Source organism: Neoarius graeffei, chromosome 4, assembly GCF_027579695.1.
Source record: "Neoarius graeffei isolate fNeoGra1 chromosome 4, fNeoGra1.pri, whole genome shotgun sequence".
Lineage (NCBI taxonomy): Eukaryota > Metazoa > Chordata > Actinopteri > Siluriformes > Ariidae > Neoarius > Neoarius graeffei.
Window position 1 is genome coordinate 5,698,213 of NC_083572.1, and position 246,241 is coordinate 5,944,453.

A 246,241-nucleotide genomic window follows, 5' to 3' on the forward strand; every position below is an offset into this window, starting at 1 on the left:
AGATGGAGTGAGTTACACACCAATGGACCTCGTTTCCCAGCATTTCCTAGCGTTCCACGTTTTCCCTGCAGGAAAAAAACACTGAAACTTAAAATTAACGTGCAATCATACGCTTATTTAAAAAAAATGTTAATTAGTGTAAATATCTGCAGCATTCATACTGTAAAATGTTAACAGTAATGGCACACTACTGTACCAAACATACAACTAACTGGATTTTAACAGAATTACATACCCTACCAATCTTTCAATCCAATCTTAGTATTGTTTATTTTTTTAACTCTTTTACTTTCAAATATGCATTTTTAAATCAATCAATCAATCAATCAATCAATCAAAGTCAAAAATCCCAACCAAATAATTGATTAAAATGTGTTTACGAAAGGACTCATTTCAGTTCACATAGGAATGGCTAAGATATCAAAATGCGCAATATACACGAGCTAAAAAGAAATATTAAGCTATAAGACAAGCAAAATAACAAACGATGAGAATGTCCAGGACTGTGTCACAGTCCAGAATAACACATTTAAAATACAAGAAGATGTTTCACGGGGGCGGCACGGTGGTGTAGTGGTTAGCGCTGTCGCCTCACAGCAAGAAGGTCCTGGGTTCGAGCCCCGTGGCCGGCGAGGGCCTTTCTGTGCGGAGTTTGCATGTTCTCCCCGTGTCCACGTGGGTTTCCTCCGGGTGCTCCGGTTTCCCCCACAGTCCAAAGACATGCAGGTTAGGTTAACTGGTGACTCTAAATTGACCGTAGGTGTGAATGTGAGTGTGAATGGTTGTCTGTGTCTATGTGTCAGCCCTGTGATGACCTGGCGACTTGTCCAGGGTGTACCCCGCCTTTCGCCCGTAGTCAGCTGGGATAGGCTCCAGCTTGCCTGCGACCCTGTAGAAGGATAAAGCGGCTAGAGATGATGAGATGAGATGAGATGTTTCACGGGTTATCTATTTAAAATATCAAGCTAGCTAGCAAATGTTAGCTAATATCACCTAGTAACGCTGAAAACCCTTACCCCAGGTTTAACCTTGTTGCACTTATCCTGCTTTTTATATAAAAATCTTAAGATGATGTAAGAATTAATGAAAAAAATGTACAAAGAAATTCAGCCAGACGAGGTTCCTGTGCTGTTTCAGGTGGACATTGTTAGCGGCTAATTTTACAGTTAAACTCATAGCTATACGGTATAAGTTACTTTGATAGAGTATTCTGCTGTTTAAACTATTTTACTGGAATGAGCACAGTATTTAATTGTAGAAGTGACAGAAATGATCTCACCGCAGGTCCGGTGGGTCCAATCCGACCTCTTTCTCCAGGCAATCCAGGTGGGCCCTAAACAAATTAATTGCACACCATAATGATATCTTTCTGCAGAATATGTTTGTTTGGTTTTGTCCAAAAATCACAATCGTATTACGGAAAGTACCTGTGGACCGACAGGCCCCATTGAACCAGGAATTCCTGATGCACCCTGAAATCAAAACACAGCCATAAAACATATAGTATTTAATAAAACACCGTCCTGCTGTGCCATGATGTCGGCTTCACAGTTGGGAAGTGTGTGTCTAACCTTTGCACCAACAACACCTCGCTCTCCCTTCAGTCCCTGTATACCGGTATGTCCCTGAAATGATCAAAATTCTTGTTAGGACTTTGATCTTTAAAATCAGGAACCTGGTTTATATACTGTATGTACGCAGTTAAACCTACATCTGCTGTGTGTTTCTTCTTCACATTTCATGGAGTAAATGTTAAATTTAGTTTTAAATATTTAAAACATTTCAGCAATTAGCAATCAATCAAGCTCACCTTGCGACCTTTTATTCCTGGGTGACCTGGTAAGCCTGGGAATCCCCGAGCCCCCTTGATGAAGCAAAATTCAAAATCATTGTGTTAGGATCAGATCGCAGCACAGGTATGTAAATAACACACTATACTGTAGGAAATAAAGGAAGTTATACAGGTGATCCTGGGAATCCATCTTCTCCTTTCTTTCCTGGATCTCCTGGTTCACCCTGACACCAGAAGAAGAAGAAGCAGATAAACATGGATCGTTTTATTACTGTACTTTAGGTCATTTACTTCACAAGTTGTTAAGCTGTGTACAGTGTAGGACAGGGCAGTTTGGTGGACGTACATCTTGACCAGGTTTTCCAGGTGAACCATCTGGACCCCTTGGTCCATAAGCACCCTGTAAAAAAAAAAAAGAACAAAAAGATTGGCTCCTTACTACAGAAAAACCTCCTTTCTGGAAAACCTCTTCCTATATGGTATTTTGGAGTTTATGGACTTCGTGTACACCGTGTTACAGTATGTCTTCAGTGATTTCTACAAGCCTTCAGTCACAATTTCTCTTTTAAGCATGAGTTAGGGTTTCGGTAAGTTATACTCTAATTATAAACTATAAACCATCTTGGATGGTTTGTCTTTCAGGGATTATTACCCAGTGGACTCATTAAAGTATTTCATGAGATTAAACCAAGCACTACTGTGGCAGAGCAGATCAACGTTTGAACAAATCATCCAATCATGGTTGGCAAAAAGGAGCCAAAATTAGTTAAGTGAAGATAGAAAGAGTTTTTGCAGACGTTCAGGAATATTCAGGGTTCCCACACCTTCTTAAACATCAAATTTAAGGCCCGATTCCATCAAATTCAAGGACCAAACATGGGGTAGTTTGAGACATGGTACAAGTCAAAGTCATTCCCATGCCAGGACCTGGTCTTTCCAGGCAGTCTCCCATCCCAGTACTAACCGGGCTCATAGGCGCATTGAGCAGTGCCGATCTCTGCTTCTATAGCCCTCGGCCTCTTGCCTACACAGCTAGGTTTACAGTAGGGGGTGGGTCCTCTGGTAACCGCAAGATTTTGACTCACTACTTGCATCTGTATTGCAGCATGCCTTGCCAGATGGCAGTAAGTACCAGTTTTATGATGGTCTTTGGTATGACCCGACCGCAAGTAGAACTCGTGATCGAGAAGCGACACACTAATCACTAGGCCAGTTCACGGTAATTACTGTTACAACACTAAGAATTTTTATAATGACAACAAGCAGGCTTTACAAAAGCTCACAGTCAACAATTAAAAAAGAGAGAGGCTTGAATGTGTCCAGACTTCTCAGTTGTGCTGTTACAGTGATGGCAGACTGTGGTCTTTTGCCTTTTTGAACACAGCACAGCAAAACAAAGAGAAAGAGAAAGAGACTTCCGAGTTGAAGAGCTACGTAACTGCTCGTTTATTTCATCAGCACCAGCTTCACAATACAAAACACATTTTCATGACCATGGCCAAATGAATACACAAATAAACGCCACCTGCCTCCTGATCGAAGTTGAATGATGGAGGTTAAACAGCGGCAAGAAAGCTAACGTTAGGCAAAGTTTGTGGATGTAACTCCATATTGTAGAGCTTAACAAAGGTTTGCCAAAGTTAATCCCGAGCCCACGCGGTTAGATGATGAACGACAGTACTTGATGCAGTGTTGTCTGAGGGTCTTCGAGTTCTATTTTTGCACAAAATAATATAAATATAAATTCAAGGACTTTCAGTGAGCCATGTCTATTTATGTATATTCTATCCACGTTTACTGATTATGAGCAATCGCGTGCTCTGATTGGCTACTCGACTACTAGGATATCAGTTCATATACCATGAGTAGAGAAAAACAAAATGGTGGCAGCTTTGTTATCTAGTATTAAAAGAAACAGAAATAGCTAAAATAATATATTTTTCCCCGAATATCTCTTGTTCTACACTCCAGCCTAGTCGGTGGCAATAATGCACTTTTATGTTGGTTTGCCAACCACCAAAAATACATAAAGAAGAAGAAGAAGATGCACAAAATGGCGGCATGTGTTGCTGAACCAAGCGAGGGCTAAATAAAAACTCTACTCAAAAACAAAACCCCAAAAAATACAAAAAAGGCAACAAAATATGAAATAAAAGTATTTGATGGTAAGAATGTACTTTTTTATTTTTCAAGAATTATTATTAAGTTTTTATTTATTGAATTTGCAAAAAATAAAAATAAAAATGCTCTGTTTCTCAAAATCCAGTGAATGTGGATAGAATAAAACAGTTATTCCACTCAACCTCATCATATATGGTGGTGCTACGCACCTCGTCGGCTATCAGCTCATGTACGACTCGATTTCGTGGAATAACTGTTACATATTTTCAAAAACTATCAAGGCCTTGATTTTTTTTTTCTCAAATTCACAAACTTTCAAGGATGTCAAGGACGTGTGGGAACCATGAGGTTTCATTTCATTTACCAACTCTGGTCTTACTCGCAACCCAATACCATGTTATGATTATTATTGAAAAGGAAAAAAAAGACGATGATGAAAACAGAACACTTATAGGTAAAGACAAATTACCAAAGTACTCAATGTATTTATTCTCAACGTATCTTATTTATTCAGAGTCCGTGGTGCTGCGTAAAAGTGACAACATTAAGCTTTATTTATAGCTCTAGTTGTCTTATTAATACTCAACTAATCACGAATGGTTAAAGCATTACAAGGTAACTGTTGTTGCCAGTCAGTGTGGAAACTTACTACACTAGCTGAAACTTTACAAATATTAGTTGAATCAGTTTAAACTGTTCTGTAGGTGCAGTACGTATAAGCTAGCTTCATTTCTTACCATGGGTCCTGGATCACCTACATCTCCAGGGGTGCCCTGTGGTCCCATAGGGCCCTGTAGGACACAAAAAGCACAGAGGTCACATTTACATTGGCGATACAATATAAATATCATCTTCTTGTGAGGCTGCTTATGGGTGTTGGACTTACAGGTGGACCTGATGGTCCTGGGTGTCCTCTTGGTCCTGCTTCGCCCTGATTCAGATTAATTAGTGAGTTATCAATGATTAATAAACAAGACAGGGTCTAGTGTTAGTGTTATTGTTAGCGTAGGCTACATAACATTAAATCCTGTAATATTCAATACTCAATCTGTCCTTACAGGTGACCCAGAGACAATTCTTGACATCCCCATTTTGCCATCATGGAAGCCTGAAGCCATCTGAGATGCAAACTGACTCTGTAAAACAATGCATTGGAATGATGACCATGAACATGGAGAGATCTGCTTTGCTCTATTTAAATCTGAGAAGCAGGAACATTTTAAACACTGTATTTAGGACTTTGCGGCTCATAAACAGTGAGTATGCACAAATCTGGACTTGAGAAAGGCATGCATCATTTCCTGTTTATATAAAAAGTAAACTTGGATGGAAATGTGCGTGCTCTTACACATTCCCTCAACATACACTCCCATCCTGTCTGCTTCCCCGAGTAAAGCTAAATACTTCTCATTCTAACACATCCATTAAAATTTTTTTTTTTTTTTACGATCTCAAGCACCAATAGCCTCAAGTCTCACTTTGGAGAAACAATGGCAGAGAAAGCTAAAAGAGAAACATTTTAAGAATGTAATCCATCTCTTGAAGAATAACCAAATTTTCTGTGCACGGATTCTTTCACTATATAATCCACGCAAAATCTAAGGGTGCTTTCATGCTTTCGGATTATTTTTTTTTTGTAGATGTGACCTGATGAACAGACCATCGAGGACAGAGCTGGCGTGCTGCCGAAATGCGATGTGTTCTGGAAAATCTGACCAATAATAATAATAATAATAATAATACAAAATACACGGCAGATGTGATACACAAAGCTTTTTAAAGTAGTTATTTATATAATTATCAAATCATTTAGTTAGGACTGGCTCACACTCTTGAGTGCTTGAGGGATTTATGGGATTTCAGCTGCTATCCGCCCTCTTCCACATACTAGAGCTCGCAGATGCTTATGATTGGCTAGTGTTGCTGTGATTGACAAAAGAGGGAATGCCGGCCCTCCCGCCCTGAGAACACGCCCATTTTCCTCCCTGCATCTATCCACAAATAGCTGTAGCATCAGTTTAAAAACAAATGCGTGGTGTAAAACCAAACAGCAAACAAAACAGAAGTATGTTTTGGAGTTGAGTCGGACTCGCAAACAGACTACTAAACAAAGTCGACAACATCCGAATGATGGTCCAAACTTTAATATGTACTCTTGAAATATATCAAATATTTTCTACCGATAGAAAAAGTATTTCTGAATAACACCTAGAGATCCATGTGTTGTTTTGTTTTGCTAATTTGTCCACAACCAAATTTTAACCTGAAAGCCACAATTGGCTCTTTGCAGCTAGAAGTCACATGCTTGGATACTCCTTAGCAACACAAAAATGGAGAGCAAGCATTCAGATAAACAACTCCCTTGACAAGATCAAGCACAAAACTGGTTTCAGCAGTTTATAGCACTTAATCTGTTTCCTTTTCTAGAATAACTGTCAACATAGCTTTTTAAAATTACTTTCGGCTCATTTTAACAGGACAAAATTTTATCGCGAAGCATCGACTTTCAACGGACGGCGTTTGGATCTCCACAGCCAAACAACATGGCGACTTCACAAGGTATCTCATCTCATTATCTCTAGCCGCTTTATCCTTCTACAGGGTCGCAGGCAAGCTGGAGCCTATCCCAGCTGACTACGGGCGAAAGGCGGGGTACACCCTGGACAAGTCGCCAGGTCATCACAGGGCTGACACATAGACACAGACAACCATTCACACTCACATTCACACCTACGGTCAATTTAGAGTCACCAGTTAAACTAACCTGCATGTCTTTGGACTGTGGGGGAAACCGGAGCACCCGGAGGAAACCCACGCGGTTCACAAGGTATGTACACTAAAAAAAAAACCTTGTAGAAGGACTTATTTTAATTCTAACACCGCAAACAAAGTGGCTCCATAATAAAAGATTTCAAAGTAGTTGTTTTTGTTATCATCGCGGGAAATTGTTCATTTATACAGTGGTGCTTGAAAGTTTGTGAACCCTTTAGAATTTTCCATATTTCTGCATAAACATGACCTAAAACATCATCAGATTTTCACACAAGTCCTAAAAGTAGATAAAGAGAACCCAGTTAAACAAATGAGACAAAAATATTATACTTGGTCATTTATTTATTGAGGAAAATGATCCAATATTACATATCTGTGAGTGGCAAAAGTATGTGAACCTTTGCTTTCAGTATCTGGTGTGACCCCCTTGTGCAGCAATAACTGCAACTAAACGTTTCCGGTAACTGTTGATCAGTCCTGCACACCGGCTTGGAGGAATTTTAGCCCGTTTCTCCGTACAGAACAGCTTCAACTCTGGGATGTCAGTGGGTTTCCTCACATGAACTGCTTTCCACAACATTTCGATTGGATTAAGGTCAGGACTTTGACTTGGCCATTCCAAAACATTAACTTTATTCTTTTTTAACCATTCTTTGGTAGAACGACTTGTGTGCTTAGGGTCGTTGTCTTGCTGCATGACCCACCTTCTCTTGAGATTCAGTTCATGGACAGATGTCCTGACATTTTCCTTTAGAATTCACTGGTATAATTCATAATTCATTGTTCCATTAATGATGGCAAGCCGTCCTGGCCCAGATGCAGCAAAACAGGCCCAAACCATGATACTACCACCACCATGTTTCACAGATGGGATGAGATTCTTATGCTGGAATGCAGTATTTTCCTTTCTCCAAACATAACGCTTCTCATTTAAACCAAAACATTCTATTTTGGTCTCATCCATCCACAAAACATTTTTTCAATAGCCTTCTGGCTTGTCCATGTGATCTTTAGCAAACTGCAGACAAGCAGCAATGTTCTGTTTGGAAAGCAGTGGCTTTCTCCTTGCAACCCTGCCATGCACACCATTGTTGTTCAGTGTTCTCCTGATGGTGGACTCATGAACATTAACATTAGCCAATGTGAGAGAGGCCTTCAGTTGCTTAGAAGTTACCCTGGGGTCCTTTATGACCTCACCGACTATTACACGCCTTGCTCTTGGAGTGATCTTTGTTGGTCGACCACTTCTGGGGAGGGTAACAATGGTCTTGAATTTCCTCCATTTGTACACAATCTGTCTGACTGTGGATTGGTGGAGTCCAAACTCTTTAGAGATGGTTTTGTAACCTTTTCCAGCCTGATGAGCATCAACAACGCTTTTTCTGAGGTCCTCAGAAATCTCCTTTGTTCGTGCCATGATACACTTCCACAAACGTGTTGTGAAGATCAGACTTTGATAGATCCCTGTTCTTTAAATAAAACAGGGTGCCCACTCACACCTGATTGTCATCCCACTGATTGAAAACACCTGACTCTAATTTCACCTTCAAATTAACTGCTAATCCTAGAGGTTCACATACTTTTGCCACTCACAGATATGTAATATTGGATCATTTTCCTCAATAAATAAATGACCAAGTATAATATTTTTGTCTCATTTGTTTAACTGGGTTCTCTTTATCTACTTTTAGGACTTGGGTGAAAATCTGATGATGTTTTAGGTCATATTTATGCAGAAATATAGAAAATTCTAAAGGGTTCACAAACTTTCAAGCACCACTGTATCTGCGAGATGGAGCCAAATCTTACAAAAACAGCTATATACCTTGAAAACTTTTATTATGGAGCTGCTTTGAGGTGTTATAATGAAAATAAGAAACAGATTAAGTGCTATAAACTGCTGAAACCAGTTTTGTATTTGACCTTGTCGAGGGTGTTGTTTACCTGAACGCCTGCTCTCCAATTTGGTGCTGCTAAGCGGTATCCAAGCATGTGACCTCTAGCTGCAAAGAGCTGATTTTGTCGGTGTGTAAGCCATCTAGAGGTCTAACTCCTGACCAGCGGCGAACGCAGATTAAATAGAGTTTAAACACTCACCCCTGGTAATCCAGTCTGTTCTTGAGGACCAGGCTTTCCGGGAATACCTGGCACACCTGGTATCCCATCATACCCAGGTGGACCTGCCACGCCCTTAAAAAGAGAAAAGCTGTCATCACTGGAACAGTTTAAATAGAATATAATCTAGTTTGTTTTAGACAGACCTGTGACGCTTTCGTACATAATTTCATACATGTAAGATGAAAATAATGTTTTTGGAACATACTTTTCTTCCTTTAAAGCCACGATATCCGGCACGTCCCATTGGCCCAGGAGCGCCCTATTGAATACAACAAATTATGTGTAAATATGAGGTGATGTTATAAAACATATAGGTAGATCATTGTTCAAAAAAAGTGGAAATTGCTACCATTGGTCCCGATCGACCAGGCAATCCCACAACCTGAAAAAAAAACAACATGGAGACACTTCAGGTATACGGAGAATAAATACTGAATTATAATAATAATAATAATAATAATACACTGAATCCACATAATTCTTGTGAAAGAACTTTATACAAACTTACATGAGGAATATCTCCTGGTTCTCCTTTTTCACCCTTAAATTACAAGAGTTATATTTTCAGTGCAGCTCTCTTTTACTACCCATAAAACTATTTACTTTTATTTTGATATATTTATATATTTAAAAATAGAATGATTTGGAGTACACGTCCGTACCTTGAGTGCCATTACCTCTGAAAGTTAAAGAATAAAAGATGTTGAAGTATAGTTTAGTAAACATGCTATATACATGCTATTAAACATGCGACTAAACTTTTTACTGTATTACAAACTTGTATTATAATGATGGTAAAGTAATAAATCGATGATGGTGATATGTACGCACACAGTTAATGGTTGTGTAAAAAAAAGGGCCATAATATCACTGTATAGGTTATAATGGTATAGAAGTAAGTTATAAAAGTAAAATAACATATTGAAATGATATGATAGAGTTATAATGGTATACTTACAGATTATAATGATAGAATTATAATGATACAGTAATAGAAGTAATAATGGTGCACTAAAAGGTGAAAATTGTATAATAGCAGGTTATGATGGTATACTAATAGGATATAATAGTGCAGTAACAGGACATAATGATCTAGTCACAAGTTTAAAATGCTATAGTGATAGGTTATAATGGCATATTAAAAGTTTTTAATGATAAACTCACAGATTATAAGTTTTAATGGTTAAATGGGTCATAAATGTGTCGTGGCAAGGTAAAGTTATAACAATAGGGACGTAACACCACTTATAATACTGATCATAATAATATAATATAATAATGTAATGTTATAGCAGTAGTTTATAATGGTATATGTACAGCTTATAATGCTATAGTAAAAGTTCATAATGATAGCGGCACAGATTATAACTGTACAGTAATTGATTTTAGTATAAATACCAGCCTTGTAGTACTCGAGTTTTAAGGACCCTAATTTTAAGGACTCGTGACTCGACTTGGACTTGAGCACTGATGACTCGGACTCGTGCATTAACTGCATTCGGACTCGGAGACAAGGACTCGGATTTTTTCTTTATTTTTCGTAACATGCCATAATAATCTGGCATAAAATATTTATAGCTACATTAATTTTTATACTAATTTTGTGCAAGAGAATGCACATTCATCTGTTCATACGTCATGTTCAGGAACAAACTAACGTGAATGGCGCTAAAACGCCTGGAGAGAACGCCGCTAGGGTTGTCCACTTTACTTCAACAGACTTCTCGTGCAGCGGGAAAGAATGCCCTGCTATGTGTTCCATATGTAGAAGAACTATCGAGGAGACGACGGGGACAACCTCGAACTTCAATCGTCATTTGGCGAGACTCCACCCAGAAAAGGAAGTGACACGCTATGTTCATTGCTCTGTTGATAGTGGGCGGGGCTTGCTTGCTGAGCGATGAACTAGCTAGTGTTAACCCTCTCTCATGTTATTTACCCTGTTGATAGTGGGCGGGGCTTGCTGAGCGATGAACAAGCTGTTTATCTGTAGCCTGTTAACTAAAATGGGGCAGTCGAGCAGGAACGTTAGTCCGACACAGTAGCAGAGACACTTTCACATAAAGGCAGCGTCAAATGGTGCAGTTGGAGTCTTGTTCTCGGACTCGATTCAGACTTGAACACTGGGGACTTGAGACTAGACTCGGACTTGAGGTTTAGTGACTCGACTACAACACTGATAAATACCCAGGTGATGATAGAAAATCGAGCACACTGATTAGTCAAGAGATTCGGACTATTTCTCGATAATCACCTCGAGCGACTCGGCAAAATGGCAGCCGATCGCTTCGTCACTGTAAGTGAAGAAGAATTAGAGTAGAGTGGGGTAATACGCCCCCGTGGGGTAATACGCCCCCGGCCTGTTTTACCCAAAATAACCACCAGATGGTGCAAAGTTACATTTCTATTGTTGCTATGGACTGGCTTGACAACGGGGATATACAAATATCCACTGTGGATCGCATATCAGCAACGCAGCGGAGAGAAATCAAATTTCATGGTAAGTGATATAATTTTCAGATATCAGTAAAACTGTATTTAGATAGCTGCTATTTCGTCAGATATCACAGCTGTGTATGTGGTATGAGTAGACAAGTCAGTACGTTAAAAAAAATACATTAGGCATAAAAAGTTGAATCACATTTTGAACGTAAGACCCTTTTTTGTAAAAGTGTAGTCTGTGGGGTAAAACGCCCCCTTAATGGCGGGGTAAATGGCCCCCAGGGGGCATCGTTTCCTTTTATCATAATTACTGTATTTCATACATTTCTGAATAGCAGATACATAGTTTTTAATAACATCTCGCTTACCTGGTTGAGTAAAGCAAGTAATTTGAACTTAATATTAAAAATAAGTGAAATTTAAAAAAAAATTGAAATTAAAATGCAAAATATAATAAAATAATGCATCTATTCATTAATTCAGGGATATTTTCTTGTTTCTTTCACATTATAGGCTTAAGTAAACACTTTTGCTATCCAAACAGCTTTTTTTGAGTGAGGGGGCCTATTGCCCCACCTCAGAGGGCCTTTTACCCCACTGGGGGGGTAAAAGGCCCCCTTGGCACAATGTTTGTTTTTGTTAAAAAAAAAATTAAGTATTAACTTTAGGCAAACTTTAGGTGGCATTATTGTTCATGTCACTGTTGTCAAAAACTATGATTAAAACTAAACACATGGTTCATTTCAACTTGGAGAAAAACTAAATTTTCCTTAAGGGGGGCTTTTTCCCCCACTCTACTCTACAAATGATGAAAGAAAACGCTGCTCCTACAATAAAAGCATGAAAGACGCTCTGAAGTTTGATCTAAAACAATTCAAATGGAAGGTGGGGTTGTGATTTATTTTATCTGTTTTTAAACAAAGTATTTTATGTGATTTAACGTAGATAAGTGACACAAGTCTGCGCTGCACCATTATTACATTTACATGCTGCTTTTGAAGATTGAAATAAAATTTTTAATCAGATTTTTAAGAAAATAATCACCTGTGTATTATACTAAAATAATTATCAGACTCAGTCTCAGTAAATAATAACCTCGACTTCATCTCTGTTATTATTCACCGATATTCACTTTGCCTTCGGAGAATAATTCCTAAATAACGGTTACAGTCCTGGTAATAATCCTATCGTGACAGGTTATAAGATTAGATATGGTATAAGGATGGACTGATAGTGTTGTAATAAGTTATAATGGTATGGCAGGAGGTTCTAATGGACTATAGAATAGATTAAAAAGGAGTAGTGAATGATTATGATGGTATAATAATAGGTTAATAATGTTAAAGAATGGACTGTATGTGAACAGGTTATGGTGTGGGTTCAGGGTATAAAATAGACTTTGTGATTATACAGGACACAGTTATAGAAGCGAGTTATTTATAATCATGCTATCTGTTATTATCGCCCAAATGAGGATGGGTTCCCTTTCGAGTGCTCTTGAGGTTTCTTCCTCATGTCGTCTGAGGGAGTTTTTCCTCAACACTGTCACCACAGGCTTGATCATTGGGGATAAAATTAGCTCATTTGTTTAAAGTGTTTAATTTTCTGTAAAGCCGCTTTGCGTCTGTCGTTAAAAGCGCGATACAAATAAACCTGACTTGATAAACTACAGCTCCAAAATTGGGAATCACTTCAGAATCAAATTAACTATTAAAGTCTCGAATTAACCCTTACAGGTTGTTATTATTATTATTATCCATCCATCCATTATCCATAGCTGCTTGTCCTGTGCAGGGTCGCGGGCGAGCTGGAGCCCATCCCAGCTGACTATGGGCGAGAGGCGGGGTTCACCCTGGACAAGTCGCCAGATCATCGCAGGGCTGACACACAACCATTCACACTCACATTCACACCTACGGTCAATTTAGAGTCACCAGTTAACCTAACCTGCATGTTTTTGGACTGTGGAGGAAACCGGAGAACCCGGAGGAAACCCACACAGACACAGGGAGAACATGCAAACTCCACACAGAAAGGCCCTCGCCAGCCACTGGGCTCGAACCCAGAATCTTCTTGCTGTGAGGCGACAGTGCTAACCACTACACCACCATGCTGCCTTATTATTATTATCTCATCTCATTATCTCTAGCCGCTTTATGCTTCTACAGGGTCGCAGGCAAGCTGGAGCCTATCCCAGCTGACTACGGGCGAAAGGCGGGGTACACCCTGGACAAGTCGCCAGGTCATCACAGGGCTGACACATAGACACAGACAACCATTCACACTCACATTCACACCTACGGTCAATTTAGAGTCACCAGTTAACCTAACCTGCATGTTTTTGGACTGTGGAGGAAACCGGAGAACCCGGAGGAAACCCACGCGGACACGGGGAGAACATGCAAACTCCACACAGAAAGGCCCTCGCCGGCCACTGGGCTCGAACCCAGAATCTTCTTGCTGTGAGGCGACAGTGCTAACCACTACACCACCATGCCGCCTTATTATTATTATCATTATTAAAATATAAAAAAGCTTATAATTCGAGAATCTTGCCTTATAATCAGTTAAATAAGAAAAATGTCTTAGTCTTACTCTCTCTATATATATGTAAAATAAGTAATTATACAGCTATGTTCATTCAAATAAGTACATTAATTTATTTAAACGTGTTGTTTATTACTAAAATATTGACTGTGTCCCAAACAGGATTTTCAGACTCTATTTAGTGAGAGTCAATTATATTTAAAGAGCTTAAACACCCTTAGAGTTATCTTTCTTTGTGATATACAGTAGATGTAATCACTGCATGCATAAAAATAATTACAATAAAATTACGTGATCTGATCTAAAACCATCATGATCTTTGACCATGCTCTCGGTGCTTCCTTATTGTGAAGTGTTGAATTCAATGAAATGTTTTTATTTTGAGTAAATATTTGCACATTATTGTATTGCATCACTGGTTAATGGGCATTCTGGAAGACTTCTGAATGATTATTATGATTGAGTGACGCGTCAGACCGATCTGCCGTATCGATTGCGGTCGTATTGTAAGTGATAGAGCGTAAATATTCCACACATATCCCAGATTCCGGATACAATATACATCAGTAGAAGTTGTCATATCCTTTCAGCAGGCTGTGCTGAGATGAAAGTAAACTCAGTGTCGCCCTCTAGAGGACACCATGAGTATTGCTCACCAATCCATCCACGAGCGCTGGCGAATCTGTCACACACAGGGCAGCACTCTCCCTCTGGGATGGAGAAATGCTCACACCCTTTGAGCTCCTCACAGCGGATGTCCTCACAGACGATGTTGCCTTTGTCGCAGACACACAGCCGGCATGGCTCGGGTTTCCAAATGGCGTTGGGCTCATGAGTCACATCTCCCTCCTTACAGCCAGGCTGATTCTCTGGTAAAGCTGAGGGAGGAGAAGCAGTGCAATGCATTAAAAAAAAAGCACTTGCTCAAAGGGTTTCAGGAAACTTTTCAAATTTAAGGATGCATTCTTTATTGTCCTATGTTTGGGGCCTGAACCATAACTTGTAATTACATGAGAATAAGCTTTAGGATTAAGACTGAGTCAGCTGCCAGACTTTCCTTAGGTTCCTTCGGCACTTTAAATAATGTGAAGTTGGCACTTCATATGATGAGAACACGAAAAGACGTACAGTTAAATAAAGTAAAAAATTTATGCTCAAACAATTTCATTGAAATGAACAGTTAAGTGTTTTAATGATGTACAGTGGGGCAAAAAAGTATTTCGTCAGTCACCAATTGTGCAAGTTCTCCCACTTAAAAAGATGAGAGAGGCCTGTAATTTTCATCATAGGTACACTTCAACTATGAGAGACAGAATGAGAAAAAAAATCCAGAAAATCACATTGTCTGATTTTTAAAGAATTTATTTGCAAATTATGGTGGAAAATAAGTATTTGGTCAATAACAAAAGTTCATCTCAATACTTTGTTATATACCCTTTGTTGGCAATGACAGAGGTCAAACATTTTCTGTAAATCTTCACAAGGTTTTCACACACTGTTGCTGGTATTTTGGCCCATTCCTCCATGCAGATCTCCTCTAGAGCAGTGATGTTTTGGGGCTGTTGCTGGGCAACACGGACTTTCAACTCCCTCCAAAGATCTTCTATGGGGTTGAGATCTGGAGACTGGCTAGGCCACTCCAGGACCTTGAAATGCGTCTTACGAAGCCACTCCTTCGTTGCCCGGGTGGTGTGTTTGGGATCATTGTCATGCTGAAAGACCCAGCCATGTTTCATCTTCAATGCCCTTGCTGATGGAAGGAGGTTTTCACTCAAAAACTCACGATACACGGCCCCATTCATTCTTTCCTTTACACGGATCGGTCGTCCTGGTCCCTTTGCAGAAAAACAGCCCCAAAGCATGATGTTTCCACCCCCATGCTTCACAGTAGGTATGGTGTTCTTTGGATGCAACTCGGCATTCTTTCTCCTCCAAACACGACAAGTTGAGTTTTTACCAAAAAGTTCTATTTTGGTTTCATCTGACCATATGACATTCTCCCAATCCTCTTCTGGATCATCCAAATGCTCTCTAGCAAACTTCAGATGGGCCTGGACATGTACTGGCTTAAGCAGGGGGACACGTCTGGCACTGCAGGATTTGAGTCCCTGACGGCGTAGTGTGTTACTGATGGTAGCCTTTGTTACTTTGGTCCCAGCTCTCTGCAGGTCATTCACTAGGTCCCCCCGTGTGGTTCTGGGATTTTTGCTCACCGCTCTTGCGATCATTTTGACCCCACAGGGTGAGATCTTGCGTGGAGCCCCAGATCGAGGGAGATTATCAGTGGTCTTGTATGTCTTCCATTTTCTAATAATTGTTCCCACAGTTGATTTCTTCTCACCAAGCTGCTTACCTATTGCAGATTCAGTCTTCCCAGCCTGGTGCAGGTCTACAATTTTGTTTCTGGTGTCCTTTGACAGCTCTTTGGTCTTGGCCATAGTGGAGTTTGGAGTGTGACTGTTTGAGGTTGTGGACAGGTGTCTTTTATACTGATAACGAGTTCAAACGGGTGCCATTAATACAGGTAACGAGTGGAGGACAGAGGAGCCTCTTAAAGAAGAAGTTACAGGTCTGTGAGAGCCAGAAATCTTGCTTGTTTGTAGGTGACCAAATACTTATTTTACCGAGGAATTTACCAATTAATTCATTAAAAATCCTACAATGTGATTTCCTGGATTCTTTCCCCCCATTCTGTCTCTCATAGTTGAAGTGTACCTATGATGAAAATTACAGGCCTCTCTCATCTTTTTAAGTTGGAGAACTTGCACAATTGGTGGCTGACTAAATACTTTTTTGCCCCACTGTATCACCACACCACATTCACACCCAAATGGCTCCGAACACGTCTGATTCGTTTGCGCACACAAAATAAACATACACTCACTGGACACTTTATTAAGAACACCTATGCAGTTCTCTAATCAGCCGATCCCTTGACAGCAGCACGATGCATAAAAAAAAAAAAACACGCAGATCCAAATCAAGAGCTTCGGTTAATGTTCACAATGGTCAAAGATCAGAATAGGAAAAATTGTGATCTCACAGTGAAGTGTGACTTTCTTTCACTGTGGCATGGATGTTGGTTTGACCCAGATAAGTATTTTTAGTTTGAGTATTTCATAAACTGCTGATCTCCTGGGGTCTCTACACAGAATGGTGCGAAAAACAAGGGAACATCCACTGAGTGAGTGAGCGACAGTTCTGTGGGCGGAAACAAACGCCTCGTTGATGAGAGGGGCAGAGATCAGAAAATGGACAGATTTGAGGTAGTTCGAGATTTTTTTTGCCAGGAAGGATACAGTAACTCATATAATCACTCTTTACACCTGTGGTGAGCAGAAAAGCATCTCAGCATGCAAAAGCAGAACAGAAGAACACACTGGGTTCCAGTCCTGCAGCCAAGAACAGGGATCTTAGAATCGACAACAACAAAAAGTTCCTATTAAAGTGGCTGGTGAGTGTATGTGCATCATTTTCGTTAATGGGGTGCTGAGTGACGTCACATGTCAAGAAAATTTCCTCGCATGAGTCACAATGTGTCGCTCCTTTGTCGCTGAAATTTTGAACATGTTCAAAAAATTTGTGCGACAAAATTTCTGTCAAAATAGCCACAAATGCGTCGCTGGTGTCGCAAAGCCATCGCGAACCCTTCTCAAGTCAGTTTCCGTGAGACAGGAAGTGCGAGTGTATCTCACTGGGCTGCGACAGCCTGCGACTAGTTGGAGCCACAACAATTGCGATAAAATATGCGAATATCAATTCAGTGTGATTCCAAGTGAAAATTGACGCTAATTCGCATATTTTATCGCAATCGTTGTGGCTCCAACTAGTCGCAGGCTGTCGCAGCCCAGTGAGATACTACCCTTACATTTAGAAAATAATGCAAATTATAGATGAAAAATTTGATTTTTATTGCCTAATTTCTTAAGCCGATTTTATCGAATCATTTTTATCCATGAATAATGTCATCTTGGATTCAATTAACTAGAATTAATTAAGCCAAATAAAATTAATTAAATGTGTATAATTTATACTGTAACCATTTCAAAAATCAATAAAATGAATAAAATGTAAACCTGAAACCCTATAATTATCATATACAATTATTATTATTTATATGTACATATGTATAGCGATATGCTCTAATGATATGAAAATATACATTTTTTTCTTTTATTACGAGTCAAACAGCTCATTGATTATTTCATTTCCCATTTATAAATCATGGTTAATTATTAGTTATAATATTATAGTTGGGGCGGCACAGTGGTGTAGTGGTTAGCGCTGTTGCTTCACAGCAAGAAGGTCCGGGTTCGAGCCCCGTGGCCGGCGAGGGCCTTTCTGTGTGGAGTTTGCATGGTGTCCGCGTGGGTTTCCTCCGGGTGCTCCGGTTTCCCCCACAGTCCAAAGACATGCAGGTTAGGTTAACTGGTGACTCTAAATTGAGCGTAGGTGTGAATGTGAGCGACCTGTAGAACAGGATAAAGCGGCTAGAGATAATGAGATGAGATGAGATGAGATGAATATTATAGTTCATTATTAATGATGTCTGAATAATCTGTAACCACAAGGGGGCAATCCTGAGTCAAGGGTTCTGACCAGTCTGGCTCTGCTGGCTATTTTTACAGCTTGACCTCTACTTAGTACTTAGTGGTTAGATTCAGGACTACTGATTATGGTACAGAAAATGGGCTCTATAATTTCAGATATGATAAAATATTCTCGTTCTGTTTCTTCTGGGGTGGCTTTCATGTCTTCTCATATACTGCCAGTATGGAATGAGTTCAGAAGAAAGTAGACTGTTCTTCCTGGAGAGCTTATTGCAGGAATGTCTGCGTGCTAATAACGTTTACATCCCCTACAACACTTCATATAAATATATCTAAAAATATATTTATATGTACAGAGCGCTTTCTTAAGTCTACCTGTCTGTGTAGAAGTAATCCAGGTCATTTGATTTTTACGGCCGTCGTTGAAACCCGTGCCTGAATTATCTGCCCCACCCTGTGATTAAGTTGTGCAGCTGGTGAAGCAGCCACACTGGGACTTTGTGGCTGCGAAGCGGGACGAAGAACCACATCAAAGTTTCATCCAGATCAGAGGAGCATATGAAGCTCTCGTCTGGGACGTGATCTGGTGTCCAAGCAGGACGGAACAGGATCGTCTTCTTTCAGTGAACCTTCGTTTGAGAATATTTATTTGGATTTTCATGGATTCACGCATTTTTGACGATTATTTTTCTGTGTTAAAGAAATACTCTGGAGGTTTTTGACTTATCTGTAGCATATGTATAATTACTACAGAAAAGAATTTCAACATGCTTTCTTTCCTGCAAAAAGAGCCGCTGATTTGAAATTCACATATAATAAATGTGTAAGGGGCAGACGCTGGGGCAGGAAGGAAGATGTAAATTAGTCTCCAATGGACAAATCTTCACTGGTGGACAAAGTACCCAACTTCATTACTTAAGTCAAAGTGCAGATCCCACCGGTCAAATGTGACTCCGATACAAGTGAAAGTTCTCATTCTCATTATCTCTAGCCGCTTTATCCTGTTCTACAGGGTCGCAGGCAAGCTGGAGCCTATCCCAGCTGACTACGGGCGAAAGGCGGGGTACACCCTGGACAAGTCGCCAGGTCATCACAGGGCTGACACATAGACACAGACAACCATTCACACTCACATTCACACCTACGGTCAATTTAGAGTCACCAGTTAACCTAACCTGCATGTCTTTGGACTGTGGGGGAAACCGGAGCACCCGGAGGAAACCCACGCGGACACGGGGAGAACATGCAAACACCGCACAGAAAGGCCCTCGCCGGCCCCGGGGCTCGAACCCGGACCTTCTTGCTGTGAGGCGACAGCGCTAACCACTACACCACCATGCCGCCCACAAGTGAAAGTTGTCCGGTCAAATTTTTACTTAAGTTAAAGTACTGAAGTACTGGCTTTTAAAAATACTTACGTATTAAAAGTACATTTTCTGTCAACGCATTGTTGTATTATTGCCACAACGCCTACAAAACCTAATACCGTTACCAGAAATGTGAATTCACAAAATGAACGCATGCTGTGCCATCATGGTGGTTTAACGTTAAGCTAGCTAGTCAGTGAAACTCCACCTGACATGCTAGCAAACTCTTTTCAAACTCGAAATCATATTGGGTGAAGAAAGATTTCTTCATTCTGTTTATTTGGCAAGATTATGCGAAAACGTACAGTATTTCTGAAAGGACTTCAGATAAGTTAACGTTATTCATGTTAGCGTAACTCCGTTTTTACATGCTAACTAACACAGGCATAGAAATTCATATATTTTTTCACCAGCCAGCCGGACTAGTTCCCTTCCAAAGTAACTCGCCAAACAGAAAATCAACTTGCCAAAATTTGTTCATGTATGAATTTTACTTCTGTCAAAAATAACGCAAAAGAGAGTAGTTACCATTGTTCATGACTAATGTGCATTTATTTCAAGACCCGAGTATTTTGATACTGTTGTTAAATACATAAATGAGAACAACACAGAGCACCATAATATAATATCAACAAATAATAATATAATGGAAAACTTGCCAACTTGGTGTATGAGTATTGAAAACAAATATACTTACTATCATGACTATAGCACCCAAAATATGTCCAACATGCTTTCTGTATTTAACCATTTATGAGAGAGAAAGCATTCGGAGCTTCATATTGACTAGGAAGGGCGGCACGGTGGTGTAGTGGTTAGCGCTGTCGCCTCACAGCAAGAAGGTCCTGGGTTCGAGCCCCGGGGCCGGCGAGGGCCTTTCTGTGCGGAGTTTGCATGTTCTCCCCGTGTCCGCGTGGGTTTCCTCCGGGTGCTCCGGTTTCCCCCACAGTCCAAAGACATGCAGGTTAGGTTAACTGGTGACTCTAAATTGAGCGTAGGTGTGAATGTGAGTGTGAATGGTTGTCTGTGTCTATGTATCAGCCCTGTGATGACCTGGCGACTTGTCCAGGGTGTACCCCGCCTTTCGCCCGTAGTCAGCTGGGATAGGCTCCAGCTTGCCTGCGACCCTGTAGAAGGATAAAGCGGCTAGAGATAATGAGATGAGATGAGATATTGACTAGGAATCAACTTGAAAAAAATTATTCCATAAAAATCGTATCGCAGCCAAGGCCTACCCTGCTCCCACATTTGCTTACAAGTCCTTTGTCGTTTCTCCTCTTCAGACAGAGGTCGCTTTGTCCCCGTCTCTGGCGGTTTCTGTACACCTTTCAGAAAATTCCACATCGCAACGTAGCTTTGGCAGATGTAGATGTAAACAACAACAAAAACACGTGTTTAAATGGGCGATAATGTGGCCACATCTATTGAATTTGATCACGTGATTACCGCGATATTCAACGAGATGCGTTATATGCATGCGCAGTGGTGAAAAACCCGACAGCCTGACTCGTACACGATATGATTCGGAATTCTTCGGTATTTTCCGTCCTGCCGACAAACACATCGATTAACACAGACACAGCACGCGCTTAATATGTGGCGGCTTTAGTTGACGGTGTGTCTGAATCTTCGCTTCATATATATCTTTTATTTTCAACTAGCCAGCCGGGCTGACTAGTGACAGGAATTACCCGCCAAATGACAAATTAAGTCGCCTCAGGTGACCGGACCACCGAGAATTTCGAGCCCTGTAACAGTGTCCAAGTTAACTAGCTATGTTAGCCGTGGACAAGGCGATGGCAACTTGGCGGGCAAATCCATAGAAAGTCATTTGACTAACCAGACTGCATAGCTACGTTTGCACCGTTATCGCTAGCTCTAAAAGCACAGACAACTTCATTGCAAACTTTCTCTTGGAATAAAACATTTATATCCCTCAATATGCTTCTGCAAGTTGGATGGCGAGTTTTTGTAGGCTGTGATGTGGTTCGTTTTCGACAAACAAAGCAAACATTTAAAACGAAATGTATCTTTAATCCTTTTAGAAAACTGAAACATGCGTTCTAGGTAAAGCCATGAGCGCGTTCATTCCCCAGAAGAACCGCCTCCTTCCATTCTGCCATCAACTGATCGTGTTAAATAACGCTGTTGAGAAATATCTGAACTTGATTTTATCCAGTCTATGGACGTGACGTGACCCTAGTGATTACTGATCGGCTCTCAGTGTCACCTGCGAAAAACCATCATGTTTTAGAGAAGAAAAAAAAAAACATCCGCTTTCAAAGCTGCATCATAGTAACGAGTAACGAGGACCTTGATAGAAATGTAGTGGAGTGAAAAGTACGATATTTGTCTTTCAAATGTAGTGAAGTTAAAGTTATAAGTTTCCAAAAAAAAATACTCAAGTAAAGTACAGATACTCAAAAAGTGTACTTAAGTACCGTCCTCAAGTAAATGTACTTCGTTACTGTCCACCTCTGTCGATTTCATAAAATCGGTGAAATTTAGTTCCGTCTGAAATGTGGTGATTGTGATATATGTTTATTTCTGTAATATCTCACAAAATATCAGGCCATTTTGTGCTGTGGCTGGGAAGTTATTTAATTTGAGGGGATTAAAGCAAATAATGTGCATGAAATCCCTCGCTTTGCGCAGTCAAGCAGACAGAGGAAGTCCGTGTGTGTGTGCGCATGCGCAGGTTTCCCTTTGACTGTGCACTGACAGTTCCATCATTCTGTCGCTAAACAGATATTTATTAGTTTGGTCCTGTGTTTCCTTTCCTTCATATAGAACATAACGTCTTTTCTTCTCACTTTCTTTCCGTTACTGTAGTCGGTCTTTCACGTTTCATTCGCACACTCACATCCTCCATTTTTCTCTCCTGTTTCAAATTTGTATCCCACAATGCCTTGAGTGAACGGGGAAAGCCCACCACATGATGTCATGCATGATGTAGTATCTTGAATCGGGTCATGGTGAAGCAGGAAAAAATTGCAGAGAATTTACAGCCATGTGGCTCTAAATTCATTAATTGTTCTATTTTAAAAAATAATAAAATTGGACGTCTGTGATTCGAATTCAGTAGCTTTTGGTCCACTAAAGAAAAATAACTGGGTGTCGGGGAAAATTCTTCTTTTTATGACCGACACTTGAAAAATCTGAAAGGTCGTCTACCTTTAAGTGACGTCTTAGACGTTCTATTCAACAGCGTTTCGTTATCTTTATCTTTAAGAATTCTTGGAAAGTCACTTAAAGTTGTATTATAAGAATTCTTAAAGTTATAAAAGCAAATACACTGAAATTTAGCATTTTGTAAACTTTTAGGCTACTTTAAAAATATCTTAAAGCTGTTACTTCGTCTAGTGAAATTATCCAAGTATTCAATTTGACCCTACTGTCAATCAGATCTGCCAGGCAGGAAAGAATTTTTTTTTTTTAATAATAATAATAATAAATATCCCAGGCGGCACGGTGGTGTAGTGGTTAGCGCTGTCGCCTCACAGCAAGAAGGTCCGGGTTCGAGCCCCGTGGCCGGCAAGGGCCTTTCTGTGCGGAGTTTGCATGTTCTCCCCGTGTCCGCGTGGGTTTCCTCCGGGTGCTCCGGTTTCCCCCACAGTCCAAAGACATGCAGGTTAGGTTAACTGGTGACTCTAAATTGACCGTAGGTGTGAATGTGAGTGTGAATGGTTGTCTGTGTCTATGTGTCAGCCCTGTGATGACCTGGCGACTTGTCCAGGGTGTACCCCGCCTTTCGCCCATAGTCAGCTGGGATAGGCTCCAGCTTGCCTGCGACCCTGTAGAACAGGATAAAGCGGCTAGAGATAATGAGATGAGATGAGATGAGATAAATATCCCAGACAAAAAAAGCCCTACATGTCTCAGACACGATGGCTCCGGATTTGTCCGCTCATCTCTAAATCTTAAATCTTTAATAACTTTCTGTTGCTATACAGATGTGCTGTTATAGGTTGCTGGAGTACTCGAAGGATCCTTTAATAAAGTCTTAGATACAGTTTTAGATCATCTGTTAGAAAATAAGCCTAAAGCGGCTAAAACAGGTTCCGAAAATGACGCAAGAGTAAACTCCGTCAGTCTACACCGCCATTCCAAGGATGAGTCCCAAAATAAAGCCCCTGTACCTTTTCAGAACGACACGCCCCAACCAGAGCTCTTCACTTCTCTGTCCGCCCTCTGATCCTTTTCCATGGATCAATTCAGGTTGGTTTTTTTTTGTTGCACTGCAAATTTTTTCCATTCAGCATGCCATAAATGTGTTTATAGATTCTCGTTAACAGGGCTAACCCTAGGTACTTTAAAACACAACAATAACAGGACTTTTTTTTTCAATTTTGGACGTTCTGCTGTGACCAAAAACAAACCAAACAAACCCATATACATTTCATCATCATCATCATCATCATCATCATCAAGTTTTCCCACTTGTTCATCATTGCGAACTCGGGGCAGATTTGGGTTGAAAGAGTTCTTCGATCCAGCCATTCCATTTCCTGCATCAGTTTCCAGAGTTGCTTTCTATCTATTCCTAACCGTTTTTCATGCTTCTTCTACACATCTCAACCATACCGGCATTTCTCGACCATAAAAATATGTGTTTTTCGATAGGGAGGAAGGATGCTGTCAGGTAACGTGACATGAATGTATTTTGGTAGGGTGATGTAGTGGTTAGCACTGTCACCTCGCAGCAAGAAGGTTCTGGGTTCAAGCCCAGCGGCCGATGGGGTCGTTTCTGTGTGGAGTTTGCATGTTCTCCCCGTGTCTGTGTGGGTTTCCTCCAGGTGCTCTGGTTTCCCTCACAGTCCAAAGACATGCAGGTTAGGATAGCATGGGGCGGCCTGGGGCTGAAGTGCCCTTGAGCAGGGTACCTAACCCCTAACTGCTCCCTGGGCACTGTAGTGTGGCTGCCCACTGCTCTGGGTGTGTGTATATGTTCACTGCTTCAGATGCAGAGGATGAATTTCACTCTGCTTGAGTGTGCATGTGACAAATAAAGGCTTATTATTATTATTATTATTCAAGTGCTGGGGTTTAACAGAGTCTTCAAGAGGGTGGGTCTTTATCATTTTCAAGATTTGAGAGCTTGAAAGCTCAGTTTACTTCCTCTGTTTCATCTTGGCCACTGGTGTTTGGTTCACCCTTTTTCTTCTCCTTGGATTGTTCTGTAGGTGCGTCGGTATCACCCTTTCATGGCACTTTTTAAAAGGATTACAGGTACAAAGCGAGCTGGCGATTGAGACACAAACGCCAAGTGCGAAAGCAGACTCTCAAGCGATATCAAACCCCAAGTGCTTTTAGATTAAATTCCATACATTTCCAGACCTCTGTCACTGCACCATCTCATCTCATCTCATTATCTTTAGCCACTTTATCCTGTTCTACAGGGTCGCAGGCAAGCTGGAGCCTATCCCAGCTGACTACGGGCGAAAGGCGGGGTACACCCTGGACAAGTCGCCAGGTCATCACAGGGCTGACACATAGACACAGACAACCATTCACACTCACATTCACACCTACGGTCAATTTAGAGTCACCAGTTAACCTAACCTGCATGTCTTTGGACTGTGGGGGAAACCGGAGCACCCGGAGGAAACCCACGCGGACACGGGGAGAACATGCAAACTCTGCACAGAAAGGCCCTTGCCGGCCACGGGGCTCGAACCCGGACCTTCTTGCTGTGAGGCGACAGCGCTAACCACTACACCACCGTGCCGCCCCTCACTGCACCACACTCTTACAAAATAATTAACAGTGATTACACGAAATCGAGTCATACACAAGCTGATAGCCGGCTGTAAGCCGTGTACGACAAGATTGAGTGGAATAACTGTTTTATTCTATCCACAGTCACTGGATTTTGAGAAACGGAGCATTTTTATTGTTATTTTTTGCAAATTCAATAAGTAAATAAAAGCTATACAAAACGTCCAACGAAATCATTTCCACTTCAGCGGACTTCTTAAAAACCTCTCGATGGCGGCACAAATTGACTTCAGTGTTGTTTTTTTGTAGAAAGCGCCGTCTTGCTGTCGAGGTATAGAATAGAATAGGTTTAGACATGTATTTCATTCTTCCTCGGACATTTCAGTTCTGTAATTTTCAAACTTCTTTGAGCTTTGGAACCAGTCTAAAAAAATTCAATAAATTTTAAAGCTCAAAGATGAAGAATGTAAACAAACCGGCGAAATGACAAGAGCAATTTTTGAAAAATGAGATAATAATAATAATAATAATAATTCTTGAAAAATCATTTTTAAAAAGCTACGTTCTTACTGTCAAATACTTTAATTCCATATTTTGGGGGGGGGGGTTTACGAGTAGTTTTTATTTCATCCTCGGTTGGTTCAGCAACGCGCTCCGCCACTTTGTTTTCCTCTACTCACAATATATGAGCTGATATCCTAGTAGTAGAGTAGCCAATCAGAGCGCACGATTGCTTATATCCAGTGAATGTGGATAAAATAAAGTACATTATTGTACCATTAAGAGGTACAGCAGGTTGTCACTGCAGCAGTACCCTATAAAGTACTTGGGTACCCTTTATATACTGCTTGGGAACATATACAGTGGTATGCAAAAGTTTGGGCACCCCTAGTCAAAATTGCTGTTCCTGTGAACAGTTAAGCAAGTTGAAGATGAAATGATCTCCAAAAGGCATAAAGTTAAAGATGACTCATTCCCTTTATATTTTAAGCAAAAACAATTTATTTTCATCTTTTATATTTTCAAAATGACAAGAAAGGAAAAGGGCCCGAAGCAAAAGTTTGGGCACCCTGCATGGTTAGTACCTAGTAACACCCCCTTTGGCAAGTATCACAGCTTGTAAATACTTTTTGTAGCCAGCTAATAATCTTTCAGTTCTTACCTGGAGGATTTTCACACATTCGTCCTTGCAAAAGGCTTCCAGTTCTACAAGTTTCTTGGGCTGCTCTTGCATGCACTGCTCTTTTGAGATCTATTCACAGATTTTCAATGATGTTTAGGTCAGGGGACTGTGAGGGCCCGGGCAAAACCTTCAGCTTGGGCCTCTTGAGGTATTCCGTTGTAGATTTTGAGGTGTGTTTTGGATCATCGTCTTATTGTAGGACCCGTCCTCTTTTTAACTTCAACTTTTTTACAGACGGTGTGATGTTTGCTTCCAGAGTTTGCTGGTATTTATTTGAATCCATGCTTCCCTCGACCAATGAAATGTGCCCTGTGCCACTGGCTGCAACACAACCCCAAAGCATGATCCATCCACACCCATGCTTCAGAGTCGGAGAGGTGTTCTTTTCCTGGAATTTGGCACCCTTTTTTCTCCAAACATACCTTTGCACATTGTGGCCAAAAAGTTCTATTTTGATTTCATCAGTCCACAGGACTTGTTTCCAAAATGCATCAGGCTTATTTAGATGTTCATTTGCAAACTTCAGACGCTGAATTTTGTGGCTAGGACGCAGGAAAGGTTTCCTTCTGATGACTCTTCCATGAAGGTCATATTTGTTCAGGTGTCGCTGCATAGTAGAACAGTGCACCGCCACTCCAGGGTCTGCTAAATCTTTCTGAAGGTCTTTTGCAGTCAAACAGGGGTTTTTATTTGCCTTTCTAGCAATCCAACGAGCAGTTCTTTCAGAAAGTTTTCTTCATCTTCCAGACCTCACCTTGATCTCCACTGTTTCTGTTAACTGCCATTTCTTAATCTGAGGAAACAGCTACCTGAAAACACTTTGCTACGTTCTTGTAGCCTTCTCCTGCTTTGTGAGCATCAATTATTTTATTATTCAGAACAAGAGGGAGTTGCTTAGAGGAGCCCATGGCTGTTGATTTTAGGGACAAGTTTGAGGAGTCAGAGAATTTATACAGCTTTGAAATCTGCATCATCTGACCTTTCCTAATGAAGAATTTGAACAAGCCACAGCTCAATAAGCTAATTAAGGTCTGGAACCTTGGTAAAAGTTACCTGGGAACTCAAATGTATCGGGGTGCCCAAACTTTCGCATGGTGTTCCTTTTCTTTTTTTTCCACTCTCCAATTGTACAAAACAAAAATAATACACAAATCTTGCAGAAAACGCTGAAAAGAAATGTATCGTCTTTACCTTTATGCCTTTTGGTGATCAGTTCATCACTTAACTATTCACAGTAACAGACATTTTCAGTAAGGGTGCCCAAACTTTTGCATGCCACTGTATGTACCTTTTTGACCGTAAAAAGGTACAAACAGTTACCTTGAGGACCAATAATGAGCCCAATCATACAAGACAGACTTAAATGAAAATAAAATACAAATAATGGAGGCCCAAGTAATACCAGGTATCATCTCAGGATAATCGGTGGCTCTCAAACACCGAAGCCTGTGGAAACTATAAAGAAAAAAGAAAAAAAAACAAAAAACAGTGCCTTTGGAAAGTGTGTCCATGGATAGCACTCATACGGTAGCACTCTCACCACAAAACATCACCACGTGTATAATTCATGGTTTCTTTAAGCACACACACACGCAGTAGATGACAGCCTGTGTGTTCTCGGTGTCTCTTTTTAAACTACCTAATCTGGGTTTGTCTGTGATTTTATGGCTCGTTGCCACACAGATATAACTCTCATTCATCCTGGTGCGGAGACGAGCTCCGAGAGATGGAGATCAGAGATCAGAGAGAAAATAAGCAATGCTGGTCTCATCACAGACCCGACAGAGGATCTCACTTTCATCAAACGCATCACAAACGTGGTTTTTTTTCCCTCTGGTGCCGAATTCCAAAATCTTACTGAACCCTAATGACAGAGCGAGGTTTATTTATATTGTCTGTGTTACTTTTACCACTGCGACTGTGGTTGTGATGTTTCTGATTTGCAGCTGAACTCGAGGAGATTTAGTGCTGCTTATGTTAACGTCACATCAGCACAGACCTCCCATGACGTGAACACCACAATCCTGCGTACCATCTTCAGCTGGTGGCCAGGTACGAGCCTGGAAATCTGAAAAGCAGTACCATTCGAGGCACCTGCTATGCTCGTACGAGTAGCCTGAAACTGCATCTTTAAAAAAGTTAACTGCAAAGTACCAATTTAGTGGGAAAGCACAGATGTTATTTTGGGGAAAACCACAAAGCCCTCTATTATACGTTCAGCTTAACTTCTGCCTGCTGGCAAGTTTTATTTCTGCCTGAAAGAAATGACACACCCTCCGTCTGCATGCAGCATTTAACATAATTAGCTTCATGATTCTGAAGTATGCATGATAGACTTTAAAATTAAGACGGCCTCGCTTCATTTTATTTTGTTTTGTTTTTTATTTTATTTTATTCCAAGCTCTCACTAATCACCTCGTTTCCTTTACACGCCGTTTGTCAGGTTGATTCGCAGCATATTAAAGCACACAATTAACACTTTCATCGCTGCCTTCCAGAAAAAAATGTTTAATTGTGATCCAAAATGGATTGATTTAGCACGACCAGGTTGAGTAAAAATAGGAATAAAACACTTGGGAGCATGCTGTTACAGGAAAATAATCAAGCCAATTTCCTGTTACAGTCCAAAGTTGATTATTTTCCTCGAACAGCAGGTTCCAAAGGGTTTTGATTCCTCTAACAGAGCGGCAGCTACAATTATCGACACCTTAACGATCTTTTGGCCGTCGCAAAAGTAGAAAAGACTTTCAGTGTGTAAATTGTGCGTGAATAATTACTCAAACGTCCACTGGGGAAAAAAATGAGTTGATTCCTGATTATTTAGCGTATCAGATCACGTGACACCGTTCTACAATTATCGACAACTTTGTCCACAGTTATCGACACCATTCAACAATTATCGACACCTTTGTCCACAGTTATCGGCACCGTTCCACAATTATCGACACCCAGATGATTATTTTTTTATAAAAAATAATCGGTATGTGGTATTAAGTTAACAAAACATAGTTTTTATTTAAAATTTGTTTTACATAGATTTATATTTAGTACAAAATATATTTTATATAAATATATCGATGTCGGTGCTGAAATACATGAGGAAGTAATTCTAAAGCTCGTAAACAAATTAAATGATAATGTTTAACCTGCATCAGAAAATCTTTTTGTTCCACTTTCTACCCACTTTCTAAGTATTTTCGTAAATCAAATTTTGTTAATTATTCATTGCTTGTATTAATTTCTAGTTTTGTCATTTATCAATAAATCTCAACAGGCAATTGACCTTGTAACCACATGAAACTCCAGGTCAAAGGTCGCATGTCATTCTTCGAACCAAAATATAAAATCTCTACTGATATTGTAATATGTGGTAGATATTTACAACAAACTGCAAAAAAAAAAAATCTGAATGGAATAGAAAAATCTGAATATTTCAAGCGTGTATTTTTTTATATGCTCGGAATTTAATTCTGCTCTAATTCTATTTATTGCAGTTGGATTCCAAATACTCTATAAAACATTCCATTCTGTTATGAATCAGAAAAAAATATTATAAATCACAGCACTTTTATTTTTTTAAAGTACTTCATCTACTTCAACAATGTTACACAAAGATCGATCCATAACAGTTGTAAATGTCACTTAATCCCACAGGGTGTCGATAATGGTGAACACCGGTGAAAGTGATCACTATTATCAACACCTCATGCATGTGACTTCTCAAACACGTGTTTAGATACAAAATGGCGCCTGTCAAATGAAAAAGTAAGAAACAAAGTAGGTTTTGATGAGGAGATCATGAAATATCGGTGAATTTGATCAATAAAAACATGTCCATGATCTTTCCACCATGCTTACCTGCGATGATAGCGTCCGGGTTTTCCTGAAAAAAATTCCATCTCAGGTAACGAGCTGTGTCATGAGACGACAAGGTCAAAGGGCGAGGCGGGTCTTCGGGTTGATTAATTAACCGATAATAACTATTGGAACTGAAACTCGCTTTTGTAAGATTGTTTTTTATTAGTAAATCTGAAAAGGTGTCGATAATTATGGACTGTCGATAATTGAAGCCGCCGCTCTAGTACAGCAAACTGCTGAACACGACATGTCATACTTTTTATACGTTTATAGCTACGTGCAATGTTGACGGACATCCTAGAAAAGATGAACAAGCCAAAAAACAAACAGAAAACCGCATCAACGATTAAATCTACCCTTTAAAGTTATACAATTGCTTGAAGTAAAAGGGATTAATAAAAAATGTTGCGATGAAATCAATGTACATACAATTTAGGGAAGAAAAAACAAACCAACCATTTTTTTAACCAAAAATGTCAGTCATTTGTAACTGGTGCGGAGATAAGTGAAGTTAAATGGGTTAATAATACACAAGTATTATACAATAAAGTTCATTTAAATAAAGGCGCTAATCAGGAAATGGCTTAATATATCACTACACATATGTTCCTTTAAGCTTGGATTCACACACAACACTACTGTATATGACAGGGTGTGCCTCGCTTCTCCACTCCGCGAGAGAGCGTTAACCAAAATTGGCAGCTTCTGAAAACCTGGCATCAGTAAACACACAGGCCTGTTAGAAACATCTCATTCTCCCGAGCCTCAATCTCAAATAAGCATCAGGTCAGAAGACACCGAAACCACGATCGTCTGGGTCCAATTCGGGAAGCGTTTGACAGTTGCGAAAAAGTGCTCCTGAAAATAAACATTTGTCTTCGCAAAACCCACGGCCCAGGATTGGCAGCTCCACTTCATACAAAACCCTTCAGAAGAGTTTGTGAAGAATATATCACTTCCTGTTCTTAAGCTGTCCAGACTCGGCGAAGTCACTAAAGCGTTGTCATGTCGTAAAGAAAATAATGATGGGTTTAATATGAATAGCGTCTTCTCGAGGCCCAAAAGATGCTCCGTTTGTGATATTATCACCATTTTATTACTTCTCCGAGCAGCCTTATGACCTCCTCAGGATGAAGATGAAGCAGCTTTATAACTGTAATACCGTATAAGGCATGTCCACTTGTCTTGACCTGGAGGACATAGTCCCGGATGGGCACACCTCTGTTGGATGGGAAATGTGTGCAGTGTGCACATGAGGTAAAGCCAAACAAAATATTAACTTAGAAACCACAGACTTACTCAGAACTGCCGTGTTTCTCTAAACGACGTAGCAGAAATGTCGAAAAAATGTGCTGAAGTACAGTACCAAGTTGTCTGTAGCTGTGAATGTTCGAAGTATTTACAGAGTATTTACTTGCTCTGATGTTTGGGTTCCCGGAAACTATGATGGTGTGTGAATGGGTGTGGGTATGAACACTAAGACATTCAGGTACATTTCAGAAAGATGATCAAATGTGTAAACAACTGTAGAACATTTGTAGAAATAATGCATGCTTGTAAGGGCTGTACATGAGGAAATATTTAACAGTTATTCCATTCAATCGGGTCGTACATGAGCTGATAGTCGACGAGGCGCGTAGCACCGAGTCGAGTCATCTATAAGCCGTGTACGACGAGATTGAGTGGAATAACTGTTTTATTCTATCCACATTCACATGACTTCGACAAACGGAGCATTTTTATTTTTGCAAATTCGATAAACAAAAACTTTACACAAAACATCCGAGAAAATCATTTCCGCTTAGAATGTAAACAAACCGGCGAAATAACAAGAGCAATTTGTGAAAAATGCGATGATGATAATAATAATAAGAAGAAGAAGAATTCTTGGAAAAAAAAGATACGTTCTTAGCATAAAATACTTTCATTCCATATTTTGTTGCCTTTTTTGGGGGTTTTTGTTTTCGAGTAGTTTTTATTTCGTCCTCGGTTGGTTCGGCAACACATTCCGCCATTTTGTTTTTCTCTACTCACAGTATTGTACACCGAGTGCAGAATTATTAGGCAAGTGAGTATTTTGACCACAACATCCTTTTAATGCATGTTGTCCCCCTGCAAGCTGTTTAGGCTTGAAAGCCTACTACCAATTAAGTATATCAGGTGCTGCGCATCTGTGTAATGAGAGGGGGTGTGGTCTAATGACATCAACACCCTATATCAGGTGTGCATAATTATTAGGCAACCTCTTTTCCTCTGGCAAAATGGGTCAGAAGAGAGATCTGACAGACTTTGAAAAGTATAAAATTGTGAGATGTCTTGCAGACGGATGCAGCACTCTTGAAATTGCGAAGATGTTGAAACGTGATCACCGAACAATCAAGCGTTTCATTGCAAATAGTCAACAGGGTCGAAAGAAGCGTGTGGGGAAAAAAGAGGCGCAAAATAACTGCACATGATCTGCGGAAAATCAAGCGTGAAGCTAACAAGCAGCCATTAGCATCCAGTTCTGCCATATTCCAGAGTTGTAACATTCCTGGAGTGTCAAAGAGTACAAGGTGTGCAATACTGAGGGACATGGCCAAGGTAAGGAAGGCTGAAAAACGACCACCACTGAGTAAGGCACACAAGATAAAACGTCAAGACTGGGCCAAGAAATATCTTAAGACTGATTTTTCTAAGGTGCTGTGGTCTGATGAGATGAGAGTGACTCTTGATGGGCCTGTGGCTGGATCAGTAATGGGCACAGAGCTCCACTCCGACTCGGACGCCAGCAAGGTGGAGGTGGAGTACTGCTATGGGCTGGTATCATCAAAGACGAGCTTGTTGGACCTTTTCGAGTTGAGGATGGACTCAAACTCAACTCCCAGACCTACTGCCAGTTCCTGGAAGAAACCTTCAAGCAGTGGTATAGGAAAAAGTCAGCATCTTTCAAGAAGAACATGATTTTCATGCAGGATAACGCTCCATCTCATGCGTCCAAATACTCCACTGCGTGGCTAGCCAGTAAAGGTCTGAAAGGTGAAAAAAATAATGACATGGCCCCCTTGTTCACCTGACCTAAACCCCATAGAGAACCTGTGGTCCATTATAAAACGTGAGGTCTACAAAGAGGGAAAACAGTACACCTCTCTGAACAGCGTCTGGGAGGCCGTGGTTGCTGCTGCACACAATGTCGGTCGTGAACAGATAAAGAAATTGACAGAATCTATGGATGGAAGGCTTTTGAGTGTCCTCATGAAGAAGGGTGGCTATATTGGTCACTGATTTGTTTTTGTTTTGTGTTTGAATGTCAGATATGTTTATTTGCAAATCTGGAGTTGTCATATCAGTGTACCTGGTGAAAATAAATAAGTGAAATGGCTACATATTTGGTTTTTATTAAGTTGCCTAATAATTCTGCACAGTGAAAGTTACCTGAACACATACATATTCTCCTAAAATGGCCAAAACTAAAAACACCCCACTCTAACTTCCATACATATTCAGCTTTGATATTTATGAGTCTTTTTGTTTGATTGAGAACATAGTTGTTGTTCAATAATAAAACTAATCCTCAAAAATACAACTTGCCTAATAATTCTGCACTCCGTGTATATGAGCTGATAGCCTAGTAGTAGAGTAGCCAATCAGAGCGTGCGATTGCTCGTATCCGGTGAATGTGGATAGAATAAAGAGATATAAACCTCAGTTAAAGTTTAGAATTCTAGTACAGGATATGGAATTAGGTATAATAATAATAATAATAATAATAATAATAATAATAATAATAAATGTATCTATAAAGATACTTGGTGTTACAAACAAAAGTCTAACATCTTAAATAATATTTTACAATTTAATTCGTAAACATAAAATCGCACATATTTGATTCCTTTCTTCTTTTTTTTATTTTCTTGTATATCATGAATAAAAATCCACTATTTTAATATTTCCACTCACCTTTCTTGGCTTCCTTGGACGTCACCCACAGCACCTGCGTCAGGAAGAGCGCGAGCCACACGCACATCCTGAGACCGCGAGCCGTGGCCATTCTTTTCGCCCCCCACTGACTCGACACTCAGGGAAACTTCGCTCCGCTCCAGCCGAGGGTGGATTTAATCCCCTCTCGGGCTTCACCGGATTTCCTGGCTGCCCGCCGCTCAGCGGGAGGAGCCCCTTCCGGTCCCTTCAGCCTCCACACCAGGCACTGCCAAACAGCAGCACGCGCCTGCGACTCGCGGGAAGAGAAACGGAGACAGAGCTCATGAGAGAGAGAGAGAGAGAGAGAGAGAGAGAGAGAGAGAGTGGGCGCGTGCGTCTCTTCCTTCCCGCCTTTCCCACCTCAACAAGCTGAAGCTCAAACAGCAGCAGCAGTTTAACATAAAGCTCATTCACACAGCTGCAGACTTTTCACAATCTAGGGTTTTATTTCATCACCTTAAGCAAGCAACAGAGTCAAAGTCTTTACGTTAAAACTCTACAATTCCATTTTAAAATGTTTACCAAAACAGTTTTTCAGAATTATTGGCACCTTTCAAAACTAAGTGGCAAAATGTATAGGCTAATAAACATCACATGACTTAAAATGATTTAGAACAGTTTTATTAACTCCTTATTAACCTCGCTTGCTCGGTCTTTACGGGAAAATATCAGACCGAGGTCTTGACAGTACGGACCGAGCCGTAGGCTTGTTTACAACAAGAAAAATCAACAAACAAACGACCAAGTTTTGTTCCCCGAGGGAAGCTCGACCCAAAACGTCGATCAGAACTGGAATCGGGTGAGAGCTGCGAGAGGAGATACAATTCTAATAATGAGAAGTCCCAAAACTCGTTAAGTTGACCTAATTAGCAGTTCGTCAGCAAAAATTTGACGATACAATGACCAAGTGTTGTACGGAAGGACTAGTTCTTCCAAACGAAACAATCAGAACTGAAATCCATTGAGAACTGAGGGAGGAGATACGATTTAACTGAAAATAAACAAACAGGAAAATCAGCAAACAAACAACCAAGTTTTGTTCCCCGAGGGAAGATCGACACAAAACGTCAATCAGAACTGGAATCGGATGAGCAATGAGAGAGGAGATACAATTTTAATGAGAGGCCTGGAAAATTCATTAATTTGGCCTAATTAGTAACTCATCTCATCTCATCTCATTATCTGTAGCCGCTTTATCCTGTTCTACAGGGTCGCAGGCGAGCTGGATCCTATCCCAGCTGACTACGGGCGAAAGGCGGGGTTCACCCTGGACAAGTCGCCAGGTCATCACAGGGCTGACACATAGACACAGACAACCATTCACACTCACATTCACACCTACGCTCAATTTAGAGTCACCAGTTAACCTAACCTGCATGTCTTTGGACTGTGGGGGAAACCGGAGCACCCGGAGGAAACCCACGCGGACACGGGGAGAACATGCAAACTCCACACAGAAAGGCCCTCGCCGGCCCCGGGGCTCGAACCCGGACCTTCTTGCTGTGAGGCGACAGCGCTAACCACTACACCACCGTGCCGCCCTAATTAGTAACTCGTTAGCAAAAAAAATTTGACAAAGCAACGACCAAGTTTTGTGCAGAGTGATGAGTTCTTTCAAACGAAACAGTCGGAATGGAACTCCGTGGAGGATTGACAGAGGAGATATGATTTAACTGAATAGTGGATGACGGACAGATGACAGATGCTACACCATGGCAACAGCTCATCAGCCTTACCGTACGAGCTAAACACAACTATGCAAGGAATATTAAACTCTAGTTGAATACCCCTCTTCTTAGAATACTTTAATCCAAAACTTGTCTGCCTCTGCCAGGAGGTTATACTTGGCTCTATATGAATCTTTCTCGAAAGAGAATGACACAACCAAATGAGATATAAATGTTGGGGTTTTTTTGGGCGGGGAAATATGAACGCACCGTTTTGGTCTCCTGATTTAAACCGTGTTGAAAGCTTGTGGTCTGAATTACAGCCCACAAAAACAAACCTAACAATACAAAGCGGCCTGAAACGCTGCTGCGCAGAAGTCATCCAAAATTCTCTACAAGTGTCCCCAACTTTTTCTCAGACATTACATATGTGTTGTAATTCTTTCAAGGGATGGCGGCAATTTTGAGACCAGGTCTTTGAAACTAGGCATACGTTCAAAAAAGGCTGATACAAAATGACCTTGATTGTCTGTTTAAGGTCAATAATGGACCTCACGTTATATTGGTATGATTTGGATAACACAAAGTTAAGCTGTTTAGTAACCTGACTCAGATTTTCTAGAGGTTTAGAGATATGGAGGAAAATATGCTGTTTTGGTGTATTTGCCTTGATGCCTAGCGATCTCAGAAACAGCTGTGTGATAAAGGATGTAGATATATCACCTAGCCTCCCGAGATCATCCACAGGCGGACTGAGGGAAGAGGAGAAAAGCAGCTGCGATGTCCAGAGGCTCAGTGGGTTCGGGACTGACATCAGAGGAATCCCTGCTCAAATCATCCGTGAGTCGTTAGTTTTCTGACTAACTCACTGCGGGGTCTCGAACCGCCACTGCGTCCTTTACTATTTCAGCTCGGCTTGCGTTCAGGCATATTACAACATCCCAGTTATTTACTTGAAATTGTATCTACAGTTTGTCACTTTCGCAGATGTTTTCTGAATTTTGTCTTTTGGTTTTCCGACATCTTCAGAACAGAGGAGTTTATGTTGTAACATGACGAACTGCATTATTTTTCTTATTAACTTAAAGGTGCATTAGGATTTAAGAGGGGGGGTTTTCAGTATTAGGTCTCTAATGGTTAAGTACTCGGGTTTGACATTTGAATGATTTTTTTAACCCCCTAAGTCCTCCTGCATTCCCGCCCATGTTCACGAAGCTCCACGCACAGGCGCTCCAGTGGCCTGTAGAGTCAAGTGTATTAAAAAAATGATTGACAAGAGGCTGATCCAAATACCAACAAACATTCCTGAACATAATCCAGTTTTCCAAATGGATTTTCTCAGCCGTTTAATAGACTTCTGCTAGGGTCACGGACGGCCTAAATCTTTTTTTTTTTAAATTGTGTTGTTCTATAATTGCGGGTACAGTTCAAGTGTTGACTCTGTTAGTCATCGTCAACTCTGTTATCGTTAAACTGGGTAATCCATTAACAGAATTGACGACAACAGAGTTGACATTTTCCGCCATTTTGTGCCTTAACTCCACACGCTAACCTCAAACTACGACGGCATGTATAAAAACAGAATTTTATGGATTTTAATCATTAAAAAAAAAAGTGAGAGATTCGCTCCGATATCACAAGAACAGAGTTGACGAATAATAAACTGACTGTTGGTGCATCCTCAACATTTTGTTCAAATTACCGAGACAAGAAACATAACATACCTCACTGCCTTTCTGAAGTTTCCCGCCAGAGAAAGTGACATCACTCGGTGCAGGAGTCATGCATATTATTAACAGTCTTTATAGAGTTTATGTGGTTTTATAACAGAGTTAACAGAGTTGACAAGACCATTGGGACAGATTAAAAAATATATTTTTTTTAATTCCTGAAATTTCACATAATACATAATAGACTTTCTATTTAATTGACTTGATAACAGTGAATAGAATAAGCCCCCCAAAAACAGACTGTTGGACTGAATCACTTCATGTTTATTCGAGTTGAATGGATGAATCAGGAGTCAAAGACAGCCAATAATGTGGGGGGAGGGGTGGGAGTCATTTAACGTTTTATGGATAAATTGGATCTAAAATGTACATCAGGCATTACTATCGGTGAGAGTTTGTCATAATTTGCATTATTCTTCAAAACTGATTCAATAAAGATTTCTTTTGTGGAAAATAAGAAAAGGTTTATCTCGGAGATGTGAAATGTATCCCGAGTTCTATGGAATCAATTTTGTGCCAAAATGTTCATACAATACTTTTGAAATATCAAACAAAAACGACAAATCAAAATACAAAAAAACAAAAAAAAGTCAATTTTTTTAAACTGCCAAACAAATTATTCGTGTAATCGTGCAAAATATCAGTCTATTACTCTTCAGAAACCTTTTATTTTTGTTCCGCATCTTTCTCAGTTTTGTTTATTTTGGTTGCGATTCCAGCTTTCTCGTTTGCGCTCCCTGACTTTTTGCTTGCAGTTTTGGCACAAACTTCACGTGTGGGCGGGCTGTCCAGGAATGCATTCCCATTGGCTAACTTGTGTTTGACTGACAGCTACGCTCAGCGATTCCCCCGGAGGCTGTTGCGGCCATTTCCTACTCGGATTTTGGCGGACTGTTTGACGAGTGACCGATCCATTGACGGTAAACAAGGATGGAGTGGACTTCAGTGGCGACTATAATATTGAATTTACACTTTGTTGAATTAATTCAATATCATAGTCGCCACTGAAGTCCACTCGATCCTTGTTTACCGTCAATGGATCGGTCACTCGTCAAACAGTCCGCCAGAATCCGAGTAGGGAATGGCTGAGCGTAGCTGTCAGTCAAACACAAGTTTGCCAATGGGAATGCGTTCCTGGACAGCCCACCCACACATGAAGTTTGTGCCAAAACTGCAAGCAAAAAGTCAGGGAGCGCAAACGAGAAAGCTGGAATCGCAACCAAAATAAATTACGTCAAACAAAACTGAGAAAGACGCGGAACAAAAATAAAAGGTTTCTGAAGAGTAATACATAAAGCAAAAAATATATATTTTGCACGATTACACGAATAATTTGTTTGCCAGTCTAAAAAAAATTGACTTTTTTTTTGTTTTTTTGTATTTTGATTGGTCGTTTTTGTTTGATATTTCAAAAGTATTGTATGAACATTTTGGCACAAAATTGATTCCATAGAATTCTAGAATGACCCAGGTTATTTGAACAAGCAAGAATTGAAAAAAAAATTTTTTTTTAAATTGCTTATAGTACCTTTAAAGACAGAGAGATAAAAGAGAGTTTAGTGAAGGAATGACTGTTTACAGCTGCTATATCACACGTCAGAACAAGTTAGTGAGAACTAACTTGTTTTATGGACGCTCCATAAGATTAACTGTAACTATTAACGGAGAAAAGTACAACATATTTCATTGTTGATTATTTTCCGATAACGGTACTTCCCCAAGTGTTTATTTGCTTCCATATGCGAGTGTATGATTCAAGATTTTGGTTTCTTCTTCCTATGTAGCGGTGATGGCCTAGGAACCACGTTTGATGATCCATGTGGAGGAGTGGAGGATAGTAAACAGCTCACTCCATGCCATAATTCAGCTCAGGGGACTTTTCAAAGGAAACATTCAGCTGAGCTCAGGCTTTTATGGTGTGACCTGTAGTCATTTTCAGCATAGTTTCCATCCAACGCTTTTAAAAAGTAAAGCAGGCTATCCGGCGTTATTAGAACTCGTGGCTATTTTGGTTAGACCTGATCTCTTCGAAAAGGCACAATCTCTCTACGATCTTGCTTTCTAAATAGCGACCTTGGACAAAAACAGTCCAAACTTTCCATCCTCCCCGTTGTTGAACGTACTAAATTCGGTAATTTGTTCCGGGTGTGCACACACACCTATTTACTGTTGTTATCGTCACTAACACTAACACTCTGACCTCAGGGATGTTCCAGACGTGGGCCACAATGAAGCAGTGTAAACTGCGCTTGTTTTCCGTACAGACACGGCTTTGTGAGAGCGCACTTTCAGACTCACACACATATTGCAAAATGTTCCTCAAACAGGATTTGACTTTACTTTTCTCCACCCAATAGTGAAATTACAGGGAGAGCCACATGAGGTCATGTGTGAGCCAGTTATTCCATAAATAGTGGATCTTTGCCCTTGTAAGAATGGAGTGTTGTTGTAAAAGGCCAGCACTCAGTGGTGGGTATGCAGCGTAGTCATTCATCTACATTCACAAGATCTATAATTACTCTCTAGTGCTACGGTATATAGTCCGATATAAAATAATTATTTACCAAGGATGCCATGTTTTTTTCCCATACTGTATATATATAAAACAGCTCTGAACTCTGAACTTATACTGTTGTGTTCTATAGGTACATTTTGTGATAGTAGGATATGACGCATTTCCTTCGTGTCAGCACTCATTATTTTAACAGGCCAGAGATGTTCTACGGTATATAATATACTGGAGCCGAAGCAAAATCAGAAGAGCAGATGTTAGAGATGATATTCTGACAGGATAAGAGGCCTGTTTTATCGATATCATGTTCTGCATGCTGACATAAACGTGCTATTCAACCGTTTAAGCGATCACACACTCAGTGACGTGCTGCTTTCGGAAAATAATCATCCACGTGATTCATACAGTTGAAGAGTTTTTCTCAAAGTGACACTGAACTTCTTTTCAGTTTTCACAGTTGGACTGAGGGCGGCACGGTGGTGTAGTGGTTAGCGCTGTCGCCTCACAGCAAGAAGGTCCGGGTTCGAGCCCCGGGGCCAGCGAGGGCCTTTCTGTGCGGCGTTTGCATGTTCTCCCCGTGTCCGCGTGGGTTTCCTCCGGGTGCTCCGGTTTCCCCCACAGTCCAAAGACATGCAGGTTAGGTTAACTGGTGACTCTAAATTGAGCGTAGGTGTGAATGTGAGTGTGAATGGTTGTCTGTGTCTATGTGTCAGCCCTGTGATGACCTGGCGACTTGTCCAGGGTGTACCCCGCCTTTCGCCCGTAGTCAGCTGGGATAGGCTCCAGCTTGCCTGCGACCCTGTAGAAGGATAAAGCGGCTAGAGATAATGAGATGAGAATGAGACAGTTGGACTGTTTGTCGTATGCAACATAAGCACGCACCGGCAACTTTAATAGGAACTTCTTGTTGTTGTTGTTGATTCTAAGATTCTTGTTCTTGGCTGCAGGACTGGAACCCAGTGTGGATTTCTGTTTCCTGTTGCATGCTGAGATGCTTTTCTGCTCACCACGGTTGTAAAGAGTGATTATATGAGGTGCTATATCCTTCCTGACAAAAAAAACCAAAAAACCTCGAACCAATCTGTCCATTTTCCTCTGACCTCTCTTATCAACAAGGCGTTTGTTTCCACCCACAGAACTGTTGCTCACTCAACTCAGTGTTTTTTGTTTTTCGCACCATTCTGTGTAAACTCTAGACTCACACTTTGAGATCACAGTTTTTCCCATTCTGATGTTTGAACACTGTGAACGTTAACCGAAGCTCTTGATTTGTATCTGCGTGATCTGATGCTTTGTGCTGCTGTCGAGGGATCGGCTGATTAGAGAACTGCATAAAATAAAACAGCAGGTGGATGTATAGGTGTTCCTAATAAAGTAGCCTGTGAGTGTAAACGTAATAAACTTGCCGCATTAAGAAATTTAATGTAGGTGAAATGCTTTGATGCAACCTAAAGCTGGCCAAGCGAGACAGGGAAGAACACCACGCTTATCAGCTTTCTTTGGCCTATTCATTATTTATCACTTGTGCCGTGGCACGTTCTCTTTCTCTTTCTCCTCTCCTCTCATTCAGCCTTCTGGAAGCAAACATGCTGCACGTATTGATACCATCGACACCATCTAACACTGTCAAAGTTGCAGAGGGACTAATGTTGCTTTGACTCAACGTGTCGAGTCATGAGTTTCTGCAATGTTCGCAGCAGCCACTAAGAACTTTGTGAAGCAGGTGGGGGACACCGGGCGCCTGATTCCCGTCCCGAGCCTCAGCGAGGCCGACCGATATCAGCCTCTCAGCCTGGTGACCAGGAAAAGGAGGAGGCATTTCTGGAAGAAGAACAAATATGGCTCGACACCATTCTCACTCAAGGACATACTCGTGGGAGAAAAGGAGATCACTGCGGGTAAGAGTTCTGACGAACCGAAATGGTGTTCTGATTCTATCTGGTGTCTTTCTAGTCTTCTGAGGAGAGACAGTGTTGCACGTATCATGTGATAAAGTTGGGTTTTATGCTACAATCAATGCAAATACTGAAATCTGACACTATAATGACCAATAAGAGCAAGTATGTATTAACAACAACAACAAGTCACTTTCTGATTAGGCCTAAGCACAGGAGGTGCATGGCCTCCAATGTCCACCAGAGGGCGCTACACTGAGGCGCAAAGCCCTATTGTTTTGTTTTCCTAAGGATTATTCTCATCTCATCTCATCTCATTATCTGTAGCCGCTTTATCCTGTTCTACAGGGTCGCAGGCAAGCTGGAGCCTATCCCAGCTGACTACGGGCGAAAGGCAGGGTACACCCTGGACAAGTCGCCAGGTCATCACAGGGCTGACACATAGACACAGACAACCATTCACACTCACATTCACACCTACGGTCAATTTAGAGTCACCAGTTAACCTAACCTGCATGCCTTTGGACTGTGGGGGAAACCGGAGCACCTGGAGGAAACCCACGCGGACACGGGGAGAACATGCAAACTCCGTACAGAAAGGCCCTCGCCGGCCACGGGGCTCGAACCCGGACCTTCTTGCTGTGAGGCGACAGCACTAACCACTACACCACCGTGCCGCCCCTAAGGATTATTATTATTATTATTATTATTATTATTATTTAAGACTTGGCCATTTTTGAGATGGTTCCCATTGGTGAAAACTCATGAAATTTTGTACACACATCACTCCTGACCACCGCTACTCAGGGATAGAGGCTTGGCCCCGGGTGTGTCTGGGGAACTCCATAGCACCCCCATGTCATTGAGACTTTTGCCCGGTATATAGTTTGACCTATCCGTGTCAAATTTGGTAGGTGTGTGAGGTGCCCCAAGAGGAACAAAATTGTTACGTACATTGCAATAGACGGGCGACATGGTGGTGTAGTGATTAGTGCTGTTGCCTCACAGCAAGAAGGTCCGGGTTCGAGCCCCATGGCCGGCGAGGGCTTTTCTGTGCGGAGTTTGCATGTTCTCCACGTGGGTTTCCTCCGGGTGCTCTGGTTTCCCCCACAGTCCAAAGACATGCAGGTTAGGTTAACTGGTGACTCCAAGTTGTCTGTGTCAGCCCTGTGATGACCTGGTGATTTGTCCAGGGTGTAATGAGATAAGATGAGACATTGTATTAGACATACTCAACAGGAAGTGAGTTATTTTTGGGTTTTGTGCATTTTGACACATCTTACATTTTGATGTTCTTCTCCGAGGCAGTTTGTTGGATTCATGCCAAATTTGATATACTGGAGGTGCTCAGGTCCTTCATTACTGCTTACGGCTATATACTGATGGTGTACTGATGGTTTATTACGTTGTTTTCTTACTTATAGGCCACCTTAAAATACATTAGTACTTTAAAAACCAAAACAACAGCAAAACCAAAAACGCACACGCACACAAAACCTCAAAACACGACAACAAAAAAACAATAAAAAATCATTTTCTGATTTTACATTAACGTTGTGGGCGGCACGGTGGTGTAGTGGTTAGCGCCGTCGCCTCACAGCAAGAAGGTCCAGGTTTGAGCCCCGTGGCCGGCGAGGGCCTTTCTGTACGGAGTTTGCATGTTCTCCCCGTGTCCGCATGGGTTTCCTCCGGGTGCTCCGGTTTCCCCCACAGTCCAAAGACATGCAAGTTAGGTTAACTGGTGACTCTAAATTGACCGTAGGTGTGAATGTGAGTGTGAATGGTTGTGTGTCAGCCCTGTGATGACCTGGCGACTTGTCCAGGGTGTACCCCGCCTTTCGCCCGTAGTCAGCTGGGATAGGCTCCAGCTCGCCTGCGACCCTGTAGAAGGATAAAGCAGCTACAGATAATGAGATGAGATGAGACATTAATGTTGCATAGTTAGTTAATGTCACATTATTGGTGCAAACGCAACATACTTTTGGTTTTGCTGTGGTTCCAGACCTGCTGTTATGTTTTTCGTTTTGTTCATGCGTTTTTACATTCGCACATCATTACAACATAACATGAGACGCAAACAGATCTGAAGCGTGAAGCATTTGTCATAAGAGATGTGTAACCTGAGCGGTTTCTCGATATTAGGAGTGTCCTCTTACCAGCTTCTCAACTATGAAGACAAGTCAGACGTGTCTCTAAATGGGCGTCTGGGCAACCATCTGATTCACGAAGTGGGCGTCAACATCAGCGGTTCAGACTCCGTGGCGGTCAAAGCGTCCTTTGGGGTTGTGACTAAACATGAGGTGGAGGTTCCGACCTTACTACGGGAGCTGAACTCAAGGTAGTGGATGCGACAATGACTTCTGACTTTTTATTGTGGAATTATGAGAATGTTTTTTGGAGATACAGATGAGTTAATATATTAAATGCTAATACTGTGTATGCACAGCCAAAATTTATTGCATTACATCAATAATGTATTAAATGTGTTTTAAAGGAGGGGTGTGTATCTTTGGCACTCAACTCTCTGTCCATTGGCAAGTTGATTTTCTGTTATCTACTGTATTTCCTGATGTCTTCTGTCCAGGAAAGTCGATTTGGATCACTGTCTGATCCGTCAGTCTAAGGACAGCGGACGGACCGTATTGTGCGTCGTCATGGAGAGTATTCGCACCACGCGACAGTGTTCTCTCACCGTCCACGCTGGCATGCATGGGGCTACCATGCGGGTAAACACGTGCACACAATCAGAAACGTGTGTATGAACATATGGTGTCATGTAAAGCTACGCACACATCTCTCTCTCTTATAGTTTCAGATAGATGACATCCATAATCCCAGAGGCCGTGACAAAGCCATTGTAATTCCCGCCCACACCACCATAGCCTTCAGTATATTTGACCTTTATGTGCGTCTTGATGGACGTCTCGGTAAGTTCATGGATGTCTCGGAAGACTTTTTATCAGTTTATACTTACATGTGAAAGTTTGTACAGTTATCGCTTATTATATTATAGTTGCTATAAACAGTCTTTCCTTCACAACTATGAAGGAAAATGGGAGCAAAAATCTTGATATCGCATGCTCTCAGTGGAAGAACGTGGACTAAAAGGATGATAATTTTCAATATTTATCTCTTCCAACTGGGCGGCACGGTGGTGTAGTGGTTAGCGCTGTCGCCTCACAGCAAGAAGGTCCGGGTTCGAGCCCCGTGGCCGGCGAGGGCCTTTCTGTGCGGAGTTTGCATGTTCTCCCCGTGTCCGCGTGGGTTTCCTCCGGGTGCTCCGGTTTCCCCCACAGTCCAAAGACATGCAGGTTAGGTTAACTGGTGACTCTAAATTGAGCGTAGGTGTGAATGTGAGTGTGAATGGTTGTCTGTGTCTATGTGTCAGCCCTGTGATGACCTGGCGACTTGTCCAGGGTGTACCCCACCTTTCGCCCGTAGTCAGCTGGGATAGGCTCCAGCTTGCCTGCGACCCTGTAGAAGGATAAAGCGGCTAGAGATAATGAGATGAGATGAGATCTCTTCCAACTTGCCTTTCCTCTGTTTGAACAGATATCTGTGTAGCACCGGAGTCAGTTGGAGGCTTTGAGAGAGAACAGATGCGCGAGCAGCTCGGAGGATTCATCGGCAGGTTTTCAGTCGGCAGGCTGCGAAGGTTCTTCTCGGGAATCATTTATGGGAACCCCTTCAGAGCAGGTAATGTGATGTGTCCTTTTACAACGAATGACAGACGATATGATCCTGCTCACATCATATAGTACGCCGTGTTAAAGTATTCACAACCTGGAAATTAAATGGGATCATAATCCTTAATTGGGATTATAGCATACGTATGGAATGATTCTGGATAAAAATACTCTGTAATTCTGAAGTGGAAGGAAAAATCAATATTGTAAAAGTTGTGATTGTATAAGTATCCATCCGTCCTGCTACGATACCGAGTCATATGATCTCAATATTAATGCACCTGTTCCTGGAAGACCCCAGAGCATCATGCAAAGTTCTGAAGAAGTGTCTTAAACTTTGAACATCCTGCAAAACACCAATAAATCCGTTGTTAAAAAAGGGAAGGAATGTGGCCCAGTTACGACTTTGCCAACAGGAGTCCGTCCAGCAAAAATCAGTGACTGGGTAAAGAGGGGATTAGTCAGAAAAGCAACCAAGAGGTCAAGGGTAACCCTTAACATGATACTACCATCACCATACTTTACTATGGGGATGTTATTGTCAAGGTGGTGAGTAGTGTTGGGTTTCTACCAGGGCTTTGTGTCAAGGCCAAAATGCAAAACGTTACATTTTTTGTCTGATCAGACCAAAGAACTTTTTCCCACAACCTTTTTCCTGAGTGTCTTTTGGCAAATTCCAAACAGGATTTCATGTGGCTCGTCAAATAGCAACACTTTTCCATATTTCTATATCTTATATGGACACAAGTGTTTGATGCCTCGGTCACAACCAGCCGTACGTGCTCCTACGGCCGGTCTACGTGCAAAAAATGAAAGAAACGCAAGGAGGACGCGCATGTGACGTGCTGATTTTCGAGCCATAGACTGGCCGCAGAGGTTCTTTGTCATGTCAAACAAACTCTACGGGCGCTTACGGTTTTTTAAGGTTGCAAGACAAACTTACGGCCAACGTACGTCTTTCTCCACGAACAAAAAAAAACGCAGCGATTTGGGAAACGCCAAAAATTGCACGGCCAAAAAATTGTACGTCCGGTTGTGACCTAGGCTTTACTGGGAAAAGTGAAGTCAGCTTGGTGTACGGATTAGCCTGGGGAAGCTAGCAGGCCAAACACACACACACAGAATGCCAGTGACCCCGTATGACGGTGTATTGGTGCCATTGTAGGTAAGAGAAAGTACAGAGGGATAATATTCTTAGAGAAAAGCTCAATTTCCCAGCTTAAAGTCGTAAATTTACAAGAAAAAAACCTCTGAGACAACAAATCACGGTTTCCCAGCTGCAGTGCATTCTGAGAAATGTAGTCAGAAAGCTCTTTGTGTTTTTATTCTTTTATCTTATACAGACGCAAGTGTTTTACTGGGAAATGCATCACTCGCCACTTGTATTTTCTATTCGAGCTTCATTCGGGACATGGAGAACCAAAACCGTGACATAAATCTCTATATAATCGCTCGTGAGGAAATCGATGATAAGTTTTGTTTTGATAAATTTGGGTACTTTTTGTTTGTGAATGTGTCGATATAATAAAAAGAAAATCACATGATGGCTTGAAGAACGTCATGAAGTTTATCCTCTCATTGAAAAACTCACATTTTCCATATGAAATACATTGCGGATCTGAGTGATATACAGTTAGGTCCATAAATATTTGGACAGAGACAACGTTTTTCTAATTTTGGTTCTGTACATTACCACAATGAATTTTGAACAAAACAATTCAGATGCAGTTGAAGTTCAGACTTTCAGCTTTAATTCAGTGGGTTGAACAAAATGATTGCATAAAACTGTGAGGAACTAAAGCATTTTTAAACACAATCCCTTCATTTCAGGGGCTCAAAAGTAATTGGACAAATTAAATAATTGTAAATAAAATGTTCATTTCTAATACTTGGTTGAAAACCCTTTGTTGGCAATGACTGCCTGAAGTCTTGAACTCATGGACATCACCAGACGCTGTGTTTCCTCCTTTTTAATGCTCTGCCAGGCCTTTACTGCACCGGTTTTCAGTTGCTGTTTGTTTGTGGGCCTTTCTGTCTGAAGTTTAGTCTTTAACAAGTGAAATGCTGCTCAACTGGGTTGAGAGCAGGTGACTGACTTGGCCATTCAAGAATATTCCACTTCTTTGCTTAATAAACTCCTGGGTTGCTTTGGCTTTATGTTTTGGGTCATTGTCCATCTGTATTATGAAACGCCGACCAATCAGTTTGGCTGCATTTGGCTGGATTTGAGCACACAGTATGTCTCTGAATACCTCAGAATTCATCCGGCTGCTTCTGTCCTGTGTCACATCATCAATAAACACCAGTGACCCAGTGCCACTGGCAGCCATGCATGCCCAAGCCATCACACTGCCTCCACCATGTTTTAGAGATGATGTGATATGCTTTGGATCATGAGCTGTACCACGCCTTCACCATACTTTTTTCTTTCCATCATTCTGGTAGAGGTTGATCTTGGTTTCATCTGTCCAAAGAATGTTCTTCCAGAACTGTGCTGGCTTTTTAAGACGTTTTTTAGCAAAGTCCAATCTAGCCTTTTTTATTCTTGAGGTTTATGAGTGGCTTGCACCGTGCAGTGAACCCTCTGTATTTACTTTCATGCAGTCTTCTCTTTATGGTAGATTTGGATATTGATACGCCTACCTCCTGGAGAGTGTTGTTCACTTGGTTGGTTGTTGTGAAGGGGTTTCTCTTCACCATGGAAATTATTCTGCGATCATCCACCACTGTTGTCTTCTGTGGGCATCCAGGTCTTTTTGCATTGATGAGTTCACCAGTGCTTTCTTTCTTTCTTTCTCAGGATGTACCAAACTGTAGATTTTGCCACTCCTAATATTGTAGCAATTTCTCGGATGGGTTTTTTCTGTTTTCGCAGCTTAAGGATGGCTTATTTCACCTGCATGGAGAGCTCCTTTGACTGCATGTTTTCTTCACAGCAAAATCTTCCAAATGCAAGCACCACACCTCAAATCAACTCCAGGCCTTTTATCTGCTTAATTAAGAATGACATAACGAAGGAATTGCCCGCACCTGCCCATGAAATAGCCTTCGAGTCAATTGTCCAATTACTTTTGGTCCCTTTAAAAACAGGGTGGCACATGTTAAGGAGCTGAAACTCCTAAACCCTTCATCCAATTTTAATGTGGATATCCTCAAATGAAAGCTGAAAGTCTGGACTTTATGTCCATGTCCATTATATAACAAACACTTGAATATGTTTCAGTAAACAGGTAAAAAAACAAAATTTGTGTCAGTGTCCAAATATATATGGACCTAACTGTATTTAAATAATATTGGTTGGCGTTGAATGGTATATCAGATATATTCCATTCAGCTCGCATGATACTGAACGAGTCAAAGATGAGTCGCTGAATGGAATATATCTGATAGACCACAAAAAGGCAGCCAATATTATTATTATTATTATTATTATTATTATTATACATACACATTCCTTTCAGGTGTTCAACGCATTTTTTTCTTTCAGAATTCTCTCAAAATTTTCCATATTTTTTTAAATGAAGCAAACCTGGCGGCCATGTTTGTTTACAAATTGTCCCAGTCGTTCGCTAGCGTGGAAGTTTTACTTCTCTGATGTGTGACATGTTGTCTTGACAACCATGCAATATCGTAAACCATATTCAATGCTCATTCTCCATTGGGTAGAGAGACGTAATACACGTAGGATAAGCGATATGCTAACAATATTGCATGCTGTCAAGCCAAATGAGTGAAACCTGCTAAAAGGAAATACAACACGTGCTTTTATTCCATGGAAAAAGTGTCGTGTGTATAATAATTCCTAATATTTCACTCTGATATCACTCCCAGTGTTTTCCCACTGCATTGTCAAAATGGTGAGCCAGTTCAAAATTAAAATTCTTTTAATCAACTTGCATATTTTATTTCTGTGGATGTGTCCGTATCATACAGTGGGGAAAAAAAGTATTTAGTCAGCCACCAATTGTGCAAGTTCTCCCACTTAAAAAGATGAGAGGCGCCTGTAATTTTCATCATAGGTACACTTCAACTATGAGAGACAGAATGGGGGGAAAGAATCCAGGAAATCACATTGTAGGATTTTTAATGAATTAATTGGTAAATTCCTCAGTAAAATAAGTATTTGGTCACCTACAAACAAGCAAGATTTCTGGCTCTCACAGACCTGTAACAACTTCTTTAAGAGGCTCCTCTGTCCTCCACTCGTTATCTGTATTAATGGCACCTGTTTGAACTCGTTATCAGTATAAAAGACACCTGTCCACAACCTCAAACAGTCACACTCCAAACTCCACTATGGCCAAGACCAAAGAGCTGTCAAAGGACACCAGAAACAAAATTGTAGACCTGCACCAGGCTGGGAAGACTGAATCTGCAATAGGTAAGCAGCTTGGTGTGAAGAAATCAACTGTGGGAGCAATTATTAGAAAATGGAAGACATACAAGACCACTGATAATCTCCCTCGATCTGGGGCTCCACGCAAGATCTCACCCCGTGGGGTCAAAATGATCACAAGAACGGTGAGCAAAAATCCCAGAACCACACGGGGGGACCTAGTGAATGACCTGCAGAGAGCTGGGACCAAAGTAACAAAGGCTACCATCAGTAACACACTACGCCGCCAGGGACTCAAATCCTGCAGTGCCAGACGTCTCCCCCTGCTTAAGCCAGTACATGTCCAGGCCCGTCTGAAGTTTGCTAGAGAGCATTTGGATGATCCAGAAGAGGATTGGGAGAATGTCATATGGTCAGATGAAACCAAAATAGAACTTTTTGGTAAAAACTCAACTTGTCGTGTTTGGAGGAGAAAGAATGCTGAGTTGCATCCAAAGAACACCATACCTACTGTGAAGCATGGGGGTGGAAACATCATGCTTTGGGGCTGTTTTTCTGCAAAGGGACCAGGACGACTGATCCGTGTAAAGGAAAGAATGAATGGGGCCATGTATCGTGAGATTTTGAGTGAAAACCTCCTTCCATCAGCAAGGGCATTGAAGATGAAACATGGCTGGGTCTTTCAGCATGACAATGATCCCAAACACACCGCCCGGGCAATGAAGGAGTGGCTTCATAAGAAGCATTTCAAGGTCCTGGAGTGGCCTAGCCAGTCTCCAGATCTCAACCCCATAGAAGATCTTTGGAGGGAGTTGAAAGTCCGTGTTGCCCAGCGACAGCCCCAAAACATCACTGCTCTAGAGGAGATCTGCATGGAGGAATGGGCCAAAATACCAGCAACAGTGTGTGAAAACCTTGTGAAGACTTACAGAAAACGTTTGACCTCTGTCATTGCCAACAAAGGGTATATAACAAAGTATTGAGATGAACTTTTGTTATTGACCAAATACTTATTTTCCACCATAATTTGCAAATAAATTCTTTAAAAATCAGACAATGTGATTTTCTGGATTTTTTTTCTCATTCTGTCTCTCATAGTTGAAGTGTACCTATGATGAAAATTACAGGCCTCGCTCATCTTTTTAAGTGGGAGAACTTGCACAATTGGTGACTGACGAAATACTTTTTTGCCCCACTGTATAATATAAAGAACATTACACAGTGGTGAGAAGATATGAAGTTTATCTTCTCGTGTTCACCACTTGAAGATAAACTTCATATCTTCGCGCAGCCGTGTAATAGCCTATATATAATCTTTAAAATAATTGCTAATTAGCGTTGAGCAAAGTAGAACAAGTTTCACGATGGGTCATTTTCCTTCCCCGTCACAGACGACAGAACGTTCGAGGAGCTCACGCACTCAGACCTGTACATGGATGACGTGGCGGATTACTACGAGAAAGCGGCCAGCATGACCGACCTGTCCACATCGTACCTGCGTGAGGACAAGCACACTCGCGTCAACCTGCTCAACCATAACATCCCCAAAGGCCTGTGTGCTCTCTGCAGCAAGTCCCACCAGCGCAGAGAGACCGTCTACGGCTGCCTCGAGTGCTCCTCTGGTGGGCAGAAGTATGTGCGCCTACACGCCGTGCCGTGCTTCGACCTGTGGCACAAAAGTTTACGGTGAGGATTCCGCCTCCTGAAGAATTACAGACTGTTGATGATTATATTTAGAAGAGCTCTGGGATTAGGACCGCACCAGGCATTTTCCATGTGCGTCTTCAGTTCAATTCGATTTAACAAGTTTTCCAGATCCCTCGTGAACAAACCAGAGGTGACACAGGTGGCAAGAAGAAACTTCCTGGAGAGGAACGCGACTAAAATGGAATCCATTGTCTTCTGGGTGACACCAGATAGTGGGATTATAAATCATTACTAAATAATATACAGGTGTAGCACAGGAAAGACATGCGGTAGGCTACTAGTTACAGCTTGTACAGTAGACGTCAGCCTGTTCAACACGACCTCACATAACTGCCATTTATAATCTGCTAATCATCTTCCACGATGAAGTAAAATTATGGTCTATCAGCACTTGCTACTCAAACGACGATGCTCATCATATTGTTTACACACACACACGTCCAGATCTTTCTCAGATATTGTATGCAGGACAGTAGATCATCTTACACTCCCATGAGCACCAGCTGCTGATGTCTCCATCTCTCTCACACACGGGTGTGTGAATAATTAAGACATGGTGATAAATTAACCAGTGGATGGTGTGGGGGCAAGGCAGGATGTGGGCAGTCTTATTTCATTTCAGGTGAGAACCGGGTTGTTTTCGTTTCCATTCCAAATTCAAGGCAGGTTTAGCAGTGAAAACCTAACCAGAGGGAACGGTTACTAAAGTGAGCTTCAGAGACCAGGTACCGACATCAAGCAGAACTTTCCAGAACCAACATGGTGTCTGTGGGTCCGCAATTTGTCTAGAGCTGTTTTAATCAAATCGCTGGGGTGTAATATAGGAATGAACCACTTTAGTGACCACATCCTGATGAAGCTCGTTGATTATTTTCCTACAACAGCATAACACCAAGTATTTTATTTCTTACTTTTTACTCTCTCCCAGTGTGTGTGTGGGTTGAAGCCTGAAATTATTTTTACTGTACATTCAGGGGAGTTTGTCGTGTATTGTCAATTTTTTTAAAGATTAAATCATAAACATACAGTTGACTTGAGTTAAAAAAAAAAGCTTTACTTATTTATACCACACAAAAAGTCCTTATATGAAGTCTGTCCAAGAAAATGGCTGCTTCTACCATCACCCGCTTAACAGACTTGATGGCTCCACCTGGTGGTGAAATATTGTCAGTGCATATAATATACAGTGCAAAAGTTTGCACACCCAAAAGGTTTCTAGATAGAAAAAAAAAAGTTTGAAAAGAAAAGAATCAGTAACCCTTGAGCATACTGCTTTTTCAATAAACACAGGACACTTCAATCACCTGATGTATGCAGACGATTTGGTGATTCTGTGTCCATGCAGTGCTGGGTTTCAACAGCTGTTGAGAATGTGCTCTCAGTATGGCTATGACTTCGATATTAAATACAACCCCGATTCCAAAAAAGTTGGGACAAAGTACAAATTGTAAATAAAAACGGAATGCAATAATTTACAAATCTCAAAAACTGATATTATATTCACAATAGAACATAGACAACATATCAAATGTCGAAAGTGAGACATTTTGAAATTTCATGCCAAATATTGGCTCATTTGAAATTTCATGACAGCAACACATCTCAAAAAAGTTGGGACGGGGGCAATAAGAGGCTGGAAAAGTTAAAGGTACAAAAAAGGAACCGCTGGAGGACCAAATTGCAACTCATTAGGTCAATCGGCAATAGGTCATTAACATGACTGGGTATAAAAAGAGCATCTTGGAGTGGCAGCGGCTCTCAGAAGTAAAGATGGGAAGAGGATCACCAATCCCCCTAATTCTGCGCCGACAAATAGTGGAGCAATATCAGAAAGGAGTTCGACAGTGTAAAATTGCAAAGAGTTTGAACATATCATCTACAGTGCATAATATCATCAAAAGATTCAGAGAATCTGGAAGAATCTCTGTGCGTAAGGGTCAAGGCCGGAAAACCATACTGGGTGCCCGTGATCTTCGGGCCCTTAGACGGCACTGCATCACATACAGGCATGCTTCTGTATTGGAAATCACAAAATGGGCTCAGGAATATTTCCAGAGAACATTATCTGTGAACACAATTCACCGTGCCATCCGCCATTGCCAGTTAAAACTCTATAGTTCAAAGAAGAAGCCGTATCTAAACATGATCCAGAAGTGCAGACGTCTTCTCTGGGCCAAGGCTCATTTAAAATGGACTGTGGCAAAGTGGAAAACTGTTCTGTGGTCAGACGAATCAAAATTTGAAGTTCTTTATGGAAATCAGGGATGCCGTGTCATTCGGACTAAAGAGGAGAAGGACGACTCAAGTTGTTATCAGCGCTCAGTTCAGAAGCCTGCATCTCTGATGGTATGGGGTTGCATTAGTGCGTGTGGCATGGGCAGCTTACACATCTGGAAAGACACCATCAATGCTGAAAGGTATATCCAGGTTCTAGAGCAACATATGCTCCCATCCAGACGACGTCTCTTTCAGGGAAGACCTTGCATTTTCCAACATGACAATGCCAAACCACATACTGCATCAATTACAGCATCATGGCTGCGTAGAAGAAGGGTCCGGGTACTGAACTGGCCAGCCTGCAGTCCAGATCTTTCACCCATGGAAAACATTTGGCACATCATAAAACGGAAGATACGACAAAAAAAAGACCTAAGACAGTTGAGCAACTAGAATCCTACATTAGACAAGAATGGGTTAACATTCCTATCCCTAAACTTGAGCAACTTGTCTCCTCAGTCCCCAGACGTTTACAGACTGTTGTAAAGAGAAAAGGGGATGTCTCACAGTGGGAAACATGGCCTTGTCCCAACTTTTTTGAGACGTGTTGTTGTCATGAAATTTAAAATCACCTAATTTTTCTCTTTAAATGATACATTTTCTCAGTTTAAACATTTGATATGTCATCTATGTTCTATTCTGAATAAAATATGGAATTTTGAAACTTCCACATCATTGCATTCCGTTTTTATTTATAATTTGTACTTTGTCCCAACTTTTTTGGAATCGGGGTTGTACAATGCCAAGAAGAGTAATATAATGATTATTAGAAGTAAAGATGATAAGAAATTGCCCATTCCTAATTTCTTCTTGTCTGGTATAGCTCTCAGCATATGCAGTGAGGCCAAGTATCTGGGCCATTACATAACTGATGATTTGTCTGATGATTGTGATATCTATAGACAGTATCGAATGGTATATGCTCAAGCTAACATGCTTATAAGAAAATTTGGAATGTGTTCATCCTATGTTAAAGTAGCACTTTTTAAAGCATTTTGTATGCCGATGTACACTGCCCATCTGTGGAGGAGATATAAGAGTAGTAGCATCCATAAGCTCCATGTGGCATATAATGATGGAATGAGGCTGTTATTAAAAGTGCCCAGATGGAGTAGTGCTAGTTATCTTTTTGTGCAAGTTGATGTCCCCACATGTCCTGCTGTACTCAGGAATCTTATGTACAGATGTATGTGTAGGTTAACAGCGTCTAGCAATGGTATAATTGTAGCCTTAGTGAATCCTGCAATGAGTGCAGTTAGATTTACCTCCACATTGTGGAACCATTGGAGATGCAGTCTGTATTGTATGTGACGACCTGAGTTTTTCATGGATGTCTATGATTTTTTTTTTTTAGTTGTTTATTTTTTACTAAATCTATAATATGTCTGTTTTTTTATGTAGTTATGTATCTATGGACCACTCTTGTGTCTGAAATAAAAGGTTGATTGATTGACTTCTAGATCACGCACATGTACAAAAAGTGTCATATTTAATACAACGAATACAAATTTTATAAAACCTAATATAAAACTGCGGCTTTGAAGAAACATCATGTAGTCAATAATATTTTCATTAACCAATAAACGTTAAATGATCACTATGTTTATGAATACGCCGATTCATTACAGCAAGTGCAAGGATATAGAGGATGTGATTTCGTTCTGCAAATACATTCGTCCTGGATTGCTTTTTGCTTGGATCTCTGCCTCGCGTCTTCATAAGAAGTGAGGAAAAGAAACAGAGGCATTCCTAAGGCCTGAGGGTGTGCAAACTTTTGCACTACATTCAGTGCACAGGTTGTAATCAGGCAGAACAAAAAAGTTTTCACTCCAGTACTTTATTCTTTATAAAAATAATTACCAACTTTCTTCATGAACAAAAAAAAAAAAAAACACATACAGTAGGCATTGAAATCTCAGTTCAACTTATAAACCACACACACCCCTTAAATCTTACACATCACAAACAGATTAGATAACACTAATAGTCCAGCTTAAACAAATAAAGGAAGTGTCAGGTCATAAATAACGTTTGCATAAGAAAAGAAAGGAGCAAAAAGTAGAATTTTTCACTAAAATCTGAAATATCCGGATTAAAGCGAACAAAGAACGGAATGTTGCATGGTGAGAAGAGATGAAGGGGATGAAAAGGTCTCTTTCTACCTGCTGTATACTGATTCTGAATCAGCCGGGCATCGAACTACGACTATACTGAGTCATTCGCTCATTTTGAGTAAGCCTGGTCAGGAACACGGTGGATGCAGATCCGGAGTTTATCCCGGGAACACTAAGAGTGAGGCAGGAATACACCTGGGACGCCAGGACGACACATCACAAGACACCATGCACACGTGTACACACACACACAGAGGCAATTTAGCATCTCCACTCTACTTACTGGTGGGGTTATTGGGGGGGGGGGGAATGACCCAAACAAAACTGCTTTTCATAACGCAATAATAATTGGCAGGCCAGAGATAAATAATGCTACTTGTTGCTCCTTTTAAAGGGCTTTCCTTGACCATGCACTATTTGAGAGAACTAAAACAATAACCATAACTGTTTGGCATTCATTACACACTTCCAGTTTGGAAAAAGAAAACAAATACTTGCATTACAAATACAGCATATAATCCAAATCGAATATATATATATATTAAAAAAAAGGTATCTGCTTCATCATCGCACTCTTCATATTGTACATACCTCAGTAAGGTTTCATTTCAGACACACACACACACACACACACACACACACACACACACACACCCCTCCAGTATCACAAATAGTGTATTTAAGTAAATCTATTTGACTCCTGTAGATTTAGTAGAAAAAAAAAAATAATAATAATAATAATAATAAATTATTATTATTATTAGGACGAAAACCCATCATCAAGGCACTCTGGACTTAACCACGCGCGATAAATACTGCTGCTCTCACTGCAATCTGCAGCTCAGGTACCGTAAATTCGTACATACATTCAATTCCGTCATTGCCTGTGATTGCTATGAAAGAAAAAAAACATTTTTACATCCAATTGAATTAAGACTCACACGTGTGTGGGAATAAATACATCTTTGTTTTGTTCCTTGTTCAAATTTGGTAGTTAAAGAAAAAAAAAATACTACAATAGGTTCAGTCCGCTTAGGGATCGTTATTGTACACATTTATTTAAAAAAAAAAAACGGCTGTCCTGCACTTTTATACATTAGTGTACATTCAGATACTCCTTTAATCATGTCTCAAAGTCAAGAAAGGGAGCACAAGAGCCTCACACACACACACACACACACACACACACACACAAAGGGCGATTAGACAATTCTAGGAATGACAAATGCTTCATTAACAATTTTTTTTTAATCCATGTACTAATTATGTGGTTCACCATCTAACCCAAACCTTCATCCTCTAAGCCCACACACACACACACACACACCTGTGATTTAAACACCACCACCCACCCGTCTAAACAAACCGGTCAGGGGCGAGGGCAGAACAGAAGCAGACAAGCAGGCGTCTGGAGAGAAACATGGAGGATGAACGTTGTGTGGTCTGGTGCTTTGGTCAGTTTGGGTTTTTATTCGTTTATTTTCTTGCCCTCCTACTGCTGCAGCAACTTCTGATTCAGAATCTCCCAGATCATCAGTTTACGGAAATACGGCATGTGACACTGCACACAGACAGACAGAGAGAGAGAGACAGACAGACAGAGAGAGAAAAAAACAGGCCATGGATACCTGATACAGGTCTTCTGTGTCTTGTAGAAACCATGAAAAGGTTCAAATCCAGGTGACTTATTATTACCCTAAATTTCAGTGCATCCTTAATAAACAGAATATATTTCACTGATGTTCATTATACACACACACACGTTAGTCTGGCTAATGTGACTTCAAAGCTCTGCGAGCATTTGGTCTGGCAAAGATATTAAGCCCAACTGTTTCCCAAAGCACGTGGTTGACCCGCCTCCCTGAAATGCCTCAGTTTGCTACTGGTCGAAGCCAGAAAAGGCTGTGACGAAGCTTAAACCAATCACATCACTCTTTCCTCTGACATACGTGACGCGAAGGGGCTAACTGGTAGATTAAACTCTTACCGAAGCCAGTCGGGAGCAAGGCGAAAACGTCCTTCCTTTCAATAAATACCTCCAGGGCTGCTCTTTGCTCCGTTTTCAATGAGAACTTGCTCCATGTTCGTAATGTTTCTAGTGAATGAAGCGCTTCCGGCATAGATTCTGTAAACAATCTATGGCTTCCGGTCGCAGTTCTACTACGTCAGTGCCTTGAACACGCTTCTACCCAGGGCCGTTGGAGATGCTCAAAGTTGATTGGCTCCCGATTTTTCGGGAGCTTGGAAGAGCTGTAGATAGCTTGCCTTGCCAGACTAAGCTCGCAACAGGCCCTCGTGTTGCGTCACGCTTAGGATGGGCGGGCCCAGGCTACACACACGTTTAATTTGATGTCATAGTGGGGAAAACCGAGTCGAGATGAGAGCACTGGCTAAAACGTTACGAATGCGAGATGTGTGGAAGAAGGTAGGGCTTCTATGGAGCGAGTTGATATGGGATCGCTTCCCCCCAAAAAATAAATTAAAGCCCAGACACAAATCTCAACCACTCTGAATTCAGTCCTGAAAAATAATTTTTTTTAAACAAGCATTATTCAAGGTCATGCTTAAAAGTATAACAAATTATTCTATCTACATTCACTGGATATGAGCAATCGTGCGCTCTGATTGGCTACTCCACTACTAGGATATCAGCTCATATACCGTGAGTAGAGAAAAACAAAATGGCGGAACGTGTTGCTGAACCAACCGAGGACGAAATAAAAACTACTCAAAAACAAACTCCACCCCCCCCAAAAAAAAGGGAGCAACAAAATATGGAAAGTATTTGATGGTACAAACGTCCTTTTTCTCCCCCCCCCCAAGAATTATTATTAAAGCACAATTTTTTCACAAATTGCTCCTGTTTTTTTTTTTTTTTACATTCTTCATCTTTAAGCATTATTATAATTTTTTTTTTTAGACTGGTTCAAAAGCAGTTTGAAAATTACAGAACTGAAATGTCCAAGGAAGAATTAAATAAACGTCTAAAGCTATTCTATACCTCGGAACGATAGCAAGACGGCACTTTCTACAAAAAAAACAAAAACACTGAAGTCAATTCATGCAGCCATCGAGTCTGTCCAAGCAGAAATTATTTTGTCAGATGTTGTGTAAAGTTATTTATTTATTGAATTTGCAAAAAATAAAAATGCTCCGTTTTTCAAAATCCAGTGAACATTGATAGAATAAAACAGTTACTCCACTTAGACTACGTTCAGACTGCACCCTGAAACGACCCATATCCGATTTTTTTGCCCATATGCGACCTGTATCCGATTTGTTATTGACAATCTGAACGACACAGATCCGATTTTTTCGCATGCGACCCAGGCCGCTTGGATATGTGGTCCTAATTCCGATGCATATCCGTTATTTTCACATGCGACTGCAGTCTGACCGGACAGGTCGCATTCATGCGACCTACACGTCATCAACAAGAGACAAACGTCACTATTCTGCGTTGGCTAATCCCGCCTCTTTGGTGGAAAACAACAACATTTGTACAGTTTTCAGAATTTAAATAGACTTTTATAGAATTGATCAAGCTAATGGTGGATTTGGTAGGGACCTGGATGTTGATCTGTTAGCCTGATTAAATAAAACCATTTCTATAACTGATTTATAACTTAAACCATCCTGTATTACAAGATAAGATTGTTCTGGAAATTTCCAGTAATTTGACACCTTCGGTCTCATTAGTCTGCTGCCCACATTAATCAGATTATTGTGTGAGTTCCGCCGCCGCCACAAAAACCACATCGCCAGGTCTCGCCTCATCTCCATGCTTTACTTGCAAACTTGAAGAGTGCGCTTTTTTTTTTTTACGTATTACGTAGATGTGCTTATTACATGTCAATTTGCGCATGCGGGACACTTTTGGGTCGTTTTCCGTTCATATTGGAGATCGCATACAAGTCTCATATAATTGGTAATGTGAACGGCCTAACAAAAAAATCGGATTTCACAACAAATCGGATATGGGTCGTTTCAGGTTGCAGTCTGAACGTAGTGTAAATCTTGTCGTACACGGCTTATAGCCGGCTATAGCGAAGTCTAAAACTTTCAGCGTCAGTTAGCGATGGTAGCCGTTACTGTTCTGTATTTGCTTGTATCTGCAGTATGAGATATGAGGGCTGTGTGTTACCTGTCTAAAGGTAAACGGGCGTCCACGTGCGATGTAGTCGGCATACTTGCACAGAAATACACCACAGTCACTTCCATTCTTCTGCTGAGGAACCTCCTATAATTAATTTTTTTAAAAATTTAAAAATCAATCAATCATTCCATTCAGAAAAAAAAAACCTGGTGAGGTGTTTGTTTTTTTTAAAATCCTGCTTAAAGCTTACAGTGGCTCGCAAGCTGGTCACGGTCCACTTTAAGATTTCTAGATCTTTGCTTTTCTTGATCTCGTACTCCTCCTTCAAGTACATCCTACAAAACAAAACAAAAGGTCACGCAATCAACGATCCAAGATGTGCGATGTGTTTCCATAGCAATCGGGCCTGGCTACTCACAGTATCAGGTTACAGATGTCATCATGCCTCTGACCCATGGAGTCGTACGACCTCACAGACTTCGCTCTGAAGTCAACAACCTAGACAAGACCAAAAAAAAAAAAAAAAGGGGGGTGGTTGGGTTAACTCCAATCAGAATCCAATCAGCTTGTTCTGTAAAACTTAAACAGAGCAACTTTGGAACCAAGAACTGATAGAAAAACGACTGACAGCGAGAGACCAGTGGACCCCCAGGTGCAGGGGGATGAGGATGATTTCGTAGAGGAAGAGGTCGACAGCCTTGGTCCAGCGGCGCACTGCAGCGTGGCCACCGCCGTGCAGCTTAGGAAAGAAGAAGGTGCTGAAGCAGTACACCTTCCTCCTGCCTGCTTCCTGCTCCGCCCGTCCCATCACCAGGTTAAGGTAGAAATTAATCACCTGACAGAGAGAAAGGATTAACGTACTTCGATACAACTTTTACAGAATAAGACTCACTCATTCTTATTGTTATTCACATACTCATTCTAGCACGTTCTATACTACACTCCGGGACATGCGGTTATTGGAAATTAATCAGCTTCAGGCTGGTACAGGAACTCACACACTGACGAGCGTCCTATATCCGGATTTATTCCTTAAATACTTAGAGCACGATATGCATTTTATTAACGCTTGCACTCACATGACATCATGCTGCATTAATTTTACCTCGTCGTTGAGCCAGCTTCCCTCCTGCAGGGTTGCCAGGTCTCTCTGAGTGATGCGCAGTTTGAAAGCGCTGCTCAGGATGAGGTCAGGATCTCTCTGTGCGAGAGCAGCACTCACCTCCTGAAGCATCTCCTGCAATGCATCGCATCACACACGTGCAGTTTTTGTACGAATGAAAACCCAAATGGTGCAGATGAAGCATCGTGATGTGCAGGGATGAGAATGGGACATTTAAAAAAAAAAAAAACCTCTGAAATGTCTGCCAAGGGCAGACATAACGCACGCAAAGCGTGCATGGGGGGGTTTCAAGGGGGGTGTGCCTTTTATATATACGAGTGATTCCACGCTTATGGGTACTGAAATGGGGACATGAACTTATTCACCTAAAACCATTTCTTTTTTTACCATCAGGTCACAAAACATGTAATCTTTAATGAATGATATGTTAAAAGATAACTTTAATTTTCTGAGATGTAATAAAAATATATTTATATGACAAAGTCAAGCCTATGAGTTCCAAAATGATGTCTGTTCCATTACTTCTGTTACGATTGTCCATCTCGCGTCTGTTACAAATTAATTACAATCTAGCTCTATACCATGTTAATCTTATTGAAAGAATGTGTATGTTTATTCTACTACACATGTTTATTAATTATATTTGCTAAAACATCACCTTCCTATGTTTCAAAAAGTAATTCTACATTGTTAAAATTGAGAATCTATATGTCCACAACACTTGTTACGTTCTGACTTTGGCATATAAATATGTTTTTATTACATCTCAGAAAATTAAAGTTATCATTCATTAAAGATTACATGTTTTGTGACCTGATGGTAAAAAAAAAAAAAAATGGTTTTAGGTGAATTTTTAAAAATAAAGTTCATGTCCCCATTTCAGTACCCATAAGCGTGGAATCACTCATATATATATATGAATGAATGTTTTCAAATTCAATGATGGTTTAAACCGTTTATAAAAACTAAGATAACAAATATATATCGTGAGCGATAATGGAGGTAACCGTAACGATATATTAGATTCCTCCTGACTCTATCTTTGACAATTTAAGTAAAACATACCTTTGTGCTTTTTTGTTTTGATGTGCTCCTGGACGTTTCTAGCTCCTCCGTTTCCATAATTGATCACATCTCAGCACAGAATATACAGAACCTTTCCCGGCACGTCCACTTTTCGGATATGTTCCGTCAGGCACGTCGTCACAGTTTGTGTCCCTATCTGCGTGGTAACACTACTATCGAGCCATGCCCATCGGAAACAGTTCTTTATCCCGTTTGATTTATCGAAAAAAGTCCTGTCATATAATTCTCTTAAGCTTTCTTCTGATGTTATCATGGTAGCAGGAGGTCTTGCATATTAAGCAGGCAACATTCAACATCACTCATCACTTCCCTTTCAACTGTTGTGTGTACTAACTAGGTTTTATCTGGACTAGGGATGGCGAAAACTAAAAAAAAAAAAATCTTGACCAACCACCGAGCCTCATTAGCCGGTTAAAGTCGGTTAACCTATGAGTTTAAACAGGGATCCAAACAGTGCGCCTTTTTCACGGCTCGTGCAGATCCGATTTTTTTTTTTTTTTTTTTTTGGGGGGGGGGGGGGGGGGGGGCGTTGGAGTGTCTGAATAATTTCATCAGAGTAAATTCTGTATTAAAATTACTACATAAGCAAATGCCGTTACAGTCCATGAAAAAGCCGTGAAAAAGTCGGCATCTGCGCCTTTAGTTTGTGTGGAGAGAGATGATCTGCAATAACATGCATTGTTGGCTACAGACCGAAACATACTTTCAGAATGCACTGGCCAAGGCAGGACTAAACTCCATGTGCCTTCTAATAATAATTAAAAAAAAAAAAAAACACAGCTTACAAATTACTATTCTAAAAAGCCTGTGTCTACACTTTTTCTTCCGCCAAGTGGCAGTGGGACATGACTGAATGGGTGTTTCTGATTTGTCAGCTGTCGTCCTTACACCGCATGACATGGTCCAAGCGTTTACAACACAGAATTCCAGGTTCTCCGCTCCAAAATCGGCAGCTTCAAAACGATTGATTTTTTTTTTCACCGACAACCAAAAAAAAAATTAACCGGTTGACGTTGATTCGGTCAACCATCGGTCAAACGGTCATCGGTTAACATCCCTAATCTGGACAGGATGTTGTGTAATGTAATACAGATACCATATGGTCAATCTGAAGATCAAGATGGTGATTTTGAATTAAAGAACAGGCATGTACAATTGGCATTACATATTGGAAATTTTTTTAAAATCAAAAACCAAAGTTCATCTCGGCCTAAAAAATTTGGGCAGACGCTCCCGCGCGGCACACGCCAGCAATTCCCCCCCGTCCCCCTATGAAATGAGCAATAAGTAGGAGAGTTATACACGGCATCATACCTAAAATTTTATCAGAAATATAGATATGATACTATGATTCTCCCCAACATGCTACATTAGATAAGCTAACCCCATTTATAAAAGATACACACTTATATATGACGTGTATTTGATACATATGATGTATATTCATACATTGTTACTTTACGGAAATCTTCAATAAGTTTGGTCTTTTCATGCCAGCCTGTTGTAGACCTAAATAATATAATGCACATGAAATGACACTCCTCACCTCAACATGTCCTTTACAATCATTTAAGCCACCATGGGCAATGCTGAAACCACTGCTGCAAACAGTACATCGCGCGAAACTGTCATTATTGTTGACCCTCATTAGACAGGGAGATTATCATCAGGCAGGGAGATTATCATCAGACAGGGAGATTATCATCAGGCAGGGAGATTATCATCAGGCAGGGAGATTATCAGGCAGGGAGATTATTATTAGACAGGGAGATTCTTTTGTGTAATCTGAGCTGAAGTGGGTTTTGTATTTTGGTTTTTTTGGGCACGCTTGCTCTCTCTGCCATGCCGGTCCTGTAGGCTGCACTGACTCAACTGAAAACGTCGGTCCTCAAGAAAAGAGATAAAAGCCCGCCCACACTGAAAGCTGATTGGGTTACTCAGCAAAATAAGCCAATCAGGATGCTCTTTGTCTAGCATGCGCTCCATGAACAGGCACACGCGCAGTCTCTCTCTCGCGCTCCATCATATGCGCACATTCTAAGATGCGCAAGGTAGACAATGTTTCACGTGCACGCTCTTGCTCGCTTGCTCTAGATTCCGGGAGATATTCTCCAATTTGCGGGCATCAGGGAGCCGCTATCAATATGCGGGAGACTCCCGGAACTTCCGAGAGACTCGGGATGTCTGCGTTATAAGGTGACCACAGATCACTAACCATACACACACACCCCGAAATTCTCTCAACGGATTTACACGTTTCACAAAAATGACATTTTCAGCGGGAAAAACTCGGAATTCCGTGGATCCGTGGAAAATTCTCATCCCTGGATGTGTCGTGCTGTGATATAACAGTGATTAAGGACGCGCTGTACAGTAGAAGAGCACATCCCGAAGTGTGTTGTTCTGTGAGAGTTTACCTTGGTCAGTCTGGGAAACTCCTCCTCCAGGTGTTTCCCTGCGTCAGGTTCAGAGCGCGTCGTCTGCACAGCCGACTCGCGGTCCTTCAGGTTCAGCCGGGTTTCTACCTCGACGGACAAATCCACGTCTAACAGCTGGACAGACGCCAAAACAAACCAAAGTCCTACTCATTCATGGACACAGCTCGATAAATAGCAGGACTGAGACTGAGCAAAATACTGTGCGTACCCTGCCTTTTTTCAAAGGTTGGTCTGGTTTCTTCCTCCCGACATCGCTGACTTGTGCACTGCAAGTGACAAATAAGCCTAGTTAAATTTAAAAAAAAAATATTGAAAATAATGAAAAATTAAAGCTGTACTGCCTTTCAGATTTTTCAAGTGTAGGCTATAAAAAGAATTTTCCCCCCCGACACGTAATTATTTTTGTTTAGTGGACTGAAAGCTACTTAATTTGAAATCACAGGCTTCCAATTTTATTAGTTTTTTTTTTTTTAAATCGAACAATTAAAGAATTCATCTCTACATGGCCCTAAATCCTCGGCTATATTTTCCTGCTTCACCATGACCCAATTCAAGATACTATGTCATGTATCACATCACGTGGGGTGGGCTTTCCCCGTTCACGCAAGGCATTATGGGATACAAATTTGAAACAGGGGAGAAAAATGGAGGACGTGTGTGAATGAAATGTGAAAGAGCGACTACAGTAACGGAAAGAAAGTGAAAAGATGTTATGTTCTATACGAAGGAAAGGAAACGCAGGACCAAACTAATAAATATCGGTGCTCAGCGAGCACCTCGGTGTGATCAGCTGTTTGTTTAACAGCAGAATGATGGTAAACCTGCGCATGCACACACACATGCGGACTTCTACTGTCTGCTTGACTGCGCAAAGCGAGCGATTTCATGCACATTATTTGTTTTAATCCCCTCAAATTACAACCCCGATTCCAAAAAAGTTGGGACAAAGTACAAATTGTAAATAAAAACGGAATGCAATGATGTGGAAGTTTCAAAATTCCATATTTTATTCAGAATAGAACATAGATGACATATCAAATGTTTAAACTGAGAAAATGTATCATTTAAAGAGAAAAATGAGGAGATTTTAAATTTCATGACAACACCACATCTCAAAGTTGGGACAAGGCCATGTTTCCCACTGTGAGACATCCCCTTTTCTCTTTACAACAGTCTGTAAACGTCTGGGGACTGAGGAGACAAGTTGCTCAAGTTTAGGGATAGGAATGTTAACCCATTCTTGTCTAATGTAGGATTCTAGTTGCTCAACTGTCTTAGGTCTTTTTTGTCGTATCTTCCGTTTTATGACGCGCCAAATGTTTTCTATGGGTGAAAGATCTGGACTGCAGGCTGGCCAGTTCAGTACCCGGACCCTTCTTCTACGCAGCCATGATGCAGTAATTGATGCAGTATGTGGTTTGGCATTGTCATGTTGGAAAATGTAAGGTCTTCCCTGAAAGAGACGTCGTCTGGATGGGAGCACATGTTGCTCTAGAACCTGGATATACCTTTCAGCATTGATGGTGTCTTTCCAGATGTGTAAGCTGCCCATGCCACACGCACTAATGCAACCCCATACCATCAGAGATGCAGGCTTCTGAACTGAGCGCCGATAACAACTCGGGTCGTCCTTCTCCTCTTTAGTCCGAATGACACGGCGTCCCTGATTTCCATAAAGAACTTCAAATTTTGATTCGTCTGACCACAGAACAGTTTTCCACTTTGCCACAGTCCATTTTAAATGAGCCTTGGCCCAGAGAAGACGTCTGCGCTTCTGGATCATGTTTAGATACGGCTGCTTCTTTGAACTATAGAGTTTTAGCTGGCAACGGCGGATGGCACGGTGAATTGTGTTCACAGATAATGTTCTCTGGAAATATTCCTGAGCCCATTTTGTGATTTCCAATACAGAAGCATGCCTGTATGTGACGCAGTGCCGTCTAAGGGCCCGAAGATCACGGGCACCCAGTATGGTTTTCCGGCCTTGACCCTTACACACAGAGATTCTTCCAGATTCTCTGAATCTTTTGATGATATTATGCACTGTAGATGATGATATGTTCAAACTCTTTGCAATTTTACACTGTCGAACTCCTTTCTGATATTGCTCCACTATTTGTTGGCACAGAATTAGGGGGATTGGTGATCCTCTTCCCATCTTTACTTCTGAGAGCCGCTGCCACTCCAAGATGCTCTTTTTATACCCAGTCATGTTAATGACCTATTGCCAATTGACCTAATGAGTTGCAATTTGGTCCTCCAGCTGTTCCTTTTTTGTACCTTTAACTTTTCCAGCCTCTTATTGCCCCTGTCCCAACTTTTTTGAGATGTGTTGCTGTCACGAAATTTCAAAATGTCTCACTTTTGACATTTGATATGTTGTCTATGTTCTATTGTGAATACAATATCAGTTTTTGAGATTTGTAAATTATTGCATTCCATTTTTATTTACAATTTCTACTTTGTCCCAACTTTTTTGGAATCAGGGTTGCAAATAACTTCCCAGCCACAGAACAGAATGGCCTGATATTGTGCTAGATATTACAGAAATAAACATGCATCACAATCACTACATTTCAGACGGAACTAAATTTCACCGATTTTATGAAATTGAAAGGCCGTCTAGCTTTAAGGAGGGGGATGGGGGAAAAAAAAAGGGTTACCTGTCTTTTACATGGTTTATTAAAGAGGAATTCCTCCACACTGGTGTATGAGGGTTCACTATGAATACACAGGATGCAAATTAAATCAGCAGTAGCATTAACCCATACACATGAATGTGAAGAATCAAGAAAGGGTTAATTGAACTCACCTTTGATGGGTGTCGGTTTGCTGACCTCAGGAGTGGTACGGCCATGAGGAAAAGTTGTGCTAAAAACAGAAATTAGACCCGTTAGTGAAGTTTTTCCATTTTTCACCCCCCCGTAGACTTACAATACACCTTCTACAGGTGTGTATAAGATCATGTGGTGCAACCATCTGTGCTCAATGGTCACAGCGGATAAGAAGAAAAACAGCACAACTGATGTTCTTAAACGGAACTGCTTTGAGAAGCGAATCGAGATCATGATATTTAACAGGGGTTTTTGTTATGGTGCTAACGAATGAAATTCCAATGAAAATGGCTTCGTGTTTATTGAACAATAAACAATACAAAAACAATCATTTTGAAATGTTCGTACTTTGGTGGTTTTACTCGTCCAAACGGCAGCGGTTTATTCTTCGAGTACTTCTCAGACACCATCTCCACCAGCTTCCTGTAGTGCTCCCTGTCGCTTTCCTTCAGGGCCTGAAACACAGAAGGATGCAGAGGGGTTCCATATGAACATGTAGTTTAAGTAAGTAAGTAAGTAAGTAAGAGAAAAAGAAAGAAAGAAAAAAAGAGAGAAAGAAAGGAAGAAAAAGAAAGAAAAAGAAAGAAGAGAAAAAGAAAGAAAGAAAGAAAGAAAGAGAGAAAAAAGAGAAAGAGAAAAAAGAGAAAGAGAGAAAAAAGAGAAAGAGAGAAAAAAGAGAAAGAGAGAAAAAAGAGAAAGAAAGAAAGAAAGAAAGAAAGAAAGAAAGAAAGAAAGAAAGAAAAAGAGAAAGAGATAGAAAGAGAAAAAGAAAGAAAGAAAGAAAGAAAGAAAGAAATAGAAAGAGAAAAAGAAAGAAAGAAAGAAAGAGAAAGAGAAAAAAGAAAGAAAGAAAGAGAAAGAAAGAGAAAAGAAGAAAAAGAAAGAAAGAGAAAGAAAAGAAAGAGAAAAAGAAATAGAAAGAAAAAGAGAAAGAAAGGAAAGAAAGAAAGAGAGAAAGAAAAAGAGAAAGAAAGGAAAGAAAGAAAGAAAGAAAGAGAGAAAGAAAGAAAGAAAGAAAGAAAGAGAAAAAGAGAAAAAAGAGAAAAAGAGAAAAAAAGAGAAAAAAGAAAGAGAAAAAAGAAAGAAAGAAAGAAAAAGAGAAAAAAGAAAGAAAGAAAGAAAAAGAAAGAAAGAGAAAAAAAGAGAAAAAAGAAAGAGAGAAAAAAGAAAGAAAGAAAGAGAAAGAAAGAAAAAGAAAGAAAGAAAGAAAGAAAGAGAAGAAAGAAAGAAAAAGAAAGAAAGAAAGAGAAGAAAGAAAGAGAAAGAAAGAAAGAAAGAAAGAAAGAAAGAGAAAGAAAGAAAGAGAAAGAAAGAAAGAAAGAAAGAAAGAAAGAAAGAAAGAAAGAAAAAGAGAAAGAAAAGAAGAAAAAGAAAGATAGAAAGAAAAAGAGAGAAAGAAAAGAAGAAAAAGAAAGAGAAAGAAAGAAAAGAAAAAGAAAGAAAGAGAAAGAGAGAAAGAAAAGAAGAAAAAGAAAGAAAGAAAAGAAAGAAAGAAAAGAAGAAAAAGAGAAAGAAAGAAAGAAAAGAAGAAAAAGAAAGAAAGAGAAAGAAAGAAAGAAAAGAAGAAAAAGAAAGAAAGAGAAAGAAAGAAAGAAAAGAAGAAAAAGAGAAAGAAAGAAAGAAAGAAAAGAAGAAAAAGAGAAAGAAAGAAAGAGATAGAAAGAAATAGAAAGAAAGAGAGACAGAAAAGAAAGAAAGAAAGAAAGAAAGAAAGAAGAGACAGAAAGAAAAAGGAGAGAAAGAGAAAGAAAGAAATAGAAAGAAAAAGAGAGAAAGAAAGGAAGAAAAAGAAAAAGAAAGAAAAAGATAGAAAGAAAAAGAGAGAAAGAAAGGAAGAAAAAGAAAGAAAAAGAAAAAGAAAGAAAGAAGAGAAAGAAAAAGAAAGAAGAGAAAGAAAAGAAAGAAAGAAAGGAAGAAAAAGAAAGATAGAAAGAAAAAGAAAGACAGAAAGAAAAAGAGAGAAAGAAAGGAAGAAAAAGAAAGAAAAAGAGAGAAAGAAAGGAAGAAAAAGAAAGAAAAAGAGAAAGAAAGAAAAAGAAAGAAAGAAAGAAAGAAAGAAAGAAAGAAAGAAAGAAAGAAAGAAAGAAGCAACTCAGTCATGGCGGCACAGGGGTCAGTACTGTCGCCGGACAGGAAGAAGGTTCCAGGTTTGAACGTCCCCTTGTCTGTGGAGTTCCTCCACCGTTCAAAGACATGCGGTTCGGTTAACTGGCTACTCGAAATTGCTTATAGGTGGTGAACGTGTGAATGGGTGGGTGGGAACTGCTCTGTGTGCGTGACGCCCACCCCGGGTAGCTCGACTGAGCCAGCTAACAAAATCTGCAGCAAATAAACAAACAGTCAACTATAGCTGATGCACGAGAAGAAGCAGTGACTCCTTCAACTGTTTTTAAATACTAACTAACTAACTAACTAACTAACTAACTAACTAACTAACTAACGATCTGCAGATCTCATCAGTAGTTTTACTTCAATGTGTTCTACAATATTTAGCATTTAAGTGTTTGTGTGTTTAATAAAAGTGGAATGAAAACAGTGTTAACTCAAGTATATTACTGATTAACATCATTAAACACATTTCACATCTCTCAAACTATTCACTGAAGCTTCCCACTTGAACATGTTTTATTAATTTAAATTTGACATTATTTACAGATATATATGTGTATGTATGTGTGTGTTATTTACCAGCTGGGAGGTCTGTATTATGAAATACCGTGACCGAGGTCTTGAAAGTACTGAGCGAGGCCCTCTGGGCCGAGGTCACGGTATTTCACCATACGGACCGACCTTAAGCTGGTAAATAATATATTTATTTTTTTCTTTACCAAATTCTAACAGAAAACGAGAGCACCCGAAAGGGAAAACCGAGCCGAGCAGCCATTTTGAATCCTCATTCACGGCTGTAATGCAAATTGCTTCCTCCTCGGTATACAAGTGCACTTCCATGGCAGGAAAAAACTACATTTTGCCGCCTATGTCGTCCCCTATTTATACAAAATTGAGTCATTCAGAATTCAGCCATGTTTTTGCTCGGCGTTAGCAACAGTTAGAGGTTTTTAGCTCATCTCATCATCTCTAGCCGCTTTATCCTTCTACAGGGTCGCAGGCAAGCTGGAGCCTATCCCAGCTGACTACGGGCGAAAGGCGGGGTACACCCTGGACAAGTCGCCAGGTCATCACAGGGCTGACACACAGACACAGACAACCATTCACACTCACATTCACACCTACAGTCAATTTAGAGTCACCAGTTAACCTAACCTGCATGTCTTTGGACTGTGGGGGAAACCGGAGCACCCGGAGGAAACCCACACGGACACGGGGAGAACATGCAAACTCCAGGTTTTTAGCTTTCTCCTGAAATGTTTTCTTTTATTTCTTCTTCCTCAGGGTAGTAAAACTCGCTTTCGCTGTGAAGACTGTCGTTATCGCTGTCCATGCTGTAAAATTAATGCTATTCTCCTGAGAAATGCTGGCAAAAATTTATAAGATTTTTAATAATCTTGTAAATAAACCTTATAAAAAAAATTTTTAAAGAAAGATAAATGTTGACAAAAAATGCTACTATGTTTGTTGCTGTCGTGAACAAGTGAGTCACCAGAGGTCCACAACCAGGGTCCGTATCGTAGGATACGGACCCGCTCGCCAGCCAATCAGAGCGCAGGATTTGATGGAAACCACACCGCGAAAAAAATAATTAACAGTTATTTAGTCGTACATGAGTCAACTATTAACCGCGTTAAGACGAGATTGAGTGGAATAACTTTTTTCAATCCACATTCACTGGATTTTGAGAAAAAGAGGATTTTTTTTTTGCAAATTCGATAAATAAAAACTTTATACAAAACATCCAACAAAATTTCCGCTTAAAATGTAAACAAACTGGCAAAATGACAGGAGCAATTTGTGAAAAATGCTATAATAATTCTTGGGGGGTAAAAAAAAGATATGTTCTTTCCATCAAATACTTTCATTCCATTTTTGGGGTTATTTTGTTTCCGAGTAGTTTTTATTTCATCCTCGGTTGGTTCAGCAATACACGCCACCATTTTGTTTTCCTCTACTCATGGTATATGAGCTGATATCCTAGTAGTAGAGGAGCCAATCAGAGTGCGCGATTGCTCATATCCAAAGCAATTTATATAAATAAACGTATATTTTTTATTTGTTAAGGTTTGGATTAAACGCATTCCATTCAAGTGATCAGTTATAAGAACTCGAGATTAGATTAAATATAATAACTAAAAGTACCACCTGATTACACTTCATGGACCCCTTAGAGCCCTGGGTTCAAAAGTACGGTTTCTGTCCACCTGGTGTCCCCCTACCTCCTCCACGGCGAGGCAGGGTTTGTGTGCGCGGCCGGGGGGTTCCGTCTCAGGGAGGACAGGACGTGACGGCAGCAGGTGTAGTGACCTCCTGTGTGGACGCTCTCTCTGCCTGTCCTGGTTTCCCTTAAATAATACCGATCCACTTCTACGGAGAAGGAAAAGAAGAAGAAAAAACAATAAAAAACCCCTATAGATTCTTAATATGGAATTTCAGGATAAATTTAGAGCAATGTTCAGCTGATTCGAGCTCAGTATTGTATACAGAGACGCACGGACCATTTCGTATACGTGCTCTGAACACTCATGATTTTCGATATCAGTATTGTATTATATTGAGAAAGAAAAATAAATGAGATCTGTTCATCCCAGGGACTCGGTATACTCACTCAGGTTTCCTTATCAGAGGCTGGGCACCTACACAGAAGTTTGGCACGCTCCTCTCCTTACCACTCGGCCCCATTTCTCTCTGTTTATCTGAGATGATGGACACAAACATTACGCAACGTACTCCAAGATGTTCAGTGGAAAAAAAAATCCATCTTGAACGACTTGTATGTAAATCTTTACAAGAAATGTGATCTTTTTTGGTTAAACTTGCAGTTCTGACTGATAGCGGTGCAGTGGGATTTAGCTTTCGCTCCGTCTCTACGTAAAGATGCACCAGTGCTTTAGTACTTTAGTCTTCTCAAACAGATCAGCTTCCAAAGACTCAACATTAGGGCTGTAACGATACACCCAACTCACGATTCAATTCGTATCGCGACTTTTGACCCACAATTCGATACGCCCACGATTTTTTAAAAAAATTTTTTTAAAGTAGTAAATTTGACTTATTAACATTTACTTACTTACATTAACTATTTAATAACAAATAATTCAGACCACTGCAGAGAATGAGTAATATGTATGCAAAAATGAACAAATGTATATCCAAAGACTGTTTTATTTCTCAAAATAATACTGTTGAGCCGGAAGCTCTGCTTTTTTCGGTTCTGAAAAAGTAATTTTTCCAAATCGTGTAAATCCGTTAAGATTTTTTTTTTTTTTTTTTGGGGGGGGGGTGGGGGGGGGGGTGGCTCTCTCACTGTCTCACTCTCATAGGGCCGATGATTTTCTGTGATCGCGGAAAACAGATGGAAATTACGGAATTTTTATGGTGAAACATTGCTCGCGTGTCAAAATGTAACTGCCGCAGAAGGCTTCCGCCCAAGCAGACATGCCTTCAGTGTTGCCAGATATTGCTAACGTTTTCCACCCCAAAATATGTTCAAAACCAACCAAAAAGCACCTAAACCTGCCCAATCTGGCAACACTGCATGCCTTTCCGGTCAAGTGATTGTGATTGGCTTGTGGCACACCTAGCCAGCCAATGAGCTGCTTGTTTACAGATTCGCTCCCCGCGTCGCAACCAGAATGGCGACCGCGTAAAAGAAACGAATGCTCTGCCAGTGGCGAGTGTGGACGTTGCGTGACTCGCAGAAGATTGTCGCAGGTCGGCGAAAAAAACGACTTACTAATAGATATAAAAAAATAAAAGTAAGTTTAAAATGTAATTTAAATAAAAAGTAAAGTATTCATAAATTGAAGTTTGGAAGCGCCTCTGTTTTTGGGCTGAGGAGAAGTTTGAAAGGGTGTACCGCGATTCTGCCTTCTTGTATTGCGATACGGATCGTGGCTCTGCGTATCGCGATTTCGATACGCATATCGTTACAGCCCTACTCAACATTATTGCACTTAATCGTCTCTTAAATCACTAACTAGCCAACCTGAGTCACTGCTGTGAGTGGACTGTACTGCGTTTGCATCAACATCTCTACTACATCTATGCTGGAGTTCTCATTAATATAACAGTGAGTGAAAAAAGAAAAAGCTCTTGCTCTTTTTATGATGTTTATTTTATAGGAACGAACAGCAAAACCGGACTGTTAATCCGTTACATTCGAGTGTTTAATTTCTACACCGTTGTAACTGCGCTAGAAACATGATGGTGGTTTTCTTTAACAGCAATTAATCAGGAAAAGGTGAAAATCTTGTAAAGATCTGTCGAAAGTGGCGTCCATGGTGTATGTATGTTATGCTTACCCATTTTAACATCCCCACCAATCATCCACTTATTCAGGCCGTTGCTGTGAATTTCATCAATTCCCACTAGAGCAACATGTCCGATCTGGGTTGAAGAGAATTATTTAAAATAGACTTGGCACTTTGGGACACTTCAGATTTCACATGAAAGCCAAGGACAAATGACAGTCAGACAGAACGATCAGGCGACGACAAACCTGCTTCTCTCTACCCTCTCTCTCGTTTTCATAACGGCACGGCTTGCGTCGTCGCAAACGGAGCAGCCCTGCAATCCCAGCGAAAGTCTTCTTGACGACTCGGACGATCACATCTGCAAAGGAAATCGCACAATTAATAAAAAGGTCACAACGTGCGAAGGATGGGGTCGATTCTGAACATGTTATCTAGTTACCTCGTCTTGGTCTTTTGATTTCCACGTGCTCCGATACACCATCAGGACAGTGGACACTACATGAGACACAACAGAAACATTAACATCAGGTCACCGTAGCATCCAAGTCTGCATGAAATGTGAAACTTTGACGGACGTCATACGACTCCATATGCGTTTCAGACGCGCCACGCTGCCACACATGGAAGAGTGTATCAGGGCCGTCCATTTTTCCATTTTAACAATTTTTGAAGGTATGGTGTACATGTTTAAACTGATAACAACTAAATTATGTTATTAATCAGAGGTAGCAGCATTCCAGCATAGGGATGTTAACCGATGACTGTTTGACCGGTGGTTGACCGAATCAACGTCAACCGGTTAAATATTTTTTTGGTCGTCGGTTAAAAAAAAAAAAAAAAAATCAATCGTTTTGAAGCTGCCGATTTTGGAGCGGAGAACCTGGAATTCTGTGTTGTAAACGCTTGGGGCATGCCATGCGGTGTAAGGACGACAGCTGACAAATCAGAAACACCCATTCAGTCATGTCCCGCCCTCCCGCCCCAGTTGAAGACAGCTGCCACTCGGCGAAAGAAAAAAAAAAAGAAAAAAAAAAGTGCAGACACAGGCTTTTTAGCTTAAAAAAAAAAAAAAAAAGTTATTATTATTAGAAGGCACATGGAGTTTAGTCCTGCCTTGGCCAGTGCATTCTGAAAGTATGTTTCGGTCTGTAGCCAACAATGCATGCTATTGCAGATCATATCTCTCCACACAAACTAAAGGCGCAGATGCCGACTTTTTCACGGCTGAATCGTGCAGATCCGATTTATTTTTTTTTTAGGGGGGGCGTTGGAGTGTCTGAATAATTTCATCAGAGTAAATTCTGTATTAAAATTACTAAATAAGCAAATGCTCTTACAGTCCATGAAACAGGAAGTATGAGAAGAAAACAGTAAATCAGAAAGCTGCGCCCATTTGCGCAGCTTCCGCGAAAACGTGCGCAGCTTTCTGATTTACTGTTTTCTTCTCATACTTCATATGTTTCATGGACTGTAACGGCATTTGCTTATTTAGTAATTTTAATACAGAATTTACTCTGATGAAATTATTCAGACACTCCAACGCCCCCCCCCCCTTAAAAAAAAAAAAATCGGATCTGCACGATTCAGCCATGAAAAAGGCGGCATCCGCCAAAAGGCGCACCGTTTGCATCCGTTTAAACTCATAGGTTAACTGACTTTAACCGGCTAATGAGACTCGGTGGTCGGTCAAGATTTTTTTTAGTTTTCGCCATCCCTATTCCAGCATTGAAAAGCCACAAGTTATTGGGGAACACTCTGATAAAAATTCCACCATTTTCCAAATCCAAGCTTATATATATTTTTTTTTTTCCCTTCTTCCCCCAGACCCAGGCTTTCCAGCTTGGAAAAAGGGAATAGTGTAGAAAGAAACCAACAAATCACGTTTAGTGCTAATGAGCTGATACTGTAGATAGAGTAAGTCACACCCCCAGGGGCGGGACATGCATGCGCTAGAGAATTTAATTGGACTAACACATGACTAGTCCATGATGCATGGGTTTCACCAAAGCGTTTGAGTGTATCGGGCCCGATCCGCTTGCTCTGCCTGCCGATACGCTTAGTCGCTTTAGTTAAAATCCAATATGCTTAGATTTATACCAATACGTTAAAATTTCCTACCAACAAGTAACTAGATACATAGGAGAGCAAATAACAGATCCATTTACATACTGATTGATGTGTTAAACAAGCCATCTTTTTTCCAATGTTTGTGTTGATTCTGTCAAAGTAATATGTCCGCGTGGTATAATGTAAACAAACTGTAATCTGTTGGCTACGTCAAGATCATGTGTTCAAATCGTCCAATAAAAATATCGAAAGAAACTGTCAGACATCCTGGAAGTTTCCAATTCATTATAAGCGATCTCATTGGCTGCCGATGTTGTCCCCGACCAGACGGACAAAGCCAACTGATTTTAATAAGCGAGGAGAAGACTCGCTGGACAATTTGATCCACATCAGCATGGATGACAGCGAGACGGACTATGAGAGGGTTGGCCAACATTGGGCCAAGCAAAAGCCAAGGACAATTAATCTGCTTTAAAGGAGTAGAAAACTTAATTCATTAGTTTGGGTTTGCAGAAAGATTATATACTTATAAACACTCTCACGAAGTGAAGTTGTCCAAATGTGTCAAATATAGCATAATTTCAAATAATAATCATAAGCGTTTTTGGCAGTGTGACGTCACTGGGATCCATTTAACAAAAGAAGGCTCCGGATTATTCTTTTGTTAAAGGCTCTTATGCCTCTTTTCCACCAAATCAGTTCCAGGGCTGGTTCGGGGCCAGTGCTGGTGCACAACTCGTTCAACTTGCGAGCCAGCTGAGAGCCAGTTTGCTTTTCCATCACTCGCGGTGCTAAGGGAAGCCACGTCATTACGTCGCTGTATACGTCAGTACGTCACTGTATACGTCAGTTACGTCGCTACATTTGCATAAACCTTGGCGCGAATATCGAAGCAAAAACAACACGGAAGAAGCAGCAGCAACAACAACAACAATAATAATAATAAATGACTTCACGTTTGTACAGCTGCTGCTTCTCGTTGCTTAAAAATGGCGATCTTGTTATTGTTGTTGGTCTTAACAACTCCGCCCCCCCCGCTGACGTAAGCGGTTCTTTCCTCTGGCCCAGCAGAGAGTTGGTGCTAGCCTGGAACCGGTTTTTCTGGCCCCAGAGCCAGTTCTTTGTCAGTGGAAACAGAAAACCCGGTTCCAAACTAAGCACTGGCCCCGAACCAGCCCTGGAACTGCTTTGGTGGAAAAGGGGCAACAGTGACCTCACACTGCCAAATACGCTTATCATTATGCTACATTTGACACTTATTAACACAATCTCTTCATGAATGTTTTTATAAATACATAATCTTTCTGCAAACTTAAATGTATGAATTAAGTTTTCTTTTCCTTTAAATACATGTTTTAATCTTAATCTAGTCCATTTAATAAAGTGCCAAAATTTAAACATTATAATATGCAGTTGCCTTACTTTTCTTTTCAGTGCATCTTAGTTCTACATATATTACGGTAATTGCATCCAAAATATTCTAAATCATTACAGTTATAGTAATACAGCAACTTATTTTAAGGTGGCAGGTCTTAGGTTCAGATCCCTTTGTGATCAACAGGAGGTCATGATGATCGATTCTCTTCATTGGATTGCGTAAGATGGAGCAAAACCACTGTTCATATTTTCATGCACATTTTTGTTACAACACTACTTGATCATAGATAATTAAGTGCAAGGGATCCCCGTCGATTTTCAACCTATCATATACCTCAGTAATCTATAACAAAACAGTTTAACCTGCATGTTGAACTTTAAGGTGAAATTTCAAATGTGTATACATTAATACTATTTAGGTCAGAAATCATTGAAGCACTGGTAAAATCTATCCTACAAACCCGATTCCAAAAAAGTTGGGACAAAGTAGAAATTGTAAATAAAAACAGAATGCAATAATTTACAAATCTCAAAAACTGATATTGTATTCACAATAGAACACAGACAACATATCAAATGTCGAAAGTGAGACATTTTGAAATTTCATGCCAAATATTGGCTCATTTGAAATTTCATGACAGCAACACATCTCAAAAAAGTTGGGACAGGGGCAATAAGAGGCTGGAAAAGTTAAAGGTACAAAAAAGGAACAGCTGGAGGACCAAATTGCAACTCATTAGGTCAATTGGCAATAGGTCATTAACATGACTGGGTATAAAAAGAGCATCTTGGAGTGGCAGCGGCTCTCAGAAGTAAAGATGGGAAGAGGATCACCAATCCCCCTAATTCTGCGCCGACAAATAGTGCAGCAATATCAGAAAGGAGTTCGACAGTGTAAAATTGCAAAGAGTTTGAACATATCATCATCTACAGTGCATAATATCATCAAAAGATTCAGAGAATCTGGAAGAATCTCTGTGTGTAAGGGTCAAGGCTGGAAAACCATACTGGGTGCCTGTGATCTTTGGGCCCTTAGACGGCACTGCATCACATACAGGCATGCTTCTGTATTGGAAATCACAAAATGGACTCAGGAATATTTCCAGAGAACATTATCTGTGAACGCAATTCACCGTGCCATCCGCCGTTGCCAGCTAAAACTCTATAGTTCAAAGAAGAAGCCGTATCTAAACATGATCCAGAAGCGCAGACGTCTTCTCTGGGCCAAGGCTCATTTAAAATGGACTGTGGCAAAGTGGAAAACTGTTCTGTGGTCAGACGAATCAAAATTTGAAGTTCTTTATGGAAATCAGGGACACCGTGTCATTCGGACTAAAGAGGAGAAGGACGACCCGAGTTGTTATCAGCGCTCAGTTCAGAAGCCTGCATCTCTGATGGTATGGGGTTGCATTAGTGCGTGTGGCATGGGCAGCTTACACATCTGGAAAGACACCATCAATGCTGAAAGGTATATCCAGGTTCTAGAGCAACATATGCTCCCATCCAGACGACGTCTCTTTCAGGGAAGACCTTGCATTTTCCAACATGACAATGCCAAACCACATACTGCATCAATTACAGCATCATGGCTGCGTAGAAGAAGGGTCCGGGTACTGAACTGGCCAGCCTGCAGTCCAGATCTTTCACCCATGGAAAACATTTGGCGCATCATAAAACGGAAGATACGACAAAAAAAAAGACCTAAGACAGTTGAGCAACTAGAATCCTACATTAGACAAGAATGGGTTAACATTCCTATCCCTAAACTTGAGCAACTTGTCTCCTCAGTCCCCAGACGTTTACAGACTGTTGTAAAGAGAAAAGGGGATGTCTCACAGTGGGAAACATGGCCTTGTCCCAACTTTTTTGAGCTGTGTTGTTGTCGTGAAATTTAAAATCACCTAATTTTTCTCTTTAAATGATAAATGTTTAAACTGAGAAAATGTATGTCATCTATGTTCTATTCTGAATAAAATATGGAATTTTGAAACTTCCACATCATTGCATTCCGTTTTTATTTACAATTTGTACTTTGTCCCAACTTTTTTGGAATCGGGGTTGTATAATTAATCATGGATCTAAAACCTCTCAGAGACCCTGAAAATGCACCGGAGAGCATCTATTTTCAAAACGCCGTTGGCGCTCAATTGTCTGTTTTATCATGCCAGAATTTAGGGCTTTAATTTTTTTTCTGGGGAAAACACTGCATGATGAGTCATCAAAACAATTAGAACTGGGTGGTTATTTTTTAAATCCACAAAAAAAAAAGTATAAAATTACACTTCAGAATATACACAAAACTCATTTTTCCCTTGACATATTGAAGTATTGGTGTCCATGATAATTGGATAGGTGTTTATTTATTTATTTATTTAGACTACAAAATTTTGATTTCACTAGCACTTTAAAGAAAATCTCACAAACATATTTATATATTATTAAAACTGTGAGCTGGAAAAACTATATGAACATTGATTAAGTTGAATTAATTCATCCATGTGATGTTGTGTAGTTTTTATGCTAGTCTGTTTGCTAATCCTTGCTGCTAAATCGCTAGCTTTGCTTAGCTTCAATAGCGACCAACTTTTAAACGAGTATAAACGGCATAAATTATTTCTTACATACCTCTTAAGGCTGTTTATAAAGAATAAACCAAGCTAAGTGCTGCTAGTGCTAGCATATAGTTTAATAACTGACTAGCCTGTGTTTGCTAGCTAGCTTCAGTTTGACGGCTGGATTTCAAACGACTCGCAGCTAGATGTATAGTGCGCGTGCACGGTGGCTGAGTGACTGGACAAGCGCTGCTTGTGTAGCCTCCGTAGGGCACTTCCTTAGGGAACACACGGGCATTTGGGACACAACCATCCCTAGCAAGCTAACGCGCTGAAGGTAACCTGGTGTTAATTACACGCTTACAGAGAAGAAGAGGAGGAGCAGCAGTAGGATATAAGGAGTTACCTTTGATAGTTTCGTTTAGCAGGTCGGTAGTTTTCCTGTTGTTGTGGTTGTTTTTCAGAAGTGACCGCGTCTCGTGGTGGTGTTGGCGGCGGCTGGTGGTTACCGTCCGTAGGCCAGCTCGGCGAATTCCCTCCAGAAAACACAGAAAACGGAACAAACAACGACGATAGTCCATCAACTATCCATTCATACATTCCAAACCACCACGAAGACTCAGTCACTCGCCTGTTTGTTAATGCCAGGATCTTTAACCAATTACAAACTTCACCACAACATCAACTGCGACACGCCGCTCAATCCTGACAAGCTTTACTACGCTATTTAGGTCTGGGAACCGAATTCCAAAAGAGTCGACTTTTCGATTCTGAATCAAAGATTCAACTCTTTGAATGAACGATTCAAAGTCTTTTCGAGTACTTAATCATGATCTCTTATTATGTGTGTAAATAACTCTGCATTATTTCACAGTTTATCTTATATTCATGTCGCTTATTGTACTGTTCTTTGGAAATCGATTTGAGAATCAAATACATTCTGAATCTATTGTTAGAATCATTGTTTCGAACAATGTGCGGTGTTTTGTAATGTCTTAGCTCTGTTATTTTTTTATTTTTTTTATTTCTCGTTTTTTTCTTTTGTATGTATAAATAGTTACATACATTTTTTATACATGTTCGAAATAAAAAATAGAATCGACTCAATGAATCAGAGTCACATTTCTAGAATGATCAGTGTCGGGCTAGCCACCACGCGCCTCTGAGCCGCTTCTGGTTGCCAGGTGTGCGTTTTTCACATCCAACATTTATTTCATATTCAGAAACAAATCTCTTTTTTTAAACTTCCTTTTAAATCTAATCTAATGCTTTTAAATTTAAATTACATCATTAGTATATGACTATAACTGTGAATATGTGATCATTTAAAAGGAATGTCATTCAATGAATTTTAGCCACGCATTATATTACAAATACCTAAATCATCATCACCAAAACTCCCTAACAGCTTCCATTAATACATATGTAACTATAAATGAAAAATAGTTCTACAGATAATAATGTGACACAAGCATTCATACGATGACATAGCGGACACTGTTGAGAACGGGATCGAAAGGAGTGCCAATACTTCGACAGATCATTTTCATCTTTCTGGACTCCTTTTAGGTATTCTATGTATTTGTGTCTTTTAGTATTATCCCCATCTCCTTCTTGATGTGTATGCAAAGTGCCAAGAAACTATACTCAGCAAAAATAAAAACTTGACACTCATATTATTTTTCAAATAGTGTTTAGAAACTTTTCTTGAAAGAGTTCTTGTTGTGATTATGGTTAAATGCATTGTCAAGGGCATTACGTCACACATTCATTCTACTGGTCGGGCCTACGTAGCACGTGCGAGAGCACTGCACGCTAAAATCACGTTTCCACATGACACAAGTGACGTGACCTATTGATACACATGCAATTGATCTCACGGTAGCAGAGTAGAGTGTCATCTCAGAAAAACAAGGTTTTATGGTTAATTATTCGTTAATTTGTAATGCCACGACTGTCAAACATTCAGCGTGAACGTGCCATTGGCATGCTGAATACGGGAACATCCGTCACTGACGTTGCGAGGGTTATGGGATGCAGTCGACAGACCATCCATAATCTCCAGACACGTCTCCATCAAACTGGTGCCACAGCCAACCGCCCCCGTCCTGGTCGACCACGTGTGACATCACACGCAGAAGACCGACAGATTGTCTTACGTCATTTGCGTAATCGGTTTGTCACTGCCACATCCACTGGGAATGAATTGTTTGGAGGTCGAGTGACTGCCCAAACCATTCGAAATCGCCTGCGCTCTGCTCTGCATTAAGTTGTGACTCACAGTTTTTGATCATGGACATTGTCGTCACATTTCCGGTGGAACCGATTCCATGACAAACATGATCTGTATGCTATAGCATCTTTAATGACAAGATAATTGAATACAATCATTATTTCAAACCTATTTTCCAAAATGTTCAAATTATTGACTTTGAAACGAGTGTAAAGTTTTTATTTTTGTTGAGTTTACATTACAGACAAAAAGATCAAGCTATAAACCCTTGGTAAAAAAAAAGTGGATCTGGCAACACAGTACTTTCCTTCTGATCGTTCGGGAAAGGCGTTTATTACGTCATTGGTTAAAGAGAAGAGTTTATTACGTCACAACACCAAAAGTAGAACGTAAAACAACCGAACAAATTTCCGATTTGTTTAAAAAAAAACAATAAGATAAAAGTATTTCTAAAAAACTAAATAAATACACAGAACATCATGAGAAAATAAAATAATACAAATAAATAAACAAATCATGAGTCATCCATTGCATAAATGCTTTGATGTAGTGGAGGATATTTGGTAGAATAAAAAGTAAGCAGTATAACAAAATACAACTTGATAAACAATTTAAAAAAACTATCCCATTTCTTCAACAATTATTTTATATTCTGTTCTTAACTTATTTCCACATTGCTTGTAAAAAAAATACATGTTTGGCTTTAAGCACATAATCTAAAGTTATTTATTGATTGATTTATTATTGATTGATTTTTTTGTTTGTTTGTTTGTTTGCAGATCTGGACAGCCGTTCTGAGAGTTTACGTAACACAAATGCAGTTACACAGTTATACATTTCATTCATCCCGAACACAAATAAGCACCCCATAAACACTGATTGCAAACCTTTTAAAAAGATTTTATTATTGATTGACAAAAATGCACATATTTCAACCAGTAATGTAAAAATGTGTACATTTTCTTCTTCCCTGAACCTGATAGAGGTGAAGGATGCTGCGAGAAATAAATCAGAGGTAATCATTATAGATGTAAATGATCTCTAAATATGATAGTTTATAAATAAATCAAATAAATAACTGCTTTTAGACACCTTAGAATCCAAGAGGAAATCTCGTCTTTAGTCCATCAACAGTGACACTTTAGGTTTCAGGGAAAGTAGAACAAAAAAGTGGATATGAGCAGTAATGCTTCCTTTTGATTAGACAAAATAATTCTGAACAAAATAAATGATCTTTCTAAATGATCAGCATGTTAATAAATAACTTGCTAGCTAATATAAAAAGAAAGAAATGGCATTAATTTATTTGTCATGTGCAAAAGGGGTAGATGGCTATGGAAAAACCTAAAGTTGACATTTTATTGCTTTTCTTTTCGATGGTTAAAAAGAAATTACTTCAGAATCACACTGCATTCCAAGTAAGTTGAAATTCACTTAAAATGGAAGGACAATGGCGATGGAACGCAAAAAAAAAAAACACTTACGTGTTAAGTGGAGGCAGAGTTACCGGGCTGGTTAAGTGCTGAATGGATGGCTGATAAGCTCCTCCCCCTTGTGCAGACATCATAGACGACCAAGCTGAGAAGGAGCCAATAGGAGGGAGCGGCAAAGGCCTGTAGTGATGATGATGGTGGGCGGCACCTCCTTTGCCTTTCATGTAGTAGTTCTCCTGGATGTCATATTCAAGCTGTTAACATGTGATGCAGATTCTGAGTATTAAATAATGAGTCAGAGGTAAAGGGTCACCTGGCCTGCAGGAGGACTCCCGCTCATGCCAGCGATCGACGGAGGAAGTGCTTTGAGCATCATGTTGTGCATGATGATCTGGTGCATCTGAGCATTCTGCATGAGCATCAGCTCCACCATGTCTGAGGATCAACATCACATCAGGAGGCTTAGATATAGACCATGAAATCACAAGATCCCTTCTGGGACAGGGAAGGAAGATTTCTATCAAACTGTGAGCCAAAGAGCAGGTTTACTTAAAAAAATGTAAAACTGACTTTAATATCTAGAAAAATATGTTAACACTGAAATGAGACCAATTTTTAACATTTGACGCATTTACAAATGTAAGACAGTGCAAAGCTTTAATGTCACATCATATGCACTTACACTTTGAGGTGTGCTGTTTGGGGAAAATAATCAGTTTCAGGGTGGTGTGATGAAGCACAGTGACTGATACCACCCCAAACTGATTTTTTTACTATAACAGCAAGTCCTGAAGACTTATAGTCCAACCAGCAGTTAGAAAATTTTACTAATACATATTTTTTTATCAGTTTATACAGTGGTGCTTGGAAGTTTGTGAACCCTTTAGAATTTTCCATATTTCTGCACAAATATGACCTAAAACATCATCAGATTTTCACACAAGTCCTAAAAGCAGATAAAGAGAACCCATTTAAACAAATGAGACAAAAATATTATACTTGGTCATTTATTTATTGAGGAAAATGATCCAATATTACATATCTGTGAGTGGCAAAAGTATGTGAACCATTGCTTTCAGTATCTGGTGTGACCCCCTTGTGCAGCAATAACTGCAACTAAACATTTCCGGTAACTGTTGATCAGTCCTGCACACCGGCTTGGAGGAATTTTAGCCCGTTCCTCCGTACAGAACAGCTTCAACTCTGGGATGTTGGTGGGTTTCCTCACATGAACTGCTCGCTTCAGGTCCTTCCACAACATTTCGATTGGATTAAGGTCAGGACTTTGACTTGGCCATTCCAAAACATTAACTTTATTCTTCTTTAACCATTCTTTGGTAGAACAACTTGTGTGCTTAGGTTCGTTGTCTTGCTGTATGACCCACCTTCTCTTGAGATTCAGTTCATGGACAGATGTCCTGACATTTTCCTTTAGAATTCGCTGGTATAATTCAGAATTCATTGTTCCATTAATGATGGCAAGCCGTCCTGGCCCAGATGCAGCAAAACAGGCCCAAACCATGATACTACCACCACCATGTTTCACAGATGGGATAAGGTTCTTATGCTGAAATGCAGTGTTTTCCTTTCTCCAAACATAACGCTTCTCATCTAAACCAAAAAGTTCTATTTTGGTCTCATCCGTCCACAAAACATTTTTCCAATAGCCTTCTGGATTGTCCATGTGATCTTTAGCAAACTGCAGACGAGCAGCAATGTTCTTTTTGGAGAGCAGTGGCTTTCTCCTTGCAACCCTGCCATGCACACCATTATTGTTCAGCGTTCTCCTGATGGTGGACTCATGAACAGTAACATCAGCCAATGTGAGAGAGGCCTTCAGTTGCTTAGAAGTTACCCTGGGGTCCTTTGTGACCTCGCTGACTATTACACGCCTTGCTCTTGGAGTGATCTTTGTTGGTCAACCACCCCTGGGGAGGGTAACAATAGTCTTGAATTTCCTCCATTTGTACACAATCTGTCTGACTGTGGATTGGTGGAGTCCAAACTCTTTAGAGATGGTTTTGTAACCTTTTCCAGCCTGATGAGCATCAACAACGCTTTTTCTGAGGTCCTCAGAAATCTCCTTTGTTCGTGCCAAGATACACTTCTACAAACATGTGTTGTGAAGATCAGACTTTGATAGATCCCTGTTCTTTAAATAAAACAGGGTGCCCACTCACACCTGATTGTCATCCAATTGATTGAAAACACCTGACTCTAATTTCACCTTCAAATTAACTGCTAATCCTAGAGGTTCACATACTTTTGCCACTCACAGATATGTAATATTGGGTCATTTTCCTCAATAAATAAATGACCAAGTATAATATTTTTGTCTCATTTGTTTAACTGGGTTCTCTTTATCTACTTTTAGGACTTGTGTGAAAATCTGATGATGTTTTAGGTCATATTTATGCAGAAATATAGAAAATTCTAAAGGGTCCACAAACTTTCAAGCACCACTGTAAGGTTGTTGAATCAAACCCTTCAACTGACGTACCCTCTTTAATGCTGCCGGATCTGTGGGGTACAGGTTGGACTGGTGGAATCTGTGCTATAAGTGGCTGCTGCTGTGGGAGCTGCTGAATGATGGTGGCTGGTGGATGTGGAACCTACAGAGAAAGAAAAAAATATGTCTATTTGTGTTCAGAATCAGAAATTCTTGATGCAGATCAATTCAGTCCACTGTTAGTCTTCACGTTTGTACTTTCAGGAGTCATTCTCTCACAGGGTGTTGGATGATTCGAGGAGGCTGTGGTGCTGGAGGCAGAGCTGGAGGAGGAGCAGGAGGCGGAGACTGATAGATATAAACCGGAGGTGTGGGCGAGGCAGGAGATTCATAATAGTGCTGTCTGCAAGTTCCAGCCCATGTCTGTGGCCTTGCTAAGTCATCCAACATGTGCTGTTCCTGTCTCGAACAACAAAACAAATAGGAAATATGCTGACTCTGAAAAAAAGGTCACCATTTGGATTTAAATATATAAACAATTAAGAGCCTTTGACTGGATAATTAATGCAGTGATTAAATTTTTCCTGCTGCCAACAATTCTTTAACTCTCACTGATGCAGTGAGTAGATTCTCATTTCTTAAATAAACATGTCAGAAGACGTGTTGACATGTGGTCATGGAAAAGATGTCACTGTGTTTCAGAAGGTCAAATTATTGGCTTGGATCAAGCAAAGAAAACAACTCAGGAGAGTTGGGCTGAAATGACTGGAATTGGGTTAAAAACTGACCAAGGCATTATTAAAACCTGGAAGGATCGTGGTGAAGCATCAACTTCATGGAAGAAATGTGGTCAGGAAAAAATCTTGACTCTTCACGGAAACGCTTGGTGAAGTCAAATCGTTAAAAAATAAATAAATCGAAAGTAGAATTCACGCCTATGAAAGTGAAAGTAAGAACATTTCCATATGCACAATATGACAAGAACTTACGGGATGGGGCCTATACAGCTGTGTGTCCATAAGAAAACCACTTGTTAGTGGACTAATCATACCCAGGACTAGTCCTGGCTATGACTTTAAACTGCAACCGGTGGTGAGTCTCAGGTCCAGGAGGACTTGAGTATTGGGGAAAGTGGAGTTACCCCTTAATCACTATTGCTCCCAGGTCCACTCTGACCCGGAGTGGTAGCACCTGCCTGGGTTCCAGCTATGGGTTCAATAGTACATCACCAATAAGGTGCTGGCAGCAGGGTGCTTTTCAGTGCAATGTGGCAGATGAACCCAACAGGGTCAGTGGCACACCACCAGATGGCATGATGAAGAACCACTCAAACGGCCAGTGGACGGCATTACTCGGCAAGTCAGTTGTCACTGTGGGGCAACTTCCATACCCGTCAGGAGGTCTGTGGCACTTTTGTGCACCACTTGGTATCAGGTCTGGAGGTCCAGAGAAACAACATGATGGGGGCATGACATCGTTTGTCTTACCTTACTGTGCAAGGCACTTCATTAGGAGAGGAGAATATGTCTGGTGCGCTCTGGTAAGGGCCTCATAGCCCATCTGTGTTTCTGCGCATCCTAATGAAGCACTCATCTTCGCTAGCAATGGACAGCTGACGACGACAACTTGTTAGTGAGACTAATCAGGAGAAAAGGCTTCAGTTTGCTAGGGAGCATCAAGATTGGACTCTGGAGCAATGGAAAAAGGTCATCAGGTTTGATGAGCTCAGACTGACCCTCTTCCTGAGTGATGGGCGTGTCAGGGTAAGAAGGGAAGCTCATGAAGCGATGGACCCATCATGCATAGTGTCCACTGTACAAGCCTCTGGAGGCAGTGTTATGAGCTGGGGTTGATTCAGTTGGTCAGGTCGAGGCTCAGCAACGTTATGGGGCAATAAAATGAAGTCAGCTGACGACCTGAATGTACTGAATGACATTCAGTCATTCATATCATTTCATCATGGATTTTTTCTTCCCTGATGGCACAGAAATAAAATTAGGGCTAAATTTGTGAAAGAGTGGTTCAGGAAGCATGAGGAATCATTTTACACATGAATTAACCACCACAGAGTCCAGACCGGGCGGCACGGTGGTGTAGTGGTTAGCGCTGTCACCTCACAGCAAGAAGGTCCGGGTTCGAGCCCCGTGGCTGGCGAGGGCCTTTCTGTGCGGAGTTTGCATGTTCTCCCCGTGTCCGCGTGGGTTTCCTCTGGGTGCTCCGGTTTCCCCCACAGTCCAAAGACATGCAGGTTAGGTTAACTGGTGATTCTAAATTGACCGTAGGTGTGAATGTGAGTGTGAATGGTTGTCTGTGTCTATGTGTCGGCCCTGTGATGACCTGGCGACTTGTCCAGGGTGTACCCCGCCTTTCGCCCATAGTCAGCTGGGATAGGCTCCAGCTTGCCTGCGACCCTGTAGAAGGATAAAGCGGCTAGAGATAATGAGATGAGATGAGATGAGATGAGAGTCCAGACCTTAACCACATTGAGAATCTTTGGGATGCTGGTGAAGACTTTAGAGAGTGTTTCAACTCTCTAGTCATCGAGACAAGATCTCAGTGAAAAATTAATGCAACTCTGGATGGAAATAAATGTTGTGACGTTGAAACAATGACACAGCGAATATGTTCTGTTATCGAAACTAAAAGAGATCCAATGAAATATTAATGTGTGTGCAACTTTTTTTTTGGCCAGGTTTCTATATGTGAGGAATAAAACATTTGGATAGCATGCTGTCATATTGACAACGTAATAGCATGAGCGCACTGGGATAAAGCTGTGATTTAGAGCTGCGCTATGGGGAAGCTGTGGCCTAAAGGTTAGAGAAGCAGCTTTGGGACTAAAAGGTCTCTGGTTCGATTCCCTGGACTAGCAGGAATGCCTAACGTACCCTTGAGCCATGCACCTAACCCCGACTTGCTCCCTGGGCGCTGTTGTATAGCTGCCCCCTGCTCTGGGTATGTGTGTGTGCTCACGTGTGCATGTATTCACTGCTTCAGATGGGTTAAATGCAAATGAGGAATTTCGCTGTGCTTGAGTGTGCATGTGACAAAAATAAAGGCTTCTTTTTCTCTTGTCAGAGCTGCTGTTATAGAAAATGAATCAACACCTTCTGACCAATCAGAATTCAACAGCGCTGTAGTGTAAAGTTTATTATTCCATCCACATTCACTGGATATGAGCAATTGTGCGTTCTGTCTACTCTACTACTAGGATATCAGTCGTATACCAGCTCATATACCGTGAGTAGAGAAAAACAAAATGGCGGAGCATGTTGGTGAACCAACCGAGGAGGAAATAAAAACTCTACTCGAAAACAAAACCCTAAAAAATACAAAAAAAGCAACAAAATATGGAATGAAAGCATTTGATAGTAAGAATGTATCTTTTTTTATTTTTCAAGAATTATTATTATTATCATCGCATTTTTCACAAATTGCTCCTGTCATTTCACCGGTTTGTTTACATTCTAAGCGGAAATTATTTTGTTGGACATTTTGTATAAAGTTTTTATTTATTGAATTTGCAAAAAATAAAAATACAAATGCTCTGTTTCTCAAAATCCAGTGAATGTGGATAGAATAAAACAGTTATGCCACTGAATCTCGTCATACCGGTACATGGCTTATAGCCAACTCAACTCGGTGCTATGCGCCTCGTCAGCTACCAGCTCATGTACGACTCGATTTTGTGGAATAACTGTTAAATATTAATATACTATAGTGAGTCTGATATCGGCGGCACGGTGGTGTAGTGGTTAGCGCTGTCGCCTCACAGCAAGAAGGTCCGGGTTCGAGCCCCGTGGCCGGCGAGGGCCTTTCTGTGCGGAGTTTGCATGTTCTCCCCGTGTCCGCGTGGGTTTCCTCCGGGTGCTCCGGTTTTCCCCACAGTCCAAAGACATGCAGGTTAGGTTAACTGGTGACTCTAAATTGAGCGTAGGTGTGAATGTGAGTGTGAATGGTTGTCTGTGTCTATGTGTCAGCCCTGTGATGACCTGGCGACTTGTCCAGGGTGTACCCCGCCTTTCGCCCGTAGTCAGCTGGGATAGGCTCCAGCTCGCCTGCGACCCTGTAGAACAGGATAAAGCGGCTACAGATAATGAGATGAGATGAGATGAGATGAGAGAGTCTGATATAAAACATCACATGATGTAATTACCCTTAGTCTCCGGAGTAAGTCTCTCTTACGCCTTAGAGCACTGTGTAATGCTTCATTCTCTCCATCGTAACTTCCTGTGTCAAAAAAAGTGAGTTGAAGCTGTGAAAATTGGACTATTAACCTGTCCATAAAACAGCAAATTCCTTGTTTTGAAATCATTCCCTATGAAAACAGTAAGCTAGGATGCCAACATTGTGAATAAAAATTAATAATATTCACAAAAATGTTTTCTTTGTTTTTTTAACTGTGGGAAAGTAATGTTTTGGGAATGTGATACAGCACATCTGAGGCAGTAAGCTGGTTTCCATTGCAGTTTTGTGCAAAATAGAAGCAAGTTAAAAAGAAATATAGTAAAAAAGAAAAAAAATTTCAAATAGTCTGTGTTTCCACTGAGTAAGTATCGTTCTGTAGTCAAAGCTGAGTTTTCTCCTCTCACGATAGTCATTGCGACGGACAACACAAAACACACCAGCTGCGTCTGAAACCACTCAGTCATTCACTACTCCCTACTCACTCTCGAGGGAATTACTATATACAGTGGTGCTTGAAAATTTGTGAACCCTTTCGAATTTTCTATATTTCTGCATAAATATGACCGAAAATGTCATCAGATTTTCATACAAGTCCTAAAAGTAGATAAAGAGAACCCAGTTAAACAAATGAGACAAAAATATTATACTTGGTCATTTATTTATTGAGGAAAATGATCCAGTATTACATATCTGTGAGTGACAAAAGTATGTGAACCTTTGCTTTCAGTATCTGGTGTGACCCCCTTGTGCAGCAATAACTGCAACTAAACGTTTCCGGTGACTGTTGATCAGTCCTGCACACCGGCTTGGAGGAATTTTAGCCCGTTCCTCCGTACAGAACAGCTTCAACTCTGGGATGTTGGTGGGTTTCCTCACATGAACTGCTCACTTGAGGTCCTTCCACAACATTTCGATTGGATTAAGGTCAGGACTTTGACTTGGCCATTCCAAAACATTAACTTTATTCTTCTTTAACCATTCTTTGGTAGAACGACTTGTGTGCTTAGGTTCGTTGTCTTGCTGCATGACCCACCTTCTCTTGAGATTCAGTTCATGGACAGATGTCCTGACATTTTCCTTTAGAATTCACTGGTATAATTCAGAATTCATTGTTCCATCAATGATGGCAAGCCGTCCTGGCCTAGACACAGCAAAACAGGCCCAAACCATGATACTACCACCACCATGTTTCACAGATGGGATAAGGTTCTTATGCTGGAATGCAGTGTTTTCCTTTCTCCAAACATAACGCTTCTCATTTAAACCAAAAAGTTCTATTTTGGTCTCATCCATCCACAAAGCTTTTTTCCAATAGCCTTCTGGCTTGTCCACGTGATTTTTAGCAAACTGCAGACGAGCAGCAATGTTCTTTTTGGAGAGCAGTGGCTTTCTCCTTGCAACCCTGCCATGCACACCATTGTTGTTCAGTGTTCTCCTGATGGTGGATTCATGAACATTAACATTAGCCAATGTGAGAGAGGCCTTCAGTTGCTTAGAAGTTACCCTGGGGTCCTTTATGACCTCGCCGACTATTACACGCCTTGCTCTTGGAGTGATCTGTGTTGGTCGACCACTCCTGGGGAGGGTAACAATGCTCTTGAATTTCCTCCATTTGTACACAATCTGTCTGACTGTGGATTGGTGGAGTCCAAACTCTTTAGAGATGGTTTTGTAACCTTTTCCAGCCTGATGAGCATCAACAACGCTTTTTCTGAGGTCCTCAGAAATCTCCTTTGTTCATGCCATGATACACTTCCACAAACATGTGTTGTGAAGATCAGACTTTGATAGATCCCTGTTCTTTAAATAAAACAGGGTGCCCACTCACACCTGATTGTCATCCCATTGATTGAAAACACCTGACTCTAATTTCACCTTCAAATTAACTGCTAATCCTAGGGGTTCACATACTTTTGCCAATCACAGATATGTAATATTCGATCATTTTCCTCAATAAATAAATGACCAAGTATAATATTTTTGTTTCATTTGTTTAACTGGGTTCTCTTTATCTACTTTTAGGACTTGTGTGAAAATCTGATGATGTTTTAGGTCATATTTATGCAGAAATATAGAAAATTCGAAAGGGTTCACAAACTTTCAAGTACCACTTTAGAGGGCTATACAGTGAGCTCATTGGTAAAATGAAAAAACACTTTCGGACACTACTCTGCCGCGCCGTTATTATGTCATTACTGTCGCACAATTAAAAGGTGCCAGATCAGTCGGCTTTCAAAATAATAAATACATGCGTGTATTTTTGTGATAAATCCATAATATACTGAGCGTATTTCTGACATTAATCAATACAAACTACTTTGTGTTTGCTGCATCTTTCAGTTCTTTTAAATCAAGGCTGAATACTTTCTTTCTTCTTCGCCGCTGCCTTTTATTAAATCAAATTTGAGGCTTTTGGTTCATTCCTCGCTCTGCACTATAACTTTTATTCTTTTATTTTATCTGTCTTATTCTATTTTAGCTTATTTTCTATCCTCTTACTATCTTTAATTGTACTTGAATGTCCATTTATAATGTGTTTCTTCCTCCATCCATTCACCCCAACACACTACAATATTATTGCCATTTTCGCTCCATAACTTATAAATTTGCCTGGTGCCCATTGTCATAAGGAACAACAAACTACTGCTCTACGAAATCCAAAATACTTAACGGTACTTATGAAACAGCTTTTACAGCTTTTCTTTCAGTATGACCACAATGCATGATGGGATATACTGCTTGGTTTGTTGGTTGTACACTACTTTTCACAGTGCATTGTGGGAGACTATGAGTCCACTATACAGGGTGTAATAATAATAATCTCATCTCATTATCTCTAGCCGCTTTATCCTTCTACAGTGTCGCAGGCAAGCTGGAGCCTATCCCAGCTGACTACGGGCAAAAGGCGGGGTACACCCTGGACAAGTTGCCAGGTCATCACAGGGCTGACACATAGACACAGACAACCATTCACACTCACATTCACACCTACGCTCAATTTAGAGTCACCAGTTAACCTAACCTGCATGTCTTTGGACTGTGGGGGAAACCGGAGCACCCGGAGGAAACCCACGCGGACACGGGGAGAACATGCAAACTCCGCCGGCCTAACTAACCCTCGCCGGCCCCGGGGCTCGAACCCAGGACCTTCTTGCTGTGAGGTGACAGCGCTAACCACTACACCACCGTGCCGCCCCATAATAATAATGACAATAATAATAATAAGTTAAATTTATATAGCGCCTTTCTCAAAACCCAAGGTCGCTTTACAATTAAAGGGGAAAAAAAGTCCACCAGATAAAGGTCAGGATGTCATTCCAATGGCGTAGCAGCCACAGTCCCACCAAAAGGCGCACAAAAACAACAACACTATACTGTACATTCTCACTATACGTTCACAACAAAATGGCAAATTCACTATATAGTCCACTATATATGAGTAGTGAGTGATTTTGGACACAGGGACCATGTTTTTGAATGACGCTTTATGTTATGTCATGTGACCTAAATGCAAAAAATGTTATCGGATCATCTGAGAAACAAACTCATACAAGCGTATTCACTTTTTTGTGATATTTGAGTTTGTTTGTTTTTTAATTCATGTTTCAATTGCTCGGTTATTTTAGCCAGCAATGTCAAATTGCGCATTCCGCAAGGAAATGGAAACCTACCTACTAGCTCAAAATGTACAGTATGTTTACATAATAAAAATAAAAATAATAATAATAATAATAATAATAATAATAATAATAATAAATGATGATAAACAGGTATTTAACTGAAACATTTCACGTTGCAGCATTATAATTCTGTTTTTCCCAAATTTTTGAGGTAATATTACTTGCTGAAAGTGCAGAGTTTGCTCTTCCATCGTGACCCGCTCTCTCATTCTCCAGCCTCTAATGCAGGACAAAGAAAATAAAATGATTAGCATGTTTTAACTCCATTTTGTTTCATGTATTTCTTTCAACTTTGAGAGTACGGTGGTGTAGTGGTTAGTACGGTCGCCTCACAGCAAGAAGGTTCCGGGTTCGAACCCAGTGGCCGGCGAGGGCCTTTCTGTGTGGAGTTTGCATGTTGTCTGCGTGGGTTTCCTCCGGGTGTTCCGGTTTCCCCCACAGTCCAAAGACATGCAGTTAGGTTGACGTGGGGCGGCCTTGGGCTGAGGTGCCCTTGAGCAAGGTACCGAACCCCTGGGTGCTCTGGTGTGGCTGCCCACTGCTCTGAGTGTGTGTGCGTGTGTTTACTGCTTTAGATGGGTTAAATGCAGAGGATGAATTTCACTGTGCTTCAAGTGTGCATGTGACAAATAAAGGTTTCTTCTTCAAATTCAAAATAATGTACAAAAGTAAGAAATATGATAGAAAAATAAAATATTATGACAAAATATATTTTAAAAATATATATGTAAAACTCTTTGGGAAGCCATGGCTAAATGGTTAGAGGAAACAGCTTTAGGACCAAAAGGTCACTGGTTTGATTCCCTGGACCAGCAGGATTGGCTCAAATGCCCTTGAGCAAGGCACCAAACCACCGACTGCTCTGGCAAGAGTGGTGACGTACCTTGTGTCTGATTAGCCAAAGAAAAACCAATGATGCGATTATCAGTTCGGGCAAGAACTTGGCCATAATAATAATAATAATAAAAAAATATTCACAGCTATACATGACTAGGTTTATAATGGCTTAGGATGAATGGGGCCCCATTTGTGTCCTGCTGATATTATGTTTATCGAGCTCTATGTGAACTAAAGTTAAAAAGACAATTTAAACATAGATAAAATGTCTTTCACTATAACCATACCCAATAATATACACGTTTTATCTAAAACACTTAAAACAACATTGTTTGCCTGAACCAACTGCACTTTACCTTCAAATATCCATCCATCCATTTTCCGTAACCACTTATCCTGTGCAGGGTCGCGGGCAAGCTGGAGCCCATCCCAGCTGACTATGGGTGAGAGGCGAGGTACACCCTGGATAAGTCACCAGATCATCGCACGGCTGACACATAGACACAGACAACCATTCACACTCACATTCACACCTACGGTCAATTTAGAGTCACCAGTTAACCTAACCTGCATGTCTTTGGACTGTGGGGGAAACCGGAGCACCCGGAGGAAACCCACGCGGACACGGGGAGAACATGCAAGCTCCACACCGAAAGGACCCTGTTGGCCACTGGGCTCGAACCCAGAACCTTCTTGCTGTGAGGTAACAGTGCTAACCACTACACCACCATGCCACCCTACCTTCAAATATGGTTATTAAAATCTTCAAAAAAAATCTTATCCTTGCCTTAACATCTCATGTCACCACTTTGCTTGCCGACCTGCACTGGCTACCTATTGCAGCTCACATCAAATTTAAGACATTGGTTGCATACCAATGGTTGCATACGCTCCGCTACTACTGGTTACCTGGCCCTTCATTCTCTCCGCTCCTGCCCAGCCCACTCAAGACTGCATGCTGTCTGTCCTGGTCCCCCGTTGGTGGAATGACCTTCCCATTGAGGTCAGAACTTCCGACTCCCTGACCACCTTCAAGATTCACCTCTTCAGGCTGCACCTCTCCCCTTCTTCCCTGCCCACTGTGTAACTGCATTTCGGTCTTGACCAACCCCAGGCTGTGTTCTGTCTAGCCCGGGGTTAGCCGTTTTGAGTTCTCTATTTAGTTGCACTTTATATAGTTGGTTTGTTTCCTTGGCTGTTTGAGTATTGATACTTCAACAGAATATTTCACTCGGTATTGCTGCCACTTGTTCAGTTGGCACTAGAACTTTCTTGCCTAGAAGTTCAGCACTTCGTGTACCTGACTTTTACACTCGTTGTATGTCGCTCTGGATAAGAGTGTCTGCTAAATGCCGTATAATGTAATGTAATTTTGTAAGTTATGAAAAACGTACACTTCATTCACTCAACCTTGTTACCTGAACACATTCACCCCTAAAAAAATACTTGGACTATTCTGCAAGTCACATTTTCAACAGGAAGAACCCATCCATCCATCCATCCATCCATCCATTATCTGTAGCTGCTTATCCTGTCCTACAGGGTCGCAGGCAAGCTGGAGCCTATCCCAGCTGACTGTGCGAACAGGAAGAACCTTTTTGTTAATTTCCTGAAGATCATGAGAAGAAGAAAATGATGTTCCCTCATTCTTTCTTTATTTTCATGCGTAACATTGACTGACATGACAAGGTCACTTTAAAAGTACAACCTCTTACACAAATTATTGAAAGCATGAAGGTAAATTCTTCATGTGAAAATATAAGTGTTAAGTAACTGATTCGAATGGATGCTACCGTAATTAACCACATTTTGTGTTTTTGCTCATTTCTGTGCTACAAATCTCAAACCTGTTACCCATTTAATTTAACTCAGTAAAATCCTGCCAATTTCAATAAATGAACCATTTTTTCTTCAAAGAATAGAGAATAACATTTCAGTTACAGAGGTTAATGACACCCCAATTGTTGAATCATGTTTATACGTAATAATAAATTATTCTAAAATTCTTCCTACACCAAAAGATACCAGATACCATAATTTGTTTTAAAAAAAACCCCGCAATATTGATGAGCATAGTATTTATCGCCATTGTTAATAAGTGAATAATGAACAGCATTCGGAGATAGAAGCCAAACTATTAGTAAATTACATTACAGTACAGGTCATGTAGCTCATCCTTTTTTTGACAGGATGTTAAAACAAAAATTATACAGTGTCTATAGATTAATCTCATACCTTTTCTAACAGTTTTAGTTTCAGACGAGTCATTTGGTCAACGATCGGATCAGCCATTGCTGTGAAATTGCTCTTAAATAGCCCTATGTGCTTTTTCGTCTAACTTGCATGCTTCTGAATAAATCTAATGTTGGAGAAAAAGGTTTGAGTATAACGGAGTCATGTTTCTCCAAACGTCCCTGTTTGCTGTGGACGTTTCTCTTGGTTGCCAGGAACATTGCATGTGTTCCTCAGCCCAACCCTGCTGTTACCATGTTACGCGTCTGGCTTCATTGATTTGAGATTTTAAACAGAAGCTGATTCTTGTTATTGTTTGTTCGAGCTGCTCTGCATGTATAGATTCATATTTCAAGAACTTTAAATGCAAAATATTATTTTGTAGATAAATTCCCAAACCAAATTTAGAATTGGGTATCAACTCGCAGAAATTAATTTGCAGTCAAAACAAGTAGGTGGATTTGGGTCTGTCTCAGAAACTGGGTACTGTGGGGGTCCCCCACTAAATATACTCAGTCAATAAACTATACGGTTTTGAATGGTGATGTTGGTTTTAATTTGAAATAAAATGATGAAAGAAATAATACAGATAAAACTAAATCTTTGATGTGAATACTCTGTTCAGAATTTGGCAAAAAAATCTGCAAATTTGTGGAAAAATGGCGGCTTGATCTGGGACATGATAAATGGTCGACTACATCGCGTTCCCTTAAAAAGGTTGTAGTCCACTGAAAAGTCTACAGTTATCACTAATTGTATTTTAAGTTGTAACTTTATACACCTAAGGATGGGTGCGCTCACGGGGGCATCGTGGATCAGGTGGATAAGGCGCCATACCATAAATCCGGGGACCCGGGTTTGATTCCGACCCGAGGTCATTTCCCGATCCCTCCTCGTCTCTCTCCTGCTCATTTCCTGTCTCTACACTGTCCTATCCAATAAAGGTGGAAAAAGCCCAAAAAAAATCTTTAAAAAAAAAAAGGATTGGTGCGCTCACAGAATAATCATAACCGTAATAAAACATCATGCAAAATATTTGATCACCGTCGTAACTCCGTTTTCCGCAAACCCAAAACCAATACGATCGTGTGTTTTGATCTAAATGGAAAGCCTCAGGGTCAAGGTCACGACCTCACCAAAAGTAGTAACTTTTAAATAAAAATTTAGTTATAAATCTGCGATTTTGTTTTTTTAAACGAAAGCTGAAGGTTAGGTATAGAATATGTTTCTTACAGAATATGTTCCGATGGTAGCGGGTCTTGTATGAATTTCTGAGCTATAAAATGAGTCGTGGTCTATTTTTTACCGTAGCGTGTTATTTGTGTGCGGGGAAGGACACACGTTAACAATTTGCATGTGTAGAATGGAATTTTCCACTCCAGCAGTTAGAAGCTGATCGTGCTTCCATTTGTGGTCTCTCTGTTACGCGGGTGATCTGTTCGGACGTTATCACTGAAAAGGCGAGTTTTGACAGTTTTATTTTGTTTTAGTCTTGCAGCATAAGGCAATAGAATGTTTTTCTTTTTCATCTTACTTTCATATATTTTGCGATCATGGTCAATTTAGATCGAACTTTTGATAGAATCTACGGCCAGTCATTTTGCCCCGCCCCTGCCTCGCACTCCGCCCGGTGCAGTAGTGACGTCCCGTTGCTCGTGTGCCGCAGCAGAGACCCGCACGACCTTCAGCCGGTACAGTCGCTGTTCTTTTACCACCGCCGTTATTCTCATCTTTCCGGTGCGTTCTTGATTTTTCCATTGTGTCCTATTTCGCCATGTCAAATCCCCAAAATGTATCATATTATTCATATTTAAGTGAATAAATCAATTCAGTCATCATAACTTGGCATTTTTAACCCAAGCAATCAAAAAGAGGAAATTTCTTCAATATTTTCACTCATCTGTGAAGGAGGGGCTTTACTTCTTTATGATGGAGTTATTTTATCTCATCTCATTATCTCTAGCCGCTTTATCCTTCTACAGGGTCATAGGCAAGCTGGAGCCCATCCCAGCTGACCACGGGCGAAAGGCGGGGCACACCCCGGACAAGTCGCCAGGTCATCACAGGGCTGACACATAGACACAGACAACCATTCACACTCACATTCACACCTACGCTCAATTTAGAGTCACCAGTTAACCTAACCTGCATGTCTTTGGACTGTGGGGGAAACCGGAGCACCCGGAGGAAACCCACGCGGACACGGGGAGAACATGCAAACTCCACACAGAAAGGCCCTCGCCGGCCCCGGGGCTCGAACCCAGGACCTTCTTGCTGTGAGGCGACAGCGCTAACCACTACACCACCGTGCCGCCCCGGAGTTATTTTATATGTAAATCAATTTTACAAAAGCATTTGAATTGTAATCAAAAATATTTTCCACAGTGGAGGCCAGATAAAGCAAGATGCTATCTTTATTCTTATTAAACATGACAAAAGAAACATTGAGTGTTAGGTAAATGCAAAAAAAAAATAAAATTAGAAAATGTATTTTTTGACCATAATGTCCCAAATGAGAGACCAGTTTCTGAGACGGACCCATTTATGAACTCATTTCCATCTTTGGGGCGGCACGGTGGTGTAGTGGTTAGCGCCGTTGCCTCACAGCAAGAAGGTCCGGGTTTGAGCCCCGTGGCCAGCGAGGGCCTTTCTGTGTGGAGTTTGAATGTTCTCCCCATGTCTGTGTCCCCGACAGTCCAAAGACATGCAGGTTAGCTTAACTGGTGACTCTAAATTGACCGTAGGTGTGAATGTGAGTGTGAATGGTTGTCTGTGTCTATGTGTCAGCCCTGTGATGACCTGGCGACTTGTCCAGGGTGTACCCCGCCTTTCACCCGTAGTCAGCTGGGATAGGCTCCAGCTTGCCTGCGACCCTGTAGAACAAGATAAAGCGGCTAGAGATAATGAGATGAGAATTGCTTATCGCTGCTTTAATGCGTTTTGCAGATTTCCACAACCTTAAACGCAACTATAAACATACTAAACTGTGTCATTCTTTCATATCAAATTGCTGTGGAGTAAAAGGAATAAAACTCTCTGCTGTTATTGGAAAATAATCAACTTCGGGAAAGTAACATTAACTCCGATCGATCACACCATACCCACGCTGAATATTTTCCTGGAACAGTATTCACCCCAAATTGTTAATCATTCCATAATATTACGAAAACTAAAATATTGCATGAATATATATATATATATATATATATATATATATATATAATTTTTTAAATAACTTTTAATATGACAAAAAAAAGCATTTTATTCCGATTTTCCCAGACTTGCGAATAAATTATTCACTGACACAAAAGTGATAGTTTACACAATATGTTGATTTTCTAGATGAATATATGAAAAGTTAATTATATTTTTGAATACAAAAGAAAAAAAAATCCTGATTAATGTTTAAGTTTGAAAAGAGACCGTTAAAGCTCGCGCGCTGATACCCGCGCTTGTCAGGCTTGTGGGCGTGTCTTTTGTTGAGAACCAATAGAAGAAGAGAGTAGTTTTTATTTTTATTTTTTAAAGTGGGCGAATATGCTTTGTTTAATCGTATAATGACTAATAAAGTTATAAACACTTGTCTAAAATAATAAGTATTAATTATATTTACTCGTCTTTATCTATCGCTTCGTTGCCACCATCTTTGTGGATAAACCAAACAGAGGACGCGTTTGAACAGCACAGGTGCGCGTGCCTTATGGAAGGATCTGATTGGCTGTCATTTTCGCAGCTCTGCGTTTCATGGGTCGCTTGAGATCCAGAACCTCGTAAGGGCGGGGCTTAAAGGGCTTCGCGGCCATGTTGAAATTTGCACTGACAGTTATTCCGTTGTGATTTATCTTAACTTGTAAAGCAGAACTACGCTAACTGTTTTCCCCACACACTGTTAAACGCGGTTGTGTAAAGTGTTCCGGTTTCTATGAAAGCTTTACTTTTGAGAAGATGGACCAAGATGAACGGCGAAGAAAACTAGAAGCTGGAAGAGCGAAGGTTTGTAGTCTAAAAGTCTGGCTAAGCTAGCTTAGCCGTAGTTGCTAGCTGTTTATGTTTGTGAAGTGATTTTATTAATCTGCAAATTCCAACTTTAGGAAGCAAATGAAGTAAATTAATAGTCCAGGTGTGTAAATTGATTAAGATGAGTTCAATATGACCGAGCCACTGAGTGAAATATGCTAACTTTGCGAATGAAAATTACCTGAGAACTTCATGCTCGCTGGGAAGGTTGATTACAAAGACGTAACTGAATCGAGTGGATTAAAGGTGCAATAAGTGACTTTTTTTATTTGGTCTCTTCTTTGTCCAGATAACCTGAAAGGTATGTAAAATATGCATTTAAAAAGCAATGGGTTAAGTCGTGGCCTTAAAGTTTCTAAAGTGGCTGAGAGAACCGGTTCGGGAAACAGAAGTCCGGTCCGGAAAATATTTATTTGTTTTGGATGCACCGCTTCACAGTTGTTGGGGGTGTGTGTGTGTGTGTGCTGGTTTTATTTATTTATTTATTTATTTGGGTTTTGGCAATAGTTAACGTTACAATACTGTATAAAAGTCTTAGACACCTTTTTTAATTATTATTATTATTCCCTCATGCAAACTTTTTTTTTTTTTGTTAGTTAGTATCTCACTGGGCTGCGACAGCCTGCGACTACAACCCCAATTCCAAAAAAGTTGGGGCAAAGTGTTTAAACTGAGAAAATGTATCATTTAAAGAGAAAAATTATGCGTTTTTTTTTTTAAATTCCCACTGTGAGACATCCCCTTTTCTCTTTGCAACAGTCTGTAAACGTCTGGGGACTGAGGAGACAAGTTGCTCAAGTTTAGGGATAGGAATGTTAACCCATTCTTGTCTAATGTAGGATTCTAGTTGCTCAACTGTCTTAGGTCTTTTTTGTCGTATCTTCCGTTTTATGATGCGCCAAATGTTTTCTATGGGTGAAAGATCTGGACTGCAGGCTGGCCAGTTCAGTACCCGGACCCTTCTTCTACGCAGCCATGATGCTGTAATTGATGCAGTATGTGGTTTGGCATTGTCATGTTGGAAAATGCAAGGTCTTCCCTGAAAGAGACGTCGTCTGGATGGGAGCATATGTTGCTCTAGAACCTGGATATACCTTTCAGCATTGATGGTGTCTTTCCAGATGTGTAAGCTGCCCATGCCACACGCACTAATGCAACCCCATACCATCAGAGATGCAGGCTTCTGAACTGAGCGCTGATGACAACTCGGGTCGTCCTTCTCCTCTTTAGTCCGAATGACACGGCGTCCCTGATTTCCATAAAGAACTTCAAATTTTGATTCGTCTGACCACAGAACAGTTTTCCACTTTGCCACAGTCCATTTTAAATGAGCCTTGGCCCAGAGAAGACGTCTGCGCTTCTGGATCATGTTTAGATACGGCTTCTTCTTTGAACTATAGAGTTTTAGCTGGCAATGGCAGATGGCACGGTGAATTGTGTTCACAGACAATGTTCTCTGGAAATATTCCTGAGGCCATTTTGTGATTTCCAATACAGAAGCATGCCTGTATGTGATGCAGTGCCGTCTAAGGGCCTGAAGATCATGGGCACCCAGTATGGTTTTCTGGCCTTGACCCTTACGCACAGAGATTCTTCCAGATTCTCTGAATCTTTTGATGATATTATGCACTGTAGATGATGATATGTTCAAACTCTTTGCAATTTTACACTGTCGAACTCCTTTCTGATATCGGTCCACTATTTGTCGGCGCAGAATTAGGGGGATTGGTGATCCTCTTCCCAGCTTTACTTCTGAGAGCCGCTGCCACTCCAAGATGCTCTTTTTATACCCAGTCATGTTAATGACCTATTGCCAATTGACCTAATGAGTTGCAATTTGGTCCTCCAGCTGTTCCTTTTTTGTACCTTTTAACTTTTCCAGCCTCTTATTGCCCCTGTCCCAACTTTTTTGAGATGTGTTGCTGTCATGAAATTTCAAATGAGCCAATATTTGGCATGAAATTTCAAAATGTCTCACTTTCGACATTTGATATGTTGTCTATGTTCTATTGTGAATACAATATCAGTTTTTTTTTTTTTAGATTTGTAAATTATTGCATTCTGTTTTTATTTACAATTTGTACTTTGTCCCAACTTTTTTGAAATCGGGGTTGTAGTTGGAGACACAACTACTTCTTTTGGCTGCTCCCGTTTAGGGGTCGCCACAGCAGAACTTTTGTCTCCATTGCTCCCTGTCTTCCGCATCCTTCTCTACCACACCTGCCACTTTCATGTCCTCTCTCACCACATCCATGTATCTCCTCTTTGGCCTTCCTCGTTTTCGTTTGCCTGGCAGCTCCATCCTCAGCATTCTCCTTCCAACATGCTCTGCATCTCTTCTCAGGATGTGCCCAGACCATCTCAGTCTCATCTCTCTTAGCTTAATTCCCAAGCTCTCCACGTGTGCTGTCCCTCTGATGTGCTCGTTCCTTATCCTGTCCAACCTCCCATCACAAACCATAACATCCTCAACTCCACCACCTCCAACTTTGCCTCCTGTCTCTTCGTTAAGGGTACGGTCTCCAATCCGTACATCACAGCTGGTCTCACTACTGTCTTCTACATCTTACCTTTTCACTTTTGCTGGGACTTTCCGATCACAACTGACTCCTGAAATCCTTCTCCAACTGCTCCACCCTGCCTGCACTCTCTTTCTCACCTCACTATCACAGCCCCCATTTTCCTGCACAGTTGACCCCAGGTACTTGAATTCACCAACTTTCTTTACGTCTACTCCTTGCATCTTCACTACACTCTCATCCCCATTCTCACTGATGCACATGTATTCTGTTTTGCTACTGCTCACCTTCATTCCTCTTTGTTCCAATGCATACCTCCATCTCTCCAAACCCAACTCAACCTCCTTTCTACTTTCACCACATATCACAATATCATCCGCAAACATCATGTCCCATGGTGACTCTTGCCTCACTTCTTCCGTCAAGCTATCCATCACTATGGCAAACAAGAAAGGACTCAAAGCAGATCCTTGATGGAGTCCCACCTTCACCTTGAACCATTCAGTTGTTCCGACCGCACACCTCACTGCTGTTCCACTGTTCTCATACATGTCTTGCACCACTCTAATATACTTCCCATTCACTCCACTCTTTCTCATACAATACCGTAACTCATCTCTCGGCACTCTATCGTATGCCTTCTCCAGGTTTACACAGGTCACACAGTGTAGCTTTCTCTGGCCTTCTCTGTACTTCTCCATTAACATTCTGAAAGCAAAAATTGCATCCGATGTGTTCTTCCGTGGCATAAACCTGTACTGCTGTTCACAGATTGCTACCTCTCTTCACAATCTCGCCTCCAATACCCTTTCACATAGTTGGAGATGCAATTGTGATAAAATATGTGAATTAGCGACAATTTTCACTTGGAATCACACTGAATTGATATTCACACATTTTACTGCAATTGTTGTCTCCAACTAGTCACAGGCTGCCACAGCCCGGCTTTCCCTCGACAGGCAGGGAAGTAGAGGAAGCCTCACGGAAACTGACTTGAGAAGGGTTCGCGACGGCTTTGTGACGCCAGCGACGCGTTTGCGGCTATTTTGAGAGAAATTTTGTCGCACGAATTTTTTGAACATGTTCAAAATTTCAGCGATGAAGGAGTGGCACTTTGTGACTCATGCGAGGAAATTGAGAAGCCCCGCGAATGTTTCAAGACACTTTTGAAACTCTCTCGTGAATGACGTTCGCAAGCTGTCGCAGCCCAGTGAGATACTGGATTTATAGATTTCTATGACTTTATTGAGTCAGTACAAAAGACATTTTAGAGTTCCAAATGTTCGTTTTGTATAATATGCTGCTCAGCTACACGAGAGCACCTTTTTTTTTTTTTTTCCTCCCCAGATTTAAAAAAAAAAAAAAAGGAAAACCTAATGAAGGCTGCTGGATTTTGGTGCAAAATTAAGACGCAAGTGTGACAGTGTCCAGAAGAACTGTGTCTGGTTCTGGAAGATGCTCAGTAAAACCTACAGCTCACTTCCTTATCAAACTCCACTCATTGTACTTGCGACTTTTTTTTTTTTTAAAGCGAAGAGTCTTCTCACACCAAATATTGACTTTGTTATTGATTTATGGCGGCTTATTGTTTTATAGTTTTTTTTTTTTTAAATGTTAACTTCATTATTTTTAAGCCATTTTTGATCTACAGCATTTCTTTACATGTGCCTAAGACTTTTGCACACGACTGGAAATTCCCACAAAAACCACACAAACAGCTGCAGTCACAGCTTTACAGATGTGCTGCAAAAGAAAATAGGATGGGACGGCCAAGCCAAAAAAAAAACCACATGAAGACCCCACACGTATGACCAGGCTGACCTAATTACTGACACAATTACATATCGTTGGATGTAATGTTGTTAAATTGGTAGCACAGAGTCCAGTCCAGAGGAGTAGACGGCGTCCCAGACTGGTTGCCGTATCTTAAAGCTAGACGGCCTTTCGATTTCATAAAATAGGTGAAATTTAGTTCCGTCTGAAATGTGGTCATTGTGATGTGTTTTTCTGTCATCTCTCAAAATATCAGGCTGTTTTGTGCTGTGGCTGGGAAGTTATTTAATTTGAGGGGATTACAGCAGATAATGTGCATGAAATTGCTCGCTTCAAGCAGACAGAGGAAGTCCGTGTGTGCGCATGCGCAGGTTTATCTTTGAGCGTGCACTGACAGTTCCATCATTCTGTCGCTAAACGAACAGCTGATCACACCGAGGTGCTCGCTGAGCGCCCATATTTATTAGTTCGGTCCTGCGTTTCCTTTCCTTCGTATAGAACATAACGTCTTTTCTTCTCACTTTCTTTCTGTTACTGTAGTCGGTCTTTCACGTTTCATTCGCACACTCACATCCTCCATTTTTCTCTTGTATTGGGTCATGATGAAGCAGGGAATTTAGGGCCATGTGGAGATAAATTCCTTAATTGTTCTATTCTAAAAAAAAAAAAAAGTCTGTGATTTGAATTCAGTAGCTTTCAGTCCACTAAACAAAAATAATTGGGTGTCTGGGAAAATTCTTTTGATGACCTCCACTTGAAAAATCTGAAAGGCTGTCTAGCTTTAAAGGACCCATGGCATGGTGGTTTGTTGATGCTTTAAACAGGCTCGTGGAGGTTTCTGGATGTTATATCCGCAGCCTTTCTCGAAATGAACCCTCGGCACATAGATATAGCCTCCTGGGAGAAAGCCCCATTTCAGCGCTTTTCCCAGTGCGTCGTTTTGCTAATGAGAAGCAGGAGGCGGGGAAGGGTAGAGGGTGGGGGCGTTCTCCCTCGGACTCCTTTCATAAACTCAACGTGACACAGAGAACAGAGAGTGAGAGTGTTCGGAGTGGTAGTTTACGAACGTATAATACCCTAGGCTTGAACACGCACTCCATAACCAAAGAGGATAGAAGCAGCAACTACAGCAACATAGCGCTTATCCAACAGAAGACATGCATTGCGGAGCAATAGTCAAACATAAGCTCATAAGTTACAGTCAATTTCCAGACTAAACTCAGTTTAACAGAGCATGCTGCATGCTCTTTAGTTTTGTAGCGCAGAGTACCTGGCTAACTGCAGGAAGCGGTTAGCTGCACAGCTAATGTAGCCATTGCAAGGCTAACGTGGCACCGATTTTAAAACACGGCAAAACGACTTAACAGTTATACACTTACTTGTTCGGTGTTTGTTGCTGATGCGGCAGGGATGCTTGGTACGGACCCAGGCTTCAGTGACAGTTGATGTGCAAAACCTGCCCTGTACTGTCCCAAGTTGTGGAAACATTCCTCAGGAAAATGCTTCCGACAAACATACACCGTCTTGGGTAGACTCGACGGCGTATTATTGGAGTAAATAAAATTAAGCCACTGCGTCTTCAGGGGCTCTCCCGTCGGCAGTAAAAACAGACTCTTTTCTGTGTTGTCACATCCATGTACAGCGCAATTTCCATGTTTCGCTCGCTTAGGTGATGCCATGTTGTTGTGTCCTCTATGGTCTCCTCACTACAACTGGGCGGGCAATCCATACAGTGGGTGGGAATCCAGAGGGGGGGCGTGGGGATCATCTCCCTTGCTGACGTAGTAAAGGGAAGAGCTCATCAACGCGCCGTTTTGACGCGCCATTCTCAAATGTTGGGCATAGTTTGGTTTACACATTATGAAATTTCTAGCCACTGGGGTGACTTAAGAAGGTCAGAGGAACTCATTTTAACGTTATAAAACCTTAGAAAGTGAAAATTTCATGCCATGGGACCTTTAATTCCTTGACGTTGTTATGAAGGGTGAAAGTCAGTTTTTCCAGAGGGAGTATTCTCAGTATCTCCTTATACCATGTGTCCAGTGCAGGGACGTCCTTAGAAATCCAGAATTTGCGAATAGTATTTCTTGCTGTATATAAATGCGTTCCAATCAAGTTGTATCCGATTAAAGTACCAACCTTCACTCACTTCTCTCCAAAATTTGTCTTTGTGCATGCATGCCAACTTCTGAATTGCATCTAATACGTTCAGGAGCTTCGACTAAACCTGTCAGTCATTTTCATACACGCTATACGGATCACCTGGGATCCTGGGGTGGTGCTTTGTAAACATGGGCGGGAATACGGGAGTGAGCTCAAGGAAAAATATAAATCAATTGTTGAACCCATCGAAGAATTTTGAAAAAAGAAAATTCATCTTCACTAACGCACCCTTTAATGTTCACTGCACTAAGAAGTAAAACATTGACTTGAACCAGCGCTGGCACAGAGTGACACACCCCCATAGATTTGATCTCCATTTGTACTGATTTTTTTTTCCCCCTCTTAGGCTACGTTTACATTACGTCGAATCAGCGGATCATCAGATTAACGTTCTTAAAACGATTCGCGTTGACACTAAAACCGTTAGCCGTGCACACAGCAACACCAATACGCGGATACGCTCGGCTCCGCAGGCATCCTGCGCTCCAAATCACTCCGCCCTGAACAGCGAGTGCCCTCTGGAGGGTGCGCACTCCGGCCCTGCGCAGCTCACAGAGCGCGCGAGTGAAGTGAACAAGCCACGATTCGGGACTGAGCCGCTGTGTGTGTGATCCCAGCGCATATCACTTATTACTTGCAAGTGGAAGGATGGCAAGCCTAAAGACAATCATAACTACACAATGGGCAGTATTTGCATCAGTATTTGCAGTATTTTCATACTTTTATACTCTTTAATGAAAGGTGATACAAGGCGGAAGTCTGCGCCGTTTTTCAGCAGTCGCGTCACATGACCAACGCCAGCGAATCAGGAAGGTGGATGTCACAGTGACGTTGTCCAATGAGACGCCAGCTAGAGCTCAGCACAGCGTATTCGCGTATTCTGAATGTTTACACAGCACCGGAGCTGATACGATCTAGATTGAATACGTGGACGCTGGCGGATTCCCGTTTCCCCGCTTTTTCAGGGGGGTTAATGTAAACGGACAGTGCGTCCGCGAAGAAAACGAGACAGATACGGTCTAGTGTAAACGTAGCCTTAGTGACACATTCCTGAGTTGTTTCTGTTCAAGATATCGTCATCAGAAAGCTGACGGCTTCAGTACATGTTAATCGTGAAATGATTAACTTTTTTTTTTTCCCTGTCTTTGGGGGGGGGGGGAACTCTCGAGCATGACTGAGTGCAAAATAAGCTCATCATGTGTACATTTGCTGAAAACGGGATGCGTATAATCTCGGAGAAATACTTGTTCTTGTAAGCCGAGTCCTATATCCGGGTCAGTAGTTTAAGACATCGTGAAAGTGGTTCTCGGGTGTTTTATGTGCATGTGTCTCTTTGCTCTGTGTTTTTTATGGTAAATTTTCAAAGTTGTGGTTATCTGGAATCCTATGTTCTTGATGAATGGATGGATGTGTTGGTGCTCAGGGTCTCCGCGGATCCTTAAAAAGTCTTAAAAAGTCTTATTTTTAATATGTGTTTTTTAAGGTCTTAAAAAGCATTATATTTCGCTATTTTTTGAGCTATGGTATTAAATTTCACATGGGAGGTATTAAATTTCATCCGGGTAGCCTACGGTAAATGGAAAAAAAAACATATGTCTGGATTTTTTTCTCCGCGCTAACGTTATTTATTCAACCAGCGTCGTTTGTTATCAAGATGCTGAACAAGTAGCACAAGAGCCGTTGTGTGTCTAGCACTAGTTCTAATAGCGCAGGAACCACGCCACTGGGGGCAGTGTGTTCTTTTATCCATGTAGTAGACAGTGATGGGAATAACGGCGTTAGAAATAAACGGCGTTACTAACGGCGTTACTTTTTTTTAGTAACGAGTAATCTAACTAATTACTTTTTACATCGTTATAACGCCGTTCCCGTTATTTACAATAAAATACTATGCGTTACTTTATTAAAGCTGTTCTCATCTGGCACGCTGCTCGTTCAGCCTTTCTTTACTCTGCTTTCGTGTGGGGCGGGGAGACACGAGACAACGGCACAGTAAGCCAATCAGAGTAGATTTGGACAACATACGTAGGTAGGCCACGCCTACTGCACTACTGCGCGCTCTTTCAATCGGAAGAGCCAGCGATGGCGAGCGGTCAGCCCAGCACTGCGCTTTCACACTGGAAATACAGCCAGGACTTTTCATTACTTGAAATAAAAGGTAAGAGTGTTTACGTGCAATGCACATTATGTCGAGGAACAAAGCGTTTGTCCTCGTCAGTGGCCAGTAATTAGTAACAATTTTAATAACTACAGAAATATATTACATTTGATAGATGTCTTATCTCACACTGTCCCACAAAAATATTAATATAGTGTAGATAACATTACTAATTGGTTCTGTTAGGTGTCCATTTCAGTCATTAAACACACTTAACATTCACTTTTATTATGATTACACTAATTTAATTTGATTTTTTTTTTGAGGGGGAACAAAATGTAACGGAATAATTACTTTCTCTGGTAATTAGTTACTTTTATGACAAAGTAACTCCGTTACTAACTCAGTTACTTTTTGGGAAAAGTAACTAGTAACTATAACTAATTACTTTTTGAAAGTAACGTGCCCAACACTGGTAGTAGAACCATTGAGAGTAGAGCAGACGAGGAAGAAGTGGTTGAACATGAACGGAGATGGGGAAGTGTAAGTTTAGTAACAAGTGGCTTGAGGAGCCAAAATACAAAAGTTGGCTAACAACAGCAACTTCAGAATATGAAGCGAGATGTAAGGTATGTCGGAAAGACATCAAGTTAACAACAATGGGCTGTAAAGCCCTTGACGCTCACTCGAAAGGGGAAAAGCATATGCGCTATGCTGCTAGTCGGGCAACAACAGTCCCCAGAGGCAGTTCGATCAGTAGTCAAACTTCCTTGCTTCCTCACTGTTTGTTCATGGCAGTACCCTACTATTAAAATATTGAGAAAGCAGTTAATGTTCTGTTTTGTTAACTGAAGATCAATTTGTTTCCTCACTGTTTGTTTACAGCAGTACCCTACTATTAAAATATCGAGAAGGCAGCTAATGTTCTGTTTTGTAAACTGAAGATGCACATTTTTTATAAAAAAAAAAATGCTTTGAACTTAACCTAGAGTGTGCTTTTTTTTTTTTTACTGTACGTATTTGTTCCGCGGTAGTGGTCTTATTTTTTATACTCGGTGGTCTTAAAATGGTCTTTAAAAGTATTATTTTTGCTGGTCAGAAATGTGCAGAGACCCTGGGTGCTACATGACTAATACTGTAATATAGCATGGCTGTGTGTGTCAGGGTGTAAACCTGGTTAGGGATGTGCTTTAATCCGGAGTAAGCTGCTTAAGAAAGCTGTGGAGGGATCGGTTGTAGGGTTGTGTTGTAAACGGATGCTTTTACATTTCTTTGTGTGTGGTTTTTTTTTTAAATAAGGGACCGCTTCCAAAAAACAGGATTGGTGTTGAAGACTCTTGTTCCATGTAGTTTTTGGTGATGCAGCGGATATCCCCGAAACGTTTCAGCTTTTTCAGATAAGGCCGCAATCCGACGAACGCAAATTAACTTCAGAAGCTAATCCGGGATGCGAGACGCAAAGTGTGCGTTTGTTTCTTTGCACCAATTATATAGGTCTATGTAAACCTCACAAACTTGAGCATTGTGAGCCAAAATTTAAACCAAGAAGGCAGGACTGTGGTCTTTTTGTTCGTTAAAATTAGTGGAATTGATTTTATTGTTAATGTCTCACTTGGCTGTTTTCTTGCTGTTGCTGGTTGTACATCTGAAAAACAAAATTGGCCATCTTGACTTACCATAGGCGTTTTTCTGGATTTTGCTTCCATTCTCTGCCGTACTTGCAGCTTGCACACTTTAGACAGCAGCAGGCGAAACGCAACAGTACCGCCACTGCGAAGAGGAAGAACGCTACAAACGACCGTTCAGCACAAGAGGAGTCCCAACCCGATCACGCTCATGAACAGGACAGCAAAGAGGAGCTCGAGGTTTGATTTTGATTTTCTTTGAGTATTATTATTATTATTATTATGTCTGAACACGAAGTTACAGTGTGTGATCGATCCTGTAGGAGTCGCTACAGCCTCATGACGCTGGTGATCCTGAAGAGGTGAACCAAACAGATTCACAGGAACAGGGCTCACTTCCTGCGGACAGAAGGGCAGCGGATCAGCCTAATGAGCAAGAAGACCTTTTAGGAGAATTTGTAGTCACACACACGAGCAAAGAACAACTGAAGGTGAAAGTTTAACAAATTTTGGTTGGATATGGATGATATGATGTACGTGGGACAGCACTTAAAGGCAGAATCGCATGATTTGTTAAACTTCCAGCAAAAATTTAATTGGTGAGGAGGAAAAAAAAAAATAAAACACTGGGTCTTAAAGGTGTTTCATGACGATTTATCATATTAATGGATCATCTTATCATCTAGTCCTAACAAAAATGTCAAGTGTTTTATTAAATGCGTTATTTACCAGCTGGGAGGTCCGTATGGTGAAATACCGTGACCGAGGTCTTAAAAGTACTGAGCGAGCCCCTCTAGGCCAAGGTCAGTATTCAAGGCTGAGGTCACGGTATTTCACCATACGAACCGACCTTAAGCTGGTAAATAATATATTTATTTTTTTCTTTCCCAAATTCTAACAGAAAACGAGAGCACCCGAAAGGGGAAACCGAGCCAAGCCGCCATTTTGAATCCTCATTCACGGCTGTAATGCAAATTGCTTCCTCCTCGGTATACAAGTGCACTTCCATGGCAGGAAAAAAACTACATTTTGCCACCTATGTCGTCCCCTATTTATACAAAATTGAGTCATTCAGGATTCAGCCATGTTTTTGCTCGGCGTTAGCACGTTACAGGTTTTTAGCTTTCTCCTGAAATGTTTTATTTCTTCTTCCTCAGGGGAGTAAAACTCGCTTTCGCTGTGAACACTGTCGTTATCGCTGTCCATGCTGTAAAATTAATGCTATTCTCCTGAGAAATGCTGGCAAAAATTTGTAAGATTTTTGATAATCTTATAAAAAAAGATGAATGTTGACAAAAAGTGCTACTATGTTTGTTGTGAACGAGTGAGTCGCCAGAGGTCCGTATCGTAGGATACGGACCCGGGAGCCAGCCAATCATGCCCCTTTTCCACCAAAGCAGTTCCAGGGCTGGTTCGGGGCCAGTGCTTAGTTTGGAACCGGGTTTTCTGTTTCCACTGACAAAGAACTGGCTCTGGGGCCAGAAAAACCGGTTCCAGGCTAGCACCAACTCTCTGCTGGGCCAGAGGAAAGAACCGCTTACGTCAGCGGGGGGGCAGAGTTGTTAAGACCAACAACAATAAGACCGCGAAAGGTCGCCATTTTTAAGCGGCGAGAAGCAGCAGCTGTACAAGCGCGAAGTCGGCCATTATTATTATTATTATTATTGTTGTTGTTGTTGTTGCTGTTGTTGTTGCTGCTGCTTCCGTGTTGTTTTTGCTTCGTTATTTGTGCCAAGGTTTAAGCAAACGTAGTGACGTAACTGACGTATACAGCGACGTACTGTAATGACGTATACAGCAACGTAATGACATGGCACCACGAGCTATGGAAAAGCAAACTGGTTCTCAGCTGGCTCGCAAGTTGAACGAGTTGTGAACCAGCACCAGCACTGGCCCCGAACCAGCCCTGGGACTGATTTGGTGGAAAAGGGGTATCAGAGCGCAGGATTTGATGGAAACCGGACCGCGAAAAAAATAAGCTATTGAGAGAGCCTGCAAAACGTAACACGTTCACAAGAAGGCAAAAGCATTTCAGAGCAAATTTGCTTTCCTGTGTTATAATAAATATTTCTATTTAAAAAAAAAAAAAATTAGAATGTAGTTTAATGCCAGTTCAACATTTTGCTTAAGTGCATGTGATGGAAAGGTGACGATGAGATTTTAACACTGTTCCTCATTAATGCCTTGTAGCAGTTACAGGCAGCAGTGGAGAAGCGAAACGAGATCATTTCACAGCTCAGCGTCAACCTGCAGGCGGCGCTGATGAGCCGAGACCAGGTGCAGCTGGAAGCACAGCAGCTGACGGGTCAGATACAGGAGCTGCAGCAGCAACTCCAGCAGGTAAACCACCACAACCGTTCAGCACATCACTTTTGAGCTTTTCGCCTTTATTGGATGCTACAACCAAAATTATTTGGACACCTGATCATTAGACCCATATGTGGTGGTTGGACATTCCATTCCAGATTGTCTCATTTCGCTGCTGTTATAATAAGCTCCATGCTTCTGCGAAGTCTTTCCGCTAGATTTTGAGGTGTGGCTATGGGGATTCAGTTACAAGAGCTTTAGTGAGATCAGGAACTGAGAAGTACTGTAGCATCTGGGGTGCAGTTCAGCGTGGTTGAAGTCAGGGCTCTGTGCAAGGAAGTTAAGTTCTCCATGTCTTCATGAAGGTAGCTTTGTGCACAGGGGCGCTGTCATGCTGGAACTGGTTTCCAGTGAAGACATGACTCTCTAAAAATGCATAGTGGTCATAGTGGACAGGCTTGGGTGAAGGCGCTCGTCTATGTATATAGCTAGTTTGCTAATATACTGTCAAGTTTGTTGATTAAAGTGTAGGTGGTGTATCTCGGGGCTTGACGTTAATGGTAGTCCGATTGTCCGGGACAACCAAACATTAAGTCAAATCTGCCTGTCTGACAGGATGAGTTGAATGTTTGTTGAAAATAAATAATTTTATTATTCAAGAGTTACATCAATAGAGTTTCAACAAAACTAGTTCAGTCCCCTCAGTGATCCGGACGTGTTATTCTTTGCGAAATTCCAGGAAAGCTGAGTACAGCAGGTGCGCATGTGTAAAAATGACCACGTTGTAATAACTAATTATAGATTATTAGACTTCCTTGAAATTGGAGAAACGGCCATCAGATACCTCAATAAAATAAATATGTGCTGATTCTTCATTTCATTCGGACATTTATTGTATTTTTCTTTTGTATGGTTTGCACTAACCATCACATGTCGTAAAATATATTTTGCGGGAATTTTACGACAGTGCTGAACTCATTCATGGTTTTTCATTCACAATATGATTCCGTCACCCTTATGTCCAACTCGTTTTCTTTAAATTAATTTATACTTCACGTTTTACTGGATTAATCAAGATATACATGTTCTTTACCAGCTAGGAAGTCCGTATGGTGAAATACCGTGACCGAGGTCTTAAAAGTACTGATCGAGGTCAATATTCAAGGCCGAGGTCACGGTATTTCACCATACGGACCGACCTTAAGCTGGTAAATAATATATTAATTTTTTTCTTTACCAAATTCTAACAGAAAACGAGAGCGCCTGAAAGGGAAAACCGAGCCGAGCCACCATTTTGAATCCTCATTCACGGCTGTAATGCAAATTGCTTCCTCCTCGGTATACAAGTGCACTTCCATGGCAGGAAAAAACTACATTTTGCCGCCTATGTCGTCCCCTATTTATACAAAATTGAGTCATTCAGGATTCAGCCATGTTTTTGCTCGGCGTTAGCAACAGTTACAGGTTTTTAGCTTTCTCCTGAACTGTTTTATTTCTTCTTCCTCAGGGTAGTAAAACTCGCTTTTGCTGTGAACACTGTCGTTATCGCTATCCATGCTGTAAAATTAATGCTATTCTCCTGAGAAATGCGAAAATAAATGTTGACAAAAATTGCTATTGTGTTTGTTGTTGTGAATGAGCGAGTCGCCAGAGGTCTGTAACCGGGCCTGCTGGCCAGCTAATGAGAGCGCAGGATTTGGCCCGCAAAAAAAAAAATTATTTCTTCCTTCAGAAGCTTTGAATTTGAGTGAGTCTAACTCTTAAAACTGCAGATCAGGTTATGGGTTAGAATAACACGCGCCATAATGGGGCTTTGGATAGTTTTTGTTTGTTAGTTGAAGTTTGAGTTTTATTGAAAATTTATGAATCATAATAATAAAGCATAATTATTATACCTGCTTTTTGATAAACTTTGTAGCTCGCCCCCCCATTGAACTAGTAAATGCGTAGTAATAAAAAGATTATGGTCCGGACAAGTGAAATCTTGCTGCTTGTCCAACTGGAGAAGTGGGTTAAAACCAGGGCTTTGAACCAGGAGTTTTTTCCTATTGGTTCGTTCCGAACAGAAACGGAATTTTAACGTTTCCGGTTTTGGGTTCCACCATTAAATAGACGTTCCCGAACCGGTTAGAACAAAATTTCGCTCCCGGAACGGTTAATTACGTTCCCTGTCAGCTGTTTAACAAATGGCTATAAAATTATGTCTCTGTCTCATCCAGCTTAAGCCAAATGTAGGCTAATTCTATTACAACCTTCATTAAATAAGACAAGAAATAATTCAAAACAATTATTATTTCAAATGTTGGCGATTTGGATTCTCAGCATGTCTTCCCATCTACACAAACAGAAAAAGTGCCAAAAATGAAAGATAATTCGTTTAGTGTGTTACCAAAGGCTAGTCAGGCCCTATGCATTGATAGGCTAACAGAGGTTAACGTCATTTAATGTTCGCGAGCCTCTCATTAACGTGGACAAATATATTGATATCGTGTTTGAAATTGACGTTTTTGAATAACGATAGACTGCAATATTTACCTCTTATTTAAGATGTGGAGACGTGATAGTAGTCCACCCTCCCGCTCTCTCCATTCAGTCAGCGAACGTCACACAGGAAGTGAACCCCAGCGGGTCATAGAAACTTGCGCAGGAGAAGAATGACTTTTTTTTTTTTTTTTTTTATTTGTAGGCTACGGAAACTTTGAGGAACGAAATAAAAACCGGTATTAACCAGTTACCATTACTTTTAATAAGCGTTTCTGTTCTGGAACATAAATAATAAAGTTTCTGGTTTCGTTTCTGTTCCATGTGAAATAGAAAAAGTTCCCGGTTTTCGTTCCTTGAACCGGTTCAAAGCCCTGCTTAAAACGTTAATGTCAAGCCCTGTATCTCGAACGCTATTGGCTGTCTGGGATTTCAACATGCCGCTGCACAGACTTAGTGTTTTCAAAATGATGTGCATCAACACTCAAGCTGGAAATTTTAAAATGTATGGTTTTCTTCCCCCCCCAGGCTAAAGAGTACCTACGCAGTAAAAGTGTGGGATGGCTGGATCTATCTCAAACCCACAGGCAGCTACATGTAGAGCGCTCTCTGCAGGTGAGTCTCCATCTCTCATACAAGAGCTAATAAACCTTATATTGGTGCTGCATTGAGCTTTAATCTTGGTGTTAAAGCTGCACCTTTCTGATAGTTGAAAGTCTTTCCTCTCTCTAGATGAGAAATGATCAACAGGTCCTTTTGGCTCAGAAGGAAACGGAGATCACGGCTCTCCAACAGAAGCTCACGGTCATGGAGGATTCCCTCTTTCAGCTCCAGAGTGCTTTCACGTCAGATCACATGGAGAAGATCAGATCAAGCTTGTGCCCCAATGGTGGAATCCTGTCCGGGATTAATACGAGCCCAGAGAACAACTTTGATTCGAACAGCGATCTGATTCAGAAATTAAAATGCGAGCTGGACGAAGAACGACAGAACAGCAAGCGAGCGCAGGAATGTGCTGAGAACCTGCAGGAGACTGTTTTGAAATTCGAAAGCGAGAAGTTTGAGATGGAGGCCCTGCTACAGTCGGTTAAGGATGATCTTGAGCGTGCGGAGAAACAGGCGCGTGAGGCACAGCAGTACAAAGCCGAGAAAGAACGGCTCAACCAGGACGTGGTGCGTCTAGACGGGCTGGTGGAAGAACTTCAGAACAAGCTTCAGGAAGAACAACAAACGTCCAAGCACCTCCGTTCCAAATACGAAGCTGAAATCGCCAACTGTGAGCTGCGTCTACAGGACCTGGAGGAAGAGCGGGTGTTGAATTTAGCGCAGTTGGGTGAAGAGCATGAGACTGCACTCAAGCGTCTCCGAGAGGAGCATTCTGAGGAGATCAAACGTATTCAGGAACTGCTAGACCAAGCTCAAAAACATTACCCTCATGGTGAATCTGACGAGCTTGATACAAGCGACACCTTGATCCAAACCTTTGAAGAACACCGCAATGAGGAGCTGGTCACTGAAAGTTCTCCTGAAGCTGTTGTAAGTACGAATACCTCGGTCACCAGTAGAGACCTGATGGAGAAGTACTTGGCATCTGCTGTGCAGTGTGAAAGCTCATGGATGGAACGAAGTCTAGAGGAGCGCAGCATCATGGAGAACTCGACTGCTTCCAAGTTGGAGTTTGAAGACGAATCAAGATTTTTGGTTCACCTTGAATCTGGTGCTCAGAACACAAACCCAGAAGAGCAACCATCTGGACTAGATGGAATGTTCACCCAGGCACCATGGCAGAGCTTCAATTCAACCTTGAATGGGCTAAACGAAAATGTGGATCTGGGCAAGGAGCTTCTGATCCAGCAGTGCAGAGACCTCTCTGAGCAGTTGGAAGAGAAAGAGAGACAGCTGGATGTTCTTCAGGAAGAAGTTCAACGCTCTGCTGAAGAGTTAGAAGAGGCGCGGGAGCGCTGGAGTAAAGCGTCAGATGAGCTTGAAGAAGCAAAGTGGGAGCTGGAGACGGAAAGAGATAAAAGGCTTCACTGCGAGCAGCTCCTCAATGAGAAAATCCACGAGCAGGACAACCTGAAGAACAAACTCAGCTACTTGGAGAGCCAGAAAGAAAAAGAGCAGTTGAAGTCCAATATGGAACTTGACGCTAAGAACTCCTCCACAGAGGAGCTTCTGACGGAACTGAAGGAGGACAAGGTCAAGCTCATTCTCCAGCTCAAACACCAAGAACAGCTGGTCCGAGATGTTCAAGAGCAGAAGATGGCTGGGGACTCGGTGAGCTGTGAAGTCCAGGCTCTGTTTGGTCGGCAGCTCTCCTCTCTGCAGGCTCAGAGGGACCAGCTCATGGACCAGCTGGAGAACCAGAGAGAAAAGAACCAAACCACGTCCGTGCTGCTAGGGCAAAAGACCCTCGAACTGGACTCGGCTAACAGGGAGATCCAGCAGCTCCAAGCAGAAGTGGAGGAAAGGGTGGAGAACGTGCAGAGGCTGGAGAAGGTCAAAGTGGACCTGGAGTCCAATCTGATGTGTCTTAAAGAGAACCTGAGTAATATGGAGGAGGCGTTGCGTCGGGGTTCGGCAGAGAAAGCTGCTTTGGAGAAGCGACTGCAGGCGCTAGATGAACAGAACAAGAACATGGAAAAGGTTCTGGAAACAGAACTGGAGAACTTTGAGGTGTGGATCTGTTGGTTTTTTTTTCTGTTTAGTGAATTATCTTTAATGGAATTGTTCTGTAAACATGTACACAACTTTATTTTCTTTTGCTGTCTTTTTGTATTGTTTGCCTATTTGGTTTTATTGCTCCTATTTTTCCTCTCCTCTTTCTCTCCTTGTCTGTCTTGTCTACTTTCTTCTCTTCTTTTTCCCTTCTGTATCTTCTGTCTTGTTGTTTTTTCTATTTCCTGTTTTGTCAATCTTGTGTCTTCTTGTTTGTCCCTATCTTGTTCTTTCTTTTTTCCACTGTCTTTATTTCTCCATTTCTGCCATTCTTTCTCTGACGTTGCTGGTGTCGTTTTCTTTCCTTCTTTTTTTCATTAATTTTTTTTTTTCTTTCTCAAACTGATTTGGAAACGGCTTATTACTTTCTGTAGACGTTTAAAGTACCAAACCAAGTGTTTCAATTTAAAATGCATCAGCTCCAGCTACAAGCGAAAGCTGTGGACCTTGAGCAGATGAAAGAAGCCCGAGAGAAGGCAGAGGAGGAGCTCATGGAGAAGGAAAACGCTTTGCAGAAGGAGCTGAGAGAACATGAAGAGGAGAAGAAAAGACTTGAGGAGAAACATCAACAGGAGGTAAATTTAAAACCACTACAATGTCTGCAGTCTAAGCGATTTGAAATGTTTTTAATCCGTTTACCACCCTTTTGTTTGTTTGTTTAAAAAAAAAAAAAAAAACAGGTGCAGGAGTGGAGTTTGCGCTTGGAGAAGGAGCTCTCGGTGCTGCGTTCCAACCTGGGAGAGGAGCAGAAGAAACAAATCACCCTAATTAAGCAGGTATAGATAATTCGGTTATTAATATTTTTATAATTGCATATTTGTTGGGCTTTCCATTTCTCTCTGGCTGGAATCCGTGAATCTCTTTCCGTGTAGGTGCACGAGCGAGATCATCAGAGAGAGATGACCGAGCAGGCGGCACAGCGGACGGACGAACTCGACCGGCTGAAGGCTGAGCTCTCGGAGGTGCTGAGGGACAGCTTGGAGGCGGCACATCAAGCAGAGCTGCTGCAAACCCAGGTCGGTGCAAAACACGCACGTTCTTCTAATTTCATCACATATCAGATTTGTTAAAGCGGTTATTTAAACGCTTAACCTGTTTATGACGGGAACGCCCTGATTTGTGTTCATACTCAGACGCAGCACAGTCTGGAGATGGAGGCTCTCCGTCTGAGCCTGACCAACCTGCACACGGCGCAGCTGGAGCTCACCCAGTCCAACCTGCAGAAGGAGAAGGAGGCGGCACTGAGCGAGCTGCAGGCCAGCCTGAGGGAGAAGTGGGCTCAGGAGAGCGCCATGCTCCAGACACGACAGCAGTTCGAGCTCGAGAGGCTCCGAGAGCAAAGCAGGGAGCAGGAGAGACAAGCTGAGCTCCAGCTCCAGCTGGCCATCGGTAAGGCCAGAAAATTCCCAATACGGCTAATGTTTATATGGATTTGTTCTGGAATGTTTGTGTATTTTTAGGAGGTTTGAGTGTGAATTAGGGCTGATATACTGACATCAATATTATTATTACGATGAATTTTCACACTATACTTTTTTTTTAATTTATTTACAAAAATTTTATTTACTGTGAGTGAATGCTGCTGTTTTGCCAGCCAATTAGCAAACCTGTCTTTTTTTTTTTTTTTTTTTTTTTTTTAAATTTGTCTACCATAAAAATCTCACATCCTGACATTTGATATTTGTCCTCGTGTCCAACTGCAGTGTGATATATCCAAGCGTACAGCCTCTTGGAGAGCGCCTCTGCTTCTTAAAAGCAAATCTTGCCTCCAAAACACTTCATATTTAAAGAACTGAAGGCAAATTTTTTTTTTTTAATCAAAATTCTATTGATCTCATTTTTTTCAGGGTGTCCATGGAGTCTAAAATTACACATTTTCAATTTTAGGCCTAAAAAAGTCTAAAATACAGAGATATTTTGCACTGTTGGTCTAAAATCTCATTTGGGTACCGTATTTTCTGGACTATAAGCCGCTACTTTTTTCCTAGGTTTTGAACCATGCGGCTTATACAAAGGTGCGGCTATTCTGTGGATTTTTCTTCCACCACTAGGGGCGCTCTAACCGGAAGTAGAATCAAAAATAAGATAGAAGAAAAATCAATGCAAAGAAGAATTAGCAGATCTTTAGCAGATAGAACACGCACGACAAATTACTAACTGGTAATTATTTTCAAATCCAGCGAAGATGATTAAAGTGACTTGTGGTTTCAAACACAGGAGAAATGAAGGTAAATAAATACCGGTTATTTTCTCTTGGTTCTGTTCCGTTTTAATCAGCAAAGTTGCTGCCGTGTTAAAAGGCACTGTTTGGAAAGAATCTGTTCAGGTACATACATGTACATTTACAGTACAAAATCGTTCTGTACATGCAGTAAATATCTAATTTTTCAACATAGATATCTGCGGCTTATAGCCCGGTGCGGCTTGTATATCTTTTTTTAAATTTTTTTAAAAAAATAGAGCGGATGCGGCTTATATACAGGTGCGCTCTATAGTCCAGAAAATACGGTAATTTAAGACCTAGGTTACATGCAGAATTATTCTGCACGTAGAAAATCTTCCCCGAAGTTCCTTTCAGCACCTAGATGTCACCCGGGATTGGTTGGCATCTCGGTACTGAAAGGAACTTCCGGGAAGATTTTCTAGTTTCGGTTGTGTTGCCAGATTGGGCGGTTTTAAGTGCGTTTTGGTGGGTTTTGAACATATTTTGGGCTGGAAAACGTCTGCCGGCGGGAAGATTTCCTGGTTCTGGTTTACAGCGCTGACTCAGTTCGTGCAATCGCTGGTGTTGCGTAGGCTACCGTGTAAGCTCTGTCAATTTCAGCGACAAATTAAAAACGGAAGCGGACGAATTGGTTCCTAAAAGAACGAGTAAGGGGTCAGTCATCTGGCATTTTTTGGATATCGCGAGGAGGACGTGGAACAGCAAATGCCAGTTTGTAAAGTGTGCAAAAAAACCTGTCATCACGAAAGGCAGCAGCACGACAAACATGTTCCATCACCTGAAAACTCAGCCGGTACAGTATGAAGAGTCTCTTAAACTCCGAACTACTTGCCCACGAGCTAAAACCCCCCACGAGCTAAACAAATGACCATAGCGGCCTCGATCTCCAAAGCCCCCCCATATGAGAAAACAAGTCAGAGAGGGAGAGCTATAACGGATGCAATCACTAACTTCATTGCCGAAGACATGATCCCAGTTAGTACAGTGGAAAAACCAGGCTTCCAAAAATTACTAAACACACTCGATCCCAAATATGAGTTGCCTGGTCGCAGACATTTTACAGAGAAGGCAATACCGGAATTAAACACATCCGAGAGGCAGAGCCAGAAAACATTCAGTTCAAAAGTGTGCAAAGAGAAAAATTGTTTTGCAGATCTCTCTCTTCTCTCCCTCAGTCTCTCTCTATTGTGAATGTTCCAGTGGTTCTCAGTAGTCAGGTTAATAGCTTGGAGATCTATTTTTTTAAAATAATTTAATGAATGAGCACTTTTCTTATTTAGGCTAAATGTCTTTCTCAGTGTTGAGCTGCACTTTATTGATTTGAGCTCTGAGCAGCTCTGTATTGTGTTGCCCCTTTGTTGTAATTTTCAAGATTGTTTTTGCAGTTTGTGCCACATCTTTGTTGAATAAAAATAGTCTTATTTCAATTCAATTGTGATTAATCACCAACATGAAAATTTAAAATGTTGAAAACCACCTGTAAAGTTAACCAAGAATGTTATTTAATCTACAGGGATTGGAGTGAAAACAGTAAAGAGTAAAAGTTAGATTTCATGGGGTCCTTTAGAGGAGATTTAAATATATCGAGATATATATCGTATATCGTGAAATGGAGAAAATGTATCGGGATATTCATTTTTTCCCATATCGCACAGCCCTATTGTCATGGTTTGTAGCAAAATGGGCAAATGCAAGTTTAACGACTGCTGGCTTGAACGCAATGATTTCGTAGAGTGGTTAAAACGTGCACCAAACAATCCGTTTGAGGCGTACTGCACATTGTGCAAAAGAACACTCAAACTCAGCACCCTGGGTGTAAAGGCACGCGAAAGCGGAGAAGCACCAGGCTGCCCATAAAAGTCTGCAACATTCGCATGCCATCACTCAAATTTGTTCACCGTTGTCAGGTCCAAGCACATCTCGAGACGGTGTATCTGCTAACTCCGTGCAAACTGTAACGCTACAACACGCAAACCGTACGGAATCGAGTGCCTCATCCTCAAGTGATTTGTGGGATGTCTTTGGCTCCACTGCAGCTTAGTTCCTCATTAATGCAAGAGCGCACCCTAGGGATGTAATGAGTTCATTGGTGAATGATGATAAATTTTGTTATTTCGAAAGTAATTCAGGCTCTCCCAATTTTCTTTATTTTTTTGTGTGGCATAAAGGCCTCTGCATGCTCTTGCGACAAGGCTTTCGCAGATAGCTTTTCGCAGACAGTTGTAATTTATCGTTGAGCGGGGAGTAATAGGCGTGCGCGATGTTATTCACCGGCACAACGCAAGGGGGCGCGAAGTTGCTAAGAGTAGTTGGTGGGTGTGGTTAGTGGAGTGTTTATCCTCCGGTTACTTATAATGACTAGAACTGGAGTCGTATAGATGTACGTACTTCCTCAATCAACCGCTCTTTGTGCTGCTCCATCTTCGCTCGTGTTTTTAAAAATGGCGGTCGTGAAAACAAACCAAACCGGGAAAGTAGGGAAGCGGAAGTGCATGTACAGCGGATGTAGAGTGGACCAATCGGAGCCCTCTTGTCTGCGGCGCTGTCTGCGAGGCTTCTGCGGTGGTCACAATTTTTGGGAGGTGCGCGCAGAGCGTCTGCGAAGGTGGGGGGGCTACGCAGACACCGTCTGCGACGCTATCTGCGAGGACTGGGTTGTCAGCATAAATTGGCCTTAAGTCTTAAATTTAACCTGTTATGGTCTTAAAAAGGTCTTAAATTGAACTTGTTCAAGCCTGCAGAAACCCTGTTTTTTATTAAATATTGGAACGCATTTTTGATCGCTATTTTGTCACTGCTGTAGCAAGTTGAGTGTGTGAAATATGCTCTGTAATATATCAGCCCATATGTCAAAGCAACGGCCGTAAACGAGATTCGTTGAGACCTGTGCGAGACATCGTAGGACGGAAGTAAAACGTACAGCGGAAATAAGTGACCGACATCTGCCAAGATGTCAAGACGCGCACGCCCTCTTTCGAATGCTGACGTAATCGAGCCAGAAGTTTTGTTTGTTTTGATAGCAATCAGGAAAGTTTGCAAAAAGTAGGCAGTAATCGTCATTTAAACTCGTTTTTGTGCAATATTTCGTCGGAAAACAGTTTTCAAAATGGCGGCACTGACGCCTGGCTGACACTTCTTCACGTTTCGAAGTCTCGTGAAGATCGCACGGATAAGCGACGCCTGCTGTGGACCAAATGAACTAAATTCAACACGGCTAAAAACCGAACAGGCTGATAAGTATCATATTTAGTTGCCAATACGAGTCACGATGTAAGGTTACTAAAACAGACGTAATTGAATAACACGTTAATTAAGAAATAAAGCAAGTTTAAAAATGACTTCAGTTCCTCTTTAATAAAATCAAGGCTTTTGTGTAGTGATGCACTTTTATTGCGTTCTTTTGCTATCAAACACTACTCATACCTGCCGTGTTATTTCTTCTCAAAAGATGATCTAAATTGTGGGTGGGAAAAGCGTTTGTCAGAAGAACAGGCTTCGCTGGAGCAAAAGCAGACCAGTAGGATCGAGGTAAGATTCCTGTGGTGGGTTTCCTGTTAATTGTTTTTTGAGGTCCTACGCTACAAGTCTAACTTTTTTTTTTTTTTTTTTAAATTCATCAGGCTGCAAAGGGTCAGTGGTTACAAGACTTCCAAAAAGAGCAGTTGGAGCTGCAGGCAGCCTTGAACAAAGCTGAGGAAAGTTTGGCTGAGATGCAGAACAAGCTTGAGGCGCTTCAGCGAGCTAAAGATGAAGAAATCAAGCATCTGGAGTCGGAGCTGAGTCTGGCGTGGGCTGACCGAGATGCTGCAGCTCGTGAGTGGACTTCATTATCAAGCCAACTGTTTATTTTATTTATTTTTATATTAGTAGGTGTGCACTGTTGTGAGCATGATGTTGAGGCGTTTTTCTCCTTGTGATCTGAGGTGCTGTTGAAGAACTGGTCGCGAGTCACAAGGTGGTGCTACAGGAGCAGCAGGCTCGCACGCAAGAGCTGGAGGAGCAAGAGAAGCTGCTCAAGCAAGAGGTATAGCAAACTTGTGGGGTTTTTTTTGTGGGTTTTTTTTTTTTTTTTTTTAACATGGTGAAAAACATGCATTGGAATATTTAAAATCCACATTTTACTTTTCACCTTTGTCAGTGCATTGAAAATTGTGGGCGCAAGTTGAGGATGAAACACTTAAGGGTGCTGCAATGAAGCATAGTTATGGTTGCTACCCTAACGTTGATTTAGTTTCCTGTCCTGACGTGTTTTCCAATGATTACAGTTTTTATTTACAACACCGATTCCAAAAAAGTTGGGACAAAGTACAAATTGTAAATAAAAACGGAATGCAATGATGTGGAAGTTTCAAAATTCCATATTTTATTCAGAATAGAACATAGATGACACATCAAATGTTTAAACTGAGAAAATGTATCATTTACACTACGTTCACACTGCAGGCTGAAGTGACTCAAATCCGATCTTTTCGCCCATATGTGACCTGTGTCCGATCTCTTATTGACAATATGAACGACACAGATCCGATTTTTTCAAATCCGACCCAGGCCGTTTGGATATGTGGTCCTAATTCCGATTCCTATCCGATCTTTTCATATGCGACTTCAGTCTGAACCGCCAGGTCACATTCATCCGACTTGCACGTCATCAACAAGCCACAAACGTCACTATTCTGCGCTGAAGTAAGCGGCGGGTCTCTCAAAAAAAGTTACAACAACATGGCTTTGATGTTCCTTTGAACGGAGGTTGCAGTCACTACCCCGCAGAACGCCTGATCCAAAACCCTTGCCCTCTTCCTTCTCAACCTCCTCCTTAACATCAGGCTATTGTGCATGTTCTGGCTCCGTCGCAACAACTGCATCATCGCCAGGTACTCCATGCTGGCTACTGTCATACACAGGAAACTTTAGGTTACTTCCGTAAACACTGGCCATGCTCACTGCGTGTGATGTCGTCGTATCCTGCAATGCGCATGCGGAACACTTTTGTCGCTTTTCATTCATACTGAGGATCACATACAAGTCGCATATATTTGTTAATGTGAACGACCTCACAAAAAAATCGGAATTGAGCATTAAGCCTTGCAGTGTGAACGTAGTGTTAAAGAGAAAAATGAGGTGATTTTAAATTTCATGACAACACGTCCCAACTTTTTTGAGATAAGGCCATGTTTCCCCACTGTGAGACATCCCCTTTTCTCTTTACAACAGTCTGTAAACGTCTGGGGACTGAGGAGACAAGTTGCTCAAGTTTAGGGATAGGAATGTTAACCCATTCTTGTCTAATGTAGGATTCTAGTTGCTCAACTGTCTTAGGTCTTTTTTGTCGTATCTTCCGTTTTATGATGTGCCAAATGTTTTCTATGGGTGAAAGATCTGGACTGCAGGCTGGCCAGTTCAGTACCCGGACCCTTCTTCTACGCAGCCATGATGCTGTAATTGATGCAGTATGTGGTTTGGCATTGTCATGTTGGAAAATGCAAGGTCTTCCCTGAAAGAGACGTCGTCTGGATGGGAGCATATGTTGCTCTAGAACCTGGATATACCTTTCAGCATTGATGGTGTCTTTCCAGATGTGTAAGCTGCCCATGCCACATGCACTAATGCAACCCCATACCATCAGAGATGCAGGCTTCTGAACTGAGCGCCGATAACAACTCGGGTCGTCCTTCTCCTCTTTAGTCCGAATGACACGGCGTCCCTGATTTCCATAAAGAACTTCAAATTTTGATTCGTCTGACCACAGAACAGTTTTCCACTTTGCCACAGTCCATTTTAAATGAGCCTTGGCCCAGAGAGGACGTCTGCGCTTCTGGATCGTGTTTAGATACGGCTTCTTCTTTGAACTATAGTGTTTTAGCTGGCAATGGCAGATGGCACGGTGAATTGTGTTCACAGATAATGTTCTCTGGAAATATTCCTGAGCCCATTTTGTGATTTCCAATACAGAAGCATGCCTGTATGTGATGCAGTGCCGTCTAAGGGCCCAAAGATCACGGGCACCCAGTATGGTTTTCCGGCCTTGACCCTTACGCACAGAGATTCTTCCAGATTCTCTGAATCTTTTGATGATATTATGCACTGTAGATGATGATATGTTCAAACTCTCTACAATTTTACACTGTCGAACTCCTTTCTGATATTGCTCCACTATTTGTCGGCGCAGAATTAGGGGGATTGGTGATCCTCTTCCCATCTTTACTTCTGAGAGCCGCTGCCACTCCAAGATGCTCTTTTTATACCCAGTCATGTTAATGACCTATTGCCAATTGACCTAATGAGTTGCAATTTGGTCCTCCAGCTGTTCCTTTTTTGTACCTTTAACTTTTCCAGCCTCTTATTGCCCCTGTCCCAACTTTTTTGAGATGTCTTGCTGTCATGAAATTTCAAATGAGCCAATATTTGGCATGAAATTTCAAAATGTCTCACTTTCAACATTTGATATGTTGTCTATGTTCTATTGTGAATACAATATCAGTTATTGAGATTTGTAAATGATTGCATTCCGTTTTTATTTACAATTTGTACTTTTGTCCCAACTTTTTTTGGAATCGGGGTTGTATTAAAGAATAACACTTTGTGCTTTTTATGTTTGGATTTACGTTTAATGTTGCTGAATACCTGTGAGACAAGATAGTTCATGTTATCACTTGCATTACATCAGCTTTAAACAGCCATTCCTTTACCAGGCGTATGTTCTTGTTTCAGGTGGATCGTCTGCTCGCAGAACAAGAGGCAAAGAAGGCCAGCTCCGAGCAGGAGATCGCTAACCTCTGGTCTCAGCTAGAGAACATGAGGACCAACAGACAGGAACTGGGAGGTACCAGATCATGCTCCATGTTTTTGAATCGATCAGGTTTGGGAGATTTGTTTAAAAGAAAATGGATACCTAGAAATCCCTCCCCCCTCCATCCTACTCTGTCCTCCTTCTTTTCTTTCAGAGTTGAAGGAGCAGTTGCTGGCGCGCACGTCACGTGTTGATGACATCGAGCGGCTTAAGCAGGACTTCTCGCAGCAACGGCGGGAGCTCCAGGAGCAGAATGAGGCAGAGCTGGAGAACCTGCGCGTCTACTTCGAGCAGCGGCTCCAGGCCAGTGAGGAGAATCACCGCGAGGAAATCGCCCTACTGCAGCGGCGCCTCGCAGAGGGAGCCCCGGAGGACGCGGCCGTCAAGACCGGAGAGGCAAGGTAGGCCGAGTGCAAGAACGTTTTCAGGACAAAATGGCTGAAACTTTACTCTTTTTGTTAAAAATGTTTGTTTGTTTATGACCTGAAAATTTATATCCGGAAACTGATGGTCAAAACCCTCATAGCAGGACTGTAGGAAAAATGGATAAGAATACTGTAAATCGGAAATTAAATCAGTGCTACATTCAGTGCCTAGCAGTGTTGGGCAAGTTACTTCAAAACTGTTTTGCGTTATTTATTACTTGTTACTGTCATTTTAAAGTAATTAGTTACATTACAATATTACTGTATTTAAAATGTAAGGCATTACACTACTATTGCATTACTTTTAAGTTACTCTCACCAAAATAACTGGAAGTATGGATTTGGCAATCTAAATGTAGCTCAAGATGCTCAATTAGCTCATCACACATCCGGTGGAAGGTGATGTGGTATCTGACTGAGCTCGGCTTATGGTTAAATACACTAGAATATAATAGCCACAGTGATGGCTCATGGCACAATACAAGGAACAATCATCGCAAGAACAGACAAAAGGTGAAAGTCTGGCAAATTGTGATAGAAATACTGTAACTTTAGGCCTATTCATATTAAACGGGAACAGAGGGCAATATATAGAGTAAATATAACAATAAAACACACATTAACGAACCTTATTCAAGACTTACAAAAGTTTTTTGTTCTAAGGTTGGAAAGTTATAGTGTTTTGAAAGTAGCTCGAGCAAACTATTTCCGCAGTTTGAACAGCCCGCCATGATATTAATTTTATCCAATCAGAATGCACGTTCATTTTCTCTGCGTAACACTCATGACGTATGTATGTGCCCAGTTGTGTTGGCTCATTGAGGTTGGGAATAGCACGTGTGAAATACCTGTTTCTGCCTCTTGCGACGATTTCGCAAGTCCACGGGTGGCGCCTATCTCATTGCAGCAAATAAATTCTGCTGGACTCGTGAGCAACTCCACGTTACGTTTTCCGCACGAGCACCACGCCGTGTCACCTGCACGCAGACGCTCTGCCCCACGCTCAGCATCAGTATCGGTCTCATCCTCGCCGTCATCCGAGCTTTCTTCTCTTCTTTCTTCATCACCGGAGTCGAGAGTACCTCTCCTAGGTTCAAACTGGTACCCTTCTAAGCCATAGCCTGCTTGCAGTGTGTCTTGCGGGATCTCTTCGTATGATTCGACAGAGCTGTCGCTTTCACTTGATGCGCCCGACGCCATGATTACACGCTTCTCTCCTCTATTTCGGAGAGTTCCGCTAGTGCAGTGGGTAGCGCTGACGTCACGGTCTTTTAAAAATGGCAACTCTTGTGCGGTTTAGCGTATAAAATATTATATTTACAATTACCAAGATATTTCGTTGTTTTCTAGTATATAAATTTGATAGAATACTTAAGAATACGTTACTTTGTCACATCAACTGTATATATTGTATTTGGTACCCCTTTAACATTAATTGATTTGTATTGTAATGTCTAAAGATATGACAGGATACAAAATTAGCATTTCTATGCCTTTGTTTTCAAGTTTACAGCATTAAGCATGGTTTATGCTTCGTAAAAAAAAAAAAAAAAAAAAGATTAGCCCTAAGGGATATGACTCCATTTCAGGAATTTAACAAAAATGAACATATTATGGCAAATCATAGCCTACAATAAAACTGGCCTGAAAAAAACCCCACAAGCCTTTTAAATCACAGCTAGACAATGACTATTAGCTATATGAGGCTACCCAGTCACATTTCGAAAAACAGAATTAGAAATAACAAAATCAAAGTGGTTTTAATGATATTGAAGTGCTTAGGCATATTAGCCCTTGAAGGAAAGGCAGCTCAATCACTTTAGTCTGACTTCCGACCAGAAAAAAAAACTGTTATACAGGACAAAAATGTAAACAAACTGTCAGCATATCTTCAGCAACATACTCCGCCACAAGTCTCCTAACCTCCTGAGGCTGAAGGAGCATCTCAGGTGGTGTTTACATTAGACCGTATCAGCGGATCATCAGATTAACGTTTTTAAAACGATTCGCGTGCACACAGCAACGCCAATACACGGATACGCTAATCCAGGGGTGGGCAATTATTTTTTCCGTGGGGCCGCATGAGAAACAGAAAATTTAGTGGAGGGCCGGACCATAAGGCTGAACTAAATTCTGCATAATATCAATTGTATTTCTTTATATAAAGCAATAAATATCATTGTTTTTACAAGCTGCTAAGACTGGTAAGAGTATGGAAAAAACGAGGTCGCCTTACAAAAAGTCATTTATTCAATCAAATTTCCCAAAACAATGGTTAACAAAATGTGAGCGTTTGTACTTTTTTTTTTTTTTTGGTCACATTCACCCCAAAACACAATAAAGACATCACAATATTGTCTTTCTACTCCAAATATCCAGCAAGATACATCATATTATAATAATGATGCCCACATTTGTAGTTTAATCACCTCATTTGGTGTTTTTTATTTGCTCAGTGAGAGAAATCTAGTCTCTGTTGGTCTTTAACGAGTGCATCAGAGTCAGGTTGAATGTCTGAGGTGGAGATGCGAAGCACAGCTGACAGATGATCATCAGTCGATTCGGTGTAGGAATCAGATCTACAGATCGGCTCGGGCTCCGGCGCCTGCTGGTGACGTCACACTATGTGATTGGCTGGACCGTTTGAAGGATGACGTCCAAGTTTGTGGTTGGTCTGGACAAATTACGGAAGTGGTTATTGCGGGATTAGGTTTCGTGGGATTTCATGTCATGTTCATGTCGCACGCATTGCGTTTTTGTTTAACACAACTTCAAAATAAAAGCAGTACACATTCAGTCCATGCATGAGGTAAAATTAGGAAATGCGTTTATTTTGTAATTTCTAATTAACCTTACGCGGGCCGGTCAGAATGAACCAAAGGGCCGGATGCGGCCCACGGGCCGGAAAATGCCCAGGTCTGCGCTAATCACATGACTAATTAGACGGCACGTCACATGATCCCAGTGCATATCGGGCATGCGCAAGTCACTCGCCACTTGCAAGTGGAAGGATGGCAAGCGAACACCTTCTCCAGCAGATAAACACACCTGGCTGTGATGTTCATGTTCTCACTGAGTTTAAGCGCCTGAAGGAGGTAAATAAGTTGAAATGTGTAAATAAACCTCAGTGCGGCTCAGCGCTTCCTCCTGCGCTCCAAATCACTCCGCCCTGAACAGCGAGTGCCCTCTGGAGGGTGCGCACTCCGGCCCTGCGCAGCTCACAGAGCGCATGAGTGAAGCGCACGAGCAGTGATTCGGGACTGAGCCGCTGTGTGTGTGATCCCAACGCCGGTGAATCAGGAAGGTGGATGTCACAGTGACGTTGTCCAATGACAACGTCAGCTAGAGCTCAGCACAGCGTTTCGTCGTTCCTCAATGTTTACACAGCACCGGATCAGATACGAACTGGGTTGAATACGTGGGCCCTGGCGGATTCAAGTTGTTCCGCCTGTGGTGTTGTTTCCCGGCGTTTTAATGTGAACGGACAGTGCATCCGCGACGAAAACGAGACGGATACGGTCTAATGTAAACACCACCTCAGAGTGGCAGAACGTTAATTTTGGCTGCTTTGTGATTTTATCGCCACTCTCATCCTCCGCTTGCTTCCTTGCTAACTTCATGTTACCGTGGCACCTCTGTAAATGCTTGGTTAAATTACTGGTGCTATTTCGGGAAGTGGACAGTTCTTTAGGTTTAACACACAAAGTGCATTTGACTACGATGTTCTTCACATCCTTATTTTTCACAAACTTAAAGTAACGGGTGTGTGCCCATCTGGAGAATGTGCTATCCGACATTAGATCAGCTGCAGATTCACTCATCTCTCTCTTCTGTCTGACGAGTCTAAAGGAAAAGGAAGTGAAACATTTTGCGCAGACGTTTCACCTCTGCTGATCTCGCGGTGATTTTGGCGAATTTGTATGAAGGGGAAAAAAACCCACCACTTCATTCCAGGTTAAAAATGCATTGTACATTTGTACCGAGTAAAATATTACCAAATTTTTTCTGTAATGCCTTACATTACCGCGTTACTGCAAAAAGCAATGCATTACAGTAATTCGTTACTTTTGTAACACGTTACTCCCAACACTGATGCCTTGTAGATTTTTCAGTTAAATCCAATGCTAAAGCATAAATAAAATGTACACTTTTTTAATTTATAAAGTGATAAGGAAAAATTGAGGGAGAATCGGTTTTTTTTTTTCTCGTTCTTAAGTGTTTTATTCCACTTATACTGCAGTAGTCTCTCTTTCCCTCCCCTCCGTCTCTTATTAACATTAAGATGGGGGGGGGGAATTCAGTTTCTCATGTTAGCAAGAAAACCGCAAAGCATAAATTCCTCTTCCCTGAAGGCTTCCGTGTCAAATTTAGTTACACCTTTTCTTTGAACTGTTAAGCGCTAACACTGGAGACTCCTTCCGTCAATGTTCGAAACGTCTCGCAGAAGTCTGCACCATATCAATGAATGTACACATTTTTGAATCGGTACACGAATGAGCTGTTACTATAGAAACGGTAATGTCTTTGGAACAAGTGTTAATATAAACGTGTGATTTTTGCAGCTGTGCTGTGGTCCGAGTTATAGAAATTTAGTTCAATTCCTTCTGACCAACCAGAGTCCAGGATGGAGCACACCGTGGTATAAATGTGCTTGCTGCATTGACTGACTGACTCTCACAGTTTACTGAAGTGTTTTCTTGGCTTCCAGCTTCCTCTCTGATGATGGAAAGGCTGAGGAGGAGAGCGTGAACTCATTGGCCGAGATTACAGAGCAACTGGAGAAACACAAGGTACAGTTCTTGGACACAGTGTGACCGCTATGGGGTGTTTGAATTTTTGACGCTAATGATTGTGTCTTGGCTGGTATTAAAGGTCATAGGTAAGGGTCGGAGGTGGAACGTAGAATATCAACTTTATTGTCTAGAAGAACGACCCAAAAAGTGAATTCAATCTTCCTAGTGTCTAATTTGCACCCGAAAATTGAATAAAATGGTTAAAAATACTGTTTTGCCCAATTTCCGAAGGTTTGTTTACATCTCACTTACATGCACTTTCACTGCCAGGGGACCGTCGTCGTGACGTCATTTAAGGCAAACAGACTGGGAGCAGTTCTGTGTTTACTTGCGAACCGAGCACACGTGTACGGACTTTGGTCGTGAGAGGTTGTGTAAAATGTCTGATAGCGATTTTGAAGCAGGAAGTTTCCAAATTGAATATCGAGAGGTGAAACCGTATATGTATGAACCTATGGCCGTTGCAAAGCAATCGGTGAATGTGGCTCACTGGTTTGACAGTGCAGCCTCGGAATTGGACGGCGACTCGGCCGACTCTGATCGCGGTGACCCCGGACCTCAACAAGACTCGCGCCCAAATGTTTTATCCTGGTAGTTATGATAAATTCTTACTTTCGTCGTAATACTAAATAAGAGCCCTTTTGAAGAATAATTAAACCGCCCTCCCTAGTGGATATAGGGAACGATTACTGGACAGCGCGCCGGTCGGCCACATTAGCCTGCTATCCGCGGCATTATACTATTTATAGCCGACTCTAAACGAGGAAATATCCCTTTGTCTCATTTCCACAATGATTGTACAGGATCCCTCAGGATTCTTGACTTGTCAATTGCAAGCAAAAGTAAAAATGTTTCCCTCCGATTTTCTCCTTTTTGCTTGAGCGTTGCTGCTCCGTTTCTTCTTTGACTGCTTGATTTTGTTTCACGCGCACAATCCACTCTCTCTGCCTCGTCTCCGATTCCGGAAAAAAAACAACCCTCTGGCTTCACGCATACAATCCACTCTCTCTGCCTCATCTCCTCTTTCAGAAAAAGCCAGCCCTCTCGCTCTGCCTCTTTTCTCCTTTTTCGGAAAAGGCCAACCCTCTCGCTCCGCCTCTTTTCTCCTTTTTCGGAAAAGGCCAACCCTCTCGCTCCGCCTCTTTTCTCCTTTTTCGGAAAAGGCCAACCCTCTCGCTCCGCCTCTTTTCCCCTTTTTCGGAAAAGGCCAACCCTCTCGCTCCGCCTCTTTTCCCCTTTTTCGGAAAAGGCCAACCCTCTCGCTCCGCCTCTTTTCCCCTTTTTCGGAAAAGGCCAACCCTCTCGCTCCGCCTCTTTTCCCCTTTTTCGGAAAAGGCCAACCCTCTCGCTCCGCCTCTTTTCCCCTTTTTCGGAAAAGGCCAACCCTCTCGCTCCGCCTCTTCTCTCCTTTTTCGGAAAAGGCCAACCCTCTCGCTCCACCTCTTCTCCTTTTTTTTTTTTTTTTTAAAGATTTTTTTGGGCTTTTTTCACCTTTTATTATTGGATAGGACAGTGTAGAGACAGGAAACGAGCAGGAGAGAGAGACGGGGAGGGATCGGGAAACGACCCCGGGCCGGAACCGAACCCGGGTCTCCGGACCCATGGCACGGCGCCCCATCCACCCGAGCCACGACGCCCCTGCCTCTTCTCCTTTTTCGGAAAAAGCCAACCCTCTCGCTCTGCCTCTTCCCCTTTTTCGGAAAAAGCCAACCCTCTCGCTCTGCCTCTTCCCCTTTTTCGGAAAAAGCCAACCCTCTCGCTCTGCCTCTTCCCCTTTTTCGGAAAAAGCCAACCCTCTCGCTCTGCCTCTTCCCCTTTTTCGGAAAAAGCCAACCCTCTCGCTCTGCCTCTTCCCCTTTTTTTGGAAAAAGCCAACCCTCTCGCTCTGCCTCTTCCCCTTTTTTTGGAAAAAGCCAACCCTCTCGCTCTGCCTCTTCCCCTTTTTTTGGAAAAAGCCAACCCTCTCGCTCTGCCTCTTCCCCTTTTTCGGAAAAAGCCAACCCTCTCGCTCTGCCTCTTCCCCTTTTTCGGAAAAAGCCAACCCTCTCGCTCTGCCTCTTCCCCTTTTTCGGAAAAAGCCAACCCTCTCGCTCTGCCTCTTCCCCTTTTTTGGAAAAAGCCAACCCTCTCGCTCCGCCTCTTCTCCTCTCTCGGTAAAAGGTAAAAACTTCTTCCTGAACCAGTCCCGTTGTTACAATTCACTGCACAACAATAAGGCATGGTTTTTCTTTGGAAATTCCTGAACGCACGTCTCCACTCAAGCCGAACGGCAATGTAAGTAAACGGAAGTGGACTCAACTCAAGCGATTTGTTTGTCTTGAATGACGGCACGCGCCGAGTGGTCACGAAAATAGCCGACAGAAATTCGCCACAATCCGTGCCAACTTATTTTAATTATTACTTATTAACAATACTTCTTGGGACCAGGAGAAAATTTACAGAGGGTTTTTTAACATATAAAGTTTCAAATGTGCATAAATTTAATACCGTTGCCTATGAGCTTTAAGCCTGCTGTTGCTCCATAGTCATACCAGGTGTGTTCGGCAATAAAGACTGCTGAATTAAAGACTAGCTCCTGTTCCTGGCCTTTAATCTTTGCATGAACTCCTCACAGGTGGCGCTGGATGCGCTGCGTCTGCAGCTGGAGGAGAAGCACAAGCAGGACCTGGAGCAGCTGCGCTGTAACATGGCTCTGTCCTATAGAGAGGAGTTACTGCAGGCTCGTTCGGAGCTCACTGACCGCTACTACAGTGACATGGAGCAGCTCAAAACCAAACACGCCTTGGAGATTGAACAGCTGCGGGCCAAGCTCTCGGACAGCCACCTTAAAGGTGATCAAATTCAGTCTGATTTTGAAATTTGGCTTTTTTTTTTTTTTTTTTAAATTCATGTTTTGTTTTGGCTTTTCTTTTCCGCTTCCAGAGATAACAAAGCTGCGGCTGCAGTCGGTGGCGGATGTGGCGCGTCAGGTGGAGGCCGAGCTCGAAGAGAAGACCCGGCTCCAGACTCAGGAGCACCAAGACCGGCTCGCTCAGCTTGCCTCAGACACTGAGCACATACTGAGCTTGGAGAAGGAGCTCGCAGAACTCGCCTTACAGCATGGCCGAGAGCTGGAGAGAGCTACTGAGCGGCACACGGAGGAGCTCCGAGAGCTGGAGGACAGGGTGAGGGAGAGCGCTACCAGGCTGCGACGGTCACAGGCGAAGTCTTTTGTGTTGTACAAACACGTTCATAAAGGGGAGAGGCGATTTCTGTGATGGGGAGATGGTCACATGACTAGAGTGCTGTTCTAAAGGGCTTTCTACAATCATGAGCATTAGCTATAAAGCAGTGAATTCATGGCCAGTTGAATAAAATGCATGGTGGCCTGTGAAAAAACGTTACATAGTCAATTTTTGACGTTTCCAACGGGTGTGATCTTCTGATGGGTTTTTCCATGGCACTAGTCTCTGGAAAGCAAAATGTCTTCCATTATATGTGTAGTTGAAGATCCTAAGGTTTAATACAGTTAGGTCCATATATATATGGACACTGACACACCTTTTTTTTTTTTTTTTTTAACCTGTTTACTGAAACATATTCAGGTTATAGTCATATAATGGACATAAAGCCCAGACTTTCAGCTTTCATTTGAGGGTATCCACATTAAAATTGGATGAAGGGTTTAGGAGTTTCAGCTCCTTAACATGTGCCACCCTGTTTTTAAAGGGACCAAAAGTAATTGGACAAAGGCTATTTTATGGGCAGGTGTGGGCAATTCCTTCGTTATGTCATTCTCAATTAAGCAGATAAAAGGCCTGGAGTTGATTTGAGGTGTGGTGCTTGAATTTGGAAGATTTTGCTGTGAAGAAAACATGCGGTCAAAGGAGCTCTCCATGCAGGTGAAACAAGCCATCCTTAAGCTGCGAAAACAGAAAAAACCCATCCGAGAAATTGCTACAATATTAGGAGTGGCAAAATCTACAGTTTGGTACATCCTGAGAAAGAAAGAAAGAAAGCACTGGTGAACTCATCAATGCAAAAAGACCTGGACGCCCACAGAAGACAACAGTGGTGGATGATCGCAGAATAATTTCCATGGTGAAGAGAAACCCCTTCACAACAGCCAACCAAGTGAACAACACTCTCCAGGAGGTAGGCGTATCAATATCCAAATCTACCATAAAGAGAAGACTGCATGAAAGTAAATACAGAGGGTTCACTGCATGGTGCAAGCCACTCATAAGCCTCAATAATAAAAAGGCTAGATTGGACTTTGCTAAAAAACATCTAAAAAAGCCAGCACAGTTCTGGAAGAACATTCTTTGGACAGATGAAACCAAGATCAACCTCTACCAGAATGATGTAAAGAAAAAAGTATGGCGAAGGCGTGGTACAGCTCATGATCCAAAGCATACCACATCTGTAAAACACGGCGGAGGCAGTGTGATGGCTGGGCATGCATGGCTGCCAGCGGCACTGGGTCACTAGTGTTTACTGATGTGACACAGGACAGAAGCAGCCGGATGAATTCTGAGGTGTTCGGAGACACTGTGTGCTCAAATCCAGCCAAATGCAGCCAAACTGATTGGTCGGCGTTTCATAATACAGATGGACAGTGACCCAAAACATAAAGCCAAAGCAACCCAGGAGTTTATTAAAGCAAAGAAGTGGAATGTTCTTGAATGGCCAAGTCAGTCACCTGATCTCAACCCAATTGAGCAGCATTTCACTTGTTAAAGACTAAACTTCAGACAGAAAGGCCCACAAACAAACAGCAACTGAAAACCGGTGCAGTAAAGGCCTGGCAGAGCATTAAAAAGGAGGAAACACAGCGTCTGGTGACGTCCATGAGTTCAAGACTTCAGGCAGTCATTGCCAACAAAGGGTTTTCAACCAAGTATTAGAAATGAACATTTTATTTACAATTATTTAATTTGTCCAATTACTTTTGAGTCCCTGAAATGAAGGGATTGTGTTTAAAAATGTGAGGAACTAAAGCATTTTTTATGCAATCATTTTGTTCAACCCACTGAATTAAAGCTGAAAGTCTGAACTTCAACTGCATCTGAATTGTTTTGTTCAAAATTCGTTGTGGTAATGTACAGAACCAAAATTAGAAAAATGTTGTCTCTGTCCAAATATTTATGGACCTAACTGTATTTAGTCTTGTATTATCAGGTGTGATGTGCTTTTCATGGATTATATTTCAAGATGCGTCTGAGCTAAACCATATGCTGCTTTTATTTTAGGTTTTTAGTCTGACCTTTTTTCTTGTTTTTAACTTTCCTCCCTCCTTGTAGCTGAAGAAAAACTTTGCAGAGGAAATGCGCACACGTCTTGCAGAGGCACAGCAGGAAGAAAGGACCCGTGTAACCGAGGAAATCTCCCGCCGGAGCAGTGAGGAACAGCTCCAGCTCAGGGAGCAGCTTCAAGCTCAGGCTGAGGAACGCATGGCTATCCTGAGAGAGGAGCTCCAACAAGCAGCCGATGAGGAGAGAAAGGAGCTGGACCAGAAGCTTGCTCAGGCTGAGGAGCTCCTAGCTGTGGAAAGGCAGAGGCTGCATGCCCTACAGGCTAGTCTGGAGAGTGAGGAGAGCCCTCAAGTCGTGGCCCTGAAGCAGAGGCTTGAAGCTCAGTACATGAGTGAGCTACGCACAGCGAAGAGCACCATGGCGTCTGAGGTGAAGGAGCTCAACGCTTTGCTGAAGGAGCAGACTGAGAGCAGGCTACAGGAGGCCACGTGCAGGTCAGTGATTGAATTTTTTTTTAAAGCGAGAAATGTGTTTGGGGGAGTTTAATAACTTTTGAGTGACCCTCTGGTTATTTAGGCATCAGGAGGAACAGCGACAGCTAACAGAGAAACTTGTCCAGCAGAGAGAGGAGGCTCTGCAGAAGCAAGAACATGTTCAGGAGCTGCAGGCCCAGACAGCTCTTCTGGAGCAGAACATTTCAAAACTAGAGCATCTCCAGAAAGAGCACCAGGAGCTCAAAACCCGACACCAGGACGAGCTTGACTTGCTCTCTTCCAATCACAAGGTGGCGTTGGAGAGCCTTGCTGAGAAACACAATGCAGAGCTCGATAAGCTGCAGGTGGTCCTTCAGGAGACCAATCTAGCACAGCTCGAAGCTCAGGAGGCGGAGCTTGGGGCACGCCACAAGCAGGAAATGGAGGAGCTAGAGACCAGGATGTTGTGCAACATGGACACGTTGGAGAGCACGTACCTGAAGGAGATCCAGGCGGTGCGTGAGGAGAAAGACGCCGCGCTTCGGGAGCTCAGAGCCTCAGTGGAGCAAGAGCAGGCTAAAGAGATCGACAGAGTGAAGCAGGAGGAGCTGACGATCAGAGACGAACTGAGAAAAGAGCTGGCACAGGCCCATATGGACAAATTTAGCGCCATGGCAACTGAACTTGGCCACGCCCATCAGGTAAGTAGCTGGGTTTATCTTTTTACATTTCCAAAATAAAGAGAAACAATGAATAAATAAACAGAAAAGAAGAAAAGCAAAACAGCATTTGCAACAAGAACACGTAAAAAGCCACTAAATTAGGAAATAACCCATAAATAATGTTTAAAAACTAAAGATATTGATTTTAAAAATGTTTAAACTGCATATGCTGTGTAACCACCTGCAGGGAAAGTGTGTGTGTACGTCGTCTTCGTCCCGTGATAATTACAGCTGTAGTGTAAAGCTCTTATGGGACACGACCGCTTGTTGGATTGGTCTTGGTTTTTCAGTCATGGCAGGATGCAGTTACCACTAAACAATGAACAATGGTTGCTCAGTAAAGCCGTTTATTTGAATCTGAGCTACACAGCTTCGTTCATACTGGTGTACTTGTGCCATCGTGTCTCTGTAATTCTATTTATTGGCTTGAATTTAAATTCTCTAGGCAGAGCTATCTGCAGCACTCGCTTCTCAGAAGGCCGCTCTGGAGTCTGATCACCACTCGGCATTGGAAACCCTGCGACAGCACGTGCTGAATCTGGAGGCACAACACGGCGCCGCCCTCCATGAGGTCACCGACATGACCACCAAAGAGAAACAGCAGCTGCAGCAACAGCTGGATGCGCTGAATGCTCAGCACCAGCAACAACTCCAGGTGTGTGTGGTTTTTTTTTTTTTTTTAAATATAAAGTGTGTTCAGTCACCTTTGGTGTTTTTTTTAATTAATTTTTGAATGACATTTATGTGGAACAGGAACTGAGGGCAGCATCTTTGAGGGAGATTGAGGCTCTACGCAGGGAGTTGGAGGAAGAGGCATCACGGCAACGACTCCATTTCCTGGAAGAGGCGGAGCTTCTGAAGTGCCAGTCAGAGGAGCAGCTACAGCGAAAGATTGCCCAGTTAAAGGTGGGAAGTTGGCTAGCTAGCTCGAGTCTATATAAGATGGGGATCTTGGGGGGAACGGACAGCCAAATGACGCAGGAGTGATTGACGGGTGTATCGAGTGCTCTGATACTAATTGACCCCAGGAAGCCCCACCCTCTTCCTCCAGCTCACACAGTGTACTGGCTAAAACGTTCTTAGACTTTCCAGGTCGAAAGATACGCTGTTCCCGCTTTTAAGTGAAAGAGAAAGTTCTGGGTTCATTAACGTGAAATAAATCTGTCGATGTACTTGGTCAATATTACACGAGTGTATAGTGAACATCAAGACTACAGTAGAGATGCACTGGAATGTTGTCCAGTGATGATTTTAGAAAAGTGACATTTTCAGTGGATGGAGAAAGAGTAAAGAGTTTTAGACTAGTGCTGTCAAGCGATTAAAATATTTAATCGCGATTTAATGTCGCGACTGTCATAGTTAACTCGCGATTAATCGCAATTTAATCGCACATTTTTGTCACATGAAAAACCATTGTAATTCTCTTAGCATAAAAAAGTGAATGGGCTTGCTTTGTACCACTGGTTTTTTTTTTTTTTTTATTATTATTATTGCAGAGCATAACACGTCTTGTCACAGCCACTGACATCCATAACTTCCATATTAGATGAGAAAACCAAGGGATGAAAAATAAAGTGCATATCACTGTGAAAATAAACTTTTATTTTACTCTTCATTAGTTTCTTTTGAAGAGAATTATTTGCCATAAAAGAAGAAAAAAACAGATGACAAAAATAAAAACGTTCATCATAGTGTGGCACTGTATTATCTAATTCTCACTGCTTATAACTCTACACCTCCCCGGTGGAGATGAGCTGGGAAACTGAAGACTGAAGGAACAGTATTGAAAAGTATTTTTCCAGTCTCACCTGTGAAAGGTAATCCCATGTGATCTCGTTTGGACGGTAAACCTGTTGGTACAGTTAAATGCAGCACATGAATGAGGCATCTTTATTCTCCACTTTGCCCCATCCAATATGGCGGCGAGGATGTTTATTATGTCTATGCCTTTCTCCATCACTCACACGTACTCTTATTGAAGCAGCGCGCGACAAGCCTCAACAGGAACTACGGGTGACTCGCAGGGCCAAATTAGAATTTGTGTTAACGGCACTATTTTTTTTTTTTTTAAATCGCGTTAAATTGAGATCGCGTTAACGCGTTATTATCACGTTAACTTTGACAGCACTAGTTTAGACCCATGATGCAGCTAATCGAACATGTTATGAATATTTTTAATCTTGAGTTAAATTTTAATGAATCTGAACATTGTTCACTAACGTGTGCGTCATGGTTGCGGTTTAGGAGGAAAGCGAGCGGGAGAAGACCGCTGCTCTGGACGAGCTGGAGAGAAGTTTGCGTGAGCAGCATCAGAAGAATGAGCTCTGCTACACAGACAAAATGAACCAGCTAACTGCACAGCTCCAACAACTGGACACGGTCGTCTCTCAGGTGAGACACACTGAGACACACCGGTACTGAATTAGGACGAGTGTTCTGGACACGGCAGTGGATTTAATGTCTAATCAAGATGGATCATCTGAATCTTGTAGAATAATCCTTTTGATGACTGAGTTCTTGGTCACTATGATAAAGGTGGTATGATGTCTAGTGTGGGTTTTTTTTTTTTTTAAACAAACTTTTACAAATTCAAATTTTTAACTGGCTGTGTGATACAGATGCTTATTTCGTTCATGATCAGGATAAAATGGCAAGGCATGCATGTGCAGGATCTGTTTTTTTAAGTGTTTTTTCCATTTTTGCTGTATGCATTTGAAGTAAGTCCTGGTATGGCAGGAAAACCTGGTGCGTCCCTTAAAAATACACAGGAAGAGCACCAAAGCAACAAACACTCAGGTTCAGTTAACGCACCTACTATTGTTTGACTTCAGGTGTGATCTTGAAACTTTATCACACTGAAGCAGGGCTTGAAAATCTTTATTTTTTTTTTCCCCCCACCAGCCAGCCGGGCTAGTTCCCTTCCAAAGTAACTCACCAAACAGAAGATCAACTCGCCAAAATTTGTTCGCGTATGAATTTTACATGGATGCAAATGGCGCGCCTTTTGGCGGATGCCGCCTTTTTCACAGCTGTCTGGGGGACTGGTGTGAATCGTGCAGATCCGATGAGGGTTTTTTTTTTTTTTTTTGGGGGGGGGCGTAGGAGTGTCTGATTATCATTTCATCAGAGTAAATTCTGTATTAAAATTACTAAATAAGCAAATGCCATTACAGTCCATGAAACATAGGAAGTATAAGTATGAGAAGAAAACAGTAAATCAGAAAGCTGCACATGTAAAGCCAATTACGTAACTTGCGTTGGACTGATGGAAATCCTTGCGCGTGCAGTGAAGTGCAGCCAGCAGCAGATAATGGCGCGCAGCCAATTGGCTTTACGTGCGCAGCTTTCTGATTTACTGTTTTCTTTTCATACTTATACTTCCTGTGTTTCATGGACTGTAACGGCATTTGCTTATTTAGTAATTTTAATACAGAATTTACTCTGATGAAATTATAATCAGACACTCCAACGCCCCCCCCCAAAAAAAAAAAACAACTCCTCGGATCTGCACGATTCACACAAGTCCCCCAGACAGCCGTGAAAAAGGCGGCATCCGCCAAAAGGCACGCCGTTTGCATCCATGATTTTACTTCTGTCAGAAATAACGCAAAAGAGAGTAGTTACCATTGTTCATGACTAACGTGCATTTATTTCAAGACCCGAGTATTTTGATACTGTTGTTAAATACATAAATGAGAACAACACAGAGCACCATAATATCACATCACATCACATTATCTCTAGCCGCTTTATCCTTCTACAGGGTCGCAGGCAAGCTGGAGCCTATCCCAGCTGACTACGGGCGAAAGGCGGGGTACACCCTGGACAAGTCGCCAGGTCATCACAGGGCTGACACATAGACACAGACAACCATTCACACTCTCATTCACACCTACGGTCAATTTAGAGTCACCAGTTAACCTAACCTGCATGTCTTTGGACTGTGGGGGAAACCGGAGCACCCGGAGGAAACCCACGCGGACACGGGGAGAACATGCAAACTCCGCACAGAAAGGCCCTCGCCGGCCCCGGGGCTCGAACCCAGGACCTTCTTGCTGTGAGGCGACAGCGCTAACCACTACACCACCGTGCCGCCGCACCATAATATAATCTCAACAAATAATAATATATTGGAAAACTTGCCAACTTGGTGTATGAGTAATGAAAACAAATATACTTACTGTCATGACTATAGCACCCAAAATATGTCCAACATGCTTTCTGTATTTAACCATTTATGAGAGAGAAAGCATTCGGAGCTTCATATTGACTAGGAATCAACTTGAAAAAAATTATTCCATAAAAAATCGCATTGCAGCCAAGGCCTACCCTGCTCCCACGTTTGCTTATAAGTCCTTTGTCGTTTCTCCTCTTCAGACCGAGGTCGCTTTGTCCCCGTCTCTGGCGGTTTCTGTACACCTTTCAGAAAATTCCACATCGCAACGTAGCTTTGGCAGATGTAGATGTAAACAACAAAAAAAACGCACGTGTTTAAATGGGCGATAATGTGGCCACATCTATTGAATTTGATAACGTGATGTGGCAGCGGGGGCGTGGCCAAGCGGCGGTCTGTGAATGGAGGGCGGAGTCAGGGACGGGAAGTGGTGGAATCATTGCACCTGATGGGGATTAACCTGTGTTTGTGTGTCTTCCCCAGTGACCGCACCCTTTAAAAGGAGAGGAGAGCAGAGAAAGGGAGCGCTCTCTCTCTCTCTCTCTCTCTCTCTCTCTCTCTCCAACCAGAACACGTGCGTGCGCGCGTGGCTGGGAAGTGATAAAAGATTGAAAAGCTAGCAATAAATAGTTCATTGAGAACTCAGTTCTTGCCTGCCGTGCTTCTGTGCTCCACCCATCTGGTCCAATACTACACGTGATTACTGCGATATTCAACGAGATGCGTTATATGCATGCGCAGTAGTGAAAAAAACAACAGCCTGACTCATACATGATATGATTCGGAATTCTTTGGTATTTTCCGTCCTGCCGATAAACACATCGATTAACACAGACATGGCACGCGCTTAATGTGGCGGCTTTAGTTGACGGTGTGTCTCTGAATCTTCGCTATATATATTTATTTATTTTTTTTTTTTTCAACTAGGCAGCCGGGCTGACTAGTGACAGGAATGACCCGCCAAATGACAAATTAAGTCGCCTCGGGCGACCGGACCACCGTGAATTTCAAGCCCTGCCGAAGGGGGGGAAAAAAAAAAAATGAGACAGGCTATTTAAATGTCCCACAACACTGAAGAAGCGTCTTTGCCATTCATGAAGTCAATAATATTTCACAAATTAAATCTTTTTATGGTCCTTTATATGCGGTGGCAAGTTCTTTCTAGAGGAACTTTTTGTCTCATAAATGCAAAGATGAAATACACGATGCATTTTGGAAATCCTGTCTTGTATTTAGGCGCATTTATTTCAGGATTAGAATTATTTTTGCAATTTAAAAAAAAAAAAAAAGGAATGTTTAGTTTGCTTTCCCCTGTAACCTGGTCCTTATTTAAGTGCACAAGTTAACTTGACATTCTGCAACGTGCTAGCATGTCTGTCTGTTTTGCTGTGACGTGGCATCCATCCGATTTACTTTAGGGACAGATTAGACTCCTTGTAAATCTCTCTGAGGGAGCTGGTTTCCATGGTTACGCTGTTGTATGCATTGGTTTCTGTTTGCTCTGTTTGTTGGCTGCTAGGCAGCGGAGTGGGATGGAATTTCGTGCACGCACGCACGCGCGTGCTCCTGTTTTTTCTCCCCTTCTCTAGTGCCGCCACTCCTACAAAAGTTTGTCACATGGCCCTTGTGCATCTGATCGGTGCAGATGTTTAGTTCACTTTGTTTGTATTAGAACAGCAGCATTGTAGAGGGAAACGTCTAACAGCCTGTCCTGCTAGATTATTTTTTTAATACTTTAATTTATCTAGAAGTTTTCTCTCTTTTCTATTCTATTTATTCTGTAATGATGCTGCTGGAATTTTAATTTCCCTGAGGGAACCCTCCCAAAGGGATCAATAAAGTTTTATCTATCTATACCTATCTAACAGCAATTCTCTGAAGATGAAGCTCTGTGTTTTGCTTTTTGAGCGTTTTGTGCACGTGCGATGACGGGTTTCCTGTCTGGTGTGCCTTCTCACAGCTGCGTGCCGAGGTCAGCGGTTTGCAGGGGGAGCTGGAGGGCAAGCGCTCGGAGATGGACACTCTGGAGACTCTGCTGCAGCGGCGTGAGCGCGAGAGTCAGGAAGGAGCCACCCTCCTCACCATGCTGCGTGATGACCTCAACACCGCCACGCAGCAGAGGTCAGGGCTCAGTTCTCAACCTTTTGCTCATGTAGTTAATTATGTAAAAAAAAAAAAACCTTTTTCTTTCTTAAATGCTTATTGTGATGCATCCATTACACACACGAATGAGCTGTTACTATGGAAATGATAGCATTAGAACCAGTGCATTAATTATAAACCTGTGCTTTGAAGCTGAGCTGCTGTTCACATTTTGACCAATCAGATTTGAGAGTTCAAGTGTTTTTGGTATAATTAAGCTTTTTGGCCATTTCTTTAGTTGGACCTCCAAGTTTTTTTTGGGCTGGTGAAGGATTTGAGTTTATTTTTGAGCGCTGAAAGTTAATTTTTCTTGCACACCTGTTCAAATCTTAGACAAGACCTTCAGTTGGCCCATGACCGACTTCAGCAGCTTATCCTCGAGATGCTCCGGGTTACAATTGCGACAGAGGAAGAGATCGGCCGCAGGTTGGGGATCTGTGTGGAAGGTGATTGCACTGGTGGCAACAATCTGAACAGGAGGCTGAGTGGCAACCATGACGCCCAGGAGACAGGTTTGGCCCTCATTCTGTATTTAATGTTCATAAGAACGTCAATTCTAAGATGTTAATATAACCACTAGGGATCGACCGATATGCGTGTGTTTGTTGTTTTTTTTTTTTTTTTTTTTTTTTTTTTTTCAGGGCCGATGCCGATAACCGATATGTGCAACCGATAAATGTAAACATTATAATTCACATGAAATTAAACATAGCACACACTGACACAGACCTTCATATCCATGAAATGTATGTTTAATTGTAAAATTGAACATGAAATTTTGTGCAGGGAGATGCCAGCAGCATTTGTACAATAAAGTCAAACATTAGTTAGAATAAAATGAGAAATAAAATAATAAAATATTCACCAATAAAAAAATAAATCACTCCCTACTATATTACAGCTCACCATTTTCAGTGGAAAATAAATGAAAATACACTCTGGATTCTTTTACACTAAGAACTAAGTAAGACTTACCAACTTCAAGTAGTTTTTAAATAACAAATCAAGTGTAGGGAGCTGCCTGCAGCATTTTTTAAAAAGTAAAATCAAACATAAAGTCGGCTATCACTCCCTATTATGTAACAACTTAACAAGTAACCATCTACATTCTAATGCTTTTAATGCCCAAGCCTAATATTCCCAATTTAGGATTATATTGTAGTGAAGGAAGCACAGTTGCTCTGCATGTTGTCCACTGAGGCGGTTTCTGTTTTTTGTATAAATTGCCACGGCTCTGCTCCTTTAAGAGTATATCGCTTTCCGAATCAGAAGCGCTAGCGAGGAGAATCACTTGCGCAAGAATTATAAATACTAGTGGAGTACATTACAGTGCAATGTGAAGTAGCATAAGAACATTTAAGTCAAGAGTTTAATTGATGTATTTCGTTCATTACCGTTTATCCAAGCAAGTGTGGATCCATGACACAATTAATTACTGAGCCCACAACAAGCGTCCTGACAAACTCCCTACAATATTACATAGCCTACTAGCACCATATCATACCTGGCGTGTTTAAATGTTCAAATAGCGCTTTATAAAGTTACCTAACATATACAAGTGCAATGCGCTTTTTGAGCACGAGTCACGTCATGAAGTTTACTCATCACCATAACAAATAGCCTTCTGTAGGCTAGGCTTGCGCTAGCCTACAGAACACAAACACTACGTTTTATTTCGTCTTCCCTTGACCACCTCTCTGTATGGCTGTCATTCTACTGTTCGAGTAGAACTACTGACACATTCACAACGTTTCCAGACGGGGATTTAAAAATGACTGCAGCCTACGTTATGCTGGGGACTGCTTACTATGGACAACATTACATGTAGTTTCAGCAAGACTAGTTGGTTGTAGGCTAATTCAGGTGCTTCCTTCCGTAAGCTAAGTTTGCCTGGCTACACAGATGCAAATGGACAATTTTAATGAGTAGGAGATGAAGAATGTAAACATATAATGTTGTGCTTTTGCAACTTGTGTGTTTATGATTTATTGCGGCAAAAGCAGCGTGTCCTTACCTTGAAGTGGGATCTGCTTCTGCCCGAGTGTCCATACGGCCGCCTTGAAACAGTTCACAGCATTTAGCTACACGTGTTGATTGGCTGTATCTCTTGTGCCAAACAAATCAGATGTTGTGGTGGGCGGGACCGTGTTCTTGAACTCAGAGAGGCGAGTGCAGGAAAGGACATGCAGTGACCGTCACGTTAGGAACGAAATGGCTGCAAAAAGGCATGTTATCGGCATATCGGTGGAAATTATGGCCGATACCGATAACCCTAAAAATGCAGAATATCGGCCTGATATATCGGCCAGGCCGCTTATCGGTCGACCCCTAATAATCACCACAAGTTTGTTCATGACCGACTAGTGGCACCAGGAAGAACCTTTTTAAAAGGATGCTGTAAAATTTATTTTAAGATGTCTTCCTGTTCTGTTCTTTTCCAGTAGACGTGGATGGTGGCGCTGTGGAGGGTGGCCCAAACTGCAGCATGATCTCCTCTTCTGTGATGGATGAAGGTCTGGAGCTGTCTCAACGCCTGTGTGAGAGTTTGTTTTCAGGCCCCGATGGAGAGCTGGACTCTGAAAGGGAGGAGCTGGTGCTGGGGGCCTGCACTCGACTCCGTGCCGCAGTGGACAAACTGTTGGATCTGGTCTCGGACTCCACAGTGCAGGTAGAGAGTCAGTCGTCATTGTTGTGGTCATCTGGATAGGATTACAGTGAGAGCAGGATGATGAGTTTTCTGTTGTGTGTGTGTGTCTGTCTCCCCCAAAGCTGGAGCAGCTGCGAGCTCTTCAGGCTGCGCTGGATGAACAGTTCAGTGAAGGTGGAGAAGCAAAGAATGCTCTTCTCCAGCAGCACGCTCAGCTTCTGGAGCAGCTGGACCAGGAGGCGAGTGTGAAGAGTCAGCTGCAGCTAGAACTGCACAAGGCTGAAGGTGAGACAAGAAGTCGGTTCCTTTCAGCATTTACAGTGCCTTGCAAAAGTATTCATACCCCTTGAACTTTTTCACACTTTTCCACCTTACAACCACGAACTTAAGTTTTTTTTTTTGGTTGGGTTTTTTTTTTTATTATTGAGATTTTATGTGATAGACCAACACAGAGTAGCACATAATTGTGAAGTGAAACAAAAATGATAAATGGTCTTCAAAATTTTAAACAAATAAAAATTTGAAAAATGTGGTGTGCATTAGTATTCAGCCCCCCTGCGTCAATACTTCGTAGAGCCACCTTTTGCTGCAATTACAGCTGCAAGTCTTTTGTGGTATGTCTCTACCAGCTTTGCACATCTAGACACTGAAATTTTTTGCCCATTCTTTGCAAAATAGCTCAAGCTCAGCCAGATTGGATGGAGAGCGTCTGTGAACAGCAATTTTCAAGTCTTGCCACAGATGCTCAATGGGATTTAGGTCTGGACTTTGACTGGGTCATTCTAACACATGAATATTCTTTGATCTAAACCATTCCATTGTAGCTCTGGCTGTATGTTTAGGGTCATTGTCTTGCTGGAAGGTGAATCTCCTTCCCAGTCTCAAGTCTTTTGCAGCCTCCAACAGGTTTTCTTCCAGGATTGCCCTGTATTTACAGGGTTCCCGCAGGGTCTAAAAAAGTCTAAAATTCAGAAAGTAAAATTTTAGGCCTTAAAATGTCTAAAAAAACCACACATTTTCATCCCAGGTCTAAAATTTAATTTATCCAAGTCTAAAATTCTTACATCCGCTCAGTCCATTCCTAGAAGTGCCTGCAAAACATTAATAAAAAATGTGCCGGTTGCGTTGCTGTCTGCCTGCTAAAAAACTTCAATCACCGATGATTACGGCAAGTATGCAACGGTCCAGTTTGTCCACTACGCCTACCGTAGTTCTACCTTCTAAGTTCCCGCCGAGTTTATGCAGTCTGTGGCAGTCAGAGAAGGTTAGCGGTTGTGTTGGCAGTGCGATGAGTGTGGATAGCGCGTCGAATAATAGTGAGTAAAATGGGAAAGTGTCAGTTTAATGAAGCTTGGCTTGAACGTGAAGAATTTCGAAACTGGTTAGAAGCCGCAGCAGGTGATAGGTATGCGGCTCGCTGCAAAGTCTGCAGGAAAATAATTCAGTTGGGGACTTTAGGCATGAAGGCCCTGGAGTCCCACGCTAAAGCTGGAAAACATCAGATTGCTGTGAAGAGCTCGCAATGTCGCCAGCCGATCTCAAGCTTTTTGTCAGTATCCCAGCCAACATCGCTGCCTGGTCCAGCTGTTCAACATTCGCCAAATAACAGTCAGGCGACTTTCGGGTCCACGCAGACGTCAAAAGCTGAGGTACTTTGGATTCTACACACAGTGACCTCTCATCTATCATACGACAGCAACATTAACGGCCTTTTCCAGGCAATGTTTCCTGATTCTACGATTGCCAAAACATTAGCCTGCGGACCTAACAAGATCGCCTATATTGCAAGATTCGGCCTGGCAGACTTTATAAAAAAAGAGCCGGTGAAGTCAGTTAGCGGCCAGTATGTGCTAATATTTGACGAGAGCTTTAACACATCGACCAAATCCAAACAGCTGGACCTCCACATTAGTTTCTGGAGCAATGGAGAGGTGCAGTCGCGTTACATGGACTCTCAATTCATGGGTCATGGAACCGCACAGGACCTTCTGACGCACATACAAGTAAGTGAGCTGTATAAACAAGTGTTTTTTTTATGTCGAAAAGGTGGGACTTAAGTTTGCCCGTGTAAGCTGTGTTCTGCTCACACTCTCTTGATAACTTGCTACCTCCACGGGGAAAATGTCCATTAGTAATATGTTTTGTGTGTAATGTAATGTGTTAAGTGCTAATCTTTTTCATCAGTGAATTGGAGAATGTGTAAATACGTGAATGAGTTGATTTCTACGTGTAGATTTCTTTGTTTAATGGCGTCTAGTGTGCGGAGTTGTTGCAGTTTTGCTCATTTTCCACCTTTCAACTCAACTTTTAAGAAGCAAGGCTCATCTCATAAAAACGAGTTTATTCAGTGTTAAAGCACTGGGCAGTTGACATACAGTATGTCACCCTGTATTCATTTTGTGTTGGGCATCATTTCCCACAGTTGTTCAGTGGTCATTCAGCACCATCTGCTGATCACTAGTGGTATGTATCACTAGAAATTGTCTTCTACTTGATTGTCAGTTTGACATTTACAGACGAAATACAAAATTACATTGTTTTTGAGACTTGAACTGATTTTTTGGTCGTTTTTTTTGGGGGGGAGGGGCTGTAATCCTTCAGGTTGGTCAGTCCGAGGAACTTGGATATTGTATAGATTGTATGCATCACTCTTTTGTTGCTATGTGACATAATGTAAATGTACTAATGTTGCCATATGACATAAATAAGCACACAATCAGTTTGTATCCCTGATAGTCAGTTTACCAATACAAATGACTTTGTTTTGAGAATTGAACTCGATTGTCTTTTTTTGGGAAGGGCGGGGGTAGGGCAGGTTGTAATGCTTCGTGTTGGTCTAAAAAATTTTTCATAATGGTCTTAAAAAGTCTAAAATTTAACTTACTGAATCCTGCAAGAACCCTGTATTTAGCTCCATCCATCTTCCCATCAACTCTGACCAGCTTCCCTGTCCCTGCTGAAGAAAAGCATCCCCACAGCATGATGCTGCCACCACCATGTTTCACAGTGGGGATGGTGTGTGCAGGGTGATGAGCAGCGTTAGTTTTCCACCACACACAGCGCTTTGCGTTTAGGCCAAAAAGTTCAACTTTGGTTTTATCTGACCAAAGCACCTTCTTCCACATGTTTGCTGTGTCCCCTACATGGCTTCTTATGCCTGTCTTTCAACAATGGCTTTCTTCTTGCCACTCTTCCAAAAAGGCCAGATTTGTGGAGTGTATGATTTATAATTGTGCTGTGCACAGATTCTCCCACCTGAGCTGTGGATTTCTGCAGCTCCTCCAGAGTGATCATGGGCCTCTTGGCTGCTTCTCTGACCAGTGCTCTCCTTGCTCGCTCTGTCAGTTTAGGTGGACGGCCATGTCTTGGTAGGTTTGCAGTTGTGCCATACTTTTTCCATTTTTGAATGATGGATTGAACAGTGCTTCTTGAGATGTTCAGAGCTTGGGATTTTTTTTTTATAACCTAACCCTGCTTTAAACTTCTCCAGAACTTTATCCCTGACCTGTCTGGTGAGTTCTCTGGCCTTCATGATGCTGTTTGTTCTTCATTGTTCTCGAACAAACCACTGAGGCCTTCACAGAACAAGTGTATTTATGCTGAGAGTAAATTACACACAGTAGGACTCCATTAACTAATTAGATGACTTCTGAAGGCAATTGATTGCACTGGATTGTATTTCGAGGTATCAGAGTACAGGGGGCTGAATACTAATGCACACCACATTTTTCAGATTTTTATTTGTTTAAAATTTTGAAGACCATTTATCATTTTCGTTTCACTTAATTATGTGCTACTCCGTGTTGGTCTATCACATAAAATCTCAATAAAAAAAAACTTAAGTTCGTGGTTGTAAGGTGGAAAAATGTGAAAAAGTTCAAGGGGTATGAATACTTTTTCAAGGCACTGTATACATAAAGGAAGACCACGGAAACCTGTGGAAGGTGTTTTAAGCTGGAGGTTTATCTCCTCAGGTCTGATAGAGGGCTATGTGGCGGACAAGGCTGCTCTCGAGGAGGCGCTGCAGCAGAAGGAAGCACGTGAGCGGAGGCTGGTTGAGGAGCTGGAGAGCACTCGGACTCGGCTGCAGGAGCTTGGTGAGGAACACGCGCTCCTGCAGCGGCAGCGAGACGCGCTCTCAGCAGGCCTTGGAGAACCTGAAAAAGGTGGGTCATAGGCGACGTGTTTAGAGGAAGGAAAAAAAAAGTACTGGTACATTTGATGCGTCTTTTTTCTCAAGGATGAAGCATCATGTGATTTCTTTTCTCAGTCATTGTCATGATATGAGTTTAGACTCATGGGTGGAGATGTTTTTGATGCCAAGTGTTCTTCCTGCTCTGTAGGCTGCCCTGCTGTGGGGGAAGAGAAAGGTTTGTCGCTGGATTTTGAGGTTGATGTGACGTTTGTGGGAATTTTTATTTATTTTCAAATTTCTTGGAAACTAACAGCTGCTTTGACGAGCTGCTTCTTTAATTTAGCTCTGTAAATTTGGGTTTCTTTAGTATGAATCCGGTTTAATTTGTGCTGTATGGCTTGCATTGTCAGCTTTGATGTTGATTTGAGTATTGAAGGTTTTTTTATTTATTTATTTTTTTTAATTTAAATCTGATTTGAATAATTTGTTTGAAGAAGGCACAGGTTGAGTTGACGATATTGTGCATGACTGACTGCATCTTGTATTTGTGTGAGAGTGTTTTAAAATTTTTTTTTTTTTTTAATTTTTTATTTTCTCTGTTTTTAAGCCTTGTTTTGTTTCTTGTTCCATCTTCATTTCTTTCCGCTTGCTTACAGCACTGTTGGCCGAAGCAGAGCGGCTCGGGCAGGAGCGCGTGGACGTGCAGCGACAAGCGGAGAAGGACCGGGTCGGTCTGGCAGGTCGGCTGCGCTTCCTAGAGCTGGCGCTGGAGGAGCACGAGAGCCGAGCACAGCAGCAGGAAGAGCAGCACCGCACCCAAACCGAGGACCTGCAGCAGCACATCAGCGCTCTGGAGAAACAGCTCAAACACCACCGTCAGTTCATAGACGTGAGTGCAAGGAATTAAAACCTCTTACGGAAAAATCCGTTTAATGGTCGACGTGCCACATAAAGTCTCTGCACAATTTATCAGACCTGTTAACAAATAAGAACAAACGGATTTTAACAAAGTGCAAATATAAATCTGTTTAAAAAAAGGTACAAAAAAAATTTTTAAACAAGTATATAGAAGAGGAAGTATGTTAACGGAGGATGATGAGGGATAAATAGAATAGAGTTGATTTGTTATATTAGAATTAACTTAGTGGGGGTGTCGTGGCTCAGGTGGATAAGGCGCCATACCATAAATCCAGGGACCCGGGTTCGATTCCGACCCGAGGTCATTTCCCGATCCCTCCCTGTCTCTCTCCCACTCATTTCCTGTCTCTACACTGTCCTATCCAATAAAGGTGAAAAAAGCCCCCAAAAAAATCTTTAAAAAAAGAACTAACTTGGTATATGGTATATATTTATTTATGGGGATAGTTTATATCTTCATATTTACAGGGATGTGTATGTAGTATATATTTATCAGGGCTTTGAACCGGTTCAAGGAACGAAAACGAAAACCGGGAACTTTTTCACATGGAACAGAAACGAAACCAGAAACTTTATTATTTTTTATGTTCCGGAACAGAAACGCTTATTAAAAATAATGGTAACCGGTTAATACCGGTTTTTATTTCGTTCCTCAAAGTTTCTGTAGCCTACAAATAAAAGCCATTCTTCTGCTGCGCAAGTTTCTATGACCTGCTGGGGTTCACTTCCTGTGTGACGTTCGCTGATTGAATGGAGAGAGCGGGAGGGTGGACTACTATCACGTCTCCATTACTGAGTGAGCAAAGAAGAGCCTGAACGATGCAACCTCCCTATTGGCTGTTTTGTAAAAATGTATCAATTGTTGCCCTTCCCACGGGAATCATCGCGGGCTCGAGAGACGAGACCTGACGAGTTAGTTCGTTGGTAGCAGAACAAAATGTCTGGACACAAATCGGGTTTTCAGAAAAGGAAAGAAAATAAACGGAGGGTCGAAAATACAAAAAAGGAGGCAGAAAATGCAAAACGAGTTTTAAGGTAGGACAAATGGTTACTAACTTTTTAAGGCAGCCCGCCGTGGCTGCAGGCTTTCAGTTGTCACTGAATGGTTACTTTTCTGAGGCAGCCCGCCGTGGCTGCCTGCAGGCGTATTTATTATAGCCCATTTAGTTAAAATAGTTGATATAAAATGTTTATAGTAATGCGATGGTGGCGGCACGGTGGTGTAGTGGTTAGCGCTGTCGCCTCACAGCAAGAAGGTCCAGGTTTGAGCCCCGTGGCCGGCGAGGGCCTTTCTGTGTGGAGTTTGCATGTTCTCCCTGTGTCCGCGTGGGTTTCCTCCGGGTGCTCCGGTTTCCCCCACAGTCCAAAGACATGCAGGTTAGGTTAACTGGTGACTCTAAATTGAGCGTAGGTGTGAATGTGAGTGTGAATGGTTGTCTGTGTCTATGTGTCAGCCCTGTGATGACCTGGCGACTTGTCCAGGGTGTACCCCGCCTTTCGCCCGTAGTCAGCTGGGATAGGATCCAGCTTGCCTGCGACCCTGTAGAAGGATAAAGCGGCTAGAGATAATGAGATGAGATAATGCGATGGTTGTCCTGATTTAGACTTTTTTTTTTTTTTTTTTTTTTTGGGGGGGGGGGGTTGCGCGATGTTGCACCCGGGTCCAGATTAGGGCAGAACCGGCCCTGGCTACGTTTCAGGTGTAGTTTGTTTTATGTATGTATGTACTTGCATAGATGTGTACTTGGTCTTCCAATATGGCGCCTAACAAAATCTTGCGGCGCAGTGACGTCATGCGGTAGCCCTCTATAGGGCCTGACTCGCCTTTGGTAACACACTAAACGAATTATCTTTCATTTTGGCACTTTTTCTGTTTGTGTAGATGGGAAGACGTACTGAGAATCCAAATCGCCAACATTTGAAATAATAATTGTTTTGAATTATTTCTTGTCTTATTTAATGAAGGTTGTAATAGAATTAGCCTACATTTGGCTTAAGCTGGATGAGACAGAGACATAATTTTATAGCCATTTGTTAAACAGCTGACAGGGAACGTAATTAACCGTTCCAGGAACGAAATTTTTTTGTTCTAACCGGTTCGGGAACGTCTATTTAATGGTGGAACCCAAAACCGGAAACGTTAAAATTCCGTTTCTGTTCGGAACGAACCAATAGGAAAAAAATTCTGGTTCAAAGCCCTGATATTTATTTTTGTAATTATATATTTATATAGATATTCATGAAGTGTGTATATATGGTATATATTTTTATAGGTGTATTAATGTAGTTTGGATTTCGGGGTAGTTAAAAAGGGGTGGGAAATTGAAAAAGTATTGTACTTCTTCCCACTCCTTTTTCGAACAATGTGCGGTGTTTTGTAATGTCTTAGCTCTTTATTTTATTTTTTTTTGTCAATTTCTCGTTTTCTTTCTTTTGTATGTACAAATATGCCGCTTTTCCACTACAAACGCGGCTGAGCCGTGCCGTGCCGAGTCGAGCTGAGCGGGGCTGTTGGAGTTGCATTTCGACTACAACCGCGCTGAACCGTGCTGGCTGGAAGTGGGTGGACACATTGGGTGGAGTTAGCGAAAGTGGGTGGACGTCACGTGATGTCGTTAAGCAGCGCAAACAGTGACATCAGTGACGGTGGCGGAACAAGTCAGAGCCGGGCCGGGGGCGGGGCAAATGACCGGGCCCTTTATTAAAGCTTATCATAACATCATTTTAGGCTACAAAATGTCCGCAACTGCGATGTTTACCAATTTCAACACTACCGGGTGCAACTATGTTATTTAGTACATCAAGTCCTTCAAACGAACATGTAACTCAGAAACAAAAAACATTAGGATACTGTACATGGCTCATAATAAAACATCAATAGCCTATACTGCGCACATTATTTGAAGGGCATACGAATGAGCGCTCAGAGGTTGCAACGGTGACAGGAAGAGTCAGAAATAAAAGGAGGGCGGTGCAAACCTCACTGAATGCACTGTGTTTACCAATTTCAACACTACGGGGTGCAACTATGTTATTTTGTACATTAAGTCCTTCAAACGAACATGTAACTCAGAAACAAAAAAACATTAGGCGACATACTGTACATGGCTCATAATAAAACATCAATAGCCTACTGCGCGCATTATTTGAAGGGCATACGACGAGCCTTGCGCTCCGCGAACTCGTCCACGATGCTCTGTATGTCACTGATTCAGTGATCTTTTAAGCAGTAGTCTCACGACCCGAATAGTAAACAATAAACATGGAGGACGTTAGTGTTGCTGGTCTTGGTGCTGTGGCTTGTTGTCACCGACAACGCCAACAGATACTGGCAAGAGCGTATAGATGAGGCGAGGCGCATAAGGCTTCAGAAATTCTCGTAATTCATAATTATTCTTCTTCCGGGTTTGCGGTGTTTACAGATCCCAGCGCGCTCGCGGGGCGTGTGTGGGCATGTGAGGACACGCCTCCTCACCAATCAGTGCACAGGGGAGTGTCTGCTCACGCCCCCAACCTCAGTCGGCACGGTTTGGCTCGCTTCAGCCCCACTCCAAAACGGTGCGAGTTTTAGGGGCTAAGCAGGGCTGAAACGAGCTGAGTCGTGCTGGTTTTTGGTAGTCGAAACGCGAGCCGTGTCGGGCTGAAGTGAGCTGAAGCGAGCTGAAGTGAGCTGAAAAAGGGTAGTGGAAAAGGGCCAATAGTTACATACATTTTTTTATTTTTTATACATGTTTGAAATAAAAATAAATTAATTCATTCAAAACTTCTGTTCTGTACTGTTGAGGAAAACGTAATAGTTTTCTGACCAATCAGAATTCGACAGCACTGACGGGTGTGTGTAATGTACAGTATGAAAATGAACGAATGTCACACTTAATTGGCCTGCATTTTTAATATAATTTGAGCAAAGTGGTATCCAATCCCACAATACAAACACCCGCAGGAATCTTGGCAAGTGTAGGCCATTGGTAAAATGCCTAAATTGAAAAGGGGGGGATTAAATTGTGCAAATGTTATGTACGTTCCAGCCCAAATAAACCTAAGCTTGCTAAAAAAAGATTTAAAATGGTGCTCTAAAATTCCTGTCGTTCTTTCAACCACATTCTCGAAACAATGCACAAAATGGTCATACCGGTTGAGGAGGAGGAAAAACATGCTGGCTTCAAGTGTGCATAGAGCAAGTTTGCGAGTGACCTTTCCTTTCGCATCTTTACAGGAGCAAGCTGTGGAGCGAGAGCACGAGCGGGATGAGTTCCAGCAGGAGATTAAGAATCTGGAGGCGCAGTTGAGAACATCCTCTAAAGGACACCCAGGAGGAGACGCTAAGGGTCAGAGGGTAAGCTGTATAACTGTTAGGATGCCGTCATGTCAGAGAGTCATTGTTTTCATCACATTGAGATAAAGCTGCTTGTTCATGAATTTGCTTTTTTTTTTTTTCTTCCTTTAATTGAATAATGTAGATTGAAGACTTGGTTATCCAGGTATGTTGTTCCAGCTGTGGTTAACCTTGCTAGGCTTGAAGCTGCTCATGCATGGCATAGTTTCTTTTGTACCATCTTGTTGCTTCGAGGCTGCTTTCACACTTGGTGTCTGGCTGGAGTGTTTTTATGCTGATATGGGGGGAACTGTTCAAGACGAAACCTTACCAATGCTCTCAGCGGTCTTGGCTAGTATTGGCTTCCTAACTAACCCATCTTGCTCTCTCGATTATTTGTGATCAGTGATGGAGGAGGAGGAGGATGTGATGGTGGTTTTCCTTCAGTGTACCTTTGGAAGCAGAAAATCAAAAGAATTTAAGCTGCTTGTGATTTGAATATAAGCAGTGACCGTTAACGTAGGACGTCGCATCACTTACTGGGGAATGTCCCCCAAAAAAAAATATCGTTATTTTTAGTTACTGCAACATGGAAATCTTTACAATTTCGCTCGTCATTTACATTTCATTTCATAGCAAGATGCTGTTTTTACCTAGTCTGGCTAATGCAACTTCAAAGCTCTGCGAGCATTGGTCTGGCATAGATATTAAGCCCAACCGTTTCCCAAAGCGCATGGTTGACCCGCCTCCATGAAATGCCTGTTTGCTACTGGTCGAAGCCAGAAAAGGCTGTGACCAGGGCTTTGAACCAGAATTTTTTTCCTATTGGTTCGTTCCGAACAGAAACAGAATTTTAACGTTTCCGGTTTTGGGTTCCACCATTTAAATAGACGTTCCCGAACCGGTTAGAACAAAAAAATTTAGTTCCCGGAACGGTTAATTACGTTCCCTGTCAGCTGTTTAACAAATGGCTATAAAATTATGTCTCTGTCTCATCCAGCTTAAGCCAAATGTAGGCTAATTCTATTACAACCTTCATTAAATAAGACAAGAAATAATTCAAAACAATTATTATTTCAAATGTTGGCGATTTGGATTCTCAGTATGTCTTCCCATCTACACAAACAGAAAAAGTGCCAAAAATGAAAGATAATTCGTTTAGTTTGTTACCAAAGGCGAGTCAGGCCCTATGCATTGATAGGCTAACAGAGGTTAACGTCATTTAATGTTCGCGAGCCTCTCATTAACGTGGACAAATATATTGATATCGTGTTTGAAATTGACGTTTTTGAATAACGATAGACTGCAATATTTACCTCTTATTTAAGATGTGGAGACGTGATAGTAGTCCACCCTCCCGCTCTCTCCATTCAATCAGCGAACGTCACACAGGAAGTGAACCCCAGCGGGTCATAGAAACTTGTGCAGGAGAAGAATGACTTTTTTATTTGTAGGCTACGGAAACTTTGAGGAACGAAATAAAAACCGGTATTAACCGGTTACCGTTATTTTTAATAAGCGTTTCTGTTCCGGAACATAAAAAATAATAAAGTTTCTGGTTTCTGTTCCATGTGAAATAGAAAAAGTTCCCGGTTTTCGTTTTCGTTCCTTGAACCGGTTCAAAGCCCTGGCTGTGACGAAGCTTAAACCAATCACATCACTCTTTCCTCTGACGTATGTGACGCGACGGAAACTTCGCAACAGCCCCCCGTGTTGCGTCACACTTAGGATGGCCGGGCCCAGGCTAGCTAACTGGTAGATTAAACTCTTACCGAAGCCGGTCGGGAGCAAGGCGAAAACGTCCTTCCTTTCAATAAATACCTCCAGGGCTGCTCTTTGCTCCGTTTTCAATGAGAACTTCTTGTTGAATGCTTTCAATACAGCATCTACCGCTGTGTCAAAGGCTTGCCGCTGCTCCATGTTCGTAATGTTTCTAGTGAATGAAGCGCTTCCGGCATAGATTCTGTAAACAATCTATGGCTTCCGGTCGCAGTTCTACTACGTCACTGCCTTGAACACGCCTCTACCCAGGGCCGTTGGAGATGCTCAAAGTTGATTGGCTCCCGATTTTTCGGGAGCTTGGAAGAGCTGGAGATAGCTTGCCTTGCCAGACTAAGTTCGCAACAGGCCCCCGTGTTTCGTCACACTTGGGATGGGCGGGCCCAGGCTAGTTTTTACCAGCACTTGGTCCTTTGTTTATTTTCCTCATTTGCCCCTCCCTGATTGGTTGAGGTTTAAAAAAAAAAAAAAGAAGCTTTGTTAACTTTGGAAGCTCCCTTGTGCCCAGAAAAGCACCAGTGGCAAAGCTTCCTATACTGTATGTCTACCTACAATACGTGTTCTAGGGTTTGTGGGGAAGGGGGAAGCCTTTCAAGTGTGAAAGCAGTCTGACTAGATCTCTCATCTAACATGCCATATTATTCATTTGTCTGTTCGACCACGTAGTTGTGTTCCGTGTGTCTGTCCGTGTGTGTGTGTGTGTGAGCTGAGCTGGTGGTCTCATGGGCTGTAGCTATACAAAGGCTTTCTTTACTTGTTTTCTTGTAGATCATGCATGTAATAAATCGACATGTAACGGTGTCATGCAACAATAAATCTTGATACAGATTTGATTATTCGAAACAAAAAAACCAATCTCGATTATCAGGCTGTGATCTTTTTCCTAGCTGTAATTGCGTTTAGACAGCAGAGGGTGCAATAACGTACAATAGTGGGAATATATGAGCCTAAAGGCCACGAAGAAACCAAATGGGTACCCTACAGGTACATGGGGCTACTGCTTCTAAATAAAATTGTTTTCTAATCCCATGTCCATTAGGGTGCATCAGTTGCCCCCTAAAAATGAAAAGTTCCTCCGATCATGATGCATTCTTGTTGTTTTTATGTTCCTTTTGGTAAGAAAACACACTGGGTGAAATATTTTGACAAAATTCAAAAGTTTAATGGTGGCACCAGGAGCTCAAAGTTATGGAAAAAGCTGCTATTTTATGACACAATTTCGATCACTTTTCATGAAACATTATGGCACCTTATAGAGTATACCAAATATCTTAGATACACATTTTTAGTCCATATTCTAAATATATTATCAAGCACAGTTTGAGTTTTAGCTGTTCATTGAATCATTGTTCAACTACTTTTAAACAATACAAATGTATTATGAATCACATTAATGCTTCTCAATCCCTTGCAAAGGTTCTTAACATGATCTCTGGCTCACAAGAAATCAATAAATGGAGTCCAACATTGTGATTCAAACCTTGCGCGAAAACATAAAATAAAATAAGCGTTTTTTGCCAAAAAATTAAGCTCATGGTGCCACCATTAGACTTTTGAATATGGTCAAAAAATTTTACAGGATGTCTTTATTGGTGAAAAGGAACACCCAAACACAAATGCATCAGATTTTATGAAAGTGAGGGCAACTGATGCACCCTAATGCACATACAGTAAATATAGCGCATACAGTATATTTACTCGATGAGGCAGTAGCCACAAAAATGAATAATTTAAAAATCACAGAAGTAAAATATACCAAGTGTCTGTACTTTTATATTATTCCAGGCTTTCGTCTAAACCGGGGAACAGGCGCTGCGCCCTCTTACTCTCGGCGTGCGCCCCTTTACCGAAATGCCGATTGAACCCCAAGTCACACTTGGGCCATGCGCTTATATGCTACTGCACAACATGCAATCTTTCTCAAAACGATCTCTTCTCTGTGAAAACATCCCAGCAACACCACGTGACAATGTGTCTGATCATCAAATAGGTTATAATTACTCCAAAAATATTCCAATCATAGTAGATACACCGCCAGACGGTGCAAAAACAATCCGAATTGGTGGTTTCCAGACTGAGGCGCCATGTTGTTTAGTTGTTTACTTGTCGCGGCTGCTCTCGCGAGATTTGACATGGGTTACATACAAGGTCAGCTGACTTGTAGAGCGAGATTTCTCGAGACTGAATGACCTTTCACCCACCGGCGTGGGAGCTTTTGACAGAAGTAGTTCGCGAGTTGTTTTTGTTGACGCTTGGGCATTTAAAGATGTCATCCCGTGGCACGAAACGGAAGAAAGCCAAAGACTGTCCGGGGTAGAAGATGATTACTTCTTTCTTTTTCAACGTTGACAGACAATTTGTTACAATTTCCCTCTCAGATAGCCTCAGAATGTCCCATTGTAGCCTCAATTTTTCAAAGGCTTCGCACGGTGGAGGGGGGGACGGACAACCAGCACCATCCCCCCCCCCCCCCCCATCGCTTCGCTCCTTCGCCATGGTGAGCGCCCTCATACTAGATTTTTCTAGAAAAAACCCTGTTATTCTACTCTTACAGTTTTGGAAATTGAAACCTCCAAACCGGGGCTGACGCACGCGCTGTCGCTATGACCCAAACTCTTATTTCCTGGAAAAGGTCCGGCGCCAGATCTTGGTGGTCTCAATACTCTTTTCGACAACTTCCTGTAACAACTTGGAAGTGCATCACACATGGAACCACTGGCCAAAGAAGGCGAGGAAAGACCTAGCCTGGGAAATCACATGCTGCTTTGCACAATCGTTCCGATCTGAAAAGACAGCATGGAAACTATGGTCTAAAGGCTCGCCTGAGTTAGGGAGCCAATCAGAGAGTGGGGAGGGGTGGAAAGACGGTGACGCGTACTACTCGACAAACGGAAGCTTGTAGTTTATTTGGGACTGTTTACGGATCACATTTAACATGGCGGCGAGCGATACGAACCAAACTTTCGATCAAGCTTTAGACACTGTTCTGAAATTTTTTTTTTGAATTATTTTTGTTTTGCCTTCTCTTTCTCTTTCCTTCTCTTCTTCGTCGCTCTAACTACGTCACCGGGTACAACTGCCATGATTGGCCATGGGCTACGTATACGCCAAATGATAGACATTCGCAACGTCCAATAAACGGCCGTTGACAATCGTAAACCACACCTCTCCTACAAGAAATTCAATAGGCGGATTCCAGACCATATTTCACTTGTGATATGGTCTGGTGTTAACCAGACTAGGGACGACCTGGAGTATATTTTAAAATGGGCACACTTTTTTCTTTTTTTCCCTCCCTCAGTAAGCACAAACGTGTCAAGCGATTTCTTTAGTCCATTTATTTCGAATGGCGAACTGAATTGTATACTCACTGGTCATTTTAATAGGAACACCTGTATGCACCCTAACTCAGTGCGCTATTGTTACTCCTAACGTTCTTACAACATGACATAGTGGCTACAGCTTCTGTGAGGCAGTAGCCACGAAAAAAAAAACATCTAAAATGTGAAAGTGTTATTGTACAAATAGATTTAACAAGAAATCGGTGCTCAAAGATAAAGAGAAGAGAAGCAAATGGAGGCAGTACAAATGTTCATAAGTTTATGAAGAAAAGGCCGATTTTGTTAACTTTAATTTTTAATAAAAGGATTTTTGGTTAATAGGCTATTATATTTTGCGCCAACCTTTACAAACGTGGGTAGGTTTTGCTACTAAAAAAAAAAAAGGTTCATCTCCTTCCAACATTGATGATGAATAGGAATTTTTTTTTTTTTAAATGCTAAAATTCTCTTTCCCCCCCCAAAAAAAAAGAATCGTGATCTCACTATCGTGAATTGAATTGGCTGAATCGTTACATGCTGAATATTGATATTTTTAAACACCCCCCCCCCCCCCCCCCCCATTCAATTTTCATGCTTGCATCTGTGCTCAGCGCTGAATGTGAGTTTGCCCAGTTTATTCTCCGCTGTTTTTCACGGCTAAACCCACAGTTTACGTTTTGGTGTTCCTGCTCAGGTGGAAAGTCTGCAAGCTCTTATCACAGACAAAACTGAGGACTACAGCGTTCTGCTCTCGGTTAAGGAGCAGTGCCAGCGTGACCTGGAGGACCGTAACGACGAGATCGATAAGATGGCGTCTCGCATCCGGGAGCTGGAGCAAGCTCTCCTGAGCAGCGCAGAGGCTGGACGGACCGTCACGCAGTTGGAACAGGAGCTTCAGAAAGCACACAAGAGCCTGCAGGAGCTCTCTCAGGTATGGCTGCTTGGTGTCTCCATATTGCAACGGAGCCAAAGGGAATTGCATTACAAATATAATTCCCTTATCTGTACTCCTTTCACTTACTCGTGTGCCATTTGAGTAACTTTTCATTAGTCTGTTATCTTTGTATGCTGTAGGATAAAGAAGCCTTGCAGCAGCAGCTGTACTCTAATAAACTCCAGATCTCGGCTCTGCAGTCCAAACTGGACGAGACGAGGCATCGCTTCCCCGACCCCAGTGCTGACCCCAACCTCCGAGAACAGCTAGAGACACTCCAGCATGACCTGCAAAAGAAAGAGGAGCAGGTGAGGGTGTTGAACGTACCATGGCATGGGGGGGGGGGGGGGGGTGAGTTGTGGTTTTTTTTTTTTTTTTTTTAAAGAATCAGTAAGTGTACAAGTTGTTTTAAAGCAATAGACTTTTTTTTTTTAATTGTGTGTAGGTGGAGGTGCTACTGGAGCGAGTGGAAGCGCTGGAGAAATCTCTGGCGGTGAAGGAGGAGGACATCCGGCAGCTCTCGCTGCAGCTGGAGCTCAAAACTAACGAAAGCCGAGCCAAGGAGGAAGAGCTACACCTGCGCATCACTGAGCTGCAGGTGAACACACTAGGGCTGTAACGATACACCCAACTCACGATTCGATTCGTATCGCGATTTTTGACCCACGATTCGATACACCCACGATTTTTTTAAAATGTATTTTTAAAGTAGTAAATTTGACTTTTACTTACTTACATTAACTATTTAATAACAAATAATTCAGACCACTGCAGAGAATGAGTAATATGTACGCAAAAATGAACAAATGTATATCCAAAGACTGTTTTATTTCTCAAAATAATACTGTTGAGCCGGAAGCTCTGTTTTTTTCGGTTCTGAAAAAGTCATTTTTCCAAATCGTGTAAATCCGTTAAGATTTTTTTTTGGGAGGGGGGCTCTCTCACTGTCTCACTCTCATAGGGCCAATGATTTTCTGTGATCGCGGAAAACAGATGGAAATTACGGAATTTTTATAGTGAAACATTGCTCGCGTGTCAAAATGTAACTGCTGCAGAAGGCTTCCGCCCAAGCAGACATGCCTTCAGTGTTGCCAGATATTGCTAACGTTTTCCACCCCAAAATATGTTCAAAACCAGCCAAAAAGCACCTAAACCCACCCAATCTGGCAACACTGCATGCCTTTCCGGTCAAGTGATTGTGATTGGCTTGTGGCACACCTAGCCAGCCAATGAGCTGCTTGTTTACAGATTCGCTCCCCGTGTCGCAACCAGAATGGCGACCGCTTAAAAGAAACGAATGCTCTGCCAGTGGCGAGTGTGGACGTTGCGTGACTCGCAGTAGATTGTCGCAGGTCGGCGAAAAAAACGACTTACTAATAGATATAAAAATAATTTAAGTAAGTTTAAAATGTAATTTAAATAAAAAGTAAAGTATTCATAAATTGAAGTTTGGAAGCGCCTCTGTTTTTGGGCTGAGAAGTTTGAAAGGGTGTACCGCGATTCTGCCTTCTTGTATCGCGACACGGATCGTGGCTCTGCGTATCGCGATTTCGATACGCATATTGTTACAGCCCTAGAACACGCGCTTGTGCACATGATCAGGACAAAGCAAGGATACTGGAGACACCACTGTGTCATGCTGCTGTAGGAAAATAATCAATGACAGGGTGGTGTGACTAGATGAAGTGGCGCTCTTAGCCTTGGATTATGTGGTAAGGCTGCCGTACAACCCCCGTGAATGAGCCGTTACGATGGAAACGATAACTCGTAACTAGAGCATGCTGTCGGAGCTGCTGTTGTAGAAAATGAACACCTTGTGACCAGTTAGAATTGAGAATTCGCCAGCGCTGTTCAGTCTGTATGTGAGAAAAGCTTGAAGATGCTGAAGGGGTCTGACTGGATTTGTTGCTCTGCAGGAGCTGGTGAGCACGCTACGCAGACAGCAGCCGGAAGAGAAGGAGACCTTGGCACTGCAGCTTCCTGCTGCTCTGCTGGAGGAGAAGAACCTGGAGCTCGACCACCTCAACCAGCAGGTTCTCCGTCTGCAGCAGGAGCTGGACGCCACCAAAGAGAACAAAGTGAGTGTTTTATTCATTTCAGAAAAGAACTGAGCTTGTTTGGTGTTTCTAATTAATTGTGGCTTCCTGTGATAGAAGGCAGAGGAGAAGCAAGCGGACATCGAAGATCTGCGCGCTCAGGTGGAGAGACTCCGTGGCGACCAAGAGCGTCTGCGTCAAGCCAAGGAGGAGGAGACCGAGCAGCTGCATGAGGTTATCCACAAGCTGCAGGAGGAGCTGAACCAGCTCGACCCCAGCCGGCATGAGGTCAGCGACCCAAACACGGACAGCCCTGAGCCCCCTGATTATCCCTGGTCCCCCCGACCACAGCACGGCACTGAGGAGAGCCTGTGTCACGAGCTGAGCAGTCAGACGCTTCAGAGCTGTCGCACCAAACTCTGTGAGCTCCAGGTGGACTTGGAGCACTCGGTGGAGGAGAAGGAGGCACTTCAGAGACTGCTCCTGACCCAGGAAGAGCAGTATGGACAGCAGGTGGAGGCGCTAGGCCGCAGCCTGGGCGAGGAGAGGGGCAGGCTCGTGCTCCTGGAGCAGGAAGCTGGAGAGCTGAAGCTCCAGTTGTGCCAGAAGGAGGCTGAAGTGGAGACTCTCCAAGATCGCATCCAAAAGCTGGAGGACGTCGAGAGGAACGTCAAAGACTTGGAGCTTCGGCTGAAGAACGCTGAGGAACGGAGGAAGGAGGCACAGCAGAAGATGACGGCGTTGAGTGAAGAGGCACAGAAGCATACGGAAGCGCAAGAGAGGATGGAGGGACAACTGGCGGAGCTACAGCAGAAGTCTGAGGACAGCGAGAACGCTGCGGAGCAAATGGGGCTGCAGGTTACAGAGCTGCAGGAGAAGCTTCAGCAGCAGAAATCTGACATCACCATCTTGGAGACGGGCAAGAAGGAGCTGTATATGGAGAAACAGGCTCTTCAAAAACGCGAGGGAAAACTCCAAGAGGAAATAGAGAAGCTGAAACAGGAAGTGTCAGCAAAGAGCAGTCAGATCCAGGAACTGAATGTGCAGCTGGAGGAGAAGGTGGCCGAACAACAGGAGACGCAGAAAGAAGTTCTGGTGAGATTCTCGTCATGGTTTTATCTCCTAGCGAGGGCACGGTTTTCAAACAGCGCTCACATTCTTTCTGGTCTGAGTGAACTGGCAACGCGGTGGGTTTACATACCCAGTTCAAATTTATAGTCCTGAATTAATCGGTTCAGCATTAAAAGGTAAATACTATTCGTCACATCAGTGACTTATCCAGACCTTTTGAACATAAAAACTGCAACAGGGCCTCTTGTATATTTTATAGGAATTCCACTGATCTAAAGTGTGTGTGTGGGTACACGTCATTATTTGGGAGTTTGCCTGGAATGCGTTTCAGAATGCCTTTCAGAATAATTGGCCACAGATTCACCATATGCAGTCTAGTAAAGGCTCCAGCACGGCACAGAAGGGGGGGGAAGCGTGGTTAGCCCGGCCCATACCACTCACAAGGACTTTACTCACTCAGGAAGTAGAACACAAAGAGGAAGTTTAAAAATTTTTTATTTTTTTTTTCACTTTTAAACTTTTTTTCTTTTGTGTTTTGAAAGTGGAAGGCTTTTTAGTCTTAAAAACAAGGCTTGAATAAAAATAACTGGCGTATTATGGAAAGCAGTACAATAATGAAACTTATGGAGTTGGTCTGTTTTTAGTTTTGTGTTTTTTGCAAGAAGCAGTTGATGATTTACGTTAGACACCTGGTAGGTGGGCATGTGTCTTTTTTTTCTTTCTAGCGTGTCGTGCACGCACGGCTAAAAATAAGATGATTGGGCTGGACGTGACCCGATTCCTTTTTTTAGTAGTAGCTTTAGTGATGTCTATTTTTTTGTTTTTTTTGTGCGTGTCATCGCAGACATGTGCCGAGGAGACCCTGGCTAAAGCAGAGGCAGCTTTGAGAGAAAAGGAGGAGCAGTTGGTTCACCTGAGGTTGCAGCATGATGTACTGGGAGCGGAGCTGGCGGCAGTGAAAGAAGGCTTGAGCACCAGTACAGAGAGAGCCGAGAAACTACAGGAGGAGGGGCAGGTGAGTGGCCTAACAGCTCTGTCTATGGGTCTGAGATTTTAACTTGGTGTGTATTAAATAGAGATGAGAGAAACGGGTTCTTGGGTACCTTCTTTCGGGGGGGGCGGGGCAGAAGAATGTCAGGATCACTTTTAATTGGAGGCTTATAATATATTCAAGAAGCTGCTGGTAATTGTTAGAACTGCTTTTCTGTCTGTGAGACTACTTGTATCCTTCCCCTTAAAGTGCATATTACGGGTAAATTCAGGAGCGAGATCAATGTAATTCTCCTATTTTATATTAAACTTTGGTCGAATATCTGTCACACTTTGCAATTTTTTTTACCTTGCACAATACCAGAGAAATTCAGTTGAAATCGAGCCATTTGAGGCGAATTGGTCCGCCTCTGAAAAAACTTGGCGTTTGGATTTCCTGGCAAACATTGATTTTCGTGACGTCGCGTGCGGGACGCCTCCTTCTGAATCCTACGTCAGCGCTGGTTTGTTTATGAGAAAACGACCTGGTGGTTTTCTGCAAATTTCTTCAACGTTATCGCGTAATTATTAAAATGGTTCACAGATGTATCGTAGGAGGGTGTAGCAACACCAATCTTGATGGGATTAGCACTCATCGTTTCCCAAAAGGCCGGACAATGAGAGAGAAATGGAAGCGCTTGGTCTACACAGGCTGCGCACTGAAACCATGCAAAGCTCTCGCAGCCTGCTGGCGCTTCCGCAGGTAACGTCACGAATCTGGCTCCAGACTCCCTTGCAGGGCTTTGAATCAGAATTTTTTTCCTATTGGTTCGTTCCGAACAGAAACGGAATTTTAACGTTTCTGGTTTTGGGTTCCACCATTAAATAGACGTTCCCGAACTGGTTAGAACAAAAAAATTTCGCTCCCGGAACGGTTAATTACGTTCCCTGTCAGCTGTTTAACAAATGGCTATAAAATTATGTCTCTGTCTCATCCAGCTTAAGCCAAATGTAGGCTAATTCTATTACAACCTTCATTAAATAAGACAAGAAATAATTCAAAACAATTATTATTTCAAATGTTGGCGATTTGGATTCTCAGTACGTCTTCCCATCTACACAAACAGAAAAAGTGCCAAAAATGAAAGATAATTCGTTTAGTGTGTTACCAAAGGCGAGTCAGGCCCTATGCATTGATAGGCTAACAGAGGTTAACGTCATTTAATGTTCGCGAGCCTCTCATTAACGTGGACAAATATATTGATATCGTGTTTGAAATTGACGTTTTTGAATAATGATAGACTGCAATATTTACCTCTTATTTAAGATGTGGAGACGTGATAGTAGTCCACCCTCCCGCTCTCTCCATTCAGTCAGCGAACGTCACACAGGAAGTGAACCCCAGCGGGTCATAGAAACTTGCGCAGGAGAAGAATGACTTTATTTGTAGGCTACGGAAACTTTGAGGAACGAAATAAAAACCGATATTAACCGGTTACCATTATTTTTAATAAGCGTTTCTGTTCTGGAACATAAAAAATAATAAAGTTTCTGGTTTCGTTTCTGTTCCATGTGAAATAGAAAAAGTTCCCGGTTTTCGTTCCTTGAACCGGTTCAAAGCCCTGCTCCCTTGGGATTTTTCCAGACGCGTTTTATTTTTTTCTGCTGTAGACAGATGGCCTTGTGCAAAATTACCCTTCTGGATGAGTGTGTAAAGGGACATACTTTCATATTTTAAAAAAAAAAAAAAGACGAAATTGGTCCAGAATATGCACTTTAATGTTGGTTGGGGAAAACAAAGGGGCGGGGCAGGGCCAAGCTGTAGAACCCTATAAAAATCATGAGAATTTTTTTTTTTTTTAAATAAACTAACGCACTTCATGTAACAGTATTTAATTTCACAATTTGACCAAAATCCCCTTGATATCCAGACCAAAGACCGTGCCCTGGCTGATCTAGAGGAGCATAACCAGCATCTCCGGGCCGAGCTGCGTGGCTTGCAGGACGATCTTGAAGTGCAAGAGGAGGAGCTGGCCTACCAGCAGAGAGAGCTGGAGGAGCTGCGACAGCGTTGCCACGGTCAAGAGCAGGCCGAGCTCCACAGCTCCAAGCCTAAACAGCGCTTCCTGGACGGCCTGTCCCGTGACTCATCCATCTCCTCTCCGGAGGTTCTGCGGCGGCTCGACTGCAGCGAAGAGCGGCCGTCTCGCCTCCAAGCATCTCACCTGTCTGAGCTGAGCGGCCTGCGCAGCACCAGCATGGAGCCGACTAGCAAGCACTCGCCCATGGAGCTGAAACGACCACTCGTGCTGATGCCGGAGACCGATCCACCCAGCACACACTCGCCCTCTGCATCCCCATGTTCACTCTCCATGTCTGAGAACCTCTCTGTGCTCGACTCGCTGGACCCTGATAAGGTAAATTTCAAAAATGACTTTAAACAGTGTGGAGACTTGAATGAATGAATTTCATGGGGCTTAACTAAAGAGCAATGCGGTTATAGGAAAATAATCAATGAATGAGGAGGGGAAAATGGGTTTTGAATTGTATTTTTAAATGGGAAGCATGAAAAGCTTCATTTTATATGGACAATAAGCTATTAATTTTTTTTTTTTTAGGTTCAGGAGCTGGAGAATCTGGATGATGTGACTCAATCTCGCTCTCCTCTTTCTTCGACCTCCCCGGTGTCTGCACCGGAGTGGGCCAGCGACGGATACGGCAGCAGTGAGTGCACGTGCTTGTGCTTCGATGATGCGCATCATTCGTGCAGCGCTTGTTTTGATTTCTGACCACACGCTTGCATTTACAGATATGAGCTCCGAGCTGGAGGCGAAGCTGAAGCACGAGCTGGAGCATACGGAACGGCTCGACTCTCACTTTGTGGAGTACCTGCGCGGCAGAGACATGGCACCGACTTCACGCTCTGACAGCGCAGCAGGCAGCCTGCATCACACCTACGAGCTGCTCTCACCTGAGCTACAGGTATACACCTGGGAATATTAAACTCCTCCCCCCCTTTTTATTGCTGTATACTTGAACGCTGTCTGGCTGTCCAGGCCATGTTGAACCGCGTGTACCGCGAGAGCTGCAGAGTGTTGTCTCTGTCCCGTCGTCCTCCCCCTGCCGGACAGCCTCACCCAGACTCCGAGGAGGCTCCACCCCCATCCTGGCAGAGAGAGAGGCGGGCTTTGCAGGAGACGGTGCTGTCACTCCGAGAGCTCCTGTGCAGGATGGCCGAGCGTGAGCCCAAGGTCAGTGATCGGATCGGATCTGGTTCTGGTGCGGAGTTATTGTCTGGTGTGTAAACGGAGCCTTTTGTAACTCCTCTGTAGGTGGATGGTGATGTCGACTGGCGGAAGGAGCTATTACAGGCTGTGCGGAGCGTGTTTGACAGCGAGAGGAAGTGGCTTCATGCACAGCTTCAGGACGTCATGGCAACCAACTCCAGTATAGACTACTCCTCCCTGCTGAAGCACTTGGAGATGCTGCTGCAAAAACAGGTTCTTAAATGTTGCCAGTTGTTTTATTCTTACTCTTTGGCACTTCATATCACTATTTCTGCCCTTGTGTGTCTCCTCCTGTTGCTGTTGTGCCATTTCTGGTGCACTCTTTTTCTTTCTTGCTGCGATAAACAAGCAGTTGGTTACATCAGTGAGCTCTAGTCCTCTGTATACATATGTAGAGTGATGGAAATTGGAGAACAGGAATATCTCTCTCTCTCTCACTCAGGAGGAGCAGCAGAGGAGATCTCTGGAGCAGCTGCTCAGTGCAGACCGGAACAGCCTCCTAGCCGAAATCCGCAATTTGCACGAGCAGCTGCACGCCTGCACTCTGCAGAGCCAGGAGCAGCTGCGAGAGCTGCAAAGCTCACTCGGTGCTGTTCGTGATGAGGGCACGCGCACACAACAGCAGCTGCACAGACAGGGTGACTGACCATACTTGCATCAAGCTTGGAAATTCTGTGCGCCTCAATGGCGTAATCTTTCTTTTAGCTTCTTAGTTGTAATGTCGTTTTTGTTGTACGTATGGGAGCAGTTGGCGAGCTGGAGAGGCAGCTACAGCAGGAGCGAACAGCGTCTCAGGACCTGCAGCGCTCCCTGGAGGAGGAGCAGTCCAGATCGACGAATCGGCATCGCCAACTGGAGGCAGAGCAGACGCTGGTGGTGGAGATGAAGGTGGAGCTGGAGGAGCGCGTTCAGCAGCTGCAGTCGTTCAGTAAAAGCCAAGAAGAACTCCAGGCTCAGGTCCACAAACTACGGTAACGGATTTTCTCCTGTAGCATATTTGGGTCGGATAAGACCTGAACAGACGTTAAGAATTTGTTTCCTGTAGGTCGTAATGCCAGCAGTGGAAGCGCATGTCCATTTACATAGTAAATTGCAAATTTTCGATCACCGTGTACTCGCGTTAGTACAGTATGTTCAGCTTCACAAGAGTTGGGTATTTTATTGACCCTTCGTAAGCGCGACCGCCATTTTGGACATGAAGAAATAACGGTTTATGGCACAGACCCTTTCGGTTCTCGCTCATCTAGCTGCTACAATGACTGCTTAGACTGCAACAATAACACCTAACACACGTTTAAGTATCCATCGTAAAGACGTGAAACTCGTCGAGTGACGAGTGTGTTCACTGATAAGCTAACACAATCTAAAAGTAGACATACCATCACACTGCCCTGGCGCTGTGTACAGTTTACCTTCTATGGTTTGTGCACTCACTATTTGCCATTTACTTTCTCCAACCCAGTGTTCGAACTATGCCGATATTTTCGGGGGGTCCCTTTTTTTCCCTTGGGGGGGTGCTTGCGCTTGTCTCAGAGCGCGGATCTCCAAACACATGAGAAGCCTATCTTGTGCACATATCACGCGGACTCCACACACGCATCGCGTCTGAAGTCATAACTCATCAGGGGAAATCGTGTCCGCATTGGCATGTTCAAAAAACAACCTCGCGTCAACAATGATACCACACGCAAGAGAAAAAAAACAGTCAGGCTACTCAACACATCTGATCCACAGCAGCACCAAAGCATCACTGGAAATCATGTCAACAACCAATCTTCCATTTCAACACGCGTCAACAAACAAACGGCACCACAGACATGAACGAATCGGTCAGGCTACCGATTCCAAACCCACAGCAGACGAATAATTAAATGCATCTTACCTTAAAGCAGAATCGACCACAAAGGAAGTGTGTTGGCACTGTTGGCACACTTCATTTCTACTAGTTTGTGTCCCCAACCTGGCAGCAGCAGTCGTTGTCATATCGGTTTATTTTATCTTTGATGTAAACACAACACTTTGGATATGCAAATGCTTCCCGTTACACATGATTGCTATGTCAATAAACATCATTTTGCCAATATTTTAGAGACCATCCATCTTCTCCGTCGGTCAGCATCTGTCGGGATCCGATAAAATGATAAATCTTGCCTTGTGTGTTGATGGTTACTACATCCAGGTGCACAACAATGTAATGGCATGATGGAAGTCTTGCTGAAAGTAAAAACTTTCTTTGATGGCTATATTCCTTTCGATGCTTCGCCGTCGTTCCTCGTTGTTGGCTGTGGTAGACTACTGGTAGTTCATGTCCAAAATGGCAGCCGCATTTGTCGTGACGTCACGTGGGATGGGTCAATAGGAAAAAACCTGAATTTTCAGAATATGCACTCCGATTTGCACGACACTGATTACTTTTGACACGGCAGTGTTTTCTGAAAGTTGACGGTGAAACCGCTGGGCTTGGATTTTGGTCGAAAGCCGATGACGTGCCAACCCGTAATGTTAGACTCTAGCTCACTTGCTATTGGTCTACACTGGCTGAAATCGATACCAGAGGTCGGGAACCATCATGACCCCTGGTGGGCTTTCTCATGGTAATTTCTGTCAAATCGGAAGCCGGCCAGAGACAGCGGAAGTTCTAGTCACGGTCCATAGATGTGTATCCTATGGAAAACAATAAAATATTGGATTCTGGAGGATGGAGAAGAAAAAAAAAGGTTCAGGGATGTTAATCATATTATTCTGAAGTTACATTTGATTAGAAACATGGAATACATAGCACTTTTGAGCGCCACCTTCTGAAAAGTAACGTGTGGAACTGTGCTGCCACCTTTTGCCTTGTTGTGCCATTGCATGCAATAAGGGGCGTCCGATCTCTGAGCTAATTCGTTTGTAGTGTCCCTCCTGCTCCCTCAGATCTTCGGTCTCTGGACTTCTGACTGTCCCACGTTTTAAACTGGCATCTCTGGGTGGCAGATCATTCAGTGCTGCTGCTCCTAAACTCTGGAATTCACTACCACAATCACTTCGTGACTGTTCCACACTCTCTTCCTTCAAAGCTAACCTGAAAACTTTTCCTCTTTATCTCACACTACTCTTCCTAGTTGTTTTTGGTGTAAAGCGTCCTTCGGCTTGTGAAAGGCGCTATATAAATGGAACTTAGTTAAAAGGAAGCAATGTAGATTGTTATCCTTAAAGTGCATATTCCGGACCCATACATGCGTGTGTGTATAACGCGCGCGCATATATATATATATATATATATATATATATATATATATAGAGATAGATAGATAGATAGATAGATTGTGTGTATGTGAGATTCCACGCTTATGGGTACTGAAATGGGGACATGAACTTATTTTTAAAAATTCACCTGAAACCATTTTTTTTTTTTTTTTTTTTTTTTTTTTACCATCAGGTCACAAAACATGTAATCTTTAATGAATGATATGTTAAAAGATAACTTTAATTTTCTGAGCTGTAATAAAAACATATTTATATGCCAAAGTCAGAACGTAACAGAAGTGTTGTGGACATATATATTCTCAATTTTAACAATGTAGAATTACTTTTTGAAACATAGGAAGGTGATATTTTAGCAAATATAATTAATAAACATGTGTAGTAGAATAAACATACACATTCTTTCAATAAGATTAACATGGTATATAGCTAGATTGTAATTAATTTGTAACAGACGCGAGATGGACAATCGTAACAGAAGTAATGGAACAGACATCATTTTGGAACTCATAGGCTTGACTTTGGCATATAAATGTTTTTATTACATCTCAGAAAATTAAAGTTATCTTTTAACATATCATTCATTAAAGATTACATATTTTGTGACCTGATGGTAAAAAAAGAAATGGTTTTAGGTGAATAAGTTCGTCCCCATTTCAGTACCCATAAGCGTGGAATCATTCATATATATATATATATATATATATATATATATATATATATATATATATATATATATAAAATTTTTATTATATATGAAAGTATTAGCCTGGTAAGCCAGACTAAATGTGAATATTTAGTCTGGTCTCGGTCGTAGACATTTCCGAAGGGTGTGGGTAGGAACAACCCGCTGTCTTTCAAACTGTCTCTGTGCGTATAGGCCAACGCTCTGACCAATCAGCGCAACTGTGACGTAGTCAGAGCGACAGAAAGCAGTGGGGGAGCCAGCTGGTAGATCAGACTTTTGCCATAGCCGGTCGGCAAAACAGCGAAAACATCCTTCTTGAAAAGGAATGAGCGGAGAGCCTCTTCCTGCTCATGTTTCAACAAAAACTCCAAGTCTAATTCTTCTAAAACTGATTCCAAAGCGGAGTCAAACGAGCGCTGTTCAATAGCCATAGCCATCTTTCCTGTTGTGCTTTCTCCAGCGTCGCGCAGCCTTGTCACTCCTGCAAAAGCCCGTCCAAAGAATCCAAACAAAAATCTTGCGTTGTGATTGGCGGGCACGATTTGATGCCCGGGGTGTGTTGTTGATATGGTCCGAGGCTAGACCCACTCGTAGGCAAAAATATTTTTGGCCGCTAGGCGGGTGGGTCTAGTTTACTAGCCTATGAAAGTATGTCCCTTTTACACACACATCCAGAAGGGTAATTTTGCACAAGGCCGTCTGTCTACAGCAGAAAAAAATAAAATAAAACGCGTCTGGAAAAATCCCAAGGGAGTCTGGAGCCAGATTCGTGACGTCACCTGCGGAAGCGCCAGCAGGCTGCGAGAGCTTTGCATGGTTTCAGTGCACAGCCTGTGTAGACCAAGCGCTCCCATTTCTCTCATATTGTCCGGCCTTTTGGGAAACGATGAGTGCTAATCCCATGAAGATTGGTGTTGCTACACCCTCCTACGATACATCTGTTAACCATTTTAATAATTACGCGATAACGTTGAAGAAATTTGCAGAAAACCACCAGGTCGTTTTCTCATAAACAAACCAGCGCCGACGTAGGATTCAGAGGGAGACGTCCCGCACGCGACGTCACGAAAATCAATGTTTGCCGGGAAATCCAAACGCCAAGTTTTTTCAGAGGCGGACCAATTCGCCTCAAATGGCTCGATTTCAACTGAATTTTTCTGGTATTGCGCAAGGTAAAAAAAATTGCACAAAATGCAAAATGTGACAGATATTTGACCAAAGTTTAATATAAAATAGGAGAATTACATTGATCTTGCTCCTGAAATTACCCTTGATTTGCCCTTTAATGATCTTTAGTTAGGTTTGAATGATTCGGTACGGTGGCCAGCAAAGTACCTACAATCAACGGTTCTGGTCATGCCGCTGCTCAGAATTGATCCAAGTAGTTTACGCCATCTCACTATGCAATTAAATTTTAAAATAAATACTGGAGCAAAAGGTTATTTTTCAACTCTGAGCAATTGATGGATGTTTTGAGCAGAAGACTTGCTCCTGAAAGTGCTTTACTTTCTCAGGATGGACGTATGATGCTGGAAGCGGCCAAATAAGGCTGACAGGGTGTTTTTAAAATTTCCAACAGCTGTAACTTCTGTTCTATTTAACACTCCTTGATTGCAACTAGATTTGAAAATGGCCGGTCATTGTTCCTTTAGGTTGAAGCTGGAGTGTGAGGAACAGGAGCATCAGGCTTGTGTGGAAGCTGTGGAGCGAGAGCAGGCCAGAGTAACGCAGCTTCAGGAGGAACTCCATCACGAGAGGCTCAGCAGCAGAAACACCCAGGAGGAGCACGCGCACACTCAGGAGGTGCTGGATTTAACGTTTAATTTTCTGTAACTGCAGCGTTGACTGTAGTGCAGCTACAAATGGCAGGTTTCTGTTAATTGTGGTGTAAGTGGAATAAAACACTTCAGGGTGGTGATGGTAAGTCCTTTTATCGGAGTTGTTGATTATTTTCCTGTAATGGTACGCTCGCAAGGGTTTTATTCCTTACTTGGAAAAAAACGCAGTTTAATGGCAGTTGATAAATGTGACGAATCACAATGTGTAACGAGGATTTCTGCGTTTTATTTACTTGTAAGCATTTTCGTAGTTCTAAGGTGTCATTTTCTCTGCAGTCTCTGCGTGCCGCCCTGAACGAGCACACGACTCGTCTGAGCGAGCTGAACTCTGCGCTGGAGCAGGAACGCGTAGCCGTCAGTAACCTGCGTGCCGAGCTGCAGATCGAACAGTCCCGCTGTGAAGCCCTGCTGGCTCAGGAACGCGAGCGCACTGAGCTAGCCCTCTCGCGTCTGGATGAAGAGCGCTCACGCGCTGCCGAGCTCTCGTGCACGCTCTCGCGCCAGGCTCAGGAGCATGCTCGCCACTTAGAGGAGGAGCTTCGCTCCCAGGAGGCAGCAAGCACCCATGACAGGAAGTTCATCCAAGAGCTAAGGACGCAGCTGGAGCGGGAGCGGCACCAGGCCGAGGAGCTCGCCGCCAACGTGGAATGCCTACAAGCCCAGGTACTCCAGGGGAAACGCAGGCAGGAGGAAGCACAGAGAGGACAGGAAGAGGTGCAGAGGCTGCACTCTGCTCTGGAGGACCTGCAAGCGCAACGGGTGGAGGTGAGCCGCACCCTGGAGACGGAGAGACTCCGAGCCTCCCAGCTTCAGACGGAGCTGGATGCCATGAAGGAGAAGCTGACGGAGGTGAAGGAAAAGGAGAGAGCTAGGGAGGAGCAAAGGGAAAGGCAGAGATGGCACGAGAAACAGGAGCAGGAAGACCAGGCGCGGCGGCAGGAGCGCACCAAAGATAAACTGGTACGGGAGGAACGGATTTCACGTCCGCTATACGAAGAGTCTTCCAAAATGGCTAATCGATCTGTAGTTCTAGTGTAAGTTACCCTGGTGTGTAATTGTGCTCCCGTGCAGCTGGAGCTGGAGTCATTGCGAGAGCGAGATCAGCAGCATTTGAGACGGCTGCAGCAAACTCTGGCCGACCTGGAGCAGCACGAGAAGCGGTTGACCTCCGAACGCCTGCACAGGGACCTGCGCTCTCCAGACAGCACCCGATTCTCTCACACACAGGTTATACACACTTGCTACATGGGAATAATTCCGCAGCATATAATTAAATTCTGTAGATGACGTCGACTCATTAATGCGTGTGACTGTTCTAGGACTCGCCACCTTCCTCCTCCTGTCTTTTGGAGCGTGTATTAAAGGAGAACTCCGAGCTGACGGAGCGTCTCGCGGCTCTGAGTGAGGAGAAGATCTCCCTCAAACACACCGTCTCCTGTCTGGAGAGAGACCTGCACAACCTCAAACGCAGCGAACAGGTACACTGGTCTTATCGTCTTGGCAAAATATGGAAAAAGAGTGCAGCTCGGTCACTAGGTTTTTTTTTTTTTTTTTTTTTTTTTTTTAAATGTATCCGTATGGTGAAATACCGTGACCGAGGTCTTGAAAGTACTGAGCGAGGCCCTCTGGGCCGAGGTCACGGTATTTCACCATACGGACCGACCTTAAGCTGGTAAATAATATATTTATTTTTTTCTTTACCAAATTCTAACAGAAAACGAGAGCACCCGAAAGGGAAAACCGAGCCGAGCAGCCATTTTGAATCCTCATTCACGGCTGTAATGCAAATTGCTTCCTCCTCGGTATACAAGTGCACTTCCATGGCAGGAAAAAAACTACATTTTGCCGCCTATGTCGTCCCCTATTTATACAAAATTGAGTCATTCAGGATTCAGCCATGTTTTTGCTCGGCGTTAGCAACAGTTAGAGGTTTTTAGCTTTCTCCTGAAATGTTTTCTTTTATTTCTTCTTCCTCAGGGGAGTAAAACTCGCTTTCGCTGTGAACACTGTCATTATCGCGATCCATGCTGTAAAATTAATGCTATTCTCCTGAGAAATGCTGGCAAAAATGTATAAGATTTCTGATAATCTTATCAATAAATCTTATTAAAAAAAAAGATAAATGTTGACAAAAAATGCTACTATGTTTGTTGTTGTGAACAAGCGAGTCGCGCCGCTCGCCAGCAGGATTTGATGGAAACTGCACTGCGGAAAAAAAAAGTAGTATTTGTTAATTTCTTTCTGCTGAGAACTTCTCCAGAACTTTACTGTAAACGACGAGCAGTTCTTAGATGGAAGATGGTGACTTGTGGTCCTGAAAATTGCTTGCTTGATGGTAGTTATAAATGATGGGTTGTAAAGGATGTTTTCCTCCCCAAAAGGAGAAGTCTTTGGTGCAGCTAGACCCGTCTGTTTTGTCAGAGAAACCGGCCTGGCAGAAGGAGAAGGTGGCCTTGCAGGCTGCTCTAAAGAAGGCCGAGGACGATCTTGTGAAGGCCACAGCCAGAAACGAGAACCGACCGATCACGGACCTTTCCAACAATAAGGTAAGTCTGTTTCTTTCAACGCGCAGAGGTGATTTTAAGCTGTGGGTGTCGCGCACTGTTCTTTACACTATGGAAGACTTGAGAACGGACTGCGCCACACACACACTCGTCTTCCTCTGCTGCAGATGCAGAGGCTGTATGAAAAGTACCTGAGGGCGGAGAGCTACCGGAAGTCTCTGGTGTATCAAAAGCGCTATTTGCTGCTGCTGCTCGGAGGTTTCCAGGACTGCGAGCAGGCCACGCTGGCTCTGATAGCACGGATGGGTGCTCAGCCATCGCTCATCTCACAAACCTCCCGGCCAATCAGCCGCTTCAGGAGTGCCGTTAGAGCGCTCATCGCCATCTCCAGGTAGAGAGAGAGTTGGTTCAGTTTGTTACATGACTTCCTGATGCAGAATTTTAGAAAAATGACTTGCTAACCGTTTAACGTCTGCCCCCTCAGGCTTAAGTTCCTCACCAGGAAGTGGCAAAGGGCTCTGAAAAAAAGCTCAGTTGGAAGTGTGACTGTTAACAGTGCGGGTAAGAGTTAATCGCTCAATGAGGGAGTGAGTGGGTTTCAGTAACTGTAAACGGATAAAAACTACGGCTTGTGGGTATTTAATAGAAGAACAGTTCAGGATTTGTTGTTATAGGAACAAAATCAGCTACACCAGGGCTTTTCAAAGTGTGGGGCGCGCCCCCCCCTTGGGGGGCGCCAGAGTTCTTCGGGGGGGTGCAACGTGAGAGACAAAATGGATCGATTTTTAGTACCTAAAGCTACTGGGAGTGAGGAGACGGCCAAGCAAAAAAAACAGAGCCTCCAGGATGTTGCGATTTGCAACTTCAGCGCAAATTCAACCAATCCCCGCGAATTCAGGGCGGTGTTGCAATTATATCCAATCACCGCAACTTTCCCGCAAATTTGACCAATCGTTGGCGTCGTCTTGAGGTGACATCGACAAACTACCTTCCGCCTTGCTTCCGGATGTCTATGTTCAAGAGAAGCAGCATGCGCGCAGTGTTGCCAGATTGGCGGTTTCAAGTGCATTTTGGCGGGTTTTGAATATATTTTGGACTGGAAAACGTCAGCAGTATCTGGCAACATTGCATGATGTGCGAGTCAGTGTTTATGTCGGCTTAAATTCTGTTACTGAAAGTGTGTTATGTTTACAGTGAAGGACTGTGTGCACTTTTTTTTTTTTTTTAACTTAATACAAGAAATTAATGGATGCCAACATTTTTGCCAAAATGGTATTTTATTTTCCATTGTTTAGGCAGCTTCAGCATCATACTGTGAGATTCTGTTCAAATTGTTTTTTTTTCTTTTCTGTGAAGCCTGAGCCATTTATTTCATTAGTTTATAATTATTGTTTAATTTAGTCTTCAGGAGAGACTGCCTGCACACAGTACTAGTATTAATAGTTTTTTTTCTTGCATGAAAGCTGAGGCATTTATATTATATTTTAAGGTAACTTCATGTTGTGCTGTGAGGTTCTCTGCACTTTAACTTTTGAACCAACAGGAGCATTTGGATAAGTAAAGCCTATTTTTCTGCATTTTTGTAGTCCTGGTAATCTTTTATATTGGTAACGTTGTTTATAGGACCATTTCTCAGTGTCTGTTTTTTTTTAATCAATAGTTTTTCAGTAATAACTTGTCACTCAATTTTAATCACAAAAAGAGAAAATCGCAACAATTTCTCGCAACTTTCACTTCCTCTTTCAATGTAATTGCAACAAAAACCTAAACACTGCAACTTTCATCGCAATTTTTTTGGAAACCCCCGCAACATCAGACATTTTAGCCCGCAACAATCACAAAAAAGGCCCGCGGAATCCTGGGGGGACTGGAAAAAGAAGGAAGTATGACCACGATTATTTAAAGTTTGGATTTTCATGGACTGGATCTGAAGATGCTCCACTGCCACAGTGTGCTGTCTGCCAAGAGGTGCTAGCTAACGATGCTATGAGATGTTTAAAATGTGTAAAACAAGATGTTTTAAAAAGCACATGTTTACAATGTGAAAAAGAAAAAAGTGTACAACAACCATTTTTTTTTTTTAAATACGAATGGAACATTAAGTATAGCAACAACAAAAATTGTAAGGGGGGGCGCTGTTGTTTATTTGCTCTCTGAGGGGGGGGGGCTGACTCTCCCACACTTTGAAAACCCCTGAGCTACACTATGGTAACTGGTCCATCACACCACCACGTCGTTAATATTTTTAAATAACTTGCTATACACTACAGTGTTTTTCCTCCCTGTCCATACCAGCTGTCCGGACCGAGGTTCTCAAACCACAGCAGTCCGGACCTGCGTTCAACTCTCCGCCCACTCGCGACCGCATGCTCGCCCAGCGCACTGCAGTCTCTCCTCTAGCGCCATCCGTTAAATCTCCTTTCAGGCTGCATAATGGGTAAATCTAATCCCGTTCATTACAATACAGAACCCTGCCTGTTTACGTCCTGCTGCTTTGCATCATGTAAAAAATGAGCGTGCTGATTTCATTTTGCGCCATGTGCTTCTCAGAGGTTATTCCAGCAGCGTCCTGGCTCCATCCGAGTGCACTCGTACCCCCTCCCAGGAGCCGGAACGCTCCCTCACGGACTACATTCATCACCTGGAGAACGTCCAGCAGCGTCTAGGAGCTGTTCGTCCAGGTGGGGACATGGATACAGGACATGACGCGCTTGCTTCCTGTTCAGAGATTTCTTTTGGTGCTCACTACTGGGAAAAACTGCACTGATTTAATAAATTAAAGTCACATGATTGATGCGTGAACAGTGTAATTAAATCGACGCTTCCTCCCAGTGTTTGTTCATGAACTTGTTGCTGCTTTTGTGGAGTATCTGTGACTGATTACACAAGATGGACGGATCCGGTCGATGTCTCGCTGCTGGAGTTCACGGTTTGCCGTGAAGGGCTCGGCCGGCCCTCTGCGTGCTTAAATCGCCGCTTTACCCAGAGACGAGTTCATCCTCTTGTGCTGTCAGTCACATTTAACTCCTGTAGCATTTAAGTGTGAGGGTCGAATTAAAAATGTTGAATACTGTATTAATTTAACGACTTTCTTTCTTTTTCTTTCTTTCTTTCCTTCTCACTAGGTTCCCCTGCGACGTTCCCTTTTCCCAGGAAAACTGATAGATGAACAAAAGCAGTCACCACTGAGCCAGTGTTCTGTTACCAGTGTGTGCATTCGAGATACTTGATCATTTTATAAATTATTTTTCATCTACTTTTATACTCCAACCTCAGATTAACCACAAATGGCCGTCTGAATGTGTTCAGTCAGTGACTCTCTTCTGCATCTCACAGATGGTCTGTAAATCTGTTCAGTTGGTCAGTTGTATGTAGGTTTTTTTTTTTTTTTTTTAACATTATTTGCACTGGAATCTGTACAGAATCACCATTGTACTGCATAAGGACGCATGTTCACGTCTTAAATGTATTTTATATTAAACCGTAGCTTTTCTATCCATGTTCAATAAATATTTTAACATTTCATGCATATTTGTTGTGTCTGGAAGCTACAGATTTTTAAACTGGTGCAGCCTGGCTAACCTTTTATACACGTGTACTGTATATGAGGACTGTGCCTGAATGCTCGTACAAGAAGTGCGTTTCTCAATCGAGTCCTCGCTGTTCTGGCTGGAGTTTCCCCAAAAGCATCACGGCTCAAAGATCACTCAGTGCGTTTACATGCACATAGAGGAAATCGAAGTTCTAAATGCTATGGAAACACCTTAGCTCGGCTGAAATCGAACCGAACTGGATTTCTCGTAATCGAGCTACGCGACCTAGATTATGCGATTGTAGCCGAGCTACTTAGTGCATGTAAACCGTATCGAGCTACTTACTTCAGCACTGCCCCTTCCGGAAGTGACGAGACCACAAGCGGGAAACACAACAGCCTCAGTTGGCATGACAACAGTAGTCGTCGTTCTTCTTGTGAACACGGAACTGATAACTCTGTTTACACTCCTGAATAGCTCTTCTTCATGACGACAACCGGAAGTGTACCAACACGATGGGGCGTGTAGCGCCACCTGTGGCTCGGGTGCACAATGTACCTCGCACAATAGCTCGATTTCCTTGTGTGCATGTAGGATTGGATTTCTCTGGCACCCCTGCTGGGACCCTTAGCTCGATTACCGACAGCAGCTCGATTTGGATGTGCATGTAAACGCACTGATTGTTAAATGGTTGAGCGAGTAGCACAATGAACACTGTCTCTTTCTCCTAGTTCAGATGCTCTTAGCATTTAAGAGGCTTTTAGGAAACCCACCACGACTGGTTATATGGTGATGGTGGTTCTTGTCTGTGAACTGGACATTGCAATAGCAGATAATTGAATTTAAAATCTACACTTGGTTGAAATTATTATTGAAATTCAAACCTTGAGGTTTATGGGGCGGGGGGATCCTCACCTTGTACAAGATGTCTTCAAGGTGTGATGGAACTCAGGTTCCTGAGTGTTGAGAAAAACAAACTAGATTGGGATACCTTCAGTCAAAATGAGTGCTAATGTTTTTTTTAAAAAAAAAAAAAACTTTTTCAAACTGCTGTTTCATTGGCTGATGGTTTCTTGGTGATAACTGGCCTCTCAGCTGCTGTTTTCTAAAATGTTCTCCACAAGCCAGTTTTAGAAATGAGATGGTTGCTTCAGAGTGAGCATGAACCAGCAAGTTAAATTATTTTTTCATCTCATCTCATTATCTCTAGCCGCTTTATCCTGTTCTACAGGGTCGCAGGCAAGCTGGAGCCTATCCCAGCTGACTACGGGTGAAAGGCGGGGTACACCCTGGACAAGTCGCCAGGTCATCGCAGGGCTGACACAGAGACACAGACAACCATTCACACTCACATTCACACCTACGCTCAATTTAGAGCCACCAGTTAACCTAACCTGCATGTCTTTGGACTGTGGGGGAAACCGGAGCACCCGGAGGAAACCCACGCGGACACGGGGAGAACATGCAAACTCCGCACAGAAAGGCCCTCGCCGGCCACGGGGCTCGAACCCGGAACTTCTTGCTGTGAGGCAACAGCGCTAACCACTACACCACCGTGCCGCCCTATAAAGTTTTTATTTTTCAAATTTGCAAAAAATAAAACTAAAAATGCTCTGTTTCTCAAAATCCAGTGAATGTGGATATACTACATGTCTCGCCAGCTATCAGCTCAGGTATGACTCAATTTTGTGGAATAGCTGTGAAACATTTTGCTTTCTAAAAGCATCACTTTCCAAAGACGTTCCACTTGAAACCCTTGGAGCTTTCTCCGTAGAACCTATAGGCATTCTTCCATTTGTACAAACTACTCATAAACATTTACCGAAAAGGGAAATTTGTTGTATTATTTAACCTGGAATCTTTAACGATTCCTCCAAGAGGTCAAACAAAAGTGTAGCGTTACATTGTAAAGAGTTTCTACTTGAAAGCCATTAGGAAAGAGAAGCCATGTGGTGTTCTTTTAGAGGTATGAAATAATGCTTTTGGATGCTAGATTTATATATTTTTTTTTCCTATTTTGTGTTTGTGTGCATTTAGGTTCCATTCCTCCATGTATCCTTCCACAAGAAATGGTTTCCAAATAAGGAAACCATTGGTTCTAGATTTGGCCTTTTTTTTTTTCTTTTTCCCCTGAAGAGCGTACATTACTTGATCTTTCCCTGTTCTATAGTTTTGGTTGATGCTCTGAAGTTGATGTGATTTTTTTTTTTTTTTTTTTTTTTTGTTCTCTGTTCATGCACTACTATTTTTACTTGAGAATTCGAGCCCACTCACATTCACACCTACGGTCAATTTAGAGTCACCAGTTAACCTAACCTGCATGTCTTTGGACTGTGGGGGAAACCGGAGCACCCGGAGGAAACCCACGGGGAGAACATGCAAACTCCGCACAGAAAGGCCCTCGCCGGCCACGGGGCTCGAACCTGGACCTAACCACTACACCACCGTGCCGCCCTAAATTATTTTTTTGGTTAAAAAGTGACTCAAACCTGATTTTTATCATGGTAGACTCACTGTACATATATGAATGAACAACATACCCCGTTTTGGTCATCAATGTTCCAAGTATGTAAAACTTTGCATAAACTGAACTAAAAGTTTACACCAGAATTATAAAAGCTTCGTAAGCCCTGATTTTGATGAAAGGCCATCACTTGGTGCGTAGCTGGTTTTGCATTTGGTGACGCCCGTAAACAGGCCCAGTTCATGGTGCGGAAAGTGCAAAATGACAAGTTTTAAGTAGTTTTAACTTTCATCTACGAGAAAACTATTTCAGGGTCTGAGCACCTGAGGAGGGTTACAGAAGTGACTTTCGTGTCATCCATGAGCTCAAAGGAAAATGGTACAAACGCTTGGTGCTTATTGCCAGTTTCTCATTTATGGCTAAGAATATGAGGACTTTTTCTCACAAGCTCAGCTGATCTTAATGACACGACATTTTTATAGTGACAATTAGCAGAGATTTCAACTTTTAATGAAAGTTTATCACCTTTACCAAAGACTAACACAGACATAGGCGGGGTTAAGAAGTCGTACTGCAGTCAGCCGCTAGAGGGCGTCAGTAATTTTGGCGTCACCTTGAAACCCCTGTGAGACCTGACGCCATTTTCAACATGGCGGCGATTTATTTATTTTTTCCCCACTAGCTCGCCAGTGTCTACAGAAATGATTCTGAAAGTGTACAGCTGTAAAAGCTTTTTAATTTAGTCCCAATCTTAAGAAGTCTTTTTCTTAAAAGAAAAAAAGGTGTTGGTTAAATTAAAAGCACATAAAATGAGTAACTTTGTTCATTAAGACTTCCTTTTATTAAAAAAAATAAATATATAAAGTACTTCAGCGGTTTGAACATCACACTATATATTTTCTTTAAAGAAAAATTTAATTATTCACGTTTTAAGGGGTTGAAATAATTTTAAAACACATCTGCAGAAGTTCATAGCTTTGTTCATTAAAGCTCTCAGCAGAGCCCGGATAGCTCAGTCGGTAGAGCATCAGACTTTTAATCTGAGGGTCCAGGGTTCAAGTCCCTGTTCGGGCGAGTAATTTTTTTTTTCACTTGTTTTTATTATAGTACAATTTCTATGCTAATGAAACCACATCCATCCTTTCATAATTATATGATCACTTTTTAATGCTATTTATTAAGCAAACCTATAATTCTGAGAGTCACACTGCGCTCATAGAGAGCATCCTTTCACTACACTCTTCTACACCTGCATACTGTAATGATTTACAACCTCACAATCCAGAGTCACCCAGAAGGAGGACAGGTTCCCTTCTGAGTCCTTCCTCATGCCGTCTCAGGGAGTTTTTCCCTTGCCTCTATCACTTATTTCATACCGTGAGCTGCTTAAGTATTCAGTGTGTAGAAAAGACTCAAGGGGGTGAATACTTCTAGGCGAAATACACAAGGCAGTGTAAATGTACATCCAGGTTTCTGTAAAGCTGTGTTTGAAAGTGATGTACAAATAACCACACGAAAACAGTTTTGAATGCACAAATTATTGATCACGTTCTTGAAGTGAATTTACAGCAATACTGTACAAATTTACATTATTACAACTCAAGTCTATAAAATATGCCAAGATGTACACGTATACGTATCTCATAAGTTAGTTCACACCTGATAAAATGATTTAACATGTTCATGCATCAACTGCATTTCTGAAGTGTTTTTTTTTAAACGTAAAGCACACATACAGCTTGTCTGTACACGACGAAAAAAGAAGAAAAAAAAAAAAACAACATTTCCTATGGCAATGAGTTGCAAAGCTTCACTGTCCATTTTATGATGTACTCAAGCACCAGTTCCCTCACTGATCATAATCTTAAACCCTCGTTGGAGTTCTTACATACTGTACATACAATGTGGCACAAAATTAAATGTATGTATAGAGGGAGAAGAAAAAAAAAAAACATCCAAATGCTAAAAAGATCCTTTGGATTTGATAAGAAGCTAAAGTGCATTCTCATGTGTGCAAACTTTAGAGAGAGTAAAGAACATGCAAGTCTCGGTGTACATGTTTTGTTTTGTGGTTTGCCAGAGCCATGCTTTGATAAATAACCTGCATCTGGCTGGAAAAGAAATGCTCAAGTTTTTCCTCTGGATTTTAATCATCAAACAAACAGAAAAATTACGGAATGGATATCAGTTTTAAGAGTGATATCATCATCAATGTGCATCTCTATTTGCATAATTTGAACACTAAAAGAAAAGAAAAAAATGATACTCCACGCTTCCTCGCACACTTCACCTAGCTAAAACAATTAAAATGTATCCTAAACTTAAGGTCCCGGTAATTAATTACAAGTAATTCAAAATGTGCGATTTATCTGATGATAATGACTATGATTATGATAATTATTTACCCACAGATTCATCCTGAAGTTATTTGTACATGTCGTAATTTACAGTGGCGAGCCGTTTTAAACGTCAGTGCTTTCAAAAGGTGGATAAATACATTTTCCAGTCTTCAGTGGTTTGTTGTTTTTTTTTTCCTCCCCCCATCTGTTAAGCTGAAGGTCTGGGAGGTTCTTCATTATGTCACCTACGTAATAAAACAGGCAACATGAAAAAACCTTCAATCAATAAAATACACAATTATTAGGAATTAAAGCATCTGGAAAGACGTCCTGCGCTTCACTCCATTGCAGATGTGTCACGTTTTACCTTATGAACATGTGGTGGTAGTTCATCTTCAGACCCCTCCTCTGCGACAGGCTCCTCCTCCCAGCCTCCCATCGGCATCCGGGCCGTGCGCTGGACCCGAGAGGCTCCGCCAGAGAAAATATTCACGTTTACATCCGATAATAATATGCATCACGGTTAAAAACGTGAGTCAACTGAACACCGAGCTGTTAGAGCTGATTACGATTAAGAAACCTATCGAGATCTGTTTTGTTGTTACCTGTAGTTCCCACGTACTGACTGACGCTGCTCTGGACTGTGGCCCCCTGCTGGTTGGGAGTGGTGTTGCAGGGGAAAGTGTTGGAGCGGGGCAGGTTGCGCGTCGCCTCCGTGTAATCATGGACGCTCTCGCTGCTTTCGTCGCTCTCCTGCCTGTGCCACGTGTGGCGTGAGATCTCGACACGGGACTGCTGCTTGTGCATCTGAATGTTAAAAAAAAAAAAAGATCAGGGGAGTGAATGAATTAAGGAGATTAGTGCAAGTGCATGCATGTTTGAGATTATACGAATGTGTATTACCGTTGAAGCAATGTATTGTCTGTTTGTTTTACCTCGTGCATATACAGGGCGTGAATACTCATCTCTGTGGAGGCGTATTCTGATAGGACCAAGCTGGTCAGCTGACCTTCCCAAGCACTGCTACCTGAGCTGACAGTGCGAGCATCAGTCCTGATCGAGAGAGAGAGAGAGAGAGAACAGTCAGTTAAATTAGTGAGTGAGAAACAACTGTTTATTACTGCTATATGTGTAATATTTGCGATTAAAAAGACAGAACGAGTACCCGGAGCCTGCCATGGCTCTTCCTGCTGCCACAGCAGGGTGGTCCGGGCGGAGCGGCCTGGTGGAAGGGTAGCTGGCCCTCAGGTGCAGGCTAGTGCTGAGGGGGGAGAGGGAGCGCAAGGCTGACGCACCCTCACTCACTCCCATCGACAAGTGGTTGATAATGGAGCCGTCTCGACCCAAGTGCAGCGAGGCCAAGGACGGCGGTCCGGCCAGGAGGTTAGCGATGAGACTACGAGGCTTTGAGGATTGAGAGCACACAGGTTAACCTTGCTTCAAGAAAACTATTAAAACAGGAAGTTGGTACGAGAGTACTGAATGCAAACTGCTAAGGCTGTTTAGCAGAGGTGGACAGTAACGAAGTACATTTACTTCAGTACACTTTTTGAGTATCAGTACTTGAGTATTTTTTTTTTTTTGAAACTTATAACTTTAACTTCACTACATTTGAAAGACAAATATCGTACTTTTCACTCCACTACATTTCTATCAAGGTCCTCGTTACTCGTTGCTTTGAAAGTGGATGCTTTTTTCTTTTCTTTTCTTCTCTAAAACGTGATTGGTTTTTCCGCAGGTGACACTGAGAGCCGATCAGTAATCACTAGGGTCACGTCACGTCCATAGACTGGATAAAATCAAGTTCAATTATTTCTCATCAGCGTTATTTGAACACGATCAGTTGATGGCGGAATGGAAGGAGGCGGTTCTTCTGGAGAATGAACGCACTCATGGCTTTACCTAGAACGCATGTATAACAATAAAACACACATTGACGAACCTTATTCAAGACTTACAAAAGTTTTTTGTTCTAAGGTTGGAAAGTTATAGTGTTTTGAAAGTAGCTCGAGCAAACTATTCCCGCAGTTTGAACAGCCCGCCATGATATTAATTTTATCCAATCAGAATGCACGTTCATTTTCTCTGCGTAACGCTCATGACGTATGTATGTGCCCAGTTGTGTTGGCTCATTGAGGTTGGGAATAGCACGTGTGAAATACCTGTTTCTGCCTCTTGCGACGATTTCGCAAGTCCACGGGTGGCGCCTAGCTCATTGCAGCAAATAAATTCTGCTGGACTCGTGAGCAACTCCACGTTACATTTTCCGCACGAGCACCACGCCGTGTCACCTGTACGCAGACGCTCTGCCCCACGCTCGCCACGCCCATGGTCAGCATCAGTCTCATCCTCGCCGTCATCCGAGCTTCCTTCTCTTATTTCATCACCGGAGTCGAGAGTACCTCTCCTAGGTTCAAACTGGTACCCTTCTAAGCCATAGTCTGCTTGCAGTGTGTCTTGCGGGATCTCTTCGTACGATTCGACAGAGCTGTCGCTTTCACTTGATGCGCCCGACGCCATGATTACACGCTTCTCTCCTAGTGCAGTGGGTAGGGCTGACGTCACGGTCTTTTAAAAATGGCGACTCTTGTGCCGTTTAGCGTACAGACTATTATATTTACAATTACCAAGATATTTCGTTGTTTTCTAGTATATCAATTTGATAGAATACTTAAGAATACGTTACTTCGTCACATCAGCAACTGTATATATCATATGTTTGCCGAAAACGAACCACATCACGGCCGACAAAAACTCGCCGTCCGACCTGCAGGAGCATATTGAGGGATATAAACGTTTTATTCCAAGAGAAAGCTTGTAATGAAGTTGTCTGTGCTTTTAGAGCTAGCGATAACATTGCAAACGTAGCTATGCAGTCTGGTTAGTCAAATGACTTTCTATGGATTTGCCCACCGAGTTGCCATCGCCTTGTCCATGGCTAACGTTTACACATAGCTAGTTAACTCGGACACTGTTCGTTAGCATGCAAAAACAGAGTTACGCTAACATGAATAACATTAACTTAAGCATAATCTTGCCAAATAAACAGAATGTAGAAATCTTTCTATTCTAGTAGCGTTAGCTACCCAATATGATTTTGAGTTCGAAAAGAGTTTGCTAGAAGTCAGGTGGAGCGTCACGGACTAGCTAGCTTAACCACCATGATGGCACAGCATGCGTTCGTTTTGTGAATTCACATTTCTGTCTTTGGTAGCGGCGTTAGGTTTTGTAAGTGTTGTGGCAATAATACAACGATGCGCTGAGACAAAAAGTATTTTTAAAAGTGAGTACTTCAGTACTTTGACTTCAGTAAAAATTTGACTGGAGAACTGAAAGTACTTGTATCGGAGTCACATTTGACCAGTGGGATCTGCACTCTGACTTAAGTAATGAAGTTGGGTGCTTTGTCCACCTCTGCTGTTTAGCATGATAAAGAAAATCCCAACACTGACACCTGCAGTGATTTTTGCCTTGTGCAGCTCTAATCTGTCTATATTGAACACTAGTGGTGTTTTTAATCATGCGTTTACTGCTATTACGCCGCGTGCAATACCCAAACTACAGATCTACCTCGAGTTAGGTATATACACTGTACATATGTCTCATAGTCAGTCAGAAAAGAATGTTCTGTACAATTATGATTAATTAATAAAAAGTTAAGAACACTCATATTCAGTAATATTTAAAAAAATATATTAACACGTGGGGCAGCACGGTGGTGTAGTGGTTAGCGCTGTCGCCTCACAGCAAGAAGGTCCGGGTTCGAGCCCCGTGGCCGGCGAGGGCCTTTCTGTGTGGAGTTTGCATGTTCTCCCCGTGTCCGCGTGGGTTTCCTCCGGGTGCTCCGGTTTCCCCCACAGTCCAAAGACATGCAGGTTAGGTTAACTGGTGACTCTAAATTGACCGTAGGTGTGAATGTGAGTGTGAATGGTTGTCTGTGTCTATGTGTCAGCCCTGTGATGCCCTGGCGACTTGTCCAGGGTGTACCCCGCCTTTCGCCCGTAGTCAGCTGGGATAGGCTCCAGCTTGCCTGCGACCCTGTAGGACAGGATAAAGCGGCTACAGATAATGAGATGAGATGAGATATTAACACGTTTCCAAACCCATATATATTTCTCATCTGATGTTGTTATATAATGAAACCTGTGATACAGGGATTCACTCATGCCCCGTTCCCAAAGAAACCAAAGTCTCATTGTTGCCTGTGTTTCTAAACTCCACACACACACACACACCTCAGACTCGGACTGCAGTGAATGAGCAGAAGCGAGGTTCTCCGCCGTGTTCCCCTGCTGCCCCCCAGTGGCCTCGCGGTGCACCTTCTCTTTCAGCTGGCTGATAAAATGCGTGCTCTCTCGTGGAGGCTGCCACTGAGGATTAGTGATAGCGAAGTGCATGAGGGACAGCTCGGTCTTCCCGTCCTCTGCCTGCTGGTAGATCGAGGCCTCTGTCTTCCCCGCAGACATCCACTGGAACGATCCAATCAGAGTTAGTCAGATTAGCCAGCAAGAAACGCAAGAGCTCTTTTAATCTACAACAAGGACGCCACATAATCAAAGACTAATAATAAACCATTTATAAAATGTTCCATTTTTTAACAAAGAAAAATATTGAATTGCTGATATCGTGATGTTTTCTGTTTTTGTCATATTTATAATCTAACTGTAGTCAGGGATGTGATTTGGGGCTGGTGAAATTATCTGAAAATTTTAGCCGGGGGTCCAGGGCAGCACCCTGGTGGGGGGACAAGGGGAGCGAAGCCCCCCGAAGCTCCTGGGTTCTGGAGTTTTCTAACTTAAAAATTGTACTAAAATGGCAAGCAAACACACAAGAAAAAACTTGTCATGATTAACAAATTCAACCCAATTTAATGGTCAACATGCAACTCTGAGCCCCTATAGTAAATTCAATGATTCTTAACTGACAAAAAGCCAAAACATGAAACCTAAAAATGTCATTCTAAATTAAATCATCTGCATTAGAATAAATAGAAAATTGTATAAGGAAAAACAAAATTTATACTTTCAATTACTGTAGAAGTTGAACATACCTAAATGTGCCTTTTCAAACAAACATGATGCAACATAAGAATTCATCCACAAGTCTTCAGGAACTCTCAAAGAAAAAAGATGCGAGCATCCATGTCCAGTTCCAGCACATCAGTCACTTTTTTTCTGCAGTTTCTACTCTAGCAATGTCAACTTCATATACATAACTCTATAGTGTTCACTCACCAAAGGATAATCACAACTCCACAGTGTTCACTCACTTAACGATATTCAAAACTACTGTGTTCACTCACTTAGGTTTCGTTTCTATCCCGGGCTCCAGCCCGACTTTGCACGCTCGTAGCTCAGGCAGGGGAGGTCCCAGCCTGCCCAAACTTGACAGCCAGAGTCCTCTGCCCTCCCCCCAAAGAACCAGCGTGGGCAGGGCGCGCCAGCCCCGCACCTCGGGGCGAAGAGCCACGGTGCTCGGCTTCAGTTTCGCTTTCCCATCGGCGGCTCCAGCCCGACTTTGGACGCTCGTAGCTCGGGCAGGGGAGGTCCCAGCTGCCCCAAACTTGACAGCCAGAGTCCTCTGCCCTCCCCCCAAAGAACCAGCGTGGGCAGGGCGCGCTAGCCCCGCACCTCGGGACGTAATTTGCCCCGAGGCAAGCCGCGGCGCTCCGCTTAGGTTTCGTTTCTACAGTATCCCGGGCTCCAGCCCGACTTTGCACGCTCGTAGCTCGGGCAGGGGAGGTCCCAGCTGCCCCAAACTTGACAGCCAGAGACCTCTGCCCTCCCCCCAAAGAACGAAATCGCTGAACAAATGTCTCAGTCTTATGTCCAACGTCTGTAGCAACCTCTTTCTCCAACCATTCCCAGCGGAACTTGTTTTTCACTATTCTGTCGATTTCTTTAACTCGATTTGCATCTTTACGATGGATCACGGAGGCTGCCATCTTTCAACTCTTTCTTTGAAGCGAGCTTACGTACAGCTATCTAACAAGCGCGTTCATTGGTTGTTACAGAGCGATGGGCCAATCACGTACCTCGTTTCATCTCAATGACGGAATTACTGAAAGTTGGAACGAATAGGATATGAATGCGGATTTTTGAGCGAAAAATCGGAAATTTTTTTTTTCAAATTTTGAGGTGAAAAAAGCGGAATTCCGCAAATTCGCGGAAAAATCACATCCCTGTGTAGTGGAAGAAAAAATAAATCTACATTTCTTGGAACCGCCACAGGAAAATGTTTACTGCATGACAGATATTTAGTGTGACAAAGAATTTTAAACATTTCTAATCAAAGGCTTTAAAAGATCATCATTGTAAAACCTTAAAAAAAAATAAATAAGGAAAAGAAGCATGGGGTTCAACTCACCGCTGGATGGCCGTGTTGTCGGACGTCCATCTGAGCGAAAGAACAGGTGTCTCCGACGCCCACCACCTCAACGGTGAAATTCCGGAAGAAATCGATGATCTCCAGAGATTTGCGGCGCAGGCAGAAAATCAGGATGAAGGGTGTGATGACGGGACTGAGCAGCTCCTCTAGGATGAACACCTGCCCCACGGCATACGGAAGAGACGGACAAGATGACACCATTTCTTTATGGAGTTGTGAAACATATCAAGTAAGATTTCAGTCTCAAAGTAAATGTTGTAGGAGTATTAAACTAAACTAAAAGTTATTCCATGAAATCGAGTCGTACATGAGCTGACGGCCAACGAGTCGCGTAGCACCGAGTTGTCTATAAGCCGTGTACGACGAGATTGAGCGAATAACTTTTATTCTATACACATTCACTGGATTTTGAGAAATGGAGCATTTTTATTTTTTGCAAATTTGATAAATAACTTTATACAAAGCGTCCGACAAAATCATTTCTGCTTAGAATGTAAACAAACCGGCGAAATGACAGGAGCAATTTGTGAAAAATGCTGATAATAATAATTCTTTAAAAAAAAAAAAGATACGTACTTACCATCAAATACTTTCATTCCGTACATATTTTGTATTTCTGGGGGTTTTGTTTTCAAGTAGTTTTTATTTCGTCCTCGGTTGGTTCAGCAACACGCGCCGCCGTTTTGTTTTTCTCTACTCATGGTTGTGCAAAAATATCGATACGGCGATATATCGCTATACTTTGTCTTCCAATTCAATATCGATACTCAAAATTTGAATATCGATATTTTTTCAAATAATAAATCATGTTTCAGACGGGTTGTAAATCCAGTACAACTTCCACACCTCCGCTCCGCGAGGTGTCGCTGTGCCGCTCCCTCACTGCAAGGCACTCTTCATCTTCTCTTTTTTCCCCGGCAGTTGCAGTGAGAGGAAAAAAAAACAAAGCAAGCATGGCTGTTAACGTAAACCTAGAGACGCCGCCGAACTTTAAGGCAGATGTTTGGAGGCACTTTGGATTCCAAAGGAAAGGAGAAAAAACAGTGAGCCGGACAAAGAGTACGCACTCTGCAAAACCTGTTTCGCTCCAATTAGATATTCAGGTAACACAACAAACTTGCGAACTTACTTAGCACGACACTGCCCCGACATATTAGCTCAGCCGGAGCCACCGAAACCCGACCCGAAGCAAACTACACTGGACAGCGCCAAAGTCCTCCCGTCTACTTCAGTGATGTGTGACTTACTGTAACTGTGAACTTAATTTTGTCATTTAAGGCCAAAGGCAAGAAGCTGCACTTTATTTTGCATTTTCAATTTTAGTGTGTGTGTGAGACACTGCATTTTATTTTGAGTATTCACTCTAAGTTCAGAAGAAACGTGATTCACTGAGGTTTCAGTTCAGTTTCAGTGTGTGGACACTGACCCACACTGCACTCTGTTTCATAATTGTGCTCAGGGAGACTAAGATGCCCACTGCACTTTTCAATGTGTTCCAGACAGTGTGTTGTTCCTGCAAAATAAGCACAAGTTAAATGTTCTCCGGTATATGTTCTCAAGTTTACAAAGAACAAATTGATATTAGTGTTAGCACTGAAATGTATGTGCAGTCTGCAGTGCAAGTTTTAAGTTTTCATAAAACAATTTGATTCTGCTTGTTAAGCAGCACTGATGCGTCCATGCTTACAGAAAAGTTGAGAATACTAGCACAGAAATGGGAATGTTCTGTATGTTGTAGTGAAGCAACTCTTGGTTTTGCCAGCAGTAGAATAGAGACAAATATATGTCTGGCAAGAGTGTGTAGTTATGTATGTGAAATGTAATTTTACAGTGGTCAATAAATTCTGATTTTCTTCAGTGACACAGATATCGTGATGTGGTTGAAATTTCTTGCAATATATCGATTATCGCAGAATCGCTGTACCGTGATATTATCGTTATCGTGGGCAAAATATCGCCATAGTATCGTATCGTGAGGTATCTGGTGATACCCAGCCCTACTCATGGTATACGAGCTGATATCCTAGTAGTAAAAGTAGCCAATCAGAGCGTGCGATTGCTCATATCCAGTGAGTGTGGATCGAATAAATATATGTATATTTCACAGAGAGACACTCGCTTGGGAATTTTTTTATGAAGCGAAGTGAGCAGTTAATTACGTCAGAAGGCTCCGTTTATTAAAAGAAAAAAGATGACATGACTTGTGCGCTTTTAAATCTCTCAGAATGAACCCCACTGCGTGAATATTATTAACATTTTTATAATATGTAAAAAGAATCAAAATACACATTCTAAATTTTGTGAAGTTTAGAGTTAAGAGGAAACCTATAGGGGCTAAAAAAATACTGATTTAGATAAAATCTGAAATATTAAATGGAAAAACAGGGTTTATGTAAATGCTATCTCCGTCTGTGGCAGGAAATAAATCGTATGTTCGTTATTATTCAAATGTTAACTGTGAGTACAGTGGTGCTTGAAAGTTTGTGAACCCTTTAGAATTTTCTGTATTTCTATTTAGGTTCACATACCGGTACTTCTACCACTCACATATGTAATATTGGATCGTTTTCCTTAATAAATAAATGACCAAGTATAATATTTTTTTTCATTTGTTTAACTGGGTTCTCTTTATCTACTTTTAGGACTTGTGTGAAAATCTGATGATGTTTTCGGTCATATTTATCCAGAAATATACAAAATTCTAAAGGGTTCACAAACTTTCAAGCACCACTGTATATTTACAAGTGTCCTAAACATCTTCCTGTCTACATGAAGAAGTCTTTTCATAAGAAGATCCTGGATGGGCGTGTCTTACAGCTTTATACTGGAAAAGTTGAGCAAACTCGTCTCTGGTCTCGTAACGGTGGGCGTTGCCTTGCCAGTGGTCTGGCATGTAGTGTATGTGTGCCAGGATCACTTTGAGCAGCTGTTCTGGGCAAAACACCATGTGCTTGTCGGGAATAAATGACCTGCAGATGAACAAAGGGGAATACTTTGCAATATCGCACGACACACACGCACAAAAAAAAAAACCTTCAGGCTGGATAATACAGTACATACCTGCAGACTGTAATGCAAACCCCGAGGAGCGTGACGCTGCTGAGAACGTGTTCTACAGCCAGCACGTCTTCGTCGTAGATGGTCAGAGCGATGAGTACGGCTAATATGGACCCGGCGAAGAAAGCTACATTCTTGGCCACTACTGTCAACAGAGGTGACATGAAACAGTTCATGTACTTGGACGAGGCTTTGTAGCCTTTGCTGAGGCGAGACATGAGCTCGTGATCAAGCTCGTTGAAATGGCGCAGGTAGCAGCGGCCGTACAGGGACCAGCAGCGAGCCCCAAGGCTACCAGGCTCGCGTTTAATGACCTCCGTGTAGCTGAAGAACGCGTACAGGATCTGCAAGATGAGAATGACGGGGCACAGGAGCAGGTTGGCAATGCCGATCCACAAGATCCTGGAGCTCAGGCGATCAGCCAAGTCCAGCCGGTTTCCTCCGCGCTTGTACTCGGATTTAAGACTCCACTCGTTCTCGAAGAGAGACCCAGGACCCCAGAAGAAGATCAGCTCGAAGTTGTACTTGAGGCCGCGCGTGTAGAAGACGCAATCGCCCAGCAGAGGTAAACGGAAACGGATGGGCAGCAGGGACTTGTTCACCATCGCCACCATGTAGTTCTTAAAGCGCAGGATGCGGTGGTAGATGTCCAGCTCGGTGAGCTCCTTTTTGTGGATGCAGATCTGATGCTCTTTTTGGATCTCGATGATCCGTGCCTGCACCTCTTGCCAGGTGAAATAAGGAAGATCCGCCTGTCAATTTAAAAAAACAAAACAAAAACATTTCATTTCACTCAACGTACTCACCAACGTCCGTACTCCAGTGTTCCCTACTCACTCATCCCTTTTGTTTTCGACTGAAGTTAATCCCCTCTGGATTCGCCTTCAATCACACTACAGCACCTGCGTTTCTCTGCTATCAGACACACCGAAGAACGCAGCATTGCTGAGCAGAAAAGGACTTCATCAAACAATGTTCTGTTTCTGGCAAAGCTGCATTGCATATGTCTACACTAGTTAGATCTTTTGCACCAGCTTTCCTCGCAGCCGCTCTCTCTTTCAACATATAGGACAATCCGATCTGTTTGGAAATGGTTTCATGGAAAATTCGTTTGAAAGAAAAACAATAATAGCAGATTTGAGTTTTTTTTTTTGTTCTTGCTGAATATATATGAGGATATTCACTTTTCCTATAATTTTAATGACAGGTGTTGAAGTGTTTTTAAATGGTTGATAAATACCATGAAACTTGGTTCAAACTACAACCCCGATTCCAAAAAAGTTGGGACAAAGTACAAATTGTAAATAAAAAAACAGAATGCAATAATTTACAAATCTCAAAAACTGATATTGTATTCGCAATAGAACATAGACAACATATCAAATGTCGAAAGTGAGACATTTTGAAATTTCATGCCAAATATTGGCTCATTTGAAATTTCATGACAGCAACACATCTCAAAAAAGTTGGGACAGGGGCAATAAGAGGCTGGAAAAGTTAAAGGTACAAAAAAGGAACAGCTGGAGGACCAAATTGCAGCTCATTAGGTCAATTGGCAATAGGTCATTAACATGACTGGGTATAAAAAGAGCATCTTGGAGTGGCAGCGGCTCTCAGAAGTAAAGATGGGAAGAGGATCACCAATCCCCCTAATTCTGCGCCGACAAATAGTGGAGCAATATCAGAAAGGAGTTCGACAGTGTAAAATTGCAAAGAGTTTGAACATATCATCATCTACAGTGCATAATATCATCAAAAGATTCAGAGAATCTGGAAGAATCTCTGTGCGTAAGGGTCAAGGCCGGAAAACCATACCGGGTGCCCGTGATCTTCGGGCCCTTAGACGGCACCGCATCACATACAGGCTTGCTTCTGTATTGGAAATCACAAAATGGGCTCAGGAATATTTCCAGACAACATTATCTGTGAACACAATTCACCGTGCCATCCGGCGTTGCCAGCTAAAACTCTATAGTTCAAAGAAGAAGCCGTATCTAAACATGATCCAGAAGCGCAGACGTCTTCTCTGGGCCAAGGCTCATTTAAAATGGACTGTGGCAAAGTGGAAAACTGTTCTGTGGTCAGACGAATCAAAATTTGAAGTTCTTTATGGAAATCAGGGACGCCGTGTCATTCGGACTAAAGAGGAGAAGGACGACCCGAGTTGTTATCAGCGCTCAGTTCAGAAGCCTGCATCTCTGATGGTATGGGGTTGCATTAGTGCGTGTGGCATGGGCAGCTTACACATCTGGAAAGACACCATCAATGCTGAAAGGTATATCCAGGTTCTAGAGCAACATATGCTCCCATCCAGACGACGTCTCTTTCAGGGAAGACCTTGCATTTTCCAACATGACAACGCCAAACCACATACTGCATCAATTACAGCATCATGGCTGCGTAGAAGAAGGGTCCGGGTACTGAACCGGCCAGCCTGCAGTCCAGATCTTTCACCCATAGAAAACATTTGGCGCATCATAAAACGGAAGATACGACAAAAAAGACCTAAGACAGTTGAGCAACTAGAATCCTACATTAGACAAGAATGGGTTAACATTCCTATCCCTAAACTTGAGCAGCTTGTCTCCTCAGTCCCCAGACGTTTACAGACTGTTGTAAAGAGAAAAGGGGATGTCTCACAGTGGGAAACATGGCCTTGTCCCAACTTTTTTGAGATGTGTTGTTGTCATGAAATCACCTAATTTTTCTCTTTAAATGATACATTTTCTCAGTTTAAACATTTGATATGTCATCTATGTTCTATTCTGAATACAATATGGAATTTTGAAACTTCCACATCATTGCATTCCGTTTTTATTTACAATTTGTACTTTGTCCCAACTTTTTTGGAATCGGGGTTGTATATAACAATTATTTGCCGAAGCTGAAGTGTCCATCGGTGAATAATAACTGAGACAAAGTTGAGGTTATTATTTAACTGATACTGGCTGGTGTTGAGTGGTATATCAGATATATTCCATTCAGCTAGCATGATACTGAACGAGTCGAAGACGAGTAGCTGAATGGAATATATTTGATAAACCACGAAAAAAAGCCAACCAATAATAATAATATTCATATACATTCCTTTCGGGTGTTCAAGGCATCGTTCTCTTTCAAAATTCTCTCAAAATCGTCCGGATTTAACGAAGCAAACCTGGCAGCCATGTTTGTTTACAAATTGTCCCAGTCGCTCACTCGCTAGCACAGAAGTTTTATGTCTCCGATGTGTGACATCATGTTGTCTTGACAACCATGCAATATCGTAAACCATATTCAATGCTCATTCTCCATTGGGTAGAGTGACGTAATACACATAGGATAAGCGATATGCTAACAATATTGCATGCTATGAAACCTGCTAGAAGGGAATAGAACACGTGTTTTTATTCCATCGAAAAAAAGTGTCCTGTATGGATAATAAACGGTTATTAAATGAAATCGAGTCATAGCACTGAGTCAATCTCATGTATGATGAGATTGAGTGGAAGAACTGTTTTATTCTGTCCACATTCACTGGATTTTGAGAAAGAGCATTTTTATCTTTTTTTTTTTTTTTTTGCAAAGTCGATAAATAAAAACTTTACACAAAACATCCGACAAAATCATTTCCGCTTAGAATGTAAACAAACTGGTGAAATGACAGGAGCAATTTGTGAAAAATGCGATAATAATTCTTGAAAAATAAAAAAGGTACGTTCTTACCATCAAATACTTTCCTTCCATATTTTGTTGCTGTTTTTTGTATTTTTTGTTGTTTTGTTTACGAGTAGAGTTTTTATTTCGTCCTCGGTTGGTTCAGCAACACGCTCCGTCACTTTGTTTTTCTCTACTCACGGTATACGAGCTGATATCCTAGTAGTAGAGTAGCCAATCAGAGCGCGCGATTGCTCATATCCAGTGAACGTGGAGAGAATAAATAACAATTTGCTGAAGGTGAAGTCGAGGTTATTATTCACTGATATTGACTGAGCCTGAAGCGGATAACTGTTTTAGTATAAATACACAGGTGACTATTTAAAAAAAAAAAGTCTATTCTACATCACTTATCTACGCTGAGTCACATAAAATACTTTGTTTTGAAATTGATAAAACCAGGGCTTTGAACCAGAATTTTTTTCCTGTTGGTTCGTTCTGAACAGAAACGGAATTTTAATGTTTCCGGTTTTGGGTTCCACCATTAAATAGACGTTCCCGAACCGGTTAGAACAAAAAAATTTCGTTCCCGGAACAGTTAATTACGTTCCCTGTCAGCTGTTTAACAAATGGCTATAAAATTATGTCTCTGTCTCATCCAGCTTAAGCCAAATGTAGGCTAATTCTATTACAACCTTCATTAAATAAGACAAGAAATAATTCAAAACAATTATTATTTCAAATGTTGGCGATTTGGATTCTCAGTATGTCTTCCCATCTACACAAACAGAAAAAGTGCCAAAAATGAAAGATAATTCGTTTTGTGTGTTACCAAAGGCTAGTCAGGCCCTATGCATTGATAGGCTAACAGAGGTTAACGTCATTTAATGTTCACGAGCCTCTCATTAACGTGGACAAATATATTGATATCGTGTTTGAAATTGACGTTTTTGAATAACGATAGACTGCAATATTTACCTCTTATTTAAGATGTGGAGACGTGATAGTAGTCCACCCTCCCGCTCTCTCCATTCAGTCAGCGAACGTCACACAGGAAGTGAACCCCAGCGGGTCATAGAAACTTGCGCAGGAGAAGAATGACTTTATTTGTAGGCTACGGAAACTTTGAGGAACGAAATAAAAACCGGTATTAACCGGTTACCATTATTTTTAATAAGCGTTTCTGTTCCGGAACATAAAAAATAAAGTTTCTGGTTTCGTTTCTGTTCCATGTGAAATAGAAAAAGTTCCCGGTTTTCGTTCCTTGAACCGGTTCAAAGCCCTGGATAAAATACATCACAACCCCACCTTCCCTTTGAATAGTTTTAGACCAAACTTCGGCGCATCTTTCGTGCTTTTATTTTAGGAACAGCATTTTCTTTCATCATTTGTAATTCTTCCTCACTTAAGCCTCGGTCACAACCGGCCATACGTGCTCCTACGGCCGGTCTATGTGCAAAAAACGCAAGAAATGCACGGAGGGCGCGCGTGTGACGTGCTGATTTTCGAGCCGTAGACCGGCCGCAGAGGTTCTTTGTCATGTCAAACAAACTCTACGGGCGCTTACGTTTTTTTCAGGTTGCAAGACAAACTTACAGCCAACGCACATCTTTCTCCATGAACAAAAAAAACGCAGCGATTTGGGAAACGCCAAAAATCGCACGGCCAAAAAATCGTACGTCCGGTTGTGACCTAGGCTTTACGGTGACGACGCGATCGGCTGCCATTCTGCCAAGTTGCTCGAGGTGATTATCGAGAAATAGTCTGAATTTCTCAACCAATCAATCAGTGTGCACGATTTTCTGGAATCACTTGCGTATTTACACTAAAACCCTTAAACCCCCTACTCACCATTGACATTTTCAGAGCGTTGATGTAGAAAGAGCGGATCTCCCAGTAGCAGCAGACGTTGTAGATAAATTTGACCAAACGATGAAGCCAGAACACCCCAGATATCACCAGAATGAAAATAACCAGGATGTTATCACGAATCCTTAAAATAAAATGCAAAAACAAGAACACTAGTATTTCAGATAAAAGTACCAAGCTTACATACTATAATCTATGAATGACGACGAGTCACTCGCCTTACCGAGCATGACACACATCCACGGGAAGAAACGCATCAGGAAGCGTCACCTTGGACGAGTCGGTATGATTGACAAACTTGTTGGCAAACAGGATGTCGTAGTCCACGCAGTTGGCCAGAAAAACAGTGAACGTAACCACAAAGACGAGTTGCCTGAAATGAAATTGACACGGTCTTTACTGTATGAGCAGCAAGTTTCAAAGTTGTTTTTTTATAAAAAGGATGTGGTGAGCCTTTACAGAAGGCATGTGTGTGTGTTATGGTAAGCAGGTTGACCTATTTATACTTACACCAGCTCAAAGATTTCCCCCAGAAGCATACAAGTGAATCCGTTCTTCTGATGAAGATTATAGACTTAAAAAAATAAAGTTAAAGAAAATCTCAAACCTCTTAATAACGATTACTATAATGAATGAAAAATAAACATCACCATACTGGTGTGATGAAGCGGAGACACTTAACACACTGAAGCTGATTGTTTTCCTGTAACAGCACACCCTGAAGTGTTTGTCATCTTGTGCTGCAACCTCCGATATCATTCGTTTTTATTTATTAAGAGAAGAAGAAGAAGCCTTTATTTTTATCCGAGTGGTGCTCTGCAAACAACCTCATCCTCAATGCCACAAAAACAAAAGAACTGATAATAGACTTCAGGAAACACAACATCAACCATCAGCCTCTCCTCATTAATAACGTGTGTGTGGAACGGGCCCGGCGCGATGGGCGGGCCTTTGGGGGCCGGGCCCGCCCTAGTGTGGGCCCGCCCGCCCTGTCATAGGCTAGGGCCACCAGCTTAACACAATATTTAAAATAAATAAATAAATAAATAAATCAATCGCAGGCTACTGCAATTAAACGCTTTTCTTTTTTTTTTTAAAAAGGGCATAATATTAAAGAAAAAGTCCTTAATTTAAAATGTGTATACATGACACACTGTTTCCTTAATGTTTCGGCCTGCGCCCATCTCGTCAGCCCTGCGCTGTCAGCACTTGGCGTTTGATTTGCAAACTAAGCACTGGAGGTAAGAAACTGGTTTTGACGTTTCAGTTAACCAACAAAACACATCTGTATTAAAGATTAATGTTGTCATGCTTCACAAAACTAGATTTGAGACATAAAACTTTTAATGCGCATGGTTTCACTTAGAAGGGATTCAGTGACTGCAGTTAGGCTTTGTGCAGGAGGATGAGTGTGATGTAATCTTCTGTTGCGCACTCTTAATTGTAAATATCAATATTAATTTGCTGTCAACATTGATCACAATCATCCGTTTGCGCATTCAGTGTTGGGTATTCGGAACGAGTTTACAACATGACTCGTGCGCAAATGGAATTCTGCCAATATTCCGTATGAAACGGAATATTCCCTGCAAATGCGCTCAGTGACGGACAATATATATCAGCGGAACAGGGTGTCTGAAGAGCTCAAAATACACCATTTTAGAGTGTTTTTTTCAAAAATTTCTTACGGGGGAGCATGCCCCCGGACCCCCCCTAGTAAAACTGGGTTCGCTGATGCATGCCCACCCCCAGCCAGTGCAATGCCCAGCTACTAGACCGCTTCTGCCGCCGGGTCTGGTGTGGAAACAGTGAACTCATTCAAACTTCTGGGCATCCACATCACAGACAACACAACATGGTCACTAAACACACAGGCAACTGTAAAGAAAGCTCAACAACGTCTTCACTTCCTGAGAGTACTCAGGAAAAACGATCTGTGTCAGAAGCTGTTGGTGTCTTTCTCCAGATCGACAATAGAAAGCATCATGACATACTGCATCTCTGTGTGGAAGGGGTGGCGGGGTGCTCTGCTGCCGATAAGAAAGCTCTGGAGAGAATCATAAAGACAGCAGAGAAAATCATCGGCTGCCCCCTTCCCTCTCTGTCAGACATCGCACACTCCCGTATTCTCTCCAGAGCACGAACTATCATCAAGGACAATTCTCACCCAGGTCACCATCTGTTTGAACTGTTGCCCTCTGGCAGGCGTTATAGGTCCATCAAATCCAGAACCACTAGATTCATAAACAGTTTCTTCCCATATGCCATAACATACCTAAACAAACAGAAATGACAACTGCCTAAGCCACCCTTTCACTTATGAACTCTTCACGTTGTACTTTTTTTTTTTATTCTTGATTGCATTCTGTATAGATGTTGTTGTTTTTCATTGTTTTATTGTTCTATTTATTTTATTATTTTACTATTTATTGAGTACCGAGTTGGAGTAGCAGCATAATTTCGTTGTACTTGACGTATAATGACAATAAAGGCATTGAATTGAATTTTGTCACTCAAGCACAGCGAAATTCACCCATCTGAAGCAGTGAATACATGCACACGTGAGCACACACACATACCCAGAGCAGGGGGCAGCTATACTACAGCACCCAGGGAGCAAGTGGGGGTTAGGTGCATGGCTCAAGGGCACTTCAGCCATTCCTGCTGGTCCAGGGAATCGAACCGGAGACCTTTTAGTCCCAAAGCTGCTTCTCTAACCTTTAGGCCACAGCTTCCCCTTACAGAATGACAAGTCATTTTTTTTAAAAATCCGTTTATAGTTACAGTCAGTGTTGTGGAATATCTATAAATAACAGGAGCTACTGTATAAACAGTTATGAACTCACCAGGCTCACTTTTTCCTCTTTCTTCAAGTTAGTAAGACAAAAAGTTTTTAATGTTGGCGAAAAACCACAAAGTATACAACCCCGATTCCAAAAAAGTTGGGACAAAGTACAAATTGTAAATAAAAACGGAATGCAATGATGTGGAAGTTTCAATATTCCATATTTTATTCAGAATAGAACATAGATGACATATCAAATGTTTAAACTGAGAAAATGTATCATTTAAAGAGAAAAATTAGGTGATTTTAAATTTCATGACAACAACACATCTCAAAAAAGTTGGGACAAGGCCATGTTTACCACTGTGAGACATCCCCTTTTCTCTTTACAACAGTCTGTAAACGTCTGGGGACTGAGGAGACAAGTTGCTCAAGTTTAGGGATAGGAATGTTAACCCATTCTTGTCTAATGTAGGATTCTAGTTGCTCAACTGTCTTAGGTCTTTTTTGTCGTATCTTCCGTTTTATGATGCGCCAAATGTTTTCTATGGGTGAAAGATCTGGACTGCAGGCTGGCCAGTTCAGTACCCGGACCCTTCTTCTATGCAGCCATGATGCTGTAATTGATGCAGTATGTGGTTTGGCATTGTCATGTTGGAAAATGCAAGGTCTTCCCTGAAAGAGACGTCGTCTGGATGGGAGCATATGTTGCTCTAGAACCTGGATATACCTTTCAGCATTGATGGTGTCTTTCCAGATGTGTAAACTGCCCATGCCACACACACTAATGCAACCCCATACCATCAGAGATGCAGGCTTCTGAACTGAGCGCTGATAACAACTTGGGTCGTCCTTCTCCTCTTTAGTCCGAATGACACGGCGTCCCTGATTTCCATAAAGAACTTCAAATTTTGATTCGTCTGACCACAGAACAGTTTTCCACTTTGCCACAGTCCATTTTAAATGAGCCTTGGCCCAGAGAAGACGTCTGCGCTTCTGGATCATGTTTCGGTACGGCTTCTTCTTTGAACTATAGAGTTTTAGCTGGCAACGGCGGATGGCACGGTGAATTGTCTTCACAGATAATGTTCTCTGGAAATATTCCTGAGCCCATTTTGTGATTTCCAATACAGAAGCATGCCTGTATGTGATGCAGTGCCGTCTAAGGGCCCGAAGATCACGGGTACCCAGTATGGTTTTCCGGCCTTGACCCTTACGCACAGAGATTCTTCCAGATTCTCTGAATCTTTTGATGATATTATGCACTGTAGATGATGATATGTTCAAACTCTTTGCAATTTTACACTGTCGAACTCCTTGCTGATATTGCTCCACTATTTGTCGGCGCAGAATTAGGGGGATTGGTGATCCTCTTCCCATCTTTACTTCTGAGAGCCGCTGCCACTCCAAGATGCTCTTTTTATACCCAGTCATGTTAATGACCTATTGCCAATTGACCTAATGAGCTGCAATTTGGTCCTCCAGCTGTTCCTTTTTTGTACCTTTAACTTTTCCAGCCTCTTATTGCCCCTGTCCCAACTTTTTTGAGATGTGTTGCTGTCATGAAATTTCAAATGAGCCAATATTTGGCATGAAATTTCAAAATGTCTCACTTTCGACATTTGATATGTTGTCTATGTTCTATTGTGAATACAATATAAGTTTTTGAGATTTGTAAATTATTGCATTCCGTTTTTATTTACAATTTGTACTTTGTCCCAACTTTTTTGGAATCGGGGTTGTAATTTCCTGCTCAAACTTTGATTATATGGAGCGGCTGACTTAGAAGTCCCTGTGAATTAGCTGTTACTATAGAAATAATATTTACAAAGATCTTCATTTTGTCCTTGGATCAGAAAGGATATTCTTTGGAAGAAGAGGTCCAGGTTTTCGATGTGGTGCCAGTGAGCTGAGAAGAATGAGGGGGAAAAAAGACAACAACATTAAAGCATTTATTAGTGAATTTCTGCTCTTATCAACCTGACATTTTTTTTTTCTTTACTATAAAACCTTTCCCTAAAACTGTCATGAACATGTTGCTTCCAGACAATGTTGTTCTCTTACATTTCGAGCCCTCTGGTACATGAACCAACAGATTCTCCTCTCCTGGAGGAGAGTCGTTATAGGACGCCTCCAGGCGCTGGTACTCTGTATCGAAGTGGGCCATGCTGCCGTCTCCTGCTACACACACCGCTCACGCACCATCCCACCTATTTTACTGGACACAGGGGAATAAAGGGCTTAGTAACTGAGGTCAGGATGCTAGCAAAGTTGCACTAACTAGAACAAGTAGATGAAAAAAAGTTGATCGACCTGCTGATTTTGAACAGCATACTTGAATAACAATGAGTCGATTTGTCTGTTGACCCGCCTGTGACTGTGAGGTCGACCCCACCCTATCACCAGGGGAGCAAACCCTGATGAAAACCAAGTCTCAAGTCTCTGAATAGAAGGAAAACCATACTCTCCGAGTAATCGTCAGCATCTCTGAGCTCATGTATGTGGAAGAGGGCAGACAGCGCTTCCCTCAGAGTGTCCAGCTGTCCTGAGACTTTGAAAAGATGCTTGGAAAGTCAGATTGGTACGGTACATTATGGTCATTAATATAGAGTTGATCTCCTTTTCTCTTCTGGGAAGGCTTTCCACTAGATTTTGGGGCGTGGCTGTGCTGATTTGTGCTCATTCGGTGACAAAGTTTTAGTGAAATCAGGCACCGATGTTGGGTAAGGAGGTCTCAGGTTGAATCAGCATTCCAGATGTTCAGTGAGGCTGAGGTCAGGGCTCTGTGCAGAACACTCGAGTTCTTCCAGTCCAACCTTGTGGCACTTTGTGGTAACAGTTTGAGAAAGAACCACATACGGGTATGACTTCTACATTATCGAGTCGGTAAACGTTCGTTTTTTCCCCAGCACAAAATTAAATATGTTACAGAAAAAAAAGTTTGTATCGAGCAGCATATTCCATCCATAAGAGAGCACTTTTCAGATTAAAAAAGAAAACATATCATCATGAAGGCGAAAATTAAGAAGCGAGTGTGACAGTCAAAGTGTCCAAAAGAACTGTGGCTGGTTCTACAAGATGCTCAGTAAAACCTACAGCTCATTTCCTCATAAAACTGCCTTTTTTTTTAAGCAAAGGGTCGTCTCACACCAAATACTGACTTTGTTTCATTTATTATGGCTCACTGCTTAAAGTATTTTTTAATGCTGAAACATTTCATTTCATTATTTTTCAGCCATTTGTGGTCTACAGCATTTCTTTACATATGCCTAAGACTTTTGAGAAAAAGCGAGAGAGAGAAAGAAGGTGGAAATTGGCAAAAAAAAAAAGACCAAATTAGGGGGAAATGCAGTAAAAATCCCCCAAAAGAGAAAAAAAAATAGAAGTGGCATTTGGGAAAACTCTTGGCGGAGCTCTTACTCATGCTTTTATTAATGGAATCAGGTGTTTTGGAGCAGGGAGGATCCATAAACCGTGATTCTTCAGAACTAGAGAGTGTTTAATAAGAAAGCAGGCTTCCATGTGGACTCGTACTTAACCCTTTGGGGTCGAGAACTTCGCCAGCGAAGCCAGGCAGGTTTAGAATGAGTAGGTCATGTATTGAGATAAACATCTTTGCGAGTTTTTTATCATACAAGCATGATAAACATACTGACAGAAACTTTATACTTTACACTTTCCTATGTACCGACTGACAAATAATACAATATTTTTTAAATGACCTAAATTAGATGAAACATAAAACTTGTCACCTTACTCAGTCACACCGGAGTCGGAATGCTGAGCGCGCGCTTACACATTCATAAAAGACTATTCACATGGTAATGGCATGATAATCACTATCAGTTTCAGTTGGTTTCTCTTTTGCTGTGGGAACGCTCACCGTAAACATGATAAAATCTGTCAGACATAATCCAGGCTATTTGGAGGTAAAGCTTGTTTCAAGATGACACGCAGATTTTATGCGCTTCGGATGATTCAGTACAGTGATTCAATTCATGATTCATTTCACGATTCAGGACAGCAATTCAATTTCAGGACAGTGAATCAATTCATGATTCAGTTCTTGATTTGGTTCAATCTTGAGAACTGTGTCACTGATGATGAATGGTGCTTTTTTTTTCAATCCAGCCAAAGATCAACTCGAGTAAGTGTAAATATTTCTTCTATTCATTATGAGCAGATCGGTTGATATGCGTCCGCTGCAGTGCAGACACAGGAAAAATGAATGAGCAATTTTTTTTCCAGAGTTAAAAGTATTTTCCTCAAAATAGTTCATTTTGCTCTATTTTGAGTTTAGAGAGTAAAATTTGGAATTGGAATGGGAGCAAAATTACAGAGTAAATGTGTAACGAGTAATAGAGATGGTTGTGGCTCAGTTAATTTCAAGGCACAGTGAATCGAGTCAAATACCAAAATAAAATCAAATACTAGATAAATGAAGCTGTTGTAAAAAGTAGTTTTAGAACTGTGTTGGAATGTGTGAAAAAACATGACCTTACCCATTGTGACTTGACCTGATGGGATTAAGAGATGGCAGTGTGAAGGGTTTTCACTCTTCTCATTGAATGAATGGAATTTTTTTTAAACTTCTCATTGGATATCCCTCCCACTGCCAACCCTTTATCCAAAAACAATAGGACCTACATTTTTATAACGGCCAGTTAATTGTCCAAATCAGTGGAGCAGATTTAAGTTTTTGTGCTTGATCCATTCCTAAGACTGAACAGAATCACCTCAAGTGACCAAAATGGTTCGTCACAATGAGTAAGGTCATGTTCCCCCCCCCCCCCCACACACACACATTCCAGCACAGTTCTAAAACTGCTTTTTACAACATCTTCATTTATCTTATTATTTTTAAAGTACAATCATGACATACATACTACAGAGACATTATTGTAGCTTAACTTGTGCTGAATACAAAAAAAGTCATATGACTTTGAAAATACTGCTTAGATTTGTTGAAACTGACAAAATCAGAGCATGCCAAAATGATGAGTGTCAGAACATACAGTGGTGCTTGAAAGTTTGAAGATGTAAAACATCATCAGATTTTCACACAAGTACTAAAAGTAGGTAACGAGAACCCAGTTAAACAAATGAGACAAAAATATTATACTTGGTCATTTATTTATTGAGGAAAATGATCCAGTATTACATATCTGTGAGTGGCAAAAGTATGTGACCCTTTGCTTTCAGTATCTGGTGTGACCCCCTTGTGCAGCAATAACTGCAACTAAATGTTTCTGGTAACTGTTGATCAGTCCTGCACACCGGCTTGGAGGAATTTTAGCCCGTTCCTCCGTACAGAACAGCTTCAACTCTGGGATGTTGGTGGGTTTCCTCACATGAACTGCTCACTTCAGGTCCTTCCACAACATTTCGATTGGATTAAGGTCAGGACTTTGACTTGCCCATTCCAAAACATTAACTTTATTCTTCTTTAACCATTCTTTGATAGAACGACTTGTGTGCTTAGGGTCGTTGTCTTGCTGCATGACCCACCTTCTCTTGAGATTCAGTTCATGGACAGATGTCCTGACATTTTCCTTTAGAATTCACTGGTATAATTCAGAATTCATTGTTCCATCAATGATGGCAAGCCGTCCTGGCCCAGATGCAGCAAAACAGGCCCATACCATGATATTACCACCACCATGTTTCACAGATGGGATAAGGTTCTTATGCTGGAATGCAGTGTTTCCCTTTCTCCAAACATAACGCTTCTCATTTAAACCAAAAAGTTCTATTTTGGTCTCATCCGTCCACAAAACATTTTTCCAATAGCCTTCTGGCTTGTCCACGTGATCTTTAGCAAACTGCAGACGAGCAGCAATGTTCTTTTTGGAGAGCAGTGGCTTTCTCCTTGCAACCCTGCCATGCACACCATTGTTGTTCAGTGTTCTTCTGATGGTGCACTCATGAACATTAGCCAATGTGAGAGAGGCCTTCAGTCGCTTAGAAGTTACCCTGGGGTCCTTTATGACCTCGCCGACTATTACACGCCTTGCTCTTGGAGTGATCTTTGTTGGTCGACCACTCCTGGGGAGGGTAACAATGGTCTTGAATTTCCTCCATTTGTACACAATCTGTCTGACTGTGGATTGCTGGAGTCCAAACTCTTTAGAGATGGTTTTGTAAAAGCATCAACAACACTTTTTCTGAGGTCCTCAGAAATCTCCTTTGTTCGTGCCATGATACACTTCCACAAACATGTGTTGTGAAGATCAGACTTTGACAGATCCCTGTTCTTTAAATAAAACAGGGTGCCCACTCACACCTGATTGTCATCCCGTTGATTGAAAACACTGCTAATCCTAGAGGTTCACATACTTTTGCCACTCACAGATATGGAATATTGGATATTTCCTCAATAAATAAATGACCAAGTAAGTATAATATTTTTGTCTCAGTTGGTTAACTGGATTTTCTTTATCTACTTTTAGGACTTGAGTGAAAATCTGATGATGTTTTAGGTCATATTTATGCAGAAATATAGAAAATTCTAAAAGGTTCACAAACTTTCAAGCACCACTGTACGGTACCTTCAGACCCCAGACGGTTAACATCTGGACCTTTACATGAACATTACAAACACTGAAATGTCACTCGTGTGATTTGTGAGGTTTTTTTTTTAACAGGAATTTCAGTAGCTTTCATTGCGAAACACTGTCCAAAGCCAAGATGAAGCAATCAGACATCATGCTGATGAAGGAAGCTCTAACGATATTTCACTGAAGTATAAACTGTGGAGCATCTCAGAATCATAAAAATGAAAAGTATTTCTTATAATGAGGTAATCTCACCTGGTAATCAAGTAGCTACATGGAGGACAGCTGCATTAATTCCTCCATCATCATCTTCAGTCTTTAGTAACTCGGCTCTTTCTGAGGACAAAGAAAAAAACAGCATTCGGCTTCCATAAGGTTTAAAAGTGTATAAGATTTCTTTCTGATTTTTTTCTGAACTGTCGTGACGCCACTGTTTACACTGTCCGCCCCACTGACAGACTCTTAAGCTAAGCTAAGCTAAGCTAATAAATACAGGAGGACAGGCCTGCTCTGTCACACAGCAGCGGCGGATAAAACCAGCAGCCAGCCTCGGTTCTGTCACATACTCACCCCCTGCCCGAGAATGTCACTCTTCCTGTAGTGTTTACTGAGTATTTAGTTTCTTTTTCGGTCATGTAATTTTAGTTTCATTTCTAACAACCGCGGCCGCAACGTACCTCGCCCTCTCTCTGAGCTCTGACCAATCATCATCGAGCGCCTCATGACTGACGCAAGGACAGCCAATGAAATGTCGAAGGGCGGGGCTCACCGCCGACCAGGCAAAAAACACCGGAAATGATTTTGTTTATGAAGCGAATTTATATCAATGTTAATAGTACAGTATGCTAATATATTAAAACTACACTTTATCAATATGCTAATGAATTAATCTTATTACACGATGCTAATATATTAATAATTTATTGACTAACAACGTCTAAATGCATTTATATAGCTCTGAGTTTACAGCAAAATATCTGATTCTTTCTGTTGTTGTTGGGTTTTTTTTTAAAGATTTTTTAAAGTGCAAACTATATTTAAGCAATAAATAATGCACCCTTAAGTGATTTATATACAGTACCAGTCAAAAGTTTGTACACCTGTACTCTATTCATTCACAGGTTTTTCTGTATTTTGATCATTTGTATTTTCTACATGGTGGAGCAATACTGAAGACATCAAAACTATGAAATAACATCTCATCTCATTATCTCTAGCCGCTTTATCCTGTTCTACAGGGTCGCAGGCGAGCTGGAGCCTATCCCAGCTGACTACGGGCGAAAGGCGGGGTACACCCTGGACAAGTCGCCAGGTCATCACAGGGCTGACACATAGACAACCATTCACACTCACATTCACACCTACGCTCAATTTAGAGTCACCAGTTAACCTAACTTGCATGTCTTTGGACTGTGGGGGAAACCGGAGCACCCGGAGGAAACCCACGTGGACACGGGGAGAACATGCAAACTCCGCACAGAAAGGCCCTCGCCGGACACGGGGCTCGAACCCAGACCTTCTTGCTGTGAGGCGACAGCGCTAACCACTACACCACCGTGCCGCCCATGAAATAACATATGGAACATATTTGGAATTATGTGCTTAAAAAGTGTTTAAAAAAGCAAACCAAACCAAAAAAAGTTTCATATTTTAGATTCTTCAAAGTAGCCACTGTTTGCCCTCTTTATTCTTTCCCCCTTTTCCTTCCTCTTTTTGCTTCTTTTTCTTTTTTAGCTTAGAGGTTACATGAATGAAAGACAAGACAAGCTAAAAGGGATATAAAAAAATTAAAAGAAAAAAAATTGCTTTTTTATTTCTATTATCTCAGTTGTCCTTTTAAATATCTGTTTCAAGACTCAAACCATCAAACCTTTTTCAAAAAGTATGACCACAATAATAACAATATACACTACCATTCAAAAGTTTGGGGTCACCCAGACAATTTTGTGTTTTCCATGAAAAGTCACACTTTTATTTACCACCATAAGTTGTAAAATGAATAGAAAATATAGTCAAGACATTTTTCTGGCCATTTTGAGCATTTAATCGACCCCACAAATGTGATGCTCCAGAAACTCAATCTGCTCAAAGGAAGGTCAGTTTTATAGCTTCTCTAAAGAGCTAAACTGTTTTCAGCTGTGCTAACATGATTGTACAAGGGTTTTCTAATCCATTAGCCTTCTGAGGCAACGAGCAAACACATTGTACCATTAGAACACTGGAGTGATAGTTGCTGGAAATGGGCCTCTATACACCTATGGAGATATTGCACCAAAAACCAGGCATTTGCAGCTAGAATAGTCATTTAGCACATTAGCAATGTATAGAGTGGATTTCTGATTAGTTTAAAGTGATATTCATTGAAAAGAACAGTGCTTTTCTTTCAAAAATAAGGACATTTCAAAGTGACCCCAAACTTTTGAACGGTAGTGTATATGAGTGGTGATGTTCTATAAAAATATTATTGATATCTTTTTACAGTCTTCTTCGCAAATGACCAAGCATGTCACTCAAGTCCTCTGGCTATGTGGCGAATCTGTACAGACTTGAGTCCTGTTTATCTTTTCTGGCAACTAATGCAGATTTTAAAAAAGCAAAGAAAAAAACAAACCCAGAAGCGCAGAAGGAAGAAGGTACTGCAAAAGAAAAGTCAAAACTCAGAAAAGAAAGTTAAGGCAAAAATGCAAATTGGCCTCACAAATAAAGATTTGCCAAAAAAAAATTTAAAAAGTGCTCAAAGATGGACAAAAAATTGTCTCAGTTCCTTGTTTGTGCCTGTGATATCAAAATATTTTCGCAACTTTCTGTTAAAATCTTTTGGTCAGTATATATATTTCGCTATTTCCGCATGGCAGCAAACTGCACATCAGTACATGATAATGCTTTCCAAGCAGTTCTGTCTCTACACAAGGAATTTATTGAGTTCCAGCTGTTTATACCGGTCCAGATGGGGATGTTGTTACGCCATCTGTATCAGGGTCAACCACAGCTTCTCGTCCCTGCTACCATTCCTTCTACACACACTTTTGAGTTTCCTTTGTTGTTCTTTTTGGTGTGGCCAAACAGATTCAGGGTTTTGCAAGGTTTGAATGTGAATTTCCATTGGTACGAGCTTTGTTAGTTTTCTGAGGTTGTTAATGCTCTTGCGGTCTGTTCGTTTAAAGCCTGTCATAAGACGCATAGCATGATTTTGGAAGACTTCTGTATGTTTTATTAAGGAATTTCTCCATGCAGTACAGTCCATGCCGTATCATACCACAGGTGTTAAAAATCTTTGTTTTAACTCTCATTGATATGCGTGTTGATTTCAAGATGTGCTCTTTTTTAGAGAATGCAGCCCATCCTTTTGATATTCTATGTTTCACAGCTACCAGATGATTGTTGGTGTTTGAAAGGTTGTTGCCGAGGTATACAACGTATTTTGGTCAGTATTAATGACCAAATATTTTGTATATTTTGGTCAGTATGTCTAATGTCTAAAATTTGACTCCATAGTGGTGAGGTATGAGGCTTGTAGGACAAAGAAAGGCCATGTTCATTAACAGGGGTGTGTACTGGACATGGCGTTGAGCCATATTGGTCTCTGTGGGTTAAATTACTACTTGGGAGATAAAACCAATGAAGTTTGTTGGAAGATCCAGTATCTCAGAGAGGTACAAACAAAAATACTAACAGCAGGAGGATGTGGGATTGGTCGAACTTTCTGAGGAGCATCACGAATGCCTATGTGAGTTGTTTCTTTTAGCCATTCGTTGTTATTGATCCACTCAGATAGACTCTTGTAATCTGATTTTGTCCTGCAGTAACTCAGTACATGATCTGCGTTGTTTCTTCAGATGTGCTGTAGGCTACTCGAGTGGAAGATTCTCACTATATCATTCTATCTCATTCTACTTGGGCCCAAAGGGTCACCGGTTCGATTCCCAGGACCAGCAAGAATAATGTGAGGGGAGTTGAGTGAATGAACGGCACTTTCTCTTCCCTCTGTATCATGGTGCCCTTGAGCAAAGCACCGAACCCCTAACTGCTCCCTGGGTACTGTAGCATCGCTGCTCACTGCTATGTGTGTGCACTCACTGCTCACTTGTGTGTGTTCACTGCTTTAGATGAGTTAAATATAGAGGAGGAATTTCGCTATGCTTGAGGGTACATGTGACAAAAATAAAGGCTTCTTCTTCTTCTATCAACAGTCAAATTCTGTTTCCCTGATCACGACTCATTCATATGACAAAAGAAGTGCATTGGTTCGGAACCTTTGTTGAAAGGATCCCATTTAGTTGCCTATTCATGATGTACAGTAGAACCGCCTTGTGACAGATGGCCTTTTATAAGGTCTGTGGTTTTTACTTGTCCCTTGAGGCTTCATTAATATTATGAGAAAGAAGGATGAAGGTTAAAACTAGTCCTGTGTTTCCAGAAATATTGGTATCCTTCACTCACAACTAGGGTACTAAACTATACTTTCCCATATTCCTGGCATGGTCCCATTAAACAAGCAGATACACCTTTTGGACTTAATGTGTAGGTTTAGTCAGGGTATGTGGATAATAAAAATAATTTAAGGTACCTAAATGGAATGTAATTCATTTTTAGAGCACTGCTTTAAAGGTATAATAAATAAATCATGAATTAAAAAAAATCCCCAACACAACACAAGTGGGGCGGCACGGTGGTGTAGTGGTTAGCGCTGTCGCCTCACAGCAAGAAGGTCCAGGTTCAAGCCCCGTGGCCGGCGAGGGCCTTTCTGTGCGGAGTTTGCATGTTCTCCCCGTGTCCGCGTGGGTTTCCTCCGGGTGCTCCGGTTTCCCCCACAGTCCAAAGACATGCAGGTTAGGTTAACTGGTGACTCTAAATTGAGCGTAGGTGTGAATGTGAGTGTGAATGGTTGTCTGTGTCTATGTGTCAGCCCTGTGATGACCTGGCGACTTGTCCAGGGTGTACCCCGCCTTTTGCCCGTAGTCAGCTGGGATAGGCTCCAGCTTGCCTGCGACCCTGTAGAACAGGATAAAGCAGCTACAGATAATGAGATGAGATGAGATGAGACAACACAAGTGTTTGCTATACGACAAGCCTCCTGTTTCATCTATTTAATCATTTCTAAAATCCACCCCAAAATATTGTATAATCCAGCACATTAATTCAATCTGACAGGATTAAGATGACGGTTAACCTTCAAACATGCTATTAATTACATTTCGAAGCCACAATATTCACCAACTTTGCCTCAAAATGATACAAAACACACCTACGTGGTGTTTTTACGCCAACATTAGACATTTTAGGAAATGCTTTAAATGCTGGGAACAGTCTAAGAAGACCTCGTCTTGATCTCACCATGGGTATTCCCATAATAGTTTTAAGAAGTTCATCAAAATGACTTTGTAATGAAATAAAGTGTAATCTTAGAGGTCCAATGTGATTTGTGTTCCTGTGCTCGCTGTTAGATTTTCGCTGAGTGCGCACTGATTTCATCTAAAGTGCTGTCTCTTGCAAACACTATAGCAGGCTGATTATGCTATCATCCGTATAGATTTACAGTGTATTTGACTCTTCTTTAGGGACTTTAGGACAAATAAACATGATCTATGAGCAGGAACATTTATAAAATAGTAATAACAATAGTAATGTTTAATTATGTGATGCATTTTCATTTTGCGTCAAAGTTCTTTACATGGAATAGAAAGATGAAACAAAGTCTTAATTATGAAGAACAACAATAAAACTATTGTTTTTTGTTGGGGGGAGAAATGTCATGTGTATTTTATTTATTATTTGTTTTTAATCTTCATCTTTAAATGCATTTCTATGTGCTTTACATCGTCCCACAATGTACATGTTTCATCCATCTTCTGTACACACGAGCTCATACAGTCATGGCCAAAAGTTCTGAGACTGACACCAATTTTGGTTTTCACAAAGTTTGCTGCTTCAGTGTTTTTAGATCTTTTTGTCAGATGTTTCTATGGTATGCTGAAGTACAATTATAAGCATTTCATAAGTTTCAAAGGCTTTTATTGACAAATACATCAAGTTTATGCAAAGAGTCAATATTTACAGTGTTGACCCTTCTTTTTCAAGACTCCTGCAATTTGCCCTGGCATACTGGATATCAGCTTCTGGGCCAAATCCTGACTGATGGCAACCCGTTCTTGAATAATCAGTGCTTGGAGTTTATCACAATTTTTGGGTTTTTGTTTGTCCACCCACTTTTTGAGGATTGACCACAGGTTCTCGATGGGATTAAGATCTGGGAGTTTCCTGGCCATGGATCCAAAATTTCAATGTTTTGTTCTCTGAGCCACTTAATTATCACTTTTGCCTCGTGACATGGTGCTCCATCATGCTGGAAAAAGCATTGCTTATCACCAAATTGCTCCTGGATGGTTGGGAGAAGTTGCTTTTGGAAGATGTTTTGATACCATTCTTTATTCATGGCAGTGTTCTTAGGCAGAATTGTGAATGAGTCCATGCCCTTGGATGAGAAGCGACCCCACACATGAATAGTCTCAGGATACTTTACTATTGGCATGACACAGGACTCATGGTAGTGCTCACCTTTTCTTCTCCAGACAATCATTTTTCCAGATGTCCTAAACAGTCTGAAGAGGGCTTCATCAGAGAAAATAACTTTACCCCGGTCCTCTGCAGTCCAATCCCTGTTCTTCCTGCAGAATGTCAGTCTGTTCTTGATGTTTTTCTTGGAGTGAAGTGGCTTCTTTGCTGCCCTTCTTGACACCAGGCCATCCTTCAAAGGTCTTCATCTCACTATGCATGCAGATGCACTCACACCTTCCTGCTGCCATTCCTAAGCAAGCTCTGCACTGTTGGGACCCGATCCCATAGCTGAATCCTCTTTAGGAGACAGTCCTGGCAAGTGCTGGACTTTCTTGAGTGCCCTGAAACCTTCTTCACAGCAATTGAACCTCTTTCCTTGAAGTTCTTGATGATCCAATAAATGGTTGATTTAGGTGCAGAAAGTGATAATTAAGTGGCTCGGGGAACAAAACATTGAAATTTTGGGTCCATGGCCAGGAAACTCCCCAGATCTTAATCCCATCGAGAACCTCAAAAAGCAGGTGGACAAACAAAAACCCAAAAATTGTGATAAACTCCAAGCACTGATTATTCAAGAATGGGTTGCCATCAGTCAGGATTTGGCCCAGAAGCTGATATCCAGTATGCTGGGGCGGATTGCGGGAGTCTTGAAAAAGAAGGGTCAACACTGTAAATATGGACTCTTTGCATAAACTTGATGTATTTGTCAATAAAAGCCTTTGAAACTTATGAAATGTTTATAATTGTACTTCAGCATACCACAGAAACATCTGACAAAAAGATCTAAAAACACTGAAGCAGCAAACTTTGTGAAAACCAAAATTGGTGTCAGTCTCAAAACTTTTGGCCACAACTGTAGATGCTCACGATTAGTTAGTGTCGCTGTGATTGACAGGGGAGAGAGAGTATATGCCAGGGGCGATTTCTCAGAGACAACAAGGGAAGCCGAGCTTCCCCTAAAATTCTCTCCCCAAACTGCGGCGTCTACGACGTTGAATTCTCATTAAAACAATAACTTGCATAACATAATATATGCCCAAGATTGTATTTATGTTCATAACTATCCTGTAACTTATTTGAGTGATGTCTGACGAACTTGCAGTTCGCTACGAGAATCACCTTTGCTGCCAGGCTGTAACCTTTCTTATTTCAATGGGCTCTATGGACTGGCAGCAGTGTTGCCAGATTGGGCGGTTTTAAGTGCATTTTGGCGGGTTTTGAACATATTTTGGGATGGAAAACGTCAGCAGTATCTGGCAACACTGACTGGCAGCCGGGTATCCATTGCAGTCTACGAGACGGCTCTGAACAGCCAATTTCGGCTAGTTGTTATTGGTTAAAATCAACAAAATCGTCACTTCTAGGGAAGCCGGGCTTCTCTGGGACTAAACGAGACAGTGGGAGGGACAAGAAGCCGGGCTGATAAAGGATTATTGGAGGTAGTGTTTGAAAGACATGAGGAGGGCGGTACTTTGGCGAGGAACACGGAAGTATGATCAGTCAGTCCCTAGCGGATGTCGAGAAAGTATAGTCGTGTGCCAAAGTGCTGTCCTAATTTCTTTTCATATAAACGGTTCTTCTCATTGATGTCTCTGTAAATAAATATTACTCGTTGTGCTCCGTTAACTTTCATCCATTCTATCAGTTTGATCATTCGTGAATTCACTCATTTATTTCATTTGTAGTTCAATCTGGTTGTAGGCTAGCTTGAGCCTTATTGGGATCTGCAGTGCTAGCTGCTAACAGAAATTGGTAAAGTCTCTGGAAAGCACAACCAGCTGGTATGACAGGGTCACAGACCATTTTCTGGAAAAGGAGCGGAGGGCAGAATTTGTGTATAAATAGTGTTCATGTTCATGAATGTGAAGTGTGTATATTGTTCAGTAATGTTAAGAGAATGGTGGGCTCTGTGTTATAGGTTATACCTGGGTATAATATTCAAGGTTCTGTGTGTTGCATAGCCTACCTGGTTATGAATTTCCAGACTGTGTTGCAGAAGATGTTCAAGGATGTGTTGCACAGCTGGGTGTTGTGTTAAAGACTCTGTGTTGCATATCAGGGTATGATGTTCAAGGCTCTTCGTTGAATAGCCAGTGATTTTTGGATGTTTGATATTTTTGATTAAGGATATGAGGCACTAGCCTGGCAAGCCAGACTATAACATGAAATGTACAAGCAAAAAATACTTTCTGCCACTAGGTAGGGTTGTCTAGTTCACTATACTAATGGGGCACACCTTTCTATGCTTTGATATCCGGCCTACAGGTTTTACGATGAATGCGTAAAATGGGCTTCCCCTGTTTTAAAAACCAGCAGCCGCCACTGGTATATGCCCCTCCCATCCAGAGAGCATGGCCACTTTTGCTCCATCGACTCCTGACAGCAGATGGATGTGGCATCATTGGAATTCGAACTCATGATCTCTTGATGATAAAGTGACAGTAACAGTACCAGTGAGATTCAATATGCTTGTACGTGGTCAGAGTAGAGACGACTAAAAAACAAACCTGGACCGCTTATTAAAGCAATTCCTTAACAAGTGATTACAGGAAAACAGTGCAAGCACTGATAGAGGTGTACCCTACATTCTGAACACACACAACCCAGCATTACATCATTACATTAGATTTTACTCAGACATGTGTTGCAGGCAGGTTGCACTCAGACTGATTGTATTAAAGCAATCTGATTGGCTGAACTGTGCAGACGTTGTCCCATCGCATTACTCCTGAATATTCATCTGAGCCAATTTGTCCTGCATGGCCGGTCTTCTCTTGGGGAAAGCGGCGACCCCCGTGTGGGCTCCAGGAACCAGCGGTGAGGTCATTCCTCTGGGGAGATTGGATTAAATTGAGCTAGCTACTGGAAACCGTACACACACACACACACACACACACACACACACACACACACACACATAGTCTCCTGTCTCTAAGGGCATGCATTACTCCTCCTTACTAAGCCATTAGCTGCTATCTCTTACAAGGAGAGTAAAGAGGATGTAAATTTGTACAAGTGTGTGTGTGTGTGTGTGTGTGTGTGTGTGTGTGTGTGTGTGTGTGAGAGAGAGAGATGACACTCCACAATCATCCACAAGATTGCTGTTACCATGGGAACGACAGGAAACCACCATCTTGGTTTTACAGAGATGTAAAGAAAGTCTTGTGGCTGCTGTGAATTAATTTCCTGTTGTTTTCCTGAGTGGTGAATAAATCAAAGACCCAGTGTGTGTGTGTGTGTCAGACTGAGAAGATTGGTAAAGCTTTTCTATAGCGTATAGCTTTAGACATACAGTGGTGCTTGAAAGTTTGTGAACCCTTTAGAATTTTCTATATTTCTGCATAAATATGACCTAAAACATCATCAGATTTTCACACAAGTCCTAAAAGTAGATAAAGAGAACCCAGTTAAACAAATGAGACAAAAATATTATACTTGGTCATTTATTTATTGAGGAAAATGATCCAGTATTACATATCTGTGAGTGGCAAAAGTATGTGAACCTTTGCTTTCAGTATCTGGTGTGACCCCCTTGTGCAGCAATAACTGCAACTAAACGTTTCCGGTAACTGTTGATCAGTCCTGCACACCGGCTTGGAGGAATTTTAGCCCGTTCCTCCGTACAGAACAGCTTCAACTCTGGGATGTTGGTGGGCTTCCTCACATGAACTGCTCGCTTCAGGTCCTTCCACAACATTTCGATTGGATTAAGGTCAGGACTTTGACTTGGCCATTCCAAAACATTAACTTTATTCTTCTTTAACCATTCTTTGGTAGAACGACTTGTGTGCTTAGGGTCGTTGTCTTGCTGCATGACCCACCTTCTCTTGAGATTCAGTTCATGGACAGATGTCCTGACATTTTCCTTTAGAATTCGCTGGTATAATTCAGAATTCATTGTTCCATCAATGATGGCAAGCCGTCCTGGCCCAGATGCAGCAAAACAGGCCCAAACCATGATACTACCACCACCATGTTTCAAAGATGGGATAAGGTTCTTATGCTGGAATGCAGTGTTTTCCTTTCTCCAAACATAACGCTTCTCATTTAAACCAAAAAGTTCTATTTTGGTCTCATCCGTCCACAAAACATTTTTCCAATAGCCTTCTGGCTTGTCCACAGCAGATGAGCAGCAATGTTCTTTTTGGAGAGCAGTGGCTTTCTCCTTGCAACCCTGCCATGCACACCATTGTTGTTCAGTGTTCTCCTGATGGTGGACTTTTGAGCAATAACATTAGCCAATATGAGAGAGGCCTTCAGTTGCTTAGAAGTTACCCTGGGGTCCTTTGTGACCTCGCCGACTATTACACGCCTTGCTCTTGGAGTGATCTTTGTTGGTCGACCACTCCTGGGGAGGGTAACAATGGTCTTGAATTTCCTCCATTTGTACACAATCTGTCTGACTGTGGATTGGTGGAGTCCAAACTCTTTAGAGATGGTTTTGTAACCTTTTCCAGCCTAATGCGCATCAACAACGCTTTTTCTGAGGCCCTCAGAAATCTCCTTTGTTCGTGGCATGATACACTTCCACAAACATGCGTTGTGAAGATCAGACTTTGATAGATCCCTGTTCTTTAAATAAAACAGGGTGCCCACACACACCTGACTCTAATTTCACCTTCAAATTAACTGCTAATCCTAGAGGTTCACATACTTTTGCCAGTCACAGATATGTAATACTGGATCATTTTCCTCAATAAATAAATGACCAAGTGTAATATTTTTGTCTCATTTGTTTAACTGGGTTCTCTTTATCTACTTTTAGGACTTGTGTGAAAATCTGATGATGTTTTCGGTCATATTTATGCAGAAATATAGAAAATTCTAAAGGGTTCACAAACTTTCAAGCACCACTGTAGATAAGTGATAAAGGTCAATACATGGATATAGGTCATCCCTTAAACATCAATATGCAGTGCGTGTTGCCATCAATCATATTAAAGCAGCAGTTAGTAAGTTTTAGAGCTTAACAAGCCTTCCCGTTCCTCCCAGTCATGAGTCTGTCTCTGTCTCTTTCTCTGTCTCTGTCTCACGAGTTGCTTTTTAGGGAAAAGGGGCGGACCTGTTCGGTATTGTAGGCGGAGCTTAATTCCAGGTCAGAAAACTGCCTAGCAGTGCTGTTCATGATTTGATTAAAATCAATTTAATTAAGCAGAATACATTTAAGGGGCTTTTTTTTTTTGCTAATCTAACACCAGCCAGTGTAGGAAAGATGGGTGTTTTCGTGTCACAGAGATAAGCACAATAATGACAGCTTGCCAATCAAATGTGTCAACTCACAACTCTTTAAAACAACATTATTTTTGTCTAAACCTGGATCAGAAAGGTGTGTCTATGAGGTTATGATTTTTCAATCATTTTACTGTTCAGTTTATCCATCCATCCATTATCTGTAGCTACTTTATCCTGTTCTACAGGGTCGCAGGCAAGCTGGAGCCTATCCCAGCTGACTACGGGCGAAAGGCAGGGTACACCCTGGACAAGTCGCCAGGTCATCACAGGGCTGACACATAGACACAGACAACCATTCACACTCACATTCACACCTACGCTCAATTTAGAGTCACCAGTTAACCTAACCTGCATGTCTTTGGACTGTGGGGGAAACTGGAGCACCCGGAGGAAACCCACGCGGACACGGGGAGAACATGCAAACTCCGCACAGAAAGGCCCTCGTTGGCTGCTGGGCTCGAACCCAGAACCTTCTTGCTGTGAGGCGACAGTGCTAACCACTACACCACCGTGCCGCCCCTGTTCAGTTTAATGTTCAAAAATATACAGACGAACGCACAGATCTAGTGCAGATTGATAGTACTGTCTGATAAAACTTGTATAGATCACCTTTAAGATTAGTGCACAATCAAGGCTGTAAAAGATTCAGTCTCTGCAGGAAATTTCCTCTCTGACTCCCTGTAAAGTTATTTCCTCAGACCTCAGCAAGACGATTACTGAACTCTTAAACATTCACGTGCTCTTAAAAGCATTGCGCTGTCAGTCTGAGCACCATCATGTCTTCACCTCTGGACATGTCATAGTACTTAAATGCAGGATAAAAGGTTCGCGCCTGTCTAGCTTTAATAAAGGAGTATTGATTTAACAGAATTCAATACTGAGGTCATGACCAGGTCAAATCCTGTAGACACTACAGTATATCTGGAATGTGTATTGCAGGAGTGGAGGTCAAATTAATTCAAAAAGATTTATTTTGAGAGGTTTTTTTTATATTGGTAATGTTTTTAAATGGGCAGCACGGTGGTGTAGTGGTTAGCGCTGTCGCCTCACAGCAAGAAGGTTCTGGGTTCGAGCTCAGTGGCTGGCTGTGTGGAGTTTGCATGTTCTCCCCGTGTCCGCGTGGGTTTCCTCCGGGTGCTCCGGTTTCCCCCACAGTCCAAAGACATGCAGGTTAGGTTAACTGGTGACTCTAAATTGACCGTAGGTGTGAATGTGAGTGTGAATGGTTGTCTGTGTCTATGTGTCAGCCCTGTGATGACCTGGCGACTTGTCCAGGGTGTACCCCGCCTTTCGCCCGTAGTCAGCTGGGATAGGATCCAGCTTGCCTGCGACCCTGTAGGACAGGATAAGCGGCTACAGATAATGGATGGATGGATGTTTTTAAGTATTGAAAGCTAGTTGATCAGAGGTCCCTAAAAATATACACGGTTGCCAGATCCATGGTTTTCCCACCAAACAAGGCTTGATGTTGTTGTTGATGTTGTTTGCTTGATCGAGAGCAAATCCTAGGAACCCTGGGTGCGAAGTGGAAATACATCCTGAATCAGACACCAGTTTCTAATCCAACAGTTTGTCCTGGGAAACTGAGGAAAACCTGAATAAAGAAAGAAAGCTACAAGTGGACATCCGCCATCTTTGCACCTCTGATCTAAAAGCAGAAGCTCACACAGAGTCGCTCAGTTACAAAAAAGACGGCAGCATAGGCTCAGTATCAGGTGTCTGCTCACTTACACCGATCAGCCATAACATTTAAAACCACTGCCAGGTGAAGTGATTATTTTATCCACATTCTCTGGATATGAGCAATCGCGCACTCTGATTGGCTACTGTACTACGAGGATATCAGCTCATATACCGTGTGTAGAGAAAAACAAAATGGCGAAGCATGTTGCTGAACCAACTGAGGATGAAATAAAAACTACTCGAAAACAAAATCCCCCAAAATACAAAAAAAGCAACAAAATATGGAATGAAAGTATTTAATGGTAAGAACATATCTTTCTTTATTTTTCAATAATTATTATTATTATTGCATTTTCCACAAATCGCTCCTGTCATTTTGCCACTTTGTTTACATTCTAAGCAGAAACGATTTTGTCGGATGTTTGTGTAAAGTTTTTATTCATCGAATTTGCAAAAAATAAAAATAAAAATGCTCTGTTTTTCGAAATACAGTGAATGTGGATAGAATAAAACAGTTATTCCACTCAATCTCGTCATACATGAGATTGACTCAGTGACTCGATGACTATGCGCCTCATCGGCTATCAGCTCATGTATGACTCGAATTTGTGGAATATCTGTTAAATATCTCATTACAATGGCACCTGTCAAGGGCTGTGTATTACGCAGCAAGAGAAGAGAACAGTCAGTTCTTGAAGTTGATGTGTTGGAAGCAGGAAAAATGGGCAAGCGTTAAGCTCTGAGTGACTTTGACAAGGGCCAAAGTGTGATGGCTAGATGATTGAGTCTGAGCATCTCTTAAAAAAAAAAAAAAAGGCGCATCTTGTGACTTGTCAGCATTAACATTTTCAGCAGTTTGCGCTCCAGGAGCTCTTCTATGGGATTGGACCATATGGGCAAGCCTTCGTGCCCCATGTGAATCAATGAGCCTTCGACACCCATGACCCTGTCACCAGTTCATCGGTTGTCCTTTGGATTCTTGGATCACTTTTGATAGGCACTAATCACTGCATACTGGGAACACCCCACAAGATGTACCTTTTTTTTTTAGAGATGCTCAGACTCAGTCATCTCGCCATCACAATTTGGCCCTTGTCAAAGTCGCTCAGATCCTTACGCTTGCCCATTTTTCCTGCTTCCAACACAACAACTTCAAGAACTGACTGTTCTCTTGCTGTCTAATACAGGTATATCACAGCCCTTGACAGGTGCCATTGTAATGAGACTTACAAAGTTTGTGAACCCTTTAGAATTTTCTATATTTCTGCATAAATATGACCTAAAACATCATCAGATTTTCACACAAGTCCTAAAAGTAGATAAAGAGAACCCAGTTAAACAAATGAGACAAAAAAATTATACTTGGTCATTTATTTATCGAGGAAAATGATCCAATATTACATATCTGTGAGTGGCAAAAGTATGTGAACCTCTAGGATTAGCAGTTAATTTGAAGGTGAAATTAGAGTCAGGTGTTTTTAATCAATGGGATGACAATCAGGTGTGAGTGGGCACCCTGTTTTATTTAAAGAACAGGGATCTATCAAAGTCTGATCTTCACAACACATGTTTGTGGAAGTGTATCATGCCATGAACAAAGGAGATTTCTGAGGACCTCAGAAAAAGTGTTGTTGATGCTCATCAGGCTGGAAAAGGTTACAAAACCATCTCTAAAGAGTTTGGACTCCACCAATCCACAGTCAGACAGATTGTGTACAAATGGAGGAAATTCAAGACCATTATTACCCTCCCCATGAATGGTGGAACAACAAAGATCACTCCAAGAGCAAGGCGTGTAATAGTCAGTGAGGTCACAAAGGACCCCAGGGTAACTTCTAAGCAACCGAAGGCCTCTCTCACATTGGCTAATGTTAATGTTCATGAGTCCACCATCAGGAGAACACTGAACAACAATGGTGTGCATGTCAGAGTTGCAAGGAGAAAGCCACTGCTCTCCAAAAAGAACATTGCTGCTTGTCTGCAGTTTGCTAAAGATCACATGGACAAGCCAGAAGGCCATTGGAAAAATGTTCTGTGGACGGATGAGACCAAAATAGAACTTTTTGGTTTAAATGAGAAGTGTCATGTTTGGAGAAAGGAAAATACTGCATTCCAGCATAAGAACCTTATCCCATCTGTGAAACATGGTTGTGGTAGTATCATGGTTTGGGCCTGTTTTGCTGCATCTGGGCCAGGACGGCTTGCCATCATTGTTGGAACAATGAATTCTGAATTATACCAGTGAATTCTAAAGGAAAATGTCAGGACATCTGTCCATGAACTGAATCTCAAGAGAAGGTGGGTCATGCAGCAAGACAACGACCCTCAGCACACAAGTCGTTCTACCAAAGAATGGTTAAAGAAGAATAAAGTTAATGTTTTGGAATGGCCAAGTCAAAGTCCTGACCTTAATCCAATCGAAATGTTGTGGAAGGACCTGAAGTGAGCAGTTCATGTGAGGAAACCCACCAACATCCCAGAGTTGAAGCTGTTCTGTACGGAGGAACGGGCTAAAATTCCTCCAAGCCGGTGTGCAGGACTGATCAACAGTTACCGCAAACGTTTAGTTGCAGTTATTGCTGCACAAGGGGGTCACACCAGATACTGAAAGCAAAGGTTCACATCCTTTTGCCACTCACAGATATGTAATACTGGATCATTTTCCTCAATAAATAAATGACCAAGGATAATATTTTTGTCTCATTTGTTTAACTGGGTTCTCTTTATCTACTTTTAGGACTTGTGTGAAAATCTGATGATGTTTTAGGTCATATTTATGCAGAAATATAGAAAATTCTAAAGGGTTCACAAACTTTCAAGCACCACTGTAATAGCATAGTAGATAAAATTGTTATAGTATCGTAGGGTTTAATAGATTAATAGGTATAGCCAATAAAATTGGTACAATACAGCATGGAGTAGAACAGTATACTATGATACATTGGTTATTATAATGTATGCTATACTGTAGTAGATTAAATAGTTATACTCTACTCATATACTACAGTTTAGTAAATAAAGTTTTTTAGCATACACGTTTTTTTTTTAAATGTCTTTTTTTGTGGAGCATCCAACGTACCTCCACCATTCCTCATTGTCGGCTTCTGGCTCAGATGTTATGTCTCACAATAAATAAATGACCAAGTATAATATTTTTGCCTCATTTGTTTAACAGGGTTCTCTTTATCTACTTTTAGGACTTGTGTGAAAATCTGATGATGTTTTAGGTCATATTTATGCAGAAATATAGAAAATTCTAAAGGGTTCACAAACTTTCAAGCACCACTGTAATCAATTAATCACGTCACCTGTCAGTTGGCTGATTGGTGTATGATGTACTTTTATTTATTAAAAAAAGGGTTGCAAAGGTCATTTAAAGGCTCGTCAGATGATTAAGGACGCTTAGTTTGCTAAAATACAAAATTGAAAATCCTTTCAGGCAGGAAAACCATCTGCCTTGCATAATCTTTAAGAGGTTCTCCAGCAGTACGGACATTAAAGAACCTTTCAGGATTTTACATTTTCAAAGAGTGTAGTCAGGGCTCATGCCAGGATCAAAATAGGAAATGGAACCAATACAACCTCATCTCATCTCATTATCTCTAGCCGCTTTATCCTTCTACAGGGTCGCAGGCAAGCTGGAGCCTATCCCAGCTGACTACGGGCGAAAGGCGGGGTACACCCTGGACAAGTCGCCAGGTCATCACAGGGCTGAGACATAGACACAGACAACCATTCACACTCACATTCACACCTACGCTCAATTTAGAGTCACCAGTTAACCTAACCTGCATGTCTTTGGACTGTGGGGGAAACCGGAGCACCCGGAGGAAACCCACGCGGACACAGGGAGAACATGCAAACTCCACACAGAAAGGCCCTTGCCGGCCACGGGGCTCGAACCCGGACCTTCTTGCTGTGAGGCGACAGCGCTAACCACTACACCACCGTGCCGCACCGTAATATTACCAGATTTTGTTTTTTGTTTTTGGCACATGGCCTGCGTTCCACCGTGATCCACCATGACCCTGACTGGGATAAAGTGCTTACTGAAGAAGGAATAAATATTGTATAACAATATGTTTTATGATGTTAGTCTTCTTGATGTTAGACTTTGAAAGTGCTGTAAAGGGCAGATTTTGAATTTTTTCCTACTAGACTGGTCTTAAATGACCATTAGGCTACTTTTGTATCAGGGAACTCTGTGGTGAGAGCATGAGTAATTCTCTTTATTCCTGAACGAACACACACACACACACACACACACACACACACACACACACACACACACACACACACACACACACTGTGGCCTGAGGGGAAGTTTCTTTCTTGTTCTCTTTTTTCCCAGCACTGGCTGAAGGTTCAAATTTCTGCTTTTCTCTCTTTCACTGAAACTTTAACTACAGGTATATGTGTTAACTCTTTGAGCTTGGTGACAACTCTAATATTTATTAGTGTGTGTGTGTGTGTGTGAGTGTGTGTGTGTGTGTGTGTGTGTGTGTGTGTGTGTGTGTGTGTGTGTGTGTGTGTGTGTGTGTGCTTTAACTCCACTTCATCTCCCCATATCACTGGACAGCATGTGATATTTATGATGCGTGATTTTTTGTGCCATGGGAAATAGTTCTATGTCAGATCAAAGACAAAGTTTCTCGAAAAACTTGTGAACACACACACACACACACACACACACACACACACACACAAGGCAAGGCAAGGCAAGTTTATTTATATAGCACATTTCATACACAGTGGCAGTTCAATGTGCTTTACAGAAGTAAAAGCAAAACAGTAAGCAATAGATAATAAAATTACATAAAATAAATGGGGAAGAAAAATAAGAATTAAACCATAGTAGAAATAAAATAATAAAATGAAATAAAAATTCAATTAAAAAAAAACAGCAGAATAAAATAGAATAAAAGTTAAGTAAAGTTTAAAACATGCAGAGACTGTAAAAGTAAAGAGTTTAAAACATGTAGAGATGACAATATTAATAATTTAGCAGAAAGCATCTGAGAACAGCTTGGTCTTTAACCTAGATTTGAAGCTGCCAACAGCAGGAGCATTTTTAATGTCCTCTGGCAGTTGGTTCCATAGCTGCACTGCATAGTAGCTAAAAGCTGCTTCACCACACTTTGCTTTAACAACAGGTTTTACCAGTAAATTTTCTGCTGCGATCTGGTAGATCTGATTGGGTTAGGCCGCTGCAACATATCAGAGAGGGAATTGGGCCCTGTACCATTTAGAGATTTGTACACCAGCAGCAATGCTTTAAAGTCAATTCTGTAGCTTACTGGAAGCCAGTGAAGGGACCTTAGAATTGGAGTAATGTGCTCTGTTCTTTTTGTTCGTGTGAGAACCCTCGCCGCTGCATTTTGAACCACCTGAAGTCGTTTGATGGTCTTTTTTGGCAGGCCTGTGAAAAGGCCATTGCAGTAATCAACCCTACTAGAGATGAAGGCATGTATAAGTTTTTCCAGATCATTTTTTGACATAAGTCCTCTTAGTTTGGAAATGTTTTTTACGTGATAAAATGCTGTTTTAGTGATTGCTTTCATGTGACTGTCAAAGTTTAGCTCGCTGTCAATGAAAACACCAAGATTGTTAACCATTTCTTTTGTTTTAATCCCCTTTGTGTCAAGAATAGTGGTAATCCTGAGTCTTTCATCTTTTTTTCCAAATAGAATTCTGTTTTATCTGTGTTCAGCTGAAGAAAATTTTGAGACATCCAGTTGTTGATTTGGTCGATACACTGGTAGAGACATTCAAGGGGGGCACACACACACATTTCTTGCATGCTTTATTAGCTTTATTTTCCTTTTAGTAAATTGACTACAGGCTCTGTGCATGAGTATGCGACGACATCGAATTACTTCAAATTGTACCACAGCACTGCTGAATTCTAGATTCTGATTGGTCAGAAGGTGTTGATTAATTTCAGTATAACAGCAGCTCTGTCAGTCATGCAGCTACAAATCACAGCGTTAATATTCATGATCTTATACTGACTGATTATGATTTTTATACAAACATCTTACACAGGGACTTGGATGAGAGATGCTGGATGTAAATGGATTAAAAATTGTCATTGATATGAAGTTTTTCTTTGAGGAGATGTTTATTTCACATTTATAGAAAGAAGGAGTCTCCAGTGTCAGCACTTTGTAAGTCATCATTAATGGAAGTAATAATAATAATAATAAAAAAAAAAACACTTCAGGAATCCTTGGCTGGTTCCCAAGACTCCGCCTGTGGGATTTATGGTTATTGCCATTGGCTGGTGGCTCTTGATTGACAGTAATCTGTTCACCCCGCCACCCAGTGAACACGAGTATCGATCCCATCCTGGGAACAGACACAACAGTCTGACTTAAATCTCTAGAGCTGTCAGACAGTCCCACAGAAAACATCCGAGCTGAACAGCGTTCTTATTTTCCAAGTCGAAAGAAGGTTAAAGAGCAAAAGAACAAGAAGATGAAACAGAAGGCCTGATGCGTGAATATGTTAAACCCTCGGGCTGGTCATCATCCATCTGCCGCGGTCCAATCAATGATTCACTGTGTGAGAGATTTTTAAATAAGCAGCGCTGCTGTGGGTTTTAATGCGATCTCTAATGAACGTTTATTTTTGGGTTTCTTCTGAAACTGAGGCAATGAGGTGACTTTTATGAGCAGCATCATTTCCTGCTGATGTGGCTGTCAAGGAGGTTTAACCTGTACATGATTGCTTTAATGGTACTGCTTTATATTATGGCCCCCTTAGTTATAACTCTATGATTATTTTATTAGCATTTTAGTTTTAATAAACAATCATTTGTTTAGCAGAAATCGGGGGGGGGGGGGGGGGGGGGGGGTTGCACTCCGCTGTAAATATTTTGGGATGTAACACCATGGCAGTATTTATATCTGTAAATAATAATAATAATAATAATAATAATAATAATAATAATAATAATTTCAATTTCTATAGCGCCTTTCTCAAAACCCAAGGTCGCTTTACAATAATAAGCAGAAAAAAATGTTTAGAGCTCGACGAAATATCCAAATATCTCGACCTGAAATCAATCAATCAATCAATCAAGCAATCAAGCAATTCATTAATTCTTTCATTCTTTCTTTAATTCTTTCTTTCTTCCATTAATTCTTTCTTTCTTTCATTAATTCTTTCTTTCATTACTTCTTTCTTTCATTACTTCTTTCTTTCTTTCTTTCTTTCTTTCTTTCTTTCTTTCTTTCTTTCTTTCTTTTTACATTCTTTCTTTAATTAATTCTTTCTTTCATTCATTCATTCATTCATTCTTTCTTTCTTTCTTTCTTTCTTTCTTTCTTTCTTTCTTTCTTTCTTTCTTTCTTTCATTCTTTCTTTCTACATTCTTTAATTAATTAAGTAATTAATTAATTCTTTCATTAATTAATTATTTCTTTCTTTCATTAATTAATTATTTCTTTCTTTCATTAATTCTTTTTCTTTCATTCTTTCTTTCTTTCATTAATTCTTTCTTTCTTTCTTTCTTTCTTTCTTTCTTTCTTTCTTTCTTTAATTCTTTCATTAATTCTTTCTTTCTTTCTTTCTTTCTTTCTTTCTTTCTTTCTTTCTTTCTTTCTTTCATTAATTCTTTCTTTCTTTCTTTCATTAATTATTTTTTCTTTCCTTCTTTCATTAATTCTTTCATTAATTCTTTCATTAATTCTTTCTTTCTTTCTTTCTTTCTTTCTTTCTTTCTTTCTTTCTTTCTTTCTTTCTTTCTTTCTTTCATGGAAAAATAGTATAAACCTCCCTGAGTTAGACGTGCCAGCACAGTGTGTGAATTTCAGCTCTGACAGTTCCTCATCCTCAGCTACCTCATTCCAGTTCATAATTTATCTCAGCTTGTTTTTTTAATCCCTCTTCCACACTTATTATTTTTATTTATACTTGCCTGCCTATTTTCCACTCAATTTCTATTTTTCTATTTCTACAAATATAATCAAACCAGTAGCCTGATTTCAATTACCAGTAACACTGTGAGTGTTGCACAGCACTTGTGTCTGATTGCTCTGACTGCACACTTACACCTGCGTGAAAGTAGAAACCTCTCACTCATGAGAATGTTTTGTTGCATCGCATCTGTATCTGCATCTGTTTAGGACACAGTCTGCTCATTACAAATAACGTCGTCGTATCTGGTTACCTCTGTGCTGTGTGTACACTGAGATGTCATGCCTGTACACATCACGTTAAAGTCCTGTCGCATGTGCCAGGTATACGTTATCTATAGAAATGTACAGTAACTTTACTCTTCAGACTAAATGCACTTTTTTTATTTCTTCTACTAGATCTCCGGATTTCTGGCAAAGCATCTGGTGACTAATTGAGAAGTGAAGCTCTCTCATTGAGCCATCACTTCAGGGGAACATAATAAAGGCAGGAGGAACGTATGATTCCCCAGACACACATCAGAAACAAAAGCTTTCCATTGTGCTGAATATGACAGAAGGGGTCAGGCTTCATCTCAAAGTCAGGCTTGGCTTCAGTCCTGTGACTCCAGTGTGCAGGCCCAGCAGGAGGCTGGACATTATACGCCTACGGAAACAAAGACACTGTGCTTTATGAACAGCACTGGAGCTACTAAATCCTCCAGGGTCTCCACAGAGGGATATTGTGTCATGGCGAGACTAATATATACACACACCTGGCCTTCTTTACTTTGTGACTGTCTGCATCCCCAGTGATCCAAACACCTATTGACCCAAACATAAAGAATAACCAGTAACTGACTCTATAAAGTATATCCTTAAAAAAGATAATAAAGAAATATGAAGAAGACAAACAAATGTTATGTATATCCTGAAGTGTTTTATTCCTCTTATACCACAGCAGTTTTTTATTTATTAAAGAATGACACATCATACATTTTATCAGTTCATAGTTCCATGTAATTCTGGAGATCATCTGTAAAACAACTGGATTCGTCTTCTCTCTTTTTGCTCTCTCTCTCAAAGTTAACAAGACCAAAAAAACAAAAAAAACAAATGCACACATCTTGTTGTGTTACACAGAAACCACAACCAAAGTGCTGCTTTTACACAGTAAAACCTAACTTTTTTTTCACCTTATAAGACCAATGGAATCATATCTGAGAATTGTTTTCATTTTTTTCCTCTGTAGTCTGGAAAATAATTTACATGCTGTATCATATGACCAAAAAGACATTATCTATAACCTGGAGCTGCTTTGGAGTCGACTGTAACTAGAGACGAACTTTGATCCTTTCATTCTCTTCTAAAATCGATCGTTTTCTTTCTGTCTGATCTCATATCAGGCCTAAAGGAAAGAACTAAACCGTCCACTCTGGGAATACAGCTTTAGCACACAAGGCGAAACTAATTCCATGCGTACAATCAGTGTAATGATGGCACATAGTTAGTTAAACCGTACTGTATGGTAATTAGCATAAAAACATGACCTCTTAGCTTTGAACAACTTACCAAGACGGAAATGACACCATTTTGAAGGTTTGTTTCAATTTCTCTTCAATAATTGATTGAAAAATTCACAACAAACAATAATTTGTGAACAATGTACAGCTTTAGGCTGTTTGGGATGGTATAAGGGGTGGCCATGGGGCAGGGTTTCTCATCTCATCTCATTATCTCTAGCCGGTTTATCCTTCTACAGGGTCGCAGGCAAGCTGGATCCTATCCCAGCTGACTACGGGCGAAAGGCGGGGTACACCCTGGACACGTCGCCAGGTCATCACAGGGCTGACACATAGACACAGACAACCATTCACACTCACATTCACACCTACGGTCAATTTAGAGTCACCAGTTAACCTAACCTGCATGTCTTTGGACTGTGGGGGAAACCGGAGCACCCGGAGGAAACCCACGCGGACACGGGGAGAACATGCAAACTCCACACAGAAAGGCCCTCGGCGGCCACGGGGCTCGAACCCAGGACCTTCTTGCTGTGAGGCGACAGCGCTAACCACTACACCACCGTGCCGCCCCGGCAGGGTTTCTAATTTGGATAATAATTATGTCATACATCCTAAGAGTAAAGAGTCTCCCTGGTGAAAAATTAATATGCTAAGTATATTAAATTTTAGCGTACTTGAGTGGCACAGTAGTGTATTGGTTAGCACTGTTGCCTCACAGCAAGAAGGTTCTGGGTTCGAGCCTTTCTGTGTGGAGTTTGCATGTTCTCCCCGTGTCCGCGTGGGTTTCCTCCGGGTGCTCCGGTTTCCCCCACAGTTCAAAGACATGCAGGTTAGGCTATTTGTTGACTCTAACTTGACCGTAGGTGTGAATGTGAGTGCGATGGTTGTCTGTGTCTATGTGTCAGCCCTGCGATGATCTGGCGACTTGTCCAGGGTGTACCCTGCCTCTCGCCCATAGTCAGCTGGGATAGGCTCCAGCTTGCCCGCAATCCTGCACAGCATACATGTCAACCTATACGGAATGTCCGTATTTTATATGGATTTGATTCAATAAACGTAGTATACGGGCGTACAAATAAAGTTATATGGATTCTTTAAAAAAAACTTCAATATTTATTTAGAGCTATAATCAATTCCCATGATGATAAAAGAGTGCATAACATTTACAAACGTACTGTATACCACAGAAAGCACAGACAGCCAGTAAAGAGTCTTATGAAATCGCGCATTATCTTGTGGTAGCGAGACTTCGTTCCACTTTTGATCATGCGCACACCGCATTGCAAGAATCCTGCCAACCGTGAAGTAACATTTTGTTTGAAAAGCATATTTCCACCTGAATGACTTTCAGTAGCGACTGAAAAGATTCTGAATGGGCACTCCAGCAAAGAAATTCAAAACACAATACAGCGGTAGGTTTCTCCCTGAATGGAAGGACCTTTTCAATGGCATAATCCAACCGGCAGCCTCCAAAAACGAAGAATACGCACACTGCACACTGCGTGTGCGTGACATCAAAGTTGCAGCATCGGGAGTGTATGATGTGAAAGAACATTTCAAATCAAAACTACATCAGTGGAATGCAAGCCAAAGGCAAAATCAGCCACTGATGACAGTATTTGCGCGCTCAAAAACTGATATGCCAACAACTGGAAAAGACAGAAAACACAAGGTAGTGGGCGTTTTAGTTCAAATTAGGCAGTGCTCTGTTTACCCCACAGTAATGCTGACGGTGAGAGAGTTTTCTCTCAAGTCAGGAAGATACACACAGAGAGCAGAAAGAACCTGAATGCAGACACACTGACCTGGCCTACTGCAGTGTAAGATCAACACAGCTAGACACTTGCTGTGACATGCAGCCTAGTGAGGTATTGGTGCAGAGTGCTAAAAAAGCTGTCATGGAGTACAATTCAGAACATTAGAGTGACACTTTGTGTTTTTGTCAAACATTGGAGCTTTGTATTCATTCTGAAGGTTTATTGTTATTAATATTGAATAAAAAGTAACTTAGATATATCATTGTTAATTATCATTCAAATTTTAGGTAAATTATTTTAATTTGCATCTTATAAGGATTTTATAAGGGAAATAAGGATTTTGGAGGTTGGTTATACAGGTTTGATTGACCAAAGGTTGACATGTATGGCACAGGATAAGTGGTTACAGATAATGGATGGATGGATGGATGGATGGATGCTGTTTAGGATGGCAGAAGGGTTTTTTGTATAAGGACAATGAACTTTTCACAGTGAACAATAATGCACTATCACTTTTTTTACAATGTTTATATCTATTTATTTCTTTTTTACATATGCTACCTCAAAACACTCACTCAATTTTCCGCACATTAACAGTAACAGGTTGGGAATGTACTGTCTGGTTGAGCTAGTTGTCGTTTTTGCACTGTTTGCACTTTATGTTGTCGATGTCTGAGCTTTATGTTGTGTGTAGTTTATTGTCTGCAATGTTTGCACTTGCTGCACTCTTGCACTTTATGTCGTTATTTGTCGATTTGTAGTCCTCCGTTATCAAAAAGAAGTATACTTCAGGTTCATTTTATTAAGTATACTTAAGTAAAGTTAAAGTATATTTCCTTAAGTATACTTTTGTGTACCAAGTATACTGATATCAATGTACTTACAGTATACTTGTAAGTAAACTAATCTAATACTTCATGGGGCTAAATTGGCCCACTTTTAGTTTATAAAAAGTACACTTTAAGTCTAAGAGAAGTAAACTTTGAGTATACAGCTAGTATTTTTTATTTTGTACTGCAAGTATACCACAAGTAAACTTATATACTAAGAGTTTACTAGTTCTATACTTGTAGTCCACTCTTTAGTTTACAAAAGCATACTTTATACTGGAAATATACTATGAGTTTACTTGTTTTATACTTCTAGTCCACTTTTTAGTTTATAAAAGTATACTTTATAGTATATTAGAAATAAACTATTAGTTACTGGTTATATACATCTAGTCCACGTTTTAGTTTTGAAGTATACTGCAATTACCCTTCTAGGTATACTATTAGTTTTCTAGCCCGAACCCTTACCTCATGCACACTACCAGGAGACAACTTAAGTGTTTTGTACCTGAAGTTACAATGAAGTTATAAAGGTAAGAATGTAGGTTTAAAAGATGGGATTTAAAACATGCTGCCGTATATCACAAAGAAGTCAATACGTGTGAAAAAGAAGTATTTGTAAGGGCTGTGATGTTTTATGTAGCGCCATGGTCCTGGAGAAACGTTGTTTGGTTTTAACTGTGTACTGTACCAACTGTACGAGGTTGAAATGGCAATTAGAAAAAAAGGCCTTGACCTTGACCCATGGGGCGGGGTTTCTAATTTGAATAATTATGATGTCATATATCCTGAGGATAAAGGTTCTGACATTACTTTGTTGCTAGCTCTAGCGCTACCCTTACATAAAAGAAGTTTATTCAAGTGTGCTTCTAGTAGACTTCTTTTAAACTAAAAATCAGACAGTATGCTTTCAGTTTACTTTTTATTTACTTATCAGAGATATACTTATAGTTATTGCTGCACAAGGGGGTCACATCAGATACTGAAAGCAAAGGTTCACATCCTTTTGCCACTCACAGATATGTAATATTGGATCATTTTCCTCAATAAATAAATGACCAAGTATAATATTTTTGTCTCATTTGTTTAATTGGGTTCTCTTTATCTACTTTTAGGACTTGTGTGAAAATCTGATGATGTTTTAGGTCATATTTATGCAGAAATATAGAAAGTTCGAAAGGGTTCACAAACTTTCAAGCACCACTGTACTTATCAGAAATATACTTAATAAAGTTACGCATAAGTATACTTGGCTTATACTGAAAAGTACATAGAAAAGTCTAAGTATATTAAGCTTATACTTAAACTTTTGATCAAGATATACTTAACAAAAGTGTAATAAAGTATTAAAATATTTGTGCCTTATGTTTAAGTGCCCTGTAGTTGTGCTTATTCTTTTGATAGTAGCCTATAAAATACTTCTTTTTCACACATATTGGCTTCTTTGTGATATACGGCAGCATGTTTTAAATCCCATCTTTTAAACTTGCATGTACCATAAGTTTGTGGTCGGCTCAAACACTTAAGTTGTCTCCTGGTAGTGTGCATGAGGTAAGGGTTCGGGCTAGAAAACTAATAGTATACTGAGAAGGGTAATTGCAGTATACTTCAAAACTAAAAAGTGGACTAGATGAACAGTATAGCCAGTAACTAATAGTATATTTCCAGTATGCTATAAAGTATACTTTTCTAAACTAAAAAGTGGACTAGAAGTGTGTAAAGAGTAAACCAATAGCATATTTCCAGTATACTGGACATCAGCTCCAGTATCCTGAACCTCATGGATACTCAGTTTGATCCTTGAATTTATTATCTTGCCCGGGATGGAGTCCACCAGGGAGCGAGGTATTGTTTTCGGTCAAGTTTCTTTGTTTTTTTGTTAATGACGTTAGGGGAACACGGCTGGATCAATCTTCATGAAACTTTCAGGATAGATGGGCATTGGTCTCAAATAGAACCGCCAACATTTTGAGGGTCATCCGGTCAAGGTCACCAAAAAGGTCAAAATCGTTTTTGTTGTGTCTACTGCCTCATGACGTTTGTTTTTAAAATTATCAAAAGATTTTCATTCTTTTCATCCGTACAGCAGCGATTTAATTTCCAAATGCAAATAAACTGAGTAGAAGGTGTTCAAGTAGTTTTGATGGTGATTAGGATTAAGACTTTTAATGTCCAAAAGTGTCTCTTTAGACATGCATGGGCACACACACACACACGGACTAACTGTATGACATATACACATACCTAAATAACAAAACATTACTCTTATTGAAAGCATCCCATGAAGTCGGCATCGACTCAACAGCCTGCCTCCATAAGTATTGTCACCCTTGATTTATAAAATGGCTTTGTGGATAATTAACTAAATCTAACCACTACTTTAAGTACATTTATTCTCAACCCTTATCAAAACATACTTCTGAATTAAAAAAAAAAAGTGTCACAAATATTGGCACCCATGCGTTTGGTATTTTGCTAACACCATGTCTTATGCACTTTGATAAGACCAAAGAATCTGAGGCGTTCCTCAATATATCGACATCCTTAACTCTACCATTATATATCATTATACTTTTTTAAGCACTTGATTACGTACTTCAAAGTATATGAGAAAATAGATTTCCATAAGCTTATTTATTATATTCTTCCATGTCGCACTCATTGCAGCATTATCTTATTATTAATATTGTTATTTTTCTGTACTTTTGCATTTCGGTATTTATTTATTTGTGTGTGTGTGTGTGTGTGTGTGTGTGTGTGTGTGTGTGTGTGTGTGTGTTTGTTTAAATATATATATATTTTTTTCCGTTTTAGCATAAGGGACAATTTTCAATTGGGGTGCGAGCCCTGCTATTGTCCCTTGCCACCATGTTTATTGTTTTGTATTTTTGTATTTTTTGGTATTTATTTTAATTATTGTCATTACTTATCTTTCTGTGGTGAACTGCAATACACTATGCTTTTGTAAACTAAAGAGTGGACTACAAGTATAGAACTAGTAAACTATTAGTATACTGTATAAGTTTACTTGTGGTATACTTGCAGTACAAAATTAAAAAAATACTAGTTGTATATTCAAAGTTTACTTCTCTTAGACTTAAAGTGTACTTTTTATAAACTAAAAGTGGGCAAAGAAGTATTAGATTAGTTTACTTGCAAGTATACTGTAAGTACATTGATATCAGTATACTTGGTACACAGAAGTATACTTAAGGAAATATACTTTAACTTTACTTAAGGGACATTCCACCAAATGGGTGCCATTTGCTTGTTGTACCACTCCCAAATTAAACTTAATTTGTTATATCTTTTCAACACTGATTATAATAACACACATATTTAACTATTCAAAATGTGTATTGGTCAACCTCAGGCTATGTTATTATTTTTTTTTTTACAAGGTTTGGAAGTCAAAGATGGCTGCATACTCTTTATATGAGTAACAGGACTGAAAGTAACAGGACTGAGTTTTTAGCCTAGGATTAGCTAATACATGGAATTAAGCCACATGGCGTCATCGCTAATAGCATGAACACACTTAGGACATTCTAGTGATTTACCAAAAATCTGTACTTTAAAAATAAACAAATATCATCTAAGAAATAATTTAAGTAACAGGACAATATGTTGACATTGACCTTATCAGTCAAAGTTAAAAAATCATCAAATATACAGAAAAGTAAATGACAGAACTAACTTTTGGTCTTCCCATGGCCTTCAGAAGACACAACTGATGTAATTTCCTGTTGAGCATGTGATTTATGGAATGTTCCAAATTTGTCAGATGGGGTAATATGTTTGGGTAACAGGACTGAGTGAAAACCCAGGGACATGACTAATATGTGTATTTTAACTAAGATATTGTGGATTTCTTATGAAAAAAAATATTTAAACCATGGATAGGATATGGAGTCACACAACAGTGCAAAAGAAATGCTGTTTCTGAAGGATTTTAATCATAATACTGTATTTCATAGTTAAGTATAAAATTAGAGTGCGGGGACAGGTAACACATGCTATTTTCAGTGTTTTAGGTAGTTTTTATTAATCCTTACAATTATACACCTTAAATTTGAAATCAGATCAATGTGCAGGACATTCCGCGTAATAAGGAAATGTATTTTAAAGTACATTTTTATGTGCGTTTATACATATAATTTTCTAGGGACGGAAATGGCACAGATTCAGTGGAATGGCTCTTAAGTATACTTAATAAAATGAACTTGAAGTATACATCTTTTTGATAAGGGTAGCTCTAGCTCCCCCCCCATGTGCTGTATGTTGTTTATGAAAGTGCATAAATTAAAGTTTTAACTTTAATTTTTAAAACGTTGAGATTTTGGACTTGAAATGAAGTTGTTGTAGCATTTTTTTTTGTACTTAGCCTAACTTATTTGCAGTTTTAAAGGGGAAAAAAATGAAACAAGTGGATAAGAGAATATGGAAACTGTTGTCGAAAAGAACATTTTACATTAAATATTTACAACATTTCAATTCATTGAGCTAATATCTTTTGTACTTTACGACATTATGCTAACATATACACTACCGTTCAAAAGTTTGGGGTCACTTTGAAATTTCCTTATTTTTGAAAGAAAAGCACTGTTCTTTTCAATGAAGGTCACTTTAAACTAATCAGAAATCCACTCTATACATTGCTAATGTGGTAAATGACTATTCTAGCTGCAAATGTCTGGTTTTTGGTGCAATATCTCCATAGGTGTATAGAGGCCCATTTCCAGCAACTCTCACTCCAGTGTTCTAATGGTACAATGTGTTTGCTCATCGCCTCAGAAGGCTAATGGATGATTAGAAAACCCTTGTACAATCATGTTAGCACAGCTGAAAACAGTTGAGCTCTTTAGAGAAGCTATAAAACTGACCTTCCTTTGAGCAGATTGAGTTTCTGGAGCATCACATTTGTGGGGTCGATTAAATGCTCAAAATGGCCAGAAAAATGTCTTGACTATATTTTCTATTCATTTTACAACTTATGATGGTAAATAAAAGTGTGACTTTTCATGGAAAACACAAAATTGTCTGGGTGACCTCAAACTTTTGAACGGTAGTGTACATCTTTTTGATAAGGGTAGCTCTAGCTTCCCCCCCATGTGCTGTATGTTGTTTATGAAAGTGCATAAATTAAAGTTTTAACTTTAATTTTTAAAACGTTGAGATTTTGGACTTGAAATGAAGTTGTTGTAACATTTTTTTTGTACTTAGCTTAACTTATTTGCAGTTTTAAAGGGAAAAAAATTAAACAAGTGGACAAGAGAATATGGAAACTGTTGTCGAAAAGAACATTTTACGTTAAATATTTATAACATTTCAATTCATTGAGCTAATATCTTTTTCAGAGGTGGATAAAGTACCCAACTTCATTACTTAAGTCAAAGTACAGGTCCCACTGGTCAAATGTTACTCCGATACAAATGAAAGTTGTCCAGTCAAATTTTTACTTAAGTTAAAGTACTGAAGTTCTTGCTTTTCAAAATACTTAAGTATTAAAAGTACATTTTCTGTCAACACATTGTTATATTATTGTCACAACGCTTATAATACCTCATGCCTCTGAAGCGACCGACTGGATTATTTTGTGAATTCACAAAATGAACGCATGCTGTGCCATCATGGTGGTTTAGCGTTAAGCTAGCTAGTCAGTGAAACTCCACCTGACATACTAGCAAACTCTTTTCAAACTCAAAATCATATTGGGTAGCTAATGCTACTAGAAAAGAAAGATTTCTACATTCTGTTTTTTTGGCAAGATGATGCTAAAACATATTTCTGAAAGGACTTCAGATAAGTTAATGATATTCATGTTAGCGTAACTCTGTTTTTACATGCTAACTAACAGCGTCCAAGTTAACTAGCTATGTGTTAATGTTAGCCGTGGACAAGGCTACGGCAACTCAGTGGGCAAATCCATATTTGACTAACCAGACTGCATAGCTATTGCAACGTTATCGCTAGCTCTAAAAGCATAGACAATTCATTGCAAGCTTTCTCTTGGAATAAATCATTTACATCCCTCAATCTGCTTCCGCAGGTTGGACGGTGAGTTTTACATGGGTTCTAGGTATACCCATGGGTGCGTGCATTCCCCAGAGGAACCACCTCCTTCCATTCTGCTATCAACTGAACGTGTTCAAATAACGCTGCTGAGAAATCACTGAACTTGATTTTATCCAGTCTATGGATGTGACGTGACCCTAGTGATTACTGATCGGCTGTCTCAGTGTCACCTGCGATAAAACCAGTCACGTTTTAGAAAAGAAAAGAAAAAAACATCCACTTTCAAAGCTGCTTCATAGTAACGAGTAACGAGGACCTTGATAGAAATGTAGTGGAGTGAAAAGTATGATATTTGTCTTTCAAATGTAGTGAAGTTAAAGTCATAAGTTTCCAAAAAAAATAATACTCAAGTAAAGTACAGATACTCAAAAAGAGTACTTAAGTACAACCCTGATTCCAAAAAAGTTGGGACAAAGTACAAATTGCAAATAAAAACAGAATGCAATGATGTGGAAGTTTCAAAATTCCATATTTTATTCAGAATAGAACATAGATGACATATCAAATGTTTAAACTGAGAAAATGTATCATTTAAAGAGAAAAATTAGGTGATTTTAAATTTCATGACAACAACACATCTCAAAAAAGTTGGGACAAGGCCATGTTTACCACTGTGAGACATCCCCTTTTCTCTTTACAACAGTCTGTAAACGTCTGGGGACTGAGGAGACAAGTTGCTCAAGTTTAGGGATAGGAATGTTAACCCATTCTTGTCTAATGTAGGATTCTAGTTGCTCAACTGTCTTAGGTCTTTTTTGTCGTATCTTCCGTTTTATGATGCGCCAAATGTTTTCTATGAGTGAAAGATCTGGACTGCAGGCTGGCCAGTTCAGTACCCGGACCCTTCTTCTACACAGCCATGATGCTGTAATTGATGCAGTATGTGGTTTGGCATTGTCATTTTGGAAAATGCAAGGTCTTCCCTGAAAGAGGCGTCGTCTGGATGGGAGCATATGTTGCTCTAGAACCTGGATATACCTTTCAGCATTGATGGTGTCTTTCCAGATGTGTAAGCTGCCCATGCCACACGCACTAATGCAACCCCATACCATCAGAGATGCAGGCTTCTGAACTGAGCGCTGATAACAACTCGGGTCGTCCTTCTCCTCTTTAGTCCGAATGACACGGCGTCCCTGATTTCCATAAAGAACTTCAAATTTTGATTCGTCTGACCACAGAACAGTTTTCCACTTTGCCACAGTCCATTTTAAATGAGCCTTGGCCCAGAGAAGACGTCTGCGCTTCTGGATCATGTTTAGATACGGCTTCTTCTTTGAACTATAGAGTTTTAGCTGGCAACGGCGGATGGCACGGTGAATTGTGTTCACAGATAATGTTCTCTGGAAATATTCCTGAGCCCATTTTGTGATTTCCAATACAGAAGCATGCCTGTATGTGATGCAGTGCCGTCTAAGGGCCCGAAGATCACGGGCACCCAGTATGGTTTTCCGGCCTTGACCCTTACGCACAGAGATTCTTCCAGATTCTCTGAATCTTTTGATGATATTATGCACTGTAGACGATGATACGTTCAAACTCTTTGCAATTTTACACTGTCGAACTCCTTTCTGATATTGCTCCACTATTTGTCGGCGCAGAATTAGGGGGATCGGTGATCCTCTTCCCATCTTTACTTCTGAGAGCCGCTGCCACTCCAAGATGCTCTTTTTATACCCAGTCATGTTAATGACCTATTGACAATTGACCTAATGAGTTGCAATTTGGTCCTCCAGCTGTTCCTTTTTTGTCCCTTTAACTTTTCCAGCCTCTTATTGCCCCTGTCCCAACTTTTTTGAGATGTGTTGCTGTCATGAAATTTCAAAATGTCTCACTTTTGACATTTGATATGTTGTCTATGTTCTATTGCGAATACAATATCAGTTTTTGAGATTTGTAAATTATTGCATTCCGTTTTTATTTACAATTTGTACTTTGTCCCAACTTTTTTGGAATCGGGATTGTACAGTACTCAAGTAACTATAGTTTGTTTCTGTCCACCTCTGATCTTTTTGTACTTTACGACATTATGCTAACATGTAAGCTAACAGCCATTTTGACGGTTAGCTCTCTCTTCAGCAGCGCTGCCATGGCAACCTGATCAGACCTGCTGTGCAGGCGCGCGCGCGCACAGAGAAAAGGATGCTGTGCAGCCTAATAGATGAGAGGCTCGCTCTCGCTGCGCGCTCACGTACACATGCACATACAGTCATTTACACACACTGCAGATCTGCTGCATGCACATTCTGCAGCATGGCATGATGCAGACTGGAGAAGGGAAATGTTAGTGTAGAATGCATGTGCAGGCTGCAGGTTGGGTTTGGAGCTGGAGGCTGGCTTTGAGGTCCCGCCCCTCA

General features: G+C 41.5%; 6 protein-coding genes and 1 non-coding gene across 10 annotated transcripts in view; 3 read left to right on the forward strand and 4 right to left on the reverse strand.

The window, feature by feature from the left end:
• col5a2b (collagen, type V, alpha 2b) overlaps window positions 1–34,619 on the reverse strand; it is a 74,808-nt gene extending 40,189 nt beyond the window's left edge. The window contains exons 1-17 of the mRNA XM_060918701.1: window positions 34,408–34,619; window positions 14,449–14,670; window positions 9,466–9,482; window positions 9,312–9,344; window positions 9,153–9,185; window positions 9,009–9,062; window positions 8,783–8,875; window positions 4,972–5,049; window positions 4,800–4,844; window positions 4,651–4,704; window positions 2,139–2,192; window positions 1,963–2,016; window positions 1,811–1,864; window positions 1,572–1,625; window positions 1,428–1,472; window positions 1,280–1,333; window positions 21–65 (exon numbers count right to left, since the gene is read on the reverse strand). Coding sequence (XP_060774684.1) covers window positions 21–65; window positions 1,280–1,333; window positions 1,428–1,472; window positions 1,572–1,625; window positions 1,811–1,864; window positions 1,963–2,016; window positions 2,139–2,192; window positions 4,651–4,704; window positions 4,800–4,844; window positions 4,972–5,049; window positions 8,783–8,875; window positions 9,009–9,062; window positions 9,153–9,185; window positions 9,312–9,344; window positions 9,466–9,482; window positions 14,449–14,670; window positions 34,408–34,498 — 1,080 coding nt within the window. The 5' untranslated portion in view covers window positions 34,499–34,619. The remainder of the gene's footprint in view (window positions 1–20; window positions 66–1,279; window positions 1,334–1,427; window positions 1,473–1,571; window positions 1,626–1,810; window positions 1,865–1,962; window positions 2,017–2,138; window positions 2,193–4,650; window positions 4,705–4,799; window positions 4,845–4,971; window positions 5,050–8,782; window positions 8,876–9,008; window positions 9,063–9,152; window positions 9,186–9,311; window positions 9,345–9,465; window positions 9,483–14,448; window positions 14,671–34,407) is intronic.
• A 7,402-nt stretch (window positions 34,620–42,021) lies between these two features.
• Window positions 42,022–51,944, forward strand: pjvk (pejvakin). Of its 2 annotated transcripts, XM_060918102.1 has the most exons (6): window positions 42,022–42,235; window positions 44,375–44,570; window positions 44,817–44,958; window positions 45,042–45,159; window positions 45,785–45,928; window positions 51,646–51,944. In XM_060918102.1, exons 1-6 carry the CDS (start codon window positions 42,025–42,027, stop codon window positions 51,942–51,944), a joined length of 1,110 nt encoding a protein of 369 aa, XP_060774085.1. In that variant the 5' UTR covers window positions 42,022–42,024. The 2 variants fall into 2 exon arrangements, with proteins under 2 accessions (XP_060774085.1, XP_060774084.1); XM_060918101.1 differs by lacking the exon at window positions 45,785–45,928 and having other exon boundaries at window positions 42,025–42,235.
• Window positions 51,945–56,059: 4,115 nt separating this feature from the next.
• senp2 (SUMO specific peptidase 2) lies at window positions 56,060–81,015 on the reverse strand. 2 transcript variants are annotated; one of them, XM_060918703.1, is made up of 17 exons: window positions 80,700–81,015; window positions 74,737–74,792; window positions 74,543–74,655; window positions 74,346–74,430; window positions 72,650–72,737; window positions 72,261–72,408; window positions 68,278–68,384; window positions 67,908–67,966; window positions 67,759–67,816; window positions 65,304–65,361; window positions 65,075–65,209; window positions 61,554–61,685; window positions 61,077–61,283; window positions 60,867–60,946; window positions 60,699–60,783; window positions 60,497–60,592; window positions 56,060–57,913 (listed from the first exon to the last, which is right to left on the reverse strand). In XM_060918703.1, exons 1-17 carry the CDS (start codon window positions 80,891–80,893, stop codon window positions 57,845–57,847), a joined length of 1,770 nt encoding a protein of 589 aa, XP_060774686.1. In that variant the 5' UTR covers window positions 80,894–81,015; the 3' UTR covers window positions 56,060–57,844. The 2 variants fall into 2 exon arrangements, with proteins under 2 accessions (XP_060774686.1, XP_060774685.1); XM_060918702.1 differs by having other exon boundaries at window positions 72,246–72,408.
• A 2,449-nt stretch (window positions 81,016–83,464) lies between these two features.
• Window positions 83,465–101,574, reverse strand: zgc:112416 (uncharacterized protein LOC550509 homolog). The gene is made up of 9 exons (XM_060918706.1): window positions 101,544–101,574; window positions 94,438–94,495; window positions 90,565–90,638; window positions 86,688–86,867; window positions 86,460–86,571; window positions 84,273–84,394; window positions 84,011–84,195; window positions 83,619–83,665; window positions 83,465–83,521 (listed from the first exon to the last, which is right to left on the reverse strand). The coding sequence occupies exons 4-8, from the start codon at window positions 86,856–86,858 to the stop codon at window positions 83,620–83,622; spliced, it is 636 nt and encodes a 211-aa protein (XP_060774689.1). The 5' UTR covers window positions 86,859–86,867; window positions 90,565–90,638; window positions 94,438–94,495; window positions 101,544–101,574; the 3' UTR covers window positions 83,465–83,521; window position 83,619.
• pcnt (pericentrin) lies at window positions 101,133–183,236 on the forward strand. 2 transcript variants are annotated; one of them, XM_060918704.1, is made up of 54 exons: window positions 101,133–101,338; window positions 111,640–111,780; window positions 111,864–112,031; window positions 113,731–113,880; window positions 116,857–116,943; window positions 117,061–119,004; window positions 119,466–119,621; window positions 119,727–119,822; window positions 119,919–120,062; window positions 120,180–120,435; window positions 124,719–124,798; window positions 124,891–125,083; window positions 125,194–125,294; window positions 127,979–128,090; window positions 128,212–128,458; window positions 133,191–133,272; window positions 135,890–136,106; window positions 136,198–136,439; window positions 138,558–139,003; window positions 139,086–139,683; window positions 140,150–140,359; window positions 140,458–140,610; window positions 141,949–142,095; window positions 145,839–145,999; window positions 146,354–146,532; window positions 148,462–148,688; window positions 148,790–148,952; window positions 152,642–152,833; window positions 153,459–153,691; window positions 157,937–158,056; window positions 158,181–158,201; window positions 163,829–164,065; window positions 164,209–164,376; window positions 164,514–164,666; window positions 165,985–166,146; window positions 166,222–167,199; window positions 168,020–168,190; window positions 170,076–170,561; window positions 170,763–170,868; window positions 170,954–171,126; window positions 171,201–171,395; window positions 171,477–171,644; window positions 171,874–172,069; window positions 172,180–172,402; window positions 177,018–177,168; window positions 177,480–178,163; window positions 178,275–178,430; window positions 178,523–178,681; window positions 179,585–179,749; window positions 179,875–180,098; window positions 180,192–180,268; window positions 182,003–182,144; window positions 182,258–182,388; window positions 182,833–183,236. In XM_060918704.1, the coding sequence occupies exons 1-54, from the start codon at window positions 101,291–101,293 to the stop codon at window positions 182,874–182,876; spliced, it is 12,663 nt and encodes a 4,220-aa protein (XP_060774687.1). In that variant the 5' UTR covers window positions 101,133–101,290; the 3' UTR covers window positions 182,877–183,236. The 2 variants fall into 2 exon arrangements, with proteins under 2 accessions (XP_060774687.1, XP_060774688.1); XM_060918705.1 differs by having other exon boundaries at window positions 148,465–148,688.
• Window positions 183,237–186,705: 3,469 nt separating this feature from the next.
• On the forward strand, window positions 186,706–186,778 carry trnak-uuu (transfer RNA lysine (anticodon UUU)). Its single transcript has one exon. It is a non-coding gene; the product is annotated as a tRNA-Lys (tRNA).
• A 448-nt stretch (window positions 186,779–187,226) lies between these two features.
• atg9a (ATG9 autophagy related 9 homolog A (S. cerevisiae)) lies at window positions 187,227–213,033 on the reverse strand. Its single transcript, XM_060918707.1, has 16 exons — window positions 212,902–213,033; window positions 212,587–212,667; window positions 207,842–207,995; window positions 207,643–207,686; window positions 203,503–203,567; window positions 203,216–203,365; window positions 202,975–203,116; window positions 197,491–198,239; window positions 197,246–197,399; window positions 194,410–194,589; window positions 192,279–192,512; window positions 189,209–189,447; window positions 188,979–189,096; window positions 188,649–188,850; window positions 188,411–188,514; window positions 187,227–188,288 (listed from the first exon to the last, which is right to left on the reverse strand). The coding sequence occupies exons 3-16, from the start codon at window positions 207,942–207,944 to the stop codon at window positions 188,280–188,282; spliced, it is 2,493 nt and encodes an 830-aa protein (XP_060774690.1). The 5' UTR covers window positions 207,945–207,995; window positions 212,587–212,667; window positions 212,902–213,033; the 3' UTR covers window positions 187,227–188,279.
• Between the last annotated feature and the right edge of the window lie 33,208 nt (window positions 213,034–246,241).

Bases quoted from the DNA above. Each gene is read 5' to 3' on its own strand.
- pjvk (XM_060918102.1), top strand. From the start codon at position 42,025: ATGTTCGCAGCAGCCACTAAGAACTTTGTGAAGCAGGTGGGGGACACC. The intron at 42,236-44,374 runs GTAAGAGTTCTG...TCTCGATATTAG, and splicing joins AGAAAAGGAGATCACTGCGG to GAGTGTCCTCTTACCAGCTT. The intron at 44,571-44,816 runs GTAGTGGATGCG...TCTTCTGTCCAG, and splicing joins CTACGGGAGCTGAACTCAAG to GAAAGTCGATTTGGATCACT.
- senp2 (XM_060918702.1), bottom strand. From the start codon at position 80,893: ATGTATGAATGGATAGTTGATGGACTATCGTCGTTGTTTGTTCCGTTT. The intron at 74,431-74,542 runs GTTTGTCGTCGC...TCTTCAACCCAG, and splicing joins GAGAGGGTAGAGAGAAGCAG to ATCGGACATGTTGCTCTAGT. The intron at 67,817-67,907 runs GTGAGTTCAATT...GTGTATTCATAG, and splicing joins CAAACCGACACCCATCAAAG to TGAACCCTCATACACCAGTG.
- zgc:112416 (XM_060918706.1), bottom strand. From the start codon at position 86,858: ATGTTGGATGACTTAGCAAGGCCACAGACATGGGCTGGAACTTGCAGA. The intron at 86,572-86,687 runs GTGAGAGAATGA...CTTTCTCTGTAG, and splicing joins CTCGAATCATCCAACACCCT to GTTCCACATCCACCAGCCAC. The intron at 84,395-86,459 runs GTACGTCAGTTG...GTTGATCCTCAG, and splicing joins ATCCGGCAGCATTAAAGAGG to ACATGGTGGAGCTGATGCTC.
- pcnt (XM_060918704.1), top strand. From the start codon at position 101,291: ATGGACCAAGATGAACGGCGAAGAAAACTAGAAGCTGGAAGAGCGAAG. The intron at 119,823-119,918 runs GTATAGATAATT...CTTTCCGTGTAG, and splicing joins AAATCACCCTAATTAAGCAG to GTGCACGAGCGAGATCATCA. The intron at 140,360-140,457 runs GTGTGTGTGGTT...TATGTGGAACAG, and splicing joins AGCACCAGCAACAACTCCAG to GAACTGAGGGCAGCATCTTT.
- atg9a (XM_060918707.1), bottom strand. From the start codon at position 207,944: ATGGCCCACTTCGATACAGAGTACCAGCGCCTGGAGGCGTCCTATAAC. The intron at 203,117-203,215 runs GTAAGGCGAGTG...TTTTATTTTAAG, and splicing joins GTGGATGTGTGTCATGCTCG to GATTCGTGATAACATCCTGG. The intron at 197,400-197,490 runs GTATGTACTGTA...GTTCATCTGCAG, and splicing joins GTTTGCATTACAGTCTGCAG to GTCATTTATTCCCGACAAGC.